Source organism: Oryctolagus cuniculus, chromosome 9 (assembly GCF_964237555.1).
Source record: "Oryctolagus cuniculus chromosome 9, mOryCun1.1, whole genome shotgun sequence".
In the NCBI taxonomy this organism is placed as follows: Eukaryota; Metazoa; Chordata; class Mammalia; order Lagomorpha; family Leporidae; genus Oryctolagus; species Oryctolagus cuniculus.
The window spans coordinates 131747143-132034243 of NC_091440.1; the positions used below are offsets into that span (position 1 = coordinate 131747143).

Consider the following 287101-nt stretch of genomic DNA (forward strand, 5'->3'; position numbering starts at 1 on the left):
GGGGCAGAGCGCATCCCCTAGCCCGAGGCCGCGATCCCGACCCGGGAGGCTGGGCCGCGTCCCCTTCGCCCAACGCCCGGATTCTATTCTTAGGTCGGCAGGCCGCCGGCTTTCGCTTTTCCTTTTTTCCAGGGCGCAGACCTCCGGCGGGCGGGCCGCGGTGGGGTCGCCGTGGGCTCCGGCCGCGCCGCCGCCACCGCTGCCTACGGGATCCGGCGCCGCCAGGGCGGGTCTCGCGGGCGTGGGCGCGCCCCAGCCGGGCCGCGGATCCACGCTTGGGCCGAGCCCCACGCAGGCCGCGGGCCCGGGGCTCGGGAGAGGGAGGCGGGCCCGGGAGAGGCAGGGCCGCGCCGGGCGGGGCCGCCTTCCCCGTGGGCGGCGCGCGCGTGCGGCCGGGGCGCGGCGGGCCTCGGAGGGCGGCGCGCGGGGCCGGCCCGGGCGCAGGAGGCCTCCTCGGGGCGCGGAGGGCGGCGGCTCGCAGCCCGAGCCACCATGGCCAGTGGCGGTGGCAGCAACCAGGGCAGCGACGAGGACGAGGAAAGTCTGAAGAAGTTGCTGGTCAAGCTGAACAACGTCCAGGAGGGCAAGCAGGTCGAGACGCTGGTGCAGACCCTGGAGGACCTGCTCGTGTTCACGTACTCGGAGCGCGGTAAGGCGGCCGCGCAAACTTTGCGCCTCGCTGCGCCCCGAACCGGTCCCGGCTCCTGCGCTCCTGCCGCCCGGCCTTCCCCGGGGCGCAGAGCGCCAGGGGCCCTGACTCTGCCTCTCCTCCCTCACCCTCTTGTCTTGCAGCCTCAAGGCTGTTTCGGGGCAAAAGCTTCCACGTGCCTCTGCTGATCGTGTTGGATTCGTATATGAGGGTCGCGAGTGTGCAGCAGGTGAGGGCGCCCCCCTACCCCACCCCGCGACTCCTTCTGCTGGGAACCCGACGTTTCCTGCCTGCCGGCGGGGAGGCCGCATCCCCGGGGCTGCTGGGCCGGGCCGGGCCGGGCCGAGCCGAGGTTTGGCCTCCGGAACCGCTGGCTGTCTTGAGGCTGGAGGCATTGTTGGGGGATCCTGAGCTTGACTTAACGGGCTGAGGGCCCGGCACGCTCCAGTCCGCTTTCCCAAGCCGCTACCCAAAGCTGGCTGCAGGGGTTGGGTGGCCGCGGGGACTGCTGTTGGCAGGAGGAGCCAGCCCCCCGTCGTGTCTGGGAGGAACCCCTCTGAACGGCTCCCCCACGTGCAGCCGCGGTCCAGACCAGACCGTCTGGGAAGGGCGAGTTTGACCAAGGGGCGCAGGGAACGGCAATCAGACGCAGTTAGGCGGCTGGAGGTCTGCGCCCTGGCTCTCCGCGGCTGCTCTTTCCAGTCTGAAGGCTTCCGCGCCTTCGTGAGATTCGGGCTGCGTTGTAGGATTTAAAGGAAGTGATGTTTGCTGATTGCCTCACCTGTTTGAGTTGGTGCTTCGCTAAGGTTTGTGACCTAAAACCTCTGTAGGAGTGAAACTTCGAGACCCTGCAGCATGGGGGAACCCAGAAAGGCGCCGAAGGCCTTCGGGGCGTTCAGGCAGGAGTCAGTGAGCCTTGAGAGTGGTTGACCCCAGGACGGTTACTCCCCAAGGTGATGACGTCCTGTGCAGCTTTTGAGATTTGGGGAACTGAGAGCAGTCCTGTGCCCCGCGGGTCAGGTCGCTGGGGGGAGGGGCCCGCGCACTGATCTGGCAGGCTGCAGCTGGGAGAATGGCAGTGTCTCTCCACCTTGGGTCTGTCTCTGTACCTGCAGCTCCTCTGCATGAGCCCTGGGCCCTGGATCTGCCTGCTTCCTATGAGAACACTTACATCTAGAGTAAATGTTTATTTTCTTTCAATGGCGAAGTGTTTGCCATCTGACAGTTGATGTTCTGTCTGCTGTCAAACCAAACCCAGAGGGAAGGGCAGGCGTGGTCAAGAGAGTCCTCATTTTAGCTCTCGAGTCTGGGTAGTTGTTAGGGGCTGGCTGATGGTGCTTGCTGCTGTCACCCACACCACCCTTCTTCCAGCATGTGCTGGGTGTTCTGGAGTCTCTCTCCCAGTTCTCTCCCCGGGATCCTGCACAGCCTTGGGTATGCACTGTGGGGAGGAGTGCTGCTCTGGGAAGCCCAAGGGAGCCAGGAACATAGTCCCTGATTGTTAATTTGAGAAACTGCCCGAGCCTGGGGTCGTTAGGCAGGTCCCTCGGGGTCTTTGCACAGAGTACCAGAGGCAAAGCGTGGTGCACAGTAAATAAGGGATGATGGACATGGCACCTTTTGATTCTCACAGGGTCTCACTGCTCGGAGAACTCCTGCTGGGTATCTTATCTAGCGGGAGCTCAGTGGACATTATGAGACTCCCTGGGGGTCTCAGAGTTGGGGGCTTGAGACTTTTCGCACCCCCAGGTTCTCTTTCCGTCTTGAGCTGCAGTAACTGCAGAATGCGTGCCAGGCACAGGCTCAGTGGTTTGACATCAGGACATCAGTTTGAATTAGGTGGTCTTATCTGAGGGATGTGGAAAGGGGCCTCTCCACGTAAAAGCAGGTTTCTCCCTCACCAGATTTTTTTGACTGTCGGCGCAGAAGACTTGAATGCTTCACCTGCTGCAAGTACATATTTAAGGAGTTAGGTGCCTGACTCTTCCAAAAGGGCTTTCTCAGAAGCCCGTTAATGTGACACTGCAGGCTCTGAGTTCTTCAGGACCTTTGTGTATTTTACGAATGCTTTAAGTAGATGACTGTTGGGAGACCTGGTAGCTAGGCCAAGTTCTCTCTCGCTGCCGTTCATTTCCTCTCTGCTCCTCAGTATTACTTTTTATCCGCACAGTCTCAGCCACTGAAAAGGGGGCGCAGAATCAATGAAAGTGGCTTACAATCTTGCTAACCTCTGCACTCCATTGTGCACTGATGAGATGCTTGGGTTTATAGGATCATTATCCTAAAGTGAAGCTACTGATGTGATTGCGCAGTAGCTGTGCAGAATAGGGGCCTTCTTCGGAAGATAAGCTTTTAATGGGCTGGATGAATGCATCGATTGTTACCTCTGCTGCTCTGCCAGAGATGGTCTTGGCTCACACACGCTCCGCCGAGCTCCTGCAAGCTCGGTGACTGCATCTTTCTGCAGAGCCGTTGTTGATGCTGCAGTTTCAACAACGAAAACAGCACAGGTTTTCTCCCTGTGTCAGCCAGGCAGGTACAGACGCGAGGTGAGCATCCTCGGTGATTCATTTTTTTCTTTTTATTCCACACCGGACACTGTTCATCATGTATTTTCTTAGATACTGGGGAAGGAGAGTCTCAGTGTGTCTTACGAAAGCACAGAAATAGCTGGTTTCTATGACAGCTGGATTGTCAGCGCCTGCTCAGCTTGCACGGGGGAGGGTGTGCGACTTCAGTGCAGGTAAAATTAGCTTTCAGAAGGACGGGCGGGCGCTTGGTGCAATGGTTCAGACGTTGCCCACATCTCATAGCAGGATGCCTCCACTCAAGTCCCGCCTCCACTTCCAGTTCCAGCTTCCTGCTAATGCATGCCCTTCAAGGCAGCGAGGCCCAGCTCTAGTACTTGGGTCCTTGCTGCCCCTATGGGAGACCCATATTGAGGTCTGGGATCTGGGCCTCCACTTGGTATAGCTGTGGCTGTAGCAGGCATTTGGAGGGCGGGGGGTGAACCAAGGGACGGAAAATAGACTTCTGTCTGTCTCTCGCCTCCTGTATTTCTGCCTTTCAGATGAACGAAAAAAAATTAATAAAACATAGCTGTTAGAAATTTCTGTTCAAGCAGTTTGAAGTTGTATAGGATGTCCATGGTTCACCTGCGCTGCCGCTCTGCACCAGGTTGTCCTGCCTACACCGGGCTGCCCTCTCCTCACCTGCAGAGCCTGCCGCACCGTCAGCACCGTCAGCACCCTGCTCTGCTCGCAGCTCATCAGCCGCGAGGGCTCTTTTGTAACGTGGCCCAAGTCCTGCCTTTCCATGTTACATCCCCTTCTGAATAACGCCAGCGTACATCGTCTGTGACCTTTAGGATTTGTCTGTTTGGCTGGTCTTCACACATCACTCTTAGCACTTGCTCATTAATCTTTGAATTCTCATTCATATATAATAATACTCATATATATATGGCACTAAGTATCATTTATATGTGTGTGTGTCTTTTCTGTTTAATGACTACAGCAAGTCGAGATCTAACATAATAACAAGAACTGAAGATCTTTTAACTTTAGAGAGGACTCTGCAGTATGAAGACTGGGTTAAATTTGGTCTCCAGTTTGGAACTAGGACCTTGTCTTTTATTCAGAGGTGAAGGGCAACTTACTCCAGTTGCCCCAGGTGCAAGTGGGCTGCGTGCAGGTGTATTTCAAATGCATCAATCATTTCATATTACGCTGGAAAATGGAAGAGGGCCTGGGGGCGTTCTGATTTCCAGCCCTCATCAGTTCAGGTGCATATGTTCTAGAGAAATCTAGAGGGGTCCTCAGGGAGTTCTGTGTCCTCTGTGTGTGACTGCACTGCCCCTTCGCTTCTTCCGTAGCAGATAAGGATTCGGTCACTGGACAGTGCCATTTCTGCCGCTGTCACTGTAGCTCCATACTTGGGAAGCTCTCATTCCTGGTGACTTTTGTTTTGGCACTAAAAGCCCTAACCTCCCTTCCTCCTCCCTTACAAGACAATGCATATTTCTTAATCACTTATTTACATTTTATTTGAAAGGCAGAGAGGCAGAGACAAAGTAAGAGCTTCTGCTGATCCACTCCCTGAATGCCCACAACAGCCAGGGCTGGGCCAGGCCAAGGCCAGGAGTCTGGCACTGGTTCCTTGCGTGCAGAGTAGCAGGAAGCTTGCATGGAAGTAGGGCCAGGACTCAGGCAGGCACTCTGATAGGGGGCGGGGGTGTCACCAGTGGCTTCTTAGCTGATGCTACAAACGCCCCCCCCCCTATATTTTTTCTCACAATGAAAATTCTATATAATTAGAAGAAGTTCTGTTGGACACATTTGACTTGAAAGTAATAAGAGTGCCTCTCTTGCACTTAATCCCAGTAATCCCGCTATGCTTGGTAAAACTATCCTTTGTCATTTATTTTATTTATTTAGGTAACAGACATGTTTCTTTTCTTCCTCTTTCAGAAAATGAGATAGTTTTGTGACCTTCTAGTATGACTCATAAAATATGTATCTAAGTATATGGCCTGCATTTGTTTCACAATATCTTTTAGTTTTAAAGTAAGTGCTTAAAATTGCACAATCACCTATTCCAGTAGAAATGTTTGAGTAAACACATTCTGTTACGTCCTTTTCTAAACAGTCACCAGTTGCCTGTCTTGCTTCCAGGTGGGCTGGTCGCTTCTGTGCAAACTGATAGAAGTCTGTCCAGACACTATGCAAAGCTTGATGGGGCCCCAGGACGTTGGCAGTGATTGGGAGGTCCTTGGAGTCCACCAGTGAGTATGATGGGTGCATGAAATGAACTGCCTTGTGCATTCATGTGTAGGGCAGCCCTCTCCTTCATAGACTGGCTGTGGGAAGCCACTCTGGTGAAAACCCTTAAAATAGATACGTTTCCTTGAACCAATGATTGACATCTACAGCATGCTTTAAACTCAGAATTTTGAATTAGGGAAACAGTGCTTGTGGTAACACTTCAGGTGATGATGTTTGAACACTAGACTCCTATAGTTCCATCATTAGTCAAGTTGTAGTTTTTGATGAGTACTTAGTTTTTGATGAGTACTTAGAAATTCAGACCAAGAAGTATTGTATACTTCTGAGTGGTAGAAACTGATACAAAGTGCTGGTTCTTAATAAGAAATGAGGAAACTGGTCATTTACAAGTTCATGCTTGACTGCCTTTGCAAAGCAGGTTTACATAGATTCCTGCGTATCTGTTCAGCGAGTTTCCAGGGTGGCTCTGAGCCTGGTGCAGCAGGTGCTGATGGCTGTTCCAGCAGGTCTGCTTTGCTGTGTGCAGCATCACACTCTGAGATGAGGCCACGTCCTAAGTCCAAATTCACTAAGAACAAATTTTCTGAAAAAAAAAAAAATGTCCTCAGGAAAATCATGCTTGGATAACTGTGTTTCCTCCCATTTAGAGAATACCTTCGGTCTTCAGTTGTGTTATCTTTATGCCTCATGTGACTTTTCTTCACCACAGAGAAAGAAACGGTGAACGCCCCTACCCTCGGCCAGAAGCAGTGAAACTGTGGGCAAGACAGACACACAGCTCTCTGGTGTAGTGCCTTAGACCATTTCCAGCCAAGGTGTATCACAAAACACTTTGCGTTGTATTCAAGGCACAGGGAAAGGAAGGGCAGAGGAAGCTGTGGGGGACTTGGCAGCGAATGAAGGAAGAGGCCCCTTCCTCCTCACCTTGTCCACTGCAGGCCGTGGGGCAGGTGTCTTGAATTTCGAGGAAGCTGTGGATGCCATCAGCTTGGCCTCCTCCCAAGAAAGTTAGGCCAGACAACACTGGGTGGGAACAGACGAAAGGTCAGATTTTTAAAATGATAATGAAGAGCTTAAAATCTTGTAGATTAGAACTAATTAAGTACTCTAGCTATACTAAGTTCACATTCTTTTTGAATTTAATTAGAGAGGGGAAGGGAGAGAGAAGCTTCCATCCTCAAATGCCCTGAGAGGGCCTGGGCCAAAACCAGGAGCTGGAGCTCGGTTCAGGTCTCCCACGTGGCTGAGGGATCCTACCACCCGCACCCTCATCCGCTGCCTCTCCAGGTGCACAGGAAATCCGAATCTGGAGTGGAGTCGGCACTCAGGAGCAGGCACTGGGAGCTGGGCTGTGGGTGTCCTCTGCAGCGTCTCAATGGCTGGGCTGGATGCCTGCCCCCGGGTTCACTTGGTGACATAGAATATTATTACTGTGTCTTTGAAAAAATGGTGGTAATAAATTATGAACATGTCCAAATGAATTAATAATTTACAGACACAAGCTTAAATCATGTTTCTAAATATATAAAGTCTTACGTTTCATATATAAACAAACCTAACAATTCACAAGTTTCCATTGCATGCTTGTTCTGTGGATGTATATAACTGTTCATGGTGCTTTGGTTATAGAGTTGGTTAAAAATAGTTAATAATGGAATTTGAATACTTAGAGGGAAAAAAAGCAGTACTTACGACTTTTGAAAACTCTTAGTTCCTTATTAATTTTGGTTTTTTCCAACTTCACTGATGTATAGTTGACAATTGAAAATTACCTATAGTTAAAATAGTCAACCTGATGATTTCATGTATGTATAAGTCATGATATATGTACCGCAATCAAGTGAATTACTGTTCTCCATGAATTTTTATAAGTGTGGTTCAGGCTTATGGGAAGGGAAAGCCACATGACTAAATGCAATGAGACTAATAAAGCCATAGGTGAGTAAGAAGCCAGATCTAGATGAGCACACCCGGAGCGTGTGTTGTCCTTTGTTGGTTTCTCTTTCTCGCTGCAGGCTGATTCTTCGAATGCTCTCAGTCCACAGTGCCAGTGTGAACCTGTTGACAGTGGGACTGAAGGCCTTGGACCTCCTCCTGACTTCAGGTAATGCACACGTGTGTTTTTCAGGTTGACTCAAGTTTTAAAAATCTAAAACCATGTATTAAATGCATTTTCAGTGTTTCCAGGGTCATGGCATAATGTCATCTGTATATAGGTGACTTCGGAAAGTCTGTTTGTGTCTTCTTTCATCTCTGATCTTACTCCCAGTGTTTCTGGCCCCACTATGTGGCTTTGCTTGCAGTGTCGGGCACACAGTGCGCCCTCCCCACCTGCTTTGCGACCCTTCATGTCCTTGCCACTCCTAATTGCATTCTCTGTATGCACCTATGGGATGTTCTCTGTGACAGCTGTCTTGGGGTGGCTGTAATTGTCCTCTCAGAATTACTGCTTTTTTACTTGGTAGGTGGCAGACTTCCCCTTGTAAAATGCTTCCCAGGCTTTTAAAAACAGAATCCTCAAAACACCCAGTGAAATGGATCTTGCATTTGAGTTTCTGGGTGACAAGGACTGAAGCGCAGTGCCACTGCCTCAGCCACTGAGTGGTGCCCCAGGTCACCTGCTGCCCAGAGGCCAGGGGACCAGAAAACACAGACTCTGGATGTGGTGGGACAGTTGGGCCATCACCGTGGTGGTGGACACTTGCTGTGTGGGGAGATTCTGAGCAGCATGGCTGATCTTGAAACAGCAAGGTGGGGAAGGTGTTTTAGATCAAGAGGACCAGGGCAGACACCTGCAGCCCAGCACAGGGGAGGCTGAGGTGTGGCCAGGGAGACTTGTGGGGGCCTCATTGGGCCTGCTAATGAAGACCCTGCAAGAGAGAGAGAGGGAGAAGGAGGATGGAGGGGACAGCCCAGATGGTGCTCGCCACTTAACTGCAGCAGTCTGTGACTAAGGTACTCATGGCCAGAACTAGCTAGTCTCAACCAGGATTTATTTGGGTCTTAGCCTTGGGGACTTTTTGTTCTGTTTTGGTGTCTTCTCCAGTTGGCAATGGACAGGAATATGAGGGTTTATGGATCTGAAAAATGTCTCCACATTGGAATATATAGAAGTCAGTAGCATGCAGGAAACATGTATTTCAAAAAGTTAATTTAATTTTGCCCACATAGTAAGTAGTTAGGATTTTGAGCCATTATGAAAATCTCACATGCGTTTCAAAAGTCATTGTAGATGCTTATTAGAGGTTAAGTTGTGAATCATTTTTATGGCCTGGCTATGAATTCATTGATTTAGTAGTTACTTGGTACTTACTGTTAACTGGATGCTGAAGAATTTTAGGACAGGTGATTCCTACAGGTGCAGAAGGTCACCATGTAGTACTCTGCCTTGTGACTGTGGCAGTGATGGAAACGCCATGTGTCTGTGTTGTGTGGTGGTGTGGCTCATGGCCACGTGGGGCTCTGGACACTTGAAATGTGAGAAACTGAATTACAATTTAATTTTTTTTGATGAATTTGGATTTGAGTCTAAATAGCTACATGTGATGAGTGGCTCCTGAAATGGACAGTACAACAGGTAGAAGCATTTAGAGAAATAATTGAAATTTAATGAGAAAAGTGTTATAATACAGAAATGAAGAATACAATCAGAGGCACAGAGGAAAAAGCAGCAAAATTCACTTGTGGGAGTTCAGAGTGTGCACATGAACTGCCATGAAGATGATGATGAGGGTGAAGAGAAACACGCAGATGCGTGAACAGAGAGAAACAGAGAGATGATACAGAAAACTGTCATGCCCCGATTCCCTCTCCAAATGCCTGTACTCGTTGGGGCTGGGCCAAGCTGGAGCCAGGGGCCCGACGCAATCCAGGTCTCCCACATGGACAGCAGGGACCCAATTGCTTGAGACATCACCTGCTGCATGCTAAGACCTGCATTTGCAGGAAGCTGTAGTCAGGAGCCAGAACCAGTGTTGAACCCAGGCACTGTGATGTGGGACACAGATGATATCCCAAAGGGCGTCTGAACCACAAGGCCAAACCCCACCTCGTAAATTGCCTGAATTTAATGCAGCTCAGCCTCTTATTGGTTGCTGAACCATGGCAACGTTAGTTGGGTCATTTATCTTCCTCAGTTTTATAACCCCTAAAATGAGGGTTGCACCCCATTCATAGGATTATGGTTGGGGTTAACGAGGTGCACATTATGTGCTAAATATTTGCTAGTACTGCTGCTCTTATGCTAATGCTGCTATGCTATCAACAAAACAGATGTTACCGCTATTATTTCTTGAATTACGGCATTGAGCTGCTCGTGATGTAGCAAAGGGAAATGGGTTTCCCAGCATTTAGGGCACGTGCACAGGACTATCCAAACCACATGTAGTGCTTAGCAAGGAGTTCAGCATATTTGGAGCAGAGACAACATGTGGAAAGGCATGGGGCTGATGAGATACATGTAGTCAGCTTGTAAAGGATCTAGTTTGTCACATGATAGAATCGGAAAAGGCCGTAGAAGATATCAGCAAGGGACTCACAGGGTCACATTGCATTTTAGCAGAATAATCCAGGGCATAAACTAGTTGGGCAAAGATTTGTGCCAAGCTGAGCGATGAAGCAGTACTCACTTTGTAGGTAAGAGATGACGAGGCTCTGAACATGACACAGTGGAGGGTGCTTGGTACAAAGGAGTTCTGAGCTGTTTGGGAGCACACCTGATGGACTTGGTAATGAGTTGATTGACTGGTGGGACAGGGAATGAGAAGAGAGAGGGGTGGAAGACAGAAGATGACTCTTAGCTGATGGTGTCTTTGATGAAGACAGCGAGTGGAGCTAGGCTGGTGTGCAGTGCCCATGGGAGTTTCGGGTGAGGCTGTCTCAGAAGCAGATGGAAATGTGACTCAGGACTGTAGGGCTAGGAGAATTGATTGGGACTCAGGTGGTCCTAGGAGGATGGACTGGGAGTTTTTGCATAGAGACCATAGAGCTTGAAAGAGCCGACAGGCGGGGACATTCAGTGGTTTATCAAAAAGAGAAGTCCGCTGTTCATAGCCCCCGTGTAAAACTCACCACTTCAGTGTTAAAGCAGCTGCTTCCTAAGGGTGTGTTCTGCTTCCTTTCAAAACAGGTAAAATCACTTTGCTGATACTGGAGGAAGAAAGCGATATTTTCCTGTTGATTTTTGATGCCATGCGCACCTTCCCAGCCAATGATGAGATCCAGAAGCTTGGGTGCAAAGCTCTGCATGTGCTGTTTGAGAGAGGTATTTACAGATGTCAGAGTCTTCATTTTGAAATATGTATAGCAAAGAACTTAAGCACAAATTTAGTACCGGGAAGAAAAAAATCTGAAGTCACACTATTGATTAGCACGCAAGAGCATTGATCCAGAAGCATCCTCGTTTTCGTGGAGTGCATGTCATTTGTGGATTACTCATCAGGCTTCCACTCCTTAGCAAGGCCCAAGGTTAACTTTGAAAACGAGATTGTGTGGGTATGAAGAGAGAATACACCATGAAGCCAAGCCTAGGTTAAGTTGGGTTTATGATGTTGAGTCAAGACCTGTGATTTTAGAAATCGCTGGGGCTCCACGTCAAGGACCAGGAAGCGGTCCTGGGAAGAAGACTAACGTGTTGTGCAGGACGGCCTGAGGTTGGTAAGAGAGACTGGCATGTCATTCTGGAGTTGGAGTGTCAGTGGAGAAACGGGACAGAGACGGGAGCAGCTTGCTGGGGCACACAGCCAGCTTATCCTAAGGATCAGTTATCGCCCTCCTTTGAGAGTCCCTTTGCTACACAGTGAGATCCAGCTGTGCTAGGGGTTTGGCTAGGAGTGACTTGTGTGTGCCCCATTGTTGATACCTGTTTGCCATTCTCATTGCTGGCAGCTCCAGGAACCAGGTTATTATTATTATATTATTATTATTCCAGGAGGACTTTAAACAGCCAATAAAAATATTAGAGGAAAAATGGTGAGAAAATGGGTAAAGGGAAAATGTTAGGAATCTAGATCTTTGCCCATTTGGCAGAGAAAAGATTGTGATATTTATCACAATTACCAAGTTTCTCGCAAAAAGTAAGCTCAGTAGTGAATCCGTCTTGTGGGAGACTCGGAAATCTTCGCATGGATGCGTTCACTGGATGGAGGGTGGGAATACGAGGTATGTTTCTGTGAGGTGACTGTGCCAGCAGTCGGAACAGCAGGCCCTGGGCCCAGCTCTTGGGTGATTAGGCCTGGAGGAGAAGAGTTTACTGTGGGTCAGGAATGGAAGAACTTAGTGTCTTCCAGGCTCTCCTCTATAAATGCGGTATCTTGTGACCAAGCGTTGATAAGATGGGGCAGGATCAGGTAGGAGGCTGTGTTCCAGCCTAGGAGCACATTTTTACAGGAGCAGGAGGGCCCACATCTCTCTCGCCAGCCCTGTGAACCCTGTCCGTGACTTATCAACGAGAGAAATACTGGAGGAACAGTCATCAGAGCTGCAAATTGTGGCTACAGATCTAGCGGAAAAAATCTCTTCTTCTGGGAGTTTTAAGTTCTCCCTAGATTCAGGAGCAACTATTAAGCTCACTTTTAAAAATGTGGAAGTATGCTTTTGAAACTCCAGGATAGAGTGAGAAATCCCGTGACGTCCCTCATTTGCTAGAATCTGAGCAGTTTACCTGTAACGTATGTAGATGCCTTGGGATGAAACTGAAAAACCAAAAACAGACAAAAACCAAGAAAACAGCAGTGTCGATCAAAGAGGGCTGCTGCCTTTTCTGACTGTGGGGGAGGCGATTCTAAGGGCAGGTAACCCAAATTTGTATTCATGTTTTTGAGGTTCCTGCCCAGTGACATGATTCCAAATGTAAAATTGGGCTTGATCGCAAGAGTTTAATTATGAAAGTTGATGGCGGTTTTTGATGTCTGATGGAAAATTATTAAGACAGAGTCTTTCAAAGTCGAATTACTCACCATTTGCTACATTCCCAACTCTTGGCCCTTGAGTAGCTCCACAGTCTCCCCACTGGAACTGTATACGATTTGGTTTTTATGAGAACTGATTGGTGACTCAAACTTAACTCTTCAAAAGCAGAGTGACTAATACAGGCCAAAAACAAAATTATTTAAATCCCTATAGTTGGTTTTCTTGCTACAAAGTTCTTTGAAAGAGCCTTTGTAGAAGCTACTTTATTCAAGTCTGTTGTATTCATTGTATCTCTTACAGTTATCACAAATATTACTGCATAATTGAACTTCGATATCATCTTTAAGTGTATTCTGTATTTTTGTCTTTAATCTTTTAGTCTCTGAGGAACAACTGACTGAATTTGTTGAGAACAAAGATTATATGATATTGCTGAGTGCATTAAAAAATTTTAAAGACGAAGAAGAGATAGTCCTCCATGTCCTACACTGTTTGCATTCCTTGGCAATTCCATGTAAGTAGCCTGTATCTGTGACTTATTCTCCTGTAGGTGAAAAATAACATTATGCCTCCCTCTTGAGTGTGCCATGAGTGTTTTTAATTTAAAAATTTGTAGATGCTAAACTCGTTCATTCATTCAATTAATTTGTGCTGATTGAGATTCTGGGCTTAGTGATGGGGAAGCAGTAGTGGAAAATCAAACGTGTTCTGGGCTTTTCAAAGCTGTTTGTAGGCTGAGGCATAAACATCAGTACATGGGTGATCACCACGTGTCCTAAGGCAAGCGTGGCAGAAGTGCCTAGCGTGATGAGAGCATAGAGAGAGGGAGACTGGTCTCCTGGCAGAGACCTGAGTGATGCAGAAAGCTTTGTGTGTAGGGAGGTGAGGTGGGCATGGAGGTAGTGTCCAGGCAGCGGTCACTGTGAGCAAAAAGATGCTAGGGCAAGGGAGCTGAGGTGACTCGAAGGGACACGAGGGGCTCAGTAACTGGATTTAGGCGTTTGCACTTGGGGATGTGTGTGTGCTTGTGATGGCGTGTGTGTGATGATGCATGTGTGTGTGCATGTGTGAGTGTGTGTGCTTGCACGTCTTCAAGGGTCTGCTGGTGTTTCTTTGGTGCAGGTAGGGGAAGGCTCGGTGAGAGTCAGTGGGTGCGGCTGGAGATGCAGCATGAGGCAATGGAGGGCCTCAAAAGCCACATGAAAGAGTTGAAATTTTGTTGTTGATTCTTGGTTAGCATTCTAGTGGTACTTTAAAATTTAGTCACTTTTTTCACAAAAAAAAATAAATTATTTTGCCATATGTGCTACCCATGGTTGTAAATAAGTTAAATCATGCCACATGTTCTGATTTGGTGTGGAGGTGCACATTAACAGTTTATATTTCCTGTGTTGCTTGAGTGCACTTCTGTAGTAATATTTTCACCTTCACCCATGTGAAGTGGTTTTGAGGATTAAATGAGTAAATCATGCGAAGAATACAGAATAATGACCCGCTCTGTAACAGGTGTTATAAAACCATAGCCAGCATCACTACATATTCATCTGTATCTTATTTGTAAGTCATGTATCATATGCCTGAGGAGACTTTAGGAAGATAAGTTTGTTTTGGTGCAAATCTTTGAAATCTGTGCAGGCTTGTAACATGTGTGTGTGGTTTCAGACGTGGGAATCCATGCTGTGTTCTGAAGCTGGGAGATGTGTGTGGGGCAGGGTGGAAACCCGTGCCCATTTCTTCGCGGTGTTTGTAAAGTCGCTTTTGGCATTGAACCCTGGGGAGTGGGTGGGGCTGAGCAGGAAGGGAACGGCGGCGCTGGACCATTTCTGAGTCACCCCTGCAGCACATGGTGCTGCTCTTCATCCTTTGCCTTGGCTGTGTGGATTCATTTATTCACTTACTTTGGGCTGGCTGTTTTGGGGACTCATTGTTTTCCACCCACGTCTAACATAAAATAGGTTAATTCATAATGCAAAGGTCAAGGAAAGTAGCAGCTAAAAATCCAGAAATCCACAGTGTCAAACCCCGATTCTGTTGAATGTTTGTTTTTCAACCTAGAGCACATCACATCCTCTGTGTGAGAAGGGGGACACACGCACACCCAGACACACACACAGAGCAAGATCTTCCATCTGCTGGTTCACTCCCCAAATGGCAACAATGGCTGGGGCTGGGACTCGGCTGGGCCAAAGCCAGGAGCTGGGAGCTTCATCTGGGTCTCCCATGTTGGTGCAGGGGCCCAAGCACTGGAGCTGGCTTCTGCTGCTTCCCCGGGCACGTTAGCAGGGAGCTGCATGGGAAGTGAGCCGCTGGGACTGGAACCAGTGCCTCATGAGATGTTGGCATTGCGAGCAGCTTTTCCTGCTGTACCACAATGCCAGCCCCTGAGTTTTCCATTTTTGGTCTTCTGTTTTTAAGCCAAGAAACAGGAATAAAGGGATTTTTCCTTAATGCCAAAGGTGAGTCTTCATCTCTTTATATTAGTATCTAATATATTACGAAAAGCTTAGTACTTTTATAGCTAGTAGACAAATTCTATTTAACTTTGGAAACACACCTGTGTTATGTGGCCATGTATCTACAATCTCTGCAAGACGTGTTTGTGTGCAGATTGGAGACAATGATGGCAGCGATGACCTCCTTGATGATCATGGTTTTTTAAATGCAGGCAACAACGTGGAAGTGCTCATGAGCGGCAATGTCAGGTGCTACAATATTGTGGTGGAAGCCATGAAAGCCTTCCCTGTTAGTGAGAAGATTCAAGAAGTGAGTTGCTGCTTGCTGCACAGGCTGACCTTGGGTGAGTTGAAACCCTGGGGTAATTTGCGGTCACCACCTGCAGGCTGTAAGCATGTAATACGCCTGTGCGTATTGCCTGCTGATGGGTGGGCAGCATTATCCACGTGCATCAGAGGGAGTGTCAGACGGAGTGAATTGCCCTGCCATGCTCCGGTGGAATTTTTTTTTTTTTTTTGACAGGCAGAGTGGACAGTGAGAGAGAGAGAGACAGAGAGAAAGGTCTTCCTTTGCCGTTGGTTCACCCTCCAATGGCCACTGCGGCCAGCGTGCTGATCCAATGGCAGGAGCCAGGTGCTTCTCCTGGTCTCCCATGGGGTGCAGGGCCCAAGTACTTGGACCATCCTCCACTGCACTCCCTGGCCACAGCAGAGAGCTGGCCTGGAAGAGGGGCAACTGGGACAGAATCCAGCGCCCCGACCGGGACTAGAACCCGGTGTGCCGGCGCCGCAAGGTGGAGGATTAGCCTAGTGAGCCATGGCACCGGCCTTCCGGTGGAATTTTAAAGGGGGTGGTGAAAACAGGTGTGTGAAAAGGAAGACAAGTCTTGGCTTCATGTTACTTTTTTTTTTTTTTTTTTAAGAGAGTTCTCTGGGAGTGTTTGAGTGTTAGGGCCATATTTAAAATAGAATTCTGGAGTAGCTGATATGTCCAAAAGAAGAAGTGGGACTAAGGAAGGAAATGCAAGAGGCTCATGTCCCAGGTCCAGGGCTGGGCCTTTCCCAGGCTGGGGAGGCTGGCCGGGGCTCCTTCCTGCCCCTTCTCTGTGGAGGCTGCACTCCCCCACCTCAGGGGCCATGCACCTTGTGCCCTAAGCCGAGCTGTTCTTGTGTGCTTGATTCTGCTTCAGCACAGGCGGTTCATCAGGATCAGCACACATTTGTGGAGGCTGTAAATGCCTCTGCGTGCTGGGTGAGGTGCTTCGTTACGGGTATACCGCAGTGCGTTATCCACTTCGCTCAGCATGGAGATTTTTCTTGTTTTTTTGCTTTATGCCATTGCCATCTGTGTTGCTACCAAAAAAAGAAGGGTGAATTTTTTTTTTTTTTTCAAATTTTCTTTGCCATTGGCATTTCCTACTTTGTGAAATATACAATCCATTTTCCCTTAGGGTGGTCTTTTAGAGTTGATTCATAAATTCTGGATAATACAATGTATTAAGAATATCTTCTTTTAATTTGTGGCCCATCTTTTCACCATGTTTTTGGTGGCTTTTGTAAAATAGTAAAATTCAGTAACCAGTTCCTTTGTGATTTCCTTTTTCTTATGTTCCTTAAGAAATATTTCTTTTCCCTCATCTGAAGCCTTTCTCCTTCATTTATTAAAGCTGTGTAATCTGTTTTATCAAGTAGAAATTCAATTCTGCTTTTGTTTTTAAATTTATGAGGAGCTAATTACCATCACAGCACTGTCTGCATGGCTTGTCCATTTCTCAATGTGTGTATATCGGTGTATATATGTGTGTGTGTATACATATATGTATATATGCTTCTGTTCTTGGTGCTCTGTTGCAGTGGTTAACTTTATTTGCCTGGATCAGTACCATACTGTTTAAATTATTATAGCTCTGTAAGTCCTGAAATCTGACTATCTTATAGCTCAAGTCATCATATACTCTAGTTTTTGTTTGTTTGTTTGTTTGTTTGTTTTTGACAGGCAGAGTGGACAGTGAGAGAGAGAGAGAGACAGAGAGAAAGGCCTTCCTTTGCCATTGGTTCACCCTCCAATGGCTGCTGCAGCCGGCGCACCGTGCTGATCTGAAGCCAGGAGCCAGGTGCTTCTCCTGGTCTCCTATGGGGTGCAGGGCCCAAGTACTTGGGCCATCCTCCACTGCACTCCCTGGCCACAGCAGAGAGTTGGCCTGGAAGAGGGGCAACCGGGACAGAATCCGGCGCCCCGACCGAGACTAGAACCCGGGGTGCCGGTGCCGCAAGGCAGAGGATTAGCCTATTGAGCCGCGGCACTGGCCAATATTCTAGTTTTTTTAAGATGTATTTTTTTTTAACTTAAAAGACAGAGTGACAGAGAGATAAAGAGGACTTTCATCCCCTGCTTCACTCACTAAATGGCCACAGCAGCCAGGGCTGGGCCAGGCTGAAGCCAGGAGCCAGGAGCTCCATCCAGGTCTCCCACGTGGGTGGCAGGGGCCCAGGTACTTGGACCTCCCACTGCTCTCTCAGGCAGGCTAGCAGGGAGCTGTATGGAAGAAGAGCAGCCAGACTCGAAGTGGCATTCTAGTGTGTGTTGGGGTGTGGCAAGTTCTGGTGTAGCCTGCCTCACCATAAGCATGGCTCCATACCTTGGTTTGGGGGCATATTTTGACTTTTGTCTGGAGCTTTTACTATTGCATACGCATTTTAGAATTGTCCATCTCCTTGAAAATTCCACTGCAAGTCTGATGGGAACTGTGCAAAATCTATGGATCAGTTTAAGCAGAACTGACATCTTACGTTGTAATTCCTTCCATACCGGTCTTCCACATCTTTATTTGTTATTTCTAGATAGCTTGGTTTTTATTATTATAAAAAATCTCATTTAAATTATACTTTTGAATTTTGTTTGCATAAAGAAATGAAAGTGGTTTTGTTTATTGATTTTACTTACCTCTTAAACACTGAGCAGTTTTCATGATTTGTAAGTGCTTAATGGTTCTCTATGTAGCAATTACTTAATATGTGCACAACCCTAGTTTGAGTTTTTCCTTTCTGCTCCTGATGTCTTTTGTTTCACTTTCTGTCCTCTTGCCTGGCCAGGAATTACTACGGTAGTGTTAAATACAAGTCAGAGTAAATATCTTTGTCTTGGCTCTTAGTTTTAAAGAGAATGCATCTAATATTAGAATTGTAGTTGTTAATTTTTTTAATTTTAAAAATTCTTATTTTGTGATAGCTTTTCTTTGTAATTTTTTAAAAATACTTATTTATTTATTTGAAAGGCAGAGTTAGTGGGTGCAGGGGCCCAAGGACTTGGGTCATCCCCCACCTCCTTCTGAGGCACATTAGCAGGGAGCTGGATTGGAAGTGGAGCAGTCAGGACTTGAACTGGTGCCCGTATGTTATGCTGACACTGAAGGCAGTGGCTTTACTTGCTACACCACAGTGTGGGTCCTGTGATAGCTTTTGTCAAGTTAAGAAATGTACTCTTTGGTTTACTTTTACACATAAGACTATTTTTTGTTTTAATCACAGGTGGGTAGGAGTATTGCATTTTGCAAATACTTAAAACACAGTTTGGGCCGGCGCCGCGGCTCACTAGGCTAATCCTCCGCCTAGCGGCGCCGGCACACTGGGTTCTAGTCCCGGTCGGGGCGCCGGATTCTGTCCCGGTTGCCCCTCTTCCAGGCCAGCTCTCTGCTGTGGCCCGGGAGTGCAGTGGAGGATGGCCCAGGTGCTTGGGCCCTGCACCCCATGGGAGACCAGGAAAAGCACCTGGCTCCTGGCTCCTGCCATCGGATCAGTGCGGTGCGCTGGCCGCAGCGCGCGTGGCCGCGGCGGCCATTGGAGGGTGAACCAACGGCAAAGGAAGACCTTTCTCTCTGTCTCTCTCTCTCACTGTCCACTCTGCCTGTCAAAAAAAAAAAAAAAAAAAAAAAAAAAAAAAAAAAACAAACCAAAACACAGTTTGAGATAATTTTATTCTTTCTTTATTTTGGTCCTATGGAGACCTGAATCTGGAGATTTTTTATAATCCACTTTGTACTCCAGTGAAAACTTCGTCATGTTTCGTAGGTTTTACAATGTATTTCAAACATCTTTTCATTTCTGGACCTGCCAGCTAACTTTCGAGGGCCCTGTGTTTGCTCCTGTCTGCACGCCTCTCTCCTTTCTTTGCTTTATGATTCTGTTTTCCGCTGTGCACTAATATGTCGGGTTTTGTGCCCACTGTATAAAGCTGGGGGCGTCGAAGCCTTGCTTCCCTGCTGTCAGCCACTCCAGCGTTTGTTTTCTTCTCTGTGTGTGAGTTTCTCTTTGGTTGAGTCAGGATCCGAGCATTGTGAAGCTGCAAACCACAGGTGCTGGCCCAGAGGTGCCTCCAGCAGCCAGAGCCCAGGCCTGAGCTCGGAGCCCCAGGGCCTTGTGGGAGACTCTGAGCTGCCCCACCTTGGGGAGTCCCAGTGGCTGCCCCCTGCAGAGCCCGAAGCCCTGTGTTTGCATAGGGTGCTCTCTCCACTTGCTTTCAGCTCTCAGTCCTCGTTCCAGCTCCTTCATGGGCCTCCCACTCCCACCCCAACATACACATCTTGTACATTTCCTGGGTATTTTTGTGAGCCAAATAGTACATTAAAAAGTGAGTGGCTGGTAAGATGATTAACTGCTGGAAATTGGTTCTGATGATTTTCCCCCAAAAGGATTACCAGCAATGTTTTGTGCATACTTAGGGTTTTATTACAGGCACTGAGGTTTTCACCATTCAACTTTGGGGGAAAATGTCATCATTCTTTTGTAAAAATTAATTTTCATGGTCTCATAGCTACTCAGATTTTTACTTCAAGAATCATAAATGTATCTGCTGAATAATTTGGAAATAGATTTTAGCATTAGGAGAGACCCTAATTTTAGTTAGAATTCAATTCCTGAAGATTTAATTTTACTTTACATGTACAGCTTCAATTTATTTCTTTCCTTGAAAAGCATTTATTAAATATCATTATCTGACCACAGTTGTAAGATATGATAATCATGGTTTCATGTTTGCACACAGATATTTTCTGGTTACCACAGTAGTTCCATATATGATTTTTTTTAAAGATTTACTTATTTATTTGAAAGAGTTACACAGAGAGAGGAAAGGTGGCGGTGGGGCGCGGGGGGGGGGTGTCTTCCATACGCTGGTTCACTCTCCAGATGGCTACAATGGCAGGAGCTGAGCTGATCTGAAGCCAGGAGCCAGGAATTTCCTCCAGGTCTCCCACATGGGTGCAGGGGCCCAAGGACTTGGGCCAGCCTCTCCTGCTTTCCCAGGCCATAGCAGAGAGCTGGATGGGAAGTGGAGCAGCTGGGACTAGAACCGGCAACCATATGGGATGCAGGCACTGCAGACTGCAGCCTTACCTGCTACTCCACAGTGCTGGCCCCCATATATATGATTTTTAAAAAGATTTATTTATTTGAAGGGCATAATGAGTGAGAGAGGGAGAGGGGGAGAGAGAGAGAGAGAGAGAGAGAGAGAGAGAGTTTCCATCTGCTGATTCATTCCCCAAATAGCTGCAATGGCCGTGTCTGGGCAAAGCTAAAACCAGGAGCCTGGAACTCTATCCTGGTTTCCCGTCTGAATGGCAGGGGCCTAAGCACTTGGGTCATCTGCCGCTTTCCTGGGTGTATCAGCAGGGAGCTGGATCGGAAGTGGAGCAGCCAGGACTGTAACTGCCACTCATTTGTGGCATGTTGGCATTGCAAGTGGCAGGTTAACCCACTGCCCACAACGCTAGCCTGTAGGTAATGTTTCCTTGACCCAAAGAATGATCCTGGGACACTGGGTGTGGTAATTCCCTCCACACGTACAGATGAGGATTTGTGGGCCAGCAAATCTTTGTGTCTTACCTATGATGGTGCATCCTGTATGGGTGCAGTCTGCCTCCCCACACAGAATGAAGCCTCCTTCTAAAACGTGGCAGCTTTGTACTAGTTTACCTTTCTATCTTGACGATTTTACTCACTGTATTTTCACAAGGAAGGATGAGATAGTGCAGCCTGGTTGATGTTGGAGAATTTTTCAACCTAATTCGCAAGCTGATGCCTTAATTTCAGACCAGCACACTAATGGACAGTTCTGTTGCGTATTGTACAGTTTTCTGCAGTGAAAGTTCAGTGTGCACAAGTTGCATTTAAAATGTGAATTTGGCCGGCGCAGCGGCTCACTAGGCTAATCCTCCGCCTTGCGGCACCGGCACACCAGGTTCTAGTCCTGGTCGGGGCTCCGGATTCTGTCCCGGTTGCCCCTCTTCCAGGCCAGCTCTCTGCTGTGGCTAGGGAGTGCAGTGGAGGATGGCCCAAGTGCTTGGGCCCTGCACCCCATGGGAGACCAGGAGAAGCACCTGGCTCCTGCCATCAGATCAGTGCAATGCGCCGGCCGCAGCACGCCAGCTGCGGCGGCCATTGGAGGGTGAACCAACGGCAAAGGAAGACCTTTCTCTCTGTCTCTCTCTCTCACTGTCCACTCTGCCTGTCAAAAAAATAAAATAAAATAAAATAAAATAAAACGTGAATTCACTGTAATCCCTTGAAAGGACCTGGAGGAAGCAGTGGTCTTGCTGTCCTGGTGAGGGAAATAGTTCTGGAGGGCCTGAAGGGTGTACAGTGACAAGTTGGAGGGCCATGATGTCCCGCTATTGAGATTAAAGAGCCATGGGACTCATGATAGCCTGTGTAGTTTCTATATTGTTCTGTAGCTTTTCTTTGAAAATAGAAAGCCAGCCAACTGGCCTGCAGATAAGTATGCATTTTTGTCCCACTCATTTACCTCTTAGCAGAATATTATTGGTTCCATTATTATGGTCTCAAAATAAATTGAATCAACCTTTCAGCGTCTTCCTAATTAACATAAAAACTCGAAGTCAGCAAATCAGTAGCTAACATTTTTCATGGGCAGGCATTTTGGCCTAGCAGTTAAGCCCCTGATTGGGTTGCCCACATCACATGTCTGAGTGCCTGAGTTTGAGAACTGACTCTGCTCCCAATTCTAGCTCTCTGATAATGCGCACTCTGGGGGGCCGTGGTAATGGCTCAAGTGACGGGGTCCTGGCACCCACGTGGGAGACCTGGATGGAGTTCCCAACTCTGGGCTCCAGGCTGGGCCAGTCTTGGCTGTTGCAGGCATTTGGGGAGTGAACCAATGGATAGGGGATCTTTCTCTGTAGTTCTGTCTATAAAGTAAGTAAATAACTTAAAAAAGATGTCTTTACATCTCTTCTTATCTCTCTGTAAATCTGCCCTTCAGATAAATGAATAAGTCAATAAAAGAAGAAAAACAGAGGCTTGTGTTGTGGCACTGCAGGTTGTCACCAACCCGTGATGCCGGCATCCCATGTGGTCTCTGGGGTCCTGGCTCCTCCACTTCCAATCCAGCTGCCTGCTACTGCACCTGGGAAAGCAGCAGATGATGGCCCAGGTGTCTAGGCCCTGGCTACCCACATGGGAGACTCAGATGGAGTTCCAGGCTCCTGGCTTTGGCCTGGCCCAGCCCCGTTTGTTGCAGTCATATGGGGAGTAAAGTTGTCAGTGGAAGATTTTTCTGTGTGTCTGCCCTCTCTGTCTGTCTCTCCCCGTGTCTCTGTAACTTTGCCTTTCAAATAAACAAATCTTTAAAAATGTGATAGGATGATGGGTTTAATGCATGTAGGGGTTTTTACAATTTACTCTTTATTTTCATATCAATGAGGCCAATCTTACTGCTGGTTGCCAAGAGCCTCACAGTTGGCCAGAAGTAGAGCCGCTGTTGGCAGCCACATGGGGGTGACAACAGTGGAACTAGGGTGAGTTTAGACATGCTGGTAAACATGGGGGAGAATTGTCTTGACGTGAGTCTCCGAGACCAGCCAGGTCTTGGGACCTGGGGGTGGGGGTGATTTCTGGGGAGTCCCCAAGGGTGCAAGGCAGAGTTGAAAGTTCTGAGACCATCGATGACTGTTGGTTTGGGTCTGCAGGCTTTTTGTTGTATGTTACAGAGGTTTTCTCTGTTTCTGCCTTTCTGACATTTTATGACACCTAGGAGTAAGTAGGAGTTTCCTTACTACGTCTAGAGGGAAATCTGGTGCAGTGAGTGACAAACACGCCAGCTGGAAGGAGGAACGGATTTCTGGAATATCACTGATACGGTCTTTGCTCATAAAGACACGGGAATTGATGCGTTAATTCTGGGAAGAATGGATGTAAAATGGAAGGGACCTCTTGCTGCTGCGAGTCTAGACTGACCACAGACTGAGCCGGAGGAGATGTGTGCAGCTGGGTTTCTGGGCAGTGCAGAGAGAAGAGGGACAGAAGAGGGAGGCTTTTTGTGTTGCAGACTTGGATCTTTTGGAAGGCAGGAGAACGAAGTTACTTTGTACAGTGAATGTGGTTGCAACACAGATAATGGACATCTCCTTGTTTTTAAGTGATAACAGCAAGAGAGGGAGTCAAAGACTGGAAAGTTAACATGTCCCAAATTTGTGTCATCATTTTGCTCGGGCACTCGCATTGTCTGAGATAATTAAACAACAGCTGAGAGGAAATCTCCAAAGTTTCCTGGGTCATAAATCTGAGGAGCCGCCAAGAATTCATGGAAGTAGGCACCGTGCAAAAACTCTGCATGGGTTTCAAAATGTTTTTGTATCAAAATAAACTTATCTTTTAATTTTCTACAGACTATTTGCAGATCCCTCTTTTGGAGCCATTACAATTTAAAGAAGTGTTTTAATGTCGTTAACATACCCATCACGACTCAAATTTGTTGGTTTAATACTGTCATAAAGCAAAGGTGATTCCAGCTCCATGTTTGGAAACTCAGCCTCTGTCTCACTGAACTTTTAGGCAATTTTTTCAACATCCTGGTGCTGAACGAGGTGCACGCGTTTGTGGTGAGAGCTGTGCGGCGGTATCCCGAGAACGCAGCGCTGCAGATCTCGGCGCTGGGCTGCCTGGCGCTCCTCAGTGAGTGATGCCCAGCCCCCACCTCCCAGGAAGGACAATGTGATGCGTGTGTCTGATGCTGTCAAGAGGATCCCAGGCAGGGAAGGAGGCAGTCAGCGCCTGTGCTGTCCAGTGCAGTCCGTTTCCCAGTGGAAGATACTTAGTGACAGGTGCACCTTTCCCGGGCAGCCGGGAGTTTGCTTTGGACCCGAGTCAGCGTGGTCACTCAGCAGCTTGCCTTTGTACAGGACCCTCCTCTAGTCTATTAGGGAACTTTTTGGGTATCCTCTTCTTCATCTTAGCAGTTTTTCTGTGTGGGGTAACCGTGGGACGAGGCCTCTATTATATCAAACCTTGGTAGATAATCAGCCACGTCTGCTCTCGCAGAACGCCTCACTCAGTGGACACCACTTCAAAACAGGGACTTCCTGTTAGTCATTGGAACGTGCATAAAACGTTCGTGGAGCATCTTTATTATGACATGTGTGGATTTCAAACTTGGCACCAAAATAAAGTGATCTTTTAGTTCCATTTCCCCTGTATGTTTTAAAGTCCCATCATTGTGTGTGTGTGTGTGTGTGTGTGCATGAACGTGCATACAATGCCACATATGTATTTATTGATTTTTTAATGTTTTCAAGCTGAGACCATTTTTTTAAATCAAGACTTAGAGGAAAAGAGTGAGGCTCAGAGTGGCGAGGAGGAGGAGGAGGAGGACAAGCTGTTCTGGCTGGAAGCCTGCTACAAGGCGCTCACGGGGCACCGGAAGAACAGGCATGTGCAGGTGAGGCTCCTGCGGACACGACCAGGCACTCAGCCAAGTGTCCACCACGTCCGCTCTGACGCTCCTTCCTCCCCTCCCCCACGCAGGAGGCGGCGTGCTGGTCCCTGAACAACCTGCTCATGTACCACAGCAGCCTGCACGAGAGGATCGGCGACGAGGACGGCCAGTCAGTAAAGCCGCTTCTCTCTGATAGGAGCGCGCCGCTGTCACTTGAGGCAGCGCTAAGAGACGCGCTCCCCGGGGCTTTGCTGCGGGCGGTCATGTTCTAGGCACTGCGGTCATACGGTGGAGGGTCTGTGGTGCTGCAGCGTCTTTGCTGGCCACAGGCGGGAGGGGCAGTGTGTTTGGACGTTATTGCTAAAGGATTGGGAGTCCGGTTATTCATAATCTCTGAGTCGTGGAGGAACAGTCTTGCTGTGCTCTGGATGCTAGCTTAAAAACGCCGTGTGCATTCAGCCCTGATGGGAGAAATCACAGAGCCCCCTCTGGCCTGCAGGCTGCCACCCCCAGGAATTAGATTGGGTCAGAGGGCCCCTCTGGTGAGGGCCTGGCGCATGTGGCAATGTTGGGAGCTCTGGGCTCCACTGGAGCTCGTGGTAGTAGCGCCCTTCCCACACCTTCAGGTCAGCACTGGCTCCCCACGCACACGCGGGAGCCCGGCCCTTGATCCATGCCTGTCCCGGACCCTTGCGCTCCGGCCGTTGGCTGTGAGTGCTCTGAGACTCTGAGTGTCCCTCTTTGCAGACTGAAACAGTCATGTCCACACCTGGAATCCTGGCAGCCTCTTTGCGTAGTGACCCCTCAGCTAATGGCATGGATGCTAATTAATGCAGCATCTCTGGTTTGAAAAGAAACAGTCATTCTTTTGAAGATTGCTTGGTAAGCGTCCCAGTCATTCCACTGAGAGCAGTCCTCTTAGGAAATTAGGATCAGGCAGACTCGTGTTGTGGTTTATCAATTTTTGTTCAGAGCTCACCTGTTGTTTACTATTCATAAGAGACCCTTAAAGTAAATGTTAGTGACAGAAAATGTTTGTGTTCTGTCTTTAAAATCCATGTGCTTCTTTATGACTTGTTTCCTTTTCCTTCCTTGCTTCTGTTGCCTTCTCCTCACTTTATCTTTTCCCTCCTAGCTCCTCTGTATGTGAGGAGGCTTCTTGAGGTCTGCAGAAAATAGAATTAAAACTAAGTTTATTTTCGCGCAAAAAATTCTGAAATTCATGCTGGTTTTTCACAGTACACACTTTCTGTGAACTTTAAAAGAAGTATGAGTTGGAAAGCAGAGTGATAGAAAGGAGGAGAGACAAAGACAAAGAGATCTTCCATCCACTGGTTCACTCTGCAGATAGCTGCAAGAGCTAGAGCTGAGCTGAGCTGAAGCCGGGAGCCCGGAACTCCCATAAGCTCTCACAAGTGGTCACAGGGGCTCAAGTGTTTGGGCTATTGTCTGCTGCTTTCCCAGGAACATTAGAAGGGAGCTGGATCAGATGTGGAACAGCCAGGACTCAAATCAGCAGTCTATATAGGATGCCAGTCTTACAGGCAGTGGCTTTACCCGCTGTATCACAACACGGGCACCTCCCTGAAAATTTTATTTAAGAGGGTCTCCTCCTTGGGAGGCAGGGGTCCCAGTACTTGGGCCGCCTTTTGATGCTTTTCCCAAGTGCATCAGCAGGAAACTGGATAGACTTAGGGTAGCTTAGTCTCTAACCTGCGCTGCTGTGGGATGCCTGCCTCACAAGCAGTGGCTGTACAACCATTCCCTGAACTGTTAGGAGACCCCTCACATACCTACTGAGCTTGCTTTTTTCCTTCTGCTAATCAGCTTTGGAAGAAACAAAAACTGATTTCCTTGGTAAGTAGTGGTTTGAATCTGGCTCTTGAATGTGAAACGGTTTAGCTACCATGCACCTTAAGACAGTGCATAGCCTTATTTCTATGCCGTTGCCTGTTGTTGGAGATGTTGGACCGTGTGCAGAGAGACTCAGTTCCCAGCAAGATCCCACTCACTCTGCGCTTGCCCTTCGGCAGGCTCCCGGCGCACAGGGAGGTGATGCTGTCCATGCTGATGCACTCCTCGTCGAAGGAAGTCTTCCAGGCGTCGGCAAACGCGCTGTCGACCCTCCTGGAGCAAAACGGTGAGGGCTGCCCCCAGATGTCTAACAGGGAAACCTGTTCGTGGTGGTGTTGACTGAAAAGCTATTTATAAAGTGAGAGGCTTTGTAGCTTCCTGCATCTGATGTGTGGCTATGTTGAGATGCAGGTGAGCCATCAAGAATAAAATGAATTTTCCCATGTGTGTTCTGGACTTCCTTGTGTGTCATCACACATGGCATGTGCAGTGTATTTTAGAGCTTTAGGCAGAAATGGGATCCTAACATATTCCAGTAATCAAATTGTATATTTTTCCTTTTCCCATTGATAAATCTATGTTCACACATAGTTTTTAATAGCTGCTTCAAGTCCATCTCTTGTTGATGAGCTGTTAGCCTGTCTCATGGAAGGTTTTTGGAACCCATGATAAACCCCAAATGGTTACCCTTCCCCCCCTTTTTTCCTTTAAACATTGGTTATTGTCTTAGAAAATATTTATAGAAAATAAAACTGGGTAGAGAGATAGTCACCACTTGAAATTTTCTATTATAAATAATCTATTATAAAATATTTACTTTTTCAAGAGACTTTCAGTTTTTCAGAATTATTTTTAAATTTATTTGTAACAGGAAAGAGGAAGAAGGAAAAAAAGAGGGAGAGAGAGAGGGAGGCAGGAAGGGAGAGAGAGAGAGATCTTCCAACTGCTGGCTCACTGCCAAAATACATGCTCAGAATAGCAGGGACTGGGTCACACTGAAACCAGGAGCCAGGAACTTCATCTAGGCCCCTCATGGGGGTGGCAGGGGACAATATACTTGGGCCATCACCTGCTACCTCCCAGGTGCACCAGCAGGCAGCTGGATTGGAAGTGGAGGTGAGACTTGAGCCCAGGTACTCCAGTATGGGATGTGGGCGTCCTCAGGGCAGCTTAACCCACTGCATCACAAGACTTGCACCACTATAAAACTATTATACACAAGTTTTCTGGAAAATGGTCCCTTACCTAATTCCCGAGTTCCAGCTTTGTGCAGTTAAGAACAGAGAGATGGCTTGTAACCCCTTGGCATTCTGTTAAGGTTTAAGATCGTGGCTCAGGCTGCTCAGAATCCTGATCCAACAAATGGGAATTTCTGCCAGAAATTTCCAGGAGGAAACACCAGCAAGGCATTGGGACTTGGCAGCTCTCACAGGGTGTTGTTGGAGGGAGAAAGCCTGAGCCAGAGACGGGCGTGAGCCCTGCAGGTAGAAGACAGCGTGAGAGGAGAAACGACTGAGGAAGCCCCTGAGGCTTGCTTCCTGACGGGATGGCTGAGGTCCAGCAAGGGGGGAAGGCAGCTCTTTGCCCCTTTCCTCCTTTCCCACTTGGTCTCTGACCCCAGCTTAATAAATGATGTGGCGTGACAAGGACACTGGGAAGCAGGCTGCTTGCCCTTGGCGTGATGAGTCAGCGTGGGAGGGGCAGGAGAGGACGCTGCTGCCAGCCGTCCCTGTCTCCCACATGCTCTGGTGCAGTTAGAGTGGACGGGCTGTGCTGTCAGCTCCTTCGGTTGGAGTCGGAACTTGGGTGCTGCTGCTCGGTGGGTCTCCTAGGGGAGCAGACAGACTTCCGTGTGCACCAGCAGGCCTGTGCCCGAGCTGCAGTTTGAACCATCCTGGAAACAGGACAGCCAGGATTTGGGGGAGATTTGGCTTGCTTCTTGTTGCGGTCTCTGAGGATTGGTGCCGTCCAGAGCTAGCCCGGACATCTGTGTTCACAGTCAGTTCTCTGCTCTTTCTGGATTCCTTACTCCTCTGTCTGTGGCGGTGCCCAGGCACGCTGTCCTTGGAGTCCACCTCAGTGGAATATTAAAGACTCGAGCAACTCATTCACCAGCCGCCTCGGGCTGCTTGTCATCGGGAGCCATTTGGGGATGACGGATGTGCAGGGCTATGCCTGGTGTTTTAGGGAGATGGCTGATTTGGTAGCCAGAGGATGGGGGTGCTCAGAACTGTGGAGGTTCAAAGGCCAAGATATTTGAAAGGCCAAATATCTCCTGTTATGTTTGCTTCATTTCATTTATTAATTGAGTTAATATTTAGTGTATTCCTGCTATGTGCTGGGCAATTCTGTAGGCACAAGAATGGAGCACCTTTGTTCTTCCAAGGGCTGTTTGGATATTTATAGCATCATTTGCGGACCAAACAAAACTATTGATTTAAAAATTAGCCTGTTGGCCAGCGCTGTGGCTCACTATGCTAATCCTCTGCCTGCGGCGCCGGCACCCCCGGTTCTAGTCCCGGTTGGGCCACTGGTTCTGTCCTGGTTGCTCCTCTTCCAGGCCAGCTCTCTGCTGTGGCCCGGGAAGGCAGTGGAGGATGGTCCAAGACCTTGGGCCCTGCACCTGCATGGGAGACCAGGAGGAAGCACCTGGCTCCTGGCTTCGGATCAGTGCAACGCGCCTGCCGTAGCAGCCATTTGGGGGGTGAACAACGGAAGGAAGACCTTACTCTCTGTCTCTCTCTCTCTGTGTCTAACTCTGCCTGTCAAAAAAAAATTAGCCTGCTACTGATTTATTAAATTTTGAATCCCCTCTTTGGTTGCTTTGGCAGGGCCAGACCCAATATTTCCTGGGCTTATATGGCCTGCGGGCTGGGCATTCCCCACCCTGCCGAGGGACTGGATACATTGCTTAAGAAGGAACCCAGGCTCATGGAGTGTGGCTTCTGCTAGGGAGGACAATGAATGCGAATCCGTGAAATATGGGGTTTGTGAAGTAGCTAAGGAAGAAGGTGACTCAGGAAAGGAGGCCTTGCTGTGTTGGGGCTCAGAGTGGGCCACCCGGAAAGGCGACGGTCGATTGAATGGGGACGTGTAGGAAGGTTCGTGTTGTTACTTATCGTCAAGTCCTTTCTGGCCAAAACGCAGTGAATGAGGTCAAGAGCTTGTGTAGGTCGACAGTCAATGAGACGTCAGGTATAGAATGTTCCAGACCCTGAAGTGACTTCCTGATGAAATGTCTGCCCTTGAGCTGGTGTCTGCCAGGTTCGAGCTGCACGTTGGCTTGTTGTCTAGCACACCGGTTATTAGAGTGTGGTCCCTAGACCAGCAGTGCTGCCTGGGAACTCGTCGAAAATCGGCAGTTCTTCAGCTGAGTTGGGACCCAGCAATCTGTACTTTTGTTTTTTAGTTTATTTTATATGACGGAAGACAGAGTTACACAGGGAGGCTGAGACAAAAAAAGATCTTCTGTCCACTGGTTCACTCCCCAAGTGGGCGCAAAAGCCAGAGCTGAGCCAATCCAAAGCCTGGAGCCCACATGGGTGCAGGGGCTCAAGCACTTGACCCATCATCTGCTGCTTTCTCAGGCAGTAAGCAGTGAGCTGGATTGGAAGCGGAGCAGCTGGGGCTTGAACCAGTGCCCATATAGGATGCTGGCACTGCAAGCCGGAGCTTTAACCTACTGTGCCGCTGCGCTGGTCCCTTCTGTCTTCTAAAATTTCTCCTTGGATATAAGGTAGCCACTTTGAGAGTGTCAATAAAATTTGGCGTGATAGGGTGAAGTGTTCAAATTCTTATAAAATTCTTAAAAAATAATCAGAGACAGAACAGAGCTGGTTCCCCCTAAGTGCCTGCAACACCTAGGACTGGGCCAGGCGGAAGCCAGAGACCGGGAACTCAGTCCAGGTCTTCCATGTGCATCGCAGTGAGTTGAGCCGTCACTGCTGCCCACCAGCGTCTGTGCTGGCAGGAAGCTGGAGTCAGGAGCCAGCACAGGGATGTGAGATGTGAACATCCTAACCACTGGGCTAAATGCCGGTCCCCTTAACATATCTTAATATGTGGAAGTGTTTAAAAAGGTGTCCAGGTGTTGGCAGTGTCTAAGAATGTGTATATAATTTCTGTTTGTTCTTTTTTTATTATTTTTATTTTTGACAGGCAGAGTGGACAGTGAGAGAGAGAGAGACAGAAAGAAAGGTCTTCCTTTACCGTTGGTTCACCCTCCGATGGCCGCTGCAGCCAGTGCGCTGTGGCCGGTGCACCGCGCTGATCCGAAGGCAGGAGCCAGGTGCTTCTCCTGGTCTCCCATGGGGTGCAGGGCCCAAGCACTTGGGCCATCCTCCACTGCACTCCCTGGCCACAGCAGAGAGCTGGCCTGGAAGAGGGGCAACTGGGACAGAATCTGGTGCCTCGACTGGGACTAGAACCCGGTGTGCCGGCGCCGCAAGACGAAGGATTAGCCTAGTGAGCCGTGGCGCCAGCCTCTGTTTATTGTTAAGGTATGCAATTTAAAAAAAATTATTGATTTATTTGAAAGGCAGAGTAGGAGAGAGATGGAGAGACAGTGAGAAAGAGGTCTTCCACCTGCTGGCTCATTCCCAAAGTGGCTGTAAAAGCCAGGAATGAGCCAGGCAGAAGCCAGGAACCAGCAGCTTCATCTGAGTCTCCCATGTTGGTGTAGGGGCCCAAGCACGTGGGCCATCTCCAGCTGCTCTTCCCAGGCTATTAGGGAGCTGGATTGCAAGTGGGACTGCTAGGATACAAACCCATGCCCATGTGAGCTGCCGGCATCATAGGCAGTGGGTTAACTGGATAAACCACAACACCGGCCCCCACAGTTTGTTTGAAACCCAGTATTTAATTCTTCTAAATTTCCTTCTCTGCCACTTTGCCATTGCATTTCTTTTTTTTTGTTTTGGTTTTTTTGTTTTGTTTTGTTTTGACAGGCAGAGTGGACAGTGAGAGAGAGACAGAGAGAAAGGTCTTCCTTTGCTGTTGGTTCACCCTCCAATGGCCGCCGCGGCCGGTGCACTGTGGCTGGCGCACCGCACTGATCTGATGGCAGGAGCCAGGTACTTCTCCTGGTCTCCCATGGGGTGCAGGGCCCAAGCACTTGGGCCATCCTCCACTGCACTCCTGGGCCACAGCAGAGAGCTGGCCTGGAAGAGGGGCAACCGGGACAGAATCCGGTGCCCCGACCGGGACTAGAACCCGGTGTGCCGGCGCCGCAAGGCGGAGGATAGCCTAGTGAGCCGCGGCGCCGGCCTTTGCCATTGCATTTCTCAGTGACAGCGTGTGATCACGCGGCTGATTCCTGCATGGAGACTGGCAGAGAGCGGGTGTTCATGTAGAAACGTCAAGGCCGTGGGTTTGTTTCCCGGGGAAGTTGACAGTGGAGAGGAAAGTTCCTTGGTGTTGTCCTTGCCGGGTGCCGTTGCTCTTGTACCTCCGGTGCAGAAGGGGCCGTGCGGGCGTCTGTGTGTTTGCCAAGCTCTGGGGTTGCTTGGTAAAAACAAAGGAGCACAGTTGCGGCCGCTCTAGCCCTTGTGTGAGGGCAGACATGAAGCTGATGGTGCTGGTGGTCACTGGTAAATGGACAGAGCGGCTCAGGGCTCCAGAAAAGCCACTGTTCGTCCCTTCTTAGACTCCCCCCTCCCTGAGACCCGGGAGAGTGGTCACCCTCTGCACTCCCTGTGCCTTATTTCTAAATCGCTGGTGTCTCCTGCACCCGGATATTCTCCCATCCAAGTACTAAACTGGTCCGGCCCTGCCTCTTATTTGGAGAGTATAATTTAATCTAAGCATTTTTTTTTTTGTCCCTGCAAAGTCCCTGCTTTCACACGCCCTGGGCTATTCTCTCTGTGGTGGAACAGCCGACTCTGTGGATGAAACCAACATCATCATCATCTTCTTTTTTTTTTTTTTTTAAAGATTTATTTATTTGAAAGTCAGAGTTACAGAGAGAGACACAGAGAGAGGTTTTCCATCTGATGGTTCACTCCCGAATTGGCTGCAATGGCCAGAGCTGCGCTGATCTGAAGCCAGGAGCCAGGGGCTTCTTCTGGGTCTCCCACATGCGTACAGGGGCCCAAGGACTTGGGCCATCCTCCACTGCTTTCCCAGGCCACAGCAAAGTGCTGGACTGGAAGAGGAGCAGCCAGGACTAGAACTGGTGCCCATATGGGATGCTGGCGCTTCAGGCAGGGTGTTAACCTGCTGAGCCATAGAGCCAGCCCCTTAAACCAAAATCTTAACAAATTTTAATCATATAAAAAATGGAAAATGGTATATATGTTAAAGAAATCAGCATTAGTGATACATAGGTTGTCAGTGAAATATGTTTTGTATGTTTTTACATGCTTTCCTGTGAATTTGGGCTATCCTTTTTTTTTTTAACTTTTATTTAGTAAATATAAATTTCCAAAGTACAGTTTATGGATTACAGTGGCTTTCCCCCCCCCATAACTTCCCTCCCACCCGCAACCCTCCCCTTTCCCGCTCCTTCTCCCATTCCATTCACATCAAGATTCATTTTCAATTATCTTTATATACAGAAGATCAATTTAGTATATATTAAGTAAAGATTTCATCAGTTTGTACACACACACAGAACATAAAGTGTAAAATGTTGTTTTAGTACTAGTTATAGCATTAATTCACATTGAATAACACATCAAGGACAGAGATCCCACATGAGAGAGTAAGTGCACAGTGACTCCTGTTGTTGACTTAACAAATTGACACTGTTGTTTATGGCATCAGAAATCTCCCTAGGCTCTTGTCATGAGTTGCCAAGGCTATGGAAGCCTTTTGAGTTCGCCGACTTCAATCTTATTCCGACAGGGTCATAGTCAAAGTGGAAGTTCTCTCCTCCCTTTAGAGAAAGGTACCTCCTTCTTTGACGACCTGTTCTTTCCACTGGGATCTCACTCGCAGAGATCTTTCATTTAGGTTTTTTTTTTTTGCCACAGTGTTTTGGCTTTCCATGCCTGAAATACTCTCATGGGCTTTTCAGCCAGATCCAAATGCCTTAAGGGCTGATTCTGAGGCCAGAGTGCTGCTTCAGACATCTGCCATTCTATGAGTCTGCTGTGTATCCCACTTTCCATGTTGGATCATTCTCTCCCTTTTTTATTCTATCCGTTAGTATTAGTAGACCAGTCTTGTTTGTGTGATCCCTTTGACTCTTAGACCTATCAGTGTGATCAATTGATCACTGGGACTAGTGAGATGACATTGGTACATGCCACCTTGATCGGATTGTATTGGGTTCCCCTGGCATGATTCTAACTCTACCATTTGGAAAAGTCAGCTTGAGCATGTCCCAAATTGTACATCTCCCTCTCTTATTCCCACTCTTATATTGAACAGAGATCACTTTTCAGGTAACACCTAAGAATAATTTTGTGTTAATTATAGAGTTCAACCAATAGTATTAAGTAAAACAAAAAAATACTAAAAGGGAGAAAGTATTAAGTTGTACATTAACAGTCAGGACAAGGGCTGATCAAGTCACTGTTTCTCATAGTGTCCATTTCACTTCAACAGGTTTCCTTTTTGGTGCTCGGTTAGTTGTCACCGATCAGGGAGAACATATGGTATTTGTCCCTTTGGGGACATGCTTTCCTGTGAGTTTGGGCTGTCTTATATCCCGTGTGTTAGTGCAAAATGAGGAAATTTGGCTTTGCTTTCTACAAGTAACATGGAAACAACCTTGCAGTTAATTTCAGAAAGATCCTGTTGTCTAAAGGGATATACCTGAATGTTCTGGAGTTAATGCAGCGGCACGCACATTCCCCTGAAGTGGCCGAGAGTGGCTGTAAGATGCTGAACCACCTGTTTGAAGGCAGGTAAGACGGACTCACACACTTACGCAGAACAGGTGGGGCCGAGGGACTGTCCCTATGTCAAGGTTATTGCTACAAGGGGCAAACATGGGGCTTTGAAGACTGACACCTTTGGCAGTATGGTCTCCTGTCACCGAGGCCACAGAATTGCTTCATCTGAACGTGGAAAGGATTGGCAGAGCTTGAGGACAGATGACGAAGGTTGGTTTCTCTGCACAGTGTTCACTACATTTAGAAATCTTGTGATTACCCGGTACGTGACATCAGCGTTATTTCTGCCGATTGTGTCAGCATGAAAGGTCTAAGACATGAAATGAGAGACTAGCTTTTTAACTGTAGCTTCTTCACAACAAAACTGGATTATAATTTCTTCATGTGAATTAACTCTCAGACTCCAGCTGGGGGAACCTAAGGTGCGCCTGGCCCAGTTCCTCGGTGTTCAGAGTAAGAGCCTGGCTAATGAGGGGCACAGTGGGGCCTAGACCTTTTTATCTGGGGGTAGATGGTGGCATGGGCAGAACTGTTAGTTAAAAAAACCAGAACTCAGTGATGTGCAGGCGATGCTTACTGCAGAGTACGCTCACTGCCCCTTTTCATTTATTAAGGTGCAAAATGTGAATTAGCTTTGACATTGAGTAAATTTCGAACAAACAAAAAAGGCCATGAGGGAACCGGCACGCGTCAGGGAAAACACAAAAGGCAGAGGTGTGGCAGCCAAAACTGGTGGTGTGTCCTAACTGCAGCTAATTTGAGCGAACTGTTTGCTGAACATCAGGTTCCTCACCTGTAACAAGGGGTAATGAAAACTTCATGTCTCCTCCCTTAAATGTGGGAGCCAAAATTCAGAAAGAAGGAAGGAAGGAAATACCCATGTGTACCAGTTTGGCTGCAGATACTGTGTTTTGTTAAACTTTATTCATCCAACAAATTGGTGGAAATTATATCCTAACTTTTTAATGCTTTTGTGACTTATAAAATTTATGTGAAAGAGATTGAACTTGTTTTCATTTGATTGTTGATCATAGCCCTTGCCTATTTTCCTGTTGCACTGTGGTCTTTTCACTTTTTATTTGTTGAATTCTTTATTCAGTGGAGCCAAAAAGCCTTTGTCTGTGATGCAAAGTAAAAATGTTATCTCAACCAGAAATATATTTTAAGGATCTCGTGTTATGATTTTATAATGCGGGGATTACGGAAGTTAATTTTCATGAAGCAGTGTGGATAATGCCTGGTGCATTTTGAGCACCCAGCAAATCACAGCTGTGACAACTGCTGCTGCACAATGTGACCGACGGGCCTGGGGTGTGGTGCACCTGTCTGCTTGGGCGGCGGGCTCTGCTGTCTTACCATCCAGTCTGTATCTATCTGCATGCTTCGTCTTTCTCAGTCGTTTTCTCTTATTTAAAGGTTGCTCTTGAGTACTTCATCTTGATTGTTGGTTTTTGTGGTGCTGTAAGCGTTGAACCTTTAGGAGTGGGGCAACCTCCTTGATAAATGAAGTCGTAAAGCACGGGTTAGGGTTCTGTAGTTTCTGGCTGTTTGCTCAAGTGTGAGATGTGCACAGTTCAGTGGGGATTCCCAGCTGACAGGGACACAGCGCCTCCTATGTTCACTGTTGAAAGTGTGGCCTGCAGGTGGAAAAGCACCATCATGATGACCGCATGCACAGCTATGACGCAGCTCTGATCCGTGCATGGTGCACTTGCTGTGGAAAGCGAGGCTGCCTCCGTGACAGCGCACGGTGCCTCCTGAGCTCTGGGTGAAGGGTGTGTGTTCATCTGTGAAAGAGCACATAGCTCCGGCCGGCGCCGCGGCTCACTAGGCTAATCCTCCGCCTGCGGCGCCGGCACACCGGGTTCTAGTCCCGGTTGGGGCGCCGGATTCTGTCCCGGTTGCCCCTCTTCCAGGCCAGCTCTCTGCTGTGGCCTGGGAGTGCAGTGGAGGATGGCCCAGGTGCTTGGGTCCTGCACCCCATGGGAGACCAGGAGAAGCACCTGGCTCCTGCCATCGGATCAGTGCGGTACGCTGGCCACAGTGGCCATTGGAGGGTGAACCAACGGCAAAGGAAGACCTTTCTCTCTGTCTCTCTCTCTCTCTCACTGTCCACTCTGCCTGTCAAAAATAAATAAATAAACAAACAAATAAGTAAAAAAGAGACCATAGCTCCAAGACCTTGGGGAGAACAAGGCTTCATGTAAAACACAACTCCGTAAATGCCCTACCAGCGGCTCAGTGATGCTCGCGTGGCAGGAAGCCCAGTGCCCAGCCCTGCCGTTAGACAAGTTTGCATGTCAGCCGTGACGATGGGACTTTGGGAGTTAACCTGCATCTGCTCAAGTCCTTTGGAAAATGAGGGTGGACTCTCCTGCCTTCTGGGATGGTTGCACACACAGATCAGAAGGAAGCTCCTAGTTTTATGAAACAATAAAATGAATCTCAGTTGTCTGTGAATTCTAGTTCTTGAGGTGAAAGTTTAAACAACACGGTTGTTACATTACCAAAGTCGAGTGCATTTTCAGGTAGCCTTTCCTGGTAAAGTTCATGGTTCTCTTTTCTTGCGTCTGTTTAAAGTTTGGTGTGTGTGTGTGTGTGATTAAGTCAGATTGATTTTTAGTAAGTATGCCAATGTTATTCCTGCAGTCACATTTCCCTGGATACAGTGGCGGCAGTGGTCCCCAAAATAATAACAGTTATGAGAAGTCACGAGGCGTCACTGTCAGTGCAGCTGGAGGCACTCCGAGCTATTCTACATTTTATGATGCCAGGTAAGTCCTATGTAGATTGCGGGGAGTGATAGATGTTCAAATGGACTTGGGAGTTTTTAGCAACATCCATTTTCTAGGCAGAAGTTAGAGGGATGGTTTCTGCCAGCCAAATGCAGAGCTCTCTGCTGAACCAAAAATGAAATGTGGATGGTGATGTGAAAGTCACTTAGTCAATTTATAAGAAACTCCATGAGAAAATTCAGTCATTTACTGCAAAAGTAATAAATAAAATGTGAAGTGTGGGTTTTTTAATTTTATTTTAAAAACTTATGAGAGGCAGAGAGAGAGAGAGAGAGAGAGAGAGAGAGAAAGAGCGAATGCTCCCATCCACTGGTTCCCCATTCGCATGCCCACAGTGGCGAGGACTGGGCTGGGGGTGGAGCAAGGAGCTGTAACTCAATCCAGGTCTCCAACATGCGGGGCAGGGACCCAGCTACTTGAGCAGTCATGGCTGCCTCCCAGGATGTTTATTAGTCAGAGTCAAGGAGCTGGGCTGAGTGTTGAACCCAAGGACTCTGCTGGGCCATGTGGGGTCTTAAGAATCTTAACTGGGACTGGCGTTGTGGCAGAGCAGGTGAGGTGGCTGCCTGTGATGCCGCATCCCATATGGATGCCCGTTCATGTTCTAGCTGCTGTGCTTTCAACCCACCTCCCTGCTATGGCCTGGGAAAAGCAGCAGAAGATGGCCCAAGTACTTGGGCCCCTGCCACCCACATGGGAGACCTGGATGCAGGTCCTGGCTTCAGCCTGGCCCAGCTCTGGCCATTGTAGCCACCTGGGGAGTGAACCAGTGGATGGAAGCTCTTTATGTGTCTCCCTCTCTTTGTAACTCTTTCAAATAAATTAAAAAAGAAATCTTGAATAACAGCAAGACCAAATGCATGCCCCAAATATGCAGCTTTTATCTCTAAGAAGAGCTTCTGTCTGATAATTCTTTTTTTTTTTTTTTTTTTTTTTTTTTTTTATCGCTGTCACTTGATTGTGAGTGCAAGCTTGCCTTGCCTTGTCTGAACCATGATGGCAGCTCATTTCCATACCTTTACCTGGCTTCACCCCAGCGCTGCTTTCCCTCTGGTTGAGTTAGTTTTCCTGCAGTATAACCAACCGTATAACCACATGCATCTCTCTGACGACAGTGGTGTCTACTCTCCTTTAACTCCTACCTACACCTGTTCTGACCTTATTTTACCCAGAAGCACATCCACATCACCTGCTCCTCCATTCATTCAACACATACCTATTAGGTGCCTCGTCTGTTCTAATGAACGTGATGCTGTTGTGGTTTGAAAGATGATGAGAGAATAGCATGACTGTGCTGATACAGGAGCTTAGAGATACACAGATAGGCACAAATTTCCAAAATGTTTGTACCTTAAATAGACTTATCTTTAAATGCCATTTTCCATAGACTTGAAGTGACTGCATGTGTAGAAGGCTGTGGCAGTCTCAGTGGAGGCAGGGCAGTGGGGGGAAGTTGGGATCCTTGCCGTTGGAGGTTGAGTAGCCCTGGCCTGGGAGGACTTTGCAAGAACAGCAGATTCTCAGGGTCAGGGGCGGGGAGGAGTGCGGGGAGGCGGTCGTGTGTGGAATGGAATGTGGGATGCAGGGTGAGCAGTGTGCTTTCTCCTGGAAGTCAGTTCGGGTTTATTAAAAGGCGTTTAAAACGTGTGGGCTCACAGCCAGGCTTTCAGTTGCTAACAGGAGCGCTGTGGTGCGAGGTGACTGGCAGGGAGACTGCATGCAGGACCCTTGGTGGGGAAGGAGGCTGGGCCAGGGTGGGCCAGGGTGGGGTCTGCAAGGTGGTCAGTCCTGTGCCACGGGAAACTGGAAGGGCAGAGTTTTTGTTTTGTAACATTCACAATTCTTCGGAAGTTCCATTTTTTTTCCCTTTAAAATAAAATCTTCCAGAACCTACCATTTTCTACAGTTACATAGGTATTTTGTGTTCCTGAGTCTAAGAGGACACTCAGTTTAAGAGGATACTTTCTTTTTCTCTCTCTTTCTCTCTTTTTTGACAGGCAGAGTGGACAGTGAGAGAGAGAGAGAGACAGAGAGAAAGGTCTTCCTTTGCCATTGGTTCACCCTCCAATGGCCGCTGCGGCCGGCGCACGGCGCTGATCCGAAGCCAGGAGCCAGGTTCTTCTCCTGGTCTCCCATGTGGGTGCAGGACCCAAGCACTTGGGCCATCCTAAGAGGATACTTTCTAAAGATGCAGCTTTGTTCTGTGAATCTTTTTTGTTTTTAATCCCTAGTACCTTGAGCTTAAATAGGTATTCATTCAGTTTTTTTAGATTGAATCATGCTGTTCCATTGCTAGTTGTCAGCCAACTTTTGAAACTTAGCAGATATAATTTTGCATGAAAATACCGATTTTATTTTCTTTATAGGTTACAGTAAAATGACAGCAGCAACAGCAAAACCCTTCAGCTTTTCCCTTAAAGATGTCAGCCTTGTTCTTTCGAGGATGGAATTCAGTTTTAAAGATAAGCAAAAGATGTTCAGAACCAAGGCGTTGAGTTAATAAGAGAACACTCCTTTAGTCTGAAAATAAGTTCTGGATGTCTTTTCTTTTTTTCTTAAATGGACCTTGCAGCAGTGTTGTTAGTTGATGGTCATTTAGATGTGCTATGGATGTCATGGAAGGGTGACTATGGGGCTGTGCTTTGTGCATGGAGATCTGTATTAGTAGACGTGTAAACAGAGAGTGTAAGCACATTTCGGTTAGGTAAAGGCTTAATCACCTGTTCAACTTTGTTACCATATCAAACTAGCACACCACATCACCCCATACTGTGCTACACTGCAACAACACAACACAGCGTGGTGTTCCATGTCATACCATGGAATAGTGTCGTGTGCCATGTGTCATGCCGTAGCATGGTACTCGCACATCTCCCCCTGCACCATGCCATGTTGTACTGTATTGTTCTCTGGTATAGCTAATGAGTAATTACATAACCAGTACCCCAAGAGTGTATATAATTTTTATTTGAACATTTTGAGGTTATTCTAAGATAGCCAGACACACATTCACTTGATGACGTTTGCATGTCCTTAGTAACAAAGATGTACATTACCACAAGCTTGTATAATCAAGTATCCAGTAAAGAATCACATGCTACATCTGCTAACAAATTAATTTCTTTCAATGCAGTACTGCTACTTCCTGTTTTTTAAACATAACAGCTTATGAAAGTGTTAAGCTGGTTGCTTCTATGAATTAATAATAAAGGTGTAGTAGTTTTAACAGAATATCATTTGTCTCATTTAGTTCCAGAGGAAATAATGTAAAATTCTTTAAGAAGAAACATAGGGCAACTGAAAAGTATATAGAGGAGAAAGATGAAGATTATAAAAGTATACTGATGCGGGCCGGCGCCGCGGCTCACTAGGCTAATCCTCCTCCTGCGGCGCCGGCACACCGGGTTCTAGTCCCGGTTGGGGCGCCAGTTCTGCACCAGTTGCTCCTCTTCCAGTCCAGCTCTCTGCTGTGGCCCGGGAGTGCAGTGGAGGATGGCCCAAGTGCTTGGGCCCTGCACCCCATGGGAGACCAGGAAAAGCACCTGGCTCCTGGCTTCAGATCGGTGCAGTGCGCTGGCCGTAATGGCCAGTTGGGGGGTGAACCAATGGAAGGAAGACCTTTCTCTCTGTCTCTCTTTCTCACTGCCTAACTCTGCCTGTCAAAAAAAAAAAAAAAAAAGTACACTGATGGGGACAGTGAGAGGAATGGGGACCCTGGTATCTACAGAAGATACGACTTGGCACCTGAAAACTCTATTATGGTCTGCTCATGTATAACTGATAACAGTAAGAGTAACTAGCATTATGAGGACTTGACAGATGGGGAAATTGAGGAAGAGGGTTGTCAAAGGTTTTAAGGTCACACCCTGTGTGTGGAGCCAGCTTTTCAGCCTGTGCAGCCTCACTCCAGGGTGGATACTTATGCATTTGTTGAACACCTGTTATGTGTGAAGCATGGTGCTTGCAGCTCTTGAGATCTGGGTGTGACGAGGCTGTGGATTCTGCCCTCGTGAAGTCTGTGGGGCGCACAGTAGGCAGAGCTGTTTGGTGGAAAGGAAGTTACCTGCGTGCTGGTTGGTAGGACTGTAAGCAACACAGGAGAGGCCAGGCGTGGGACTTGCGGGAATGTTCACCTGGGCACAAGGACGCTGTTTGAGAAGACCCAGTGCGTGGGGCTTGCAGTGTGTGCTACTATAGGCAGTGGTCCACTGCCCAGCCCCAGGTACTGTGCGCCCGGAAGGTGAGATCCAGACCCAGTGACAGAGCTGCAGTGAGGTCTGCCCTCTTCCCTGAATTCTGGGCATGGGGAAGGCCCCTGGCAGACGTTGGCAATCTAGTTCTTGGAAAGGCTATAGATAGCCAGTTTATAGTTTGCATTAATACACGTTATTGCAGGGGAGTATTATAAATATGTTCCTTAGTAGTCATTTCTGTTGTCTCAGATTTGGTAAACATTGCTTCATAATAGTTTACTCATCTATTAGATGAATTTTTTGACTGTCATTTTTTTTTTTTTTTTGGCAGGCAGAGTGGACAGTGAGAGTGAGACAGAGAGAAAGGTCTTCCTTTTTGCCGTTGGTTCACCCTCCAATGGCCGCCACGGCCGGTGCACTGCGGCCGGCCCACCACACTGATCCGATGGCAGGAGCCAGGTGCTTTTCCTGGTCTCCCATGGTGTGCAGGGCCCAAGGACTTGGGCCATCCTCCACTGCATTCCCGGGCCACAGCGGAGAGCTGGCCTGGAAGAGGGGCAACCGGGACAGAATCCGGCGCCCCGACCGGGACTAGAACCCGGTGTGCCGGCGCCGCAAGGCAGAGGATTAGCCTAGTGAGCCGCGGCGCCGGCCACTGTCATATTTTTTTAACACTTTTGGCTTTAAGGAATTTTTTTTTAACTTTTATTTAATGAATATAAATTTCCAAAGTACAGCTTATGGATTACAATGGCTTCCCCCCAATAACGTCCCTCCCACCCACAACCCTCCCCTTTCCCACTCCCTCGCCCCTTCCATTCACATCAAGATTCATTTTTGATTCTCTTTATATACAGAAGATCAGTTTAGCATACATTAAGTAAAGATTTCAACAGTTTGCTCCCACACAGAAACGTAAAGTGAAAAATACTGTTTGAGTACTAGTTACAGCATTAAATCTCAATGTACAGCACACTAAGGACAGAGATCCTACATGAGGAGTAAGTGCACAGTGACTCCTGTTGTTGACTTAACAAATTGACACTCTTGTTTATGGCATCAGTAATCACCCTAGGCTCTAGTCATGAGCTGCCAAGGCTATGAAAGCCCCTTGAGTTCGTCGACTCTGATCATATTTAGACAAGGCCGCTTTAAGGAATTTTTTAAAGATAGTACCATTATGTCACACTTAGAAAACTTCTAATAAAATTAAAGAAGGACATGCTTTCCACTATCATAATACTGCTTTTCCACTATTTTTCTATCTGCTTTTTTTCTGCCTACAAATCATAGCTGGCGTTTAAACATAGAGCTCCAGACAATTCAGCCTTTCTCTGCCCGGCCACTGTTGCAAGAAAACTTTCTGGTGTCTTACACCACAGTCTACTTATACAAAAGAGACTGCCTGGTGCAGAAATCCCTCCCTGGTGGTCCCTTCTTGCTTCTTTAAGTGGTAAACTTCCAGACACATTGTGCTTCTTTGTATCTAGTGATGAACTGTGTTTATGCGTTCCTTACAACCCTTGAAACAGAGCCATGCACAAATGTATCATTGGCTTCTCATGATCATTTCTAACAAGTGACAGCTCAGCTTGAATCTTCAGGAGAAAAGCCTGCTTTTATTTATTTGCCTCTCTGTGTGCTTTTGCATGTAGGTATGCCGGAAGAGTCCAGAGAGGAAACAGAATCTCAGCGGAACCTAAACGTGGTTAGAAAGCAGTGTTTCAGGAGTGACATCCACAAACTGGTCCTCGCCGCTTTGAACAGGGTATGTCGAATACAGGTTTATTCCTTGACAAGGTCACCTAGAAAACTCCAGGGCTTTTTCTAGGTTAAGTTTCCCATGCTGCTAGGAAGTTTGTGGCTGAGACCTGGAGAGATGGGGTGAGGGTTGAAGGACATGTGCCCAGGTGACCCGGCTGTAGTCGGGGTGCTGCACGCTGTGGCCGTAGACACCCTCCTTGTGAAGGCCAGAATCGTGAACCCCTGTGAAGCTGGGTGTGCAGCTCAACATGCTGCTTTCTCTCTTATCTAAGATTTATTTATTTATTTGAAAGGCAGAGTTACAGAGAAGCAGAAGGAGGGAGGGAAGAAAGAGAGGGATGGACAGATGTTCAGTCTGCTGGTTCATCCCCCAATGGCTGTAACAATGGGGGCTGGGCCAGACCAAAGCTAGGAGCCTGGAGCTGCATCCAGGTCTGTCCCAAGTGCTTGGGCCAGGTTTCCCAGGGGCGTTAGCGGGGAGCAGGATCAGAAGTGAAGCAGCTGGAACTGGTGCCCATTTAGGATGTTGGCTTTGCAGGCAATGGCCCAACCAGCTGCACCACAATGCAGGCCCCTCTTGTTTTGTTTCGTTTTTCTCCCTGGTTCTCTGCTTTTAAAGTATCAGCCCTCGTAGACATCCAGGGCACACCAGAGCCGTCTTTGATTCTCCAGGCTCATTGTCAGGGTTTCGTCCCATTGCTCAGGTGTTTTCGTTTCTGTGTGCCTTGTAACAAAAGTGTCACTAAATCATGCTAAGTACGAATAAAGGGGAGAAGGGAACCCTGTTATCTTGTGCAGTGCAATAGGTGTTGATGGAATTGAGTTAACCTGGCCAGCACTGTGCCTCACTAGGCTAATCCTCTGCCTGCGGCACCAGCACCCCGGGTTCTAGTCCCAGTTGGGGCACCGGGTTTTGTTCCGGTTGCCCCTCTTCCAGGCCAGCTCTCTGCTGTGGCCCGGGAGTGCAGTGGAGGATGGCCCAAGTGCTTGGGCCCTGCACCCCATGGGAGACCAGGAGAAGCACCTGGCTCCTGGCTTTGGATCGATGGCCATTTGGGGGGTGAACCAATGGAAAATGAAGACCTTTCTCTCACTCTCACTCTCACTCTCACTTTCTCTCACTGTTTAACTGCCTGTCCAAAAAAAAAGGGGGGGGGGGATTGAGTTAACCTAAGATGAGTTGGTTCTTTATAAAAGATACAAGAATAAAGATGTAAAGAATGATTAAGGCTAATATTTTTGTGACAGGGAAAGAGGATTCAAAGTAATTAATTAATGATTCCTTGTGATTTAGCGTACTTTGATAAATGTCATGAATTAATTAGAAGAGTCTCCAGAGAGATCTCTTGGATTTCTCAATTTAAGTTGAAATTTGTAATGTAATTTTCTGTTGTATGTTTGAATCTTGTGTACTCACACCTTCATATGATTTTTGATTATAGCAAAATATGTTGTAGAAGGGTCAAATTGACTTGTAGAAATACTTGTTAAAATAAGGAGGTGGAAGGAACCGAGCCGGCACTGATGAGCCCATAAGCAGGGTGATCTGTTCCTCTCCGTCTCGTTCCTGATCATCTGGCTGGGGAGCGATGGCCATGCCTGACATCAGGTGTCTGCCCGAGCATGGTGGGTGCTCGGGCAGACTTGGGAGCATGTTCTGGGAACACAGGGGAGGCAGCGATAAATTGGATTCACGGTGAATGTTGCCAAGAAGGAAGAGGCTCCCGCAAAGCCCGAGAGGTGACTGTGGTTCCAGCTGGCTGCACTTGGCTGAAGCGCCCGTGTACCAGAGTGCCATAGACGGCAGCGCCGCCCGTCAGCCCTAAGTACCGTGCCGGAGTCGCTGGACTCCGGGGTCTGACTTTTTCCCTACATCCAGGAGAAGTGACCAAGAACTGCCTCTTTTTGCCCCTCTCAGCCAGCACCTGAGCCTTGTCACACTGCCTCACTGCACAGTGGCTGTCACTTGGTGCGGAATTGAGGTCAAGGGGAAGCAGTGACAGTATTTTGTGCAGTTGTTTGAAAGGCCGAGATAGAGTGAAAGAGAGGGAGACAGAGCCAGTGCTCATTCTCTGGTTCACTCCCAAGGTGCTCGTTAGCAGAATCCTGGAGCAGGAGTAGAGCTGGCACTGTGAAAGGAGATACGGCCTTTCCAAGTGTTGGCACTGTTGCGCCCAATGCTTGCCCCAACAATATTTTATGTCAAAAATCTTTGCACTGTTGTTCCACTAATCCTTCAGTGTGATCGAGGACAAAATGCTCTAAGAGGTGAGAACAGGGCCAGCGCCGTGGCTCACTTGGTTAATCCTCCGCATTGTGGCGCTGACATTCCATATGGGTGCTGGCTTCTAGCCCTGGTTGTTCCTCTTCCAGGCCAGCTCTCTGCTGTGGCCCGGGAGGGCAGTGGAGGATGGCCCAAGTGCTTGGGCCCTGCACCCACATGGGAGACCAGGAGAAGCACCTGGCTCCTGGCTTCAGATCGGCACAGCACTGGCCGTAGCGGCCACTTGGGGAGTGAACCAACAGAAGGAGGACCTTTCTCTCTGTATCTCTCTCTCACTGTCTGTAACTTTACCTATCAAATAATTTTTTAAAAAAAGATGAGAATGTTTTCTTTAGCTCTAAAATTCTGTGATTACAAAACATGAGAGGTTTAATGTCCAAATTTTATAGAAACAATGGGCAAGTAATCAATAAAAGTAGTCTAATTTTGTAGAACAGAACCCCAAATAAGGTAGAACTGGAGATTTGTATGACTCAGTTTTTCATTATTGCAATAAAAGGCCTGAGATAAACTAAGTAGGAAGGAACACAAGGTTTATTTAGCTCAGTGTCTTGAAGGTTCAATGTCTAAAGGGCGTGGTGCAGGCTTTGCTGTGTGGCAAGGAGCCCAAGGAGGATGGTTAGAGCATGTCTGGGGGAAGGGCCTCCTGGTGACTCAGGGTCTCCCGTTAGGCCCTCTTCCTGTAGCTTATACCGCCTTTCGTAGCACCACCCTGGGCAGCCTGTGGGGAGCATTCAGGATCCAAACTATAGCAAGACTCAACGAGGATTTACAAAGCGGAGTCTCAAGAAGTGTTTAGTAAAGTGAATCAGTGTTGGGTACAGAAAAATGCATGTACAGAAGCCAAGCGGCTGCTGGATCTGCCTGGAACATGTGTGCTGCACTCACATTGGATCCTGGTAGCTTTTCCACAGCTGAGAACTTGGAGCTGCCTGTCCCAGAGACAGCTGTTGGCCAGTGTTGTCTCTGAGATCAACGTGGAGAAGAGCACTCTGGGCGGTGGAGCTGCATCTGTCCTTGTATGTGCTGGCTCCTTCCTGACTCGAGCCAGGGGTCCCAGTACAGCAAGACCAGTCTTCCAAAGAAGTAGACACAAATGCAAGGGCTTGTGGGCTTCACAAGACCCTTGAGGGAAAATCTACTCAGTTTCAATAGTGGAGATATTTAGGTCAGTTGTAAATCATACACAGTCAAAGAGCTGATTCATAAAAGTTACAGCAACAACAAGAAATTCCATATGAGCAAAATTATAGATGGCTTAGATGACCACAGAAACTAAAACTTGGGCACAAAGGATGAAATGAAGACAAGAAAACATAAACTTTTTAGTTGAAATGACTGACTTTTTGAGAATGCACATTTATTAGTATTTATGAGCCTTTGATAAGAATAGCTAGAACTCGCTAAACTTATGTCAACTTGGTATGAAAAAAATTGATTTGCATGAATAACCAAGAGAAATTTGAAAAGAGAGGAGATACTTTGTGTTCTAGCTCCACCAGAAAATCAGCTGTGGCATAAAACTTAAGGCAAACGGGGCAACTCTGGTCCTAGAGGACATGGATTGGCTCCCCGTAGAAGTGTCCCCAGGAGAGGCTCAAATGGGAATGTGGGGGGGGTACACGATACTCCCCAACCACTGGAGAGATCGGCTGCTCCCCATTTCCATTGCAACAGCAGCTTTGCTGCCGTTTTAGGGAACAGGAAGCTGAATCTTTCCCTTCATCTTTTTCCCCAAGCACATCCCAGATGGATGAGATTTGAGGGTGATAAAATGTAAAAGGCATGTGTGCATATGAGAAATTCTCAGCGGTAGTCGTCGCTGATGTAATTTTATTTTATTTTAAAGATTTATTACTTCTGGGGCTGGTGCTATGGTGCGGTAGGTTAATCCTCCACTTGCGGCACTGGCATGCCATATGGGCGCCGGTTCTAGTCCTGGCTGCTCCTCTTCCAGTCCAGCTCCCTGCTGTGGTCTGGGAAAGCAGTAGACTGTGGCCCAAGTGCTTGGGGCCCCTGCACTCATTGGGAGACCCGAAAGAAGCTCCTGGCTCCTGGCTTTGGATGGGCGCAGCTCTGGCCATTGCGGCCAGATTTATTACTTATTTGAAATGTGGAGTAACACAGACAGAGGGACAGACAGATCTCCCCCTGCTGGTCCCTAAATGGCAACGATAGCTGAGGGTAGGGCAAGTTGAAACCAAGTCGGGGACTCTGTCTGAGTCTGCGACTCTATCTGGGTCTCCCAAGAGGTTTGCAGGGGCCAAGCACTTGGATCATCTTCTGCTGCTTTCCCAGGTGCATTTGCAGGGAGCTGGATCAGAAGTGGGAACCCAGGACTGGCACCAGCACTCATGTAGGATGCCAGCATCCCAGGTAGTACAATGCCTGCCCCCACTAAGTAAGTTCAAAACAGGGAAACTTCTGTTGAAGAGAAAGGTGGCAGTATCTATGAAAATGAAAATGCTCTTGTCTTCTGATGAGTGACTCCACTCCAGGCGTTGCTAATGTAGATGCACTTGCACATGTACACAAAGACTTAGAGACAGCACACTCATTGACATTGCTTAGAAGAAGAGAAAGGTGTCAGCAAAGTCAGTGCTTCGAGGTGATCACGAGTGCTGTGTGACAAAGATGTAGAGCTTCGATTCTGGGTCATTATTTGGTGGTTAGGTTGAAGCGTGTGATGAGTTTTTTTATATTTATCTAGTTATTTGAAAGGCAGAGTTACAGTGAGGCGGGGGGTGGGGGGGCGGAAGGGAGGGGTCTTCCATCTGTGGGCTCACTCTCCAGGCGGCTGCAAAGGCTGGAGCTGTCCCAATCTGAAGCCAGGAGCAAGAGCTTCCTCCAGGTCTCCCACACGGGTGCTGGGGCCCAAGAACCTGGACCATCCTCCCCTGCTTCCTCAGGCCACAGCAGAGAGCTGGACTGGAAGTGGAGCAGCCAGGACTCCAACTGGCGCCCATGTGGGATGCTGACACTGCAGGTGGCACTGGCCACCAACATGTGTTAAGCTTTGGGCAAGGCATTGCCAAAGGAGGCTGTGTCATTTCTGGAACAGACATTTAGTAGGCTGGTGGGGCATGTTCTGGAACATTCTCTCCGACTGACCTACAGTGTGTGAGGCATTATTGGATGTAATGAGCAGGGCCCCTCTTGGCCTGCAGCGTCCAGGTTGCAGAAGTAATCCGAGCTGTTCATCATCTGCTAGGAAGTGTGTGGACTGCTGCTGCCACTCGCTGCTGTCTGTCCTGAAATGCATTGCCCTCCCATAGACACTGAAGAGATACGTCATCTTATCTCCAAAGTAGCTAATTCTGTGTAGGAACTAAAAACCCACAAGGCGAGATTCCTAATGTGCGACTGTGGAGAAATCTCCACTTTTCCAGAATACGAGGGTGTCCTCCAGGTGTCCATTCATCTGTGTCATCACCCTTTGCACATTTTCTGGTGCAGTTAGCATAGTACCATTCCTTTATTTATTTTTTTTTTGACAGGCAGAGTGGACAGTGAGAGAGAGAGAGAGAGAGAAAGGTCTTCCTTTGCCGTTGGTTCACCCTCCAATGGCCGCCACGGCCGGCGCGCTGCGGCCGGCGCACCGCGCTGATCCGATGGCAGGAGCCAGGTGCTTTTCCTGGTCTCCCATGGGGTGCAGGGCCCAAGCACCTGGGCCATCCTCCACTGCACTCCCTGGCCACAGCAGAGGGTTGGCCTGGAAGAGGGGCAACCGGGACAGAATCCGGCGCCCCAACCGGGACTAGAACCCGGTGTGCCGGCGCCGCTAGGCGGAGGATTAGCCTACTGAGCCGCGGCGCCAGCTCATTCCTTTATTTTTGAAAATTGATTGATTGATCTGAAAGTGGAGTTGAGAGAGAGAGAGAGAAAGAGAGACAGAGAGAGACTGAGACTTTGCCTTTGCTGGTTCACTCCCTGGGCTGGCCAAGGCCAAAGCCAAGAGCCTGGAGCCTGGAGCCTCTTCTGGCTCTCCAGGTGGCTGCTGGGATCCAATGACGTGGGCCATCCTCCGTTGTCTTTCCAAGAGTATTAGCAGGGAGCTGGATCCACAGTGGAGCAACTGGGACTTGAACCGGCACCCCTATGGGATGCTGGTATCACTGCCAACAGCTTTACCCACTACGCCACAACACCAGCCCCATGATTGTGAATTTGTTACACAGTTATATTATAATTATTTATAAATTATTTGAGGATACTGTGTTTTTTCCTTTTGGCTTAAGTATTTATTTATTTATTTGAAAATCAGAGTTAGAGAAAGAGAGAAACAGATCTTCCATCTGCTGATTCACTCCCCAAATGGCCACAATGGCTGGGGCTGGGGCAGGCTGAAGCCAGGAGCCACAGAGCTGGCCCCAGTCCCACTTGTTAATGTCCTCTCAGCCTTACTCCTGTCACTGACTGTAGCACCACTTGTTTCAGATTATAATCATGTAGTGTTTGCTTTCATAGCTCCAGCTGTACAAAATTTCTTAATAGTTAACTTTGTGGACCCTGGAGTCTGGATAATACTGGGTTAAAATCTGGGTCTACCATCTGCAGACTCTGTGTCCTGGACAAGCTACGTAGTATCTTGGTTTTATTATGAATAAAATAGAGATAATAAATGATTTTCCTGGTAGGATTATTAGAAAGATTTTATGGTGTATTTCATATAAAAGTATCAGTATAGTGCTTGAAACATAGAATGTACTCAATACATGGTAGTTAATCTTTTTTTAAAAGATTTATTTATTTGAGAGGCAGAGTTAAAGAGGGGGCGGGGGCCTGCACTGTGGCACAGCAGGTTAACACCCTGGCCTGAAGCGCCGGCATACCATATGGGTGCTGGTTCAAGACCTGGCTGTTCCTCTTCTGATCTTCCTCCATTATGGTCTGGGAAAGCAGTAGAAGATGGCCCAAGTCCTCGGGCCTCTGCACCACGTGGGAGATGTGGAGGAAGCTCCTGGCTCCTGACTTCATATCTACACAGCTCTGGCTGTTAAAGCCAATTGGGGAGTGAACCATTGGAATCAGATGGAAGATGCCCCCCTCCCCCGCGGCCCCTCTCTGCCTCTCCTCTCTCTGTGTAACTCTGACTTTCAAATAAATAAATAAATCTTAAAAAAAATAGTGGGGGTAGAGACAGAGATCTTCCATCTGCTGGTTCACTATCCGTATGGCTGCAAGGGCCAGGGCTGGGCCAGCCTAAAACTCTGAGCTTCATCTGGGTCTCCCACATGGGTGCAGGGTTCCAGGGACCTGGGCCGTCTTCTGCTGCTTTCCCAGGTGCACTAGCAGGGAGGTGGATTGGAAGTTGAGCAGCAGGAACTCCAGTGGATCCTGGGTGGTGGGTTCACCTGCTGTGCCACAGCATATGCCCTATTTATTTTATTGGTATTGAATTTGAAGATGTCTTTTGATTCTGGCTGTAAAAGATGGGAATATCAGACTGTTCTGATTTCCACACACACTGCTGACTACTGTTAGGTAATTTTTATATTCTTTATATACTAATGGGTTGCGACATTGGCAGAATATACAATGTTTGCGTTCCACTTCATAACCCTGTGTTTCCTCAGCTTGCCTTCCTCTTACTCCTTCAGCTGCACAGAATCAGTGTCCACCTCAAGTGCTTTTGGTTTATTTTCTCTTTTCTTAATCTGAATGTCTTTAAAAAGTTTCATTTCCCACTTATTTTTAAAAGATTATTTTTATGTTTTTAACGATTTTATTTGAGAGGTAGAGTTACAGAGACAGAGAGAGAGAGAGAGAGAGACAGCGACAGCAAGAGCTACAGAAAGGTCTCACATCCATTGGTTCACTCCCCAGATGGCTGCAATGCCTGGAGCTGAGCTGATGCGAAGCAAGAAGCCAGGAGCTTCTTCCAGGTCTCCCACATGGGTGCTCAACCGCTTCGCCATCTTCCACTGCTTTCCCACGTGCATTAGCAGGGAGCTGGATTGGAAGTGGAGCAGTCAGGACACGATGGAACACCCATACGGGATGCTTGCTGGCACCCCAGGCCGAGGCTTAGCCTTCTATGCAACAGCACCAGCCCCTTTCTAAATACTTTAATATTCAGAGTTTTTGTTATTGTTGTTTGCATATTTAGACTTGAAAAGAGGGCATGGTTGGTGTTAAGATGTCAGTATTTGTAGGCATCATCTCTCTGTATCCTGGTACTGATAGATGGGTGGAGAAGTCTGAGACCAGCTGCATTTGCTTCTTATTTTTAAATGGGTTGTTTTACGTTGTAGTTGTTGTTTGTTTTTGGATGTTTTTGCTTGGCTCCCTGAAGGATTCTTTATCTTGAAATCCAACCACTTAATTGGGATCTCTCTCAGTGTTAGTCCTGGGATATGGTGCCCTCATTCTAGCTGTATCTAACTTTTTTTCCCCTGAAATGTTTCCTTGAATTGCATCTTTAAATATCCATAAATTCTGTTTTATTACTTTATCTCCCTTAGAGGATCTCAGTCTTTTGATGTTGGACCTCTTTTGGCTTAATCCTCTTATTTTTCAGAGGATATGGAGGTAACTACAATTTATTACCCATCTACTCATATTCATGATTACCAATCCATACCTTTTTTACATTTCTCAAGAGCAAACATGGGATTTTTAAAGAGAACAGGAAGCAAGAAACAAAAGCCCACAGCATCTGCGAATAGTTCTTCTTTCTTGAACCTGGTTACCTGTAGTTGGCAAAGAGGCCAGTGTGGGCAGCTTCCCGTGGAGCTGGCGAGTTAGTACACTTATTCCAGAAACCTAGTCAGTTATTCATGGCAGACATGTGAAAGGATGTGGGGCATAGTTTTTCACCTGGAAAACATCAGCTAAGTAGAAATGAGTAAATTGACTTTCATCCTGACATAAACAGTGATGCAAAAAATGTCCTGCTTCCATGGGGGTGCTTTAGATAGGTGCGGGAAGTCTCAGGAAGCCCTGAGTGTATCATAATGTCATGCATACATAATAACCATATTGTTTTCAAGGTTTCTGTGTTTAAAAATGAAATACCCAACTGAAGATATAAATATTATCTTAAAAAAGTGGTTGAGAGGGAGAGAGACAGAAAGAGATCTCTCATCGACTGGTTCACTCCCCAGATGGCTGCAGCAGCCAGAGTTGGGCCAGGCCAAAGCCAGGAGCCACGAGTTTCCTCCAGGTATCCCATGTGGTTGCAGGGGCGTCCTCCACTGATTTCCCAGGTGCATTAGCAGGGAGTTGAATAGGAAGTGAAGCAGCCAGGACTTGAACTGTCCCCTGGATATGGGATGTGAGTGTCCAAGCGATGGTTTAGCCCACTGCACCACCAGCTAGCTCCACTCTTCTAATGAATTTATTTAAGCACAGTCATAGGTAATCTTGTGAAACTCTGATTTCTTTTTGTGCATAGTTGAGTTAGAGTTCCTGTTAGAAGTCATTAATGATTATCAAACTGGACCTGAAATGGTTTGAGACTAGGGCAGGTCAATGTAGCAAGGACCAATAGTTGATTTAGAAGTTTGTTAGAGGAGACACTGGCTTGCAGTGCCAGATCCCACATAGAGGGCTAGTTGGAGTCCTGGCTGCTCTATTTCTGATCCAAGCTCCCTGTTGATGTGCCTGGAAAAGAAGAAGAAGGTGGCCCAAGTGCTTGGACCCCTGCCACCCACATGGAGACCCAGATGGAGTTCCTGGCTGCTGGCTTCAACCTTCCCAGCCAGACCGTTGTGGGCATTTTGAGGGAATAAGTTGCTAGATAGCTCTGTTTCCTTGCCCCGCCCCCCCTTCCATCACTCCACCTTCCAAATAAATGTTTTTTTAAAAAATGAATTTCTTAGAGGTAAAGGTGTTAAGGACAGAGATAAGTGCTTTATACATAGTGATTTGATGTGATGTTAACACATAAATAAGCCTATGGAAAGTCTTGAGCTTTGCATCAGGTGTGGCTAGGTAATCTGAAGGGCCCAGTTTAGAACAAAAGTGCAGGGCCTTTTATGTGAGAATTTTATTTAAACCCAGGGACAGCACAGCATTAAAGCAGCAGTGGGGCCCTTGGAAGCACAGAGCTGTGTGTGATCCCACAGGTTCGCACCTGGGAAGCTGGCTTGCCTGGCCAGCAGGAATGATAGCGCTGCTAATTGAACACAGATGCATGGCAGTCTGACTTTTTGTTTTGAGAAGATTCTAAACATTTGACTTTGAACCCCTGAGTTGAAGATGCTGGTGTCAAGCAGAGAGAAATAATGGACTTTGAGCTTAAGAGGCTGAAACTCGGGTGTTCAGTTATCTGCTAAAGGTCCTGGTCCCACTTTTTTTTATCAATCCCTAGAGAGTTATAGTATGTCTACAGCAGATGTCTACAGCAGAGGGCTTTTCTGAGGGCCAAGTGAGCTGATGTACAGGATGTGCCTTTAGGAGTATCTGCACACAGCAGGTGCTTCCTAGGAACAGGCATTATGACTGCTGGTGCTCTCGCTGTTGGGCTCGGGGCCATGTGGGTGAATGAAGCCCCACCACAAATAGAAGAGCTGTAGGAACAGAGTTTTCAGTGAAGTCTGCAGCTACAGGATGATATCATCAAGGAGATGGGCCAGTGAATGTTCAAGTTTGAGAACAGTGAGGGGAGGGTGGAATCATGGAAGTTAAGAAAGTGGCCGTGAAGCTGGTGGATGACTTTGCGTGGTTTTAATTCTGAATGGTCGGGCAGGAGTCTCAATGTGTGAAAGAGAAGGCGGGGAGAGTGTGGTGGTGCTGGGTGAGGACTTCTGTGTTCGTGAGTTCAGAAATGAAGAGGAGGTGACACTTGATGGACGGGCACGCCCAGTACAGCAGCGTCTCCCTCCCTGTAACTCGAGTGTCATTCCTGAGTGCTCAGCTCACAGTGTGCTCTGTGGACCTGTGGTCACCACTCAGTTTACTGCCTGGGCAGAGTTGATTTTTCTCATCTTCCTGATGGCCCTGTGAGACCAGGATGGTTTCACTGGCGAGGAAGCTGAGGCAGACATGGCCGTCCCTCCAGCTTTGCTTTGTGTGGCTCTGGATTGCTTCTATTTCTAGGATAACCCCCGATTCACCTCTTCTGGGTCACTGTTACAGCCTCCTTTTAGATAGTCCTGAGACTCACACAGTTGAAACCCAAGTTTTCTTGACCTTGAAGCTGATGCACTTTGACTCCTGATGGAGTTGGTCAGGTGGAAATAGTGATGGGGAAGAAGCACCAGGACAGGTCAGGGAGCGGGGCCTCGTTCACCTCATGGCAGAGATGACGGCCAGGCTGGGCAGCAGGGGCTGAGGAGCAGGGTCAGTGCGGGTGGGGAGCACCAAGTCAAGAACCCCTGGATGGCACTGAGTGACTGGACTGGGAAAGCGACAGACGTCTGCTCACGGAGAGGGTGGCAGTGAGAAAGGCTGGAGGGGCTGGATCTAAAGCCCTTCCTGCTCCGTGGGTGCCCGTGTGGGGCAGGCACATCTGTGGGGATGCCATGACATTAGAGATGCTCTTGTTCCCCCAACTTGCAGTCAGTGTGATTTCAGGAGGTATTTCTCAACCCTTCTGTCCTTGGCGAACCCGTGTTCTGATGGCAGCGGAGTTGGTTTGGATTTTGTGAGATGGAAGTGCAAGGAAATGCCTGTGAATATTGAGCACATGCCTGATATGTTCGCTTGCTAACTCTTACCTTTGATAATCAATTACAGTAGTTAGTAAAAGACAGAATAAAGGGTACTGATTTGTATTTGGGTTCCTCGATTTATGCTTTATTGGAGTCTGACTGGGTTTAACTCAGGTGCATATTAAGACTTCATTCTGAACAGCAAATAACCTTCCATCCTCTTTTGACTTTAGTTCGTTGGAAATCCTGGGATTCAGAAATGTGGATTGAAAGTCATGGCTTCGATAACGCAGGTGCCGGATGTGCTAGAGGTGCTATCGCTGGAGGGTGCTGTTGACTCGGTGCTGCACACGCTGCACATGTACCCGGATGACCAAGGTCGGTGCATTGGATCTTCACAGACCACTGGATGCTGGTTGGATGTCTTTGAATGTTCTTTTTTTAAATCTAGTTTTGAGCTGTAAAGCAATGAATTTTATGTGCATTTTTGTCTTATTCTCCTAGAAATTCAGTGTCTGGGTTTAAGTCTTGTAGGACGCTTGATTGCAAAGAAAAATTTATGCACAGGAACCGGGCATCTGCTGGCGAAAATTCTCGTGTCCAGCTTGCAGCGGTTCAAGGACGCTGCTGAAGTGCAGTTGGAAGTAAGTGGGGTGGCCTGGGCCGGCGCCGCGGGCAGAGCAGTTGGCATGATTGCCGATTTGCATTCAAGGGCATTGCCGCTCTCTTCATAGTATTTGCTTCGTAGATTGGATGGAATCTCTGGGGATCCAGCATGCGATTATTAAATTTCTGAAATCAGCATGTTTATTAGATAATGTGTGGAAGGACTCCCAGCTAGTTTATTGCTTATTTGCTGAGTTTATTTGCTTAAGGTTTAGGTAAATAAAAGCTGCAATTATTCCAGTTTGTTGCCTTGTTTTGTTGTGGGATGCTTGCTTCTTTTTTGTTTGTTTGTTTGTTTGTTTTGACAGGCAGATTGGACAGTGACAGAGAGAGACAGAGAGAAAGGTCTTCCTTTTTAAGTTGGTTCACCCCCCAGTGGCCGCTGTGGCCGGAGCATCACACTGATCCAAAACGAGGAGCCAGGTGCTTCTCCTAGTCTCCCATGCGGGTGCAGGGCCCAAGCACTGGGCCATCCTCCACTGCCTTCCCGGGCCACAGCAGAGAGCTGGCCTGGAAGAGGGGCAACCGGGACAGAATCCAGCGCCCCGACTGGGACTAGAACCTGGTGTGCTGGCGCCACAAGGCGGAGGATTAGCCTAGTGAGCCGTGGCGCCGGCAAGGGATGCTTGCTTCTTGTGACTGAGCTTGTTGATTTTTTTTTCCTTCCAGGAAGAGAATATGTATTTTTGAACATTTTCATCAGGCAAAATTTAAAAGCAACATAATAACCGTTTTCACAAGGATTTCAAGATGTTGGGCTAGGCTTATTGCAGGAGAGTTTAGGAAATGAGTTCTGTTTCCTTTTTGTGTGTGTTTATGAAAGAAAGCATTTCTGTAAGAGTTTCTGCCGTGGTTGTGGTTCCTCTAATGATGGAGCTGGCATCCTTTGGAAATGACACTCAGCAAATATCTTCATAAATGGCAGCTTTGGGCAGGAATGAAAATATCTACACTGTAACCTTCACACAGACATTGTCAGTAAATTGCGATTATGCTTTTTCAATTATAAACTGCTGAACACACAGCGTCCTCAGATTGACAGAAACAAGGCATTTTGTAAATCTTTGTGCAGCATGCCTCAGGCTAGACGGCTGAGAGCCAAGGCAGAACTCATAAAAAGGAAAGGAGATGATTTTGTGTTGCAATGCCGCACTCTGTTACCATGGCGTAAATTTTAGGGTCCCTATTGTAGTGGTTGGAAGCTGTCAGCCATGGGCTCAGTTGGGCCCATCATCATATTTTATTTAGAGGTTTATAATTTGAGCTGTGGGCCTAGGACACTCCCACCCCCACCACCCCGCCTTGCTGTGGTACACAGTGGAGTTTGCAGGAAGTGGCTCTGGGCCCGCGGAGCCCACGGCCCCCGGGCTTGCACCCATTAGTCACCTTTGCTATGGGTGTTAGTGAGCAGCTGTGGAAACGTGGCCTCTTCTGAGCTCAAAATCATGTTACGTTTTAGATGATTTCATGAATATGCTGTATTAGAGGAGCTAAAATAGTAAAAAGATAAAACATTAAGATACCTTTGGTGAGTTTTCCCAAGCTCAATAATCCTCAACTCAGAAACCCAAGCTCTGCTTAAACATCCTGTGAATTCGGAGGCCAGACGGCTCTCAGGATGTGCCTGAGGTTCTGAGAAGGGGCGGGTAGGTGCCTGCACTGGCGGCTACGACGCTACTGGGACGCTGGCGTTCTGCTTGGGAGAGCCTGGGTTCGAATCTCAGCTCTGCTTCTGGTGCTCGCTTCCTGCTAGTGAACACCCCGGGAGGCCGCAGGTGGTGGTTTAAGAAGCCCCCCCAATTCAGTGGTTCTCATCCGGGCTGACATCTGGCTTTCAGCCTGTAGCCAAGGCTTCAGATAGGGATCTTTGAAAACCAATTTTGGAGGAGTAGGTTTTTCCCTGCATTGATAGTGGATGTTAGCATCATTTTGTTCTCTGTGTACCTGCTGTTTTTCTTTTATAAAGATTTATTTATTTATTTATTTATTTATTTGAATGTCAAAGTTATAGAGAGAGGGAGAGAGAGGGATCGGGGAGGAATGAAGGCAGAGAGAGAGACAGAGAGATCTCTCATCCTCTGATGAAGTGCCCAGATGGTGCAATCGCTGGGCTTCGGACAGAGTTAAGCCAGGAGCTAGGAGTGTCTTCTGGGCCTCCCATGTGGGTAGCAAGGGCCCAAGTACCTGGGCTGTCTTCTCCTGCTTTCCCAGGCGCATTAGCATGGAGCTGGATCAGAAGCGAAGCAACCAGCACCCTAACCTTTGCCCATATGGGATGCCAGTGTCGCAAGTGGCAGCTTAACCTGCTGTGCTGCGACACGGGCCCTTCCTGTTAAATTTCTTAACAGGGAGAGAGGAAAGATCATTCACAGGAATGTTTCAGTGCTTACAGCATAGAGTAGAGAAGCAAAAATGCAGGGACTTAAGTAACTGAACACAGCAGGAGTGAAAGAGCACGTGCAGAGCTTCCGTGTTTCACTACTCTGATTCTTTAGGCTCATGACTGTTCACGTAATGTTAGTGTGACTTCTGGTTCATTTGCAGGGTTTTCGGACCGTCTTAGCAATACTTGAATTGTCAGTGTCTTTTTCCAAGCTGCTTGTCCACCATTCATTTGATTCAGTAATATTCCATCAGATGTCTTCCAGTATTACGGAACAGAAGGATCAGCAGGTACGGTGCTGTCTGCCTGTCATCGAGAGGTTTTGCATTTAGCTGTCTCTAATGCTCTTTTCTGTTCTGGTTAGTTTCTAAGCCTCTGTTGCAAGTGCTTTGCAAAGTTGGCCATGGAGGATGAGCTTAAGAATGCGATGCTGCAGCGGGCCTGTGACCAGAACAACAGCATCATGGTGGAGTGCTTGCTGCTCTTGGGAGCTGACGCCAACCAGACCAAGGAGGCCACTTCTTTAATTTGTCAGGTGAATACTGAAGGCCTCACTTCTGTCTCTGCTCTGTTACTTGGTCCTCATATTGTATAGCTCTTACATTGTATTCTGGCTTTTTAAAAAGGATTTGTTGAGATACACCACAAATTGTACAATTCAGATATTTAAAGTGTCTTACCCAGGGGGCCATAGTGTTTTTAAAGAGTTGCACAGCTGTCGTTGCAGTCAGCTGTGGGACATTTTCGTCCTGCACAGAGACCTCCTTCTCCGTTAAGAGTCGCTCCTTGTTTCTCTCCTCTTCCCCGGTGCCGTCTGTCCCTCGCCCCCTTGCCCTAAACAATCACTTACCTACGTAAGTGCTTCTGTTGACGTGTAGTTGTGTGTCCTTTGACTAACATCTGCACATCCTGCTCTCCCTACCAACCACCCCCTGGTAACCAGAGCTCTACTTCTGTGGGGTCCACTCTTTTAGCTTCCCTGTGTGAGTGAGATCATGTGATGTTTGTCCTTTTCTGTCTGGCTTATTTCACCTCACTCAGTGTCTTCCAGGTTCATCATGCAGTCATAAACAACAGGATTTTTTTTCTTACGTAATAGTCCATCATTTATGGATACTGCATTTCATTTATCTGTTCATCAATTGATAGACACTTGGGTTGGTTCCATTTCTTATTATTATAAATAGTGCTGCAGTAAACATGGGGATGTAGATGTCTCTTGGACAGATTTAAATTTCTCTGAATACATACACTCATTACTGGGACTGCTAGTTCACAGTGGTTTCCCATTTTTAATATATTAAGAAACTTCGTACTGTTTGCCATAATGACTACACTTACATTCCCACCTAAAATAATGTTTTCTTTTATCCACATCTTCCCCAACAGCAACACTTATTACCTTTTTTTTTTTTTTCCGAAAGACAGAGTTAGACAGTGAGAAAGAGAGACAGAAAGGTCTTCTTTTCTGTTGGTTCACCCCGCAAATAGCTGCTACAGCAGGCACACTGTGGCCGATGTGCTGTGCCAATCTGAAGCCAGGAGCCATGTGCTTCGCCCTGGTCTCCCATGTGGGTGCAGGGCCCAAGCACTTGGGCCATCCTCCACTGCACTCCTGGGCCACGGCAGAGAGCTGGCCTGGAAGAGGGGCAACCGGGACAGAATCTGGCGCCCCAACCGGGACTAGAACCTCGGGGTGCCGGTGGCACAGGCGGAGGATTAGCCTAGTGAGCCGCGGCACCAGCCCTCTTACTACGTTTTGTTATCTTCTATCTGCACTTCTCTGATGATTGGCTACCTTGGGTACTTTTTCATATTCATGTCAGCCATTTTTGTTTTCTTTTGGGAGATGACTGGTACATCTGATAATCTTGACTGCACATCTTAGCCGTTGACTGCACACTGGCTTGGATGTGGTCCTTAAGACTGGCAGAGCATCAGCCCTCAGCGCAGTTCCTCATCTGACTTGCTCGCACACCTTGTAGGCTGAGAAGCAGCCTCACCTGTGTCTCTCACGCTCCATCTCTCTATGGCTTGCTCTCCAGCCACGTTGTACATGACCCACGGTTCTAGAGGGTTGATCCTTTTCTAGCCCTTTCCCCCTATGTTTAGATTCTCTGTCTAGAAGGTTCTCTAAGGGCTGTTCCTTGTGATTCTACATTACATGGCCCTGGGGTATGGTAGCAGAGATATTCTCTGCTGTTGGCATCCCCAAAGTTGCGTGTCCCTCCCTCCTGATCCCTGCTCACCCACATCTGCCCGCTTCTCCGACTGGTTCAAACCTTACTCCACATTCTCTTTCCTCGAAAAGCCCTCCCACACCCACAAGCCTTCAAACACAGTGAGAATTCCCTTCTGCAAATCCATGACAGATTGTGTACTTCCCGAATATTCTGTGGGTTGTACATAAACAGAAATATACACTGTTCATCTTTGTGACATCCCTCGTTCATTGCTTTACATTCAGGGTGTAGATTACAAATGCTTTCTACAGTGTCTTACCTGTGTTGAGGATTAATCTAAGTTGCATGATTTTTAGAGTTTATAATGGCATTTGGGTAGCCCCGTGTCTATTTCCAAGAAATGTAATGACATTTCAACCAGGCAATTATGTGGTGATTTAATATACATTATAAAATACTAAGCAGGGTACTGTGTCTTCAGATAATTTATTGGTAAAACTCTACTTTATTTAATTTCCCACTTGCCTATGGATTCCAATTTGTCAGCTATAAGATGAATTTGCCACTAATTAGCGATTGACAAATTGGATGGAACTTGGAACTCAGTTCATGTCCTACTATGTTTATGCATTAAAATCAATATTAAAATAATTTCAATTTAATCAAATTAATTTTAAGGAAGCATCAGTGAAAATAGTTAATTCCCTATGATTAAATGTAAATTAGTTCCCTCAGTAATTTAATTAATTTTTACAGTGTATCTTTTATGTGAAGATCATTGCATTCATTTTTACTTAGAGATGCTGAATTCTTTTCTACTTTGCCATCGCATTAATTCCTCACTGGAAATGGTTTTCTTCCTCTCTCAGTCCACTCAGATCCTTCTCTGGAGGATGCTTTTCGTTTTGTTGCTCTTCCTGTATTCCTTTGGACTTGATGTGGTTCTTTACGCTAAATCAGATTTGCATATCCAGGGATTATGTGTTCCGTTTGAAGAATTTATCCTAGTTGTCAGGGGTTGTTTGTATCTGGCATCTTATAAGTATTGATTAAATATTGTGAATAGATTTGTGTAATAAGCCTTATTTTGAACAAGTTCAAAGTAAGATGTTTGAGGCTGCTTCTTCATTACCAGGAACTTGCACAATTAAGGAGAATTACATGATGGACTGCGTGTGTTCAGTGGAGAGAGTGGAGGGTTAATGGCAGGCAAGAAGGTACACGGATAGACTCGTCAGTCATGGTGAGAGAGGTCTTCCATCTGCACACATCGGACAGGGTGTGGATGCCAAGGCTGGACTCTGTGAGGTGCTGCTCCCCACAGGGGTGCTGCTGTGAGAGCTGTGCACAGCTCACACCTCAGGCAGCCTGGCACTGGGGCCCAGGGTTGCAGTCCCTGTGCAGGGAGCACAGGTACCTCTTCCTGGTGAGGATGGAGGAGCTGCCACCCAGTGGTTCACTCCCCAAATGGCTGCAACGGCTGGAGCTGGGCTGGTCCAAAGGCAGGAACCAGGAGCTTCTCCAAGGTCTCTCACATGGGTGTAAGGGCCCAAGAACCTATGCCATCTTCCACTGCTTTCCCAGACCATTAAGAGAGAGCTGGATTGGAAGAGAGCAGCGGGGACATGAACTGGCACCCATATGGGATACTGGTGCTGCAGACCAAGGCTTACCCTATTATACCACAGTGCTGGCCCCGATAGGTGCATTGTAAAGAGATCATTCTGTGTTGTTGTCAGCATTTATTTCTGTGATGGGCCGTCTTATGCTTGTACACCTCTCTCTTTGGGGTGCCATATATTTCAAGTTGACTTGAATAGTTTGGGTCCCCTAAAGAAAGAAAGTTCCCTTGACCAGAGTGTGAGGAGTCTCCTTTTTGTTAAAGCACAGTGCTGGAAGATTAGGAGAGAATAGAGAAAGGGCTTTGTCTTTTGAGAGAGTGTCTTTCTAAGTGTGTGTGTGTGTGTGTGTGTAGGTTGGCAAGAGGATGAAGCTAAGACACGTTTGTACCAAGTAGACAGTAGGTGCTCTAACCCAGACCTGAGAGCTGGCCAGGCCACCAGAAAGGCGTCTGAGTTTGGTGTTTTTTCCTTCCCTTCTTCCGTCCCTCCTCTTCCTCCTCAACTGCCTGCCTCCCTCCCTCCCTGTCTTCCTTTTTCATTTTGCTGCGGCCCCCTTAGGAAGATGTCAGTGATTTGCCGGTCGGCGAGGTCTCAGCCCAGGGCGCGGGGCTGGCCTTCTGGGGCACAGCTGGGGTTGTATTCTTTCCCACACCTTCACGCTGTGGTGAGAAAACAGACTGTGCCTGGTTCTGTTGCTACGTGCTGTGTTAAGCGAGATGGGCTGGAGCTGGATGAGGAGGGGTGTGTGTGGCTGGGGAGGACTTTGCCACGCGTGAGACTTTGAAGCCGTGTCTTTGAGAGCAAGCAGAGTGGGCATTTGGGAAGGGCAGGAATTTCCAGAAGCTGCCTCTTGTGTCTAGTGGGGTGTCCTGAACCAGCGGGGTTATGCATGGTTAAACCACACAGTGGCTTGTTCATGGATCCCAGGGTGATGGGTGGAAGATGGGTGATCCAGGGACAGGTGGGCTTTGAGTGCCATCCCACCAGAGCACTTTCCCCTCCAACCCCTAGGAAACACTTCAATTCCAGAGGAGTCAAGAGTTGCTCACAAAGGCCTTGTCTCCCCACCTCGTATATACAAATTCTGCACGGTACCTGGCATATAATATTTCTGCAGGTTATTATTCTCATCTTCCAGCTGGTAGAACATCCCATCCCATTGTGCTTCTGAAGCCATTATGCAGCGGGCCAGGTACATCTCAGGCCTGGGTCTCCCTCCGCGTGCTGAGGCTGCTGTCGTCTTTGCAGCCCCTGTCTTGAACCCCACCTTGAGCACTTGCTTTGAGCACAATGCTCAGAGACAAGGTGAATCTTTGTGGAGATTGTTTTTTTTTTTTTTTTTTTTTGGTAAAGATTTATTTTTTATTTATTTGAAAGACGGAGTTATACAGAGAGAGGAGAGGCAGAGAGAGGTCTTCCATCCGATGGTTCGCTCCCCAGATGGCCGCAATGGCTGGAGCTGCACCAATCCGAAGCCAGGAGCCAGGTGCTTCTTCCAGGTCTCCCACACAGGTGCAGGGGCCCAAGGACTTGGGGCATCCTCCACTGCCTTCCCAGGCCACAGCAGAGAGCTGGATGGGAAGTGGAGCAGCCAGGACTAGAACCGGTGCTCCATATGGAGTGCTGGCGCTTCAGGCCAGGGCGTTAACCCAGTGTGCCACAGCACCGGCCCCATGTGGAGATTTGAATTCTGACCCCCAGGAGCTCAGGAACTGCAGATGCCAGGGATTGTCCATGCCTGTGGCGGTGGGAAATTTGCCACATTTCTCTTCTCACAGTGATTTCCCGCCACCAATGCAGGCAGGGCAGGAGCAGTGACTGTGTTGGGACACTCATTTCTCATGTCTTCCAGTGAGCAAACAGGAGCCCTGCAGGGGTGGGCAGCTGGCGTGGCTGGCGGAGCCTGGGCACAAACAAAAGTCTTGACTCCAAGTCGCTGAGCTTTTTCTCCCAGCTGTCACACGCGACACTGTCTGCTTTATGCTTCTCCCGTGTTGGTGGCACTAATCTCGGGGAATTTTCTGTCTGTTTCAAAGGTCACTTTTACCTCCTTTTACTTTGCTTCAATCTAAATTTGAGATGTACAGAGAAGTCGCCCCACCTGGAATTTGCCTGTCTCCCCAAGGGAAGGCTCTTGGGAGTAATTTGTCTGTTTTCTTGAGCAGGTCTGTGAGAAGGAGAGCAGCCCCAAGCTGGTGGAGCTGCTGCTGGACAGCGGGTCCCGGGAGCAGGACGTGCGCAAGGCGCTGGCCGTCAGCATCGGGAAGGGCGACAGCCAGGTCATCAGCCTGCTCTTGAAGAGGCTGGCCCTGGATCTGGCCAACAACAGCATCTGTCTCGGAGGATTTGGTATTGGGAAAATTGAGCCTTCCTGGCTCGGTCCTTTATTTCCAGATAAGACATCCAATTTAAGGAAACAAACAAGTGAGTTTAGCAAGGATATTTTGTGAAATTCGTATTTCCCTTGGTGTTTTTGGTGTCACTGGTCTTGTAATTGGTATTCATTCCAGTTTGATAGACTCTAAGCAAAACAAAAACAAAACAAAACAAAACACTGAGTTTGGGTTTTGGAGTGGGGCATGAAATGAGTGAAACTGATAGTACATTTAGGTTCTTTATGAGAGAGCAAAAGAGTAAAAGAAAACATTCCAGTGGGATAGTGACAAGGGATTATTTTCCTTTTTTATCTTGTATTATTTTTATAAAAGTAATGTGTGCTCATTTTAGAAACAGAAACCCAAAAATGATAAAGAAAAAATTAACTTAGTTTATCCTGTACAGATGCTTAGAATGGATACTTTTCCTAGACTTTAAATATGTATGCAATGCATAAATATCTAGTTTGCATTTTCAGCTTCATACATACTTTGTATTTCAGTTAGAGATATATTTTCTTTTTTTTAAATTAATTACTTTTCTTTTTATTTAAAGTTAGTTGGAGACAGGCAGACAGACTCATCTTGCCTCTGCTGGTTCACTCCCCAGATGCCCACAACAGACTGGGTCCAGTCAGAACCAGCAGCATGGAGCTCAGGGTGCATCTCACTTGGGCTGTCACCTGCTGCGTCCCAGGGTGTATATTAGCAGGAAGTTTGACTGGAAACCGAATAGCCAGGACTCAAAGCAGGGACTCCAATATGGAATGCAGGCATCCCAAGATGTGACGTAACTACTATACCAAAGGCTCAACTTTTAGTTTGTTTATACTTTCAAGTTAATTTATATTTCATATATATTATATTTGTTTTTTGACAGGCAGAGTAGACAGTGAGAGAGAGAGACAGAGAGAAAGGTCTTCCTTTGCCATTGGTTCACTCTCCAATGGCCGCCGTGGCCGGTGCGCTGCGGCCGGCACACCACGCTGATCCAATGGCAGGAGCCAGGTACTTATCCTGGTCTCCCATGGGGTGCAGGGCCCAACACCTGGGCCATCCTCCACTTCCCTCCCGGGCCACAGCAGAGAGCTGGCCTGGAAGAGGGGCAACCGGGACAGAATCCGGTGCCCCGACTGGGACTAGAACCTGGTGTGCGGGCGCTGCAAGGCGGAGGATTAGCCTAGTGAGCCACGGCGCCAGCCTATATTATATTATTTTTACTAGACGCCTTTTATTTAAGGTATGCACACTTCCTGCATTTCATAGATACAACTTAAGGAGCATAGTAATTCTTCTCACCCTGCCCACCCTCCTACCCACACACCCATCTTTCCTCCTCCTCTGCTATTCCTATTCTTATTTTTCACTGAGATGCATTTTCAGTTAACTTTATACACATGAGATTAACTCTATACTAAGTAAATAATTCAACAAATACTATGGAAAAAAACTGATCCTCAACAGTTGAGACAGGGCTGTTTAAAGTCATTGCATCTCAAAGTGTCAATTATGTTTCTGTGGATTACCTTTTAGGATCTCTATTAGTTATCACAGATCAGGGAGAACAAATGGTATTTGTCCTTTTGGGACTGGATTGTTTCACTAAGTGTGATGTTTTCCAGTTTCATCTAGTTTGTTGCAAACGACAGGATTTCTTTTTTTTTTTTTTTAACATGGAGTATTCCATAGTGTACATATCCCATAATTTCTTTATCCAGCCTTCAGTTGATGGAGATTTGGGTTGATTTCCTATCTTAACTATTGTGAATTGAGCTGCAATAAACATGGGGGTACAGATAACTCTTCATATGCTGATATCATTTCCCATGGGTAAATTCCCAGGAGCAGGATGGCTGGGTCATATGGGAGGTCTGAATTCAGATTTCTGAGTTATCTCCATACTGCCTGCTACAGTAGTTACACCAGTTTATGTTCCCACCAACAGTGGGTTAGAGTACTTTTCCCCCACGTCCTCACCAGCATCTGTTGTTTGTTGATTGCTGTATGAAAGCCATTCTAATGAGGATGAGGTGAAACTTCATTGTGGTTTTGATTTGCATTCCCTGATGGCTAGGGATCCTGAGCATTTTTTTTTTTTTGACAGGCAGAGTGGACAGTGAGAGAGAGAGACAGAGAGAAAGGTCTTCCTTTGCCGTTGGTTCACCCTCCAATGGCCGCTGCAGCCAGTGCACCGCACTGATCCGATGGCAGGAGCCAGGAGCCAGGTGCTTTTCCTGGTCTCCCATGGGGTGCAGGGCCCAAGCACTTGGGCCATCCTCCACTGCACTCCCTGGCCACAGCAGAGGGCTGGCCTGGAAGAGGGGCAACCGGGACAGAATCCGGCGCCCCGACTGGGACTAGAACCCGGTGTGCCGGCGCCGCTAGGCGGAGGATTAGCCTAGTGAGCCGCGGCGCCGGCGTCTGAGCGTTTTTTCATGTGTCTCTTGGCCATTTGGATTTCTTCTTTTGAAAAATGCCTCTTTAAATCCATTGCCCATTTCTTAACTGGGTTGTTTGTTTTGTTGTTGTTGAGTTTCTTGAGCTCTTTATATGTTCTGGTCATTAAGCCTGTATCAGTTGCAGAGTTTGTAAGTAATTTCTGCCATTCTGTTTCTTTGCTGAGTGCTTCTTTTGCAGTGCAGAAGCTTCTCTATTTGATGTATTCCCATTTGTCAGTTTTGGCTCTGATTGCCTGTGCCTCTGGGGTCTTTCCAAGAACTCTTTCCTATGCCAATGTCTTGCAGGGTTTTCCCAACATTCTCCAGTAGTTTGATGGTATCGGGTCATAGATTTAGGTTTTGATCCATTTTGAGTGGATTTTTGTGTAAGGTGTAAGGTGGGGGTCCTGCTTCATATTTCTGCACATGGAGATCCAGTTTTCCCAGCACTGTTTGTTGAAGAGACTGTCCTGGCTCCAGGGATTGATTTTAGCTTCTTTGCCAAAGATGGGTCAGTTGTACATGCATGGGTTAATTTCTGGCATTTCTATTCTGTTTCATTGGTCTATCCATCTGTTTTTGTGCTAGTACCAGACTGTTTTGATTATAACTGCACTGTATTATGTTTCAAAATCTGCTTTTGTGATTTTTCTGGCTTTGTTTTTGCTGTATAAGGTGGCTTTAGTTACTCAGGATCTCCTGTGTTTCTGTATGAATTTAAGCATAGTTTTTTTCTACATCTCAGAATAATGTTCTTCATATTTTGATTGGGATTGCATTGAATCTTTGAATTGCTTTCATTAGTATGGACATCTTGATGATATTTATTCTTCCAAACCATGAACGTGATTTTTTTTCATTTTTTTTGTGTCATCTTCTGTTTCTTTATTTAATGTTTTGTAATTCTCATCATAGAGATCTTTGATGTCCTTGGTTAAGTTTATTCTAAGATATTCGATCTTTTTGTAGCCATTGTGAATGAGATTGATTTTAGAAGTTCTTTCTCAGCCATGGCACTGTCTGTGTATAAAAAGGCTATTGATTTGTGTGTGTTGATTTCATATCCTGCAACTTTACCAAACTCTTCTATGAGTTCCCATAGTCTCTTAGTGGAGTCTTTAAGATCCCCTATTTATAGAATCATGTCATCTGCAAATAGGAATAGTTTTACTTCTTCTTTTCCCAATTTGTATCCCTTTGATTTCTTTTTCTTGCCTAATTGCTCTGGCTAATACTTCCAGTAGTATCCTGAATAGCAGTGGTGAGACTTGGCATCCTTGTGTGGTATCAGATCTCAGTGGGAATGCTTCCAACTTTTCCCATTCAATATCATGCTGGCATTGGGTTTGTCATAAATAGCCTTGATTGTGTTGAGTATTCTTCCTTCTATACCAAATTTGGTTAAAGTTTTCATCATAAAAGGGTGTTGTATTTTATCAAATGCTTTCTCTGCATCTATTGAGATAATCATATGGTTTTTGTTCTTCAGTTTGTAAATGTGCTGTATCACATTGATTGATTTGCAAATGTTGAACCATCCCTGCATACCAGGGACAAATCCCACTTGGTCCAAGTGAATGAGCTTTCTGGTGTGCTATTGGAATCAATTGACCAGTATGTTGTTGAGGAGTTTTGCATCTATGTTTATCAGGGAAATTGGTCTGTCATTCTCTTTCTCTGTTGCATCTTTTTCAGTTTTAGGAATTGAGGTGATGCTGGCTTCATAGAAGGAATTTGGGACAACTCCCTCTCTTTCAGTTGTTGTGAATAGCTTGTGAAGAATTGGAGTTACTTCTTTAAATGTCTGGTAGAAATCAGCAGTGAAGCCATCTGGTCCTGGGCTTTTCTTTGTTGGGAGGGCCTTTATTACTGATTGATTTTCTGTCTTGGTTATGGATCTCTTTGGTTTTCTATGTCTTCATGGTTCATCTTGGGTAGATTCTATGTGTCTAGGAATCTGTCCATTTCTTCTAGGTTTCCCAGTTTGTTGGTATACAGCTCTTGTAGTAATTTCTGATGATTCTTTTCATTCCCATTGTATCTGTTGTTACCTTTCCTTTTTCATCTCTGATTTTTATTGATTTGGATCTTCTCCCTTTTTGGGGGGAGCAATGGCATGTCTATTTTGTTGATACCAGCTCTTCATTTCAATGCTCTTTGGTAGTTTTTTTTTTTTTTTGGTTTCAATTTTGTTTATTCTCTAATTTTAATTATTTCTTTCCTCCTACTAATTTAGAGTTTAATTTGTTGTTTCTCTAGGTTCTTGAGATGTACTGATAGCCCATTTCTTTGTGCCTTTCCAATATCTTGATGAAGGCAAGAATTGCTATAAACTTTCCACTTAACACTGCTTTTGCTGTATCCCATAAGTTTTGATATGTTGTATTGTCTTCATTCATTTCTAGAATTTTTTTGATTTCTCTTGATTTCTTCTCTGACCCACTGTTCATTAGGGAGCATGTTGTTCAGTCTCCATGTGTTTGCATATGTTCTAGAAATTCTTGAGTGTTGATTTCCAGCTTCATTCTGTTAGCATGGAATATCTTTTTCCATCCTTTTACTTTCAGTATTTGTGTGTCTTTGTTGGTGAGATGTGTTTCTTGTAGGCAGCAAATACAGAGATTTTGTTTTTTAGTCTTGTTCAGCCAGTCTGTATGTTTTAACTGAAGAGTTGAGGGCACTTTTATTCAAGGTGACTATTGATAAGGAATGACTTGGCCTTCCCATTTTTCCATAAGTGTTCCTGTTGTTTGCTTCATATTTCCTTAGTACTTTTCCTGGGAGATTTTTTGCCTTTACCTTCTTTCCTAGTGATGACCATGTTTCTGTGTGTAGCACATCCTTAAACATCTTGTGTAAGGCTGGATGAGTGGTGACAGATTTTTTGAATTTCTATTTGTTTGGGAAGGTCTTTATTTCACCTTCATTGCAGGGTACAGTATTCTGGGTTGATAGTATGCTCTGGTTTAGAGTGAGAAAGAGAGCACACAGGAGTACTCTCCCATCCAATGGTTCATATTCTAAATGTCCACAGCAGTCTGTACTAGGCTAGTCTAAAGCCAGGATCCGGGAACTTAATCTATGTCCCTAACATGGCTGGCAGGGACACAGCGGTTTGGCCATCACTTACTGCATCCCAGGGTGTGTATTGACAGGAAACTGCAGCAGAAACCTTGTGATCGTTACAAGTGTTATCACCTACTAATTATTTGGTATCACTTTTAAGGTGACTTTGGGAGAAAGAATGCGAAAGGTTACTGGAGAACTTTGGTGTAACAGGGGCTTTTGTGAGTGTTGATTTCTAAGGCTGCAGTGTCTCTCTATTTTAGATATTGGCTCTATACTAGCCAGAATGGTGCTGAGGCATCAGATGAAAAGCGCCGTGGAGGAGGGGGCCGCCCCAGGCAGCGAGGAGAACTTCCCTGAGGGCGTGCTGGACAAGTTGGATGAGTGGACCTTCATTCCCGACTCTTCGATGGACAGTGTGTTTGGTCAGAGCGATGATCTGGACAGTGAAGGTATTTATAGGATTAAGTAGTTCCTTTATTACACCTGGGCATGAACGTTGACCAGCAGGACCTGAGACGGAAACCTGATTGAATGCACCCGAAAAAACTTGAGTAAAGCACGTTCCTTCTCAGAAGCAGGTATGCTTACTGAGTACGCTGAAACAGGACCTCCAGGCAGCGTGACTGCAGCTTCTAGTTGCGATGTGGCTAATGGTCATTCGTCATAGAACTCTCACTCAGGCTGGAACTGGGTTCTGTGTCCTGCAGGTGACAGAGTTTTCTGGCTCTGAAAGCCCTATAACCTTGTTGAGTTTTGGGGCGCCAACCTTGCCCAGCTGTGTACATATTCTCTAAGAATTAGAGAATATGTGTTGTTGAGTGCCTGGGGCCATACTCATGTGTAAGAAATGCCTAATGAAAATATTTACCTTTATTATTGTTAAAATAATAGTAACATTTCAATAGCTCACTGGAGAAAGCTTTTAAAATGCAGTGATACTACAACACATATGGTGATGGTGAATTGGACTGAGATTAACACAATGGTGTTTGATAAAAATGGGATGAAGAGCTTTTTTATTAACAATTTGATCAAAGACTCTGGGTGACTGAGTAAAGTTATTTGGGAGTCCTAAAAGCAAGAATTATTCTAAAATGCTACAGCCAACATCCAGATACTTTAATTTTAAAAATTGTATTTATTTATTTATTTTGTTTTGAAAGGCATAGGGACAGAGTGACAGAGACAGGGATAGCCCATCTACTGGTTCACTCCCCAAATGCCCACAACACTAAGACAGGGTCAGGCTGAAGGCTGCAGCTGGGAATCCCATCTGGGTCGCCCATGAGGGTGCAGGGTGCCACAGACGGGAGACATCAGCTCCTGCCTCCCCGGGTGCGCATTATCAGGAAGGTGGAATCAGGAGCAGAGTTGAAACTGGAACCCAGGCAGCTGATGAGGGCATCTCAAGTGACATCTTAACTGCTGTGCCAAATGCCCATCGCTTGTGTCTTCTTAAAAATCAGTTTTATTGGCTGGTGCCACGGCTCAATAGGCTAATCCTCCGCCTTGAGGCACCGGCACACCGGGTTCTAGTCCCGGTCGGGGCGCCGGATTCTGTCCCGGTTGCCCCTCTTCCAGGACAGCTGTCTGCTGTGGCCCGGGAGTGCAGTGGAGGATGGCCCAGGTGCTTGGGCCCTGCACCCCATGGGAGACCAGGATTAGTACCTGGCTCCTGCCATCGGATCAGCGCGGTGCGCCAGCCACGGCGGCCATTGGAGGGTGAATCAACGGCAAAGGAAGACCTTTCTCTCTGTCTGTCTGTCTCTCACTGTCCACTCTGCCTGTCAAAAAATAAATATAAAAAAAATTTCATTTTAACTCTTTTTGTGGATTTTGACTTGTACATTCCTGTGTGGTCTGTCAAATTTTGTAGTGTTTCTTTCATGCAAAGACAGGCCTTTGTGCCTCTTCAGAGAAAAGTGCCCTTCTGCCCTTGTCCCCAACAACCACTTGTCAGCCGTCACTATTGTGTGAGTTAGTGTTTTCTCCAGTTTAATCAAAATGAACGATCTAGGATGCACCCTTTTGTGTCTGACTTCTTCCCAGAGTGGTTGTGCCGGGCACCAGGAGTACCTGAGCTGTGCACTTGCTCTGTGCCCTTGTCAGCACTTGTGTCGTCTTTCCCCTGGTGCAGGTGTGGTGGTAGCTCATTTGGATTTGTTGTCACTTCTTCAAGGACGAATAAGGCTGAGGATACTTCCATTTTCTGAGGGGTGATTCGTGTGTTTCCTTCGTAGGTTGCCCAAATACTTTGTTCTTGATTGGTTTGCAGTCTCATCATACTGGAAGGGTTCTTTGTGTATTCTAGATAGAAATTATGTTGGAGGCATTTGTTGTAGGTATTTTATCTAATTGTAGCTTATTTTCTCATTTCATGAATGGAATTTTTAAAGAATGAAAGTTTTAAATTTTGGCGAAGTGCAGTTTTTTTTTTTGTGACTTGTTCTTTTTCTATCCCATTGAAGAAATAATTTCCTAGCCTGTATTTGTGGGTGTTTTCTCCTATGGTTCCTCTTAGAAGTGTTGAAATCTTACACATTTAGATCTATAATCCATTTTGGGTTGATTTTTGCATGTTTTCCATAAAAATTCGACTTTTTTTCTATATTTATATATATGTAACTATGGACATATATATGTATATTGTTTTTCTATTTATATATACCAGTGTCATTTGTTGAAAATACTAATTTTCATTAAGTTTCTTCAGGGAAAAAATTCCTGACAACTTTGTTCACTTATTTGATAATTATAGGTTTAGTTCTATTTTTGGCATTATTTATTCTGTGCAATAGGATCATATTTTCGTGAAGCCAGGGCCATGCTGTCTTGTTTATGCCAGGTCAATAGCAGGTCTTGAAATCGGTAGTATGAGGTCTTTGATATTCTTCTGCAAAGTTCTTTTCACTATTATGGGTTTTCTGTGTTCTCATGTACTCTTTAAATCGACTAATTTTAAGCTGAGGTTTTTACTAGAATTGACAATATAGATTTAATACAGAATTAGTTTACAAATAAAATATGTATCTAAATATATGTTTAATGTATTAAAATTTATATTGATTAAATATGTAAATAAATTTTTAGGGATTTAACAATAGCATGATTTTTTTAGCATATAAATGCAGTGTATATTTCCATGTTTGTCTTTGCAGATTTCTCTTAGCAGTGCTGTTCATTGCAGATTTTCTCATACTGTTGTGATGTGTAATTTTGTGTCCCTGCCACACACATGGGAGACCTGGAGTGAGTTACTGGCTCCTGGATGTGGCCTGGCTCAGTCCTGGCTGTTGCAGGCATTGGGGAGTAACCCAGAGGATAGGAGGTCTCTCTCTAACTTTCAAATGAGTAAAATTAAATTTTTAAAAGGAAAAATATTTGAGTGAAATGAAAAATAAATGTGAAAGGTAAACCAATAAAATTTAAAAAAATGCGGTTAGCTTTTATATGAGTTTTGCATTGTGTGGACTTGCTAAACTCATGTATGACTTCTGGTAACTTTTTGTAGATTCTGTGGGATTTTCTGTGTTCACTGTTAAACTGTTTACGAATAATACAGACAGCATTACTTCTTGCTTTCCAGTCTGTACGTTTTATTTCTTCTTGAACTGTTGCACTAAGATCTGCAGTACTGTGCTGAGGAGAAGGGAGGAGACTGGACAGCATTGCTTGGTTTCCAAATGCAGGGAAAAGCATCCAGTCTCTAGGTACCAAGTGTGGTATCTGTGGTTTTCCATAAATGTGGGTGAAGCTGCTTCCCGGTGGTTGTTTTCTGAGTCTTTTTATCACTAAGGGGTGTTGGAAAATGCTTTTCTGTATCTGTTGAAATGGTCCTATTTTTTTTTTTTTTTTGGACAGGCAGAGTGGACAGTGAGAGAGAGAGAGACAGAGAGAAAGGTCTTCCTTTGCCGTTGGTTCACCCTCCAATGGCCGCTGTGGCTGGCGCACCGCCCTGATCCGATGGCAGGAGCCAGGTGCTTCTCCTGGTCTCCCATGGGGTGCAGGACCCAAGGACTTGGGCCATCCTCCTCTGCACTCCCGGGCCACAGCAGAGAGCTGGCCTGGAAGAGGGGCAACCGGGACAGAATCCGGCGCCCCAATCGGGACTAGAACCTGGTGTGCCTGCGCCGCAAGGCGAAGGATTAGCCTAGTGAGCCGCGGCCCCTGCCAAAATGGTCCTATTTTCCCTTTTTGTTCTGCTAATGTGATGAGCTACCTTGATTTTTCTTTATTGTTAACCCAAACCTGAAATCTTGGGATAAAGCTCACTGGCTACAGTTCATTGCAATTTCATATAATAAATATTAGACTGTATTTTCTAAATTTAGTTAAGGATTTGCATCTGTGAGGGTTATTATTGTGTAGTTTTTGCTTCCTCGTAATAATTAAAAGAGTGATTTGACCTCTTAAAGTACGTTTGGAAGGTTCCCATCTCCGCTGTTTTCTGAAGGAGTTTGGGTAGCAGCGCTACTTCTTTCTTAAACATCGGGTAGAACCTACCATACAGGTTGTGTAGGTTTGGAATTTGTGGGAGGAAAACTTTAATTACAAATTTAATAACTTTATTGTATTTATGATTGTGATTTATAGACCGTTTTAGTAATTTGTGACTTTGAGGGGATATATCCTTTTCGTAAGTTTCTCAGTTTGCTTGCTTAATGTTACTTATGATAACTGTCTTATTATGCTGTTGGTGATTTTGGGATCTAGAGTGGTATCTGTTCGTTCTTGATGTTGGTTATTGGTATCTTTTCTTCTTTTCCTTGTTCAGTCTAGTTCAACTGTCAACTTTATTTAATGTTTTCAAAGAATCAGATTTTTATTGCACTGGTTTTCTTTTTTCTTTTTTATTGATTTTTCTTTAATGTTTATTTTCTCAATTTTTATTAATTGACTCTACTTTTAAAGATTTACTTATTTGAAAGGTGGAGTTACAGATAGGGAGAGGCAGAGACAGAGAGAAGTCTTCCGTCCACTGGTTCACTCCCTAAATGGCCACAGTGGCTGGAGATGGAATTGACTTTTTTATTTATAGATTCTTAGTATACAACACTGATTTTTAGATCCTTTTATCTATAATATAAATATTTATGTCTGTACATATGTACCCTTCTAAACATCACTAGCTGCATTCCAAAAGTTTGTTCTGTTTTCATTCATTTTAAAAGTTTCTAATTTCAGAGCCAGCGCGGTAGGCAGTGGATTAAAGCCCTGGCCTGAAGCGCCAGCATCCCATATGGGTGCCGATTCGAGACCCAACTGCTCCACTTCCGATCCAGCTCTTTGCTGTGGCCTGGGAAAGCGGTAGAAGATGGCCCAAGTCCTTGGGCCTCTATCCCAACGTGGGAGACCCAGAGGAAGCTCCTGGCTTCTGGCTTTGGATCAGCACAGCTCCGGCTGTTGGGGCCATCTGGGGAGTGAACCATCGGATGGAAGACCTCTCTCTCTGTGTCTCTGCCTCTCCTTTCTCTGTGTAATTCTGACACTTTATAAAAGTTCCTAATTCCATTGACTACTTCTTTGATGGGTTATTTAGAAGACTGTCTCTGATTTTCCAAATCTTCGGGGGTTTTTAGCAAAATTTTCTGTTACTGGTTTCAGTTTAATGTTTTGTGGTAAGGGAACCAATCCTGGTGGCTTCTGCCCTTTCAGGCGTTTCCTTTTTATTTTTCTTTAAGATTTATTTAGTTATTTGAAAGGCAGAGTTACAGACAGAGGAAGAGATAAATAGAGATCTTTCTTCCTCTGGTTTACTCTCCAAATGGCCACAAAGACCATAGCTTTGCCAAGCTGAAGCCAGGAGCCTGGAGCTTCTTCCATGTTTCCCACGTGGGTGGCAGGGACCCAAGTATGTGGGCCATCCTGTGCAGCTTTCCCAGGCCATTAGCAGGAAGTGGGATTGGAAGTAGAGCTGCTGGGACTCGAACCGATGTCCATATGGTATGCAGGCACTGCAGGCGGCAGCTTTACCCGCTACGCCATGACGGCGGCCCCTGTCCTTTCCGTTTTATGGACATAAGCACTGTGGGCTGTGTAAGGAGTACTTGATCATGTCCTGTGTGCAACTGCCAAGCAAGTCTTCAGCTGTTTCCGGGACATGTCAGTTGGGTCAAGTTGGTAGTGGTTTTCACATCTTCGGTGCTTGTACTGATTTTTCTTTGTATTTGTAGTTGAGAAAGACATTTTGACCTTTGACTTGTTGATTTGTAAAATCAAAGTTTATACTTAGTGAATTTTGAGGCTGCGTTACTGGATGCAGAAACAGGGCTGTAAATGTTTTGTTGAGTTGTCCCTGAGTGTGCATCCAGGTGCGCTTTGGTGCTGTTGCCCTCCTCTGAAGGCGTCTCTCACGTTTCTTCTGGTGCAGCGTGTTGGAAACCTCGAGCAGGTTACTGAGCTTGTTTTCTCGAGCTCCATTCCGGGAGTCCCAGCGCTGACAGCCTCTGCAGTCACTGCCCGCTGTTTCCTCATCTCAGGCTTTCTCTGAATTCCTTTTCTTGTGTCCCTGGCCCTTAAGTTGCCACCAGGCAGAAGGCCATGTGATCGCAGGCTCACCCAACCCACTTCCCTTCTTGCAGGGATTCCGCAGTCCTGCACAGCCTGTAGCCCGGTGTCTGGACCCAGTTCTGTGGTTTGTTTTGTGCAGTTTTCTGGTTCTTTATGGGGATTGGCAAAACTTGTCCTCATTATTTCATCATGTTTGAAATAGTTCTCTTCAAATACATTTTTAAAAGATTTATTTATTTGAAAGGCAGAGTTACAAAGAGGCAGAGGCAGAGAGACAGAGAGAGGTCTTCCAGCCACTGGTTCACTCCCCAGATGACCGCAACAGCTGGAGGTGGGCCAATCCAAACCAGGAGCCAGGAGCTTCTTCCAGGTCTCCCATGTGGATGCAGGGACCCAGGCACTTGGGCCATCCTCTACTGCTTTCCCAGGTGCATTAGCAGAGAGCTGGATGGGAAGTGGAGCAGCCAGGACTCTAACCTGTGCCCATATGAGATGCCAGCACTGCAGGCTGGGGCTTTGACCTGCTGCATCACAGTGCCAGCCGCAGAGATGCATAGTTTGTTTGTTTGTTTGTTTGTTTTTAAGATTTATTTTAAAGTTAGAGTTAACACAGAGAATGAGAAACAGAGAGAGAGAGAGAGGTCTTCATCCGTAGTTCACTTCCTAATTGGCCGCAACAGCCGGAGCTGTGCGGATCCGAAGCTAGGAGCCAGGAGCTTTTTCTGGGTCTCCCACGTGGGTACAGGGGCCCAAGGACTTGGGCCATCTTCTAATGCTTTCCCAGGCCATAGCAGAGAGCTGGTTTGGAAGTGGAGCAGCCAAGACTTGAACTGGCGCTAACATGGGGTGCCAGTACTGCAGGTGGCAGCTTTATCTGCTACACCATAGCGCCACCTCTCAAATATTTTAAATAAAGCAAAATGTTAGAAATGTTAACATGAGAAAAATTATAAAATACTCTATGTTCAGGGCCAGGATTGTGGTGTAGTAGGTAAAGCTGCTGCCTGTGGTGCCAGCATCCTGTATGGGCACTGGTTCACGTCCCAGCTGCCCCCCTTCCGGTCCAGCTCCTTGTTAATGTGCCTGGGAAAGCAGCAGAGGATCACTCAAGTGTTTGGTCCTCTGCAGCCAAGCGGGAGACCCAGAAGGGGCTCCTGGCTCCTGGCTGTGTTCCAGCCCAGCTCCAGCTGTTGCAGCCATTTGGGGAGTGAACCAGCAGAAGAGAGATCTCTTTATCTTCTCTGTCTCTGTAAACTCTGTCTTTCAAATAAATAAATAAATCTTAATATATATGTATATATATATATACTACATTCCTTTTATAATATTCTTGTATTCAAATATTTTTTAAGGATTTATTTATTTGAAAGGCAATTACAGAGAGGCAGAAACAGAGAGAGAAAGAGAGAGGTCTTCCAACCGCTGGTTTGTTCCCCAAATGACCGCAACAGCGGTCAATATTATAACTAATGTTTATGAGATACATATAATAAAGTTCTAGCTTATTAGATTTCTTAAGCATAAAAATAATTTAAAATATAGAATTAATTAAATTTTATTAAATATTAATGAATCAGGAAGGAGTTGTTTGTGTCAAAACTTATCTTGAATTGTATGAGGTTATTTTTAAAATGTTGATTTTATAATTTGTTTTTTACACTGAAAATAAATTCTCTGAATTTCAGAATAAACAGTGGTATAATTTTAAATCTTACAATTTTTTTCAGAAATACTTCTGTATTATTTAGCCTTAACAATGTGAGTTTTTGGGCCAAGATTGTGGCACAGTGGGTAAAGCCCCCGCTTGCAACTTCAGCATCCCATATGGGTACCTGTTTATGTCCCGGATGCTCCATTTTTGATACTGCTCCCTGCTAATGGACTGGGAAACCAACTGGCCCAAATGCTTGGCCCCTGCACCCAAGTGGGAGGCCTTGAAGAAACCCCTGGTTCCAGGCTTCAGCCTGGCCCACTGCAGGCCATTGCCACTCTTTGGGGAGTGAACTAGTGGATGGAAGACCTCTGTCTTACCTGTTTTTCCCTCTGTCTCTATAACTAACTTTCAAATAAATAAATAAATCTTTAAAAAATGGGAGTTTTAAAATCTTTAGTTTCTTGAAAATTGATGTATTTCAGATTCATTCTCTTCCCTTCACTTATAAAACATTTGTTGCCATCTCATGTTTGTTTCCATGTTGGTCCATAAGAGAAACCAGGACATGAGGAAATGAAATAGAGACATACCCAGCATTGTGGAATGTTTTGGTAATTTCAAGTATGATTCTGATATTTAAAGCGAGATTTGAGAGGTTTGTAAGAAAATCCCAGAGAAACAGAAAGGAGTAGCACTGGTCAGATTGCACTGTGCTCCCTGTGTAGATGGGCTACAGCAGGTGCACCCGTTTAGTTTTCCCACCGGCCAGTGAGCTGTTCTGAGGCATAGATTTATTTTTTCCTGCTATCATATCCAGCACTTATTCAATGTCTAGTGGATGATAGCTGTTCTATACATACATAGTGATGAAGACAGATGTACTCCAGTTTTAAAAAGGAAAAGCCAACGCAGTTTATCATTTTAAAGATGTTACAAAGGGAATGGACTGTGAAATTTCTCTTAATGAAAACGTTCAGCATACCGTGCTTGAACTGCTGCATTAGCACCTAACAGAGTCCACTTGTCTTACTCGTCTTCTTGTCATCTTATCATTTCAAAATAGGAAGTGAAGGCTCATTTCTTGTGAGAAAGAAATCAAGTTCAATTGGTGTAGGAGAGTTTTACCGGGATCCTGTATTGCAGCGCTGCTCCCCAAATTTGCCAAGACATTCCAATTCACTGGTAAGTCAAATTGTGATTGTGTATCGTGGATCGCATTCTCTTGACAACTCATACTTGTGCCTAAGCTGGGAGTGACAAGGATGTAAAAATTCTATGCAGTCCTCAGTCATGTCATTTAGAGACTTTTTAGCTTGTAGAATATGAGTTTGTTGGGGTATCAGTGTACTGAGTAGGCACATGTCAGATTGTTTTACCCTTCTTTCTTTTATCTAATTTTAAATAATTATTGTGAAGACAGAGAGGGAGGGAGCGAGCACCGTCTCCCTTTTGCTGATTGACTCACTGTGTGCTGCAGCCCCTGGGCATGGGCCTGGTCTGCCGTGTGAGTGGAGGGACCCAACTCCTTGTTATCAGTGCTTTCTCCCAGAGTCTGCCTCACAGGAAGCTGGGATCCAGAGTGTAGCCTGGACTCGAACCCAAGCCTTCAGACATGGGAGCAGTTGTCTGAGCTGCTGTCTTCACCACTACACCAGATGCACCCTTCCCTCGGAGCTCCTTGTCTATGGAGCCCAGGCTAGGCCCGTCTTGTCTGCTCACGTTCCTTGTCCCATGGGTAGACAGGAATCCTTTAGTGATTTCTAAGGACTGAAGACACTGAGCAAGATGGAGTGGGTGATGTCACTGCTCATCAAACCATGTAGCTTTCGTACCCTGAACATAGGTTTTTTAGAAGCCATTGTTGCAACGTCCCCCATGGTTACCGGCTGTGGAGGAACCGCATGACTCAGTTTGTGAGAGGCGTTGGGTCATCCTGGCTGGGGCGGTGGGGAACCGCTGTGTTTTCAGGCTGAGGTGGAAAAGTCACACTGAAGTTAGCCTGGGGGCTGATTTTGGCCATCGTTTGCCACTGAAAACACGAGGGTTGTTTTGTGTTAACTCGAGCTCCCAAGATGAGTGGCTGTGGCTGAGTGGGTCCAGCGAGGCCTCTGTGTGCACTGTGTGCAGCTGGAATTTACCCAGGACATCTCAGGTTGGGAGAGCGGTGACCGAGGAGAGGAGCTGCGCCCAGACAGCTTCTGTTTCGACTCCGCCTTTCCGTTTCCTTACACTTCAGCTAAAGAAGGAAAAGTGGGTGTTTCCTGAGGTCGTTTTGAAACTATAATGGATTTGTAAAATCTTTTCTCTTTGTGATTGGGCTGTTCATTTGTGTTTGCCTGTTTTGACTTGATAATTTTGAATACTACCTATTTCCATTACACTTTCCTGGTTGTTTCTATCTCAAAATATTCTTTTCCCAATAAAACGACAGCAGCTTTCTTACTGCCTCACTACCTGTTTACTAGGGACCTGTTTTTGATCAGGAAGATTTACGGAGGCAAAAAAGGAAAATCCTGTCATCAGATGACTCACTGAGTAAGTATTTCAGTTATCCTCAGGAAATCGGTATTTTGGGCAGAAGACAGTGATTGTTCAAATTATTTTGATACCGATTTCATCTTATGTAACTTTTCCATCTGTTTACCTAGTGACTCCACAGGCTACAGAAAATGAGATTTAGTTATAGGTTAAACATGGACCTCTTATACATGCCAGCAGGCATTTTTATCTTTGCTGTGAATTGTCTGAGCTGCAGGTAGTGCCTGCAGTGCCTCTCCTTTGCCTTATATTCTTGATTGTTGTTGTTTTTCATTGCACCAGCCAATTCAATTTTTTAAATTTATTATGCATTTCTGGTGCTAGACGCATGCCCTCAAATGCATTTTCTTTTCTTTCTTTCTTTTTTTTTTTTTTTGAAAGGCAGAGTGGATAGTGAAAGAGACAGAGAGAAAGGTCTTCCTTTTGCCGTTGGTTCACCCTCCAATGGCTGCCGCAGCCAGCGTGCTGCAGCCGGCACACCGCGCTGATCCGATGGCAGGAGCCAGGTACTTATCCTGGTCTCCCATGGGGTGCAGGGCCCAAGCACTTGGGCCATCCTCCACTGCACTCCCTGGCCACAGCAGAGAGCTGGCCTAGAAGAGGGGCAACTGGGACAGAATCCGGTGCCCCGACCGGGACTAGAACCCGGTGTGCCGGTGCCGCAAGGCGGAGGATTAGCCTAGTGAGCCACGGCGCCGGCCCCCCAAATGCATTTTCTGCTGAAGCTCCAGTGCCTGGAGGAGAGATTGCCACCGGGAGGTGTTCAGGACACCTTGCCCTAATGGATTCAAGCCCTTTGCTCACGTTTCTGCTGTTTCTTGATACAGGGTCGACCAAACTGCAGTCCCACGCGAGGCAGTCAGACAGCGTGTCCTCCCTGGCTTCGGAGAGGGAGTACATCACCTCCTTAGACCTATCAGCGAATGAACTCAGGGAGGTCGATGCCCTGAGCCGCAGGGGCTGCCTGAGTGGCCACTTGGAGCACCTGGAGAGGCTAGAGCTGCAGCAGAATGCACTGGTCAGCTTCCCACAGCCACTCTGCGAGGTACGCCCCCCGCCCGACTCCCAGTGCTGGAGGAGGCTTGCACGCCCCCCGCCTGACTCCCAGTGCTGGAGGAGCCCAGCACCGTCCAGTCTTCCACACCCCCCGCCCAACTCCCAGTGCTGGAGGAGCCCGGCACCATCCAGTCTTCCACGTCCCCTGCCCGACTCCCAGTGCTGGAGGAGCCCAGCACCGTCCAGTCTTCCACGCCCCCCAGCCGGACTCCCAGTGCTGGAGGAGGCTTGCACCGTCCAGTCTTCCACACCCCCAGCCGGACTCCCAATGCTGGAGGAGCCCGGCACCGTCCAGTCTTCCACGCCCCCAGCCCGACTCCCAATGCTGGAGGAGCCCGGCACCGTCAGGTCTTCCAGTCTCCTCCTGTGTCATTGCACAGGACGCCCCCTGTTCCTCTGCTGTCCACATGGGTATCAGTCTGGGTGGTGTGCAGAGACCCCTTTGAGAGCAAGCAGTGGAGACAGAGACTGGGTTAAAATGCAATTCTAGGTTCTGTCTCGGTAACACAGGGTATGTGTCAGCATCTGTCAGAGCTGCCTGCTGATGGCTCCATATAGTCGGTTTGAGTCCAGATAACTGAAGCTTTTAAAGTATTTTAGGGAGACGAGAGTTTAACCTGGTTTGGTAGTAGCTGTGTGACCATGAGAACTGCTATCTGCCTGTTTTTTTTTTTTTTTTAAATAACTCTTTTTTTATTTTTTGACAGGCAGAGTGGACAGTGAGAGAGTGAGACAGAGAGAAAGGTCTTCCTTTGCCGTTGGTTCACCCTCAATGGCCGCCGCAGCCGGCGCACCGCACTGATCCGATGGCAGGAGCCAGGAGCCAGGTGCTTTTCCTGGTCTCCCATGGGGTGCAGGGCCCAAGCACCTGGGCCATCCTCCACTGCACTCCCTGGCCATAGCAGAGAGCTGGCCTGGAAGAGGGGCAACCAGGACAGAATCCGGCGCCCCAACCGGGACTAGAACCCGGTGTGCCGGCGCCGCTAGGCGGAGGATTAGCCTAGTGAGCTGCGGCGCCGGCCAGCTATCTGCCTGTTCTGAGCCTTCATTTCCTCCACTGTAAATTGAGAGGCTCAGCTAACTGACCATGATGACTTTGTGTTTTAAAGATTTACTTATTTATTTGAAAGACTCAGTTACAGGAGAAAGGGAGCGAGAAAGAAGGAGACAGAGAGTTTGCATCTACTGGTTCACTCCCCAAATGGCCATAACAACCAGGGCTGGGCCAGGCCCTACTGAGGAGCTAGGAGCTTCATCTGGGTCTCCCATGTGGGTTCAGGGGCCCAGGGACCTAGGTCATCTTTCACTGCTTTCCCAGATATGTTAGCAGGGAACTTGACTGGAAGTCAAACAACCAGTACTGGAATGCCAATGCTGCAAGTGGTGGCTTAATGTGCTGTGACAAAACACTGGCCCTGATCATGAGGACTTTTTGGGGGGAGAGGGGTTGAAATTGTGTGTAACTTGGAGTGGGCGTTTATCCTGGAGGTTAAGATGCATGTGTGCTATGTTGGAATGCCAGGTTCAGTACCCAGCGCTAGCTCCTGACTTCAGCTTCCTGCTAACGTAGACCCTGGAAGGCAACAGTCATGGCTCAAGTGATTGGGTTGCTGCTACCCAAATAGGAGATCTTCATTGAGTTCTCAGTCCCTGCCTTCAGCCTATTTGTTGTTTGCATTTACAGCAATCAGCCAACAGATAGGAACAGTGTATGTGTGTGAATGAATAAAATAAAAAGTTATATGTAACTTAGGAATTAATTGTCTGCTCAAACTTCTAATCTTGAGAGAATTAAAGTATAGCAGTTTGTTGATAGCATAGTCCTCTGAATATGGACTTTCTCTTCTTTGTATTATGGGTCAGACGTTTTCAAAGCCAAAGATGATACGGCAAATTAAATTAATACAAACATTTAAATTACTAAGCTGATTTCTTGGATTGAATTGCAAAGTTTGTTAAAGAATAATACCAGTCTTTTTAAAATGAATCTTACTGCAAATGCATTTCTCTTTCTTCTTTTATTTTTATTTACTTATTTTTGTTTTATTTGAAAGGCAGATACAAAGAGAGAGAGACAGAAAAACAGAGTGAAGAAGGGACAGAGAGTGGGAGCGAGTGAGCCAGCTTTTATGCAGTGATTCAGTCTCCAGGGCCTGGGCCAGAGCCAAAGCCAGGAGCCAGGAACTCAGCCTGGTCTTCTCGCTGAGAATGAGGGATTCAAGTACGTGAGCCATCACCTGCTCCTTCAAGGTACACATTAGCAGGAAGCTGGAATCGGGAGTGGAGCCAGAGTTTGATCGCAGACACTCCAGTATAGGATGGAGGTTTCCCAAGGAGCAGCCACCCCACGTTTTGAGATGCTTTTAAACCAGTGTTGTGAGAGCTTTGAGTATATACCCCTGAAGCTTACATTTATCTCCACGCACGTCCAAGAGGCGTCTTTTGTCTCTCGTTCGCCTGCTTAAATCCTTCCCATTACCCAGGTCCCAGGGGAAAGTTCACTGTGTTGCCCTCTGCTTCTTTGCTCTGTCTTCCTTCCAATCAGGCCGGCTACCCGCTGGGGTTACACATCCGCTGCACTGCCCTTGGCTCCTGAAGTCTGACTTGCTGTGTGTTGTCCTCACTAGACTCAGAGTTCTGTGAGGACAGAGATCGCTTCGGGCTTGTTCTTGCCTGTGCCGAGCGCCTAGTGATGCATGATGTGCAGTAAAGGTGCAGTGGACAGCTGCTGGTTACACAGAGCTGTGGTGGATGCCTCGTGCATTATTAGAGGTGCTGTAGCCCTTTAGTGGACGCCTGTTGAGTTCATTTGTGGAGCGATGAGAGGCTGACACTTGCAAGCCTTCAGTAAGTATTGTTAATCGATTAAGTAGAAGCATACCGGAACCCAGCCTAGCTACGAAGAACTCAGAGCCTGGCAGGGTGAGTGACATTAGGGTGTCCTCTGCTCCCAGCTTCTCTTAGAGCAGTGTCACAAGGACACCACCTGCTGGTGTGTTTTTGTTACTGTCTGAAGAGTCTTTTTGCAAGAAAATGTGCAGGTTTAGCTTTGAGAATAAACAATCCTGCAGCGTGTGCTTCTGAACAAGCTGGTAGGATCTGGAAGAAGCCTCTGAGATGATTGTGAGGATAAATATGTTGGTGTGTGAAGAGGAGCACAGAGATGCGATTGTACTTGATGTTTTGGTCCTTTACTAGTAATCAATACCTATGATTGGAAAAATCGATACAGTATTTACAGTGCTATTATCCTCGTAAAGTCAGAAAGGACTTAGTAGAGATTTGAACCAAAAAAATTGCACAAAAGAGAAAGTTCTAAAAATGAAACATACGTTATCTGTGGCTACTCTTATTAATTTTTTATGTTAAAATATATAACAGGGGCTAATGTTGACTTACAGCAGGTTAAGACGCTGCTTGGGACACCCTCATCCCGTGTTGTAATGCCCATCTAGTCCTGGCTCTTCCACTTCTAATCCAGCTTCCTGCTAAGGCACCTGAGAGGCGGCAGATGATGGCTTAGGACGACCTTGGGTCCCTGCCACCCATGTGAGAGCCCCAGATGGAGCTCTTTGCTTTGCCTTGCCAAGCCCCAGCTACGGTATAAGGGGAGTGAACAGTAGGATGGCAAATCTCTTTATTGGTCTCTCCCTTCCTCTCTCTGACTCTGCTTTTTCAAATAAATAAATACATCTCTTAAAAAGTACAATATCTGAAGCCTAGTATATAGTAAAACATATTCCCAGGACTGTACTTCTTGTTCACCAAGTAATTAGTTCAAATATTTGTCGAGGCCTTTTTGAACAAGTATTTGTTCTAAATGCTGCTTGTAATTTGCTCTTTGCAGACATAATTTACAAAAAAGGTGAATTTAACTGCTGTTTTTTTTGAACCTGCTTTTGACAGGCTACCTCTTGGGTTTTTCTTGGTCTTACCATGTTACAGGAGAGGTGGCTGGGCCAGCCAGTGTCTTGAACTTCTTGTTTGGGTTGTGTTTTCAGTTTTTCAGAGGATTCTTGGTGGGTATAGCTACCAGGTTAATCTTTTTTTTTTTACTTTTTTTTTAACTTTTATTTAATGAATATAAATTTCCAAAGTATGGCTTATGGATTACAATGGCTTCCCCCCCATAACGTCCCTCCCACCCGCATCCCTCCCCTTTCCCACTCCCTCGCCCCTTCCATTCACATCAAGATTCATTTTCAATTCTCTTTATATACAGAAGATCAGTTTAGCATACATTAAGTAAAGATTTCAACAGTTTGCTCCCACACAGAAACATAAAGTGAAAAATAATAGATGATTTTTTAAATGATGATGAAATCAGATCAGACCTATTGTCATGTTTAATCCCAGTGAGAGTCAAGTTGGGAATTGCTGATTTCTTCTTTTTTTTTTTTTTAACAGAAGATCAGTTTAGTATACATTAAGTAAAGATTTCAACAGTTTGCACCCCCACAGAAACACAAAGTGAAATATACTGTTTGAGTACTCGTTATAGCATTAAGCCTCAATGTACAGCACATTAAGGACAGAGATCCTACATGAGGAGTAAGTGCACAGTGACTCCTGTTGTTGACTTTACCAATTGACACTCCTGTTTATGGCATCAGTAATCTCCCTATGCACCAGTCATGAGTTTCCAAGGCTATGGAAGCCCCTTGAGTTCTCTGACTCTTATCTTGTTTAGACAAGGTCATAGTCAAAGTGGAGGTTCTCTCCTCCCTTCAGAGAAAGGTACCTCCTTCTTTGAAGACCTGTTCTTTCCACTGGGATCTCATCACTCACAGAGATCTTTCATTTAGGTTTTGTTTTTTTTTTTTTTTTTTTTTTTTTTTTTTTTTTTTTTTTTTTTTTTTTTTGCCAGAGTGCCTTGGCTTTCCATGCCTGAAATACTCTCATGGGCTTTTCAGCCAGATCCGAATGCCTTTAGGGCTGATTCTGAGGCCAGAGTGCTGTTTAGGACATCTGCCATTCTATGAGTCTGCTGAGTATCTCGCTTCCCATGTTGGATCACTCTCCCCTCTATTTATTCTATCTGTTAGTATTAGCAGGTACTAGACTTGTTTATGTGCTCCCTTTGACTCTTAGTCCTTTCATTATGATCAATTGTGAACTGAGATTGATCACTTGGACTAGTGAGATGGCATTGGTACATGCCACCTTGATGGGATTAAATTGGAGTCCCCTGCTACCAGGCTAATCTTAAGTTTCGCAGCTGCTTTGTGTTAGAACTTTGAAACGCTGTCTTTGCAGGTCCTGAAGTGCTTGACACATTTGGACTTGCACAGTAATAAATTTACATCATTTCCCTCTTACTTGTTGAAAATGAACTGCATTGCCAACCTCGATGTCTCCCGCAATGACATTGGGCCCTCTGTCATCCTGGATCCCGCGGTGAGGTGTCTGACCCTGCGGCAGCTGAATCTGTCCTATAACCAGCTGTCTGCTGTCCCTGAGAGCCTCGCAGAGGTGGCTGAGAAACTGGAGCAGCTGCTTCTAGAAGGGTAAGGAGGGAGCTCATCACAGACCAAAGGGTTGCATTGCATTCAGCTTTTGAGGGTTGAAAAAATAGGCTGGCACTTCTGTAGTCATGAGTTTTAAACAAAAATGTAATGGAAGGTTGAGAAAAAATGTATTGCAGCTTCTACCAGTTTACTTAAATGTTCGCATTAACTTCAAAATGAATACATCTGCTTAGGCACATTCTTTGAGGACAGATTTTTTTTTAAAGCATGTGAAGTGTGTAATTTAACTCTCATTTCTGTTTCTTACTACTAGAAATAAAATATCAGGCACATGCTCCCCCTTGAGCCTGAAGGAACTGAAGATCTTAAACCTTAGTAAAAACCACATTTCATGCCTACCAGAGAACTTTCTGGAAGCTTGTCCTAAAGTGGAGAGTTTCAGCGCCAGGATGAATTTGCTTGGTAAGCATTCAGTGTGCTGTGCTGTGTACTGGCCTGGGTGTTGCAAGAAGTGGGGTTGTGTGTACACACGGGAGGAGAGGATTGGAAGGGGGGATTTCTGTTAACCTGTTACCCTGGGGTTTCCAAAATACATTTAGTGTGTTAGCAAAATAAGGGGGTGAGCCCCTGAGCCAGGAACAGACATGGAAGAACCCACATTGCAGAGTGAGAGGAGCCCATCTGGAGAGGCCATGTGCTGTTGGATCCCGAATGCTGGACAATCTGAGGACGACCAAGTGTGGGGCAGTGAGATCAGTGACTGCCAGGGGCAGGGGCAGGGCAGGATGAATGGCCAGAGCCCAGAGGATTTCTAGGGCTGTGTGCTATTCCTTGTGATTCTGTCTTGGTAGATGAAAGTCATCATACATTTGTGGAAACCCCACGAATGTAGAACACAGACGGTCACCCTGGTAAGAACTGGGGGCTTGGAGTGGTCCTGATGTGTCAGTACTGGCTCTTTGGTTCTTAATGAATGTGCACATTGTTAGTGTCAGGGGAATGTGTGGGGAGCTGGTGTTCAGAGAATGGAGCTCCCTGTGCTCTCTGCCCACTTTTCCTGTACGTTTAAACCTACTCTAAAAAATAAGTCCGTGATTAAAAAATCATTGCTATGATCACAGGTTAGAAGAACAGTTAGGCCATCTTCAAATAGTACTCAGACTGTAATTCATTTTAGTTTATTCAACTGAGATTATTCACATAGGTGCCTGAGGAGGGGGCATCCCTGTATTGGGAGAGTGAGTTTCACACTGAAGTTTTATCAGCATTTTTTAATTATATTTACTATTGCGATTTATAGAAAAAATTATAAATTTAACAGTGGTCAAATTTCTGAAGCTTGTGTGTATCCGTTCATCTGCTCTTGGCAAGATATTGCAGTAATTCATAGTGGGATCATCACTTTTTTGAAAAGTTGTGGAATACCCTAAATTCCCTTAGCATGTGAGATAAAGCAGAGATAAGCCCGTTTACAATAGTCTACAGAATCTGGTACGAACAGAGCTGGTACGTTTACAGCAGTAAACAGGGATTCTCCATATATATCTTAGTGGAGGCCGTGTAGACCTTCCTACCTGGACAGAAATTCTATACCTATCTCAGAAACAAAATTTGTAAATACTGTTTTTTTTTTTTTAAAGTTGATTGATTTATTTGAAAATCAAAATTAGAGGGAGAGACACAGAGATACCTTCCATCTGCTGGTTCACTCCCCAGATGGCTTCAACAGCCCAGGTTGTCAAGGCCGAAGCTAGGAGCCAGGAGCCAGGATCTTCATCTGGGCATCCCATGTGGCTGGCAGGGGACTAAGTACTTGGGCCATTAGCAGAGACATTGCTTGGAAATGGAACAGCCTGGACTTGAACTGGCACCCATATGGGATGCTGATGTTGTTGGCAACAGTCTTACCTGCTATGCCACAACTCCAGCTCCATGCAGTACTGTTTAATAGCAGGATATAGTTGACTGATTATTTTAAAATAGTTTGGCAGGGCTTCCAGAAGGTCGTAATGGTGAAAGCTACGTGAATTTGCACAGTGTTTTCCTCCCTTTCCCCTCCCTCCTGTCTTCCCCGCTCCCTGGACCTTGACGCTGTTCCCACCATGGCACTGAAACCAGGGATAGAGTGGTTGGCTCACTAGTGAGCTAGGCAAACCTGGGCTCCATCCTGTAGGACCTTGCAGTTGACTTCAGAAGATAGATGGGCATGAAAGAGTGAAGGCACAAATTAGAGGGTGCTGCCCAGACACTGGCAAGTCTCAGGGGGCCATGAGGATCCCTTGGGCAGGGGCTGTCCTTTGGTCTGTGGGGTTTGTGGTGTTTAGCCTGAATCTGGAAGGAAGCAGGCTCACAAGGATGCTGGGGCTTGGCGATAGTCAAAGTGCCTTCGCTGCTGGATCTCACGGAGGTCCTGGGGGTAGAGCAGGTATGAGCCCTACCCGACTCAAGGAGGTGAAGAACTGAGGTGTTGGTGTGATGGCAAACTGGTCCTAGTGGCTTAGACGGAACCCAGCCATCTGTGGTTTGCACCCCACAGCCTTCGTGGTTTAGGACGTGGGTTCATACGTGAGGGGACGGCATGCCTGAGAAGGGACTTGACTATCACGGATAATGGTACAGGGAGTTTTGGGTTTTTGATTTTCTGCATGTCTTCCATTACAACATCTGGGCCACAAGATAACTGCCCAGTTGGGCATCGTTTCTACTCGTTGGCATGTCTCAAACCCAGCTGGGGAGTCAGCATCTCTCCTCCTCACACACAGCTTCTAGCTGTGTCTTCAAACGTGGGGGCCCCTCCAGATTTTCTGGACGAAGCAGCGTTCGTATATTAAGCTCTCAGAATGCTGAGAGGTAATTTGTTCATTTTCACAACACTGCAGGGATGTGGGTCTCTATCCGATCTCAGAGCTCGTCTGGTGCAGGTGCGCTGCTCTGTAGGTGAACCTAGCTGGGGTTCTGCGGTGCTCTTCCTGGACGTTTATCCCTTGGGGGTGTCTCACTCTGTGTGTGCCAGAAAATCGAGAATTCTGAGATTCTTCGTGTCATTTTCCCTAAGGTTGCCTGGTCTCTTTACATCACATAATCAAAGAGTGCCTTTATCAAGTGAATTCAGTGGTCTTTCACAAAACCCACTTTATGAGATGGTATCATCAAGAGTTTTTATACTTACTTTATGCTACATGTTAATTAAGTATTCAAAAGCATTTTGTAATAGTTACTAAAGAGTAATATGGCTTCCTCTATAATAGTCATATGACATCATACCTAATTTGAAATTAATGTTTTAATTTTTCCTTGAAGCAGATATTAGATAGATGAATTTATATTTAGACAGTTGTTTAGCTTTCAGATTAAAAGATCCTGATAAATATGGCGTATTGTTTTATTGTTGAGTGGCAGAATTATTTTTTAAAGTAGACTTTCTGTTGTCAGTGTCAGAATGGAAATTAAATCAAGTATCACCTCACTGGTTGCTGCTCTTATTAGACTGAATGGAAATCTAGTTCAAATGATTAAAATGTTCCTTGTCTTATCTTTGTATTCCTGTAGCCGACATGCCTTTCTTGCCTTCCTCCATGACAAGCTTAAAACTATCTCAAAACAAATTTACAAGTGTTCCAGAAGCAATTTTAAATCTTCCACAGTAAGTTTGGTGTTTTTTATTTTGAAATCCACCCCAGGGGCTTTAGAAGTCTGGCTTTGACTTAGGCATCGTAACTTCATCGTCCAGGCCTGTGGAGTGGCTTGTTTATAGGTCTGTGTGCTTGATTCTCTACCCAGAAGACCTGATTCATTGCTCGGACTTGCCATTTTTGTTTTAATTTCGTGGGCTATCGTCTCAGAATAACTGCTGCATTGTTACGATTGCGTGGGGGTATCTGCCTGTCACTTTGACTTTTGAAAAAATCACTGGCTCTCAGAGGTTGATGTGGTGCTAAAATACTCATAACCTGGAAATCATGGGTAAGTTACATTTCAGGGACATTTTCGGTGATGATTAGGGCAGTTGTGTAGGGCAGGTTTGGGTTTTTGTTGTTGCTCTCACAAAAGCAAAGCTTGCTGCTGACTATACATCAGACATGGATTATATTTTGAGTGTGTTGTCATCCTAAGTACTGTTCTCACTGTGTCCATGATTGTTAACCAAGTTCATGTCTATGCAAATATCTTCCTATGCCAGTGACTAATACTTAGCTGTAAGCTAGCCAGAGAGTACCTCAGACTAGCACGTGACAGTTCACTTAATTCTGCCTTAGAATGTGTCAGTGTTCTGACTTCTCTTCGGGGAAATCTCTTCAGTCTCCCTAGGAATTCTGTCAGCCAGCTACTGCTATTACCTGCCCTTTTTAATGAGGACATGCCCCACTACAGAGGTGAAGTGACTTGCTGCAATTTACAGTGCTTAACCACTGGCAGTTCCGCTGAGGACCCTCCGTGTTTCCATCTGGGCGCCTGCTGAGCAGAGGGACCCTCTGTTCAGTCCTAGTGTGTTTCTGAAAATGTCGTTGAGAGCCAGACATGGAGGATGCCTGACCAGGAGGGAACACGTCATAAAGAAGCTTCTAGCCGGCACCACGGCTCACTAGGCTAATCCTCCACCTTGCGGCACCGGCACCCCAGGTTCTAGTCCCGGTTGGGGCGCCAGATTCTGTCCTGGTTGCCCCTCTTCCAGGCCAGCTCTCTGCTGTGGCCCGGGAGTGCAGTGGAGGATGGCCCAAGTGCTTGGGCCCTGCACCCCATGGGAGACCAGGAGAAGCACCTGGCTCCTGGCTCCTGCCATCGGATCAGCGTGGTGCGCCGGCTGTGGCGGCCATTGGAGGGTGAACCAATGGCAAAGGAAGACCTTTCTCTCTGTCTCTCTCTCTCTCACTGTCCACTCTACCTGTAAAAAAAAAAAAAAAAAAAAAAAAAAAAAAAAAGAAGAAGCTTCCTCCCAGAGAATTAAATCCCATCCACTCCCTAATCACACCACTCTGAGGCACCCTTCTTTCTCAGGCCTAGGTGGCCACCACGCAAAGGTATTTCCTTAATTTTCTCTAGTTTCACAGTGTGAAACACGGGCCAAGGCGAATGCAGCACTGCTTTCGGAAAGCCTGGTGCTTGGCAGGTTCGTCTCAGTCACACTGCTTGCGACGTGTCTTCTCTCTAGCACAGTCACTTCCCCTTTCTGGTTTTCATGCATTCTTAGAAGAGTCGCCCAACTTCTAGTGACATTTTTGCTGTGCAAACCGGAGTTTTTGTCTAGCGGATGGTACTGCTACGTGAGCTTAGAATGAATTCAGCCAACTTCAGATGTACCACACGCAAGTGACCAGTACGTAGCTAGAAAGTCCAGGCGGCCTTTTGCATAGTCAAGATGGCCACCACTGCTGATGAACACTTATGTTCATGTGCACGGTGTTTTTGTCATTTCCTGGTAGTCCTGGGTAGCCTGTGCCCGCATGAAAGCTCTCAGTTGGCATCGAGGTCCTGCCAAATGCAAGCTTCATGCTCAGAGTTGCGATCATTGCTGCCCTGAGACATGCAGGTAATGGGTGGCCCCTGGACAGTGTTAATTGACTGAAGAAGCCCTCAGGCACGAATGGAAAATCACTCCATTGACAAGGTGGGTGGGAGCCACATCCTTGTCAGTCTTCTGGAAAAGGCAGGGGTTTTCATGACCACTTTATCTTTGCTGCTTATTTTTTTTTTCTTTTGACAGGCAGAGATAGTGAGAGAGAGAGACAGAGAGAAAGGTCTTCCCTACGTTGGTTCACCCCCCAAATGGCCGTCACTGCCGGTGCGCTGTGCCGATGCGAAGCCAGGAGCCAGGTGCCTCCTCCTGGTCTCCCATGCAAGTGCAGGGCCCAGGGACTTGGGCCATCCTCCACTGCCTTCCCGGGCCACAGCAGAGAGCTGGACTAGAAGAGGAGCAACCAGGACAGAATCTGGAGCCCCAACTGGGACTAGAACCCGGGGTGCTGGCGCCACAGGTGGAGGATTAGCTTAGTGAGCCGTGGCGCTGGTCGCTTATTTCTAATATATGGAAACTTCTGCAAACCCTGGGTCCTTCCCTCATTTTGAGATTGGTTTCTTCATCTGCCTGAAGAAGGAAAAGTAGGCCCAGATTTGCTTTGTAATGCTCTTTCTCACTTTAACTTCATTTCCAGTAAAATGGGTCTTATTTTTTTTCCTCTAGACCATTATACAGACATATTTCTGAGTACATAATGTTAGTTTTAAAAATTTGGTCCCTCTCTCTCTCTCTCTTTTTTTTAAGATTTGTTTATTTCTTTGAGAGCCTGGGTTACAAAAAGGGAGGGAGGGAGATAGAGGGAGAGAGAGAGAGATCTTCAATCCTCCCCAAATGGCTGCATGGCTGGAGCTGGACCACAATTGGAAGCCAGGAGCCAGGAGCTTCTTCTGGATCTCCCTCAGGGTTGCAGGGGCCCAAGCACTTGGGCCATCCATTGATGTTTTCCCAGGCCATCATTGAGAGCTGGATCAGAAGTGGAGCAGCCGGGACATGAACTGATGCCTCTGTGGGATGCTGGTGTCGCAGGCACAGGCTTAACCTACTATGCCACAGCACCAGCCCCTAAAATTTAGATCCTATTGGGGTCAACACTGTGGTGCAGCAGGTTAATGCCCTGACCTGAAGCACCGGCATCCCATATGGACGCTGGTTCGACACCCGGCCACTCTGCTTCTGATCCAGCTCTTTGCTATGGCCTGGGAAAGCAGTAGAAGGTGCCCCAAGTCCTTGGGCCCCTGCACTCATGTGGGAGACCTGGAAGAAGCTCCTGGCTCCTGGCTTCGGATCAGCGCATCTCCGGCCATTGTGGCCATCTGGGGAGTGAACCATCAGATGGAAGACCCCTCCCTCCCTCCCTCCCTCCCTTTCTCCCTCTCTCCCTCTCTCCCTCTCTCCCTCTCTCCCTCTCTCCCTCTCTCCCTCTCTCCCTCTCTCCCTCCCTCTCTCTCTCTCTCTCTCTCTCTCTCTCTCTCTCTCTGCCTCTCCTCTCTCTGTGTAACTCTGACTTTCAAATAAATAAATAAATCTTTAAAAAATAATTTGGCTCCTATTGTCCATCTGGTGACGACTGCTTATGATGTTACTTCATGTACTTGGCAAACATGCCTTCACTATGTTCTTGATATCCTGATGATGTAGCCTGCGGTCCCTGGACATGAGCAGCAATGACATCCAGTGTCTGCCAGGCCCCGCACGCTGGACGTCCTTGAACTTACGGGAACTACTGTTCAGCTACAATCAGATCAGCGTGTTGGACTTGAGCGAAAAGGCGCATGCGTGGTGTCGAGTGGAGAAACTGCACCTTGCTCACAATAAACTGAAGGAGGTAAGAGGCCTTGTTGGCCTGTTTAAACACACTGCCAGTTTTCAAAGACTTCATAATTCACCTTATCACAGGTGATTGTTTTGAACATCTGTTATGTGGCATTTCTTTTTAAATCAGGTATAATCCTAACTCTGTGGTACACTCACATGGCCTCATTTTCTCATCTGCAAAAGAATCCCACTAAGTTTTGGTGTCTTACTTTTGAAGAAATATATGGATATGTGACTGTGATAAAATGTGTATTGAGTGTGTGTTATTTGTGAATGTGCTAACGTATTTCCTCATGGATGTGAGCAGTACTCTAAGTGGTTGATAGATCCTCGGGTTTTCTACCTTTCTCCAGTCGTCCGTGGTCCATGGATCTGTTATGTTCTGATATTTGTGCCTTCCACCACCACGGTACCCTTCACTCAGACATATCAGTGGCCTTTGCCTTGGTCCAACCCCTCTGTTACAGAAATGAAATTGACTACTCATTTGTCTCGGAAAAAATTTTGCCAAAATCAAGCCTGTTTCCTAGAAAAGCAGTCAGCCAGCCTCTCTGTACTGTGAGGTTCAGGATGATTATGAATATTTCTGAGTACTTGGTTTTTTACCAGCAAGTGCATAGTCTCTCTTACAAATATAATGTATGTTGCTTACAAATTTGGAACAAGGAGGTCCCAATTCGGATGCCACCCAGCTGTGTTTTAGGAACAATAACTTGTGCATAGGTGTCTGGTGATGCCACACCTGTGCTTTTTTGGGAGCACCAGGCACCGTGTGGAAATAGAAGGACGCTGCATGTATTAGACTTGGAGAGCTGGGAAGAACTCCACTTGGAGTGGTGGGAAGGGAAGCTCCATCTAGGGCAAGTTGAGTTTCTAAAATTTAAAATAAGTGACAGAGATTGGGAGAAAATTCTTCATATGTATGGTTTTTTAAAAATTTATTTATTTGAGAGAAAGAGTTTCAGACAGAAAGAGGGAGACAGACAGAGAGGTCTTCATCTGTTGGTTCACTCCCCAAATGGCCATAATGGCCAGGGCTGTGTCAGACCAAAACCAGGAGCCAGGAGCTGCTTCTGGGTCTCCCATGCAGGTGCAGGGGCTCAAGCACTTGGGCCATCTTCTGCTGCTTTCCCAGGCCATTGGAGGAGAGCTGGTTTGGAAGTGGAGCAGCCAGGACCAAAACCTGCACCATAAGAGATGCCCGTGTAACAGGCAAGGCTTAGACTACTGTGCCACAGCACCAGCCCCATAAGTGTTTTCTAAAATTTCTGACGATGTGTACTGGAAGCTGAAGCCTGTGGGAAGCTTCAGAAGTGAGTTAGAAGGGCCGGCGCTGTGGCTCACTGGGTGGTTAACGCTCTGGCCTGAAGCGCTGGCATCCTATGTGGGCGCCGGTTCAAGAACTGGCTGTTCCACTTCCGATCCAGCTCTCTACTATGGCCTGGGAAAGCAGTGGAAGATGGCCCAAGTCCTTGGGGCCCTGCACCTGTGCAGGAGACCCGGAAGAAGCTCGTGGTTCCTGGCTTTGGATTGGCCCAGCTCTGGCCGTTGGGGCCATCTGGGGAGTGAACCATCGGATAGAAGACCTCTCTCTGTCTCCCTGCCTCTCCTGTGTCTGTGTAACTCTGACTTTCAAATAAATAAATAAATCTTAAAAAAAAAAAAAAAGTGCATTGGAAGGCTGGTGGGTGTGAGCCCTCCTTGTCTTCTACCCTCATTTTGTTCCTTGGCAGCACACGTATCTTCCTCCCCACCAACAGGCTCTGCCCTTTTTTATCTCGTTAAGATTCCTCCTGAGATCGGCTATCTGGAGAATCTGACATCTCTTGATGTGAGTTACAACTCCGAACTGAGGTCCTTTCCCAACGAAATGGGGAAACTAAGCAAAATCTGGGATCTGCCTCTGGATGAACTGCGTCTTAACTTTGATTTTAAACACGTAGGATGCAAAGCCAAAGACATCATAAGGTTAGATCATTTAATTTCCATTTGTTCTTGCTACATGTGTTTCAGATTTGTTCTTTCCGTCACTTGTTGTGGTTCCAATGTAGGGAACAAGTGAGTCGTGTTATAAGCCCCCATTACCTTCATTTACTGCATGGATTTGTGTGGTGCTGTGGCCGAAGCTTCCAGTTCTTATCAAGCTCACCTTGAGAGAAGTGGCTTCTCTTTACCATTCTTCTCCATGTAAATGTCTGGAAAGGAGATAACTGCTACTGCCTTTCTGGTTTCTTGTTTCCAACTACAGTCTGAAGAAGCAGAGCAGCGTGTAGAGCTTGTCAGCGCATTTCCTGTCGCGGTTAGCTAGCCCATGTCTGCCGTATTTCAAAGCGTAGCCGTCACTTACGGGTGTGACATGACGGGCTTTGATTTTGCCCGTCGGCACGAGTGACCTCCTCGCTTGGTCATGTTTGCAACCTGCGCATCTCCCAGGTGCCAGTGTTTCTTGTGGTCTGTACGTTAAGAACATCGATGCTTTCGTTGATGGGTCGTGTCCCCCTCTAGGGTCCCACTCGGCACGGTAGTCTTCCGTTCCCTGCCAAGGAAATCCTTGATGTCCTTGACGGACGATAGCATCCCCGAGGCAGGTTCTCGGCCATGCTCACACCTGTTCATCCCACAGAGCCTGGCACACGCGTGGAGCTGTCGTGTCAGCAGTGACTGACACGTAACTCAGGCTCTTCTCCTGAAGTGCTCTTCCATTTCCATTCTTCTCTGTTTACGAGAATGGATTTGGTTTTCTGAGTGCCTGAGCTTAACTTAATTTGAAAGGAAAAGAGTTTGTCTCCTGTATTGAATGCAACTGTCCCTCTACCCACATAATTATTTCCTATGAGTTTCCCTCCTGAAATTGGTGAAGACGTTCATATAAAAATTGGTTACATTCTTACTAAGCATTGAATAGAACTACCTTCACTGGATTGTTGCCACTACATAATGAAACATTTGTGTGTGTGCTTAACATTTTTAGAAAAGACAGAGTACCTACAGCAGTTTAAAAATTGTGGCATCACTTAATTTTTCTAAGACTGACTCTTTTCAAAGCATAGTGAATTATTGTTCATTAAATAAATCAGAGAGTGATGTGGCCTGTTGGTCATGTTGTAGGATTCCTATAAGAATGAATCGATCAGTATTGCCTAAAATACACTTAGGATTTAGCTTGCTTCTCTAATTTTAAAGTATGATAGCCTTTTAGCATAGTTTAAAATATATCTTTCTATATTCATTATATTATTGATAACTTCTAAAACCTATTAATTAAAGGTGGTTTTGTTTAGCTTCCTATAGCACTTCTAATATGTTTATTTTGTACTAAAGTTAGAAACAGTAACATATTAATATTTGCTGAGAGTGTAATATCATATATGTGTTTGTTTATGATGTAACCAAGAAAATCTCACTATATATATCCTGACCATATACATACATGATGTATATATGAATATATGTATATAGCATTGTATGCTCACATATATAACCAATATTAACTCTTTTGTTAAGAATTACTAAGTATTAGTATAACAGTATGTGTGCCCTACCTTTATTCTGTGTCATATAGGTTTTGTATTATATAATTTTCAGGGTTTAATTTATGCTGTTTAAAAATCCATGTTTATAATACACATAGACACACTTGTGTCTATGTATATGTGTATATAGATAGGCATATCATATTTTATGAACATCAAAGATGTGTTTTAGCATTTAGATTATTTCTAGGGATAGGGTAACATGATATTGTATTTGGTAATGCCGCCCAGTGTCATCAACTGCTAAAATCACTAACAAAATATGCGCACTGGCAGTGTGTTCAGAGACATGCGCAGAACCGGTTATAGACTCTGCGCTCTTCTGCAGTCTCTTAGAAAGTCTGATACTAACCTCCAGCGTGCAGAACCTCACCTAGACCTCAGCTCGTCCTTCTGAGCAGTCTGTTACTGCATTTCAACCTTTCACAAGCCAGGTTTCTTCAGCAGCGGCTCAGAAAGGCCGTGCCGTACAACCGAATGAAACTCATGATCGTGGGCAATACCGGGAGTGGCAAGACCACCTTGCTGCAGCAGTTAATGAGAGCCAAGAAGGCCGACGTCGGCATGCAGGGCGCCACGGTCGGCATCGACGTGAGGGACTGGCCTGTGCAGATCAGAAGCAAAGGGAAGAGAGACCTCGTGCTGAACGTGTGGGACTTCGCAGGTGTGTTTCTCTAGAGTTCTTCATGATTCGCTGTTAGCTTTTACTGAGAACGGGGATCTGAGTTTTCTGTTCCGAGACAGCAAGGAGTTGGTGGGTCCTCTGGAGTCACACCCGGGCTCTTGTCACCGCAGTGCAGAAGAACTCGGAGGGAAATTTCAGATCGGTGGGCTCCAGACAAAGCTGCGTCCTTGGTTGGTGGCTGACTCACCTGCTGAAGTTGTCACCATCTGGGAAAACCCAGGGCAGCCCCGTATACTTGCCTCCTGGCTACCTTCCTCCTTTGAGTATGCCTAATAATGAATAGCATTACATCCCCACATTTCTTTCTTTCTTTCTTTCTTTCTTTCTTTCTTTCTTTCTTTCTTTCTTTCTTTCTTTCTTTCTTTCTTTCTTTTTTTTTTTTTTTTTTTGACAGGCAGAGTTAGATAGTGAGAGAGAGAGACAGAGAGAAAGGTCGAAAGGTCTTCCTTCCATTGGTTCATTCCCCCAAATGGCCACTACGGCTGGCACACTGCGCTGATCCGAAGCCAGGAGCCAGGTACTTCTCCTGGTCTCCCATGGGGTGCAGGACCCAAGCACTTGGGCCATCCTCCACTGCACTCCCGGGCCACAGCAGAGAGCTGGCCTGGAAGAGGAGCAACTGGGATAGAACCTGGCACCCCAACCAGGACTAGATCCCGGGGTGCCTACGCCGTAGGTGGAGGATTAGCCTAGTGAGCTGTGGCTCTGGCCCCCACATTCCTTTTCCAAAGAGGATTCTGGCCTGCTACCTGGTTGGTTAGAAGACCTCTCTCGTCTCTGTTTAGGGCGCGAGGAGTTCTACAGCACACACCCCCATTTCATGACCCAGCGTGCTCTGTACCTGGCCGTGTATGATCTCAGCAAGGGACAGGCTGAAGTTGATGCCATGAAGCCCTGGCTCTTCAACATAAAGGTGACCTGATGACCTGAGAATGGAAAGTGTGTGTGTGTGTGTGTGTGCATGTGTGCACGGGGACTGATTCTGGACCAAGAGTTGCTTCCAACAGTCTCTGCATACAGGTTTCAAAAGAAAGCACCAAAATGTTGAATTGAGAAAATTCCAGAATCCTTAAGTCACGACATGAAAGTGGAGTACTTCTGGGCAGGTATTGGGCAGTCAGGATGCCCCCATGCCAGGGACCACACGGCAGTGCCTGGGCTTACTCCTCCACCTCCTCACTCCAGCATCTTGCTGGTGCGCAGCCTGGGCAGCAACAGTGACGACACCAGTACTTGGGTCCCTGCTGCCCATGCGGGAGATTTTGATTGAGATCTCAGCTCCTGGCTTTGGCCTGGCCACTACAGATACTGCATGTATCTGGTAAGTGAGCCAACAGATGAGTTCTCTCTCTTTCTCTGTCTCTGTCTCATCTCTCTGTCTCTCCCTCATAAATAAATCAGTAAAAAAAAATTTAAAAATTAGTGCATTCCATATTGGAGAATGTTACTGATTCCTGAAACCCTTTTAGCCTATACAACTTGAAGATACATTTGTTGGATTATCTGTGATCATACATTGGATATCTCTTGCCTAATTTAAGATAAACCACACTAAAGAAAAGTGGTCGTGCATCACCAGTTGTGTCCTCCATGGCAGCTTGTATGGGGTCCCTCAGACTCCACCCTTTGGACAGGCCCAGACGGCTGTGCACACACAGCTGGTCCCCTATCATTTCCCTGCTGTTTGCCCCGGTGCCATGCTGTCACCTTCTCCTTCCATAATCTGCTGCTTAGAACTGAGGCTGAAGTGACAGCCAGTGCACACAATAATGATGCTGCAAGTAGGGTCCTTAGGAAGCTTTGTGTCACGTTTGTTATCTCACGTGACAGCATACAGGCCTGTTTGGTAATTTGGGAGAGTTTTAAAAACCTTTTGTTGTCTAATTGTTTTGTTTTAAGAGGAAGAGAGGGAAAGAAGGGGGAAGGGAGGGAGAGACAAAGAGGCCTCCCGTCAGCTGGTTTCCCTTCAAAAGCCCAGGAAGCCATGCCTGGGCCGTGCCAAACCTGGGATCCAGGAACTCATTCTAGGTATTCCATGGGGGTGGAGGACTCAAGTGCATGAGCCACACTGCTTCCTCCCAGAGTGTGTATTGGCAGGAAGCTGGATCGGGAGTGGAGATGGAACTGGAACTCCGGTGCTGGGATGATGGGATGTGGGCATCCCAAATGGCATCCTAACTGCTGTGCCTAATGCCTGCTTCTAAATTCCCCGTTTCTTGTCTTTGTTCTTAGTGTCCAGTGTGAGTAGGTATTGCAGTGACAATAAAGCTGTGTTAGTGGCTTTATCCCTTTCATTTAGACTCCAAATTGAATGAGTTCTAGACTGAATTCTGGAAATTGAATTCAGAAATAAGGAAGAGAAAATATAAAGCACATTATGTAATGTGGATGTAGTTTAGCTTTATTAAATGCATGTTTTATTGGGAGGCGCACACACACATTGCGTTTAAGGTGTGACGGTAGAAAGCCAAGAGAAACTGCTCGACTGCTGCCCTCAGGCCACTGTGAGAATCGCAGTTGCAGCAGCTGGGTATGAGTTTGGAAAGTTTCGTGGTTTCATTGATTGAGAGCGAGGAGGTATCTGTGCTGCTTCTGCAGGATACCCGAGTCTGGGCGGTTCACAGAGGCCTGAGATTGGGTTCCTAGTGTTTTGGAGGCTGGGGAATTGCAGGTTGAAGGGCCGGCTTATGCCGCTCTGTCAGAGAGAGGCCGAGAGAATGCAGTTGAGAGGGGGAAAGGCAGGGGAGAGGGCTGAACCGTCTGGGTCAGGAACCCACCCCCAGCTCTGGAGCCCCTCCTGTGCTGCTGGCCTTGGTCCCTTCATGCCGGCCCTGAATCCCGCCTCCCGCCACTGTTGCACTGGGGCTTTAACTTCCAGCCAGGGTCAGCCCAAGCCAGGACAGGAAGGGCCGTCGCTGTGTTTTTCATTCCTGTGTGTGTGGATTTCACGGAAAGCGGATGTGGGCATAAGTGTTCCCGATGTCAAAGCTTCGCGTCCGTCCCCAGGCACGGGCGTCATCCTCCCCCGTGATCCTCGTGGGCACGCACCTGGACGTTTCTGACGAGAAGCAGCGCAAGGCCTGCATCGGCAAGATCACACGGGAGCTCCTGAACAAGCGTGGCTTCCCCGCCATCCGGGACTACCACTTCGTCAACGCCACCGAGGAGTCCGATGCCTTGGCCAAGCTCCGGAAGACCATCATCAACGAGAGCCTGAATTTCAAGGTGAGTGGAGGCCGCCTCCTGTCTGCTGCGCCGACAGCGCAGGTTCGTTTTGCTCTGTGCACCTGCTTACAGATGGCAGACAGAGCAACTGTTTGGCCCCTGTGGGCGTCTCCAGAGCTGTGAGCGTTACTGTGAGTGAGCTTGCCATAACTCATGCATAATCTAGACAGGACTAACAGGCGCTTGGGGATCTTGAGAGAAACTCAGAGCCACTGAGAAAATGCGGCTGCTGTCATTTCTCCCCCCGTGGCCAGTGCGGGGCTCCAGCCAGAAGGCGGAAGTGGGCACTGGGCCTTGGGCTCGGCTGTTTGGGGCTCTCTGACTGTTGGCTCTGCATCTGCGCTTTCCGCTTTGTGCCCATCCTGGCCTGTGCTGCTCCCTCATGTCTCCCGTCACTGGGATTGAACCTGCGACTTTCCCAGTGCTGGGGGACAGTGCACTTGCCGGGCCGTCAACATCATTCTCTTGGCTTTCGGCAGTGTCTGCCGTGATTACCTTCTACAAATCGGGCTTTTTTGTTGTAGGACTTAGGTTTGAAATTTTAAGCCAGCTGTCATAAAAGGCAGATAAACTGGTCGCTAGGGAGAACGCTGTCTTGAAGCTGCGCGGGAAGAGGAAGTCTGCCCTGGGCTCTCCAGGGAGCCTGCTGTGCCCTGCACTGGACAGCTTGCTGGGGAGTCAGCCTGCGCACAGCACAGTGAAGCTCAGTCCTGTGGGCCAGGCTTGTTAGCACTGGTGGTCATAGTCATGGCTTTTAACTAGTCCTGGCAGGCCTAGACGGACATACGTATTGTTAGAGTCGCACTCTGCTCTGAAGAGCCTTCGGGTTTGAATGGGGGGTGATGTGCTCTTGTTAGCCTCACTCTTGGCTGGTTAGCTCACTGCTGCCAAGTACTCGCCCGTCCCCGAGGTCATTAGCTGTGGATGGACACCCTGGTCTCTGAGGCGCACAGAGAGGATGAGTGTGTCACCTTTTAGCACTCACCTGCAACACTTGCTGGAAGATTTACCGAGGGTGAATCATGTCGTATTCCATAAGAATTACTTGTCATTTGTGGATTTTTCTCACTTTCTGGTAAAACCCAAGATGACAGAGTGTCAGGACTTCAAACCAACAAGTGTGTAAAATGTTTTCATCTGAGTAATCTCTTTATTGGGTGGTTTTCTTTGGAGACTATAGCTATACTTAACTGGGTTATTGCTTAGGATGGTTTTATAGCTTTTTGTCATTTGCTGTCAGAACTGAAGTCATATTTTTTAAAAGACCCATCGAGGGATGACTGTGTTTTGGAAACGCCTGGATTTAGTTGAAGCCGCGTCTGTAGATGAGCTGGGTTAATCCCACTGTTTTCTGAAAGCGAGGTGTCACTGTCCACGGTAAGACATTTCTCCCAGCACTCATGGATGAATGATTCCTTGTAAAGAAGTAGCAGGCAGCTTTGAGGAATGGCAGTGTGGTTTAAAGGGAGGTGCACATTGCTGATCCGTGCGCCGTTGGGGCGCATTGCTCGGAAACTCATTTGGCTACTTTGTAGAGCAGGGATGCTTTCAGATGCCCCGGGCCCTCGGAGCTCTGCTCAGATGGCAGCTTCTCCTTGTCTCTAGCTCTTCTCTGTTCTTCCCGTGTGCTGCCCACCTCTGCAAACACACGTCCACACACTCCTTAGAGCGCAGATGGGCGTTCATTGTTTTGTGTCGGCTCAGACTGTCGGAGACCTGATAACCAAGCGGAGGAGAGAAACGGGACAGAGCAGAGCTCAGCGCCGACCCTGCGCTCGGAGCCCAGCCCAGGCGTCAGCGGCACCGGCCTGCTTTGCACCCTGTGACCTCCCTGCACGGTTCTTCCCTGATGCACTGCTTGGTTTCCATTCCGCGGGAGCCCTTGTTGAGTTAGTGTACAAGTTTTCTTCCTTGAGTTAAAACATAAACTTCAGTTTGAAGTTACATTTCACCTCAGTTCACAGATAATGCAGAGAAGGCATGTCAAAAGTGGAGGTCAGAATTGTAGGTAATTTTCTGTGGCGAGGAAAACGTGAAAGCAGTCTTTGAAATGACGCTTTGCAGCTAAATATGAACACAGTGGTATGACTGTTGAAACCAGCCTCCTTAGGTTCTAGTTACAAGTAGAAAAAGAGCAAGTTACATCTGTGTTTCGGCTGAATAAAATACCTTTGTTTGTTCTTGGAATAAGTTTGAGAATTTAGATAGACATTCTCATCAATGTGGGAAGAGAAAAAGAACGTGTTGTTTTCATGGATTCAGAAATGGGGAGAGTGTGCCATCTGGTGGCTCCTGAAGGCATTTTGGTTTACTACTCCTGAAACTACATTTCTGTTTAAAAATACATTTTCAAGAAAAATGATTGGAAAATATAGCTTAGAAATGAGCATCTCAAGGCTGTTCTTTTACAAATCTTGCTTTATGTATTTCTCAGAGGGAGTGGGTCCAGGCTTCATCCCCTCACATCAGCATCGGGGTGTAGGTGATTGGACGTTTTCCCAAGCTCGGGCTCTGTGAGAAAGCACAGTGTGGCTGACAAGTCTCCTTGTCTGCCATCTTCTGGTGCTGGTGTAATTCCACCATTGTTACATTCTGCAGGTGGCAACCACAGAATGTAATCTTTTGCCTTCAGGTGAGGGCACTGTTATCTAAAAGCTCTTGCAGTACTTTCTGATTTCTTAGGCTACCATGTCTGTTGCACACTAATGACTTAGAAAATAAAAACTCTTTATTATGAATGGTTTATCCTAGTTTCTGCCATGAAATTTCTGGATGGCTAGTTCACTATTTCTATGTTGTTATATCTCACGATTTTTTTTTTTTTCAAATTGTTTTCTGTGTCCGTAAGTTTCATATTTAAATTTCATCTTTGTTTCTCACCCTGCAGTTTGAACAGGTTCACATCACACTTTGATCCAAAAATATGCTTCTGGATGACGTGCCCATCTCTGTGAAGAATGCTAGCACTGAATTCAGCATCCAGGTGACAGATACATAATTAAAATAGGTTTTTACAGCTTGTCATTTGTAATCTAATAGATCCGAGATCAGCCTGTTGTCGGGCAGCTGATTCCAGACTGCTATGTAGAACTTGAGAAAATCATTTTGTCCGAACGTAAAAATGTGCCAACTGAATTTCCCGTAATTGACCGGAAACGATTGTTACAACTGGTGAGAGACAATCAGCTGCAGCTGGATGAGAATGAGCTTCCTCACGCCATTCATTTCCTAAACGAATCAGGTTTGTGCGTCAGCTTCCTATTTTTGTGTTCACAACTTGCCCTACTAAATTATACAAGTATGTCTCGGTCTTGTATAGAACTACATATAAAAAGTCAAGAGACTATAAAATTCTTTAACAGGACACTGATTTCCCGCCCCCCCCCCCCCCCCCCCCCGTTGGAAGATCATCATGTCATAAGAACATAAAATTAGAAATCATTTGAGGACAAAGGGGTGAGAATGGCCCCTGAGCAGGAGTTAGGACTGTGGATTCCAGAGCTTGGCACTGGCATCTCATAGCATCTGGGGAGCTTGGTCTGTGTGTCAGCTATTTTTATACCCTGGACAGAATCACGGCTGTGGTGGCTGAGTACCTTCAGGGTGCAGCTGCCGAGCTGAGAATGGGCACCCCGTGATGGCGCAGATGAAAACTTTGCAGCTGACGTCACTGCTGATGGTTGTCTGATCGCTTTCTGTAAATGTGAGAGCCTGTTTGTCCTTACTAGAGTGGACGTCTAAGAAGCACTCTGAATCCTACACTCTGTTGAGTGAAAAATAGCTTGATGTGGGTTAGAATCTCCCCCCTTTTCTCATGGTTCTAAAGTAGATATGCAGTGTTGCTTATCTGTATTTGCAACTAAATGTGTCTTAGGTGTGTAGGTGTAGAGAGCTAGAAAGGGAATGATGCATTTCTGCCCCTTTAGTAAAATATATTCTGCTATGCATGCCGGTGTCTCACATGTGCTTAAATATCATTTTGTATCATTCAAAAATCCATCTTTACGTACTGGGACTTTAGGGCTTGGGAATGAGGAGGCGTGGGTTTTAGACCCAGCTCTTCTGCCAGCCGTGTGGGTGGCAAATAAGGACGCTGGCCTGGGCTTGGTCTAAAGCTCCCTGCATTTGCACCCTCTGCACTCTGTGTCTCATTGTTGCATTTTTCCCTCCAGGGGTTCTTCTTCATTTTCAAGACCCAGCGCTGCAGCTGAGTGACTTGTACTTTGTGGAACCCAAGTGGCTCTGCAAAGTCATGGCCCAGGTTGGTGTCTTAGGGTTTCCTGCGTGTGGGGGAGGGGTTGTGGTTGAGGAGCAAGCGTGTGGCGCCCCGAGCACGGAGCATCTCCTAGGATGCGTTTGGTTAAATTGGAAGTGGGTATCAAGATCGGACATTGTGGAAGCCTTCGGGCAGCAGGAGGTTCACGGGGAGCTGGCTGACGCGGGAGGGGTCTGCCACCCACAAGCCTTCGCTTTCAAGCCAGTGGTGGACGCCTGTGCACCTCCAGCCCAGGCCGTTCTCCTGGACCCTGAACACGTCTGTGGTTTGCTGTTCATTGAGTCGGGTGAAGGCTCTCTGAAAACCCTTGGGGCCAACGCCCGTAGGAAGATGGGGCGGGGGAGCCTGTGGAGCCTCTGTCTAGTTAACACGGAGGGATGTTTTGACTCACTCATTAGGTATTCAGTTGGGATTTGATTCATCTACTAAATGATACAGAGCCAGTAGATCAGAGCTTGGCCTGTTTCTAGATGTCCTCTGAAGACTTACTGGCTTTTTGGTGTTTCTTGATGTTTCAAGCCTTTGTGTGTTTCTGAAATAGGGATAGCAATGTTATCCTCTTGATTGCCTTTCTGGTTCGCTGCAAGTGAGGAGTTAATGTTTCTAATTTTGTTTTTGAGCCATTTTGCAATGTAAGGTATAATACTTTAGAAAGTGAAGAGAAATACTTTTAAAACTGAAAAACACTCATTTCATTTTGGAAAGTGCATCAGTTATGGATTCAAATAAAAAATGTATGCAAGTAGCTGCATCCCATACAGGAAAGGGAGTTTTCGACAGACCTGGCAGATTTGTCTTCCTGGGTGGCACACTGTAACTGTCAGAAAACAGCCAAGCTGTGTGCAGCCAAGAAAAGACCAGAACTCCCCCCGGGAGAGAGAGGTTTCGTGAGGCTTTGGGACATCTGAAGTCACATGTATGTAAATGATTTTTGGGTGAGCATGTCTGCTAGGGTAGAGTGAGAAGCAGCTGTGAGTGAAAACCGGGCTTTTCTTAAACAAGCTGGTTCCCACACAGTGATCTTCCCAGGTTCTGTGGAGTAATTAAGTTGAAACTCCATGAAATTTCTTCTCACTAGCATACTTAGAATACAAACTTGCTAATTGAAGTGGAAATGAAATCCAGAGGTTGAATAGCTCAGTTACTTGCACAGATTTGAAATGTCAGGAAAAATGTAAATTTAGATTTCTCATTCACTTGAAAAATAAATCCCATCGTTTTTATTTATGCTGATAAATTCAAATACAATGCCATTTTTCACTTAGCTTCACAGGGAATGGAAACTATAAATAGTCAAGCGCGAACAAGAGCCACTTGTCTGACACCATCAGCAGAAATAAACAGGGGTCTTCCCTCCATGAGTCACCAGGGCTGGGGTGAGAACAACTCCGAGGTGCAGGAGCTCAGAGGAGCCCACCCACCCTCCTGTACCCTGCATTGCTGTCAACTCAGGGAGGAGTTTGTGAAACTTACTTAGCTGTGTGAGAAAGACATGAAAAAGAAAAAAAAAAGGCATGCTTGCTTGGCAATTTATTCTTTTTTTTGTTAATTATTTAAGGAATACAAATTTCATTAGTACAACTTTAGGAATATGGTTACTCTTCCCAGCATACTCACCCTCCCACCCTTCCTCCTCCTTCCCTTCCTCGTCTCATTCTCCACTAAGATTCATTTTCAGTTAACTTTGTACACAGAAGACCAACTCTATACTGAGTAAATATTTTAACAATTTGCTCACACACACACACACACATAACTGAGAACAATTTAGTGCACAGTGACTCATGTTGTTAATTTAACAATTAACACTATTATGTATGATATCAGTGATCACTTGAGGTTCTTGATGTGAGCTGCCTAGGCTATGGAATCCTTTTGAATCCACAAAATCTGTCAGTATTTAGACAAGGCCACAGGCAAAGTAGTTCTCTCCTCCCTTTAGAGAACATCCTGCTATGATGGCCACTTCTTTCCTCTGGGATCTCACTCACAGAGATCCTTCATGTAGAAGATTTTTTGCCGCGGAGTTCTGGCTGTCCATGCCTAAAATGCTCTCAGGGGCTTTTCAGCCAGATCAGGAAGCCTTAAGGGCTGATTCTGAGTTCAGAGTGTTATTTAAGCAATTGTAATTATGAGATTCTGCTGTGTGGACTGCTTCCCATGTTGGAACATTCTCTCCTTTTTATTTCTATCCATTATTATTACCAGACACTTGATCCTATTTATGTGATCACTTTAACACTTGAGGTGGCATTTTTTACCACCCAGTTTAATGGGATTTGGGGTCTCATGTCAAGCTTTTAAACTGTACCCTTAGAAGTCCATAGGAATGTTTGCAGAACTCTACAGCTTTACAGTTACAAACTTCCTCCTTCCTCTTTTATTCCCACTCTTATTTTTTACTGAGATCCATCCTCATTTGAGTTTATACACATATGATAAACTCTATGTTAAGTAAAGAGTTCAACAAATAGTATGAAGAAAAAAAAACAGAAAAAATAAAAAAGACAAAACTGTCTCTCAACATCAAGATAAGGGCAGCTCAAGTCATCCCTTTAGAAAGTGTCAATTTCACTTCTACAGATTTCGTTTTAGGTGCTCTATTAGTTCTCAAGGATCAGGGAGAGCATAAGGTATTTGTCCCTTGGGGACTGGCTTATTTCACTATGATGTTTTCCATATTCATCCATTTTGTTGTAAATGACCAGATTTCATTTTTTAGTGCTGTGTAGTATTCCATAGTGTACATATCCCATAATTTCTTTATCCAGTCTTTGGTGATGGGCATTTAGGGTGATTCCAAGAGGGCTTGTTGATTTAATCAAGTGGAGCATTAGAATGCTTTCTTGGCAATTTAATCTTTAAAAAAAAAATAATACATGGAAGAAATACAGAGGAACTGGGGAAATGGTATTTCCTTGAATGAGAGTGCAAGTCAGCCATGCAAGTCACTAGGGTAAGAAGTTATATCTTTTAAAGATAATGTAATTAAGATAGTATTTCAGGTTTTATTGCTGTGTAATAAGGCATTCCCAAACTTGTAGACTTAAGATACCAATAGTTTGTAATCTCTCACTCGTCTCTGGGTTGAGTGGGCTCAGCAGAGTGGTTCCTTCCCACGTGGTGCTGGGCAAAGGCTGTTCACTTGTCATGGTTCACTGAGCTGGGCTGGAAGGCTCTGGAAATATCTCTGCACATTTGGGGTGTATTGGTGCCCCTCTGGTAGCCCAGGTGGGCTTCATCATGGCATGATGGTCACAGGGTGATTAGATACCTCACATGCTGACTGACAGCCAACAGGAACAAAGTGCAAGTTACCAGTCCTCTTAAAGTGTAGCTCCAGAACTGGCAAAATGTCAGTTCTGCTACCGTCCAGTGACCAGAGCAACCATCAGGCCATCCTGGATTCAAGGGGGAAGAGAATGGACTCTGCTTCTTCATGAATTGAGCAGGACACATGTATAGGGGAAGCACTGATGATATCGGTCTTTGGAAACCATTATAAAAAGTGATAGCATAATATACAGATCTGCAGAAAAAATTCAGCACAGAGGTTTTTAAATGAGTTCATCTAACTAAAACAAATTAGAATAACTAGACAATAATGGCTCACATACACAGCATGGAGAAGTGGAAATTGATGGGCAGAAAGGGTGAATAATTCACCTAGCACTATGTTGTTCAGAAGAATTAGTTAGGATTTCAAGCTGAGTAGTTGGACTTGAGTGCCTGTCAGTTAAGGTAAGACACCCCAGATGTCACTTCCGAGTTCATTCATCCAACGATATTCCTACTAAAATAGGAAACGGTTTTGCTCTCCACCTAACAAGTTTGGACAAACTGGGTCTCCTGTAAAGTCCACAGTTGAGATGAATTCTGAACTAGCTTTCATCTATTAATGGCCCTTTGTACCTTGTCTTTAAATACCAGTATGTTCAAACAGTCATTCGTTCATTGATTCAGCAAATACCATATACACAAAACAGGAGCGTAGACATGGTCAGAGCAGTCCCTGGACCTAAGGATTTTACAGTTCAGTGTATTGCGCAGTACATGGCAACAAAAATAGTGTTTGTTGCTACTAAAATATTGCTCAAGCATGCTGGACCTGGAGAGAATTAAGCCCAAGCTACTTTTGGGAATGAATTCGGCTAAGGAAGAGAGAGTCTGTAGGTAGCTAGAGCTAAAATGCAAGGGCTGACTGTGTGTGTGTCACAAGCACTTTCCACTCTCGTGGAAATCTAAGGGACAGTCATTGTTTTCATCTCCTTTTACAGAGAAGGAGGCTGTGCCTTAAAGAAATTAAATCCCTTTTCTGAAGTCACCCCACTTGCTTCAGAGCCTGGATTTGAACCTGGGTTCGTCTCAAGTGACCAAGTGAGACTTGATCAAGGCTCACATTGTGGTCTCCGTGTTAGAATTGTCCAGTTTGCTTCTTTCTTTTTTTTTAAGATTTTTTATTTATTTATTTGAGAGGTAGAGTCACAGACAGTGAGAGGGAGAGACAGAGAGAGAGGTCTTCCATCCGTTGGTTCACTCCCCAAATGGCCACAACAGCCAGAGCTGCACCGATCTGAAACCAGGAGCCAGGAGCTTCTTCCAGGTCTCCCACATGGTGCAGGGGCCCAAGGACTTGGGCCATCTTCTACTGCTTTTCCAGGCCACAGCAGAGAGCTGGACTGGAAGAGGAGCAAATGGAACTAGAACCAGTGCCCATATGGGATGCTGGTGCCTTGGGTGGAGGATTAACCTACTGCGCCACAGCGCCAGCCCCCAGGTTGCTTATTTCAAAAGCAGATTCTTGGGCCTCAGCCCAGCCTGCTGACCCAGACTCTGGGAGCAGATCCAGCAGAAGCGTAGTTACTCTGAGACTCACTGACTGTTCTCCTCCGCCTCTGCCCAGGAACAGAAACCTCGCCTGTTCTGTACCCATCGGGTGATCTTTCTGCTGCACACCTGGAGGGGTGACTGGCAGAGAGCACTTTTCCAGGACTGTGTTACTGATGAGGCTGCAGTACAGATGTGCTGTATTGGATTTATCATTGAATTAGAGCGGGGAAGTCTTGAGGTTCAGAGGATATTTGTGATCTGAACTCAGACTCTTAATTTAACAAACATTGGGAAGGGTGGGTACCCTCTTGGGATTCAAGGCTACTAGAGAAATTAGGTCCCCAGTTGTACTTAACAACATTTAAATTGTTCTGGTCATTTGCACTTGACATGAATTGTAGTCAATGAATGCATAATAGTTTGTATTGTTATCAGAAGACCAGGAACAGTGGACCATTAATTAATAGAAATGGTAGTCAGGACTCCTGCTGCATTCTGTACCTTACAGGAAACTCAGATTGCTCTCACAGGTTAGTTGATAAGGAAAACCATTTATTTGTTTAATTTTTTAAAAATTCTAAGACCTTCTCTGACAATTTAACAAAGCATTTCATGTCACTTTAAATTTGAAATATTTCAGAAAATGAGTGCTAGTGATTGATATTTATGAGTTCGAATTCTTCAGATTTTGACAGTGAAAGTGGAAGGCTATCCGAAACATCCTAAGGGAATTATTTCACGTAGAGATGTGGAAAAATTCCTGTCGAAGAAAAGGAGATTTCCAAAGAATTACATGACACAGTACGTTAAACTCCTGGAAAAATTCCAGATCGCCTTGCCAATAGGAGAAGAGTACTTACTGGTTCCAAGCAGGTAAAATAACCCATTAAAACTATTACGCCATGAAAATTAATGACCTACTGCCTTGTTTTAATGGTCAGATAAAATCAGTTTATAATAGATGTATGAAATTTTTAGCCTCTTGTGTAAACTTTGTACTGAAATATAGCATTTGCTTTTAATTAAAACAATGTGTTTGATGGTTCATAGCAAATGGCTTATTTTATTTATATAATTACTCTTTGGTTTACTATTGCTTAAGTTACTTAAGAAGGGTCAGTATTAGAGGGGTGTGTGTGTGTGTGTGTGTGTGTGTGTGTGTGTGTCTGTATCCCTATTCACACAGTGCTGAGAGAATTTCTGTATTAGGGAAGTGGATCAGAGTTTTTAAATGATTCATTCCATCACAATGAAATCCTAAATTCTGGTCCTGTGTTGTAGAAATTTGTCCTCATTGCTTTCTGAGCAACCTGGGAAGTCCATAAAGTGTTATGATGTTGAAAGGTGCAAATGACAGTGATGGACGGCAAGCAATTCTAAAAAAGATACTTTTTTTGAGCTCATTTTTTCAAGTTTTATAAAATCGATATTTTTGTAAATGGCTAACTATAATAAATGATTTGGATACAAAGGGTTACTGAAAACCTTTCCTGCATCTATTATATCTGAGTATGCACTGAGTTGATCAAATGCCCATCAAACATTTGATACAAGAAGAGCAAAGAGTGGAGAATCTTGCAGAGTGTGTCACCAGTTACAGTGGTTGGCTTCCTTGGTTTCGAGTAGTAAGTGCTTTGGTCAACGTGGCTGGTGATGTTGGTGCTTCCTAAAGACGATGTCCTCTTCCCTTTAGTCTCTCTGACCACCGGCCCGTAATAGAGCTTCCACACTGTGAGAACTCGGAAATCATCATCCGGCTCTATGAAATGCCTTATTTCCCCATGGGGTTTTGGTCAAGATTAATTAACCGGTTACTTGAGATCTCACCTTACATGCTTTCGGGAAGAGGTAAGTTTATACTGAAGACAGTATTTACAAAAGTTAGGGGCAGAGCATTTTAAACATTATATGCCAGTTTCCTTGAGTTTGCCTTTCTGGAAGACAAGCTCCTGAGAACTGAGCTTGGCCAGTACAAAGGTGCATGAGCACACACAGACTCAGGCCATGTGTCAGGAAGAACATCCCTCAGGCCCTCGAGCCGGCCCATCCCAAGTGCTTTAACACGTTCCCAGCAAGCATTAATATCTTGTTTTCCATGCCCACAGCAAATTGTAAACAATAATTTTAAAAGGTGAGATTAGTTAGAATTCATTGTCTCTCTCTCTCTCTCTCTCTCTCTCACACACACACACACACACACACACACACTCATGAAAGACAAAAATGCAATGATTACTATATAATCAATGAGGTTAGTCAACAGATGTGACAGGTTCTGGCCGCGCCGTGGAGGGCCCATAATGTCTGTGTTCTGTTGTACCATCCTCAAGCAACTGACAAAAAGAACAAAAATGGATGTTTATGAAGTCAGCTGTTTTTCTTAAACTGAAGAGATGTCTAAGTGCCTCAAAGGGAAAACACCAATTTTTTAAAAATATTTTTTCCAAAATAAACTTTATCTTGCTGGTAATTAATCCACATATAAGTAGTTAGACTGCTCAGGAGGTTTTAGTTTTACTGTGACCATCAAAACATTATGAGGGTGGCTGGCATTGTGTTGTAGTGGGTTAATCTACCACTTGTCACACAGGCATCCCGTATTGGAGTGCCAGTTTGAGTCCTGGCTTGGCTGCTCTGCTTCCATTCCCTCTCCCTGCTGTTGCACAGGGGAGGGCAATAGCTGGTGGCCCAAGGACTTGAGTTCCTACTGCCCCTGTGGGAGAACCAGATGGAGTTCCTGCCTTCTGCCTTTGGCTTGGACCACACTTCGCTGTTACAGGCATTTGAGGGGTTGATTGATGTGCAAACTGTCTCTCTTGATCTCTCTCTCTCTCTATCTCGCCCTCTGATGCTAAGCATTTAGAGTAAATAAATCTTGTAAAAAGTGTGCTTATTTACACTTCATTATTTGTTAATCATATTAAAGTGCTTATCAGTATGAACTGAAAATGTATCTTTGGTCTTCTATAGCACAAGTAATTAATTTTGTTGCAAAATTAAGGGTGAACTATTGAATACTGCTGGGTAGTTAGTCGATACCATGAAGATGTGTGTCACTAACAAGCCACAGCCTTCTCTGAACACAGATAGGTTTGAATACTGTGTCTTGTGTGTGCAGTACTGTCAGCCTCCCCCCATTTACGTGGGGTCACTGATTCCCGGATCCATCTGACCCTCTTTCAGAACGAGCGCTTCGCCCCAACAGAATGTACTGGCGCCAGGGCATCTACCTGAACTGGTCTCCTGAAGCTTACTGCCTGGTGGGATCTGAAGTCTTAGACCATCACCCAGAGAGTTTCTTAAAGATTACAGTTCCTTCTTGTAGAAAAGGTAGGGGAACCGATTTAAACTGTGAATTGTGCACACTTCTAAGGAGATCTAACTTGAAGTCTTCGCAGTTCTTCCCCAGCTCTGGGGCAGGCAAGACGTAGACGGACAACTGAACTCTGTTCTGGATTATGCAGGCTGCATTCTACTGGGCCAAGTCGTGGACCACATTGACTCTCTCATGGAGGAGTGGTTTCCTGGGCTGCTGGAGATTGACATCTGCGGCGAAGGAGAAACCCTTTTAAAGAAGTGGGCATTGTATAGTTTTAATGACGGTGAAGAACATCAAAAAATCTTACTGGATGACTTGATGAAGAAAGCAGAAGAAGGTACGCTTTGGTACAGTGTTCTCATGTCTTCGATGATGCTTCAGTGTTTGTGAAGGGCCTGCTTTAACCAATGTAACAATCACTGTCCATGTGGAGTGAGTTTAAAATCACTACGTTCAGTTATGGTGCCGCAGTTCAGAAAAATAGATCCTTCTGGTATTTATAGTTGGTGAGATACTGTGTTCTGAAATCAGAAATTGTTGATGTGTGGCTTGGACATTGGCTCATGCAGTAACACACTGTCATCTGGGAACTGGAAGCTCCAGCTCACCCTGTCTCGCAGAATCGTCACAGAGATTAAAGTTGGGAACAGGCTGACGATCCTGTCTGCCATAAGATGACTGATTTGTGAATATTGCAGAAGTAGAAAGCAGATCACTTCCTAGTCAGATGCCAAGTAGTTAAAGAAGTTCTTAATATCGAGTGAATGAACCTGGGAATGAGTTGTACAAATTCTAACCAGTTAGCTAGTAAGTGGACTTTTAATTTTCTCCAGAAACCTAGGATTGGTAAGATAAGCTAAGGGAGTGATTAGAAATGGAAGGAACTGTGTTATTATGTTTTGACAGTAAAAAAGCAGGTAGATGTATATTCCTCAATGAGACGTTAAAAAATCTCATGCATCGTTCTCAGGAGACCTCCTGATAAATCCCGATCAACCGAGACTCACCATCCCCATATCTCAGATTGCTCCGGACCTGGTTTTGGCTGACCTGCCTAGAAACATTATGCTGAACAACGATGAGCTGGAGTTTCAGCAGGCTCCGGAGTTTCTCTTAGGTAACTGCTTTTGTTAGTTTGAGAATACAGACGGTCTCCTTGTAATTTAGAGGATATTCAGTCATGGTGCATTCTTAAATGTTCTGTGTCTTCACACACTCATTATTTGATTTTTCTTTTGGGGTGCTCTGTTGTAGAGTGACTTCTTGTTGCAGACCTGGAATTCGCACCTGCTCCCGTAGAGTAGGATCTGTCTGAGGCTGGGTTTGCTGTGGAAGCACAGACGTATGAACCGGGTCTTGGCCTTTGCTTTCGTTACTGGGATGCGGGGAGAGCTGGAGGTTTTCTGTTGAGTAAAGCGAAGCAGCCATTTCTCGGTCTCCACAGAACGGAAGAAGTGAAAGAGGAACTGTCTATGGAGCCGTAGGCAGCCCCTGACAATGCGGAGTTCTCAAGAAGTATTTATAAAAAATCTGGCATTAAAAAATCCGGAGCGTTAAACTGGTGACACACTCACACTCTTTGTCGTTTTTTTCTGTGCTTCCCAAACAGTTACTGTTTGTTGGCTGGTAACGTGAGTTCAGCCATTGCTATCCAGCAGTGTACGAAGGACATAACTCATGTAGTGTCTTCAGGTGTTCACAGAAAGATACTGAAATCATGGTCACCATGCTCCAATATTTGCATTTCTGTCTTTCGTCCTGGGCCTATCCTGTACTTGGATGTGGGCTTTGAGATCTAAGAGATGTTTTAGCACACAGTCCAAACATTTAATGCTTTTCCACAGTACTTTTGGAAAGAAATGGTGAGCATATAATTTGTCATTACATGTCACTGACCCTCAGAATAAACGATAATGTCCTCATAACCTCGTGCTGTGTATGAAGACCTGAACTACTCAGCTCTTTGGTTAGCTGTTAAAAAAAAAAAACTATTTTTTTAAAGTTTGTTTTCTTAAATGACAAGTAAAACTTGTACAGATTTATGATGTACATCATGATGTTTTGACATATGTATATGCAGAATGACTAAATCAAGCTATTTAACATATTACCTCATTGATAATTTTTTTTAGAGGTTAGAGTATTTAAAACCTACACTTTGCACATTTTCAAGTATACAGAATATTGTTGTTAACTGTAGGGTTACATATTCACATTCCAAACATTCCTGGAAGTCGTTGGGAATGGAAAGTATTTAATTTACTTAGTATAGAATATTTGAAGACAGTTGACTTTGCATAGAGTTTGTTGTTGTATGTATACATTTAACATCAGTTAAATCACCAGGGCGAGAATGCCTGAAATTTGTCCATAATGTTATCAGCAAAAATATGTCTAAAATTTGAGACATCACATATCAAGCCAGAAAGACTGCTTTTCGATTGTTCTTCCCTCAGCTTGAGAATCTTCAGTGAACCTGTGGCTCTGCAGTTGTGGAGGTGAAGACAGTAGTGGAGGTGGATTAACCTTCTCCTTCCCAAATGCAGGGCTGGGCTGGCACATCTTAGTGAAAAGGTCTCTTTCACAGGCGTTCTTTGAGCGATAGATCTGTGAGGCCCGGTGTAAGTGCCTAAGGGGTTCCCAGGCACACTGCTTCTCTGGAGCTGGTTTTTAGGAGAGCCACCACGTGGCACCGCAGTGGTGCGGTTTCATGGGGCTTTCTTTCCCGCCAGACTGTCACATGAAGCAGCAGTCCTTCACCTTGTTTGTGTGGGCAGTCACTGGAAAGACTCCACGTTGATGTGCGCAGACTCTCAGGGAAGGTCTTTACAAAAGGAGAAACCGCTCCCACCTGAAATGCCGATCTGTTTCCCGTGAACATCGCCTTGGGTGTCGGAGCCGTCCAGATGGGACTTCCTTATTTGAGATTCCACCTCCTCTACCCATCTCCTCCCTTCCCTGTCTGCTGACGTCCTTTCTCCTGGTTAGCCAGCCCTGTTTCTGATTCCAGTACTTAACCTTCGTGCTCCCTGCAAGTCTCTCACTGTGAACAGTATTCATGAATGGTTTTGTAAGTCAAGTAGTTACTAAGTACTACAGTGATAGGATAGGGGTCTCCAAGACTGGTAAGACACAGATAATACTTCTAACGTGTTATAATCCAGTAGAAATCTAAGACATACTCAGAGGAGGACTTTGTAACTTTTATTGAGACGTTGCTCGGAAGAAAAAATTAATGTATGGTTGTGTAAGCTCCTCATGGAGACTGAAACAGTACACAGGCAGATGCTTCGCACAGATGTGCAGTTCTGCTGTTTAGAAGTAGCGCGTTACAGCCTTGTTACAGTTCCGTGTAGGTTCTTTGAGTTCACTCACCCAGGTCCCTCAAGTGACATCGGGCTCTACACATGAACCTTTGGTTTTGTACGTACTGAATGGACCGCATGTCATAGGGCTGCCCCCAGCCACTGTCTTGAGCCCTGGTTTCTCAGCACGTGTGGGTCCTTGCAGAGTTGGTGCACACGCAGGCAGTGAGATGGCAGCACGGCTGAGCACTTCCGTGTACCGCACAGCGGGGGCATGCGGCCCTGGAAGTCCACCATGTTCTGGAAGTTCTGACTGTTGGTTTATCTAGAGCAGTTCTCCACCCTCTTCACTGTCACTAAGGAGGAAGAAAACCCCAATGACCGGCACCTCCTGCAGCTACTTAGATCAGATTCTTTGAGCCTAGACATTTATATTCATAGGGTTTTAAAATATTTATTTATTTATTTTAAGGGGGTGAAAACTGAAACACACATACACACACACACACACACACAGGGGAGATATCTTTCATCTGCTGGTTTATTACCCAAATGGCTGCAATGCCAGGGCCTGGTCACACCAAAGCCATGAGCCCAGAACTTCAACTGGGTTTCCTGCATGGGCGCCAGGGGCTCAAGTACTTGGACTATTTTCTGTTTCTGTCACAGATTAGCAAGGAGCTGGATCCGGAGAGCAGCCCAAGCTCGAACCAGTGCTCTGACCTGGGATGCCAGCATTGCAGCGTAGCCTGCTGTGTCACAGTGCTGGCCTGTTTTTTGTTTATTGATTTGCTTTTTTTTTTTTTTTTTTGAGAGAGTGTATCTTGCATTTCTATTAGATTAGAAACATGCTAAAAGTATTTTTTTTTGATAGATAGATACAAAGAAAGAGAAAGTATCCTGCATCCACTGGTTCACTTCCCAAATGCCACAGTGGCTGGGGGTTGGCCAGGTTGGAGCAAGGAGCTAGGAATCCAGTCTGGGACTCCCATGGGAGCAGCAGAAACCCAATCACGTGAGTCATCAGGTGCTGCACCCCAAGGTGCCCATTGGCAGAAAGGGGGTGTCAGCTAGAGCTGGTACTTGAACCCAAGCACCGTGATAGGGGGTCTGAACATCCTAACCAGCATCTTAGCTACTGGGCCAAGTGCCCACCAGATCTCCGTATTTTTAGAAAGCTACTCAGATATGTTGCTTAGCCAGGCCTGGGAGGAAAACTCGTGGACTTGAGCCTCCGGAATGAGAAAGACAATGAAAAGAGAAGTAGGACAGGAATTCAGAGCCACGGTATGAGTATGGGGCTGACTTTGGGTTTCATGTTGAAAGCAATGTGGAAGAATTCATTTCAGAGCAGGAAGGTGGCCCAATGTACTAGAACCAGAGAAAATGAGTTGGACGCAGTGGACCCGGGGGGTTCTGCATCTCGGCAGGTGCACCAAGGGCACTAAATGGATGAAGGGGCCGTGGCCATGGAAAGGAAGGAGTGGTCCTCCCTGGGGCCTCAGAGTGGACACCGGTTAGCTGTGGGCCTGGGCGTGGGTGCAGGGAGTTACAATAACCTCAGTTTGTTTCCTCAGGTACGTGCAGAAGCTGGGGTAAAAGCTGGTCTGGAGGAAAAGTGATGGATGTGTCTGTTGAGGGAATGCAGTAGAGATTTAGGACAGCATTCCACCGACGCGGCCAGGACAGAGCAGGAGTGCTGTCGGCTGCCTGGAGGGGGGGCTCCAGGCTGGGAGTGAGGCTGTGAGGGTCCTCCACCTGCAGGGACAGCAGAAGTCAGTGGAGTGGCGGGGTGACGGAGGGGATGCAGGAAGGTCAGGGGTGCACCCTCAGGTCAGGGTTTCAGCTCATGGAGTAGACAGAGGAGGAGGCTGGATGTGCTGAAGCAGGTGAGTCAGATTTCTCTTCACGTGGTCAGCAGAGGGAAGAAGGGATCAGAGCTCTTTTGGTGGATATGACTTGGACACCGACTTCAAAGCTCTGTCTTGTCTTCTGCAAAGGGGACGGCAGTTTTGGATCCGTGTACCGGGCCGTGTACGAAGGAGAAGAGGTGGCGGTGAAGATTTTCAACAAGCACACGTCTCTCCGGCTGCTGAGACAGGTGCGCGCCCCCGGGGCAGCCTGCCCCCAGCTCAGGCGGGGTCCTCTCTGGGACTGTTCCTCCTCAGGCAGTGGGGGGGGGGGGCTGCGAACCCACGACTGTACTTCCCCAGAGGTGGGCGGAGTTGTGTTGCAAAGCCCTGCCTTGCCCGGACTTTAGTTTGTGGTGTTTTGTTTCTTTGTTGGAAAATGAAGACAAGACAGTATTAAAACCCCGGGCCACTGTGAGCCTTCAGTGTGGTGTGAGAGGTTTGGGGAGACCCCGGGCTCCTCCTTCCCAGTCCAGCTGCTCCCACGTGCTGTGCACCCCAGCTGCCAGGCCACACCCCATGGTGTCAGGTGGCACAGTCCTGGGCCTGTTGGGCTTGTGTTACTCCCTGACAGACAGACTTGCAGCAGCTGTGCCTCTTGCCAAGCTGAGGCCACGCAAGCTCCTGCCTTCAGCTCCCAGTTTTCTGAAGAGTACTTGCATTGTGTTTTTCTGCTCCGCATACGTGGGCATCGGTGGTTGTACTGAGTGTGGCTTCTAAGTGTTCAGGTGAGATGAGCCGCTGGCAGTGTGACCGCACATTGCTACCTTGAATGCAGGCCAGAAGTTAGAACTCTCGAGTTTGCCTTCTTAGACCCTGCTGTCTTCCTGCACCAGGCATGGGGAAGATGCCACACTCCTCCTCTTCCCCATGTCCACCTCCCCAAGTTCAAAACCATGGGCGGTTTCAGTTTTCCTACTTTACTAATATTGTGACTTGAAATAGTTGAACTTGCTGTTCAGTAAAGTGACAGGTGAGCAGGTGCTGACCCCTGGCTGGGCGCGACGGGGAAGTTAGCAGTCTTCTTCCTTGTTCCCTTCCCACTGCTTCCTTAAGTTCTGTAATGTGTTCTGTTCTCTTGTAGTTGAAGAATCTAACATTTGTTTTCCTTCTGTAATCACAATGAACTCCTTCATGTTTGATTGAGAGTTTGGTTCTGAAAACAAAACCGGTAAATGCCAGTTGGAGTTGACTTTTTATTTGCACAGAAACAAAGCATTTTAGCTAAGGAAATGTCACCTCTTTCAGTCACCTGTTTTTTTCCTGCTTGATTGGGACTATTCCAAATATTCAACTCAAATGGAATTCTCCATTATATGTTGCACAGCAATTGATAAAAAACAGGACTTTAATTTGAGCCTCAATTATGTTGTGATTTCTAAATGTCACTGTTAGGGTTTTCTGATTATCTCTTTTTCAACATATTGAGAGAAAGTAGCTCCTTCTACAGTGCCTTTAGGAACCCCTAAGTTATGCAGTTGTGGGGGTGAAGCTTCCTTTCTTTCTGAGCCTCCCCCCTGCACCCATGACCTTCCTCCTGCACCTGTGACCTTCCTGCTGCACCCGTAACCTCCCTTCTGCACCCTGTGACCTCTCTCCAGCACCCCATGACCTCCTGAACCCATGACCTCCATGCTGTACCCCATGATCTCCCTCTGCTCCCTTGCCCTCCCTCCTGCACCCCGTGACCTCCCTCCTGTACCCCATGACCTCCCTCCTGCACCTGTGACCTCCTGCACCTGTGACCTCCCTCCTGCACTTGTGACCTCTCTCCTGCACCCCATGACCTCCCTCCTGAACCCTGTGACCTCCCTCCTGTACCCCGTGACCTCCCTCCTGAACCCTGTGACCTCCCTCCTGCACCCCGTGACCTCCCTCCTGCACCTGTGACCTCCCTCCTGCATCCCAAGACTTCCCTCCTGTACCCTGAGACCTCCCTTATGTACCCCAGACCTCCCTCCTGTACCCCATGACCTCCTCTCTGAAGGAGAAGCAGGGTCTCCCGGGGGCTTGCGTGGTGATTACTCTGGTTCCTTGTCCCGGTCTGCTTGATGATGCCCAGTGTTTCCTGGTTTCCACGGCCTTCTCTTGGTTGGAGTGTCCTTGTCCTTTCTGTTGGAGAGTATCTTCCAGTCATTTTTTTGAAGAAAGAGTGCTTTGGAGGTGGGTGTTCTTAGCCGTTGCATTTGAAAAATAGCTTAATCGTGCCTTCAAGTCAGCTGGATGTGCTTTCACACTATATATGACATATATATCATCGCTATATATGATGTATTTTAATTGTTTGAAATGTAGAGCTTCCATCCGCTGCTTCACACCCCAAATGACTGCAAAAGCCTGGCCTGGTCCAGGCAGAAGCCAGGAGCCAGGAGCTTTATCCAGATCTCCCACATGAGTGCAGAGGCCCAAGGACATGGGCCATCCTCTGTTGCTTTCCCGGGCTCATTACCAGGGAGCTGGATTGCAAGTGGAGCAACAGGGACGCGAACCTGTGCCCATATGGGGTGAACCTGTGCCCATATGGGATGCTGGCACTGCAGGTGGCGATTTAACCCTTCACACCACAGTGCTGGCCCCACACTACAGTTTTTTTTAGAAATGGAGCTTTGAAATACTTTTCCTTTTACGCCATGAGGAGAATGCAATGACTTTGTCATCTGCTGTTGCTAAGGAGACGCCTTCTGTCAGATATTTGTTCATATATGGGTCCCTTTGAATTTTGTTTTGAAAACTGAGAATGTCATCCTTTGGATTTATCTGGTTTGGGGCACTCTGAAATTTCACATGTTTGGGTTTTTGTGTGGGTGGTTTTCTATCCTATAGGCCTCATTATTTGGTAGAAATTCTCTTTTGTGCATTGTCTTCCATGATTCATTATTATCTTAACAGTTAATAGCTACTTGCTGAGTGTAGGTGAGCAGCTCCTAGTAGCAGGCGAGGAGCTGGGATCCATAGCGGGCCCGCAGGAGTAAGCTGAACTCATCAATCAAGTTGCTGTGTCAAGAGCCTGTGTCTAGTCACTTAAAATCCAATATCTCTTTTTAAAATTTGAGAGAGAGAGAGAGAGAGAGATAGATAGAGACGCTCCCCTATCTGCTAATTCATTTTCTAAATGCCCACGAGGACTGGGGCTGGAGCTGGGGGCTAGAAACCCCACCCAGGTGTGCGTGTGAGTGACAACAATGCAGTCACTTGAGTGATGGAGAGGTTTGGGTTTGCAGGAAGCTGAGCTCAGGAACAGGAGCTGTGACTGCAATCCAGGCACCCTGATGGGAGAGGCGGGCACTCTAACTGTGATCTGAACTGCTAGGACAAATGTCTGTCCCAAATTTTCTTAGGATAATCAAGTTTTTAATTTCCAGCAAGTCTTTCCTGCCCCAGGAATTTCTGTTTGTATCATTAAATTTTAGCCTTTTCTATTAATTGCCTTGTTGCTGTTTTTTTTTTTTTCTTAAGATTCATTTTATTTATTTAAAAGGCAGAGTTGGGGCCAGCGCCACGGCTCACTAGGCTAATCCTCCGCCTAGCAGCGCCGGCACCCCGGGTTCTAGTCCTGGTTGGGGTACCGGATTCTGTCCCAGTTGCCCCTCTTCCAGGCCAGCTCTCTGCTGTGGCCAGGGAGTGCAGTGGAGGATGGCCCAGGTGCTTGGGCCCTGCACCCCATGGGAGACCAGGAAAAGCACCTGGCTCCTGGCTCCTGCCATCGGATCAGCGTGGTGTGCCGGCTGCAGCGCGCCGGCCGCGGCGGCCATTGGAGGGTGAACCAACGGCAAAGGAAGACCTTTCTCTCTGTCTCTCTCTCTCACTGTCCACTCTGCCTGTCAAAAAAAAAAAAAAGGCAGAGTTGGGGAGGGGGAGTGGAGAGAGAGAGAGGTCTTCCATGGGCTGGTTCACTTCCCCAGGTGGCCATGACAGCTGGAGCTGTGCCAACCTGAAGCCAGGAGCCAGGAGCTTCTTCCAGGTCTCCCACGTGGGTGCAGGGGCCCAAGGATTTGAGCCATCTTCTACTGCTTTCCCAGGCCACAGCAGAGAGCTGGATCGGAAGAGGAGCAGCCAGGACTAGAACTGGTGCCCACATGGGAAGCTGGGGCTTCAGGCCAGGGCTTTAACCTGCTGCGCCTCAGCGCCGGCCCCCGTTGCTGTTTTTTTTTCCTGAGCTGCTTGTCCTATCAGTTGATCTTGTTCTCTTTTATGTTGTTGGTTTTCCAAATTGGGTATTTCTTGGTAGCTCTTTATATGTGAATTAAGGTCTATTCTCGTTATTAAAGGTAACTGGAGTGGGTATTCTGTGAACAGGAGCGTGAACCAGGATTTTCTCCCGGTGTGCATTGCTCACAAATGCTCTTTCCTTAGCTTACGTGGGCAGGCGTCTCCCGGGCCCACTGATTCGGTGACAGCTCGGTCGGGGCCTCTCCCCTAACGGTGCTGTCATCGCGATGACTTCCTAACTGCTGTGGGCTGCACTGATTTTTCCTCACTTGGAGGAAAGTTCCATACGGCTCTAGATGCTCTCTGGTGTGTCTCTTCTTGGTCCGGAATTTGTGCAGGGAGGCTCACCTGATGGTCACAGGGTGTGTTCACTTCATGGTGCTGAGGGATTCTCTGTATAATTCCTCTCACCTCCACATACTGGTTTTGTTAGCACAGAAGGTCTTTTGTCATTGTGGAAAACTGTTCCAGGCCTCACAATGAAATATCACAAATGTAGAAGAAAAGTGGGTCCCTCTTACAGACTGTTGTATTTTTAAAGAACTCAAAACCCTCCTATGATCCCATTAAAAAATGGAAATATTGTTGGCCTCAGTTGAATGGGACCTGCCTTTTTGTCAATGGGCATGGTGTTCAGGGTAGTGCTGTGTGCTGATTGGCTTAGGCTTGTGTGGCTGAACCAGTCACATGGCAATGGGGTTGGTGTTAGAATATTCCCACCTCGTCTCTGAGGCTTGAATTGAAGTCAGGTGCCCTTAAGTCCCTGAGTTGTGTGGGTGAGGGCTGACACCCTAACTGGAGCAAGCTTTTGGTTCCTGGAGCAACCACTCTCAGCTGTGTCCCCTTTCTCTTTTCTTATTGGGTTACTTTTGAAAATTTTCTCTCTCTCTCTCTCTTTCTCTCTCTCTCTTTCTATTTTTGAAGTCTCTGTAAATAAATAGGAATGAAGGAGAGAGGGTGAGAGGGACACCATATCCAGTGGTGATTTTGTCATCTATACCAGAACTCAACTGTAATTTTTTTTTTTTTTTTTTTTTTTTTTTTTTTTTTTTTTTTTTTTTTTTTACAGGCAGAGTGGACAGTGAGAGAGAGAGACAGAGAGAGAAAGGTCTTCCTTTGCCGTTGGTTCACCCTCCAATGGCCGCCGCTGCAGCCGGCGCACCGCGCTGATCCTGGCAGGAGCCAGGAGCCAGGTGCTTTTCCTGGTCTCCCATGGGGTGCAGGGCCCAAGCACCTGGGCCATCCTCCACTGCACTCCCTGGCCATAGCAGAGAGCTGGCCTGGAAGAGGGGCAACCGGGACAGAATCCGGCGCCCCAACCGGGACTAGAACCCGGTGTGCCGGCGCCGCAAGGTGGAGGATTAGCCTATTGAGCCACGGCGCCGGCTCACTCAACTGTAATTTTAAATCTACTCATCCTTACTTTTGTTTATAACTTATTAAAAATAATTGTTTATAACTGAGTGTAAATAATGAGTGAGCATTAATAATACATAGTTAAATATTTCAGTTATTCTGAATCACGAAAAAAAATTTCATCTCTGTGCAAAACATTCCAGGGGCGTTTTTAATTATCAGTAGCAAAAGTTACAACACAGAGCCGGCGCCGTGGCTCACTAGGCTAATCCTCCACCTTGCGGCGCCGGCACACCGGGTTCTAGTCCCGGTCGGGGCGCCAGATTCTGTCCCGGTTGCCCCTCTTCCAGGCCAGCTCTCTGCTATGGCCCGGGAGTGCAGTGGAGGATGGCCCAGGTGCTTGGGCCCTGCACCCCATGGGAGACCAGGAGAAGCACCTGGCTCCTGGCTTTGGATCAGCTCAGTGCACCGGCCGCAGCGCACCGGCCATTGGAGGGTGAACCAAGGGCAAAGGAAGACCTTTCTCTCTGTCTCTCTCTCTCTCACTGTCCACTCTGCCTGTCAAAAAAAAAAAAAAAAAAAAAAAGTCACAACTTAGTTCTGGGGATAAGTCAGCCATTTTCTATAGAAAAACAAGTCTGTGAATCGCATCTGGGCACAATCGCTGAATCCCTGGGTGATTTGTTACATAAATTGATTGTTTGGTCTTGGTTTCTGGTCTTCAATATTTATTTCAAGTTTTATAAACTGTGTAACACGTGGGGATTCTGGATGTGTGCACAGGCAGTGCGGTGAGTCCAGGGAAAGGCACCGGGACAGAAGGGAGGGGGACACACAGTGTAGCTGCCTCACATCCAAAAACAGCATTCTGTTGCCCAGCACTTCATTGGGAGGGCCATTCTTTTGTAGATTTATTTATTTATTTTTATTTGAAAGGGAGAGAGAGAGTGCGAGGGAGAGCATGATTGATTTTCCATCTGTTTGGTTCACTCCCCCCATGCTTCAAACAGCTGAGACTGGTTCAAGCTGAAGTCGGGAGCCAGGAACTTAATCCAAGATTCCCACCTGGTGTCAAGGACCCAACGGAGCCATCTCCTGCTGCCTTCCGGGGTGTGCATTGGCAGGAAGACAGAATTGGGAGTGGAGCTGAGCCTGGAAGCAGGCACTGCGATGTGGGGTGTGGAGACCCCAAGTGCAGTGTCACCCAGCCGCTCAGCCTAACGCCTGCCCCTGCAGAGTGGTTTCGAGCGCAGTCCCAGAGTGGGGCGGATCCACTGGCTTTCCTGCTCCTCCCTCTCTGCCATCAGTGAGCTGCTTTAGGAAGACAGAAGTGGCTCAGGTTTCTGTCTGTGCCTCTGAAAGTAAACAGCGCTCAGTGGTTCTCACCAGTTTTCCCCAAATGAGCTAATCAGACCTGGGAAGGCTGTTTTATCTGCTGAGTAAATGTGATTGCCCTGTGAGGCTTTGTTCCTGGGAAGCCCTCTTGGGGTACTCCGCCTGCCTTCTTCGGCTTGCAGAGTTCTGCTACTTGGTGTCCTGATGATTGCAGTGGGCCTGCATGCGCGGTGTGTTTGAAGCTGGGTGTTAAGAGGCAGGGCTTCAGCCGGCACCGCGGCTCACTAGGCTTATCCTCTGCCTTGCAGCGCTGGCACACCGGGTTCTAGTCCCGGTTGGGGCACCGGATTCTGTCCCGGCTGCCCCTCTTCCAGGCCAGCTCTCTGCTGTGGCCAGGGAGTGCAGTGGAGGATGTCCCAAGTGTTTGGGCCCTGCACCCCATGGGAGACCAGGAGAAGCACCTGGCTCCTGCCATTGGATCAGCGCAGTGCGCCGGCCGCAGCACACCAGCCGCGGCGGCCACTGGAGGGTGAACCAAGGGCAAAGGAAGACCTTTCTCTCTGTCTCTCTCTCTCACTGTCCACTCTGCCTGTCAAAAAATTAAAAAAAAAAGAGGCAGGGCTTCATTGACCTCGGTTTAACACATGAATCAGTTTCACTCCACATAAGCTGTACTTTACAACTAAGTTGCAGCTTCAGAATAAAGCAGAATATTCAATGGAGACAAAGACAGCCATGCCCCAGAGGAGATGGTCAGGAAGCCTCTCTGGGGCGTCTGGGAGGAAGCAGGTGGGCCACATCACCACTACTAGAGTGAAGGCCAGCAGGCAGAGCCCAGTGCATGGGGAATCACAGCACAGCTGTGGCAGGGGCGCCATGAGGTCACACGCCCCCAGCGCATGGAGGGGCCACACGAGGCCTCTGACTCCCTGGAACAGAGAGCTGTCACTGCAGCTGGGATTGCATTAGCGAGACTGGCCGACGCAGGTCAGTTGGATGGAGGGGTAGTGTGAGCTGAGCGGCTGGAAGCCTTCAGCCACGGTGGAGGAAAGGGATTTCTAGGCAGAAGGACTCAGTGGATGGCAGTGTGGCTGAGCCCTGAGAAGGAAGAGGAGGGAGACGGAAGAGGGGTCCTCGGAGGAAGGTTGGGGCTGCATCGGGGAGGCCACGAGGCCGTGTGCGACTTGAACCTAAGGGTAATGGGGACTCAGGGGGCAGACAGACATTGCCCTCAGACATTGTCTGTAGACGGGGGTCACAGGTGGCACTTGCCTGGATGCCGGTGGTGGTTGAGTCGCTGTGGCTGCTTGGATTTCCAGGCTGAGACGAGAGTGACCCATATGAGCTGTTGGCCCGAGGACACTGTGCATCCTGTCTTCAGTACGGGTTCTGGTGAGCAGGGCAACAGTAAAGCATCATGTAGGTGTTTCGTTCAGACAGCAGTTGGAACGTAGCTGTTGATTACTGAAAGTCTGGAAAACATCCAGTAGCAGCCACCCAGCCCCCTCCGAACCGCGGTCACCTGCAGAGGGAGCCGCGCGGCCAGCGCCTGACCCACAGCTCTTGGGCTTTTGCAGGAGCTGGTGGTGCTCTGCCACCTGCACCACCCCAGCCTGATCTCGCTGCTGGCGGCTGGGATCCGCCCGCGGATGCTCGTGATGGAGCTGGCCCCCAAGGGCTCCTTGGACCGGCTGCTGCAGCAAGACAAAGCCAGCCTCACCAGGACCCTGCAGCACAGGATCGCGCTGCACGTGGCCGACGGCTTGAGGTACTCGGGTGGCGTGGGTTTCTGTTCGCTGGTGACTGGTCTGACCCACACCCACCTGCAGGCAGGTGCATTGAGTCCCAGTTTGGGTGGACGCTACCAAGTCCTGGATGAGATTTTGTAGCTCATCATTAGCGGTGGGCACACGGGGTCAGCCCTCGCAGCGGCCAGCAGTTGAGTTTGCTGCATAGAGCCTGTGGTCTGAACCCTGGACCACCCTGCGACCTCTGAGCAGTGAGGGTCAGCCTTCCGAGGGTCAGAGCGGGAAACGGGCAAGGACTGGCCCACCCTCCTGAAGTGGACTGGAGGGTTCTAACGCCCAGCCCTGGGACACGTCCAGCCCTGCAGTCGGGCATGGGGTGGAGCCTGGGGCAGGCAGCACAGCGTGGATAGACAGCTCTGCCCCTTGGACACAGCAGATCCTGTCCTGCATGCTTACAAGTGTGACTTGCTATCTCTCCTTGCACTTTTGTCCTTTCTCATCACCTGGAAGTGGTGACCGATGCGGCACGTTGTGACATCAGGAGGACGCTTTGTAGTCCCTGAAGCCGTCCCGACATCCCCTCCGTGTCCTCTGCTCTTGCCCGGTGCTTCACCTGGGAAGTCCCTCCTCCGTCCCCCCCCCCCCATTCTTCCTCTCTCCCCCCTCCCCTCCGTTCCTCCTCCCGAGCCCACATCTTCTTCGTCATTTCCTCCATCTTCTCAGCCTGTCCCTCCAGCACATCTTTGCAGCTCTGCCACCAAATGAGTCTCTGTGCAGCCCCTTCGCAGGTCCCCTCCCTCCCAGCTGAGTGTACACCTCTGACATCTCTGGCTGTGCAGCTGCCACTGAGCCTCGTCATGTAGCCTGCCCTTCACGCAGCAGCTGAAGCTGGATCCGAGCTCCCCGCCTTGCCTCCCAGTCTCTGAGCCCAGCGGCTCGGCTCTCGGCGGCTACTTGAACGTGCCCGCGGTTTCCCTTGCTCTTTGTCCTGCCGACATCGCCTTCCTCCCATGCTGCCTTGGCTGGCTTTCCACTTGAGCTGTCTCCGCAGAGAAGACGGCCCCGATACCCGGTGTCTCCAGCACCTGTAGTGTTTAGAGCTGTCTGGACGTCTTTCTGTTTTCACTTTTAAAAGCTGCCTGTGCTACCAGAATGTGAGTGCAGTGGGGGCCTAGACCTTGATCTTGTGCACCGTGTGTCTGCAGCACCCGGTGTGGTGCCTCCTTGGCACCCACATGTGGAGGAAGGAGGGGGAGGCAAAGGGTGTGCAGCATGCAGATCCCTTCTGACCCGAATTGCTGCAAATGTGCCCTGCAGGCAATGTTCAGAAATGTCAGTGGAACAGATGGATGCACAGCGAACAGGACCGGCCCAGGAGGCTGGAACTATGAATGGCTTGGAGAGCACGTAGTAAGAGAGTTAAATGCATGGGTTTCCCACCGGAAAGGGCCTGGAAGTGCCCAAAATCACACAGATGATGAAACGAAGCGTGATGCCAGGGTTTGGATTTGTGTTGCAATACCCGTTTCTGAACGCCAGGGGGAGCCTGTGGTAGATTGAACGGGGTGACTGCAGGGGGACTTGTGTTTTGTTTTTGTAGCTTTCCTGTAGTTGAACTAACTCAAGGTCTCAGTTTTTCCCTCATTCCTCCACACCATCCCCAAAGTGCTCATGGATAGAATAAAGAATTGCTGCTTTTTATCTAATATAGTTTGGAAAAGCCTCACCTCTAAAATAACTTGCTTCAGTTCCTGGAGACCTTCCAGAAAACATGAACGATGTCTGAGCACTTTGCCTGCTGGGTTCTTTGCCCAGTGCTGGGGGTGCCTCTTAGCTCTTGTACCACAGAGGGGGAGTAGGTTGTAGTCTCTGCCGGTCTTCTGCCAGCCCTAAGGATGTTTGTAAAACTCAGCATTATGATTTGTTTTCCCAGATATGTTATTGCATAGAGCTAGAAGCCCAGAGAGAGAAAAGGCAATCAAATGAGAGCCGTTGGTGCTCTGGGGCAGTAGGGGTAAGCCTAAGCCGCCATCTGCAGATCCAGCGTCCTACATGGGCCCCAGTTCAAGTCCTGGCTGCTCCACTTCCAATCCAACTCCCTGCTAATGTGCTTGGGAAAGCAGCAGAAGATGGCCCAAGTGCGTGGGCCCCTGCACCCAAGTAGGAGATCCAGGTGAAGCTCCTGGCTTTGGCCTGGCCCAGCCCCAGCCACTGTGGTCATTTGGGGGAGTGAACCAGTGGATGAAAGATAACACACACACACTCTCTCTCTCTCTCTCTCTCTCTCTGTGTGTGTGTGTGTGTGTGTGTGACTCTGCCTTCCAAATAACTGAATAAATCATTTAAAAAAGAAAAAAGCAACAAAATGAACTCTTTGGAGTCCTTTAAGTGATGGGGTTGTTCAGGTGGTTCAGCAAGATGTATGGGGATCTTTTCACATTATTCTTTCTTCTACAGACTTTTTAAAACAGTGTTTATCTACTTGAAAGGGAGAGAGAGACAGAGGTCGAACTATCTATCTATCTATCTATCTATCTATCAACTATCTGTCTTTCTACCTTCCATCCAGTGGTTCACTCCCCAGATGGCTGCAGTGGTTGGGGCTGGGCCAGGCCAAAGCCAGGAGCCCAGACCCCATCTGGTTCTCCCACATGAGTGGCAGGTGGCCATCTGCTGCTGCCTTCCCAGGTGCATTAGCAGGGTGCCGGATCAGAAGTGGAGTATGTAGGATTTGAACTTGTGCAGGAGTAAGGGATGGTGGTGTCCCAGGCAGGTGCTTAACCTGCTGTGCCGCAGTGCCCGCCCCCTGTCATCCTGCGCTGGACACATAGCTCACATCTCTAATTCAGTTCCATCCTTCCAGCACGTTGTCAGCTTCTGAGTGCCTGTGAGGGTCATCACTTGCCTTCTTCATAGGTTTACGTGCTCAGTATTTGCAAAGCTGGCTTTACCCTTTGCTACTTCCACCCCCCAGGACCCTGTTCTTTGCCTTGTACCCTTCACTTGCAAGGCCAGGATCCTCCCACAATGAAGAATGCATTAATCCACCAGCCCTTTGGCTCTTTTTACGTCTTCTTTTTTCTGTTTTTATTTTTGTTTGTTTTATTTTATTTTATTTTTATTTTTGACAGGCAGAGTTAGAGAAAGGGACAGAGAAAAAGTTCTTCCTTCCGTTAGTTCACTCCCCAAATGGCTGCTATGGCTGGTACGCTGTGCCAATCCGAAGCCAGGAGCCAGGTGCTTCCTCCTGGTCTCCCATGCGGGTGCAGGGTCCCAAGTCCTTGGGCTATTCTCTACTGCCTTCCCGGGCCACAGCAGAGAGCTGTACTGGAAGAGGAGCAACTGGGACTAGAACCCGGTGCCCATATGGGATGCTAGCACTGCAGGCGGAGGATTAACCAAGTGAGCCACAGCGCCGGCATGTCTTCTTTTTTTCTTTCACATCTTTATTTATTTGTAAAAGCAGAGTGACACACACACAGAGCGGGGAGGCAATGGTGGGGGGAGAGAGAGAGAGATCTCGTATCTGCTGGTTTACTCCCTAAGTGCCTGCAACAGCCAGTGCTGGCCCAGGCAGGAACCAGGAACTCCATCCAGGTCTCCCGTGTGGCTGGCACAGGCCCAAGCGCGTGCACCATCTTCCACTACCTTCCCAGGGCCATTAGCAGCAGAGAGCTGGTCGGAAGTGGAGTGGCTGGGAACTGAACCTGGATTGCAAGTGGTGGCTTAGCCTAGTGCACCACAACACCAGTCACAACTGCGGCCTTGGTCAAGTACTTCCAGGGAATTATCATAATACACCTTCTAAAATTAAAACCCCATTGGTGGCTGTAGTTTGCCAGTGGTTCCCAGCTCTGTGGGCTGCACGCCCAGCTGATGGCTGTAGCATGAGAGCCTGTGTCAGTGCCTCTGTCCTCCCCCAGCCTTCTCTGCTCACTGAACACATGCCGTTATGTGAAAAGAATTGATGCTTGTTCTTCAAGATTTATTCATTGAAAGGCAGAGTGGTGGAGACAGAGACAGAGGGGTCTTCCATCTGCTGGTTCACTCCGCAAACGGCTACAATGGGTGGAGATAGGCCAGGCTAAAGCCAGGAGCCTGGAACTTCCTCTGGGTCTCCCACACAGATGCAGGCGCCGAGCACTTGGGCCGTCTTCCACTGCTTTCTCAGGCCATTAGCAGAGAGCTGGATTGGAAGTGGAGCAGCTGAGACTTGAACCAGTGCCCTTATAGGATGCCAGCGCCTCAGATGGTGGCTTAACCTGTTATGCCACAGTGCTCACTCCTATTTTTTTTTTTTTTTTTTTTTTTTTTACTTCTAAACAATTTTGACCAACATGGAATACTTCTAGATTTTCATGGGGTACCTTGCACGTCTCACCACGTTTGTCCAGGGTAAATTTGGCCTGTGCGGCCCCGGGTCTTTTCTGTGTGTGTGTGGCACCTGCACAGTTGTCTGTAGTGTGTGACACCGTGCCACACTGCATGCTGGCATTCTGGAGCACTTGGGGTCGTTTCTGTCCTGGCATTTGTGTGCCTCTGTTCCCACGGGGTTCTGCCCAGCAAACTCGTTTTCCCTGGGAATTTGCTTGTGTCTCTGCTGTGAGGCTCAGCTGACGCATGATACATGAGCCTCCCGACCACGACTGTGTGCCTACTGCACGAGGAACCTTGCACGAGGCGCAGAGGAGGGAGCGGTGGAGGTGAGGTTGTGCCTGAGTGGCTCCAGGGAGGGGCAGAAGCGGCCACCCCCTGTGTCCTGTTCCCCCCGGTGCTTCTCCAGCGTTTGTGAGTGGCGTTCCTGTGGCCACCTTTGTGCACCTGTCTGGGATGCAGAGACAGCTCCGCACCTTGGCTGGTCCTCACGGGTGCTGAAGACATTTCTGTTAGATGGGTGAATGCATTCCACTTGTAGACTAATTCTGTAAGGATGAAATAAAGGTTAAATGAAGAAAGGAATTTCTTAGCCATTCTTTTCAAAATTTCTATTAAATCACGACTGTTTCACTGAATAATGACCAGTTTATTTTCATAAAATATTTGACAATACTCACTGTCACAATATGTAAATTATATTTGAATTATTGCCAGTAAGGCAGGATCTGTAATTATTACTATTTCAAAGGGAGTTTTCTGACTCTGTTGAAAGCTATTAAAATCACATTTTTTAAAGATTAAATTCTGTAATTGAACGTTTTAACTAGGCCAGATAATGTCTCTCTCCTGCTGATATTATTCAAATTAAGTGTATCTAATTTTTTTAGCCTACGGAAGGTATTCTGTATCTGTGATCTCTAAATATCCTGAAAGCAGCATGCATTACAAAGGCTTTGGATGCTGCTCCGTGGCGTGTGACTGGGGTTGAACTCTGTGTTCACCTTCAGCAGGAGGACAGGCCTACGGCTTCTCAGTGAAGCCCTTAGCAAATGCCTTGCTCAAGCTCCTTACTTACGTTAAGGTCACTTTCATTAGGACCTTGTCTTATTTTCTCAGCCAGAACTAGGTTTCCTGAAATGCAGAGGGCTAACGTCAGATTCCTCACTACATCCTGGAAGGGAGGCCTCCCTACACCGTTGATGTTACAGTTACAGGACACCTGCCCAGGCAGCCCTCGCGCAAGCCCAGGCTCTCCCCGCATTCTGCTCTAATCCCTACAGCACTGATGGGGACTAAGTAATGGAGTCAATATTTACCCAGAGAATGCGAACCCGAGCAAACACAGGACTTACGCTTAGGCCCATTAAGTCCTGTGAAGAACTGTGCTTTCAGGCTGCTTACGATATGCCCGTGTGCGATCACGCGCATGGTGGCAGTCAGCTGACCTCCAGGGAGAGAGAAGACAGAATCGGGGAAAATCAGAGTTTCACATGTGTTTAGGGAAAGACGGTAATAGTCAGTCAGTGGGCCCAGTAAGCTCTTTGATTGTGTTTCTGGAGTAGATGAGGCTTAGTTGAGATGAAAACATTGTGTGTGTGTGTGTGTGTGTGTGTGTGTGTGTTGGTCGTTAGGTTTTGTCCTTTGCCTAAAATGTGCTTATAGCTGTCTGAATCGGTCTCTGAAAGGAAGGGTTTGACACCAGCCAACGTCATCTTTCCTCAGACAGTGTTCTGTGTATTCTAACTCAGTCCAGATGTTCTTCGTTAACTTTATGAAAGAATTGAGTTTGCAGTAAGCTGTGTCTTTCAGCACAGTAAGAGATTAGGAGTTTAAAAAAGAAGTCAAAAAAAAAAAAAAGAAGTCACACATTCTGATTTGTTATTATTGAAAAATTGTAAAATATTCTCTGAACCACTAGGAACCATTCTAGTCAGAAAAAATTGAATGTGAGAGATAAATAGAGAGAAATTTCAAAGCTGCAATCAACTTGTATGGAGTTTCCAGAAAGTCCTATGAACTCTTCGCATATTTACGTTTGAAAATATTTACAATATTCATATACTCATCAAAGGAGCTCAGAGTTCTCTTCAGTAATTGCTACTGTGGATGAAAGAAAATCTCCAAGAACTGGGGCTTTGTCAAGACAGTTTTGTCCTTTGAGTTTAAATTACTCACTTACCAGGATTGATAATTTTTAAATGCATTTTTTGTAATAGTTTGATATGGTTTGATTTCCTTCTGAAGTATCTCTTTGGGGGTCAAACTTAGTAAAATAAAGTCTGACTCTTTGCATCTTACCCATTTGATGGGACTTCACAAAGTTCCCGGAAAGTGGAATGGAAAGCTGAGTTTATTTTGGTATAAATTGTTCTTGGATTCCCTGCTTTTGAGGAGTCTTCCAAAAGTTCATGGAAAATGTGTATTAAGAAAAAAAAAACTGCTTGGGGTTGAAAAATGGTTTGCACTAAAATAAACCTAGCTTTTAATTCTGTTTTCCATGAACTTTTAAAAGTACCCTTATACATATTCAAGGGACTCACAACCAGAGGGATTGTGGCGTAAGTGCAGTTTGCTAAGACTCCGTGTGCACTTGCTGGCAGATACCTGCACTCGGCCATGATCATCTACCGGGACCTGAAGCCCCACAACGTGCTGCTGTTCACCCTGTACCCCAACGCCGCCATCATCGCGAAGATCGCCGACTACGGGATTTCTCAGTACTGCTGCAGGATGGGCATCAAAACCTCAGAGGGCACGCCAGGTGGGTGACAGGGTGCGGTGGGAATTGTCCCCGCACGACGGACAGCCGGTGGCCTCGGATGTGAGTTCGGAAGTCAAACACCATGCCTGTTACATTGTGGGCGGGTATTGTGTAAATTATTGTCACTTCCTGCTGTGATTTTTATCACTGTATCGTGTGCCACACACAACACAGTCACTGATGTGATACTGAACACAAACACGAGAATGTTTGACGTCAAGATACATCTTTAAAAGTCATGGGGCAGGTGTTTGATGCAGTGACACCCCTTGGATGTCCACACCCCGTACCTGAGTGCATGAGTTCAAGTCCTGGCCCTGCCTCCAATCCAGCTTCCTGCTGATGTGCACTGTGGGAGGCCATGCATGATGGCTCAAGTATTTGAATCCTTGCCACTCATGTGGGAGGCTTGGATGGGCTCCTGGCTTTGGTCTGGCCAAACCCTAGGTATTGCAGTCATTTGGGGAATGGACCAGTGCATGGAATATTTGTCTCTCTGCCTTCCTAATAAATAAGTAAATAAATGAAAAAAAAAAAGTCTTTTACTGGGTGAAAGGAATGGCAAGCCCTTTGTTCTGGGTACTTTTGTCTCGGTATGGTTGCAGGAGCCAACCATTCTTGAACAGGAAGTTGTGCCTGGGTGGCGCTTAGCCCTTTGTGTGGTTTGAATATCTTTCTAAATTCTCCTAATCCTGCCGTAGGTCCTGCTATGATTTCTAGTTGGCAGACAAGGAAACTAAGCTTGGAGAACACTACCAGGATGCAGAGGGTGTGGATGGCAGACCCAGGTGGCTGCAACCAGAGCCTCTGCACACTGCAGCAAAGGCAGAGCAGGGCGGCGACTGACAGGACTGCGGGCAGCGCGTGGCTGCTCGGGACGGTGAAGGTGGGCAGTAGCCAGCTTTCGGGAACTGGAGAGTTTCCGTGTTAGCTCAGTCAGATGGATGTGCTCAGTTATTCCCTGCGCAGGGCGCCCGTGGAGTCTGGGTCTGCTGGCAGCTGCAGCTGATGGAAATGAATGCTCACTGATGGCTTCCGCTTGGTGATAGCCCGGGAAACAGAACAGTTTCTGGGAAAACCGAAGGTTCCTCCTGCATCGTACACTGCTCTCTGGTGGATACTGTGAACATGCTCTGCTCAGATGTTTCTGAAAGGAAAAGAAAAAATACATATATCTGCATCCACTGTGATATGCATTTACACCTAAATTGTAAATGTATCATCCTTCCTGTCGATACTTCTTTTTGTTCTCATTACACTTGTTAAAATGTAAGCATCTCCGACAGACTGTTTCTAAAGATAGTTTTTAGACAATGAAGCATATTGCTTAATTATTTTGACATTGTGATTGTTATGATTCTCCAAGGAAAAATCATGCGTAATTTTCATTCATTTATTCATGCATTTGCAAACAATTTATTACACTCATACCAAGGATCAAACTGGCTCAACCACTTAATGGTTGTGTGGTGTTCATCAAGAAATTGTTAGCGTAATCAAGAGTATGAGGAACTCACTGGATGTCCTTAACAAAGCATTTAGAAAGGCCTTATAATTGAGACGCTTCCTGAATGTATAAATAATACTGTATTCCCGTGCTGGGGATCACACCACTGAAGATGTTTGCTTTGGAAGACAGGAGAAAAGGTTAAAAGCGTTTCCATGTGGCAGCGAGCATTTGCTTCCATATCGTCACAGTTACCCTTCTCAGTATCCTCCGACTTACTGTGAAAAACTGTGCAGCCTCCCGTGCCCCTTGATGGTCTCATTCACTGCTGGAGGGGTACAGAATATGTGCCTTTAGTGGGAATTGGGAAATGAAATTAGACTGCCGTGTTTGCCAGTTTTGACATCTTTCAATTAAAATTGCGCTAAGAGTAAATTTGCTGAGCATTTTAAAAATCCTTGGATAGTACCTTGTTAGAACAGAGAACCAATCAATACATTGAATGAGCAGTAAATAATTGGGTAAGATTTAAATAAGCCTCCACAGTGTCTTTTAAATTCTCATAAGCATAAAGTCGGTTAACGGATCTATTAATGTGTGCATAGGTGATTGTTTATCAGTTCTCTTGATTTTTCCATTCCTTAGCTGTGTGGCTGTAAGAAGTCGTAGCATTTCTGAAAGGATTATGTCATTTAGGAGATGGGAAATCATGGCTGCTGCTGTTCCTGTGTGTGCTGAACGGCGTGCTCCAGAGGTATCTGTAGAATGCTGGAGCTGAATGAGTTAGGAGGTTGTAGATTCTTTACTTACATCATGGGTACTCTATTAAGGAGATACAGAACTATCATTTAAAGACTTTTAAATTTTTTGGTTTATTTTAAGAGGCACCAAGACAGAAAGAAAAGAGACAGTGATGGATAGGGAGAGAGCTCCTGTCTCTGGGTGTGTGCCCAAATGGCTGCTCTTGGGGCCAGAGCCGGGAGAGAGAATGCCATCTGTCGCTACCCCTCTTCGTGGAGGAACGACACAGGACCCTGCGCTGTTCTTTTGTCTGCTCGGCCCTTCCTGGATTTGCTGCTGGTCCTTCCCGGGTTGGCTGCCGACCCCTCCACCTCCGTGGAGGGGCGGCTCCCCCTGCCACTTTCCCCACTTCTGCGGGGGAGCGGCACACCGCCAGCTGGCTCTCTCGGGGGCTGCTCAGGTGTTCCTTCAGATGTTCCTGGTGCATGTTGTCTCTCTCCTCCTTTATAGTCCTCTTCCACCAATCCCAACTCTGCTACCCACACGCCGAGTACGCTGCTCTCCTCCAATCAGGAGCAGGATCAGCTCCTGCAGCTTATCAGTCAAGTTGGCGAGAGGCAGCTGCATAGAAGTTGTTTGCTCCCTTTCAGCGCCATATTGTGGGAGAGCAGATGCATAGAATAAGTCTTAATTCCAATAACTTAGTCTGGTCCGAGTTGCCCCCCCACAGCCATCCAGGTCTCCCCTGTGGGTGGTTGCAGCCCAACTGCCTCGTGGGATATGTGTGTTAGCAGGAAGCAGGAGTCCAAAGCTGGGGCCAGGACGTGAACTCAGGCACTTTAATGTGGGTCATGGGTGTCATAACCGGTAGGCTGACTGCCCACCCCTGTGTTAGAACTGTCTTCAGTTTTGGATATGAAAGTGGTATTCTAATTATATACATGGAATGTGTATATTATACATGATATAAAGATTATATACACTACATGCTATTTGAAGCTATTGCTCTATAAATATCAGAGTATTGTTACATAATGCTATGTTAGTATGACATATAGTACATTAATATACTCATATATGACTGTGTGAGCTTGCATAGATAGGGTGGAGACAAGCGGCCAGTGCACGGGGCCACCGTGCTCCAGCTCAGTATCTGGTGTTCTTGCCAGTCGAAGGTCACCTGAGCATCGTTGCTTCCCTACAGGCTCTCAGTCCAGAAACTGTTTTCAAATTGAGACATTTACTCCTCGAAGCCTCGAATTCATATTCTGTTAAATTTTCCTGGCTGCCTGTGGAAGTTACTATAACCCTAATACATATTCTTTGGAAAACAAATTAATGTATGAAAAAGAAATTAGAATTCACACATCATTTCAGTGCCTTGGACTAATCATCATTACCTGTTGGTGTATTTCTTTCTAACCTTTGACCGTGTGTATTCTCTCACACTTTTTAGTTTGAGAGTATTTAAGCTGCAGAAAAACTGGGCCCGTAGTAACGTATAACCCAGGCAGCACAGGAACAGGTTCACTCATACTGCCTTTTTGTCCCAGCTGTTCCTCCTCTTGCCGTCTTTACATATGCATAAAATCTTTGGAGTCTGATATTAGATATCATACTGTTCATCACTAAACACGTTTGGCATAAATTTCCTTAAAATAAGGATGCTAATTTGCATAATCAGAATACCATAATCACAGCTAAGAAAATGATTCCATTTTTTCACATGTAACTTTCTGTCAAAATTGCATTGCATGTTTTCTTCTCATTTATATGATAGCATTTTATCTTAAAAAATGATTATGTAACTGCACAGTGTGTACTGTTTAACTCTTTCTCTTGTGGTTGGATTTCTTTAGATTGCTTATACTATCTTTTTTTAAAAAGATATATTTATTCATTTGAAAGAGTTAGAGGAGAGGCAGAGAGAGAGAGAGGTCTTCCATCTGCTGGCTCACTACCCAGTTAGCCACAATGGTCAGAGCTGAGCCAATCCGAAGCCAGGAGCCAGGAGCTTCTCCAGGTTTCCCATGTGGGTGCAGGGGCCCAAGGACTTGGACCATCTTCTGCTGCTTTCCCATGCTGTAGCAGAGACTGGGTTGGAAGAGGACCAACTGGGACTCAATCCGGCACCCATATGGGATGCTGGCATCGCAGGCAGAGGCTTAGCCCACTAAGCCACAGTGCTGGCTCCTATATTGTTACCAATATTATTGAAATGCTCGTTTTTTGGGGAAGAATTCAAAAATGGTTTATTTTTCTTGTGGGTTGAGAGGATTGTTTCCCTTTAAAAGAATCTAGGCACGAACCTAGAACAGCAGCTTTTACTTGTTTTAGGTGGGGCTTTTATTTTTCATTAGAGCTGTAAATTCTGGTAAAAGTAAAGGCAGTGCAAGGGTAGACAGGCTAAAGTTGCCAGGAGTGAAGTCTGGAAACCTCCCTCTGGACCCCTCTTTGTTTGCTATAAGGTTTCTTTTGTTTCTTCGAAAGCTAGTTTGATAGAGAGAGAAAGGGAGGGAGAGGGGAGGGGAGGGGGGGAGGGAGAGGGGAGGGAGGAGAAGACAGGGAGAGGAGAGGGAAAGAAAGAGAGGGAATGAGGTGTCTTCCATTTGCTGGTTCACTCCCCAAATGGCTGCAACAGCCAGCACTGGGCCAGGCCAGAAGCCAGGAGGTTTGTACAGATATCCCACGTGGGTGCAGGGCCCAAGGACTTGGGACATCTCTTACTTTCCTAAGTGCATTAGCAGAGAACTGGATCAGAAGTGGAGGAGCTGGGACTCAAACCGGCTCCTATATGGGATGTTGGCATTGCTGGTGGCGGCTTAACCCATTAGGCTGTAACACTGGCCCCTGATCTCTCTCTGTGTAAATCACTGTCACACAAATGGTTACTATTAAGGTTGAATTAAATGATTCAGTTTTTTTCTCCATTCAACCTCATTTCTTTAGTTGGGAAATTCTACTAATAACCTGTTGAATTTTTACCCTCATCATCCTTCAAGGCAGTCTCACGGAAGATGATATACTTTATAACAAGATTGTAAGGTCTTCTAATGATGATTGACAGATCTTGCTATCTTTCAGGGTTTTTGAGGGGTGAAGTGTCCTGGCCTAGGGCTGTTAATTGTCTTGATCGAGATGCTCTTGAGAGTAGGAGGAGGTGGTTTGGAACTCACCCTTCCTGCCTGTCTCCTTGGCACAAGGCCTGTGCATGTGCCTGCTTGGATGCATGGTCCTGGGTCTCGGACATACTGACCACGGTGTCTGCTTGCTTTCAGGGTTTCGTGCACCTGAAGTTGCCAGAGGAAATGTCATTTATAACCAGCAGGCTGATGTGTATTCGTTTGGATTGCTGCTCTATGACATTTTGACAACGGGAGGTAGGATCGTAGAGGGTTTGAAGTTCCCCAATGAATTTGATGAATTAGCAATACAAGGAAAATTACCTGGTGAGTTCTCTTTTATCTATAATCAGGAGTTTTTCTTAATGTCCTTAACTTCATTTCTGAGTTGTTTAATTGTAGCTATATGCTTGATTCATTGCACAGCTGATAATTTTTCGTGTGTCTGGCGGGCCTGACTATTTGTAACTCCAGTGATAAGTTAATAAAATCACATGACCAGAGTAGCAGCAATAGGCTTTTGTAAGAATCCCAGATTAATATTGGTGTGTTTGGTTTTGCATTTGGAAGAACAGTCAGAAAGGAAGTGGCATTGGAAGCCCACGTTTGGGGACCTCTGATTCTCATAAAGAGATGCCACGTGCCCATCGGTCTGGAGTAGTTTCATTTTCTGGGAGTGCAGTAATTTATATGCAGGATTGGCATCTTGAATTTTTATAGACTTTTTAGTAGTAAATTAAAATAAAAATTAGTGAAGGAATACGTCATGAGCTCAATCCTCGTTTTGAATTCTTGAGTCATGCTTCGAAAATTCAAGAACTTTAGCACTCCTTCCTTCACCATTCCTTGAGTTCCCACTACACCATGTGCTTTTAAATTGATAGAGCTGCTTATCCGATTTCCTACTGGCCTTTTAGTGCAGCAGCTGTTTCTGAGAGTATGCTTGTGCAGGTGCAGGGCACCGGAGGTTTCCCTCCCTCCTTTTAGGGAACCTGTGAAGGCCCTGGCAAGTGGAGACGTACTACTATGTGGATAGCTGTTAGGCGCTGTCCAGGTCACCTCCCTCTTCTACCAGCTGGCTTTCCAGTGAGGTCCTGGGTTCCACCCTTCCCCACCCAGCATGGGGTCCCTCTTACAGAAAATGAATGTGTACAAACCAGCTGTGGCAAGATAAGGACCAGCTCTCAGAGTTAAACATTATTTCCATGGAAGGCTAATTAATTAGCACATGAGCGATGGTGTTTTCAAAGTATGTAAATGCAGGTGTAGACTCAATACCAGTTGTTGTACTTGGGTGGTGCTTCGGTCTATTTTTATACCGTAAGAACATCAAGACTTTTTTTTTAATTTCCTAGTGGAGAACAAGTTAGCAAACTTAGCTTTAAGTCGATTCACCTGTCAATGTTTCCCTTTACAGTATCTGAACTGGTTGTATACACTGAGAGGAGATAAAACTTTGTTCTGATTTATTTAGCATCACAGCATGATGTGTTTCTCAATGTTTCTGATGTTTTAGATCCAGTTAAAGAATATGGCTGTACTCCCTGGCCATTGGTGGAGAAGTTAATTAAAAAGTGTTTGAAAGAAAATCCTCAAGAAAGGCCTACTTCTGCACAGGTATGGTTAGAGTCAGAATGTGTTCCTGTACTCTAAAGTACATCCTGTACATATATATACACACACACACACTTATAAATATGCACACTTGTATAAATTTCGTAAGTCTGGAGTATATATAATATATATAACGTAGTATGTGATAGATGCCCTATGTATGCATATATTGATGCAGTCCTATGGTAACTCCTGAATCTGCTACAATTCTAGGCAGTTGGCACTTCTGAGATTTACTTTTCAAGTTAAGAAAATTCTAGAGGACAGAGTATACGCTGTGCATAGGTTAATCATGCTCATTTTTGTTTCAGTGTGGTTTGCCCGGGAGTTCAGGCTGTACATTTTGATGAAATGGGGGGGTGGCTCACTGGTCGGCTGGAGAGGGCGGTACCATTGCATTCCAAAGCTGATCTTTCAGGGGGAGCCGTGTCCCCTGGATGGCCATTGATGTGTTGTCTTCAAACCTCACAGGTGTTTGACATTTTGAATTCCGCTGAGCTGATCTGTCTGATGAGACACATTCTAATCCCTAAGAGTGTCACCGTCGAGTGCATGGTGGCTTCAAGCCCCGGCGGCAAGAGCACAAGCATTTGGCTGGGCTGCAGCCACACCGACAAGGGGCAGCTGTCGTTTCTTAACCTCAGCACGGAAGGACACACTACTGAGGTAAAGGCGAGTGCCTCCAGCCAGGAAGCTCTGAGAACCGTGCTCTGTGTCTCACTGAAAGCATGTGCCAGAGAAACACCAACCCAGGAAGAAGCGAAGTAGGAGCCAGTGCGGGAGAGTTCCCAAGTTGACTTTCTGTGAGGACAAGAGTGTTCCCTGCTGGCACCGCGGCTCACTAGGCTAATCCTCTACCTGCGGCGCCAGCACACCGGGTTCTAGTCCCGGTCGGGGCACCGGATTCTGTCCCGGTTGCTCCTCTTCCAGGCCAGCTCTCTGCTGTGGCCAGGGAGTGCAGTGGAGGATGGCCCAAGTGCTTGGGCCCTGCACCCCATGGGAGACCAGGAAAAGCACCTGGCTCCTGCCATCGGATCAGCGCGGTGCGCCGGCAGGCCATTGGAGGGTGAACCAACGGCAAAGGAAGACCTTTCTCTCTGTCTCTCTCTCTCACTGTCCACTCAAAAAAAAAAAAAAAAAGTGTTCTCATGGGATTAGTCTCTGCTTTGTCTTAGTGAGTGTGTGTGTGTGTGTGTGTGTGTGTCCAGAAACAGAGCCGGAGATGGGTGAAGTTGCACAAGGGCCGAGGGAGGAGTTCAGGAAGTCTGTGGGCTCAGAGCAAAGGCAGCCACTGTCTTTGTCCCCAGGAGCCCAGGAGTGTGGCCAGCCTGGAATTGCCCAAGACCAGGCGAGTGGCAAATCTTGCTTCTTCTCACCAGTGAGTCATGGACTGCAGGCTTCCCAGAGAGGGCCGCTGTGATGGAGAGCACGGCTCTGCACTGCCAGGAGCCAGCACTGAGCACCAGAGGGGAGGGTGCTTGATCAGGGCTATTCCTACAGGACTCCTCAAGGAACTGACAATACAGGATAAATGCCTAGACTTAGTAAATAACATGGTATTTTTGTTCCTGCCTTGAAATAAATGCACAAATATAATTTCTTTTTTTGGCAGGCAGTGTTAGAGAGAAAGGTCTTCCTTCCATTGGTTCACCCCCCAAATGGCCGCTCGGCCGGTGCTGCACCGATCCGAAGCCAGGAGCCAGGTGCTTCTCCTGGTCTCTCATGCAGGTGCAGGGCCCAAGGACCTGGGCCATCCTCCACTGCACTCCCAGGCCACAGCAGAGAGCTGGCCTGGAAGAGGGGCAACTGGGACAGAATCCAGGGTACTGGCACCGCAGGTGGAGGATTAGCCTAGTGAGCCACAGTGCCAGCCCCAAATATCATTCTTTATGTTGAACAGTCTTCTCATAGTGGTTTCCATGGAGTGAGAGCTAATGTGGAAAAATAATTTTCAACTTTTCAGTTCCAGATAGGCAAAATTTATTCCTGGCCATCTCACTTATTGTTAAAAATGACAGTGGTTTAAATTTTTTTCTTTATAAAAATGGGACAAATTTCCATATATTTAATATATTTTATTTTATTTTATTTTTTTATTTTTTGACAGGCAGAGTGGACAGTGAGAGAGACAGAGAGAAAGGTCTTCCTTTTTGCCGTTGGTTTACCCTCCAATGGCCGCCGCGGCCGGCGCGCTGTGGCCAGCACACCACGCTGATTCGATGGCAGGAGCCAGGTACTTATCCTGGTCTCCCATGGGGTGCAGGGCCCAAGCACTTGGGCCATCCTCCATTGCACTCCTGGGCCACAGCAGAGAGCTGGCCTGGAAGAGGGGCAACCGGGACAGAATCCAGTGCCCTGACCGGGACTAGAACCCGGTGTGCTGGCGCCGCAAGGCGGAGGATTAGCCTAGTGAGCCGCGGCGCTGGACTAATATATAGTTTTAAGAGCATAATGATACTTCCTACCCTACCCTCCCTGACTGCCACCGTCATTTCTTATTTTTATTTTAATTTTTAATTTTAATTTTTACATGACATACTTTTTAAATTGTTTTGAATCGTTTGAGGATAATTGGAATTCGTTCTTCTTTAAAAGATTGGTGGAATTCAACAGTGAAACCACCCAGTCCTGGGCTTTTCTTTGTAGGGAGGGTCTTTATTTTTGATTCTATCTGCTTCTTGGTTATTGGTCTGTTTAGGTTTTCTCTGTCTTCATGAATCATTTTTGTAGATTATATATGTCCAGAAAGCTATCCATTTTCCCTCTAGAATTCTAATATGCTAGCGTATAGCTGCTGGTAGTAATTCATGATGGTCTTTTTATTTCTGTGGTATCTGTTGTAACGGCTGCTTTTTCATCTCTGATTTTATTAATTTGGGGTCTCTCTCTCTCTCTTTCTCTCTCTCTGTTTTGGTTAGTTCGGTCAGTGGTATATCAATTTTTTTTTAAAAAAGTAGCTCTTCATTTCACTGATCTTTTGTAGCTTTTCTTGGTTTCAACTTTTTATTCTCTAATTTTTATGATTTCTTTCCTGCTTCTAGGATTTGATTTGTTCTTATTTTTCTAGATCGTTGAGGTGTATTGTTAGATCATTTTATTCAATGTCTTTGCAATTTCTTGAAATAGGCACTAATTGCTATACACTTTCCTCTTAACACAGCTTTTGCTGAGTCCTGTGAGTTTTAATATGTTGTGTTGTAATCTTCATCCGCCTCTAGGAACTTTTTGATTTTCCCTATGACCCACTGTTCATTCAGGAACATTTTAGGATCTTTTCTTTATGCTTTACTTTTGAAAGTTTGTCTATAATATGTCATGGTGAAGATCTTTTCTTCGCCATTTTTGTTTCCTGTACTTTGATGTCCCTATCTTTCTTCAAATTAGGGAATTTTTCTTTTATTTCAGTGAACAGGTCTTCTAGTCGAGTCTGTCTGTCCACACGTTCAAGAACTCATAAGGTGTATATATTTGGTTGTTTGAAAGTATCCAATAAACCTCAAACACTATTTTCAGTTTTTCTAATTTTTCTTCTTTTTTTTTTCCTGAGTTACTTCGATGGATTTGTCTTCTAGTTCGATTATTCTTTCTTCTGCTCCACTGAGTCTGTTGTTAAGGCTTTCCACTGTATTTTTTATTTGGCATATGGAATTCTTCATTTCTAATATTTCAGTTTGATTTCTCTTCAGTCTCTGTCTCCCAGTGGAATTGCTCACTCATATTACATATGGATTTCTTTAACTCGGGTAATTGATTCTCTCGTGAGTCTGTCTATGTTCTGTAGAAATCTTACTGCAAACTTCTCTCCAGCTGTCCCCTGGGAAGGTAGTTCTCCCCTTTTCTTCTGTTATCTTCCTCTGGTCAGAATCAGCATGTCTTTTCCCTACGAAACCATCTTGGATCCTTCAACAGTGTTTTAAAAACTAAATGCAAGAAAATAAGAGTTGTGTATGTTATTAACAGAATGTTTTCATTTTATATAAGAGGGAACTTCAAAAAGTTTAGGGAAATGGAATGAAAAGCTCATTTGAATGCAAGAAGCTTTGAAACCCATCTATGAATGGTCTTCAGAAGTTTATGGAAATGTATATTATGAAAAAATGATGTAATTTCAAGATTTTATTCTACTGAAATAAACATTTTTTTTCATTCCATTTCCGTGGACTTTTTTCGAAGGCCCACATACACGTTCTTGTTACTCAGGCTACAGCCGAGTCCTTCAGGCCGTGTTCTCGTTTCTTAACAGGAAGTTAGTGAGAGCAGAGTCCTGTGCCTGGCCTTGGTGTCCCTTCCTGTTGAGAAGGAAAGCTGGATTGTGTGTGGGACTCAGTCTGGTGCCCTCCTGGCCATCAGCACGGAGGATGGGAAGAGGAGACACAGCCTGGAAAAGATGACCGATTCTGTCACTTGCTTATACTGCAATTCCTTTCCTAAGCAAAGGTAAGGGAGAGAATTTGAAGATTAAGAGCTGACTTAGTTGTGTGCAAACTTGTTATTGTATCAGCCAGGACTGATTTTATTAAATGTGCTGCTATTGGTTTGCATATATGAATGGAATTGTGAGAGACCACAGTTTATAAATATTATTTTTCTGTATATAGATGAGCTGAGGTGGTATCAGGGGTGTCAGCCATTTCTTCAAGCTCACAAGCCCTGCTCCTGACCTCGCACACAGACTAAGACTGGGTCTGTTTCTTCCCTTTTCCTCACACTGACATTCACTGGTGGGGCTTTTTCAGATGAATCCACGTATTCCTTTGAATATCTATGTATCTATGTAGTCAGCAGCTGTTGTGTACCAGTTTTTGTTTTTGTTTTTTGTTTTGTTTTTTTGACAGGCAGAGTGGATAGTGAGAGAGAGAGAGACAGAGAGAAAGGTCTTCCTTTGCCGTTGGTTCACCCTCCAATGGCCGCCGCGGCCGGCGCACCGCGCTGATCCGATGGCAGGAGCCAGGTACTTCTCCTGGTCTCCCATGGGGTGCAGGGCACAAGCACTTGGGCCATCCTCCACTGCACTCCCGGGCCACAGCAGAGAGCTGGCCTGGAAGAGGGGCAACCGGGACAGAATCCGGCGCCCCGACCGGGACTAGAACCCGCTGTGCTGGCGCTGCAAGGTGGAGGATTAGCCTATTAAGCCATGGCGCCAGCCCGTGTACCAGTTTTTAAAATATCAGTTGCCTAAATAATCTTACACACACTAAATTGTTAATATGATTTTATGCCAAAGAAACTGAGTGAAGAAATGGAGTTTCAGGTGTCCGTCATAGGTTGGTTGCTGTATTATTTGGGCAAGATGGTTTCCTGGAGCCTCTAGGAGTCTGTCTCAAAGGCTTTTCTGATTTAAGACAGTACTGGAAAAAAAAAAGAGAGAAGTATGAAGCCCCAATTTTTTGGTACCTAAAACATAATTTCTACTGGTAGTTTTCAAGTTTAAACTATGTGAATATTGCTAAAGAAGAATTTCACTGCGTAGGGTTAACAGGTAAGGGAGACTTTATGGAAAGCTATCTCAGTTTGAGAGAGAGAGAGAATCAAACTCAATTCCAGTGAATGAAAGGCGAGGGAATTTTCGGCTCACGGTTGAGCTCCAGCTATGGAGAAGTTCCTGAGTGTTAGTGGGGAGCTTGGTTGCTACCGTGTGTGCTTGCACATTGTTCTGGCCCTCAGAGACCTGAGACAGGGGCACTGCGTTTACTGATGAGTGCATTTCAAAGAGATGGCTCCCAGGGCAATGCGGATGGCGTTCCTGGATTCTAAAACTCAAAAAATCTGCACAAAGATTTGAATCTCAAAGGGGCAGAGAAAGACTTTATAATTGGGAGTTTTGGAAAGTGTAGATGTTCTGGGGAGGTCAGGGGTCCACCTTGAGAAAGGCGCCTTTCTAAAGTTTAGTCAAGTCGGGGAGGCCTTTGAAGCCATCTCAATTGAGAGAAATGTTCTTTCGGTTACAACTTTGACATTTTTTCCTTTTAGCAAGCAAAAAAATTTTCTTTTGGTGGGAACTGCTGATGGCAAGTTAGCGATTTTTGAAGATAAGACTGTGAAGGTAAACGCTGAATTTTTTAAGTCTGACTTTGTTTCGTGTATCTCATCTTACTCTTCTGTGATTATAAGTTCCCAGAGAGCAAGCATTGTGAATCCTGCTTTTCATCTGTCATTTCATAGTCTTGCATGCTAAGATCCTCCAAAAGATATTACTGAATGACTGAATATTTTATATGAATTAACTAAGAATAAAGTGATAAATAAAATCTGGTTTACAACGTTAGGAATAGAACTAACTCCATTTATTCATGAGTGCAGCAGGTCATTCCTTGTAAGTATACGCTGGAGAAAATAAAGATTACCTAGATTTTAATTCCGTTAATTGCCTCTTTGCCACTGAAGAGATCACTCCATCCGCCTGCCTTCATAATCTCATTTAGTGTTAAAGCATTTGTCCCTTCATGCATCCATTCATCTGTGGTTCCACCCAGTCGTTCAAGTTTCCATCCTTTCCTATTTCAGTTACTATCTCAAGCGAGAGAGAAGTCAGAGAGAATCCCTAGGTTATTTCTCGGATGATATTTGCATGGAGAAAAGAAGAGATTGGCTATAAATATAGCATTTTGCTTACCATTTTAAGTGAATCCTGTTTTTATATAAACTTGGGAAAACACGTGTGAACATTTAGTATTTCCCGTCTCAGTGGGTCTAGGAGGTGCAGACTGCATAGCACTTCCTCCTGCAGATACTCAGCGTGTCTGTGCGCTCTCCCCTTTGGCCAAGTGTGAAGGAGCCGCTCCTGTGAAGACCCTCAACATCGGAAATGTGAGCACCCCACTGATGTGCCTGAGTGAATCCGTGAATTCAACAGAGAAAAACACGATGTGGGGAGGGTGTGGAACCAAGATTTTCTCATTGTCTCATGATTTCACTGTTCAGAAACTCATTGAAACAAGGACAAATCAGCTGTAAGTTATTTTCTGTCTTTATAACCATTTTAACATTTTATTGTTGTTTTTTAATTGTTTGAATGATATCGTAGAAAATCTAAGATCAATCTCTTTAAATGCATATTTTATTTCTCCTTCTCAAAATTAATCATTAATTATAGAAAATTTAGAAATTATAGAAAGAAGAAAGACATTAAAATATCACCTAGCATTGTCAATTTTAGGATAAAATGTATAGACAATATGTAATCTTAGTAGTGTTTAGAATCTAAATTGTTATGAATTTGTCTGTTTTAAATTAAACATAAGAGATTAGAAGACATTCACCTTAGTCATTTACAGCTTTGGATAATTTCCATTAAGTATTGAGTTCAGGAAACATAGACTGCATAAAGAACTTTCTAGATTTGGAAAACACATCTATGTCCACTCTGATTAAGTCAGTGATACTAGACTTATTCAAACAATAATGTAATAAATTATATACCCTGCTATGGTTTGAAAATGTCCCCCAGGTTTCATGTGTTGGAGACTTAATCCCCAGGGTCCTGGGTGAATGGCATTTGGAGGTCATGAAGATGAGAGGCAGTTCTGAGTGTGGAGCCCCCGACTGCATTTAGGAGGCTTTAGGAGAGGAGGACGAGAGACCAGAGCTGTCTGCTTGCTCTGCTTCCCCGTGGGATGCCTGTGCCACCTCGGGGCTCTGCCGGGTCCTCACCAGGTGTGACCGCTTGGACTTTGGTCTTCCAGAACTCTGACCCAGTCTGTGACATTCAGTTACAGCAGCAGAAAACAGATGAAGATAAATCTCATCCCAGTTTGTTGTTTCAGTTTCTTAATTGTATGTTAACCAAACCAGTTGGTTTTTATTATGACATACAAAGCACTGTGGGGTGATGATAGCATCACCCATCATTCAAGGCTTTGCTGTTTATTGGTTTTGTGAGCTTGGGCAAGAACCTTTCAAATCTTTAGTCTTTTTTCCTGAGGGTTATGTATGCTCTGTCTCAAAGGGAGGTCTGGGGATTAGATAATAAAATTCATGTAAGGAATGTAGTGTAATACCAACTAGCTACCTAGGATGCTCTCAGTGAACGTTAGTTATTATTAGCTTTGAGTCGTAAGTCTGAGTTTTGGGAATTTCCAAAACTAGAAATCTAGTCTAGAAATCCATCCATCTGGGTGCTCACGATTGAGATTGAGGTGTGATCCTGGGACTTCTCACTGCCCCCGCTGCTGGTGCAGGGAACTCGGAGCCATCTCTCACCTGGCATGTTCACAGCACTGACTCTGTCCAGTTCTCCAGTGTCCCCCTCTGGATTGATATTTTGCCCACTCCTGGCCCTGTATGCTGTATCCAAGTGGGAGCTGTCTCAGTTCAGCTCGCAGTATGGTTTTCTCAGAGTGTGGATGGCTCTTCCACTCTACCTGTTTGAGTCCAAATGCCAGTTCCTGGTCTCACCTGTGCAGGTCTCACCTGTGCTGGTGCCTGTGTAGCAGCTTCTGTTGCATCTCTCGTTTCCCTTCCTAACAGCTGTCATAGTCTAGAACTACTTTAAACACTAGTTTCTTAATACCATTGGTCCCATTCTACAGAAATAATGGGATGTTAGACTCTACCTCACACCAATCAAATCAGACCGGTTTAGCCTGTGATGGGGCCCCGTTAGTCATTTCTTTACTCTCTTTGTTTCCCTTCTCTGTTTTTCTCTCCATTTCTCTCCTTCCAGATTTCATTTATTTAAAGGCAAAGAGCGAGAGCGAGTGATGGTGCTTCCATCTGCTGGTTCACTCCCCAGATGGCCACAGTAGCAGAGACCGGGCCAGGCTGAGGCCAGGAGCTTCATCCAGGTCTCTCCTGTGGGAGGCAGAGGCAGAGGCTAGGTTCTGCTGCTTTCCCAGGCGCGTTAGCAGACAGCTGGATTGGAAGTGGGGCAGCAGATCAGCCAGGTCTTGAAATGGTGCCCACATGGGATGCCATTGTGGCAGGTGGTGGCTCAACTCACTGCACCCCAAAACTGGCCCCTGAGCTGCTTTTCAAGCTGCAGGTGACTCTGCTTGTGGTCAGGGTTAAGATACACTGCCCTGCGTTGTAAATCCTGTATTTCCTATCTTGTTCAGATTTGACTCCTAGTGTGGAGTAAGGATGGAGCTGAACCTATTCTGGATGTTCCCTTGATTTGCTATGCAAGTCCAAAAACCTTTGGCAAGACAGGGCCCCCACTTCTTTTATATCACAGAGCATTTTATGGAATCCTGGATGTCAGTCTGTCCACTCCTTAGAGCTCCATCTGCGATGCGCAATGCAGCGCTCTACCGGAGACCATCCTTAGTGCCAGGTTCCCAAAGATGTTCAATCCCAGCAGAAAGACTGTGACCTAGCTCTCCTCTCAGAAAATGTCTGGGGGTGGGCGTTTGGCATAGCAGTGAGGGTCCCACTTAGGGTGCCTGTGTCTCGTGTCGGGGTGCCCAGCGTCAAGATTTGGTGGTACTTCTGATTCCAGCCTCCTGCTAGCATCCAGACTCTTGGAGGCAGCAGCTGATAACCCAAGTCAGTGGGTCCCTGCCACCCATGGGGGAGGCCTGGATTGAGTTCCCAGCTCCTGGCTATAGCCAGGCCCAGCACCAGCTATCACAGGTGTTTGGGGTTTGAATCAGCAGGTGGGAGACCTGTCTGTCCCGCTTTTCCAGTAAAATACAGAAGTAAACATGTTTCCATGTCACTTGTTGCCTCGTTCCCCTTCTCACCCATCACTCGTTGGGGCTGCTTCATTGTCACCGCCCTCCTTGCCTTTGTACTTGCTGACTGAGCAGTGTTCAGGGTGCTGAGCGGTGGTTGCCTTTGGGCTGGGAAGACTCCGCAGGACTCCTGCTGTGTCCTGTGTCAGCAACGTGTTAGTCACTGGCTTTCAGCAAAGTATTTAGCATCTCTCCCTCTTTCTTCTCTAACTGGAAACACTGAGGCTTATCATGCTGTAGACATTGTTAATTAAGCATCAGACGAGATAACGCACAGTGGTGTTTTGTAAGCTGTAATTCTCTACTAAGTGCTTCTGCCTTCAATTGAAAACTGCAAGTACCCAGGTAGGAATTGCCTAAAACATGGTGGGCTCTCGGGCAACATTGTGTTTCATTTCTGTTGCAAGAATGGAAAAAAAGGATGGGGAAAAAAGTCTTCTTTGCCCAGTATATGCTGAAGAGTGTTACGTCCTCTAGTGGTTTCCTGTCATCTGTGTATTCTGTTGCAGTTTTTTTTTGTTTTTGTTTTTGTTTTTGTTTTTTGACAGGCAGAGTGGAGAGTGAGAGAGAGAGACAGAGAGAAAGGTCTTCCTTTGCCGTTGGTTCACCCTCCAATGGCCGCCACGCTGATCTGAAGCCAGGAGCCAGGTGCTTCTCCTGGTCTCCCATGGGGTGCAGGGCCCAAACACTTGGGTCATCCTCCACTGCACTCCCTGGCCACAGCAGAGAGCTGGCCTGGAAGAGGGGCAACCGAGACAGAATCCGGCACCCCGACCGGGACTAGAACCCTGGTGTGCCGGCGCCGCTAGGCAGAGGATTAGCCTGTTGAGCCGTGGCGCCAGCGTGAGGAGGCTTCTTAAGGTCTGCAGAAAATAGAATTAAAACTAAGTTTATTTTCGTGCAAAAGGATTAGCCTAGTGAGCCGCGGCACCGGCCTCAGTTGCAGTTTTGACTTTTTCCTTCATTCATGCATTTGGCTCATTCTGCATTGTCTGTTCATCTGTCCTGGCTTCCCACTTAATGGGTGGTCTGGGATTTCAGCGGTTCCTATCTGTGAAAACTCTGACATTGTTTTTTCATTTGAATTGAAAGAGAAAGAGATCTTTGATCCACTGGTTTGTGCTCCACTTTCTTGAAATAGCTGTACTGAACCAAGCCCCCGAGCAGCCCACGTCTCCCATGTAGGTGGCAGGGACCCAAGTCTTTGCCAGGATGTGCACCAGCAGGAAGCTGGAGTCAGAAGTGGGGCTGGGGCCTGTATCCGGGCACTGAGCCATGCCACGTGCATGTCCCACGCAATGTTTTAACCTCTGTGTCAAGTACTCACCCCTGCAATAACTCTTTACTGGATTGTGGACGTGAGGCAGAACAGACCTGGCCCTGTCCCTGAAAGCTGACACTGCATGGTCTTGTGTAAGGGGCACGTAATACATGAAGTTTTGTTTTCAGTAAGCTGCACTGTGTTGCAGCTGCCCCGGGGGGGGGGGAGGGAAGAGTGGTCTGGATGGGTCCCGAGGAGTGCAGAGGAGCTGACACGTAGCTGAGCCTGAGGGCTAAGCAGGAGCTACCATGTGGGTGGGAGGCCAGGATGTTTGTGAAACACTCACGGTGCCGAATGTCTGAGGCCAGCAGAGACACAGAAAACTGTCTGTTGTTGTCCTTTCTTTTCGAGGTGGAGAAAATGTCAGTTTGCTCTCATTTATGTTTGGTTGATGTGGATTTTTTTCCCTCCCAACTTGATTGCCTTGGGTTCACGACAGGGATTTGAAGGTAGTAGTGCTAAAATTTATTTCAGTATCTTATATTTTATAACTGTCAGAGTAAATGGCCAGCCTTTAATTTTCCAAAGATTCCCAACAAGGATTTTACTGCAACAGTCAAACGTTATAGATGGTATAGTGACATTTGAGTTAGTAGTTACGATATGGTAGGTATTTTCCAATGAAGCGGATAGAAGCGAAATTAAAACCAGAGCCAGAAGTAAACATTAGTTATAATCTTTAAGTTATTTTGTTATCAAATCAATATAGCATAACCACAGGTAAGCAAAGTAGCAACATAAGTCATGGTTCATCTTGTTGCTATTTCATGTAGTGTTAATTCTCTACCTGCGTGGGGAACTAGGGAGAGGTTGTTACTACACACACAGAAGCGACCTGTTTGCTTTTCTTCATAGGTTTTCTTACGCAGCTTTCAGTGATTCCAACATCATCGCGGTGGCAGTAGACACGGCTCTCTACGTTGCTAAGAAAAATAGCCCTGTGGTGGAAGTGTGGGATAAGAAGACAGAAAAACTCTGCGAGCTCATAGACTGCGTGCACTTTCTAAAGTACGTCACGGGCACGGGCTCTTGACGGTCAGCTCCTAAGAGCTTTTTTTTTTTTTCTCCTGGCTGTGTTAGCTGCATGCTCCCCTCCCAGTTCTTTGACGTTCTTGCTGGTGGTGGTGAGAGCTGTGTTTACATTAGTCATTGTTCTTGCTTTCTGCCTCTCAGTAGAAAATAATCCACCCACAAACACAGAAGCAAAATTGTGAATGCTTGAGATATCCAGGAAACTGGGGAAAATCCGACAACAGGAATCTGATAGACATGAGTTCTTCTTGTTGTTATAAAGATTTTTCTGTAATGAAAAACCAAACCTTGTGGAAAGCCACCATACTGGCTTCGTTGCTGGCCGTGTGTCTAGCAGGGACACAGTACGCTATGTTCCACTTGGAGTTACCGACTATGGCTTAAGGTCTTGGCGCCATAAAGAGCAGAAGCCATGAAATGACTGACACATACGGGTGCTGGAGCACCTGCTGGTCGGATTGGTGCCCTAGGAAGGGTGGGAGATCCCAATGCAGAATGAGGGCACCGAGCCTCCTCTGACTGGGCGGGTGACGGAGGGCGGACGCCGCGTCCTCTGCTGCCCCTGTTGGGGAGCCTAGCAGCGTGGCCCTGGGCAAGCGATCGCCCGCTGACTTTGTATTTGTGTTCAGTTTGACTTCACTGTGGAGGTTCTCTGTGCTCTGGAGAACACTTTAGGTGGCCCATGGCATCTGGAAAAGGATTCTGCCACGTGTGTTTCCTAGGATGTCTTGGAGTCTTTCTCTGGACTGCGAGGAGGTTGATGCTCACAACAGCTCACAGTCCTGCTTGGTCAAGGGTCCCTTACTTCCTGAAGTTTTGAATCTAGGAGGGTCTTTTTATTTATGGCTACCTCGTTTTCGACATGAATTAGGCAATTCATTAGCTCAGGGGGAAATCCAATGGTATGTGATATTTTTCACATACAAATGGATATAGTTTTATTTTTGTAACATGAAGGTTTTTTTTGTAACATTGAGACTTTATAGAAAGCTTTTGAAACTACTCATTTATTTTCTTATACTGGGCAAAGTTTTCCCTGGGTTAGTTTTATTATTTATAAAAACCTCATCTTGCTTCAGAATTTCTTGAAGTTGAGGAACTATTATTACCTTTGATAATTTAGATCTCAAGAAGAAAAATGCGACTCTTTGGTCTTCTGTAGTCAACAAAATGACTTTTATGAAATACTAATAATTCATAATATTTCTTATCATGTATTCATAATTGAAGATTATTTTAAAAGATTCATTTATTTATTTGAAAGGCATAGTGACAGATCTTCCATCTACTGGTTCAATCCCCAGATGGTCTCAGCAACCATTGGGCTGTGCCAGGCTGAAGCCAGGGCCCCGAACCTTCTTCTGGGTCTCCCATGGAGCTGTAGGGGCTCAAGGACTTGAGCCATTCTCTGCTGCTTTTCCTGGCACATTAGCAAGGAGCTGGGTAGGAAGTGGAGCATCCAGGACTCCAACTGGTGCTGGTGTTGCAGGCCATGGCTTTAACCCCCTACACCGTAGCACTGGGCCCATTAAAATTTATTTATTTATTTATTTGAAAGTCATAGTGAGAGAGAGGGAGAGGTCTTCCATCTGCTGGTTCATTCCCCAGTCAGCTACAACAGCCAGGGCTAGGCCTGGTTGTAGCCAGGAGCCAGAGCTTCTTTAGGGTCTCCCACTTGGGCCATCTTCTGGTGCTTTCTCAGGCACATTAGCAGGGAGCTGGATCAGAAGTGGAGTAGCCAACAATCAAACTGACCCAGTATGGATGCCGGCACTGCAGGTGGCAGCTTTACCTGCTGTGCCGTAAAAGCAGTGTCCATAATTTAAAACATTATACATTTAGTGCAATAGGATTTTTAAATCTTTGCATTTTTTTATAGTACACATTTTCCATCTATGTTTTAAAAATATATTTGTTTATTTGAACGATAGGCTGAGAGGGAGGGAGGGAGAGAGAGAGGGAGAGAGAAAGAGAGAGATCGAGATCTTCTCTCCCCTGGTTCACTCCCCAGTAGGCCACAATGGCCAGGGCTGGGCTGGGCTGATGTCAGGAACCTGGAACTCTGTCAGGGTCTCCTACCTTGATGGCAAGAGCCCAGCTACTTCAGCTGTCTTCTGCTACCTTCTCCGGCACATAAGTAAGGAGCTGGATCAGAAGCAGAGCCACGGGGACTCGAACTGGTGCTGCATCATGGAATGCTGGCATTGAAAGCCGCTCAAGCCACTGCGCCACAACGCCAGCCTCGTTTTCCGTGCACTTTCTGAGTGCATGCATTTCAGAACTGTTTTGCGTCAAAATAAACTTTAATTTTCCCCTGAACTTTCTGGAGTATGTATGTGTGTATAAACATCTGTTTTTAATCTCTTAATTGTTAGAAAATGATTCACGCGTGATTTCCTCATGCTTCTAGGGAGGCGATGGCAGTAGGAAAGCAGGAGTCAAAGCACAGCCTGTTCTACTCCGTGCGCGTGAAGGCGCTTTGCCTTCAGAAGAACACGGCGCTCTGGATCGGGACCGGAGGAGGCCACATCCTGCTCCTGGACCTCTCCACGCGGCGCGTGATCCGCATCATCTACAACTTCTGTGATTCCGTGCGCGTCATGGCGACAGCACAGTCAGGCAAGTGACTCCCCTCCAGTTGTCTATGCCCTACTTTCTGGGACGGCGACACCTGCCTTTATGCTGAGTTTAAGCTTTCTCTTCTCTTTCCAATGTCACTGGGAGTGTCATACGGCACTGGGGTGAATTCTGAGTTGGGTAATAAATGGAAGGAGTGAGTGCTGTCAGTCCCCTGGAGAGCAGAGCAGCCAAGCAAGTAGTTTGGGTCTTACTTCCTTCTTTGCCTTTATACCCAAGACAAAAATGGAATTACATGGCGCTGAGTATACTTCATTTTTTGATCACTGAAATTAAAACAAATGGTTATAGATATCATAGCCTAGGCTTCCCATCCTTGTTTAACAATCCTATTTGGGTTTTCATTTTTTAAAGATCTTTTAAAAATGTATTACTCTGCTTTTCAAATAAATATAGAGGGAGAGAGAGAGATCTTCCTTTTGCTGGTTTACAACAGCCAGGGAAGGGCCAGACTGAAGCTATGAGCCTGGAACTCCATTCACGTCTCCCACGTGGGTGCAGGGGCCCAAGCACGCGGGCCATCTTCTGCTTTTCCGGTGCGTTAGCAACGAGTTGGGTCAGAAGTGAACAGCCTGGACTCAAACTGGCTGTCATATGGGATACCAGTGTCGCAGGCGGTGGCTTTACCTGCTGCGCCACAACGCCAGGCAATGGTTTTTCATTCTATAACAGATTTATGCTCTTACAGCTGCTTATAAGACGTATTGGGAAGCTATGATAAGTTTCACTCAAATTTGATGAACAGTTTTTGCTCCTAACTTTCTATTTAAAGATGAAGAAATAATAGTAGTATATGAAATACATTTTCTACATAAATACATTCCAAGGTACTCTTTTGATTAATCATTTAAATGCCTGGCAAAAAAAAATAATATTGTATATGCAGTTGATGACAAAAATATCGCTGTGGGAATTCATTTTGCAAAGCTAGAATTTATGAAACTTTAGTCAGTTTGTTATAAAACATTTGACTGTGATGATGAGAATAAGTTCGCTTGGCAAGAGCATACTAAGAAGGAAGCCGTGTTTGTCCTGCACTTCCCTTGTGGATGTCAGAACTGTGCAGGAGTCGGAGATGTTCCCATCGTCGGAGGCGTCAGGACGTGAGTGCGGACCAGCAGGTTGGCAGGTGTGCAGTTGATGGAGTTTCCTGAGCTCGTTTCATTCTCTAGTTCAGTTTGTGTGTACTTGGGCACTCACATGTGTGCTCATAATTGAAATTGTGGCAGAGTGCCAGTGGGCTGTGACTGGTTTATAAAAAAGGTGAATTGGTACAGAGTAGACCAGGTGGCTCCTGGCGGGCTTCCGGTCCCCTCTGCTGTCCACCCCAGCACGTTCCTCTAGAATTCAAACCTGGGCTCTCCTCACTACTATGCCCCCCCCCCCCCCCCGCCCCGCCAGCCTACCTGTGGTTTAGCTAGCACGTGCACGTGTGGCCGGCCTCAGCAAAGCCCACACTGTTGAGGTCAGGGTCTCTCCTGGTTCTCTTGACACCACTGTTGCCCAGCCCTAGTAGAAGTCAAGACGGTGTTTGTTAATGCCAGTTCTTCACTGGAGTGTGAACTCCATGTTGCCTGAGTCTTTGTCATTTTTGTTGACCCTTTTCCCCCCAGGACCTAGCCCAGGGCTTATAACACAGATTTTTAATGAACGTTTGACAAATAAATCAGGGAGACTTGAAAGAAAACATGCTGTCACGGTAGAGTGTGAGCACGTGGATGCAAGCGGCTCTCCGTCCCAGTACTTCTTAAATCCGTGCCTTATAGGACCAGAGCACACTGTCACACGCTGCCTGCATTACTGTCATAACTTCGTGTGGAGACACATACTAGGGCTGTCTTACGGGAACACACGCTGGGTATTCAGATCCATCCCGTTGAGACTTGCAGCTGGGCGGGCACTGTGGTGCAGATGAAGCCGCTGCCTTGCAACCCCAGCAGCCTGTAAGGGCACCAGTTCGAGTCCTGGCTACTTCGCCTTCCAAAATAGCTCCCTGCTAATGCACCTGGGAAAACAGCGGTGGAAGGGTAAGGGCCTGGGCGCCTGCTCCCACCTCGGAGATCCGGAAGAAGCTCCTGGTTCCTGGCCCCAGCAAGGTCAGCCCTGGCTTCCGTGGATGCTTAGAGAATGAGCCAATGGGTACAAAATTCTCTCTCCCTACTTCCTGTCTGTAACTCTGCCTTTTAGATAAATGCAGATTTTTTAAGTTTACATTTTTTTTAAACTAGAGGTCTTCATTCAGTGTAATTGAAGTATCTCCTAAAAATAGGATGATAAATTCAGTTTGAAGTTACATGTTTCTTTTCTTTCTTTTTTTTTTTTTTTTTTTTTGGAAAGTTCTTTATGTGGTTGTAAAAGAAAACTTCTGTATTTTGTTTTGGTAAAGGAAGCCTTAAAAATGTCATGCTGGTCCTGGGCTACAACCGGAAGAGTGCCGAAGGTATGAACAGCACCGAGGCAGCGCGTAGTAGGGTGGCCACTGTGCAGCAGCAGGAGCGAGGACAGCCTGCGCTGTTGGATGGGTGTAAAGTCAGCATGATGTGATAAAATACTTGCAGCAATCCTAATTGGCCGTCTCTTCATAGAATATGTAATTTGAACTTTTGAAAACCAAGTTTTGGTGATCCAAGTGTGTTGAATATTCGTTTTCTCAGGTGAAGTAGGGATACCGATCAGCATGAAGTGAGAACCAGTTCCACGTAAACTAAATGTGAATTTTTTTTACCAATTACCTATATGTGTGTGAAGGCTGATTCTGATAGAGCTGGAAAAAGCTCGCTTTCCTTCAGAAAATGAAATGATAGGTTATGAGGCGTCCCCATTCTTTTTAGAATTTAGTCATTTCTATAGTATATTACAAACATTCCCAATTATAGTTTTTTTTATAAATTATAATAGTTTATTATTGGTACTTTACAAAGTTCTTATAAAAATGTAATTATGAGTTTATTTTTGTGAAAATTTTTTGAAGTTCATGCATAGTGTTTTATAATGCACACATTCTGTGAGCATTTTGAAGGCACCTCATATACATGGATTTCAAAAAAAAATTGACCCAAAATAATCTTGTCTTCCTATTCTGTTTTCCATGAATTTTTGAAATCTACGGAGGTACATAAGTTTATCCAAGTCAGCTAACTATAAATTCACAAAATTAATGACAATGTTTCACGGTAGATCTTTGAAATGTGGTTTTGTTTTTTCTTCTAGAGATACAATCTTGCTTGTCTATTTGGGACACAAATCTTCCGCATGAAGTACAAAATTTAGAAAAACACATTGAAGTGAGAAAAGAATTAGCTGAGAAAATGAGAAGAACGTCTGTTGAGTAAGAGGGAATTCAGAAACTTTGGTCTCCGAATGGGAGAATTGTTCTGATCTCTTGTAAATACTGCTTTGAACTCTCTGCACTGACGAAGGTTCTTCCACTCTCTGAAGTGCCTCATGTATATATGAAGGAATGTTAATTCAAGGGAGCTTCAAAAAGTTCGTGGAAAATGGAATTAAAAGATAAGTTTATTTTATTGCAAAAAATTGCAGTCCATCTATGCAAGAGGTCTTCAAAAAGTTTTAGAAAATGCAAATATGATGAGAAATACATGAAGTTCGGTGTCTTTGTATCAAAATAAACTTATCTTTTAATTGTATGTTTTCACAAACTTGTGGAAGTACTGTCATATTTTTTTAAAAATTTAAATATATGTAAAAATAGTTACTAGTGAAAGTATGTTTTAAGGAACTATTTAAAAATGTAGTATTATATTCTTAAATATTTTAATTAACTTGGTAGATTAAATAATGAAAGAAAATATATGAAGTACCTAACTGCAGTACTTAGACTAAAAAATTTACAAACCGCCTCTTTTTTTTTTTTTTTTTTTTTTTCCTTCGTGATGAGGGCAATCCTTATTTTAAATTCTGTGCTTGGGACTGGGCTGTGGCCTGCTTACTTCCTTGAGATTCCACAAGGTAGAACAAACGTTTGAGGGCAGTCTCTCATGCAGCAAATCCTCTCTTGGATTGCTTTAGAATGCAGCAAATCCTCTCTTGGATTGCTTTAGAATGCAGCAAGTCCTCTCTTGGATTGCTTTAGAATGCAGCATCTGTGTACTTGCAGACACACAGAGGAGCTGCACGATGAAGCCCCGTGTTGCTGATGTGACTGGGGTACCGGGTAGCACTGACTGTGTCTGAAAGCAAGCGCCACCACAGGCTGATGGGCGACAGGACCTCGTGGCCACGTGCGGGAAAGGCAAAGTCACACTCTCTGCTGCTGCTTTCAGTTCTGTCTTTGAAGTGGATACCCTGAAAATTCCTAACGAAATCTGGCGAGCTGTCTCTGGCTTACACGTCAGCGCTCTTGCCTACAGTGCCCCTTCCCTTCTTCACTGGTGTGGATACGCTGTTCATTCCCTGCAGTGATGTGTGATGCTTCATTGTGATTCTCAGTGGGAAGGCATTCTGTGGCTCCGTGGTTCTCATCGGCTCTGCTCGCAAGCTTCTACTCATGTTTTCCCTTGAATGTGTCGCCTTGCACGAACTGTATCATTTCCATAAAAACCCTGTTGGCAGATTTACAGACCATAAGGACAAATATGAGGGTACTTCACAGAGTGAAATTTGGTCAGCTGTGGTCAGTGGAAGAAGCCGCTGCCTGCAGCATGGGCATCCCATAGGGGTGCCGGTTCGAGTCCTAGCTGTAGGCCGTGGCTTTAACCCGCTACCCCACACTGCCGGTCCCTCCATGAATTTTTGAGAACTTGTTGTATGCATGGATTTGAAAATCTTTGTATCAAAGTACACTTTCTTTTTTCAGAGATAGAGAAATGAAGTGAGAGAGAGCACTGGCTTAGTCCCCAAATAACTGCGATGATGGAGACTGGGATGGGCTGGAAGCCAGGAGCCAGGAACTCGGCGTAGGTCTCCTGTGTGGGTGCCAGGGACCCAGCTGCTTGAGCCATTCCTGCGTCCCCTCCCAGTTTTCATTAGCCAACGCAAGTTAGGAGCTGGGCCTGGAAAGCGAACCCAGCTACGCTGGTTCAGGAGGTGGACATCTTAACCACTAGGCCGACCACTGATTCCCAAATAAGTTCATCTTTTAATTGTATCTTTCCACTGACTTTTTAAAGTGTCCTCCTGTGTCATAAATAACATTTTTCAGTTTGTTGAAAATGAAAGGAGCTTTAGCTGTGATTGGTAAAACTCCCCGCTAACTTTGTCTTCCAAATTATTTGTAAATTGCTTATATATTTTCCTACAGTAGGAAAATCATGGCCAATAATATTTTAATTTTAATAATCTGAGTATCATTTCTATTTTACCAAAAACACTGTTGGTGTATCCTTTGGTCCAAGCTAATACTTATCATTTTGAACACCTCCCTTATGATAAGATTAGCAGTCTAATTAATTGCATAAACAGTCTAATTAATAGGCTAGCTGGGGTAATTAACAGGATGACCAATCTAATTAATAGGATTTAGAATCAAATTATTACTCTCAGAACTGGCATTATATGAGGATTTCAGGATTTCTTTATATTAAGAGTAATTAAATTCATAACCCTGAAAAATGTTCCACTTTTCAAAGGGATCCAGGCTTTAATTTAATATAATTAATAAGAACAAAATTCAAACATGATGGAGGCTTTCATTCCTGTGCTGTCTGTCACTTTCCTTTTATACATATATGCAGTTTTTTTTAACTAATGACAATCATGGAAAAATATGTAAATGAACATTGTATTTGAATGCAATAATAAACATTTTAAAAGCATGTCTGTGCATTTTACAGGTTTGTGATAGCTTCTTTCATTTTTCATTTTCATTTTAATTGATTTTTAACAGATTCAATGATTTATAGATAGAAGTCTAAGAACATAAAAAGATTCCCTTCCTCCCTCCTTCCACCCATTCCCCTAACCCCAACCCTTTCTTTTGTCTTTTTTAGTTTTTGAAGTAACATACTTTAAATTTACATTACAATAAAAAGGCTTAATACTTCATGGAACAAGAAGTTTAACAAGTAAAACATTAAAAAGACCCTAGTTTACCAAGAATATAGACAGTGTCTATAAACTATGATTGAATGGAAAAAATGACCATTTAACTCATGTATAATTATTTTTTGTTAACTATTCATTCATAATTTCTTTCAATGAAATAGAACTAATGACAATGTAATCAAAATATTTCCTGTGTGGTTGCAAGATAATAAATAAGTTCATTTAGGCTGTATGCAGTTTCCTCTCAACAGATTATGCACAGGAATAATTTTATGCAGACTACAATACAGATGATTATATTTTACATTCTTTTTGTACTCTGTAACTACAGATTAGGGAAAACATGATATTTGTCTTTTGAAACCTGGCTTATTTCACTAAGTATAATGGTTTCTAGTTGGATCCACTTTGTTGCTAACGACAGGATTTCATTCTTGTTTATGGCTGAGTGATATTCAGCCATAGTATGAATGTGTGTGTGTATGTGTGTGTATCGCATTTTCTTTATCCAGTCAAGTGTTGATGGGCATTTGGGTTGATTCCATAATGTAGCTATTGTGAATCCAGCTGCAATAAACTGGGGTATGTTATGCTGATTGTATTTCCTTTAGGTAAATTTCCAACAGTGCGATGCTGGGTCATAAGGTGTGTCTTTTTAGCTTTCTGAAGAATCTCCATGCTATCTTACACAATGGCTGTACTAGTTTGCATTCCCACCAACAGTGGATTAGGAAACCTTTTTCCTCAGCATTTATTGTTTTTTTTTTTTTTTTTTTTTTTTTTTTTCTGTATGAGAGCCATTCTGAGAAACCCCATTGTGGTTTTGATTTTCATTTCCCAGATGCTAGTGATCTTGAGAATTTGTTCATGTTTCTGTTGGCCATTTGAATTTCTTCTTTTGAAAAATACCTGATTAAATCCTTTGCCCATTTCTTAACTGGATTGTTTGGTTTGTTGTTGTTGAGTTTCTTGATCTCTTTATCAGTTCTGGATGTTAATCCTTTATCAGTTATATAGTTTGTAAATATTTTCTCCCATTCTGTCAGTTGCCACTGTGCTTTGTTAGTGATTCCTTTGCAGTGCAGAAGCTTCTCAGCTTGATGTAATCCCATTTGTCTATTTTTGCTTTGATTGCCTTTGCTTCTGGGATGTTTTCCAAGAAGTCTTTGACTATGCCAATGCCTTGCAGAGTTTCCTCAGTGTTCTTCTCTGGTAATTTGATGGTTTCAGGTCATAGATTTAGATCCTTGATCTATTTTAAGTTGATTTATATATAAGGTTTGAGGTAGCTGGGGTTGGCACTGTGGTGCAGAAGGTTAAAGCCCTGGCCTGCAGCACCAGCATTCATTATGGGCACTGCTTTGAGTCCCGGCTGCTCCACTTCCGATCCAGCTCTCTGCTATGGCCTGGGAAAGCAGTGGAAGATGGCCCAAGTCCTGGGACCCCTGTGCCCACATGGGAGACCCAGAAGAAGCTCCTGACTCCTGGCTTTGGATTGGTACAGCTCCAGTTGTTGCGGCCATTTGTGGAGTGAATCAGTGGATGGAAGACCTCTCTCTCTGTCTCTACCTCTGTCTGTAACTCTGTCTTTCAAATAAATAAAATAAACCAAAAAAAAAAAAGGTGTGAGAAAGTGGTCTTGATTCATACTTCTGCATGTGGTGATCCAATTTTCCCAGCACCATTTGTTGAAGATACTGTTCTTTCTCCAGGGATTGATTTTAGCTTGTTTGTCAAAGGTAAGTTGGATGTCGATGTGTGGATTGAATTCTGGAGATTCTAACATGTTCCATTGGTCTATCCATATGTTTTGGTGCCAGTACCAGGCTGTTTTGATTATAAATACCCTATAAATATGTCTTAAAATCTGCTATTGTGATGCTTTTGCTTTTGTTTTCATTGAATAAGATTGCTTTGTCTATTTGGGGTCTCCTGTGTTTCCTTATGAATTTCAGCATTGTTTTTCCTATCTGAGAAGGAAGTTGTTGGTATTTTGATTGGGATCACGTTGAATCTATAAATTGCTTTTGGTAATATGGACATTTTGATGGTATTGATTCTTTTAATCCATGAACATGGAAGATTTTTCCTTTTTTCATGTCTTCTATTTCTTTAATGTTTTGTGATTGTCATTGTAGAGATCTTTACTGTCCTTGGTTAACTTTATTCCAACGTATTTATTTTTTTTGGTAGCTATTGCGAATGGGACTGATCTTACAAGTTCTGTCTCCACTGTGGTATTGTCTTTGTATACAAAGGCTATTGATTTTTCTGTGTTGATTTTATATGCTGCTACTTTACCAAAATGTTTTATGAGTGCCGATAGCCTCTTAATGGAGTCTTTTGGATTCCCTACATATAGTCGTATCATTTGCAAATAGAGATAATTTGACTTCTTCCTTCTCAATTTTTACTCCTTTTTTTCCCTTGCCTAAGGGCTCTGGCTAAAACTTCCAGGACTACGTTGAATAGCAATGCTGAGAGTGGGCATCCTTGTCTGGTTCCATATTTTTGTGGAAATCCTTCCAGCTTTCCCTTATTCAATATGATGCTGGATATGGGTTTGCCATTTATTTTATTGAGGAATGTTCCTTCTATACCCTGTTTGCTTAAGGGTTTTTTTTTTTCATGAAAGGGTATTGTATTTTATCAAATGCTTTCTCTGCATCTATTGAGATAGCCACATAGTTTTTATTTTTCAGTTTGTTAACATGGTATATTGCATTTATTGATTTGTGTATGTTGAACATTCCCTGCATACCAGAGATAAATTCCACTTAGTCCAGGTGAATTATCTTTCTGATGTGTTGTTAGATTCAATTAGCCAGTATTTTGTTGAGGATTTTTGCATTTATGTGCATCAGTGATACTGATCCATAGTTCTCTTCCTTTTTATATCTTTTTCTGGTTTTGGAGTTATGGTGATGCTCACCCTATAGAAGGAGTTTGGGAGGATTCTTTCATTTTCAACTGTTTTGAATATTGCAGTTAGTTCTTCTTTAAAAGTCTAGTAGAATTCAGTGAAGATATCCATTCTATGCACTGATGAAAATGTATATTCATCAACTATGTGTTGAAATTTTCTGTAGATACTGTTTAGGTCCTTTGGGTCCATCCTGTCTATTAGCTCTGCTGTTTCTTTGCTGATTTTCTGTCTCATTGATCTCTCTATTGATGATAGTGTGGTGTTGAAGTCCCTCATTGCTGTTTTATTGGAGTTGATGTTTCCCTTTAGATCCATTAACATTTGTTTTAAACAGCCAGGTTCCCTGGTGGTAGGTGCATATGCGTTTATTACAGTCACATCTTCCTATGGATTCATTCCCTTAATCATTACATAGTGCCCTTCTTTGTCTCTTTCAGCAGTTTTTGTGTTAAATTCTGTTTTGTCTGATATTAGCATGGCTAGACTGGCTCAATTCTGCTTTCCATTAGCTTGGAATATCTTTTTCCATCCTTTTGCTTCCAGTCTATGTGTATCTTTGTTGGTGAGATGTGTTTCTTACAGGCAGCAAATAGATGGGTCTTGTTTTTTAATGCATTCAGCCAGCCTGTATCTTTTATTTAGAGAATTTAGGCCATTTACATTCAAAATTGCGATTTATCAGTAAAAACTTCACCCTGCTATTTTCCTCTAAATTATATTGTTTGCCTTGAATTTGCTTTGTAGTTTTACTGGGAGATTTCTATTTTTATATTTCTTCATTTTGATGACCATGCCTCTCTGGCTTAGTGCAGTGACTGCACCTTTAGTGAATACCCAGAGATGTGTGCTGGGTGGGGATAGGGAGCTCTGGTCAGTGCTCAAAGGTGGGACGAGAATCCAGGGTGACACCCAAGATGGATATGGTAGATCTCCTCTATTGTCAGCAGGCAGAGGGATGATTGTGCCTGTTGGCATAATCACAACTTCACTTTCTCCTAATATGATCAGTACCCAGGGTTAGCCCATAGTGGGTACAACCCTCACCCGTGGTGGCACATTAACTACATAAAGGGTCTATACTGTCCTCAGTATAAACACTGAATCTTAAGCTATGGCCCACCCCAGGCCCTCAGGAAACTCTGAGCCTCTGGCACCAAGTACAGTGATTACCCAGAAACCCAGCTATACCCCAGACCCTACCTTGCAGTCCCAGGATTCCCAAAGTCTCTACTCACAAAGCTGCCATAGTCCTTAGGTGCAGAGGATTCTTCTCTCTGCCCCTGGAGCCTGTCCTGTCCACAGAGAGTGGTCATTTCCAGAGCCAGCTGCCTGTGGGTACTCCTCCATGGCAGCTTGAGCCCAGGAGCCTATGATAGGTTGAAAGGATGTGTGTTCCTCACAGTCCTAAGAGGGTGCCCAGTTCCCTGCCAACCCTGCTAGCCAGACTCAGAATTAGTGGGAAATGTGGATTTTTCTCTCTGGTGAAATCCCCTAGTCCCGTGAATGTACAGGAGCCCCCACAGCGTCTGCTTGTGTCAGGATGGCACCGTCTCCGTGCTGGTTGTGGAGTGCCCTTGTGCGGGGTGGGAGAAAGAAATGTGCTTTTCCTTTAGCTGGGAAGCTTGCCCCAGCAGGGTTCCAGGCTGGACTTCAAGTCAGTCTGTTCTGCAAGGTTCTCCCTCATGCAGTATCCTCAGTGGCACGGGGCCCTCAGTCTACCCTCACCTCACTCTAGGAATCTGGTGTCTCCTGCTGGCTGGTGCGTGCCCGCACCTTCCATGCTTGCTCCACGGTGTCCCTCTTCTTTTTGTAGAATTTCCACTGCTGATTGTTCTCCAGCTCCCCCCTGGGAGTACACTGTCTCCACTTTTCTTCTGCTGTCTTCCCCTCGTCAAAATCCGTACCTTTTCCCTATTCAGCCATCTTGGAATGCCTGCCTTGTAGATAGCTTCTTTAGACTGTGTGATACTTTTTCCTTAAATAGCCCATTTAAGTTTGTTTTATCTTTGTATGGAATATTTGATTATAAGAAAGTGCTTAGGAAATATTTTCCTTGAGGAATTATGATAGGTTTAAATTCAATTTTCTTCAATAGAAATAGTTACCAAGACCCCAGGATAAAATATGATAGAAATGATACATATTTAATTCTCAGAAAAATTTTTCTGTTATAGTGTTCACTCTTAAGTCCTAAGACAATAAGACTTTATAATAAATAATGTATGCAAAAACATAGGCATACTCGTTTTAAGTCTTTCCTGATGACAGTGCTAAGAAAAGCTACCAATCGTCATCAAAATAAGCATTCGATCTTACCAGGAATTATCTTTGGGGGAAGTTTGCAATTAAAACTAGAGACCTTGAGCTGTTACCATGCAGACATGGCCACATCCAAGACGCACAGTGTCCACAACCAGTCGCCCAAATGGCACAGAAGTGGCCTGCAGGAACCTTGACCACAGAAATGGGAATCTCTTAAGGGGGTGGACCCCAGATTCTTGGGGATCATGCCTGTGCCAAAAACCACGACCAGAAGGGGCTGAGGAAGATGCAGGGCAGCAATGCCAAGGTTGTGAGTGTGGCTGCTGAGTTTGCCGGGCAAAGGAAGTTAATCCCACAGATAGGAAAAGGAGTCGGCTGCAGGCCCAGAGGCCTTGCCTGCATCACCTACTGCGAGGTCGGAGCGTGTTCTTGCCCATGTTGCCAGGGGTCTTGGGCTGTCCCAGTCCAAGGCCAGGCCCAGGATGTGGGTAAAACTCCAGTTCTGGCTGATGTGGAGGCTCCTACAGAGGCCCAGGCCCCAGAGGTGCTCAGGCCTCCTGAAGACTCCAGAGTAGCAGCATCTGCCTGCCGAGGCGCGGGCAGGAGGGCTGGTGCAGCCGGTGCTGCTGGCTGCGTGGCACCTGGCGTTCTCCTGTGCTGTTTGTCCAGATGAACCTGAGGCAGGGTCTCTTAACAAAAACGGAGCCTTTCTGACGAAGTCCAGCAAGCGCTGTGTCCATTACCTGGCAACTATTTTAGCTGGCACGCAACTTACTCTTCCTTGAGACAGTGAAATATGCTGAAGACAGACAGCAGAAGTACCAGAAACGATTTTGAACTTGCTATACGAAAGGTGAACATTGAAGCGTTCAGATACCAAGGCGCAGAGGGTCCAGAACCCTTACCACTTTGCTTCTTTTTTTTTTTTTTTTTTTTTTTTTTTTTTTATTTTTGATAGGCAGAGTGGACAGAGAGAGAGACAGAGAGAGAAAGGTCTTCCTTTGCCGTTGGTTCACCCTCCAATGGCCGCCGCTGCAGCCGGCGCACCGCGCTGATCCGATGGCAGGAGCCAGGATCCAGGTGCTTTTTCCTGGTCTCCCATGGGGTGCAGGGCCCAAGCACCTGGGCCATCCTCCACTGCACTCCCTGGCCATAGCAGAGGGCTGGCCTGGAAGAGGGGCAACCGGGACAGAATCCGGCGCCCCGACCGGGACTAGAACCCGGTGTGCCGGCGCCGCAAGGTGGAGGATTAGCCTATTGAGCCACGGCGCCGGCTACCACTTTGCTTCTTCATGGCACCCATCACTTTAGTAGCTTCAGCGTCTGGGAAAACAGTTCTGTTCCTACAGACTCATGAGCAATCCAGAAACATCTCCCAGCAGGAGATTTCATGCCCCGTCTACATTCTCTCCTGTCGCCCAGCCACGGGCAGTGTACTGGATACCAGCTCTGGATCTGGCTGTGTAGTCTGTAGGTGCTGGCTGCTTTTAGCTTGTCCTGGTTTGTGGAGTGTTCCCAGCACCTTGGCCTGCAGGCTGTTAGCTGTCTGAACTCTGAGCAGTGGAGCAGAGGCCGAGGCCAGCTGCTTTCTCCCTAGGTCTCCAGCTTTCTCTGGAAGGTCTCTACTTGAAGGTGTCCCAGCCTAAGACAAGCAAAGGGGACGGAGAGGGGTGGCAGCATCCAGGTCCTGGGTTACTGCTTGCCTTCCGCTGGAAAACTCCGTCTCACGGAGTGTCTGATAGGAGTGATCCTGCCTACCTGGCCTCACCACGTTGACCCAGTAGGTGCCACCACTGTTACCGTTTATTATTTAAAATAAAAAAGTATAATGAACACTCTTTTGGAAGTCTTTCTTTCTTTCTTTTTCTTTTTCTTTTTCTTTTCTTTCTTTTTTTTTTTTTTTTTGACAGGCAGAGTTAGTGAGAGAGAGACAGAGAGAAAGGTCTTCCTTCTGTTGGTTCACCCCCAAATGGCTGCTTCGGCTGGCGTGCTGCACCGATCCAAAGCCAGGAGCCAGGTGCTTCCTCCTGATCTCCCATGCGGGTGCAGGGCTCAAGCACCTGGGCCATCCTCCACTGTACTCCTGGGCCACAGCAGAGAGCTGGACTGGAAGAGGAGCAATCAGGACAGAATCCGGCGCCCCAACCAGGACTAGAACCCGGGGTGCCTGCGCCGCAGGCAGAGAATTAGCCTAGTGAGCCGCGGCACTGGCCTGGAAGTATTTCTTTAAAACTTAAGTTGTCAGGAGAGACTTTCATTGTGAGTAGGCACTGCAGCAGCTCCAGAGTGAAATCAGAATTCTGGGAAGAGGGAGCAGACTTCATGCCCCATCCTGGAACCATGAGCTCATTTTGCAATCTCCTCATCAAATACAGAAAGGTGTGCTACGTCTTGTTCCTGGAGAACTTCCATCTCTCCTCTGTGACTGAAAGTACGAGAGAAACATCTACTTCCATGTTGGTACTGCATTTTACTATGGAATGAGTTATGAAGCTAGTGAGCTTTATTAGAGGCCTTAGGCTGGGAGGGAGGGAGAGGTTCTGAGCACCAGGTTTGTCTTGTAGGTGAAGGAACCGTGAAAGGCATCCCTGACTGTGACTGTGTGTCACAAGGGGCTGTCCCCACCTCTGTTTGGGGCTGTTAGGAAATAGCTCCAGATAACCCAAGGCACGTTTGACAGAATTACACAGGTATGTAGAGAGTGAGCCATCCTTATTTGAAAGGCATGGGTTCAGAAGTGCCTTGGAATTCTTGGTTTTGGGAATATTTGCAAATAAATAATAACATGTCTTGGGGCTAGAAATTCATTTTTGTTTCGTGTATACCTTACACAACTTACAAGTAATTTCATGCAATATTTTTAGTGCACCTGCATTTGTCCTCGGGTTGGAAGTCAGAGTTTGGGTTTCAGAGCATTTTGAATTTCAGACTTTCAGGTTAGCAGTGTTCAGCCTGTGTAGTAGTAGCGTAGTTGACCATAGTTGCCTTCAGGATTACTTTTAAAAGAGAACTAAATGGAAAGCTCAGGGACAGGACAGACCTTGGTCTAAACTGCAGATTTGGCATCTGCTGGCTCAGTGAACTGGACTGAGTCGCTCCAGTAGCCAGAAAACTCACTTCCTCGCTACAGAGAGGCAGAGTAGTACAGAGGTGCTCAGAGGGCCCCAAAGGGAAGTTAATTATGGTTCAAGATCTTTAGAAATCCATGCACCGTTTTCTCTTAATACGCATTTTCATGAGTTTTTGGAAGATCCCTCATATACATGGGTTTCCTGATGAATGAGAATATATCATGGAATTATACATTATGGACATGTTACATTCACTTCAAGTAAAATCCACCCCCTAAGGAATTCACACAGACAGCATCACTATTGACACATTTGCATATTACTGTTCATCACAGATCTTTGGAAGCTGCACCTGCAAACCACTGATGATAAATCTGTAGAAGCCAGCAACTTTCATCTAAAAAGTTTAAGCTTGGAAAGAAACTACTACCAAGAAGTTGAGTGTAATTATATTATTTTATATTTTTCCTTGAAACCTGTGGCCACGTGTGAATAGAAAAACGAGGTCTATCTTCATCAAGTCCCTGTTGCTGTGTTCTTGTCTGGTTGCTTTGCCTTTGAGGATCTACTGAATTCTGTGTCACCCTGTAAATGCAATGTGATTGCTTGAATGAAAATGAAATGATTGTGTGAAGAATGTATCAGATTGTTTTTTTAATCTCTGCAGCTATTGAAATAAACACATTAAGCAAGACTCTTTCTCTTTCTGAATTATTAATTGTGGAGTATGCCTCGTTTGGTAGAACGCAGATCCAAGCAGTTGATAGCACTGATAAGTTTTCTACTCCAGTTAATTGCATGCGGCTGCTGGCTTCCTGATAGCAGGGTTCTGAGCAAGGCCATACTGAGTGCAGCAGAGGGACAGAAAATTGCTGCAGATTTTTGGGGGGGCTTGGGGTGGCAGATGAGCACACCATGGGGGTCGCCTATCACCCATGAAAACCCTTCTGCTTTAGGGCACAATTTGGCTGTGTAACACACAAGTATTATAAGCAACCTTCCCCTTCCTCTGCCCCCCACCTGTCCCCCACCCCTTACAATTCGGGGTTCTGTTTGTTTCCTGTCTGCTGTCTAAGCAACGTTGCTGATTAGCACCAGGCCTGTGGGATATAATCATATGTGGGAATGGAAATTTGTATTTGCAGTCTACTACAAATTTGTGATCGGTTTTGGAAGATGATTTTTCTTGCCATAGGAAATGATAAATTATTTTAGTTTTATATGTTTTTGTGCATGGGTAAAACTGGTAGTACCTTTGGCTTGCAGTAAACTGTTGATCAAGAGGGTTACTTTCAAGGTATACAGACTTCATGCATTTCATAAATACAACTTTAGGAACCTAGTGATTCTTCCCACCCTCCCACCTGCACTCCCACCCTTCTTCCTCCTTTCTTATTCCTTAACTATATACCTTAACTAAAAGGTTTCTGGGGAAAGAAGATGGGTACTTTCAGAGGAGTGTAAGTTTTAGTTACTTACGATGGGATGCTCAATGATAAATATTTATCTCAAAAGTAAACCCAGTGGTAGCAGTATGTGCTCATATTGTAACTGAACCTGGTGTTAAGCTTTTAAGTCAACTTGAGCACATTTGACTAAATGTTCGCACTTCCTCTGTAAGCTTCGGTGCTCTGTAATTCTTTATGTCAGTTACAGAGAAACCCTAACCCTAACCCTTCCTACGCTGACTTCTCAGATTTTACTGTTTACCTCTTCCGTTCAGGTTATTGACTACACAGCAAAGAGAATGCTCTTCCAGATGTTGTTACCTAAATACATAAACTGGTTTATAAATTACTTTGATTTTTCTTTCAAATAACTTCCAGACTTTCATGGAAATTCAAATAGGAGGAAAGAAAAGTGACGTGTTATGAAACACTGAAGGAATTTCTCTTTTATATTTGAAAGAGAGAGAGAGAGAGAGTGAGAGAATTTCCATGTGCTGGTTCCCTCCCCAAATGCCTGTTCCTGCCAGGGCTGGGATGAGCTGCCCAGACTGAGGCTGGGTCTCCTTGTGGCCAGCAGTAACCGAGTGACTTGAGCCGTCGTCTGGGTCTGCATTGGCAGGAAGCTGCAGTCAGGAGCCAGACTGGGGATTGAACTCAGGTACTCTGGTGTGAGACATGAATGGCTTAATCATTAGGCCACGTGCCCAGTCTTGAAAGGACGGCTTTTCCAGCACAGTTAGCCATTCTGGGAAATGGAAAGACGTACTTCATCTAAATCTTTAATCACCAGCTGGAATCAGGAACATGAACAACCTGTGGGAAGCTGTCTCCTTGTGAGGACGACTCAGGCAGCAGACTTACTCTCTTGAACCTTTTGGGTGTCAGAATAAAAGAAATGAGAGGTTGGAGCACGCGCTCCGGGCTCTGCAGCCGCTCTCGTCTCCTGCTCGTCCCGTCCTGTTGCCACTGTGTCTGTGTGCCGTGTCCTCCTGTGTGGAAGGTGTGAGACCACTCCCACCTGTGAGGAAAGGTGTGAGGCCACTCCCACCTGTGTGGAAAGGTGAGACCACTCCCACCTGTGGAAAGATGTGAAGCCACTCCCACCTGTGTGGAAAGGTGTGAAGCCACTCCCACCTGTGTGGAAAGGTGTGAAGCCACTCCCACCTGTGTGGAAAGGTGTGAAGCCACTCCCACCTGTGTGAGGAGCCTGGGCTTCTCAGGTCCAGCCCGTGCGTGCTTGTGTTTGTTGAGACGAAGAAAGGGGGTTTTGAAGTTTGGAGCAGATGGGCAGAGCTGATACCAGCTGATTATTTATTCTGTTAGTTGTGGGACGGACTAAGGTCTCTGGATTATCTGCGATGGATAGCAGACAGCAAAAAACCTTGTAACCTGGCATCCCTGTCAACTGCTACTTGGCATGCTTACTTAGTGTTTATGCTTTCGGAGCTGGGAGAAAGTAAATCTGTGTTGATAACATGAGAACAGATATGGTGATGACTTGAAGTCTACCAACTGAAAACAAAAACGTTCAGCAGCAAAGAAAGGAGAATGTTAAAGCCAGACATGTGGGTTTACTGAAGATCAGGTAAGATGGTGTGCACTATCGAAATCCAAGTGGGAGTGGGAGCACGAAGATGTACGCAGAGCACCAAAGCTGTGTCTCTTCCCCACGGGATCTTCTGACCCTCGCGAGCCTGAGCTTCAGTTCCCCCAGCCCAGAAAGGATCGGTGAGCAGAGGACACATCGCAGCGCATTGCAAGGAAAGGAGTCAAAAACACGGACCTTCTCACGGGACTGGGGCAGCACAGGCAATTAACTCCCTGTACGCGAGATCCAGAGGGGAAAATGCCCACTTCTACCACTGGGGGCAGCAAGACCCCAGAAGACCGGAAGCCATCCCTAGCCCAATTCACATCTTGTACTTTTTTTTTTTTTAAAGATATGTTTGTTTCACTTGAAAGTCAGTTTCAGAGGGGCAGAGGCAGAGAGGGGTGTTTTTCATCCGCTGGTTCACTCCCCAAATGGCCGCAGCGGCTGGAGCTGGGCCACTCCAAAATTGGGAGCCAGGAGCTTCTTCTAGGTCTCCCACGTGGACGCACAGGTCCAAAGACTTGGGCCACCTTCTACTGCTTTCCCAGGCCATAGCAGAGAGCTGGATCAGAAGTGGAGCAGCCAGAACTTGAACTGGCACCCATACGGGATGCCGGCACTGCAGGCAGCGGCTTTACCAGCTACCCCACAACGCCGGCCCCATGTATGTTATTGTGTAAAACATGACTCAAGCTCTTGATTACTGAAAAGTTCAGGTAGAGTGGACTTCACAGCCAGGAAAGTTCCAGAAGACAAGGACAGACATTACCGAGTGCTGGAGGGAGGGGTCAGTTCCCTGCAGAGGTGACTGTCCTGAACATGGATGCAGGGGGGCCGAAAACCCATGGGGCGGCCAAGAGAAATCGCTCAGCCATACAAAGAATGAAATCCTGGTGTTTACAAGAAAATGGATGGACTTGGAGATTATTACGCTAAGTGAAACAAGCCAGACCCGGAACTAAACAGCTATCACATTTGCTCTTAGTTGTGGGAGTTAATATATAGAGTGTAAAAATTGTGTGGATGTAATTCATAGCATCTGGTGTGAGGAATGTTGCCTCACTAAACTGGGCAGTGTCATGGATTGTAAGAAATCCTCACTCTTATATTAATGCTGGTTTTCAAGAAAAAGTAGTGTATATATCTATACATATGTATGCAACAGATACATTTGAAGTACATTTGGTAAAATGTTAAAAACATTGCAAACTATTAAGAAACAGATGAATGCATTGTTAAAACTGGAAGATTTCACAACTTGCTCTCAGGAATGGGCAGATCCAGCAGCCATGAAATCAGCAAGGACACGTCTCGGGCCCAATAGCACCGTCCATCAACTGGACATAGTTGCCATCAACTGGTGACTTCATCCATCAATAGCAAGCTATGCATTATAAGCAAACTCACATGGAGTATTTAGCAAGACAGGCTACATCTAGGTGGAAAAGCACACCTTAACAAATTTAAAAGAACAGAAATCAGCGTGTGCTCTCAGACCAAAATAGGTTGAAATTGGAAAGGTATGGTATAAAGATGACTGAAGATTCCTTAAATAAACGAAAAGTAAATAGCAAACTTGGAAATACCACAGGGATCAAAGAGGAAATCTGCAGGAAATTTTAAAAATATTTTCAAATAAATGCAAGCACAACCTGTCTTAATTTGTGGTATACACCAATAGAATTGCTAAGTAGGAAATTTATAGTACTGAATATCATAAATAATGCTGAAAACTAAAAGTTTGTCAGAAAAGATCTAAAATAAATAATCTAAGTTCCTACCTTAGAGTACTAGAAAGAAGAGCGAATAAATCCAAAGTAAGCAAAATAATAAGAATTAGAACAGAACCAGTAAGTTGAAAATAGGGCAAAGTAAGTTGAAAATCAGCATAACCAAAAACTGATCCTTTGGAAGATGGGTCAAATTGGGAAGCCTCTACCTAGGCCAGGAAACACAGAGGAAGAACACAGTTAGGAATGTCGGTGCAGATCCTGCGGATGTACAGAGGATAGTAAGGAATACTGTGACCATCCCTGTGTCCACAGATTCAGTTAGCTGGGCAAAATGGAACAGTTCCTTGACAGACACAACCTGCTAAAACTCATTGAAGAAACAAGAAATCTGCACAGCTCTGTATCTATTGAATAATGATTAATTTATAAAAAGAAAACACCTTGGGGCCGACGCCGTGGCTCACTTGGTTAATCCTCCGCCTTGCAGTGCCGGCTTCTCATATGGGTGCCGGTTCTAGTCCCAGTTGGGGCACCGGATTCTGTCCCGGTTGCCCCTCTTCCAGGCCAGCTCTCTGCTGTGAGTGCAGGGAGTGCAGTGGAGGATGGCCCAAGTGCTTGGGCCCTGCACCCCATGGGAGACCAGGAGAAGCACCTGGCTCCTGCCTTCGGATAGGTGCGGTGCGCTGGCCATGGCGGCCATTGGAGGGTGAACCAATAGCAAAGGAAGACCTTTCTCTCTGTCTCTCTCACTGTCCACTCTGCCTGTCAAAAAAAAAAAAATCAAATGGCAAGAAAGGAAAACTTCAGACCAATATCTTGCATGAATATAAACAAAAAGTGCTCAAAAAATAATAGCGAATGAAATTCAAAAGCGTGTTAGTCATCGCCATAGCCAAGTGAGGTTTACCTATGTATTTATTTGAAAATCAATGAGGGTAACACCTGACATCAAGACACTAAAGAAATCACGCGGTGACATTTATAGATGAGGAAAATTCCTTGGACAAAATCCAGCATGTGATGAAAAAATGAATCAGCAAATTAGGAAGCGTGGAAGTTTTTAAACTTGGGAAAGAGTATCACCCCCAACCAAAAACAAGCAAATGAACAAAACCGCTGTGGCTGTCAGCACACCTAAGGGTGAGAAACTCAACCTTTCTCATTCAGATGAGGAACGGACTAAGAGGCTAACTGACTCCTGTTTCAGCCTTGTACTGGGAGTTCTAGCAGTAAGACAAGAAAAGGAAGTGAGAAAAGTACTTATTGGGAATGATCAAATAAACTTTCTTTATTCACACAGGAGGATCTGTGTAGACAATCTGAGGGAACTGACAAAAAATCTTCTGGAACTGAAAAGTGGTACCAGCAGGGTTGCAGAATACAAGGTTAATCTGTGTGGGTCAGTTGTTTCCCATCTATCAGCAGTACAAAAGTGGGATTTGGAATTAAAACATATTGCTTTTTACATTAGCACAACCCAAAATAAAATAGGTATAAATACAATAAAATATGTGTGCCATCTATTGAAGAGTCTAAAGTTAAAGGCTACCTCTCCCCTCCCTCCTCCAGAATGCCCTCCCTAATGATAGCCTCTATTTCACCCCCCTGCCTATGGAAGAAAAATGGCTCTTGTATAACCCTACCTTACCCTACTAGATTGATGCATTCCATATGGTGGTGGCAGAAAGTTTGGAAAGACTGTCTGTACCTGCATTATGTAACTGTAGTTAATAGATTATCTCAAAGTTCCTGTAATCTTAGGTAATAGATCATCCAAATGTTCCTATAGAGGTATGACCTTAACTTTATCCATAACCGATAAGACACTTATGAATCTTCTGTGACCTAAATATAACCTCACTCTACGTGCCTTCTTTGTGAAATCTTGGGTAACGCATATCAGTTTGTGAATACGTGACCCTATATAGCTTCACCCTAATGCACCTGCACTCAATTAAATAATTGTAAATTTTCTTGACCTGTGATTGACCCTAGCCCATTCCTCCAACTGTATAAAAACCCTGACTCTCAACTCCTCAGGGCTGCTCTGTTCTCTCATGTTCAGAGAGCCCCAGCATGCTGGAAAAATAATAAACCCCTTTGCTGATTGCATGAGAGAGTCTCCTGGAGTCGTTCCTTGGGTGGTGGACGTTTCTCAACCATAACGCTATATGAAGAAAACTGCAAACCTCTGATAAAAGAAATCAAACAATGACGTGGAGAGACAGTCCATACTCCTGGGTAGGAAGAGAGCATTGTTAAGCTGCGAGTTCTTTCCAAGTTTACCTGTAGATTCAATGCAGAACTCAGTATCTCAGCAAATTGTTTGTGGATATTGGAAAAGTGATTTGAAAGTCCTATGACCCAAAATAGCCAACATGATATTGAAGCAGAAGGACACAATTAGAAGCCTGGCACTGCTCAGACTGAGCCTGATGCTACAGGGATCAAAACAGTGTGACAGTGAGGACAGAAACAGCAGAGCAGTGTAGCTGACTGGAGTATCCAGAGACGGATCAACACAGTAGACTCAGCTGATGTTTGACAAAGGAGCAAAGGCAGTATAATTGAATGAAGATAATGTTTTCAATGAAAGATGGGAAATAGTGGATGTCCACGTGCAATATTTAAAAAAAAAAACTTAGACACAGACCTTACACCCTTCACAAAACTTAACTCAAAATAGAGCATATACCTAAATGTAAAATTCAGAATTATTACACTTCTAGAAAATAACAGATGTCATTATATGATGATGGTTTTTTAAACGTAACACCAAAGGCATGATCCATGAAATAAATCTTCAGTTAGTTAAAACTGAAAACTTGGGTTCTTTGAAAAACAAACTACAGAGTGAGAGAAAATATTGGCACCATGTGCGTATGTTAAAGTACTATTAACTCACATATATAAAGATCTCTTAAAAATCAATAAAAACAGAAAAAAATGGATCAAAGACCTTAGCAGACATAGTTCTAAAGAAGCTATGAAGAGATTTTCATGTCATAGACCATCAGGAAAATGCATATTAAAATGGCAGTGAGCCACCACTGCATATCTGAGTGGGCAAAAGTCAAAGGCGCTGATACCATCAAACGTTGACAAGGATGTGAACCAACAGGAACTCTCATTCCTTCACTGCTGGTAGAATGCAAAATGACACAGACACTGTGGAGACAATCTGGTAGTTTCTTACAAAACTAAAACGTACTCTTAATATACAACCCAGCAGTCGTATCCCTTTGTGTTTATGCAAATGAGTTGACAAGTTATAGCCACAAAAAACCTGCATACAATGTTTACAGCAGTTTGTTCATAACTGCCAAAACGTAAAAGCAATGAAAATATTGTTCAGCAGGTGAATCCATAAACAGGTCCGTTCCCGACACTCAGCTCTGAACATACAGGTCGTCACGTCATGAACAGACGCGCAGAAACAGAAATGCATGTACTAACTGAAAACAGCGATCTGAAAAGGGCACACGATGTGTGATTCCAGCTCCGTGACATTCTGAAAAGGGTAAACCTGCAGAGAACAAAAACATCCGGGTTTCAGGGGTAGAGTGTAGGGAAGGTTGAGTGGCAGGTCGCAGAGGTTTTCTGGGCTGTGAAAGTCGTGTACGTGAGACAGCGGTGTATCCATGTCACCACATTTGCCCACACCCATGGCTCGTACACCACCAAGACGGAACCTTAGTGCCAACTGTGGAATTGGTGATGATTCTGTGCCAGTGTAGGTTTGTCAACTGTAACAGGAACATGGCAGTGATGGGGGAAGCTGGAAATCATAGGGGAAATCTCAGGTCGTCCTCTGACTTTGGCTGTGAGCCCTAAACTGCTTTTAAACGAAGCTCTCCCAAGTAGCTCAAGCTATTTATAAAGTGCTTTAATTCCTTGAATAAGTGAAGAAGAGGGCTAAACTTAGATTTTGATAAATAGATGTGTATTACTAATGTATAGGGTAAACACTAACAAGTACAAAGTGTATTTCCAAGCTAACAGAGGAGAAAAATATAAAACGAAATATGTTTCAGTCCAAATAAAGGGAGCAAGTGAGAGGAAAAACAAACAGAAAGAAGGATAAAAACTGTAACAGGTGTAAAACCAAATATTTCAATGACTGCATTAAATGTAAATGGCCTACATGATTCAGTTAAGAATTTTTCAGGCTTAAATCAACTGTACACTGTCTGTAAGAGAGGCAACTAAATTTTAAGAATGCGTGAATCATACAAATACAAAAATAGAAGTGCACAGCTAAGAACCAGACTGAAGATAGGACAATTAATAGCAGACAACCCAGACTTGAAGGCAAATACCATTCTCAGGAATAACTGTGATGGGAAGATGTTTAATTCGTCATGACGATGTAACTGTTTTAAATGCATTTGCACATGTGCCTTTGAATTTATGTGATGCCTTCTAAAAGATGTAAATCATGAGTTAGCAAAACTACAAAGAATAACCAGACCTATCATAGTGAGATAGCCTACCACACCCCTCTAGGGACTTGCAGAGTGACTGGACAAAAGCACATGAATCCATGCGGACAGAGGTTTGAACTGCCCATTAAGCAATCTGATTTGATGAATAAAAACGAGACACACTGAGACCAGTAAGTTGTGGAATGTGTCATTTTCAACCACACAAGGAATATTTATGAAAATTGTATATAAACTAAACCATACTGGGAAAACAGCAGTGGTTCTGAACAAGTAGAGGGGCCAGTTGGAAAGAAGGAACTGATCCATTAACGGCGAGGGTGATGTGTGCGGATGAATGTGCCCTTTAGCATATGGCTTAAGATTGAGCACAAGAAACCATTTTGGTGATAAAAATTCAGAGAAGACGTAGATCCAGTGCTGTGCCAGAAATGAGGCTTACTATGCACCTACCTATTCCCCTTAAACTTTCTGTCATGGAAGTCAGTAAGCTGCTTAATGCCAACGCCACTCTAGTTTTCTACTCAGAACACTGATAGTATTTCTTGTTTAATCTCTTAGAACGTCATTATCTGAAAGAAAATTATTTATTATTTGTATCTAATCTTAAATATTGTTTGTCATAGATAGACTTAAATAATATTTTAAGACTTCATGACATTTTTATTTCTCCCATATGTAAAACCTTGAATATAACAAGAATGTTCTAGATTTCAGACATTCAATTTCAAATGTAATTTCAGATTACGATATATAAGCAAATAGGGAAGTTCTCATTCCCAGTGCAAATAGATAGTGTTTCACATTGTCCGTATTTCCTTCTGGTACAGACGTCGTTCTGAAAAGCCTCCTTGCCATACTGAAGCCATTGTTCTTTGATCTGTTGACCTTTCTCTGATGGTGCGTCTTTAAATGTACAGACTCTTAAGCCACATCCTTTTAAATCGAGAAGGAGACATGGGGCTGTTGTTCTTTCTGATGGATAGGCTTTTAAGCTATGTACAGTACTTATGCAGTGTGTGTTTTCATATTATCAGCTTTATCCGATTGATACACTGTTAGGAAAAGGTTAAAGACTTAATCTTAATATCCTTGTAAAAACAAGCTACCTAATAATGACTTCTGGGAAAAAGATAAATTCTGATTAAAATCTGAAATTTTTAAGATAAAATAATTTTCTTTTAAAGGATCTCATTTAAAAATTTGCTAAATTGATTACAAATATGTATATATATGAAGGACAAATATACTTTTTCTCACAATAATATCAACCATAGGCAATTTGAAATACGAGAAGTTAAAAAGCTATTACATGCACAGTCATTTAATTGTCAGGTTCTTCATGAAAATATTTACAAATCTCATAAAAGGGCAAAAAAATGTAAATTTTATTGCGATCTTGACTTTCAGCATCACTGTAAACCCGAATTTACCCATGGTTATTAACATTGGTGACATACATAACTCATGGTTATTAACATTGGTGACATACATAACCCATGTATGTTAACATTGGTGACATACATAACTCATGGTTATTAACATTGGTGACATACATAACTCATGGTTATTAACATTGGTGACATACATAACCCATGTATGTTAACATTGGTGACATACATAACCCATGCGTGTTAACATTGGTGACATACATAACCCATGCATGTTAACATTGGTGACATACATAACCCATGCGTGTTAACATTGGTGACATACATAACCCATGTATGTTAACATTGGTGACATACATAACCCATGTATGTTAACATTGGTAACATACATAACCCATGCGTGTTAACATTGGTGACATACATAACCCATGTATGTTAACATTGGTGACGTACATAACCCAAGTATGTTAACATTGGTGACATACATAACTTTGTCTGACAACGTTTTGAGTGGAACAGTACATGGAATGATCGTTTGCAAACGTCTGCTGAGATCAGATCACGGAGAGACCGGCTGGACACCCCCTGCGGACCCAGGTGAGAGGCTGTGTTGCAGTGAATGAGGGGTCAGGGTAGCGGTAGTGGATGGGCTCGGGAAAGGTGCATCCTAGACTTATTATGAACATTTTAAAAATTATGCATTTCAGAGACAGAAGTGAAAGAGCGCTCCCAAACTCAAGTTGGAAGCCAACTGCCCACAGTGGCTGCGGCCACACCAGGCTGAAAGCGGGAGCCAGGAGCTCAGTGCTTGGCAGGTAGCGAGCTACTCGCGCTGTCCCCACTGCCTCTCACGGTCTGCTTGAGCACAGAGCTGCAGGCGGGAGCCAGGGCTGGGCATTGAGTCCAGGTTCTCTGATGGCACTTGGCATCTTGACCACTGGCCAAGGACAAGTTAACCTCCCACCTCCCATATTTACTTTTTTTTTAAGGATTTATTTATTTCTTTGAAAGGCAGAGTTACAGAGAGGCAGAGTTGCAGAGAGGCAGAGGTCTTCAAGCCACTGTTTCTCTTGCCCCAGTGGCTGCAATGGCCAGGGTGGGCCATACTGAAACCAGGGGCCAAGAGCTTATTCTGGGTCTCCCACAGGGGTGCACAGACCTAAGTACTTGGGCTTTCTTCTGCTGCTCTCCCAGGTGCATTAGGCAGCTGGATTGGAAGTAGAGCAGCCAGAATCTGAATAGGAACCCTTATGGGATGCCGGCTCTGTAGACTGCAGCTTAATCTTCTGTGCCAGAGCACCATGCCCCCCCCCCCATATTTATTTAAAAGTGAGAATGAACAGGACCTTATGCTGGAATGTGTGGTGAGGGTAAAAGAGAGGAATCGAGGAGGGCTCCAAATACTGGAATCTGGTGAGGTAAAGACAGAGGTGGAACAGATGTTGGGAGAAGCACATTTGTGGAAGGGATGGACCTGAGTTTCCTTCAGGACAATTGACGTTGAACTTCTCGTAGACATTCAAGTGAAGTTGCTTAGTATCTCCCTGGAGGTCAGGAAACGCGCAGGCGGAATATGTCAGTGTGGAATCGATGAGCGTACAAAAGGTAGTCACAGAATTGAACAATCCCCAGGGAGTGAGTGTGAAAAAGGGACCCACATTTCCGTCTTGGGGGCTCACGTTAAGTGAGCAGAGGAGAATAAATGCAGCAAGTGACGCAGGAAAAGAAAGACTTGGGCAGTCAGCGTGTGCCGGAAGGCGGCACTGACCAGCTGTGCCGAATGCTCTGGGGAGGCCAGTGCACTGAGGGCTGAGCACTGACCCCTGGGTCCATAGAAGGAGATGGCCATTGTCAGGGGCAGGAGCACATCGTGCAGAGTGATGGAGTTAAGACTTGATGAGGTAGAGTGACTCTGAGAGAGAATGGAAGTCAGGAACCAGAAGGGGCACGGATGGTAACTCTTAGGTGCAGTTTAACCATCAAAGAGTGCAGAACAATGGAAAAAGAACTGAAAGGCGGCTGGTGCCGCGGCTCACTAGGCTAATCCTCCACCTCGTGGCGCCGGCACACCGAGTTCTAGTCCCGGTCGGGGCGCCGGATTCTGTCCCGGTTGCCCCTCTTCCAGGCCAGCTCTCTGCTGTGGCCCGGGAGGGCAGTGGAGGATGGCCCAGGTCCTTGGGTCCTGCACCTGCATGGAAGACCAGGAGAAGCACCTGGCTCTTGGCTTCGGATCAGCGCGATATGCCGGCTGCAGCGCACCGGCCGCAGCGGCCATTGGAGGGTGAACCAAGGGCAAAGGAAGACCTTTCTCTCTGTCTCCCTCTCTCTCACTGTCCACTCTGCCTGTCAAGAAAAAAAAAAAAAAAGAAAGAAAGAAAATTAAAGTACAGCTTACTGAGGTATAATTCACATACTGCAGTATTATTTATTTATGTTAGAGAAAATAACAACATGCATTTATAGTGTTGAGAATAATCCAAAAGAGGAGGAAAACTTTGAGGATATGGGTAGAAGTGGATGCATTGCTGGCATAATGTTCCTGAATGGAATCCAGCATACAGATACAAAGGTCAGGTTTAGAGGGTGCCACAGAGTGCACCCGTACTGGCAGAAGAGCAGGGAGCATTAGGCACAAATCCAAGTAGATGGGTGCAGGTGGGCTTGGAAGCCTGCATGGTTTCTCTTTTGAGAGCTTTCATTTCTCAACAAAATTAGAAAGGATGCCATTAACTAAGAGGAAGGATGGAAAAGAAATATTCCGTCTGGGAGAAGAGAGATGAAGAAGAGTAGGGCTTCGAAGCTACTAGGAAATACAATATCCTGGCTACCTGAGGGGTCCAGGCTGAAGCAGATGGTATTAAAACTCCCATGTTTCAGGCACCAGTGATTCCTAGAGGTCGCTCTACCCTGCTCAGCACAGAGGACTTCCACCCCGACTTGGACTTTCTCTTCCATTCCAGTGTGCCTAGATATGTAATTCAGGAATGGGAAGTTCTATTCATTTTAGCTTTATCCTAAAGCATTCTTTTTCTGATGTTCCCTTTTTCATATTTCCAACTTAGATGTCTGCTTTTAAAGTTTATGGTAAAAATGCCCGTCATTAGAGCATTACGTGTTCTTGTGAATAACGACATTGCTATTATATATCATAGTGAGTGTAGCTTTAAAAGGGGACTTCAACAAGTTCCTGTAAGAATGGCTTTAAAGGCAAATTTTATTTTGGCACAAAGAATATAAATCCATCATAATAGACATTTTCATGAACATTTTGAAGGTCCTTCAATTGTCTGGGTTTCAAAATTTGTTCACCAAAATAATCATATTTTGTAATTCCATTTTCCATGAAGTTTCTGAAGTACCTTCTTGTACAAGTATTTTTCTAAGGAAATACCTATGATCATCTTGCTAAGTAAAGCATTCTTTGTTTCCGGGGAGGTTAATATTGAAACTACATTTTGTCTTTGAGGGGAAGACAATTACAATATTTGGTCTCAGTGTTTGAGTTTCTTGAGGCATTAAGACTTCTGCGACGTTTAACGAGGTACAGGTAAATGCACTTCATGGGCATATTTGGTATTTAATCCTGGAGTTTTTGCTTCCTGGCTTTGTTGTTTACATAGGGTGGCAAAATGGCCAGGTCTGGGTTTGGTGTGAGCTGGCCGCGGTCCCAGGGAAAGGACATCCCAGCAGTGAGACACTGATTGGGCCGCAGACAGATCTCACCGCTGGCGGGTCACGGTGTTGACGTTCGCCCGTCCTCGCCGCAGCGCCCACACCTGGGCTGTGACGAGAGACGTGGTCTGGGTGTGTATAAAAGCGCAGGAGACAAGGGCCCCTGTGGACCTGCTTCTCCCTCCAGGATGACCTCTTGCTGCTTCTAGGCCCCAGCTCACCGCCATGCAGTCGATCCTTTTGTACTTGGCTGCGGCAGTCTGCATTTTTGGTGAAGGTAAAGAATTCATTTCAAGAATCCTTTTAAATGCAATGAACCTGCATATATTTGCTCCTTCAAGCATTTTCCCCCTGGTCATGCTCCTAGGAGTTCAGTGGAGGATGCTGTGTGGGAAACTGGGCTTTTTTCTTGCTATTGCTTCAGCTCCAACAAGAGTGTCCTAAGGCTGCTGATAGGGTCCTCCCTTGGTTCCCAGGGGGGTTTGGTTCTGGGGCCCCTGAAGATACCCAGATTCACAGAGGCTCAAGTTCCTTATTCAGTGGCATGGTTTTCGCATAGAATCTATACGTACTTCCTCTCACATACTCTACCGTCTTTCTGGAAGACTCCCAACACGCAATACCACATAAATGCCGTGTGAAGAGCTGTTGTACTGCATTGTTCTGGGGAAGACGACAAGGGAAAAGAGTCTGAAATTGTTCAGTACAACTTGTGAAACACTTTCGAATTGTGGCTGGATGGCTCTGTGGAAGGAGACCCTGTGGAGGGGGAGAGTGGTCTCTGTGCGTCCGTGTGTCCGGGTGTGTACATACGTCTCTGAGTGGGTGTGTTTCATGGCAGCTTAGAAATGTCAGAAAACAGGTAGCATAGGCACCTGCGGTGCTGGTCTAATCGTCTACACCGCTTTCCGTCAGCTTATGCTTTGATGGCTCCACGTTGAACACGCGTCCCCGTCGCCACTCAAGACCCGCTCTGATGATTGTGCTCCTCGCAAGTCATCAGCCTGTCAGCTCTAGAAAGTCTGGCTCACCATCACAAGAAAATTTTGTAGGGAAAATATTTTTAAATTTTATTTAAGGCGTACAGATTTCATGCATTTCATTTGTATAGATTTAGGAACATGGTGATACTGCCTACCCTATCCTCGAAAATGCTTTTCAAGCTAACAGTTTTCTGGGTACTTCAGACATTTAAAAAATCTTTGAAATAGAAAGGTGAGCCCTCACTGATTCTGATAAAATTTAAAAGTCAAACGAGATGCAAAAATATCTTTACAAAAATTCATTTCTTACCTTTCAGTTTTGTTCCTGAAAAGGGCACAAAAAATAGCAGCATTCAAACAGCAGGGGAAAGCAGGTGACTTTGCTCTGAGCTTCAAAAGTGGTCAGTTGAAGTCTATCAGATTTGCCATAGAACTGCAAAGGTTTCAAAAGCGAACATCCGCCTGTCTGTCTAGTTCTGGGACATGGCTGGGCGTGACCCAGCAGGTGTGCCGTAGGTGGTGATTCATCAGTGACATTCTAAGGCTTCTCTAGTGGTTTCTGAGGCCATGGTGGGAGCTGAGGAACCTGTGCCTCAGTGGACGGAAGCTCTGCTGGCCTGGGCACTGAGGTGTCCCTCCCAGCACGGACCTGGGTCATTCTCTCCAGGGGGCAGAGTGGCGAAAGCGTGAGCTCTGGAGATGGGTGAAGACAGCCTGAGGCAGCACGTCTGTAAGCAGAAGACGAATCGGTGTTGTTTCATTGACCATAGCTGTATAGAACGAAAGAGAAAAAGTATCCTGGTTAAGTGGAAAAAATACTGACTTTGTTGTGAGAGATATAGATCTGGGTACATATTATCAATTTTTGGGCTTTCCCAGGCCATCTTTATTCTCAGAGTAAAATCCATACAGTTGATTGTCTATTCCTGTCTTCTTCATCTTGTCTGATCCATTGCTTATGAGCACTTTCCCCAGAAAAAGTTTAGGGGAAATAAGATCAGGCAAAATTTAAATCAGAAAATATATTCCAATCAATAGCTGAAATGGTATAAAACAAATATAAAGCATCAGCTAACATTAGCTTGTGAGTTTAATTTGTCCACGTAGCTTCCCAAGACCAAGTCGATTTGGAAACATTGATTTTAAGTATATTGACAGGTAAATGTGTTATCCAGGTCATCTACAAGTGTTTCACTAAATAGGAAAGCTCCTAATAGTAACATTATTTACATATGTCAGTTATCAGATATAAAAGTGAACTACTTAGACTGAATTTTAAGGAAGAATGGGAACAAGAGGAACAATATTCTCACAGTCTTAATAGATAATATATCACATTATATGACATAGAGAATTATGAGATAAACCGCCGTTGCTTCTCTGTTTTGCAGCTGGAGAAGCGCTGTTGTGCAGGGAACCCTCGGGTCAGTATCTCCCGGTAATTACTGTTTGCCAAGGGCTGCCATGGTGTACTCTGGGGCCTCTGTGCACCTGACACACAGAAGCGGTTTGTGCACACTTGAGCCTGCGGATGAGCTATGCTGATTGCTCACTCGTCCCCCAGTCTGCTACCGTCTCAGGGTCAGGTCTGGGTGTGTATTTTGTTCACTCTGTACTGACGCCAGAACAGAGGCTGCTGTGAGCGGGTACGTGGTGTGCGTCTGCTTTAGTGTGTAAAGTCACTTGGGATGTAGACACACGGCGTACGGAACACGCAGGAGTTTCGTCCACTGCAGTAAACGAGGGCCTTTCGAGATGGACTTCCTGAGCGGCAGCACGGATCCCCCTCTGCCTACCCAAGGAGGAAGCCCCTTCTAAACAGAGTTGGCCCTCGTCTGAGAGCATCAGGACGAGTATTGCTGGTGCCATTTCCCGAAAACCGCTGTCCTTGCGCAAGACAGACGGTCCCTTCTCTGCGGGTGGGTGCCGAGCGGCTGCGTCTGCTTGGGAGACACAGGCCTTCCTCACTGTCCGCTTCTGCTCAGCGCCCAGTCTGCCTCCCAGGGATCCCTCCCTCCAGTGCCAGTTCTCCCCTGCTGATTTCAGTCTCCTGGGAGAGAGAACCATGACCCAGGTTCTTAGCCGTGTACCTGAGGTGCGGGCGTGCGCCCTAACTGAGGCCCCACAGGGCTTTTCCTGAGGGGCGAGGTGATTAAGCCAGTTTGTGCATGGACTTGGCCGCCACATCTTGCTTTGGGAGGATTTGCGAATGGTGTTTGATGACAGCCTACATTTCACGTGGTTGGAATTTTCTAGATATTTCAGCTACCTGCAGAGTCATTTCTTCTTTTCTTTGACTAAATACATATTTGAATATTTGTATGTATGACTACCTACAACTTGGTATTTAAAAATATGCATTTAGTTCAGAGAAGAGAGAGGGAGACAGACACCCTCTCCGCCTGCGAAATGCCTGCAGTGGGGCTGTGGCAGGAGCTGGGACCCGAGAACTCATTGCAGGTCTTGTCTGTGGTTGGCAGGCACCCAGCTGCCTGAGCCATCGCCACTTTATCCCGGGGCCTGCATTAGCAGGGAGCTGGAATCACAAGTTTGGAGGGCGGCTGAGCACTGGGCCCGGGCACTCCAAGGCGAGGTAGCTGTCTCAGCTGCTGGGCTCGATGTGGAGCCCCCCAGTTTGGTTTTGAAAGTGCATCAGAACGCGTGGGAAACTTTTCCCCGCGTAGCTGGCTCTGCTGCTCTATGTCTTCATTTATCTCTGTAGATTTTTTTAAAAAGATTTTATTTATTTGAACATCAGAGTTACACAGAGAGGAGAGGCAGAGAGAGAGAGAGAGGTCTTCCATCCGCTGGTTCACTTCCCAGTTGGCCGCAGTGGCTGGAGCTACACTGATCTGGAGCCAGGAGCTTCTTCTGGGTCTCCCACGTGGGTTCAGGGGCCCAAGGACTTGGACCATATTCCACTGCTTTCCCAGGCCATAGCAGAGAGCTGGGTTGGAAGAGGGGCAGCCGGGACTGGAACCGGCACCCATATGGGATGCTGGTGCTTCAGGCCAGGGCATTAACCCAAAGTGCCACAGCTCTGGCCCCTATCTCTGTAGATTTGTGATATATATAAATCTTGAGTTGAATTTTAGTTTCAATTTCTAAAATTATATCTTAGTATCAGACCATGTGCCCTGACTTGTTATTTGACTAATGTGCTCATTGTGGGTTTAGGAAATTTTGAAAATTAGAGCGCACAGGGAAGTTTTAGGAACAAAGTCCCCCAATGGAAATGTTATCTAAGGGCCAGCCTTGTGGCACAGCAGGATAAGCTACCAACTGCAGCAAGGCCAGTATCCCCTATGAGTGCTGGTTCAATCTGTTCCCCTGCCAACATGACTGGGAAAGCGGTGGAGAATGGCCCAGGTACTTGGACCCTACCATTCACGTGGGGGCCCTGGGTGGAGTTCTAGACTCTCTGCTTCAGCCTGGCACGAACCTGGCTATTCTGGCCGTTTGGACTAGTGAAACATGCATAGAAGATCTCTTTGTCTTTGTCTCTCCTATCTCTGTCACTTTGCTTTTCAAATAAATCAGTTCAAAAATAAAAATATTATCCGAAATGTGTTTGAAATTTTTGTAATAGACAAATGTTTTTTCTTAAAACATCAGCGTTTCAGCAGTGGAATGATAATGTTTTGGGGCATTTTTCAGGCATCCAAGAATTGCCGTGTTTTGCCACATTCTAGTTTGTGTACACAGGTTCAGACTGTTTCAGTTTGGTGCAGGACTGGCCCTTTCTCCTTTACTGGGTGTTCTGGAGGGTTGTGAACACACTGTGGTCAAGGCCCAACGTCCACATTCGTGTCTGGATCTTGAATTCTGTGGGCGTCTCTCTCTGGGGATTCCTCCCACGGACAAGAAGTCCTGATGTGTTTTCTCGGGCCAGTCTTGTAGAGACGCTTCCGATGGTAGTGGTCCTCCCTTTGCTTCTCCAGGTGGTGAAGCGGCCGGAAGAAGAGCAGGTAAGTGACGCTGTTTTCTTCTCTCTCTCCCTTTTTGTTAAATTGTATTTACGGTGTGCAAAGTTCATGCCTTCATATATACAGATTGAGGAGCACAGTGATGCTTCCACGTTTGCACCCTTCCTCCTCTCTCTTCTCCTCATTTGTACAATGATTACTTTCAGCTTACTTTATACTTGTAAGATCAACCCTACAGTCAGTAAAGAGTTCAACAAGCAGTAAGAAGAAAAACACTGTTCCTCAACAGTCGAGACAAGAGCTGCAATAATAATCAAATCTCAAATGTCAGTTTCACTCCTATACGTTACCTTCTAGGTGCTCTAAGGTACCACAGATCAGGGAAAACATACGGCATTTGTCTTTGGGGGACTAAGTAGTATAGTGGTTTCCAGTTGCATTCTTTCCTTTTTTTTAATTGTGAAGTAGTAGTCCACAGTGTGTATATACCATGCTTACTTTCTCCAGTCCTCAGCTGATGGACATCTGGGTTGATTCCATATCTTAGCTATTGTGAATTGAGCTGCAGTAAACATGAGAGTACAGACAATTTTCACGTGCTGATTTCGTTTCCTTTGGGTAAATTCCCAGGAGCGGGATGGCTGGGTCGTATGCTAGGTCTGTATTCAGAGTTCTGCTGTTTTAGGTTGTTTATACTGAAAAGCAATAGGGTTGTGGTGCTCCTCTTCGGAGACAGGGCGTGTCTGCCCTGGCAAAATCTTTAGATGGTAAAGCCTGCGTCCCCTTGCTTACAGACCCTCAGACGTGTTTTGTATGATCCAGGGCGGACATTTTAATCTTTCACCAGTATTAATGAAGATGGTGAAATGGAAAGCTGTGCCGGCTATTTTTTATAAAATTTCTTAAACTTGTGAGAGAAATGTGTGTGTAGATTTAGGATACATACGTGTCTGTCAGCAGAGCGCACTTGCATTCTGTATTCCAAGATGGACTCCTCGGTGATCTGTGTTGATTAGAATCTATCCTTTCCCAACAGCTAACTAGATCCCTGGGAGAGTGAATAGCACTCTCCTTCCTTTTCTTCTTACCCATCAAAATAAAAAAATCAGTCACACCAAACCAGCGGAAGTACTTTGAGGGGATTTTTCTAAAATCCAGCCGTGAGATTTCTGTGAATATCAATACCCATCCAGTCTCAGTCTGGTCTAATGAATACAGCAATCGAAATAGCGTGAGGTTACTTTGATGGGTTTTTCTTGTAAGGCACGTCAGAGCCTTGCCTCTTCTCTAACCTGAATACAATAACAAGTTACTGGAAAGTATTTTCTTTGGAGAGAAACGGCGACTGAGGTTAAGGCACAGGTCACTTGTCTGGTGAAGATAGCAAACTTGCCTCATCGGCAGTGGTGTCTACTTGCAGGTGTGCACCTCGGATTGTTACCCTGAATCAGCAGTCAACAAGGCACATGCAGAATTATACAGGGCTCGAGGTGCCCAGGAAATCATTTACTCCTGGGTCTCTCAGGGGAACTTCTGTTGATAGGGTTGTTCCGTGGGGGTTGAGGGTCCCTCAGGCTACAGCCTCACTAAGTGACTAACACCAGCAGACAAGGAAGTGTCTGCCAGGCCCTCGGGCAGCCCACACAGGGCCTAACCAGCTTCAGGGCCTCTCCACACTTCTCATTCTGTCTTGGGGTTGGGACCCACATCTTTGAGAAAACAATCCATAGGCCAAATAGAACTCTATCACATCATGGTATATGTGGGTGAGGGTTACTTAATGACATCACCATGTATAAGGGTGACATCATGATCTACATGCGTGAGGGTTACTCAATGACATCACCATGTACAAGGGTGACATCATGATCTACATGGGCGAGGGTTACTTAACAACACCCTGATTCACTTGAACTCATCCTGGTTGAAGCCCTTGTGCGCCTCCTAAACCCAACTCTGATATGCAGATATTGTAATTCCCTAACATCTTAAATATTGGTTGCTTCTCCTTCAAACCACATAACAAACTAACCCCGATTTTGACTCAAATGCAATCAAGGGAGATGGCTGTCTCAGAGTCACATTAATACTTTATTTCTGTATACTATTTGCTTTAGAAAAATATTTAAAATACGTTCCCTAGGAACATGAAAAGTGACGAATCATTCCAAGAGTAGTTGTTGGGGAAATGTCACGAATAATAAAATCTCCCTCCATTCAAAAAACCTTTCCACAAAAGTAGAAGCCCAAGAAAACTTTTATTGAACACACAGTAAGCCAGAATGTGACACATATCACAAACAATATGCTAAAGAGATGGTGAAAACAGGAACAAATCTCACTCTTCTGTACAAATGTAGCCAAATACACCCTTTTGTACAGAAGTTCTCAGATAAGCAATGAATGGGCCTCACGGAAGAGGGCTTGGCAGCACCACTGGCCACACACAGTTGCCTTACATTTACGTGGTGGTTGGGGTAGCCACCTTTGTAGTTACCTTTTTTGATTTCCTTTAAAAGTAAAGATAAGTTTCCTGTTTGTTTATGGCTGGAAGTAAGTTTGCAATTTGTAGCTAGACACCTGCTGAAGCCAGGAACCAGGATTCTGGAAGGAGGGACAGCCATCTCCCTTGATTGCATTTGAAAGTGGTGGCCCCCCGGCCCTTGGAGAGACTACCAATTTAGGCTTTGGAAAGACTGACCTTTAAGACTTCCTTCTTAAAGTAAAAGGTTTGAGGAAAAGTGTGTGTGTGGGTGGGAGGGGCGGAAGTCTCTCGGGTCCTCGTCAGCAGAACAAGGCCTGTTTTCTCACTTGTGTTTGCTCTCATGGAATCTTGGGTTTGACCTGGCAATCCTGCACTTCATTTTGTGGGTATGGGTGCACAGCATGCATATCTTCTGTAACCTCACAGGGAGGCCACAGGAATTATAAGTGTTATTAACTCTAAAACACTGGAATTTTAATGTACAGATTTCAGCAAAACGTAAATGGCTTGAGAGAACCCTCACATCCACTAAGTGGCGCAGTCTGTGCTACACTAAGTGGTCACTGGCGGTGACTGCATTTGTTAAAGACGCATCAGCTGAGGTTCCTCTGTGGCTCAGGCACTCCTCTGAATGTCTGGGGCATCTCAGTGCATAAAACAGTCCAAGAAACCATGAGTTTGTGGAGCTTAAAATCTAGACGGACACAATCAGTAAATTATAAACATGTAGGCAGTAAACATGCATATTTTAGGGTGATAAAACCTACAAAATGAGAAAATAATACAAGGGCATCTGGGAGGATTAAAATGGGGCTTGCAATTTTATTTTATTAAAGATTTATTTATTTGAATAGTCAAGAGTTACATATTTAGAGGTAGAGAGAGGGATCTTCCATCTTCTTGCTCACTCCTCAAATGGTCACAATGGCCAGGCCAGGGCCAGGCCAGAGACAGGAGCCTGGAACAGCATCCAAGTCTCCCACATGGGTAACAGGAGTCCAAGTACTTGGGCCAGTTTCTACTGCTTTCCCAGGTGCATTAGCAGGGGGCTGGATTGGAAATGGAGCAGCCGGGACTCAAACCAGCATATGAGATACTGGCATCACAGTTTAACCTCCTGCACCACAGTACTACTCCCAGGGTTGCAATTTTACATAGGATATTCCTCAACATTTAAGCTAAGATAGAAAGGGAGAGAATGCTCTGATTAATTTACAAGTAAATGTTTTCCTCTTTTCTTCTTTGTAGAACTGTGGAAAAGAGATTCAAGTACATTAATTTTAATCATCTCTGAGGTGCAGTAGCGAGGACAGTGGGATTGTTGGGAGGGGGGAAGGTGGACCCCAGGGCTTGGAGCCCAGTGATGGGGAAGGAAAGCAGGTGGGACGTTTCCACTCTGTCCACGACAGGAGTGTCCGGTCCACATCACCTGTTAAGTCCTCCCAGCTCTATGCTCCCCTCTGCCTTGAGGCCTCTGCACCGGACAGAAGGGTTTGGGTTGGGTGGTTGTGTCCATCACTGGTGTGTGCTACCCCGGGTGCTGCCGGGATGACGGGCCTGGCGTGAAGCAGGTTCCAGAGGCCCTGGCGAGTGTTGTCGTCAGAGGAGCATTCTCCTCTGTGCTGGAAACCACTTGCAATACCATCTTCTGTCATTCACCCCAGATGGCCTCTCCTCTGGCAGCCTGCTACTGGAAGGCTCAGACCCCAGACAGAAGTCTGTGTTTGGTTCCCTGCTGGACTTTGGGTTCAGTGCTCTGAGGGGAGCTGAAGACAGGCCCAGAAGACGTCGGGACACCGAGAGCGCAGACGCCCCCGCAGGTACGGCTGCAGAAGACGCGCTTCTGGGAGACAATGCTTTTTCTTCATTTCGGATGACCCTCGTTTTCTTTGTCACACACGGTCTTAGTGGTACTAGAGGAGACTGTCAAAGCACAAACCCCTGTGCCTGTGAGAGCAGAGGGTTTGGGGAAAGATGGTTACACTCAATTAAAAAATTTTGATAATTTTTCATTTTTTGTGCTTCCTACTTGGTATTGTTACTATAAAGATCAAACGTTGTGTTTAAATTGAAGTCTTAGACACAACATGTAGTGTAGAGTCTTGTACTCATGTTTCTGTATCCAGTTACAGTCCATTTTCTCTTTAAATTATACACTCAAATAGTTAATAATAACATTATAAAGTTTTTAAATAGTTTATGGTCAGTAATTTGATATTGTTTGGAAGAAAAGTTAAATTTCTGTAGGTGGGGCCTGCCATCCTGGTTCACCCCTTTCTTTTTTTTTTTTTTCTTTTTTTTTTTTTTTCTTTTTTTTTTTTTTCTTTTTTGCACTTTACATGCCTGGTCCCTGGCCCTTGAAAGTCTGTCATTCTTACTTCTAAAAACAATGAGAATATCAGCGGTCCAGGGAGGAGAATTGCTTCAATATTTTATATTAAAATTTAGTGTTCAAGTCTGTATGGTGATAACTGAAGAAAAAAAAAAAAGCCTTGGGTCTAAGGGAGTGGTTGAAATCCGTTTTGGAAAGACAACAGTGGTGGCTGCCTGTCCTGTCCTCTGGGGACTGAGAAGTTCACGTGGTAACGAGGTGAGGGAGGTGCGTTTGCTTTTGTTCGCAGTATTAAGATGTTCATTGTTTTCTCAGGTCCTACAGGGCTCAGTGAAATTCACCCCAGTTGGCCTCAGTGTTTGCTTTTCAAATGCAGTTGTTTCAAACACCTTGGTATATCTGTTGTCAGGCACCCCCATGACTACACCATGTGCAGTTATGTGTGGAAATATATGTCTGGGTGTGTGTGAAGGAATACATCAAAAAGTACAGCATCTTTTCTCTGACAGCGACCATGCTCTCGTGTGGGAGACAAATCCAGGTAAGCAGGTGGTGTTGGCACAGGGTTCCACCTGGCCCAAATGGAGTCGGTGTGAACGCAGTCAGTGGAAACAGGTATTTTCAATTGCTTCTTTCTTTCTGCTTCTGGCAGAATTAAAATCAACTAGCAAAGCAGGGATTGGTGGTGGTGGTTTTGACGAACGCAGGCTTGGTGTGAGAGGTCTTCTTGGGGAAGGTGTGTCCCTAAAGCATGTTGTAGATGCGCAACAGAAAGTAGCGATTTAAGTGCTTTAGTGAAAAGGAGGTAGATTTTATGGCTGTCACTGATGGGGCTTGGGCCTGGGAGGCAGAGGCTCAGTTCCTAGCCCCAGTCTTTCCCACAAAGCTGCGGAGGACTTCGGGAAAGCTGTTTACACACACTGGTTCTCAACCTGGGCGTCTTGAGCGGTAGGATGTCCGGTTTAGGCTTCCATATGGCATTTGCAAGGCTAATCCTGTGAATTCTGCTACCCATATTGTTGCTATGATTAGTAGTGAGTCATGCCTCTCGGTGTTGCTGAGTCTGACACGTGGTTGTTGGTGGAAACAGGAAGAACACCCAGGAGCTCATGGTGGTGAATTCGTGGGTATCGGCTCTGCTTTAGGGATTCAGACTCTGTTTTGGTTCAGAGTCTGCTAAAAAACAGCACCCACAGTTTTCCTGCACTGTTTACAGCTCCTGATCAAGTTTTAATTTTCCATTACATGGGTACGTTTTACCACTTGATTTTGGAGTTGGTGGTGTAAAAAGGTAAATTCAGGTTTCCTTTTGGTAACTCTGGCTCACAGGGCATTTGCCTGGGGGTCTGGAACCAGACGGCTTTAGTGAAGCTGAAATAGGGAACCTGAAAAACCAAGCTCACTGGTCCCGCTGTGACTGTTCAGGCTTCCTGCACTGAGAGTAAGCCTCATAGGTTACACCGCTGCTAACGGTGTTCTGTTTATTTCATCAGGGTGTACCCACACAAGCGGGAGGACTGGATTCAGCCGTAGTTGATTTGGTTTGCGGACAGCTGGTCAAAAGGGATTGGGAACCAGTGGAGCTGAGCAGAGTGAAATTAGCAATAGTGGGTTGGCCAGAGGTGAAGCCACAGGCTTTGGATCGGATGGCTATAGCATCAGTTATTCCAAACAAGATCCATTCCTCAAAATTTAATATGAAATCCTTAACACACCTCTAATATCATTTGTCATCAAACAAGTTAATGAAGATTAATTTTAATAGCATTTGGATTTTCCTGCTATTGTGACCTGAGTCTCCTGGTCTGGAACTTGGAACAGGGAAAGGTGTGACTGCATTTCGATTTGGAGGTTGGGGTTGGGTTTATTCGGTGACAGTAGCATTAGTCCAAGGACGGTTGAAGGAAATAGAATGGGTCGTTCTGGAAGATGTGTTTCAAGCCATTACTGTCTAACTTTTGTGCACAACTATTTCTGGATATTGCATGTTTTCAGTATACTCTGTGATGATCGTTTTCTGCAGCTGATTCCAGTATGAGGCGTGAGAGTCAAGTTGTCGGTGGCAGCTCAGGAAACGTGAGGCCCAGCTTAGGGCTTGTGGTGACTAGAGATTGGGAAACAGTAAGGTTGGTGGGAATGAAAAGAGTGGCAGTGGGACCGCTGGGCTGGACTCCAAGGCCTTGGGGCTTACCAAGTAGAGCAGGTATTCCGTGTGGTCTCGAGGTCCCCAGCTGCACTGCAAATGGCTATTCCTGTGTTTAGTAATAGTTTAATGTTTTGTTTTAGGACGCCCTGAGCTTTTTGAATTCGTCTTAGGAGGAAAGAGGGTTGGACTTGAGTTTGCTTTTGGAGATTCTGGTTCCGAGTGTTTGGTGACAGTGATCACAGTGAACATGGAATGAAATCATTCCACTGGCTTGGGTGTTGATACTTAATCTGCGCATAAAGAAGTTTTATTTGTAACCATATTGAAATTAATTTTTATGGTAATCATTGTATATCCTGAAGGTGGTACCAATATGAGAAGTAGGGATTGTTTGTGGTGTTAGACCAGAGAATCTGGGCTTTGGTCCTGAGAAATTTGGTCAGAAAGGGTTTGGAGGCAGAGTTTGATTGGAGTGGGAAGAGCAGAGTGGATCTGATGCCATGGCTTAGGGAGTCCAACTTTGGGCTGTGCATCACTGAAATCTCAGTTGACTTCAGCCTTCCACCTGTGATTTTATTAACATGTGACTTCTCTGCCGGTGGGAATCCTGGCTGCTTGGTTCTGAATCTAATAGGAAGAAAGAGTATAGTTGAACTGTGGTTTGAGAATTTGGGTGTAAATCAATCTGGTGACAGCAGCTTCGGTGAGAATTTAATGAAAGGTAACTGAGCCTCCAGTTCCAATGGCATGGTTGCTGATACTTAATTTAGATGTATGAAGCATTTCTCAGTTGTAAAAAAAAGTGGCTTAAACATATATTCTGATGATGATTATTAATGTCTTCTCAGGAGTAAGATAGATAGAGGTGGGGATGGTGAACCTGCTGATGATTCTTGGGAATTTGGAATCCCGTGGGAGAACATGGGGTGACAAGGAGTCTGGAGGCAGAGGAGGGCTGTGGGCAGCAGCGTGTCTGTTGGGACTGGGTCCCTGCATCACAGCTCTTACACCCATCACTCAGGCATCCCACCAACGTGTGCTCTCTCAGTGAAAATGAGAGATTTCACACTTTGATCATTTAAAAAATAAATTTAACTTTTCCGTTGGATGAAAATACGGGTGTTCTAGCTATGGGAGTGGGAGAGGGAAGCGTGAAGGTCAGTTTGGTTTGGAGATCCTGGAGTGACTGGACCTGGTGACAGCAGCTGTAGTGGCAGCGGCTGTGACGGGAGTGCAGAGTTCCAGTCTCTGCAGTGCTGCTATTTCTCTGTACAGGGCGGTTCTGAATCATGCGCTGGAGGTGATGTTGTTATTTTGTGTTTAGCAGTTGACTCAAGTGCACGAAGTGGGGCTAAGGTTGGATACAGCGGTGTTGTCTCTGAAGACTCAGGAGTCAGTTGGGGACCATCCAGTCAGCAGGGTCTTGGAGATAGAATTGTTGGGAACGGAAAGCATAGCTGTGAAGCTGTGGGGGCTGGACTCTGTGACCCAGAAATCCCAGTTAGCTTCTTCCTGCTCTGTTCCTTCTGTCATGTTGTGATTTTCCATAAGGAAGAAACGGTTCTGGGAGTGATGGAGGAAGGAGGGTGCAGCTGCATCAGGTCTTGGCGCTTCTGGCTTTGACAGGAATTTGCTGGCACTGGCCCTGGTGCCACAGTGCCGGTGATGCTGGCAAGGATGTTTTTAGGTCTGGTTCCATGGCTTAGGCATTGAGCTTTACTTCTCAGCATTAGAACGTCAGGATTCTCTCACTGTTCCATAACTGTTAACATTACCAATTACTATCAACGGCAATGTAAAAAGCAAGGCATAATGTTGAAATGTGTTTGCATGAGATCAGGCAAAAGGCACTGACCATTTTGGGCACAGATTATGGAAATGGTTTCCCGGCTGTGAACACGTTGGTGTGATTCCTTTTGTTGTCTGTGCAGAGCTGATTTGAAGTCCATGGAGGGGATGGTTGGAGAAGCAGCTGATTTCTTGAGCTCTGGCATTGTATCTTGGCTCGGAACTTGGTGGCTTATGTTCTCTTTGCAGGACCACCCTTGAGAGGAGTAAACAGGCTTTATGATCTTTGAAAATCAAATAAAAATTGATATTTGCACTTCATGAAACATTAGACTAAAGGGTCATGCATTTTTTAGTATGAATATTTCCAGTGGTGTCTTGCTGTTGGCACGGGAGAGTGTTGATGCTACTGGAGGTGTTGGAATACATGTAGAATGCATGACCACACAGCTGCGGGCAGCCGGCCATTTCTGATAAAGGAGCCACTCTGCCAAATATACAGGAATCATCAGTGGCGATCAGTTTTAGGATAATGTTTGTTTTTAAAAGTGAAGTAAAGTTAGAAAGAAATAAGGTACACTGTGGAAATGGTGGATCTAACTCAGGACTGGTTATTAATAAGACCAGTCAATTAAAAGTTTGGTCACACAAGAATAGTGGATATTTTGTTTTTGTGTTTGTAATCTTTTGACATCAGTTTTGAAGTCAGCACTTCAATGGAACAAAGAAATTAAAAATCATTCCTGGTTTATTCCCACTTTTTTTTTTTTCTAGTTGCACTTGGTGCAAGTGGTCTAAAAGACACTGGATTTCCAAGTCCTAGACTGGCTGCCATTAATTAGGTCAGGTGTTCAAATGTAGGTTTTCCCCTGAGAAACGTGTTCAGAATTCATTGCCTCTAATCTTTGCTGTGAAGCAGTTGGTGTTTTGAGGTTTTTCTCTTTTTGGACGCCAGATTTTGACCGCTATGATTTTCCCGATTTTAGGGAGATCTCTATTCAGCAGTGTTCAGTCTGTTCCATATCTCAGGGCAGTGATGATGGCTCCACAACAGAGGGTTCTGGATCTCCTACAACTAGAGATGGTGTCAGCCCACCTGGGGTTCGGTGGCTTCCATACATCCAGTTGCTATGAATGCAGAATCCTGTGTTCAGTCAATATTGTGAAATAGTGCCTCGATGATCAAAACATAAAACAACTCAAAGTGGGAATAAGTTTGGTTGAACCCCTGGGGTGAGCTACCTGGAACCCCATTTACACAACGCTTTTCTCTTTCCCTACACAGGTTTTAAGACAGTCACCTGGGATAAATCCGTTTGCTGTCAGTTACAGTAGCAGCAAGGCGTTTAATCCTGTTACTCCAGCAGGTCATCTCGTTGATGATGTATTTATTTCTTTTCTAGCTTTTCATGGTCCGAGTTTGCTAGCATGAGCTCTACTATTCTTGGATCTTGCTTTATCCATCAGATTTAAAAATACCACGTTTTACCCAGTACAGTTACACACAGCAAGCAGCCTAATCATTTTATGTTGCTACAGGTGTCACAGGCTTATCTGAACACAGTACGTCTGGACCACTCAGTACTCCAGGTAATTTGACTTAGAACTTCGTGTGTTTAAACAGACCCAACCCCACACACATAATCATAAAATCTCTGTAGATTATTGGTTTACCCATCCTTGATATCAGTGTGCTTCTTACCCTGAGCTTCTAAGTGCTTCTGTTTGAGCACTAAGGTTTAGAAGACCAGTAAGCGATTTGAAACAGTTTCATGAATACCAGAGAATAAATTGCATCTTAAGAGAATTTGAATAAAGCGGAGCATTTTGGATACATTATGTGAAAAAGTAAATTCTTGTAAGCAAATTAGGAATTCATTCTGTTTCTACTCTCTCTGGTTAAAGATAGCCTGTAGTAAAGACAGACGCTAAACAGCAGTGTAGAAAGTATTTTAGGATCCTACTACAATACCTGCTGTCGTTACTGTTGTCCTCATCACTTTTGGGCTTTGACATGAGATTTCTTCTGAACTTAGTCCTTTACATAAAAGGGCCATGGCAGTAAACAACCAGGAGAAATTTTCACAGTATACAGATTCCTCATAAATGGAGAATTGAATTAGTAGCATTGGATAATGGACTGATTGAATAAAATGTACCCTAGGCCTACTTGTAGCATGGTTTCCGATGAAATGGGGGTTGCAGTGTTTGACTTTTGAAGTTGAGAGCATAGTTGTGTGTTAGTGATTGTGCATAACTCCACGTGAATATGCGTTTAATGATTGTTCATTGCGCTGTAGCCGCTGATTCCCAAGAACATATGGACGGCAGGGATGATCATGCATGTAACGTTAGTAAATCCCAGCTTTCACAGGCTCAAATTATTTATTCAGGATCAAGATAGCCACTGCTGGTCTTTAATACCCACCTCTAAATTCCCATGTAGGATCCCCATTATCTTGTATACTTAAAATTAACTTGTGTCTCCAATGTAAATGACTTATGTCTTGTGTTGAATAGAAAAAGGATCCCATATTCCAGAAGCAATTCCAACGTACTCAGAAACAACCACAAATGTTGGTAAGTAAAAATGGCTCAGGTATTCTTACACATTTTTATGCCCAAGTCAGTACCGACACGAGCTCACAAACTTGTCAAAATTTGAAAGTAGATTTAAAAATGTGCCCACCTCCACCTGTTTGTTCGTTGTAGGTTTGAGTGATGTCACTTTCTTCCAAGGCCTTTATACACATGTAGATATATACATACATATATGTATATATATCCACATGTATATGCGTATAGCAAAATAATAAAATTTTTTACACTCATTCAATATAAATGATACCTCCCATACATGAAATCAGAAAAATGCTTTACACGAGCAAAGCAAACAAATACAGTTTCTCTCCAGATTTCTTTTTCCACATTAGAGACAATTTCCTTGCGTGGAAGCAATGTGTTTTAATTTTTTACTGTCTAAGCAGAATAGCCAAGTTGGGGTATTTCAAGGAAATACTCAGTATTTTTAATGTTTTAATGGTAGGGAAGGAAAGAAAACAATGATTTGCGGGGGTTGCAATGAGAATAGAAACTTCTCGAGACTTCTTGGCCTCCAAATGCTTTCAGAAGCAGTGGGGAGGTAGCTAACTGTTCCTGATTCTGGCTGCTTTGCAGGTGAGGCTTCAGCCTGGGGCGCTGGGGTGTACAAAGCGTTCAGCGGCCGCATCTTTGCCTTCGAGTCCTCGTGCGCCTACACCTTCTGCCGCCACTGCGTCGAATCCGGAGGGGATTTCAACATTGAGATCAAGCGCAGTAATGACAGTGAGATTGAGAATATAAAAGTCCTAATTGACGGCTATGACGTCGCTATTTCTGGCGATGTTATTTCAGTTAATGATGAAAGGTAGGCCGCAGAGTGTTTCAGGTAAATCCAGTGACATTAATTCGAGTACCCAGAGGGAGGGGGAAAAAGGAAAGAAAAACAGTTGAATAGGGAAGAGATGGTATTCTCTTCCCATTTTGATCCTCGTATGGAATTTTCTCATAAATGTTTGGGCAGGAGTTTGATACATGTACAAGCCTTGGCTCTGTTTGGGATTTTCAGATGTTTATTGCTAGAGCCAGAGGGACCCGGGGGAGCAGCTCTGTTTTTTGACTGTTCTTAGCATCTGGATGTGGGGTAACACAAGCTCAACAGAACTGTGAACACAATACTTCAATTTTCTCTTAAATACAACTCTGAAGTTTTACAAATTAGCAGCTAAAGGGGTTGAAACTCTTAGATGGTTATTTTTAGAAGTAGCAACTCAGATTTGGAAGAGATGACACATTGAAGATTTTTCAGGGTAAGACAGTGAGACATGATAGATATTCTGCTTGTGAACATTTCAAATTGCTTGATCTTTTTTTTCTGAGACTGAACCTTACTAATTTCTCTTAATTAGCAATGTGTCACTTTATTAATTCCTCTGGATTTATTATTAATCTGTGAATTGCTTCTTAAAAGCTTTCCAGTATTTAAAAAATCCATTGTGTCTCTTATGAGAAATAAGGAACACTTTCATATTTGCTACCCAGTATTGTGTCTCGAAGGTAATAAATATAGAGACATCCTTTATCAAATATGTTATAATAGTTCTGTTCTTACCTTGTACATTTACTTTTATTTTATATTTTCAGAGTGCAGATACCCTACAACAATAAGTTGGTTAACATTATAAAATATGGGGAACATAATGTTCTGAAGAGCCGTAGAGGAATCTTGTCTTTAATGTGGGACAAAAATAACAAACTCTCAGTAAGTACTTCTGTAATTCTCTTATAACCTGGTGCTATTTGTTCTTTAGCTTCAGTTATAAAAATAATACATTATGAAGAAAGAAAGAGAGAGGACTTATTGAGAAACCTCTACATGTTAGCCACTATCCTACCTTCAAGTATATCTCATTATTAATCCCATTTTGCAGATGGTAGAACTCAGGAAGTGTAGGCTAAGGGAGGATGAATAACCCACATAAGACATCTGGTGAGTGAGGCGGAGCCCACACAAACTAAGCCAGTTCCTTTAAATAAGGACCCCCAAGTCATCCACTTAGAAGGATTAAATTTGAGAGTGCACTGTCCTTTGGTTTGGAAGAACTTTGCCAGGAGATATTTTCAATGCTTTATTAACATATAAATGTGATTTTGTTTTTTAAAAGCTCACACTTCACAAGCAGTATCCAACCTGTGGTCTTTGTGGTGACTTCAACAGCACAACAGGTAAGATTGCAATGGAGTATGCCTAAGAAAATTGCTTGCAAAAAAATTAACAAGTCATCTCTGATGTTGTGATAACTCTAATAAAATTCACATTTGCTTGAAGAATATGAAGTTTTTAAGTGAAAAGCATATTAATGTTGCCAAGTCTGTAAGTCGCTTGAAAATAATGTGCATCCGTGATCGGTGGCCTGAATAAATTCATGCTTTCTTTTGAAGGGCAAGACATCAATGAGCAAATTGCCAGTAGCAAAATTCCTGGCGATTGCCCCAGTGCTGTTAGTAAAAGCTTAGAAGTTTGTGACGATGGAGTCCAGGTAAGAAGTTGTTATTTCCTCTGGTCGCAAATTTTGGCTGTATTCACCTTGGTTTCTTTGTGTAAAAATAAATTTTATTATGTGTATTTAAGGTATACAATATGACATGGGATGTATGTAGACAGTAATATGGTGACTGTAGTAAGGTAAATCAACATATCCATCATCTTATATAGTTACCTGTGTGTGTGTGTGTGTGTGTGCATGTGTGTATGTTGGGGGGAGGGCGATACAGCTAGAACTACTCCTTTGTCATGACTCCCACATACAGTATGATTTTATTACTCATGGTCATGTTCTGTATTAGGTCTCTAGACTTGTGTCTTCTACACAGATGCTACTTTGTACCCTACGATTTACTTCTCTGTGTACCTTCCACCCCACACCTCAACCAGCCCTTCTGAATGCTGTTTTGTTCTGTTCCTATACATTTGAATGATTTTTTTAAAAAAGTATTCCACATATAAGTGAGACCATGCAGTATTTCTATCTCTGTGTGAATGCTGTGTCCTTTTGTCTGCTAATGGACGTTTAGCTTGTTTGCATTTGTTAGCCGTTGTTCCTAACACGGAGTGTGGAGGTCTTGAGCAGGTGGTGGTTTCATTTCATTGGAGATCTCCTGGAGAAGGCATCACTGGGTCATAAGGCAGTTCTGTTCTGTTCTGAGTTTCTTTCGGAACCTGCACACTGTTGTCCAAAATGGCTGTACCATTCTGCATTCCCAACAACATTATACTAGGGTTCTCTCTTTTTTCACACCCTTGCCAACATGTGTTAACTTCTGGTTTTGATATTAGTTATCCTAATAGGTATGAGGAAGTATCTGATAGTGATTTTTTTTCAATGTATAAGGAAGAGAAATTTATTTGGGTCATGATTCTACTAGCTGGTGGGTTCAAATAGCATGTCAGTGGCATTGTAGCTAAGTGTGTCTTAGCTATGCCATAGCAGAACAGAAAGGCAGAAAGAACCAGCAGCATACATGTTATAAAGCGTAGCTTTTTTTTTTAACTTTTATTTAATGAATATAAGTTTCCAAAGTACAGCTTATGGATTACAATGGCTTCCCCCCATAACGTCCCTCCCACCTGCAACCCTCCCCTTTCCCACTCCCTCTCCCCTTCCATTCACATCAAGATTCACTTTCGATTCTCTTTATATACAGAAGATCAGTTTAGCATACATTAAGTAAAGATTTAAACAGTTTGCTCCCACACAGAAACATAAACTGAAAAATACTGTTTGAGTACTAGTTATAGCATTAAATCTCAATGTACAGCACACTAAGGACAGAGATCCTACATGAGGAATAAGTGCACAGTGACTCCTGTTGTTGACTTAACAAATTGACACTCTTGTTTATGGCATCAGTAATCACCCTAGGATCTTGTCATGAGTTGCCAAGGCTATGGAAGCCACCTGAGTTCACCGACTCTGATCATGTTTAGACAAGGCCATGGTCAAAGTGGAAGTTCTCTCCTCCCTTCAGAGAAAGGTACCTCCTTCTTTGATGACCCATTCCTTCTGCTGGGATCTCACTCATCTCACTCGCGGAGATCTTTCATTTAGGTGGTGTTTTTTTTTTTTTTTTCCCCAGAGTGTCTTGGCTTTCCATGCCTGAAATACTCTCACGGGCTTTTCAGCCAGATCCGCATGCCTTAAGGGCTGATTCTGAGGCCAGAGTGCTGTTTAGGACATCTGCCATTCTATGGGTCTGCTGTGCATCTCACTTCCCATGTTGGATCGTTCTCTCCCTTTTTAGTCTATCAGCTAGTATTTGCAGACACTATTCTTGTTTATGTGATCCCTTTGGTTCTTAGTCCTATCATTATGATCAATTGTGAACAGAAATTGATCACTGGGACTAGTGAGATGGCATTGGTACATGCCACCTTGATGGGATTGAATTGGAATCCCCTGGTATGTTTCTAACTCTACTGTTTGAGGTAAGTCTGCTTGAGCATGTCCTGAATTGCACCTCTCTTCCCTCTCTCATTCCCACTCTTATATTTAACAGCGATCACTTTTCAGTTAAGTTTCAGCATTTAAGAAGAATTGTGTATTGATTACAGTATTCAACCAAAAGTATTAAGTAGAACAAACAAAAAAATACTAAGAGGGATAACATATTAAGCTGCTCATCAACAGTCAGGGTGAGGGCTGATCAAGTCACCGTTTCTCATAGTGTTCATTTCACTTTAACAGGTTTCCTTTTTGGTGCTCAGTTAGTTGTCACCTATCAGGGAGAACATGTGGTATTTGTCCCATTGGGATTGGCTTATTTCACTCAGCATAATGTTTTCCAAATTCCTAACAGGGATCACTTTTCAGTTAAATTTAAATACCTAAGAATAATTGTGTGTTAATTAGAGTTCAACCAATGATACTAGAACAAAAAAAAAAGACTAAAATGGATAAAGTATTACATTGTACATCAACAGTCAGGACAAGAGCTGATCAAGTCACTGTTTCTCATAGTGTCCATTTCACTTCAACAAGTTTCCCCTTTGGTGCTCAGTTAGTTGTCACCGATCAGGGAAAACATACGATATTTGTCCCTTTGGGACTGGCTTAATTCACTCAGCATGATGTTTTCCAAATTCCTCTATCTTGTTGCAAATAACCAGGTTTCGTTGTTTTTGACTGCTGTATAGTATTCTATAGAGTACATGTCCCATAATTTCTTTATCCAGTCTTCTGTTGATGGGCATTTGGGTTGGTTCCAGGTCTTAGCTATTGTGAATTGAGCTGCAATAAACATTAATGTGCAGACTGCTTTTTTGTTTGCCAATTTAATTTCCTTTGGGTAAATTCCAAGGAGTGGGATGGCTGGGTTGAATGGTAGGGTTATATTCTACTAGTTGTTTCATTTCAGTTTGATTCCTCCTTAATATTTCATTTTCACGAGAGAGATTTTCTATCTTGTCCATTAAGGATTTCTGTAGTTCAAGAATTTGTTTTTGAGAACTTCTTAATGTTCTTATCACAACTCCCAGTTGTTCAGAAATATTATCTGATTAATAGAAAAATTTACACTCAAACTACTGCATCTATACCAATGGCCAACAAAGGTACAAGACATTTTGTTCAGCCCAGAACCTAGACAGCTGCATTTCTAGCACAAAGGAGCATATCATCTACTGAGAAAGATGCATAATGGATAATGGATAAAGTAATCTTGGAAGATCTTATTTCCTTTATTTTTTTACCTCTCAGAGAATTGTATCAGCTTTCCTATTCTTAATTGATGCAAATTAAACCTTTAGCAGTAACTTTTGTTAGAACAGAGAACAGGGATGTGTTAGTTAAAATATACTGAAATTTGAACTTGTAAGATTCAGTAATACTCTTACTGATATGAAGTAAATAGGATATTTCATCATTCATAGAAAAGTCAATTAAAAGATAAATTTATTTTAACGCATTTTTTTTAAATCCTGCATAGTTTTTTTGTAATCATATTGCAGGTTTTCCGTGATTGTTTTAAAGCCCTCATCTATGTTTGTTTGCAGAGCATGGGCCCCACCGCATTTCATGATATTATGCTCATCGAACAGAAGCAGAGCAACAGCTGACAACATGCCTTCTGTGCAGTAACGCTGTTAGTTCTGCCCGAATCCCTGGCACTGACCAGTGTCCTCTCAGCCTTTCATTTTCTCAAGTTCCAAAATTCTTGTCTCCATTAGAGTCACTTTGCATAAGGTTAGGTGCAACAGTTTCTGAAGTCACTGTATCACAATGCAAAAGGCAGGCGTGAGGAATTCTTCTTAGCAATTTTACAAACTAAAAATATTTCCAAGCATCCAGTGTCCCACAACTCTCTGCCAAAGCCACAGGATTTTATGCAGATGCAGAACACAACCACATGGTCTTCTGGTTTTCTCTTCCCCTTTTCCCTGGTCTTTGATTTGCAGCACTGCAACAGCATCATTGGAACCTACTTCGAGAAGTGTGGGAAGGTTGCCGCCCTGGCAGGGGACTACAAAGCCGTCTGCGTCGATGAGTTCTGCAGCAGCGGGAAGGGGCAGTCTCCCTGTGGCACCTACTCGGAACTGTCCCGCCTCTGTACCTCGGATGGGCCCGGTGTTTTTGAAAGCTGGCGAGAGGATCCCGACGTGGTTTGTGGTGGGTTTTTAATTTGATCATAACTTACCAATGAGTAGATTGCCTAAGCACTTTAAATTAAGCTGCATTTCAAAATACTCGTCCTAAATGATTCCAGACCTTGGTAGGGATCTTGCAGATGATGAAATCTTGACTCTGACATGAGCTTTTGGGGAAACTGAGACTTGTAATGGTGACAAGACTTGCCACAATTTGCAATGCTTGGCGTTATGATTTTTGTAGAAAGATTTATTCATTTATTTGGAAGACAGAGTAAAAGAGAGAGGGAGAGAGAGAGAGAAATCTTCATTTGCTGTTCACTCCCCAAGTGGCCACAGCAGCCAGGGCTGGTGTGGGCTGATTCCAGGGGCTTCTTCTGAGTCTTCCACATGGGTGCGGGGGCTCAAGGACATGGGTGTTATTCTGCTGCTTTCCCAGGCATAATTGCAGGAAGCTGGATCAGAAGTGGAGCAGCAGAGTCTTGAATCAGCACCCATCTGGAATGCTGGTGTCTCCGGTGGTGGCTTAATCTGCTGTGCCACAATACCGACCCCAGTGTTATGATCTTAATTAGAAATTTTGTTGTTAGTACAGTCAGTGAAATTCATGGGGGAAAAAAGAGTACTTTCTGTAAAAGTTCACTGACAAAATTTATCAAAAGTGTACTAATAGCACTATGATTTTCTTTCAGATAGAGTAATAAAATATAAATATGAGCTTTGTACAAATAATAATACACTTTCTACTTAGGCTTGGTCCTTATAATGCAAGTTGTATAACTCAGGTAAATAATGTACAATGTAGATCTCAAAATTAAATATGTTATTATGAAATTGTGGGTGAGAAGTTGTCCTAATTGTATTATCTTTAAAGACTGACATGTTGAAAATCAGGTGCGCAGGTTCTCATTTGAGAAGCTCTTCGCCGGAATGCTGTGCATCTGTCACGTGAATTTTTCTCTAATTTCTGTACATACTTATTTCTGCATTTCTCCAGAAAAGCCTACTTGCCCAGAAAACCTTATCTACAAGGAATGTGGACTCTCAAATCCTGCCACTTGTTCTAATGTGGCTCCTTTCCAGGACAGTGAATGTGTGAGTGGCTGCACCTGCCCAGAAGGTAACACGGCTGTGAGAATATTACACTGAAACTCGGGGATCCGATTTGCAACAAGATGCTCCAACGTTTCAGCTGTCATCAGTCTGTCCTTCTCTTTGGAGGGGAGGCTGGGAGAGACTCTCAGAGCTGCTTTCTGTCTTATCTCTGTGGGGCCTGAAGGCTCCGCTACTTCTCAGAATGTGTGCTAGTCCACTGTTGAGCTCGGTGGTAATGTGCTCCAAGGAGCAGTAGCTCAGGGTCAGAAACTGGTGGTCGCTGCTTGTGGTGCTTCTCAAGGGAGGAGGGATCGCTTACAGGTGGAGTCAGCATTTTGTGGGCATGTATACACTTAAAGAGCTCGGGGGAGTGATTGGGCAGCCCTGGGGACCCCTTCTCACGTTTACCTGCTTTCGAGACTCACTTTATATGATGTTGACCAGGTTATCTGTTGGATGACATTGGAGAAAAAGCAAGTTGTGTCTTGAAGGCTGACTGTCCCTGCGAATCCAGTGGGATAGTGTATCAGTCAGGAGAAGTCCGAGATGGTCCCTGTGGCTCTCAGTGGTACGTGTGAGCTTTCTGTCCACATTGCATGAAAGAGGCTGGAATCGGGCCGGCGCCGCGGCTCACTAGGCTAATCCTCCGCCTTGCAGCGCCAGCACACCGGGTTCTAGTCTCGGTTGGGGCGCCGGATTCTGTCCCGGTTGCCCCTCTTCCAGGCCAGCTCTCTGCTGTGGCCAGGGAGTGCAGTGGAGGATGGCCCAGGTGCTTGGGCCCTGTACCCCATGGGAGACCAGGATAAGTACCTGGCTCCTGCCTTCGGATCAGCGCGGTGCGCGGGCTGCGGTGGCCATTGGAGGGTGAACCAATGGCAAAGGAAGACCTTTCTCTCTGTCTCTCTCTCTCACTGTCCACTCTGCCTGTCAAAAAAGAAAAAAAAAAAAGAAAGATGCTGAAATCTTGTTTGTACTTTTATCTCACTTGAAAAAGTTTGTGAGGGTTTAAGATAAACTTCAAATATAAAAGATCAACAACAAAGAAAATGCAACTTTCTTTGTTGTTGATCTTTTATATTTTTTTTATAAAGGTACAGTTAGAGTGCTTTTTTGTTTTAAGGTAGTTGGATTTTCTCTTTGTCTTTAAAATTAATGCTATCCACTAATGGAAATAATGGTTTGAATAGCAAATCACTTGGTAGTTGCAAACATAAGCAAAACAAATACAAGGCTTTGCTTATAATAATGAGATAATAATGATGCCCATTCTGCCCAAACATTGAATAAAATGTGCAATAAGAAATAAGTGAATGCTTTTCAAATAACTTTTCTATGCAACTACATTGGTGAAGATAAATAGTAGATTTAATCTAGAGTGAATTTTAATGTGCCAAAAGTTAGTGTAGATTATTTCTTTATTGCATAGTCAACTTGAGCCTTCTTTTTGTTTTAATGATTTATTTATTTATTTTGAAAGGCAGAGTGACAGAGAGGGGGTGATGGAGGAAGTGGAGGAGAGGGTGAGGGGGGTAGGGAGAGGGGAGAAAGAGAGTATCTGGACCAGGCAGAATCCAAGAATCCATTTGGACTTCCCCATGGGTGGCAGGAACCCAAGTTCTTGGGCCATCATTTGCTGTGTGCCAGGTGAATTGGCAAGAAGCTTGGACGGAAACAGCAACCAGGACCTAACCAGGCACTGTGATACAGGATACAGATGTCCTGAGTGTGGCTTAGCCTGTTGTGCCTCAACGCCTGCCCCAGTTTGAGCCTTCCATTTGAGTTCAGCATTGAGGCACTGAGCAGTGAAGATTCCCTATTTCTTCGTATGTTTCCTCTGAAAGTCCAAGTTTCTTTAAGACTACCAAGGAATTTTCTAGAAATGTGTAACGTACCTGTGGAGAAGCAATCCTCATGAAAAAAAAATCTGCTGTAATATTTATAAATAGGGCATGTTTTGGTAGTGTAATAGCAGCATATTCTTAACAACTATGAATATCATTAGCTACGATTTACTGGATGTCTGTAACACTGCTGCCCAAGAGAAATACAGTATGAGTCATACATGTGATTCTCATATGCAAATGTGCATTCTTTAGCTGACACACTTTTAAAAAGTAAAAAGAAATAGTTGGAATTAACTTTAATCCTGTATTTTATAGAATCTGATATATTCAAAATATTATTTAGATATGAAATTAATATAGAATAAAAGATTATGTGATGTTTTTTCATGTTGATTTCTCAAAGTCTGTGTGCACTTGACATTCACGGCAGACCTCATTTTGGAAAGGCCGCATTTTAGAAGCCCCGTGGTTATGTGTCTCTGTATGCTACTGGGCAGTGTAAGTCGACAGTGTGTGTGGCTTGTAGCAGATACTTTAATATTAACAATGAAATGTGATCCATTTAAATAACCTATTCAAATCCATCTTACAAGTTTATTTATTTTTTACAAGATACATTTATATATTTGAAAGGCAGAGTATAAGAGAGAAAGGGAGAGATTTTCCATCCGCTGGTTTGCTCCCCAAACAGCAGCCAGTTCGGGAGCAGGTCTGAGCCAGACATTGCAGCCGGGTGTCCCACGTGGGTATGAGAGACCCGAGTACTTGGGCCATCTTCTCCTGCCTTCCCGTGTGCGTTTGCATGACGCTGCGCTGGTGGTGGAGTAGCAGGGACATGAACTGGTGCTGCGACACAGGATGCTGGTGTGGCGAGTGGAGGCTTAGCCCTCGTCCCACAGCTGCCGCCCCTCCATGTTTTCATATCTTTAATTCATGTAGAAGTTACCATTGTGATCAGTGGAATCCACATCTTTTAAAATATCAGGACAGCGCCCTAAGTCAGATGTCTTATCAGAGCTGGGCTGTTGGGTGGGGAATGAAGACAGTCAGAGTTTAGTCAGAGCTTAGCTGTGGTTTTTCGGTGTCCTGCTGTTTATGTTCTCCATCAAGAAAATCTGATTGATGACCTTGATGTCTCCTTTCATTGAAACAGCACGTGCCAGGATGCAAAATGGTCCTGCACTGAGGCTTCGTGTCCCGGGAGATGTAAGGTGGAAGGAAGTTTATTCACCACCTTTGACAATAACAAGTACAGCCATCCCGGCAACTGTCACTTCTTGGCCATTCATGTATGTACTTGCTTGATCACCCTGGAGAAAACTGTTAGAGGCGCCAAACTATTTCCCAACCAACCTCAAATGCAATCTGCACGTTGAATTATCATTTAAAGAAATAAGAAGCAAATAACCTGTCAATTAGAGGTTACCTATTTCTGCCAGATACTGACTTTGATAGAGTTCTTGGTATTGGATCAGTATTGCCTAGGCTCCCTGGAAAGTTCTTGCCACAAAGAAAACAAAACAAAACAAAAAAAAAAAAAAAAAAAAGAAGGAAAGACAAAAATGAACAAAATCCTCTTCATTCACTAGTAATCCTGAGTTTGCTGGAAAATTAATTCATTCTTCTCCTTTAGTTTTCCTGTGTCCGACTCCTACTTCAAGCAAGACAGTCTGCTGCCCCCCATGAAGCATCTTCCCCATTCATCATTACTTTGTATTTTTAGAATCAATTGGTTCTAATATGAGGCTAGCCTTACATTTAGATTCATTTCAGACCTAAAATTTTAAATAATCCGAATTTCAGTTATAAAGGTGGTTCCATTTTATAGTTTGTGTCTTTGGTTAGCATGAGAATAAACAATTTTTTATTTCCTCTTTCTGATGAGAAATGAGAAGCAGATTTGGTCAATCCTGGAGTGAGAAAAGCAGGATGAGTTCTTGTCAAATGTAAAATGGAGTCGCCACTAACAATCAGGTTTCCAAGTTACAGCTTCCTGACTGTACCCCAGTGTAATCTATTTTTCCTTCTTTAAATCCTCCCCTCTTTTTCCTTAAACAATATTTTTAATAAGTTTTTATTTGAGAGAGAGCAAACAACAATGAAGGGGGGAGTAAAGAGAGATCTCCCACCTGCTGGTTCAATTCCCCAAAAGCCTCAGACAGCCAGGGCTGGGTCAGGCTGAAGCGGAGAGCCAGGAACTCTGCCTGGATCTCCCGGATAAGTGACAAGAGCCAGATGCTTGAGCTGTCACCTGCTGCCCCCAGAGCATACGGTAGCAGGGAGCTGGCATGTGGAGTGGAGCCAGACACTCCGATATGGCATACCGGCATCCAGGCAGCATCTGACGTTCTGTGCCGCAGTGCCCGCCCCATGCTCATCTCCTAATCCACATTTGGAGATGGGGGTGGAGCAAATGAGAGGGAAATGCGCAGAATCCTTGGAATTAGAGTCCTGGATCTGGGGATGAGGCTGGGAAGTCGTGCTTTGACAGGACTTAGAGTAACCTTGTGCAACTAATGCCTCTCACATTGGATTGGAACAGACAAGGATGGCTACTCAGAGAGTCGACAGGCCGTTACCCCTAATTCCTGCTAGTCACTCCACCGTTCCCTTGAGGAGAAGACAGTAGAGATAAAAGAAGAAGACGGTGACTGTGGGGACCATCAGTTGTACACTGCGGAGAACTCGGACTGTGTGTAAATCGCTTGCCCATTGCTGAGTGCAGTCCAGGGTGGACTGCATTGGGCCACCTTCTCAGAGCAGCCCGATTGTGTGTAGGCATTGTGGACACTTAAAATCCAGACACATATTAGGAATGAATTATATGGTAATATCCTAAAACATTTAACATTTCAATGAATAATGAAATGCACTTTTCTTAACAGGATAACGATTGGTCTGTCAGCATTGAGCTTCAGCCGTGTCCCAGTGGGCAGACAGGATCGTGCTTAAACAGCGTCACACTAGCCTTGAATTCCGTAAGTCATCAGCTTCTTAAGGTCTTTTTTCAATGTCACATCAAGTCGATTATTTCATAAATCCAGAATTTTTGAGTTTAAAGAAAAGAGGCTTTGTTAAGTAAGCTAAAAGCATAAATAAAGCCTAGATCGAATCTCTGGGAGAGACGAATAGTTGCAAGGATCTGGAAGTGTGTGACTCTTGCCATCGGTGTACAGTAAGATGCTTAACCTGTGTACTCACTGAGTTGTTTTTTTCTGGTTGTATGAGATACAAAGTAGGAGAGGGAGACACACACACACACACACACACACAGATATCCCATTTATTGCTTCACTCTCACATGCCTCCAGTGGCCAGCGCTGGTGGCAGGAACAGGATCAGGTTCCTGGTGTCAGCGGCAGGGACTCAGCTGCTCACCCAGGGTGCCATCAGCAAGAAGCTGGCTTGGGAGCTGGAGGTGGGCCTCCACCGCGGGCGCTCTGAGAGTGGACACGGGGGTCACAACGGCTGCGCCATACACCTGCTCCTGTTCACCAAGTCCTTGAACTCCGAGGACTGTCAGGAAAGAAGGCAGTGGCGTCCCTTTAGAATCTGACAGATTGAGTCAGTACTGAGTCAGTACCAAGTGAGTAGGGAAAACGGTGCCCTGGGGTTTGGCACTTAAAAACCGACAGTCCCTCCTTGGGTTTCACTTTCCTCCTCTGTAAATGAGGGGTGGTGAGTTCGTCCCAGCGTGCAGCACAGGGCCAGTGTGAGCTTTAAACATAGTCTACATGTTATGTATTCATACATTAATCCTGTACAATTAAGCATGTTTTTAAGGCCCAGAAATTCAAGTTCATATATTACATTAATAACTACTAGTGCAAATTAATATGAGCTAATACATTGTTTTAAATATTAGTCTGTTTCAGTTGACAAATATGTATTCAATAAGAATGGAACCATCACAAATGACAAGATTACTATTCAAGATTATTACTACTCAGGTAAGTTCAGTAACAGCATTTAAAATAAGTGTTAGCTGCATTCACTGATTCAGTTTTAAAGATGTTAAATGTTTTAAAGTAATAAATGTTTTAAAGTGGTAAATAATCTTAAGAAATGAAAAAGCATTCACTGTATTAATTATTAATACTAATAATTTTCACAGATAAAATACAGATTTTCAAAGCCTCTTCTTTGTACCATCAAGTAGAAACATACTTTCATGTAAAAATGCAAATCCAGATTGTTCCTGTGATGCAGTTGTATGTCTCCCTGCCACCCAACCAGTTCACAGACACAGTCGGTAAGTCCTCTGCATTAATTTTTATTCCCAAGGCACAATGTGACACAGTTAATTACCATTTCCAGCTGCTCTTAATAAATAACAGTAATAAATAAAACATTGAAAGCTACTCTTCCAGTCTACATTGTAGTGCAGTAATCCCAACTTGCTTTTCTTGATAAACACACTTTTATTTATCAAGAAACTATTCCCCAAGGTTTTTTTTTTAATTCCTAACATTAGATACATGTAAATTTTTATGGAGTACATATAAAGTATTTCAATGCATGTATACAGTGAAAACAGATCAAACCAGGTAATTGGTTTTTCATTTTTTTAAAAAAGATTTATTTAAAAGGTGGAGTGAAGGGAGAGAGAGAGCAAGAGACAGACAGAGCTTCTGTCGGCTGCTTCACTCCCCACATGTCTACATTAGTCAGGGCCAGGCTGAAACCAGGGGCCCGAACTCAATCTGAGCTTCCCCCATGGGTGCAGGTGCCCAAACACTTGGGTCATCTTTCACTGCTAGCAGGGAGCTGGATTGGATGTGGAGCAGCCGCTCCTATGGGGTGGTCACATGGCCAGAGGCAGATTTACTCCCTGTGCCCAAGGCTGGCCTGGCTGTTCCATTGCTGTATGTCTCCTGAATGTTTGCAGCTTACTAGCTCATTTCCTTTAGTGTTTACACAGAACTCAGTACGTCATTGTGACGCATTCACCCCACTGTGCTCTGCTAGAACTTGCTACCTGACAGTGTTTTGTTACCCATTACCCAAACACTCTCTAAATCCCTACCTCCCCTCCTCTTGAAGTGCCCCCTCCCAGTAATCCATGTTCTATGTGGAGATCAACTTTCCTTTTTAACTTCCACATAGGAGAGAGTATACATTGTATTTTTGTCTTTCCATTCCTGGCTTCTTTGATTTCACATTAGTAACTTCTAGTTCTTCCATTTTGCTTCAAAGACCAGGACTTAATTTTTTTTGACTGAGTAGTATTCTACTTGTATGTGTGTGTCTATTTGTGTGTGTGTGTATGTATATATATTATATTTTCTTTATTTCTCCACGTAGGTGCACCTAGGTGGATTCTGTGTGTTGATTCTTGTATGAGCAGCGGTAGACATGGGTATACAGATGTCTCTCTCATGTTCTGACTTCCTCCTTCAGACATGTCCCAGAAGACGGACAGCTGAGTCATAGGGTGCATCTGTTTTTAGTCTTTGAGGAGCCTCCTGTTCTCCTTAATGGCAATACTAACTTTGATTTGCAGCAGCAGTGTGCAAGGGCTGCCCTTTCTCCACATCCTCACCAGGGTTTGTTGTTTGTGTCTTTTTGATACCGTCCATCCTAGCTGCAGTAAGATACCTCATTGTGACTTTGATTTTCATTCCCCTGACGGCTGATGGTGCTGAACACCTTGTCAGGTATTCGTGGGCCACTTGCATTTCCTCTTCTGAGAACTGTCTGTGCATATCCTTTCCCCTCAAAAGGCCTTTTTAACAATGCAAACATTTTCAAACCCTTTGAAAATCAAGTGCACAGTACCTTATCACTGGTCTTTCTGATCGATGGCATGGTCGAACCCTTCTCTGAGGTTGCCTGAACTTGAAGTCCATTCTCACATCATGCCGTGGATTAGTCAAACAACTACAAGCAAATCAATTATGGCGGTCTCACAACGATCTGCCAGTTGATGAGCAGTGCACTGTTCTCCAATAGGCCTTTATGTGACCAGGTAGCTTCATTCTCAGGAGGGTCCCGGCAAGTCAGGCAGATGTTCCTTGCTGGGCTCACGTCTCCATACCAAGATGGGAAAAACGTGCCGGCACAGCTGCTCCCTGCGAGCCTGCTTCCCCTGCACACCGGGCAGACCCAGTATACTTACAAGTGGTGTGTCAGTGCTTCTGGGACTTAAATGAAAAGGAATCTGGATGACATCGGAAGTGTCATGAACTGTTAGCGCTTGCAGATGGACCACACGTACTTCCGGGAAGCTTCCCCACCCTTTGATTTGAACAACGCACTGGAGTGCGGCTGTGAATCCACAACGGTGTGCGAGTGAGGAGTCACTACTCTCGGTTCTCTGCTGTCCGCAGGTCTCTGTGGCTCCTACAACAACAAAGCAGAGGATGACTTCATGTCAAGTCAGAACATCCTGGAGAAGACGTCGGAGGCGTTTGCCAATTCCTGGGCGATGATGTCCTGTCCTGCGGGGACCTCGGCCTCGTGTGTCAGCATAGACACAGGTGCTCATGCTGCTCGCTGTGGCAGTAGTGCAGGCGCACGAAATACTGGGGTTGTTGTCCCTGAGCTTCGAGGAAGCAGCAGACCAGCAGGCTGAGTCCACTCCAGAAACGGCATCTGTCCATTGTGTTCTGCAGGACCTGCTCTCTCCCTCCTTGTGCAGGTTCCCCATCAATACAGAACAGGGGAGTTAGAGCAGACTTTAAAACCCCCTGGTTTATTATTTTGCCTCCTTTAACTTACTTGTGAAAAATGATTGTTGTTTGAAAGAATGAAGCTCATTGACACCGCGAGAGACACCTGTGTCTGGTGCAGTGTCCTGACCGATGTGGTGAGGTGCACCAGGGACACCACGCCCAGTGCAGATGGGAGTCACAGAAACCACACTTGTGTGTTTCGACTTAGGCTTTCACCTTAGCAAAGAGGTGATTATAAATACCAGTTCAATACCAAATAGATACTAGTTCAGTTTACTCCCACAGAAGTTATGCAGGGCGTGGGTGGGATTCTTATTCCCACTAACAGGGCTGTTGCTCGTGGAGACCACAGTGCTGTACTTAATCAGGACTCCAGGTGAAGCTGCCATCCAAGTCCCAGAATCAAAGTCAAGCAGCTTTGTTTGCTTCTTCGTAACGAAGGGAAGTAGTGGAACCTAAGTTTGAGCACATTCATTACTCGATGTGAACTAGTTGTTCCTGAATTTCCTTTAATGATTTATTTTTTATTTTACTTGAAAGAGCTAGAGAGAGAGAGAGAGAGGGAGGGGGGAAGGAGAGGGAGAGGAAGGAGAGAGATCTTTAATCTGCTGGTTGACTCCCCAAATGGCTGCAACAGCTGGAGCTGAGCCAGTCCGAAGCCAGGAGCTGCTTCCAGGTCTCCCACGTGGGTGGAGAGACCAAAGGACTTGAGCCATCCTCTCCTCTCCTGATTTCCCAGGTGCATTAGCAGACAGCTGATTGGAAGTGGAGCAGCCAGGACTTGAACTGGCAGATGCCAGCACTGCAGGGCAAGGCTTTAACTCACCCTGTCACAGTGCTGATCCCCTAAGCAGATATTTTAAAAATTTTATTTATTTGGAAGGCAGAGGCAGAGAGAGAGAGAGAGAGAGAGAGAGAGAGAGAGAGAGAGAGAGATATCTTCCATGCACTGGTTCACTCCCCAAACAGTCACAATGGCTGGAGCAGGGCTGGTCTGAAACCAGGAGCCAGGAGCTTCCTTGGGGCCTTCCACACAGGTGCAGGGGCCCAAGGACTTGAGCCATCTTCTACTGCTTTCCCAGGCCATAGCAGAGAGATGAATGGGAAGTGGAGCAGCTGGGTCTTGAACTGGCACCCATATGGGATGCTGGCACTGCAGAAGCCGGCTTTACCTTGTTCCTAAATTGACCCACAGTTTTGAAACAAACATTCTGATGGGCGTACAGTTATATGTTAAAATTACCTAGCAGTTGGTTTTGAAAGTTTCATCTACTGATTGTGATATCAGAGATGAGTTGGTAGCAGCATTAACGTAAACATGACAATACATATTTCAGGGACTTTCCATGTTATTTTATTTTGGGAGTTTTGCAATAAAAACCAGTATAATGAGAATTAATCAAAATGATATATTTCTGAAATGAAAGCAAGTTGAGCTGTGTTATTACACAGGTTGCATACAGCCAGCTTGGACACACATGTGACCTTAGCAAGACTGATTCCAGCTTACAGGGTGGAGGGGAGGCACGTGGGGTGCCAGCATTGGTTCGTTGACCAACTTGTTGCAACAGAAACACGAGGACTTCAAACCATTCATGCGTATTCGCACTGTCATTTCATTCTTGCTTTTCATGAACTTTTGAAAGCCCTTTGTATACATTTTGAAGTTGAAATGCATTTCAGAGAAAGGCTGTGTGAATACAAATCCAAAGGTAATAAAGATTTAGCCTTCTAGTGTAAGTTTCTTGTATCATGCTGTGTTTGTACACAGTGACAACAAAGTAGATTTATTGTAGCAAACACTATAAAAACACAGTGGTTTTAACAAAGGCATAATGGCATTAAAAGTGTGCATTTCTCAGCTGAAACGTGTACTATTGATAGCAATCCAGGGCCCACTCATTTTCTTCCAGAAACGTTTGCTGAAAAGAACTGTGGGATTCTTCTTGATTCAAGCGGCCCCTTTGCTGCCTGCCATCCAATCGTGAACCCTAAATTCTATCATGAGGTATGCGGGAGCCTAGCAGGAGCAGCTCTTTCTTTTTAAAATGTAAAGATAAGCAATTTTATTTAACTATTAAAAATTGTAGCTCTAATTTTAAAAATTATTTGATGAGAGAGAGAGAGAGAGAGAGATCTTAAAACCTCTAGTTCGCTCCTGAAATAGATGCAAGAACTGGGGCGGGACCAGACGCAAGTTGGGAGCCTGCAGTGCAGTCTGGGTCTCCCTCGTGGGTGGCAGGAACCCAGGTACTTAAGCTGTTCTCTGCTGCCTTCCGGGGCGGGTGTTAGCATGCGGCTGGACTCAGAGGTGGACCAGGGGATCCAAACTGTTTGCTTTGATATGGGACCCTAACTGCTGTACCAAACGCCTGCCCTATCAGCTCTTTGGGGGGAATACTTTGGTTATATCAGTGAAAGCATTTTGACAGTAAACATTTTCAGATAATACCTGCTATTAATAAATAAAAGCATATGCTTAAATTTAACATTGTATTTCTTCAAGCATTAGATATATTCCATTTAAAAATACACAGAATGAGAAAATAACCCCAAATGGGAAAAAGTTTTGATCTTTTCTAAGTTCTTTGACACATGGGTTAATAATTATTTTCTTACTTTGAATATTTAAAAAATATTTCAAAGACAAATATTTTTCAGGGTAGAGGCGTGGTTGTGAAGTGAATTACTATACCTGGCTTAGCTGTCCTGAAGAATTTCCTAAAGCATTCCTTTCTTTGTTTTAAAGGAGTGTAAGAAGTACACCTGCTCCTGTGAAGGCACTGAAGACTGCCTGTGTACGATTTTGGGCAACTATGTGAAGGCGTGTGCGGAGAAGCAGACATACCTCGTGGGCTGGAGAACTGGACGGTGTGGTACGCAGGACAGCAGCCATGGCTGATTCTGCCTCCTCCTCACTGCTGCTCTGTGTGGTGTGTGTGTGTGCGTGCGATTGTGTGTGTGTGTGTGTGTTGGGGGGTGTGGTGAGGCACACCTGTTTGCCGATCTGTGCCTTGTTCTTTCAAAATGCTTTTCTGTTTTTTAAAAAAAAAATTCTTGAGTTTCTACTTCAAGATTTCTTTCTCAAATTTCTTTTAGGTTGCTTTAATATATTCACATATAAACAAGACCAGAGTAGATAAGCATATTTATAGATACATGTATATTTATGTTCAGTTATTACAGATGAAGTTAAATAATGTTCTGACTGCTGATGCACAGTTATAAATTGTTAATTTATTGGAGAGGCAGTGAGGCAGGGAGACAGACACAGAACGTCTGGAATTGCTCCCGTCTGCGGGTTCACTCCTCACGCTCCAGCAGCAGCTGAGGGCCCCAAGCTGGGAGCTGGAAAGTCAACCAAGCTCCCACACAGGGAGTGGAAACCCAGCTATTTAGGCTGCCACTTCTGTTTCCCAGGGTCCGCATGAGCAGGAAGGCGGAGCCAGGAGCCAGGAGCCAGGTGCTCTGAACTGGGGTGCAGGCATCTGAACCGACAGTCCAAGGCCTGCCCCAGAGCATTTTTAAATGGCATTCTCACATTGAAAATGCATTTTGAGAAAAATCAAGTAAAATTTGTCAGTAAATTGGAGGCGTGGCTGTCACGTCTGTAAGACGCTGCTCCCGCGTCACTCTCCAGTCTGCTCACATCTCCGCACCTGCCCCTTGCTAGCTCGAGGAGCCATCGCTGTTTTCTCCTGGGTCATAGCAGTGGCCCTCAGCATGCACTGCTTGTTCCTGCCCATCCATTTTCTATGGTGCAACCAGGGTCGTCTTTAAAGCAAAGGGAAATATGATGAATTGCACCATGTAACGCTCCAGTCTAACACGAACCAATGACTTCTCTTGGCTCCACTTCTAAAGCCCAGATGCCCCAAGAGGGCTGTGCAGGGTCTCTCCTCTGATTGTCTCTGGCCTTGCAGCTTCTGTTCTTCTACCTTTTGAAAAGACTTATAGTGTCTTCTGACGTGGGCTGTTTCCCAGCCATAGAATTACCTCTCTGTGGGCTGTGTTCCTGCTGCTCATCCACACGTGCTCGTCACCAAGTGCACACTCTGGCTGCACACTCACAGTGCCTCCACCTTGCTCCTTCATAGCACACAGAGCAGTTGTCTCCTGCCAGGAACACGGATCGCATGACAGCCATGAATTTCCTCTCTTCTTTGTGGACTTGGTCCCACAGTATTTGAACATATGGTGGCAGTTCCACTTTAGAGTTCAAAATAAGGATAAAGAAAAAAGCGAACCGGCATCCTTTAGTTGACCTGTAATCTTGATATGAATCATTCACTATATTATCGGTTGACCTGATATTGAAGTAAAGTTGCTTATTTTCCTGGATGCATTCGTATTCATTTTTTGTTTGTTTTTGTCCCTATAGAACTCTCTTGTGCCAGTGGCCTAGTTTTCAAGTACAACGTGAAAGCTTGCAATAGTTCTTGCCGATCCTTGTCAGAGAGAGATAGGAGCTGCGATGTGGAAGATGTGCCCGTTGATGGATGCACCTGCCCCGACGGAATGTACCGGAACAATGAAGGAAGCTGTGTTCAGAAATCACAGTGTGACTGCTACATCAATGATGAGGTTATACAGCCAGGCAAACTCATCCAGATTGATGACAACCAATGGTATGGGGTTTACGTGTCTACTTGTTATGTCAAGGAAAACAAGGCATTGCTTCTGCTTCAGGGAAGGTCTTGCTGGTGTGAGGTCTCCTTAGACCTGCTGTATTTTGGGCTCTCGTTTCTTGTTAAGGGTGGCTGTGGTTCCCGTGTTGCCTGTGATGCCTGTGCTGCTGCACTGTGTGATATGCTGCCTGCCCGCTCAGAAACCTTAATAATGAGAGCGGCCTGAAGACTAGAAATGAAGTTGCCGGACATTGAAGGCATCGAGTCTGGCCCCACCTCTGCCCCCTCTGCAGCTGCCTCTGTCCAGGCATGACCCCTTGGAGTCCTCGGGACATGTTTCATTCTTTACTGCCTCACAGTTTCACATCTTCAAAGCAGTGGTCGAGTCTTACTCTTCCATCCAGAGCCAGCCACCCCTCCTGTGGCGTTTTCTCTGAAGTCCATAGAGCATTGCCTATACAGCCCTGTAACCGTATATTATGTCTTACTGTTTGTGGTATATTAAGCATCTTCTGGCAGCTGCGTTTGTTGGCCTTATTGTCCTTGACGTTCGATGTTGAGATGTTTGTTTTTCCCTCATTTCCAGCGTCTGCCAGGATGGGATTCTTCTTTGCCAGAGTCCGGTTGATTCCAGCCTACGTAAGTGTTGAGATCTCGGTGCTAGCCTGCACCGTCTACTTTACCTAAAAGAGGTCACAAGGCCTTTGACTAACAACAGCTTCCTGTTTTGCACAGAGAACTGCACTGGAGGGGCAGAGTACATAGACTGCAGTGACCCGAAAGCACAGACGAGAACCGACAGAACATGCAGCACTCGGAACATACCCATGTTCTATGTACGTAACGTGGTATTAGAGTTCAGCTTGTTACGTGTTTGTGTTAAGGCAGAAGGAGACTAAAACGTCCATCAGAAATAATTAGAAGGTCAAGGTACTCTTTCAATTATTTATTTCCTTATTGGAAAGGCAGAGACGGAGAGAGATCTCGCGCCCACTGGTTCTTTCCCCAGTGCTTGCTGTAGTCCAGGGTGAGCCAGCAACCAGGACTCCATCCACATCTCTCACGTGGGTAGCAAGGACCCAGTGCTTGAGCCCCTCATCTGCTGCCTTCCAGGTTGTGCGTTAACAAGACTGGAATTGGAAGTGCAGCCAGAGCTCAAACCCAGGCACTGCTATATGGGATGCACAGGTCCCCAGTGGTGGCTTAACTGGCTTTTCCAAATGCCTGTCCCCAAGTTAAATTTTTGTGCTATTTTAACTCGTCAGATATTGACCCCAAACTGTATTTAGTATAATAATGTATGGGGAATCTTCAAAAAGTTCATGGAAAATGTGTATAACTAAAAAGCTATGCATGGATTTCTAAATGTTTTGTACCAAAGATTTATTTTTTAATTCCATTTTTCCCAGGAACTTTTTGAAGTCCTGCAGTGTTCAAGTCAGTATTGGTAACATCACAGGATTGGAACAGTGTCTTACGGGGCTTTCTGTTATCCCCTAGGAGGACTTGCCTTGCAAACGTGGGTGCTACTGTCCCGAAGGGATGGTTCGGAATTCGAAAGGGCAGTGCATCTTCCCCGATGACTGCCCTTGCTCTTTCGGAGGACGCGAATACGACCAAGGAAGTGTCACCTCTGTTGGCTGCAATGAATGGTGCATAAGAAATGATTATGACTGTTTAATTTGGGATATTAGAACACATACATTCTCCCTTATTTTCATGAGAAAAAAGTCATACTTCGAACTACTTTAAAAGATAATGGGCCGGTGCCATGGCTCACTAGACTAATCCTCCGCCTTGCAGCGCCGGCACACCGGGTTCTAGTCCCCGTCGTGGCGCCGGATTCTGTCCCTGGTGCCCCTCTTCCAGGCCAGCTCTCTGCTATGGCCCGGGAGTGCAGTGGAGGATGGCCCAAGTGTTTGGGCCCTGCACTCCATGGGAGACCAGAAGCACCTGGCTCCTGCCATCGGATCAGCACGGTGCGCTGGCCTCAGCGCGCCAGCCGTGGCGGCCATTGGAGGGTGAACCAACGGCAAAGGAAGACCTTTCTCTCTGTCTCTGTCTCTCTCACTGTCCACTCTGCCTGTCAAAAAAAAAAAAAAAAGATAATGGTCATATGTAGTTAGGAAAAGATGCTGCTTTTCAAGTTGACCTCATGGAAGTTGAGAGGAAGATGATGGTAGCCAGAGTGGGGAAGTTTGGGGAGGGCAAGACAGGGAAACATTGATTAACAGCTGCTATGTTTTAGTCCTTCAGAATGAGATTCTCATGTTCTGTGACACAGCAAGGTAACTGTAGATGACAGTAATGTCTTGTAGATTTTTCTAAAAAATAGAGTTGGGAGGAAGGATTTTGCTTGTTTTCATCACAGAGAAGTGATAAATATTTGAAAAGATAGATATATTTACCTTGATTGGAACATTTCACAATGTATCTATCAAAACATCACACAGAACTCGATAAATAGGCACCCTTTCCATGGGTGAGTCAGAGACGTTGTTTTTTAACAATAGCCACTTCATAGAGCATTGTTTATAATGAACATCGTGCAGTATACAAAGGGGACTGCAGCATTTGAAACAATTTTCCACGTCGTTTTGTGCGGCATTACAAAAACAGTGTGCGTGCCTGATGCCAGGCGGAACAGTTACCACATTCTCACCTTTTCCTGTTAGTACATGCACGAAAGGGTCTTGGAACTGCACGCAGGACGAATGTCAGACCACCTGCCACATCTACGGGGAAGGCCACATCAGAACTTTCGATGGACTGAGTTACAGCTTTGATGGCCTTTGCCAGTATTCATTTCTTGAGGTAGTTACACCTGTCTTACCACAGCTGTTTTATTTATTTTATTTACTTTATTTACTTCTCAGTTATGATGAATTTGCAGATGAGTGCTGGAGAATTTTTAATTTCAGAAGAAGAAGGTTTTTTTTTTTTTAAATAAAGATGCCTTATCTTTCCCAGGAGCCAATAAAACATTACGTACCCTGACTCCAGAAGCCAGGCTTAGAGTATGCCTCCGCTTGTCAGACGTGTGACCTTAGGGATCCTTGTCTACCTGTGGATGTCTCTGTAAAACGGGCTTGGAATAGGCTGTGCTTGATACCAAGCCAGAGAGCCCGTGTCAGTACCTGCCGAGTGCTCAGCGATTGTTCGATGCTGTCATTGTCACAACTGTGGAGCGGATCGGCAGCGACCACAGCTACCGCTGCGCGTGTGCTTGTTTGCTAAGCAAATCCACATTTCACTGCATTCCTGCAAGGCTGCTACTAGCCTTCCTGTGATTCAGGAGAACCTGAGCTTGAGCGAGGTCAAGCCCTTCCTTTTACTAATCAGAACATGTCCCCTTCAGACCTCTCCCTGGCTCCAGCATGCATACCTATTAAATACAATTCAGCTGTTGCACAAGTAGCATCTACAACAGGTGAAATTTGGATTGCTTTATATTTATTTATTATTTTACCTCTCTATTAAAAGAAGCTAGAAATAAGTTGCTGGGTAAAAGCAGATAATTTAAATACTTATACACTCTGGCATAACTCTAGACTTTAGAGATGTAGTGGGAAATGGACTGGGTTGAAATAAATTAACCACAGAGTACTCAGCTAGGCTACCTACCCATAACTGCAGTAAAGTCACCATCCTTTGGAATTTCCGTAATACAGCTGATGGTGCTTAATTACGTTTAAGGCATTGCTTTTTAAGACGTATTTGGCTGCCACAAGTATCGCACTTGAGTTCCACGTCCCTGATTTTCATGACCATTATTGTAATTCCGATTTGTAAAGGATTACTGTGGTGGCGAAAACGGCACGTTCCGGATCTTAACTGAGAGCGTCCCCTGCTGTGAGGACGGCCTCACTTGCTCAAGAAAAATCATCGTGGCGCTGCAGGTACAGCACCTGTTCTCTTCTCTGATGTTTCCTCTCAGCCTCTGACCAGCTGCACGCAAAGGTGGCTGTCCGTCTTTTCATTGACAGGATCAGAATATTGTCTTGCAAGACGGGAAGGTGACAGCGCTCCGAACAACGGACAGTCAGAACTGTGCGCTGAGCCCAAACTCATTCTCCGTCCACACCGTCGGCTTGTACTTGGTTCTCAAATTTGCAAACGGAATCAGTGTGATTTGGGACAAGAATACAAGAGTGTCTGTGATACTGGACCCACGCTGGCATGTAGGTATACCCCTAAGGCAAGATTCATGGGATGCAAAGCAGCACCGTTACTGGAGAGGAGACAGGAGTTCACAGGTGCAGGGTGGGTGGGTGCTGGGTTTCTGGGACTTCTCAGAGAATGGACGGTGTTCACAGACAGTGGAGGTAACAGAAAAGCAGTGAACATCATCAAGCCCAGGCCTTCTTTCTAGTCTAACCACATCGGGTGGCTTGAGCTGATCCCCTGATAAGATTTCAAGGGTGTTCATGTACTTTGAATTAAATGTATTCCTTGGAGCAAATATTCTAAGAACCTGAGAGTGTTCTGATGTGGAGTCTGAGCCTGGCGCATCCAATTACTTGTGGTCCACAAGGCCGTTCCTCTCCCTGGTACAGGCTGGTCTTGCAGGATGGGCTCTCAGCCTGCGCGCTGACGTTCCCCGGGACCTGGGATTTCACACAGATGCGGGAGGCTGCACGCACAGTGCACCTGCTTGCCTTCTCTCTCTCCTCTCTCTGTCCCCGGGGCCCCTCACTTCCAAACGTCCCTTTCTCTTCCCCCCAGGGGAAAGTGTGCGGTCTGTGCGGGAACAACAATGGGGACCTGCAGGACGACTTCACCACCAGGTACTCCTCAGTGGCCGCAGGTGCGCTGGAGTTTGGAAACAGCTGGAAGACGAGTCAGGAGTGCTCCGACACGGCGGCCCCCAGCTTCCCGTGCGACTCCAACCCCTACTGCAAGGCCTGGGCGGTGCGCAAGTGTGAGATCCTTAGGGACAGCACCTTCCGGGACTGCCACAGCAAGGTGGGTGCACGGGGTGGCCGGCGCGGTGGGCGGGTGGGCGGCCGGGCCTGCTGCGCACAAGCTCACACGCGGTGCTGGCCGGCCCAGGTGGACCCCATCGCCTACTACAACGCATGCGTGGAGGAGGCGTGCGCCTGCGACATGGAGGGCAAGTACCAGGGCTTCTGCACCTCCGTGGCCATGTACGCCGAGGCCTGCAGCGCAGCGGGTGCCTGTGTCTCCTGGAGGAGGCCTGACCTCTGCCGTGAGTGACACGCCTGGCTTCTCTGTCCTTGTCCTTACTGTGCTGGGCCTTGGCGCAGCTTGGGCTGCAGGGTTCCCTGGGGATGTCTGGGCTGCGTCCCCCGCTGGCTTGCTGCTGATGGCACTCCTGGGAAGCAGCAGGGGTGGCCCCAGCATTTGGGCCCCGGCCACCCACGGGGGAGACCTGAGTGGAATCCTGGCTCCTAGCTTTGGCTCCATCAGGGGATGGGACATTCCTGTCTGCCTGTGTGTCTCTTTCTCACTTCTCCCTGTCTTTCTGCCTTTAAAGTTGAAAAAAAAAAGCTTGTGGTCTACTGAAATGGTTTGGTTCGCTCATCTTCCCTTGTGTACAGAACAGTCTAGAATCATTTAGCTGTGGTTGTTTATGAAGGGAAAAGCACCTAACTTTAAAAAAAAAATGGCATCTGCCCAATAGTACAAGTTGAGTTTTAATTTCAAAAGTTCTTGCATGAGTGGATGGTGGAATGTGGAACATTGATGGGAAACATCTCTTATTCACACTCAGATGAGCGAAAGACTGCTCATCTCCGTTGGAGGATTCCCACACATCCCTGAGCCCTCACACACTGAATTTTGCAGGAAAATTTTGTACACCCCTGTTGAAAATGAGCTGTACATTGAACTTAATGTTAAGCAAGATATATGTGGCATGCAATAGCCTTATTAGAAATGAGTCAACTCTTTTCCTTCTTAGCAAGGATTTGTGAGAGAAAAAAATACCATCAGTGAGAAGCGTTGAAGACAATACTCATTTTATTCTGTTCATTATACACAGCTTTGTATTATATCAACATCTTTAGATACCTCTCCAGGGAGCCGTCATTTATATAATTTTAAAGGTTAATTTACCCAGAGTTTCATCTTTCCAATTTAATCCTGAAAATTAAAACCATGAATCTAGGCTATGGCCTAGAATATCTCCAAAAGGGAACATTAGTGTTTCTATTTCCAGCCAGTCTCCAAGATTGGGGTGAGACATGAAAAGGAAGTGCTATACCTACCCACACCCTGTCATCTGACTCATTTTGACTGATACGGAAATTTTGGATAAGGCCAAGGGAACTTAGTAAGACAGAATGCTATATTTCAGGTCTGTTACTTATATCAGCCAAAATTATTTTTAAAAATGCTTTGGAATGCCAGAGGTGGAAATTGTCAGTTCACGAGTGAAGTGATTTGATGTAATTTGCTGACAGCCGTCTACTGTGACTATTACAATGCGCCTGGGGAATGCAGCTGGCATTACGAGCCTTGCGGCACAGTCACTGCCAAGACGTGCAGAGATCAGGTCATCGGCCAGAAGTTCTCTTCACTGCTAGAAGGTGAGTTGCATTTCAACCATGTCCGTGAAGCAGCACGGGTGATGCTGGTCCTGTAAAAATGTAAACTATTGTGACTGTCTCCCAGTTGAGTATCTTAGGTTTTATAAATGCATGAGTGGCCGGCGCCGCGGCTCACTAGGCTAATCCTCTGCCTAGCGGCGCCGGCACACCGGGTTCTAGTCCCGGTCGGGGCGCCGGATTCTGTCCCGGTTGCCCCTCTTCCAGGCCAGCTCTCTGCTGTGGCCCGGGAGTGCAGTGGAGGATGGCCCAGGTGCTTGGGCCCTGCACCCCATGGGAGACCAGGAGAAGCACCTGGCTCCTGGCTCCTGCCATCGGATCAGCGTGGTGCGCGGGCCGCAGCGTGCCGGCCGCGGCGGCCATTGGAGGGTGAACCAGTGGCAAAGGAAGACCTTTCTCTCTGTCTCTCTCTCTCACTGTCCACTCTGCCTGTCAAAAAAAAGAAAAAAAATGCATGAGTGGTTGTTTTTCTTTCCTATGATGTTAATCTTTCCACATTAGAAACCTTTTCTCTAGGTAGCAGTTGTCTGCCTAATAGGGGGGAGAGAGAACATTGTGGACCTAATGGCAGTCTTTATGCCTTTTATTGGATGGTGTCAGGTGAGAATGCAGGTGGAGAATAGAGTATGTGATACAGTCTTGCTTACAGAGGAGCCAGTTAGCATGTACACAGCGTTGTGGTTAATGTTGTATCTCTTAGAAAGATGTGGCAGACAAACAAGATGACTCCAGAACTTTCCGAAGGTCACATTCGTGTCAACTCTGCTGTTTCTTCTTCATTTACTTTGTAAATGAGGACATTGGGAAGCGGCCTTCCCATTTCAGGAGACATATGATGTAGCAAAGCCTGTCTTAGGTTCCACATTGTGCCCATCATCAAAGTAGCAAATCACTCACATGAGCTTTAGAGAAAAAACATTAAATCAAGTAGAACTTGTTAGAACTTGGGCTGCTGTTTTACTGCAGAAAGATCTGAATCCTGTCTGTCTATGTATTTCCATCATGAATGTGATGTTGCGTTGCTGTTAGCTACTTCAGTTTGTGCAGTCACTTAAGTGACTTAAGTCACTTAAGTGGTCCTGGACCACTTAAGTCACTTAAGGCAGGCTGGTACAGTGTAGTCCGATGAGCTTCCGTGGGTGGAGCTGAAGCGTGGGTCACCTTCACACACAGGCTGTTACGCTAAGTGCCCGGAAAGCGCACCCTATCTGGATGAGAACACCATGAAGTGCGTCCCTTTGTCTGGGTGCAGCTGCTTCTACAATGATGTCATACCAGCAGGGGGAGTGGTCCAGGACGACTGTGGAAGAACATGGTATGTTCCACTCATGTTCTAAGAAGTCATTCTGAGTTGTGCATTTTGGAAGAGAGAGAGAGAGAGAGAGAGCATCAGTGTGTGTGTGTATGCTTAGTGTATATATGTAAATATACGTGTGTGTGTGTAACTTTGGCTCCAGTGATTTCTGAATGAGAAAGCTCTCATTTCAACAAATACTCTGCTACATCTTTCACTCGATAGTGTGGGAGGCAGGATGGGAAATGTTGCCATGGGTTTTAGGGAGCTGCTGTCATGCATGTCACTTCTGTGGATGCGAGGTCCCATTTGTCAGCTTCCCGACGGTTCCTGGAAGCAGGCCGGTGCGGTCATTGTGGAGCAGCATGGGCTTTGGACAGCAGGCTGCACAAGCGAGTGTCGCAGCTTGGCTGGGGTCCACGCCTGCGGGTCCCAGGAGCTTGTCGTTGGGGTGATCTGGAATCACAGCGCCTCACAGAACACACAGTTTGAGTTGACAGCAGCTTCTGGGGAACCAGCTATTTGCTGTTCTAAGTTCTGTTTCGTTCTCTCCGGGAGACAATTTGTTGTGCTCCGTTTGGGAGGTGATTGTCATTGAGAGTCAACATTTCTGTCTCATGCTTTTTCCTTCTTTCTTCATCGACTTCTAGCTACTGTCTCGCCGGCAAGCTGGAGTGTACTGGTGAGTTACTGTGTCTTTCTCTGGTTGATGTAGGAAGGTGAGAAAAGGGGCCTCCGATCAGCACAGGAGCAGGTGTTAATACTTTGGAATGCTGTCAGGAGTGGGCAAGATTCCTCCCCTGTGAATGCTCTGAGACCAGTGCCACCGAGACATTGTGAACAGTGTTCCATGGGACTCCGGTCAGTGCACACGGGTGGTTCTACTCCAAGCCTTCCGCTGACTTATCTGCAGAATCTGGCAACTAAGGGACTGATGCATCAGTCAAACTGTTGTAATGCAGGGATAGAATAAGGCGAGAGTAAACGGGGAGAAACGAGGGAAGCATTGCTCTTGGGCAGCACCCATCTCAAAAATAAACCCCAGGAAGCTTCAGATCACTCCGGGCGGCTCCTTCTCACTCTTAGGAATTTAGGAAGTAAACGAAGCTGAGGACAGTGGATTCCCAGGCAGTTGACATGGAGGATGTTTTTAAAGCTTTTAATTCCTGGCAGTAACAGGACTTTATCATTATTTCAGAAACGACTACGAATTCAACATCTACAGGTAAAATCATAGTGGTGTTTTAAATGTGTATTTCTGGTTTGTTTCTGTGGATAATCTTGTGTGGTTTCACATTAATCTGTGCCATAAAAAACATAAAGCTGGTGAATCTACAGATGAAAAAAAAATGTTAAGTTAAGATGAATGACTACTAGGAAGTATGTTGAAATATTAGTATATTCCTGAGAATTAAGTAAGCAGTATCATTGTCACATATGATAGGCATTCTGCACTTGCTAGCTTAATATCATCTAAACTTGGCATTTTTGGCTAATTGGATTAGTAGATCAAATAGGAGCGTGTGTGTCTCCCAGGAGATAAATATTTTAACATTGTGATCTCACCAGGAACTGGGAACACAGAAATAACCTCATGTGTTTGCATTTTGTCCTAGGGGTGTTTCCTTTATGTCCACTCAAGAGAATGCTAAGCCACATTTAGTTTAAGTTTGGTTTTAGGCCACTGGACTTGCTGGCAGTGTAAATACACTTTGCCTTGTGCGGTACACTTAGGTGTTTCCACCTCAGGAGATTTCAGGAGGGATTTATTGCCTGTGAGCTTGTCAGAGCCGTACGTTTTGATATATATTTAAAGTCTTGTGATCGTCTGTAAAATGCTGTTTAAATTTTGGTTATCACTGGTCACTTACCTGAAGCTAAGTTACCATGTCAGGGTTCTGAACTGTATTTCTTGGTCCATAAACAGGCCTTATATAGTTGCTCTGAGATTTCAGATAAGTGATAGTAATAAGAAATACTGGTTATCTGTGGTGAAACACAAGAAGTCTATTGTGGTACCTGTACTGTTTCAAATGAAATATTCTTAGGTCACAATTTCTGAAATTTTAATTTTAGTTTATGACAACTGGTTTTGTGAACTAAGTTCTCCAGCAAAAATCATGTGGATGATGTGTTCCATAAGTATTGTTTTCTCTCTCAACAGCTTCTGCAACACCAACTGCCTCCATATTAAGCACTGAAACAGGTAAATGAAAAAGAAAAAGAGTTTTTAGATTTCTGCTTCCAAATTAGCCGCAAAGTTAAACTGCAGGTCAGACATTTTGACCCTGTGTTCACATCTGTCGTGGCAGGAACTCTGCCCGGGCACAGTGTTAGGAGAGTATTTACTATAATTCAGAGATTGTCTGTACAGGAATGTTCCGGCTGCTGCTGATTTGGAAGAAGTGGCTACGCCCGAAAACTCTGTGTTCCACTCTGAAAACAATGTGCAGGCTCTTGGCTCACGTCAAGGCATGTGACTTGACGTGGTGGTTTGAAATTAAACAATGACTTGTGGTATACAGAGCAGACGGAAATGCATAAAAATGTATAAAAATTTGATAATGTATAAAATACATGTGATAATGTATAAAAAATTTGATAAATGAGCCTAACTGCCAATCCTTTATTTGCTTTCTGGAGATCTCTAAGTAAGTCTAAGTAGAAACTCCAAACCTGTCTTCCAATTCTGTTTTCTCATCTGCTCCAATATTTGTCTCCTCTCTGCACAGCAGTGACGCAGGGTCCCAGCAGCCCTGGCACAGGTCAGCTGTGACCTCCAATGCCCACTTAAACAGCACAGGCAGTGAGAAAGCGCTCAGCCTCCTCTGGCAGCTTGATGCCTTTGCAACGGAAATTTTAGAGAAAGTCGACAAAAGTTTTGTCTTGAAAAATGTTTTAGAGAAAGCTTTTGCGGGAAGATGATGTAAAATGAGGTTTCTTGACCTTAGAGTCATGATCTGTGCATTTTAAACGTGAATTTCCCGTTGTAGTGTCTATACACAGGAAGGATCAGTTGCTCTCAGTTACTTCACACTGATCCATGTTAGGCATGACCGTGCTGCTCTTGGGGGCATAATGTTCCCTCTACACAAAGCTTCCCTTTTACCGTTGTTTTCTCAACTTTAGTGTCATTCATTCCAGGGATTACAACATCAAGCAGTGCAACGACAGGCGAGTCAATCAGGAAATCTAAGTGACAGGTCGTGTTTTCCACACATATAGAAAACGGGGAGTTTTTCCTAGTAGCAGCCCGAGAACAAGTCGTTTTATCTTGCAGAGTCAGCATCAGGTTGATCAGATGTTTGAAATACTGAGGTCTGAATTTCACATACTTTGCACACTTAGCTTTCTTTCCCGTCTTCCTACCCAAACCATCGAATGTGTCAAGTCAGCATCAGTGTCACACACGTGAGATTAGGAGGGCCGAAGACCTTGGGAAGACTGGGTGGCCCACAGTGTAGCTCAGTGACTGCACGTCGTCTTCTAGTTTGTGATGGGGCTGTCTTGTTATATAAATGAATTAATTTTGCAGTGAAAACATAGCTGTTAATTTTGCTTGTTGAAAATTCACATCTGTGCTCCCTGTCATTTCTTCCTGGGGAAGTAGCTGATAAATTTCAGTCTCCCAAAAATCGACAGTGTATCTCACCTACCCACGTTTCTGTGCTTAGTGCATTTGTTCTCTTCCCACCGAGCTCTGCTTTCGTTGGCCCCACTATTTATTAATCTCTGTAGTATTTTTTTTTTTTTGACAGGCAGAGTGGACAGTGAGAGAGAGAGACAGAGAGAAAGGTCTTCCTTTGCCATTGGTTCACCCTCCAATGGCCGCCACGGCCAGCGCGCTGCTGTGGCCCGGGAGTGCAGTGGAGGATGGCCCAAGTGCTTGGGCCCTGCACCCCATGGGAGACCAGGAGAAGCACCTGGCTCCTGCCTTCGGATCAGCGCGGTGCGCCGGCCGCAGCAGCCATTGGAGGGTGAACCGATGGTAAAGGAAGACCTTTCTTTCTGTTTCTCTCTCTCTCTCTCACTGTCCATTCTGCCTGTAAAAAAAAAAAAAAAAAAAAAGGAAAGAAAGAAATTTGTAACTTGCGTTTTGTGTTTTGGTGCAGTATTGCTGGTGAAGTATGACTACTGTTTAGACATTAGTTATACTGAAAACTCTAGTTCATAGATTTTATTCCTTGGAGCTAAGCTTTCTGCAAGATTCAAAGATGTATAAGGTTGAGGCTATTTTGGATTATAAACTGATAGAATATAGAATTACTAGTATAAATTTGAACATATTAAAATTCTTAGTATTGTCTTATTTGTTAATGTGTTTTTCTATCCTAAGGGAAATTTTATCTCAGAAAGTTGTAGCCATTATAGTTCACAGTTTTATCAAAAATGTCTAAAACAATGTGTTTACTTCTTTGGAACTTTTTCATGGGTTGGCTATCTTTAGCAACACCAAGCACCCAATCGTTCTGTGTAAATCTTACCACGCCTGACCTCTCAGGAACGTTAGCTCAGTTCTGTGATCGGTAGTTTATTCCACAGGGCTAAAATGGCGTATTCCTGTAGTTCTTCTGAATTGTTTCAGATGCATCGAGGAAATAATTTTCTGGCTGCCGATTACCTCATTCATATGCTGTGGACTGATTTCCAAATTATCAGCCTGGTGCTGTTTCTAATATGATTTACTTGGCTCATTTACGTAGATTTCATTTAGTTAAATCATTCATTCATCTGTTAAAGTTCTTATTTTTGGGCCTGCGCCACGGCTCACTAGGTTAATCCTCCACCTTGTGGCGCCGGCACCCTGGGTTCTAGTCCCGGTCAGGGCGCCGGATTCTGTCCCGGTTGCCCCTCTTCCAGGCCAGCTCTCTGCTGTGGCCCGGGAGTGCAGTGGAGGATGGCCCAAGTGCTTGGGCCCTGCACCCCGTGGGAGACCAGGAGAAGTACCTGGCTCCTGGCTTCGGATCAGTGCGGTGCGCTGTCCGCAGCAGCCATTGGAGGGTGAACCAACGGCAAAGGAAGACCTTTCTCTCTGTCTCTCTCTCTCACTGTCCACTCTGCCTGTCAAAAAAAAAAAAAAAAGTTATTATTTTTGTGACCATTCACAGAATACAATTTTCCTTGAGTGTGGATTTGATGAATCCCATAGAGACACGTGGGTCACAGCCTGGATAACTGCTTCGTGTGTGTTGTCAGTGGATGATGCTAAGAACTTAGGAAACTAGCTTAATTGTTTCAGGTTATGCATATATTACCTCTACTGCTTTTTCTTTTTTGAGTATTCAGTTTTGAATACAGTATTCTTATTTTGTCAACACTTTGATGGTGGCAGGTGAACTTTTCTTAGAAAACAGAATATCTTGAGGAGATTCCCCGACAGGATTTTTGTGATCAGCTGATGAATTTTCGATGTAAAATAGCTCATTAACTGTAAAATACTCTGTAAATCTTCTCATTCGTCTCCATGATAGCGTTTTAAAAACTGTAAGTCTAAAGTGAGTGGGATTGTAAGGAAGCTTACCTCGATGGTTTCTCTGAATTTATTCGGTATTATTCATGACTTTTAGTGCTTTCCTTTTCTGAATCCTAAAGTTTTATTTGATCTCGGTGAAATTCCAGTAGATACTTCATGTTCTGAAGTTATTATATGAATAATTTACTAAATGCTGTATTTGTACTGTGTTGAAAGAGCTGCTGATAGTACATTTTATTGAGGATTTACTGCATTGTAGTTATTCTACAATATCTCATTAAGTCTCAACAAACCTCTGATTGAGATCTATTATTCTCTGTAGTACCTTCTCTTCAACTCTTGATAGGGGTGGCAAAGCAGTGGGCTTAAATAACATTTCTAAGGTAGTAAGAATCAGAATGACAAGGAGATTTCTGGCATGATATAGAGAGAATCAGGAGGCAAAACGAACATTTTCGTGTCTAACTGTGCCATACATTTCAAATAAATTTAATCACATAATTGAAACATAGAAAACATTGATCATCAAATCAGTAGACACTTCCAGAATTTATGAGTGATGTAACTTGTTATCATTTTCTTTATTTATTTGATAGGCAGAGCAGCCAAGGGAGAAGGAGATACAGGAAGGTAGGAAGAGAGTGAGAGCAAGGGAGAGAGAGATTCCATCCTCTGGTTCACTCCCCGAGTGGCCAGAAGGGCCGGGTCTGGGCGAGGCTGAAGCTAGGAGCCAGGAAGTCTACCTGGGTCTCCACATGAGAGGCAGGAGCCCAAGTACTTGTGCCGTCATCCACTGCTGTCCCAGGCACGTTGACACGGAGTCGAACCCGTGCTCTGATGCGGGAGACTGGCCCCACAAGCTGTGGCTAAGCTGCTGCACCGCAGCACTGGTGCTGTGCCTTGTTGTCTTATTGCTGGGATCAGTGAGTAAGTGCCTATTTCCCACAGAAACCAAGGCATACAAAATTCTGGCTATTTATTAAATTTCAGTTTAAAAATCGGTGAATGGTGACCCTTGTTTAGGTCTCAGTTCCTCACCCCCACATCTGATTTTCTGAAGATGGACCTGTAGCATATGCAATAGGTGAGAATTTAGAAATCACTCAAACAGTAACTAAGTTGGACTTGGTTCAGCCATCTTTGTTGATTCACTTAATGGGATACTCACGAATTCTTTATTTCAGCCTGTGTGGTGGGTTCCTACACTGAATACAGTCCATTCAGAATAAAGTCCGTCGTTCCTGAATCTTGACAGCTGTGAGAGATGATGTGTCAGTCGGCTTCCGACGGAGGCACTGTAATAGTTCACACACCGTGAACATGGTAGCCAGGAGAGTCCCCGAGACTGCTGGGTGTGTGTTTACTGACGGTTCACTTTTCAGGCACAATTATCTCAAAGACAGGAAGCTGAGACTCTTTTCATTTTCTGTGCAAGAGTAGAATGTTTCCTTTTAAGGCATACCAGCACGTTTTTTCTTCTCAGAGTATGTTTTTTCCTGAATCCATCCAGTAAGCATCAAAGTGAAAATAAAACAGTTTAAAGTGAAATTGACTTCTCTACTTTGTAACTGTCAAAGTGAACATGAAACAGTGTAAAGTGTTTGCTTTTAAAAGAAATGAGGATCTTCGTAGAGAGCACTTGCCTTGCACAAATTACAGGCTTCAAAGTCGCAGCCCATTCATTTGACATCAGTGTTTTGATAGCTGCAAAGCATTTGACAAATTGTGATGGATCTGTGACTACCTAATGGTTTTGGTGTGTCTTTTGGCAAGCCTTACTTGTTCCAGGATAAGAAAAATGGATTCCATTTAAATGTGGGTGTTTTTTTTTAATATTTATTTATTTGTTTGAAAGAATTACAGAGAGAGTGGGAGAGGCAAATAGAGATCTTCCATCCACTGGTTCACTCCCCAAATGGCTGCAACAGGCAGCGTTGGGCCATTCTGAAGCCAGGAGCCAAGAGATTCTTCCGGGTCTCCCACATGGATGCAAGGGCCCAAGCACTTGGACCATCTTCTGCTGCTTTCCCAGATGAATTACCAGGGAGCTGGATCAGAAGTAGAGCATCTAGGACTGGAACTGGTGCCCATATGGGATGCTGGTATAGTGGACACAGCTGTGCCACAGTGCCAGCCCCTTAAAATGTTTTAAAGTAGAATTTTACCACCATCAATAGTGAAAGTTTTTCTCTCTTAATAAATGTCATATCCATCAGTCACACATACTTACGTGGGGATTGGAAAGTTCAGATTACTGTTTTCAGATACAGTGCAGCCAGGAGGATGCCCGCTGTTGTGAACCTGCTTGCTCTCTGAATTGTCTGAAATAGATGGAGTGAGTTAATTTAGCAAAAGTCCTTCCACTCTTATTGCCTGCTTTGTCTTAAAAAACATCAACTCAGTAAGAAAACCTGTACTTTTTGAAGGCAAAGGTCAGATGTATTTTAAGAAGAGTCTAAGCAAGGTAGGGGCAGGGTCCCCCCTCACCCAGGGCTTTGTTCACCTGTTCATTGGGTGAAGCACTGGTTCACACTGCAGTCCTGAGTAGCAGCTGAGGTGGGACTGCCTGTCAATAAACAGCATAGAAGTAAAGTGTTCTTTCTGAACACTGTTTAAAAAATTACCGAAAAGTGGACAGCACCAAGTGCAAGATACAAAGGCTCCTTCTCCCTGGGAGTTTTATGTCTGTTCTTTTCTGTGCAGTAAGCGCTTTCAAAGGATTCACGTGCTCTGAGCAGTGCCTGACCAGCCTTACAAATGAGAATGTAATGTTGAGAAGAAAAATTACACAGTCCACAGGGTTTCTCCTTTTTAGATAGGCTGACATTGGCACAAAGCCGATATTCACTGAGCGCTGTTGTCATTATTTGACATGTGTTATCTCATTGGATGCAGGAAAACCACAGATGTCAGTATCATACTTTTTATTCCTACTTAAAACTTAGCGAAGAGGTTAAGTTATTGGTGTCAGGCTGCTTGCTGATAAGTGGCGAAGTTAAAATCCAGGGCATCTGTGGCCACATTCCAGTCTTTATGGTTTTGTGTTTTAATGCTTAGAAAAGAGAATAAAGTTGAATTTAATTTAAATCAGTTATTGAAGTAGCAATATATAATTGCAGATGGTGGTTTCAGATTGGCTTGTGTTAATATTAATAATTTACTTTGTGAATTTTTATTAAAATTAAAAAAAAATTCATTGAGGAGATGAAATTCCAATTCAGATGATTCGACAGTGGTCTTCTCTTTTGTAAATCAGTGTCAGCCGTAGAAGGAAAATACTTGCATCACGGTCTGTGGCCAGGCTGTGATGGTGATGCGAGGTGGAGTCCGAGATTGCCTTCTGTGCTGTCACTGAGCTGTGGACAGTAGTCTGACTCCCTGAGATGCCCAGAGTTCTTGTCTTCTCATCCGTTAAGTGGGGAGAATAGTAATGTCTACTCTGTAGGACCCAAGATAGGAATGGATGTGATACTGCATCCTAGTGTAAATACCAGGGTACTTCAGAACCTCAGTGAGAAGGGAATCAAAAGATAAAAGTTTATTAAAAGTCGTTGAAATCCATGTATATGAGGATGTTCAAAAAGCTCACAAGAGATGTATATTATAAAAAAGTATGTATAAATTTCAAGGTGTTTTTGTACATAAAGAACTTTTATCTTTTATATGTGCTTCTCTGTGATGCTTTGATGTACCTTCATACTCGGACAAGTCCTTGTATTGCTAGCTACAGTTTTGTAAAGAAGCCCGGGCCAGGCCTAAACCGGGAGCCTAGAACTCCATCCAGGTCTCCCGTGAGGGGGTGGGAATTCAGATACCTGCTGTCCCCTCGGCACGCTGGTAGGAAGCTGGGTCGGAAGAGGAGGCGAGCCTGGAGCCGATGCACTCTGGGACGTGGGTGTCCCCAGTGGCAGCGCCACTGTCTGCTCCACAGTGTTCACCACGTGGTGTTACTTTAACACAATGAAGACTTACCACTCAGTCTAGGCACTAACTGTATTACCAACTGCTCTGTATTGCAGACTGTCTCACAGGGAGGCAGGCTTTCTAGATTCTTCCCCGAGTCCAGGAAAGCTCACATCATTTCCATCTTTCTTATCAGGCACAACCCTGAGTCCTTTCTCGGAACTCTCTACACCAGGTCAGTATGTGGATTTTTCCTTTTATATATGAAATAAAAAGTCTAGCAGTATAAGTTATTCCTAACGTGGGCTTCTAAAGAAATACTTTACTTTTTTTTTTTTTTTTGACAGGCAGAGTGGACAGTGAGAGAGAGAGACAGAAAGGTCTTCCTTTTGCCATTGGTTCACCCTCCAATGGCCGCTGCGGCTGGCGCACTGCGCTGATCTGATGGCAGGAGCCAGGTGCTTCTCCTGGTCTCCCATGGGGTGCAGGGCCCAAGCACTTGGGCCATCCTCCACTGCACTCCCGGGCCATAGCAGAGAGCTGGCCTGGAAGAGGGGCAACCGGGACAGAATCCGGCGCCCTGACCGGGACTAGAACCCAGTGTGCCAGCGCCGCAAGGTGGAGGATTAGCCTAGTGAGCCGCGGTGCCGGCCCATAAAGAAATACTTTACATTTTAAACATGTTGTTTACTAGCCTTTGTTTTCCCATTTTTTTTTAATTGAATTTAATTTTTTTAAGTTTATGCTGACTGGTTCCATAGAGAGCTCGGTTTTCATTTCTTCCTTATTAATTGTTACCATAGAATCTACAATAGTACTCACTTTCTCATCATTGAAAAAGAATGCAGGCTGAGAGAACAAATATCTATGTATTCTCGGGTATATTTTGGGTATCTAAGTATAGAAGTGACAGTTACATATTTCCTGAGAATGTTTCCTTCTGCTGTGGTTAGCCCACAGTTATTATGATTAGGACACAAATACTGCTGTATTTTCAAGGAAGATGACTGATCACATTGGAAGGCACAGTGTGAACAAACTCAAATGCAGAAAAGAGTCTTTGTAAAAAATGCAAAAAAAAAAGAAAGAAAAACAAGAAAAAGGAAACTAAACCAAAATCTTTGAAAAAATAAAATCCAAGGGAAATCATAGGAAAATATGGGAATAAAGTTGTTGGATTCGTTCATTCTGTTTTCTACACTGGAAGTTGGTTGGGTAGTTAAACACCTACTGGGAGTGGAGGCCAATTGCATTGAGATCTTTCTGTGTTTCCTCAGACGTTACTCAGACCTCAGTTCCCATCCCAACAGCTGGAAGTGCAGGCGTCACAGGGGGGCTGAGCCCCACCTTCTCCAGCCCTGCGGTCACATCAGGTAAATTAATACACCAGCGCCAGCCAAGCCACTGGTTTCAGACAGTCCAATCACGGTAGTATTTATCCCAAGAAAAGTGCCCAATTTAGGTGAATATTCCTTTAAGGTGATTAAAATATTTTCAATGGTGACTTTTTCAAATTTTTGAAAGAATTATATATATATTAGAAAGGCAGAGTTACAGGGCCGGCGCCGCGGCTCACTAGGCTAATCCTCCACCTAGCGGCGCCGGCACACCGGGTTCTAGTCCCGGTTGGGGCGCCGGATTCTGTCCCAGTTGCCCCTCTTCCAGGCCAGCTCTCTGCTGTGGCCCAGGAGTGCAGTGGAGGATGGCCCAGGTGCTTGGGCCCTGCACCCCATGGGAGACCAGGAAAAGCTCCTGGCTCCTGCCATCGGATCAGCGCGGTGCGCCAGCCGCAGCGGCCATTGGAGGGTGAACCAATGGCAAAGGAAGACCTTTCTCTCTGTCTCCCTCTCTCTCTTACTGTCCACTCTGCCTGTCAAAAAATAAAATAAAAAAATAAAAGAAAAAAAAAAAAGAAAGGCAGAGTTACAGAGAGGCAGAGGGAGAGAGAGAGTGAAATCTTCTATCACCTAGTTCACTTTCCAAATGGTTGCAACACAGCTGAGCCAATCTGAAGCCAGGAGCTTCTTCCAGGTCTCCCATATGGGTGCAGGGGCCCAAGGATGTGGCCCATCCTTGGCTGCTTTCCCAGGTACATGAGCAGGGAGCTGGATCAGAAGTGAGGCAGCCAGGACTGGAACCAGCACCCATATGGGATGCTGGCACTGCAGGCAGCGGCCTTACCTGCTATATGCCACAGCACTGGCCCCTGGTAACTTCGTTAAGGCTGTGTGTGCCTATTATGGAGAGCTATGCACTATATTTTTCTTTGTTTCTTATGTTTTGTTTTTAAATATTTATTTATTTGAAATTCAGAGTTGCAGAGAGAAAGAGAGAGAGAGAGAGAGATGTCTTCCATGTGCTGGTTCATTCCCAAGATGGCTGCAAATGGCCAGAGCTGGGCTGATCTGAAGCCAGGAGCCAGGAGTTTCTTCTGGATCTCCCACGCAGATGCAGAAGCCCAAAGACTTGGGCCATCTTCTACTGCTTTCCCAGGCTATGGCAGAGAGCTGGATCAGAAATGGAGCAGCTGGGTCTCGAACCAGCATCCATATAGGATGCTGGCACTGCAGACATTGGCTTCACCCACTATGCCACAGCTCCGGCCCCAAGCCATGCACTGTTTTAACCAGGAGTTTGTTTATTTTCAAAGCTTCCTCAGGGACCCCGGGAGTAGCCAGTAGCCCCAGGGGTAAGCACAGGCATTGTCTGCGAACAGGGAAATGCCTGTGAGGCAGGGGAGGGGTCACTTGCTCTCTTCCGTTGCTTACTGCCAGAAGCAGTGCTGGGTTTTAGCAGAGCAGCACCTGAACCCTTTGCAATCAGGGCCAAGAGTCAGAGCTGTCCTATCTGTAGCCTTGGGAAAATTCAGTAATTCACATGTATATTGTAGCAAAATCTGATGATTTATATCTACATCACACTAAGATTTCTGAATTATACTCAGATCCATAGTTTGTAATTTACTCACACGGATAGCATGGTGGTAACATCTAATTATTCCCAGTTTGACAATTTGCATCTGCAACACACTAAGTGTTCTGAGTTATGTTAAAATACATTGTAACGAGTCAGCACTCTTGCCATGGAGTAACATCTCCTTATTCCCCTGAAGTGGGAGAATAAGGAAAGTCTTCTTGCTGACAAGACATTCCGCTGATGACATCGCAGAATCTGCGCCCCGTGGGTAGAGGCAGCCCCAGACTGAGATTGAGGATCAGAGCCTGTGCTGAACACAGCGCAGTGAAAACACTGTGTGAATCGTCAGCTGTGTTCCACGGTGGTTTTGGGAGGAAATTGTTCTACAGTCTTGAAGCATGGATAATTTGGGGTCACTGGTGCCCCTCTTGTATTGGGTTATAATCTGAAGAATCCCTTGGCTTTCTTATCCTCAGCACCTGTGCCCTGGGGCAGGTGCTGTCATCTTCCTCCCGTCCGGAAGTCCCCTGGCAGCTCCCCTTCCTGACACACAGGTGCCCTGAGATTGCTTCTTGCCTCTGCATCATTAGCATCTTCTGGGGCTGCAGCAGGATGCAGGGTTCTGGGGCCGCTGTCTAGGTCGGAGCTGTTGGAGTGGAACGGGACAGGCAGTGACTGGTCACGTCTCTGAGGGGACTGAGGCTGCTGGAGTGGAGACCCCCGCCTCCACCCAGTGTGCGTGGTCGCAGCGCAGTCCACACCTCTCCGCCGTGCACTTCCAGCAGTCAAGGGGCATCTCGGCTCTGTGCTACTTGAGATTCCTACATTGTTCTGACTGCTTTAAAGAGAACTCAAAGTACCTTTCATTTGCCATGAGCAGCCATTGCTTTGCTGTGTGAATAGATCTTTGGTTTATGTATTCGTTAACTAATCTCCGGCCAGATTTTATTTTCCTTGTACCTGTTTTGACTTTGCCATTTTTGTGGATTCAAAAATGTTGCTGTGAATGTATCTTGGCATAAGAAATACTTTGCACAAACACATTGGGTTGAAAGGTATGATCTCCATGGGCTGCATGGTGGAGACCCTGGTAACTCCAGGGAGAGCAGGACACTGATTACCTCCAAGCCCAGGCCATTCCATGTATCTTCACTGAAGTATGGGTGAGATTTCTCTGGTAGTTTTGTTACCGGAGAAATTGCAGGGTTCTTGACTTTGTGCAAGAAAGAATTTAGGTGTGAGACAGAGAGTAGTGGGAGGTAAAATAGCAAGGTTTATTAGGGAAGGGACATCCGTAAGGATGGATGGGGAGAGACTGGGGGTGGGGGGTGGAGGTTACATGGTTGAGTGGAGAGAATACACCTGGCCAGACCAGGCGGGCAGCTCAGCAGAGAGGCAGAGGGCTGAGCGCGCAGTCCGGTTGAGGCCGGGGGGTTTTTAAGGAGATGGGTCTCTGTATTCACACATCTCCTCCTGAAACAAATGATTTTATGGCTGTAAATATTAAGAAGCTCCTATCTGAGTTTTCCCTTGAAGGTATCAGACAGGAGGAAGCCTAGCTGGCGCCATCCTGGGTTCAGAGGAAGGGTGAGCAGGACCCCCTAGAGAATGGGGATCCGGAGCAGGGTGTTTGAAATGCAGATACTGGGCTGCATCTGGGAGACTGTGGAAGATTTGTCAGGCAGAAGGGACGGGGATCCCCACCTGGCAGGTTATCAGGTAGGAGGGGGCAGGGCAGGATGTGAACACTGGGCTGCCCCTGAAGCATTATCTGAAGCATAATATTCACATAAGCCCACACCTAACTTCCTGCCTAACAGTTTGTGCATTGCAATCAGTTCTCTCTCGGGTGCGTCAGGCAGGTGCGCAGGGCTTGAGAGCAGGGATGTTCAACGTTTGGCTCAAAGGTGGTGTCATCCAGAGGTGTTGGCTACTGGTGCTTGGTGCGAAAAGAACTGAACCAGACAGCAACCACTTAGAAACATAGCAGGTGACCCCAAGATCTATGCCTTTTTTTTTAAGCTTCTATTTTGCGTCATTTTGCTTTTGAAAATTTACTTACTTCTCCATGACATTTCCAAAGCCACTGTATGAAACAGATTGGAGATTTTACAATCTCGCCTTTGGCTGTGGATCGTTTGAGAGTGCAGGTCAGAGATGAATGTCTTCCCGTGTGTTGCTCCTGGGACAGCTGTGCAGAGACTTGGTGATCTAGGGCACGTCCTTCAGCCACTTGCAGTGGCTGGGAATCAAAATATTCCTGGCCCATGGTCAGCACTGTGGCGTAGCTGGTAAAGTCACCGCCTGTGTTGCTGCCATCACAGTATGGCTGCTGGTTCATGTCCCCGCTACTCCACCTCTGATCCAGCTGTCTGCTAGAGGCCTGGTAAAGCAGCGGAAGATGGTCCAAGTATGAGGGCCCCTACCACCCACATGGGAGATCCAGATGAAGCTCCTGGCTTTGTCATAGCTCATCCCTGGCCATCGCAGCCATCTGGAGATGGCTGGCGCCCGCTCTCGCTCTCACTCTCACTCTTGCTCTCTCTCCAGCTCTGACTTTCAAATAAATAAATCTCTATGGAATTTTTATGGAGTTGAAAGAGCTGATTGAAGTTTGACCAGTTCTTTAATGTATGTTTCATCAGTAGGCACAGAAAGCCCCAGTCCACCCACCCCGAGTGGTGAGGACGGCAGCACATCTCAGGGAGCAGGCACCACAGCGCCCAGCTCAGGGACATCAGGTGGGTTGGACATGCACTTGAGTGTCTAGGACATGCACATGAGTGTCTAGGACACGCACATGAGTGTCTAGGACACGCACATGAGTGTCTAGGACACGCACATGAGTGTCTAGGACATGCACATGAGTGTCTAGGACACGCACGTGTCTAGGACATGCACATGAGTGTCTAGGACATGTACATGAGTGTCTAGGACATGCACTTGAGTGTCTAGGACATGCACATGAGTGTCTAGGACACGCACGTGAGGCTCCAAGGCTGGGGGCTGCTGGCAGATGACAGGAACTCTCAAGCAGAGTGAAACTGTGAGCCGAGTCTTCACTCTGAACTAAAGACGCGAGGTTTGCAACCACTGCTGCTCTGCTTGTCAGGCACAGCGGGAGCGTCTGTGGGAGCCACCTTGGCGGCAGGCAGGGGGAGCTCGCCTGAATCAGCGGGGACTCCGGCCACCAGCATTGCAACACCAGCGGGTAAGACGGATCCTTCTTTGTGGAAGGTGGGGGAATGGAGGGGTGGGGGCAGCAGAAGACCTTTGAACATGATAGGGAGGGTAAGAAGTGTTACACAAGTTTGTGACATGAACAAAACCGTTGAGAATGGTTATATTCTCCGTAACCACGTGCACTAAGCAGTGTTATTCTTCAAATCAGGAACAAGTACAGGAGCAGGTACAGCCACCACGGGTACTGCCGCTGAAGACACACCTGCAGGGACAGGTACCAAGCAGCACGGCAGCATGAGACGCAGGCGCTGGGCGTGGGAGGAGTTGGCTTAACATGAACTGAGGGACCCGGTCTCCTTGGCAACCCAGATACTCTTACTTACACGGAACTAGTGTTCCTAGGATCTGGAATGTTCCAAAACGTGTTTGTTGTATCTCCTATATTTCTTTGCTCTGTAAAATATGGGGAAGGGATTGGTCTGTGTATCTTGTTCCACTCTACTTTGCAAGTCAGAACTAATATTTGTGTGCAGGTGGAGGAGGGTGTATGCAGGTGTGTAGGAAGGGAGACGGCCATACAGTCAGAGAGCACTGCAGTATCTAGTGATTAGTCGACCCTAATTAGAAGATATGCTGTAGTGGAATTTGCACGTTCCAGGGTGTCCTGATTGCCCTCATTTACCATGAAGACCCTCGTTTGCAGAGAATGTTCATGGGGTGAACAATCCATTTTGTTAAAGGAACAGAGCAAATGTATTTCAGGTCAGTTTCAGAAAAGGGTTGTGACTGTATTTTTTATTAAGCTGGTGTTTTTCCCCTGGTGAATTTCCGACACAGCTGGGACATCCTCCCCAGCCACTCCTGGTGCGCTAGGCAGCAGTACCCCTGGGGAGCAGGCACTGGAGCCTCAGGCTCTGCTAAGATCCTCTGGGCTTGCTTTGATCCTCAGGCGCTCTGCCAAGGCTTCCCCCAGCAGGTGCAGCTCTGTGTAGTCAGCGTGTGTCTTGGGTAGGATGCAGGGCTGATGAACGTGCCAAGGGGTGTCTTTCCATTCTTGCTGGAGTCTGTGTCGTCGCGGTACCTGCGTTGATACCATGCGTCCACCCCCTTTCCTTCAACTCTTGCAGTTTCCCCGACCGTGGGAGTTTCTGGAGGAGCCAGCGTCAGCACTTCAGGCGCCTCAGCTGCAACAGCCACGACCTCTGGTGGCATCAGTTCGGGTAATTAAGCTGGAGAACACATGAATGGACAGGTTTTCTGGAGTGTGTGGGCTGAGCATTCCCTGTATGTATATGTTGTGAAGAATGGAGAAGAACAGAGAGAGACGGCGTCAGGCAGCCGATACCCGAACGGCACTTTGCAGGTGGTGTCTGGGCTGGGGCAGACGGTGCGTCTCTAGCCTTGTGCGGTGGTTACTGCCCCTGGCTGTGCTTCTGGGCCTCCTGGCCTGACCTCTGTGGCCATGAATGTGGAGCGGGGTCATGGTTTGCAGTCCTGGCTGCTGATTGGACAGAATCCAAGATATTCTGGGAAATGCACACTGAAGGGTCCCTCACAGACTGACCAAATCTTGACTCCTGTGGCCAGGTTTCAGCATTCTTCGAAAATGTCAGAATGATTCTACGTGCAGCCTGGGCTACAACAACTTGAATTGAATATGTGTATGATAAACAAGTAGATAATGAAGAAGATTCCATACCCATAGCAGCAGGTTAATAAGGCAACTCAGTGTTTATGCAGATTGTGCAGTAGTCTTGGCAATTTCTGGGAAATGTGAACTTGGAATGGTGAAATGCGGACATACATTTGACATCTATAAAAGTAAAGAGCCGGATCCATGTCACATGTCGAAGAAGCTGACATCGGTTTTTGTCTGTTTTGAAAGGGAGCACTGCGCCAGCTCCAAGCACAACTCCAGCTCCAAGCAGTGACCTGACATCTCCATCTGCAGCCTCAGCAGGTGTGTGAGGGAGTCACTCAGGGGTCATCGCATTTCTAGAAAGGGAGAGACCTCATGGAACCAGACTGACTACAGAGTTAGAAGCAGATCTGTGATAACCTAGGATGTCCCAGTTCTTAATGGAGGGACATGTTCTTTAAAAAAGCCACATCTTCAAGAGAATAATATTAGAACAAAATTTAGGAGGCCATGTGTAGAAAGTCAGGGGGCTTCTTCGCTCTGTGTCTGCGGTGGGGACCGTGAGCATGGTCTGAGCACCTGCCGGCAGTCCGTGCAGACTGCAGGGGAAGCTCCCTCTCTGTCTTTCTCAGGCGTTACTGGGACTTCAGCTCCCATCTCCTCAGCAGCTGGAGGTGCAGACAGCACAGGGGGGCTCAGCCCCGCCTTCTCCAGTCCTGGGGTCACAGCAGGTGAATTCAGTTTTGAACAAGTACCCCAGAGCCAGCCGAGCAACTGGTGTTAGGGAAAGCTGCTCAGGTAAGGTTGTTCAGATACTAATGCCAGAAGGAAGTGACACTTTTACATGCATTTAGAATCGAGTGCCTGTTGCCTTTTCAGAAATCGTTTTCTGTAACTGTGTCGTGCTAATATTATGCACTCTCACTTATTTGTATCTGGATTCGCCTGAGCACATTTTGTAGCCCACTTTTAATTTGTTTAATCAGGAACAGCTGGAGTGTCCTCGGGTGCATCAACACAAGCAGGCAGTCGCAGTACCAGTGGTGCAAGGTTCAGATCAGGTGAGACAAAGGGGCTCCGTGCTGCCCTCTCTGTAGCTTGTTCCCAGGGCTCTGTTCCCCCAGCACAGCCCTAGGCAACACGGTGGCCAACGGTCAGAGCTATCAAGGTCAACTGCATACCTGGGGGAAGATGTGCCCATCCATGGTGAGGTATTTAGAAAAGCTGGTATGCCCATGGCACGCTCGGCTTTCTGGGTTATGCTCGTGTAAGACTTTGTGGCTTAGTCCACATTGAGTGCATGGTGTTGGATGGGAATAGTCAAGGTCTCCAGGCTGACCAGGGATCCCGGTCTCCTGTGCAGCAGGCAGCTGAGGGTCCTGAGACAGGAGTGTCAGGGCAGGCATCCAGCACAGTCCAGCGAGCATGTGTTTCTCCAGGTGCATGATGGGTTGTATTTTAACCGTTACTGGCTGCATGAGTAAAGTGTTCTTGACTTTCCTTAGGCTTAGATAATTTTTACTAAAAAACCAAGTCAGAGGTCACCCGCGCCCCTCCTCCATCCACAGGGGTCTGAGGACCTTTCAGGTTTCCTTCGGTCTGTGCCCCTCTGGCTGTGCTCTGGGTCGTGTGCTCACCTCCCTCTCTCCCTGTTCCCCGGACCCCCAGAGCTCTCGTGAGCTCTCCTTCCTGATACGCGGTGCTCCAAGGATGCTCCCTGTATCTGACTTGGTCCACCTGCTTGTAGTCAGACGTGTTGGGTGGAGCCTGGCAGGCAGTGATGGGTCAGGTGCTTCAGGCAATGAAGAGCCCTGGCTGTGACCAGTGCACTCCTGCCCGGCTCCCTCCCAGAATGCACTTCCGGACCTCAACCATCATGTGCTACTTTAGATCCTTCCATCGTACTGGTGGCTTTGAAGATGCACCCAGACTCCTTTCCCCAGGATGGCCAGTCATTGGTGTAGTGTGTGAGTGGGTCCTTGATGCATGCATTCATTAACTGATCTCGGGTCAGATTTTATTTGTCTTGTTTCTGTTTGCCTTGGCAACGTTTCCTGGTTCACACATTACGGCCTACACACGCCGGGGGAGGAGAGGCAATTCCCTGAGGAAGTGCTGGCTGGAGAGAAGGACTGTGCGTGCGGCAGGGCTGATGAGGAGCTGACGGCTCCCAGTTAGATGAGTGTGCAGACGGGAGTTCTAGGGTGATGAGCTTTTGGTTTTTCGTTCCTAAAATACGAATTGGAGATGCCTCATTTTCCCTTTTTGTCATGATTCAAAGCATCCACGTAAAACAGAGTGGAAATGCTCCGAGCGAGTCCTTCGCCTCGGGTTTCTAAGACTCTGGGTTAGAGGACAGAGTCTGGGACAGGCTGCCGAGGCTTGGCTCTTGCGTGGTTGCTGAGCCTTTGGTGACCTGGGGCAGGTCTGATAAGCAGCAATGACGACATTTCTTGACCCAGAGTATTTTGTAAGAACTAATGTGTCTCTTCATAGCTTGAGTTTTTAATGGTCGTGTTTCATCAGCAGGAGAAGGTGGTCCCACTGCACCCACACCGAGGGAGGAGGACAGCAGCACGCCCAGAGAAACAGGCCCCCCGGCTACCAGCCCAGGAACCTCAGGTGGGTCAGGACGTAGGCGTCAGTACCTCGACAATGGACACATGTGTCTGTTTAAAATATGTACTTTTATGTATTTGAAAGGGGAAGAGAGAGAGAGAGAGAGAGAGAGCGAGAGAGAGAGAGAGAGCGAGAGCGCTTCAATGTGCTAGTTCACTCTCCAAATGGCCAAAAGGACTGGATCGGGATGAAGCCAGGGACTTCCTCCAGATCTCCCACATGGGTGCAGGGGCCCAAGCACTTGGGCTGCCTTTTGCTGCTGTCTCCAGCATTTTAGCAGGGAACTGGATTGCAAGTGGAGCAGCCAGGACTTAAACCGGTACCCATGTGGGATACCGATGTCACAGACAGCGGCTTAACCTGCTATGCCCCAACGCCTGTCCTGGCCCAAGTTTCAAATCAGGTATGCTACTGGGTAGATGCCGGGAATATTCAAGATGCGATGTTGTTTTGAGACTCTCTCTCCCTGCAGAAGCACTGTGTGTTGAAGCTACTGCTACCGTGTGTGTCAGGTTCAGGAGGAGCATCTCTGGGAGCCAGCACGGTAGCAGGCAGGGGAGCTCACTGGAGCAACAGGTAGTGAGGCCACCAGCACTGCTCACCCAGCCGTTAAGACAGGGTCTCCACAATACAAGCTTTGCCAAGGCCCCAGACATGATAGCCTCAGAGAAACAGAGTGAGGGTAACGATGTCCCTGATGGTGTGAGTGAAACTCGTGGCATGTCCTAGGCAGCATTTGCTTCATAGCCGTCCTCACGCAGTAAGCACCATGGTTGTTCCATCTAGAAACAACAGCAGGAGCAGGTGCAGGCATCATGGGACCTGCAGCTGAAAACACGCCTGCACAGATGGGTGCTGACAGCACAGAGCATGAGACGTGGACGGCGTTTAGTGACACTGCTTAGGGACAGGGTCTCCTGGGGGACCCAAACAGTTATTTATGCAGTGCCTGGCATCCCTAAGATTGTAAATATTCCCACAAGTATTTATTCCATACCTACTCCTGTGCTGCCTGTTGTGGGAAATACTGGACTTACGAAAATTCTGGAGAGAGGATTTTAAGGTGACGTGGATTTTCCGTGAGTTGTTGGAAGCCTGCTTGTATACCTCTTCTCCTCTCTGTTATCTGGTGAAGTGAAGAATTTGTACCCAAACAGATGTAGAGGCAGATAATACAGAAAGGAATCAAGTCAGCAAAAACTGAGTGTTTGCCCACAACACAGTCCTGACAAGGAGAGATCAGCCAGTTCAATGGTGAACACGGAAGTACCTCTGCGACTGCTCTACCTTATTAAGAGACGGCGCCTTAACGGAATGAGTGTATTATCAGGGTCGTATCATTTAGCTGCACAAGAAGTTAGCACACCAGTGAAAAAGATCGATTCTGGAGTAGTTAAGTTCAGCTTAGGAGAAAAGAGCAAACACATTCAGGTCACTTTCATAAAAGTGCATGACTTCATGTGTCAGTAAGCTGCTATTTTCCCCTCATGAATATTAGCCACAGTGGGGGCATCATCACCAGCAGCCCCTGGTCCCAGCAGTACTCCTGGAGCAGCAGTAAGATCCACCAGGCAGGACCCGATGCTGCTCCGCCGTGGCTTGTGACTTGGAGCAGAAAGAAGAGTGTGGGGGTTGGGGGTGGGTGAGTACCCAGGTGTGCGCTGTAAGTCTTGGCAGGGCCAGGTCCTGTCCTTGGGGAGAGGGAGGCACCCTGAAAGACAGAGGAAGCCCTAGAGCCCAGGTGTTGAAGGAGAACAAGCGAGGTGATGAGATGGGTGAAGGTGAGGGTCTCCATGAGCAGGGTGGTAATTCTGAATTGGAGGGTGAAGCAAAGCTCCCGTCTGCCCTCTTTCTTCAAAATCCACCCCAAGGGCAGCCTCGCAAATCCTCTGACCCCCCGCCAGCGGCTGCTGCTCCCGGGGAACCCAGACCCGGTGCAAACCATCCAGGACCCCCCCCCGCCCCCCCCCCCAGTCCTGTGAAAAGTGAAGAATTTCCAGATTCTCTGCACAGCTCTTCCTTTCTATACACTTCAAAAAAAAAGTTTCAGCCTCCGCAAGCCGGTTCTCTGAATCTCCGCGTGCGGTTGAGGAGGACTGGGGCACGGACGTGGATTCCAGATGACCAGTGCAGCAGCCGCAGTTGGAGAAAGACATCAGAATATTAGAAACGGAAGTTGCAGAGTAAACGTAGACAGATAGCAGGGAGGTGGGAAACTGGAATGGAAGAAACTTCAGCAGAGGACCTGAAGGAAAAGAAAAATGATCCCCAAATTAAGAGCAAACAGCGGGGTGCCCAGCTGAGGATAATGGGAGAAGAGGCCCCGCACCCAGCACGCTGCAGACCCTTCCACCCTGGTGACCTAGAGCAGACAAGGACCCGGTTATCGGGAATAGACAGAAATACCCAGCACAGGTAGTGCGGCCCTCTCTGAAAAAGAAAAGCAAAGCACTGGAACAAGTGTTTCAGCTGGTAATCACAAACATTTGTCTGCAATTAAAAAAAAAAAAAACACCCTAAAACCTACATCTACCTTGTGTACCCAAAATGAACCTGACTGGTCAGTTCTGCAACGTGTTTTAGCAAACTGTTGCACTTGAGAGATAAAGAATGAAATTATATGGCCCCAGAGAAAATGGGTCAAAAAGGTCAGCATTAAATTCGTTAAGAATGGAGTAGCAGGGGACTGTGCTATAGGGTAGCAGATAAACCACCACTGTGGTGCCAGCATTCTGTCTGGCTACTGGTTCAAGTCCCACCTGCTCCACTTCCGATCCACCTCCCTGATAATGCAGCTGGGAAAAGCAGTGGAAGATGGCTCAAGGCTTGGGTCCCCATCACCCACATGGGAGACCCGAAGGAAGCTCCTGGCTCCTGGCTTTGGTCTGGCCCAGGCCTGGCCATTGGTGTCATCTGGGGAGTGAACCAGGAGATGGAAGATCTCTCCATCTCTCCCTCTCTCTCTTCATAACTCCAGCGTTCAAATAAATAAATAAATACATCATAAGATACTCAGAGAAGAAAATGTGGGTCAAGGTTTTATATCCAGCTAAACCTAGTTTAAGTATCAACGCTATAGGAAAGCAGTGTGACATGAAAAAAAATCAGTGAATTTTGTGTGCATGAGCCTCTCATAATAACTTCTCTAGCGGATGAAGGATGAGGAATAGAGAGACACTTGGAAACAACAGGGGTTGCTGTAACCTGTAGGTCTAGAACTAGAACAAAGGTTACAGCCGGCGCCGCAGCTCACTAGGCTAATCCTCCACCTGCGGCACCAGCACCCCAGGTTCTAGTCCCGGTTGGGGCACCGGATTCTGCCCTGGTCACTCCTCTTCCTGTCCAGCTCTCTGCTGTGGCCCGGGAAGGCAGTGGAGGATAGCCCAGGTCCTTGGGCCCTGCACCCCATGGGAGACCAGGAGGGGGCATCTGGCTCCTGGCTTTGGATCAGCGCAGTGTGCCAGCCACAGCGTGCCAGCCATAGCAGCCACTTGGGGGGGTGAACCAGCAGAAAAAGGAAGACCTTTCTCTCTGTCTCTCTTTCACTGTCTAACTCTGCCTGTCAAAAAAATAAGTAAATAAAAAAAAAGAAAGAACAAAGGTACAGGAAAGGTGGGAAGCAGCACATAAATGTTACGTACCTTGAGTAAAAATATGCAGATGTAGAGAGAGAGGGAGAAAAGTGGGCAGAAGTCTCGATTGACTTACAGGTGTCAGGCATTAAGCAGTCAAATGAAGTATTTAAAGCTCATGAACCAAACTAGAACCTTACATTAAGGGGTAAAGCAAGGTTTAATGATAATTTCCATTATAATAATTATAGTGAAGCTTTTTCAAAGTTAGGAATGCCATTAATATGGTACAGTAAATAGTAGATTGGAGAGAAGTCAGAACAACTAGTGATGTCCACTGAAGCACAAAAGGCGTTTGATAACCACCAGATACCCAGCTCTGACGGAAGAAGGCAGAGCAACAGGAGTGAGCGGATCCGTCCTTGTGAACGAGAGCGTCCACGTAGCTCCGTCACAGAGGCCGCCCCAGGCTGGACGCGCAGGGCGCCCGCACCAGCACACCGCTGCCTCCCATCCTTGGGTGCTGTGAGAAGCTGGGTGGGACAGTACTGGAATACAAGATCCTCGGCTCGTATATGGTGCAGTAGGAAGGTAGTGGAGAACCAGTGAGCAGACTGAACAGAAGGAGATTTCAGTAAGCCACTGACATGTAAGATGAACCTGTAAAATTGATTAAATGTGCAAGCAGTCTCAAGCTAAAATACAAGCTGGAAGACAAAACTTCGATTTATGAAAACAACAAAGTAGATGATAAAATACCTGGGAATGATCTTGTCAGCAGAGCTTGCGTGAGGAAAAGCTGTGACCCTTTGCTGAAAGACAAAAAAGTGTCTTTGCCCAAATGGAGAAACTTGAAGTGACAGGGTCCCCCAGACCCCCTGGGGTTTCGAATTTGCTCAAAGGACTTACACAAGGCGTGTCTGGTCACCATCACATCTGTGACTTATGGCCACAAAAGGGTGGGGGCAAAGCAGCGTGAGCCAAGGTGGCAGCAGCGGAGGCTGGAGGCTGTGGCGTCGCAGAAAGGGGAGCAAGCGAGTGAGGATCATCATCAAGGCAGCATCACGCCGAGAGTCGCAGACTGCCGCTGTGCTGAGATGCGCCTCTCCTGTTTAGGCTGGCAGAGATCCAACAGTTTGACAGCAGCCCTGTTGACAGGTCGGGAAATGAACAAGTGTTGCTCTGTGCACTGCTGGGGGCAGAATGTTACAGCTCCGGGAGGGAGGGCAGCCCGGCAAAGCCAGAAGATTGAAGGACCCATCCATGCACCTGGGACCCAGAAACCCCACATCTAGGGCTCTGGCCCCAACGTGTCTGACCCAGGCACAGAACGATTGAGCCGTTCAGAGCAGCATTGTTTTACTAGGAAGAGATTGGAAGCCAGAGAAGACGCAGGGGGTAACATGGGGTACAGCGTGGCACTAGACCATCTAATTAAGGAGAGGAAGGGCTCTAGGGTGGTTTTACAGGTGTATTGTTAAGGGGAAAGAAAACAAGAATTGTGCCTATAATTTGTACCCATGTGAAAAAAGAGTTCTGTGGGCGGTTGAAACATGTGAAATACATACGTGTCTCCATCATATGCATCTTATAAGTATACTCTTATGGCCATGTATATGCAAATATATTTAATGTAAGAACACAAAAGATAAATTAGAAACTTAGAAATATTGTTACTTGTCAAGGACAAAGCAGAACAGGAGGACTGAGTAATTCTTTTAAATACAATTTTGGCTTTTTAAAACTGAAAATATTGTATGAATTTAAAAAATAAATAAAAACTAAAATTGAAAACAAACTAAAACAAGTGAATCTAAACATCAAATTGTAATCACAGGGAGAAATGATTTCATGACTTTCAAACATAGTAATCGTTCTGTGTATGTTCAGGGTCATGTATTGTGAGGACAGCAGCTTTGCACGACAATCTTAAAACATCATATTCTAAATTTTTTAAAGATTGATTTACTCAAGAGGCAGAGTGATGGAGAGGGAGAGGGAGAGGGAGAGGGAAGGAGAGAGGAAGAGAGAGAGACCGAGACAGAGATCTTCCCTCTGTTAGTTCTCTCCCAAGATGCCCACAGTAGCCATGGCTCGGCCACGCAGAATGCAGGAGCCAGGAACGCCATCTGGGTCTCCCGTGGAGGTGGCAGGCAACCACGTACTTGGGCCACGGTCTGCTGCTTCCCAGTGCTTTTTCAGGGAGCTGGATCAGAAGAGAGGCGGGGCTCAGTCCCGGAGGCTTTGAGAGGGGCTGTGGCTGTCCAAGCAGCAGCTTAGCCCATGCACCACAGCGTCCGCCCCGCACTCACTCATTTTATTCTCAGGGTTGTAGCCTCCGTGTTCCTGCCTTGCACTGACTCTTACAGATTCTAGGAGGAAGTGCCTCATAATACCAATGTGATTAGAATCCACAATTTCAAATATCAACGTGGCATAAAAATTAAATAAGCAAACCCCTGATGTTCGATCTGTGCTGGAAATATGTTAATTCATTATATATATTTATAATATAGAAATACATCACACACACACACACAGTATCTGTATTTTAGCTCTGACTGCTGAAGTGGCCTAAGAGCAGTGGCACCGGTGAGCACCCATCACCTGGTTTGGGCTCCTCAGTGCCTGTGTTCGCTGTGGTTCGGGGCAGCAGTGGGTGGTGGCTTCTTCCAGGTCTGGGCAGGGGAAGGAGGAGCCGAGCTCAGGACTTGCTGAGCCTGGATGTGAGCAGCAGTGACTGAGGCTGCTCCACCGAAGAACAGGGCTGCCACACTGAAGGAGCTCCATCGCTACATCCGGGGAATTTGACCACCAAAAATGTTGGGAAACAAACACATGACAAGTATGAAAATACATGTGCCTGTGCCGTGGCTCACTAGGCTAATCCTCCACCTTGCGGCGCCGGCACACCGGGTTCTAGTCCCGGTCGGGGCACCGGATTCTGTCCCGGTTGCCCCTCTTCCAGGCCAGCTCTCTGCTGTGGCCCGGGAGTGCAGTGGAGGATGGCCCAAGTACTTGGGCCCTGCACCCCTTGGGAGACCAGGAGAAGCACCTGGCTCCTGCCTTCGGATCAGTGCGGTGCACCAGCCGCAGCGGCCATTGGAGGGTGAACCAATGGCAAAGGAAGACCTTTCTCTCTGTCTCTCTCTCTCTCTCACTGTCCACTCAGCCTGTCAAAAAAAAAAAAAAAAAAAAAAAAAAAAAAAAAAAAAAAAAAACCAAAAACATGTCCCTAAGGACAGTTAACAAAGAGGCACACAACAGCAGCCACTCCCTTGATAACGTTCGAGCTGCTATGATGATTTCTCATTCTAAAAATGGGTAATTAAAGGTAAAAACTAAATAATTTTCTAACATTTTGTTAGAAGTGATGGATCAAGATAGGCTTAAGTTCTCTCAACTAAATTTCTACTAATAATTGTAGAAAGAAAGATGCAATTAAAAAAAATCTCTGTTTTTGCAACCCTGGGTAAAATAGGCAAGGGGCATAAATACATCCCAAAGACATTAGATGACAGGTTGACAGAGACTTGGCTGTCTGTCCCCAGCAGATGGCTTGCTACTTGCAGAGGGGAAGCGCGCTTCATGCCGGAGTTACCTGAACGCCATCAGCTATCACTAGTGCTCAAAACGGCATTGCTGGTGGTGGAAGCTGATGTGTTTGGATAGCGATTCATCACCTAGAAAGTTCTCCTGCCCAAAGTGGTGCGCTTCAGTCTAATCAAGCACTCGCATCCCCGTCTAGATTGTTATAAACCTGGCTAATTGTCTTCCCATGGTGTCAGTTAACGTTTTGGTTATTCCTTGGGCGTACCACAAATTGGAAATGCTTTTAAGAGCTTTACAGCAGTGCCGCAGGCCCTGTCTCTTCGATGCTATAAAATAGGCTGTTTACTGGGGAGCCAGGAATACGCGTCTCAGTGGGCTTGGCAGGCTGCTGAAGCTAAGCGGAGGTTGAGGATGACTCTCAGACAGCACCCCTCAGCACAGGGCGGAGTCACAGCCTGGATGAGGAACGTTGACCTGGTGCTTCAGGCAAGTCGGGTAAGAGGGAAGAAGATTCGTAAGGTGACTTAGGATGGTAAAAATCGTCATGGAGACCTTACCTGCCACCAGGTGTAGCTTGATTAAGCTTATCATATTCCTTTGTTAAAACAGGGACAGCTAGAATACCAGGCGAATCAGCTACACTGGCAGGGAAACCCACTGGTGAGCCAGGCAGTGAGTGCGGGTGGGGTTCAATTCCCAGTCAATGGCTACATAGTTGTACAGGCCTGTTCATTCCAGTCTCTTGTATTGATCAAAATGAAAGCTACTGGAATACTTGGACAAAAGCATGGATAATACGGATTCTCAAGAATGTAAATAATTGCCTTGATTCCCCTACCTTGTAGAAGCTGGTGTGATCCCAGCTGTTTTTGTACGTTGACCAGGTTCAACGGGAGGATCTACAGGAGCCAGCACGGGAGCAGGCAGCAGGAGCACAGCTGGAATCCCAGTTACTGGGGCCGCCAGCCCTGAAAACCCCTCAGGTAAGACCAAGACTGGCATCAGAGCAGGGGTCCAGTGTGAAGGCCCCAGATGGTTTTACAAAGCCAAAGTGAGTCATAAAATGGACCTTACTATAACACAAAGGATTGAGAGGAAACCAGCAGTAAGAAAATGAGTGTCGTTGTGACCCGTAGGGGGAGAGCACTGGCAACGAGGCACGGAGCCACAGGCAGAGCCTCACTGCTTGTGGGGCAGGGTGCAGCTGCAAGATGAGCTCCGGGCCGGCGCCGCGGCTCACTAGGCTAATCCTCTGCCTTGCGGCGCCGGCACATCGGGTTCTAGTCCCGGTCGGGGCGCTGGATTCTGTCCCGGTTGCCCCTCTTCCAGGCCAGCTCTCTGCTGTGGCCCGGGAGTGCAGTGGAGGATGGCCCAAGTGCTTGGACCCTGCACCCCATGGGAGACCAGGATAAGTACCCGGCTCCTGCCTTCGCATCAGCGTGGTGCGCCGGCCACAGCGCGCCAGTTGCAGCGGCCATTGGAGGGTGAACCAACGGCAAAGGAAGACCTTTCTCTCTGTCTCTCTCTTTCACTGTCCACTCTGCCTGTCGGAAAAAAAAAAAAAAAAAGATGAGCTCCGGCTTGCACCCGAGCTTCGGGGGAAGCGTGGGCAGGGTGTTTGCAGTGTTTGCGGTCGTGCCTCGGTAGCCGAAACGGGTGCTTCTGCATTGAAGTCCTGTTACACAGTACGTGGTGAATTCAACTGTTGTCAGTTCATTAATGCAAATCATTCTATTCTGGTAAAATTTTATTTATTCAGTTGGGGTAGCTATCAGGGATAAACGCGGTGCTCTGCATTTAAGGTTTAGATGTTTTAGGGAGAAGTGGTATTTAAACACATGGAAGAGTAAAATATGTAAGCAGGGTACTAAAAAAAAACGATGGAGAAATGATGCAGATTGGAGATTTTCACAGAGAAGACCACTTCTAGGTAATTCTAGGGAGAGGCGTGTTCGGTGTTAAAGGAATGTGTGAATTTCATGTTTAGAATAAAGATCAGAACGTTGAGATCTGTGCATTACCAGACAAATCTGTGCACATTCCCTGAGCTGAGTAAACACTTGGGAAGTACCGAGTTTCTTTCAGGACACGATGTTCTAATAAAAGCCGGTTCCTTAGACTGCTTTGTCTTTGCTCTCTGAAAATCTCAGGCGCATCTGTGACCTCACTAGGAACAACCGCTGGAGCTGGAGCTGGAGCGGAAAGCCCCTCGGGGGAAGCCGGACCGGGAACAAGCCCTGGGACGTCAGGTAGGTCTGGGGAGGATATGGCTGCACAGCTCCCAGCACGCCTTCCAGAGCAGGCTGTGATGGGGGCTACAGCGAGCCACGGCTGAGGCCGGAGCCAGAGCAAGGGCAGACTCGGGGAATGCGTGCAGCAGACCCTGCGTCTGCGGAATGTCAGTGCTGCGTGCCACAGCAGAGAAGTGCCCAGGATGTTTGCCGTGAGACTGAGCGCTGTGTCCAGCACCACGAGCTCTGTGAGTCGACACAACCGCACAGCCCCAGTCACGCCAGGGCAACCTGGAGCAGATCAGCGAAGTCGGGCCTCAGGGCTTCCCAGGGGCAGTGTGGGGTGTTAGTGTGGCACTGCTGCTTAGAATCCACATCACGGATTAAGCTGTGAAATGCTGACAATCTTAGTGGGGTTTGTGATGGAGACACAGTGAAATAGGTAATGATGTGTATAACAATGCACAGATGTGAATGAGTATTGGTAAATTGGACGTGTCCGTAATTTTCAGTTGAAAGTGCATGTAAGTCAGAACCAGTTATCTCATGGCTTAGGAAGTTCTGTGAGTGAGTTCTGGCTGTTTATGCTTTGTAACGGGCACACGCAGGACGTCAGGCGGTACAACAGGTTAGGGGTAGAAGTACACCTGGAGACCCTGCGCTGGAAGCACAAGGTCTATAAATAAGCCAGCTGAGGTTGGCACAACAAAACAAAAGTTACAACAATCTAGATTAAAACTAGATGGGCAAACTTCCTTATAAAATATCATTCAGTAGCACGCATATTTTCAGTTAAAAATCTTGCCTGCTAGAAAATGAAAGCACCGTTACTCAGATAGTATGTAATGAATTAGGAAGATTGTCTTTGTGTTCTTTGTTATTGAGTGCTTATGCACTATTAGGCCAATAATTCGTGCAACATCTAATGTCACAGATAATGGCCATGAACTGGTGACTCAGGTATTCTGCATTACTTGAAAAAGACTAATGTAGCATTCAGAATCTGATACCGTGTATGGACAATTTAAAGATGACTGGAATATTACTTGATATAACTATAATGGAGTTAAGTACAAAACAGTGATGTGGCAATCTAATATTTCCCCTATGATTGACCCTTAAAGGTTGTGTGAGCTGAAAACTTCTTGGGCTGGTTGCTATTTCTCTAAGTTCTGTAGTTTTCCACCTAAAATCAGAGACAACATGCTAAGGCAATTAAATATAAGTTGAAAATACTAAATAACTAAAAATTATGTTCATTTCTTTTGCACTTCATTCAGTATGATTTTTTCCTGTAATATAAGTAGTTGAGTTTGACACATTTCTTTTCTGAATAATAGACATGAGAAGATTCTCAGACATCCACAAGGACATCAAATCAGAATGTTCCTCTTGGAACTGTGTGCAGAACAACCCTCACTATCTTTTATCTTACAGCATTTTTGTGGTTGAAAAAATTACTTTGATTTTCAAGCTTTCTTTATTGAACAGAGGTCTAGATCTTGAAGCTTGGAGCCATTCCATGCCTACTGTGATGCAGATCCATGTCTACAAAGCCGGGGTTTCCATCCACATCTGCTTCCTTATTGGAATTTGTGATGTCAGGATCTCAGAACCAGAGCATTCTGGTGGGGTTCAGGAGGGTTAGTGCTAAGACGTGAAGTCCAGGAGGAGGTGGAAGCACTTTGTGAAGTAGTTACGCATGTAGAAGATTTTTTTTTAATTGTATTTATTTGAAAGGCAGAGTTAGGAGAAAGAGATGTCTATCCTCTGCTGGTTCACTTCCCAGTGTGGCCACAACAGCCAGCGCTGGGCCAGGTGGAAGCCAGGAGCTTCTTCTGGGTCTCCAGTGTGGGTGGCAGGAGCCCAAGCACTTGGGCCGGTTCCCCTGCTTTCCCAGGTACATTCGCAGGGAGCTGGATTGAAAATGGAGCAGCCAGGAATGGAACCTGTGCCCGTATGGTTTGCTGGCATCACAGGTGGTGGCTTAACCTGCTATGCCACAGTGCCAACACTTAAGATATTTTTTAAAAAAACTAGCCAATACGGGCTCCAGATTGTGATTGACGTGCCAGTGTGGAAGACGTCAGAGCTTAGGATGAAAGCCACAGGGCTCTTTCAGCAAGGGGTATTGTGCATAGGTGACAGAGGAAACCAAAACCTTGCTTAGTTCATGTCAGAGGATGGCCTCCGTGGTGGGGCTTCAGCTGAAATTGAATTCATGGTTACTTCCGTGCAGGGCGAGAAACAGAGAATCAGCAGCTAGGCAGCAAGCTGGTCTGTAGACAAATGCAAGTCAGCTTGGCTCAGTTTCTTAAGAAGCACACAGGGGAGAGTTAGACACAGGATCGGCCTGCTGAAGGTACTTGTGTCATCTGGAGGAAGTGTCACCAGAGAGAAGTTGTTGGGTTCTTGTCTCAGCACAAGAAAGAATTCAGGCGTGAGACAGACAGCAGAGTAGCAAGGCTTCATTGGGGACAGGGCATCCATCAGAACGGAAGGGACAGAGAATGCCCAGTCACTCAGACTGGGGGAGAGCAATGTTATGTGGTTGAGTGGAGAGCATACACCTGCCATGCCCAGCGGGTGGCTCAGCAGAGAGCAGAGAGCTGAGCTCCCCGTCTCTGTTTAGGCTCCAGTCTTTAAGGCAGTCTCTCTCTCTCTCTCTCTCTTTTTTTTTTTTTTTGTATTTTTTTTTTTTTTTTGACAGGCAGAGTGGACAGTGAGAGAGAAAGACAGAGAGAAAGGTCTTCCTTTTGCCGTTGGTTCACCCTCCAATGGCCGCTGCAGCCGGCGCACGGTGGCCAGCGCACGGCGGCCGGCACACCGTGCTGATCCGAAGGCAGGAGCCAGGTACTTATCCTGGTCTCCCATGGGGTGCAGGGCCCAAGCACTTGGGCCATCCTCCACTGCACACCCGGGCCACAGCAGAGAGCTGGCCCGGAAGAGGGGCAACCGGGACAGAATCCAGAGCCCCGACTGGGACTAGAACCCGGTGTGCCGGTGATGCAAGGTGGAGGATTAGCCTAGTGAGCCATGGTGCTGGCCAAGGCAGTCTCTCTTTACCTTCTCCCCTCCTCCTCCAGGACAAAGGGTTTGCTGAGTGTTGTTACAGACAGAGGGAGTCTTGCAGGTGCTGGGCCAAAGGGCTTCTCTAGGGTGCCTGCCTTAGAGGAAAGATGTAATAATTTTATTGCTGAGTGTTATCCCGTCAGGTAACCCATTTGGCCCTGAGGAAAGAGAGTTCTCCTGGGAGCTTCCCTTGAGGGAAGGGCTGGGACACCTGGGAGGTTGTCCGGTCTGGGCAGGACTCAGGTGTGGGTGCTGGACTGCTTCCAGAGTGAGCTTCTGCAGGTGCTGCTCCTTCAGGCCCCCTCACACACACAGGCTCATTCCAACTTCCTGCCTAACAGAAGGAAGTCAGGTAGGACAAGGTGAAGGTGTTTCAGATGTAAAGTTGGTAATATACATCTCCATCCTTGACTTACGGAACTCTAGACTGACTCCCACTTGGTGCTGCTCATTGCCACTAGAATGCCTAGTGAGGTCCCATATCTGACATGATCTGAATGAAATTCTTAATTTTCCTCCATGCCCACCCTCTTCTCCCAGGCTTCCCCAAATCAGTAAATGGAACCATGCCTGACTCAGCTTACTCGTGTTTATCCTTGTGCCCTTCTGTTCCTCTGAACTTCCTCCTACTGCTACTTGCATGCCAGATCCTGAACCCATTCCACCATCCTTGGTCTTCTTCACTGTTCAAGCCCAAGCCATGTTTGAATTCCTTAGGCTCCTGAGATCCACCTCATAATTTATTTGCCACATCTGTCACACATGCCTGTTTACATGGAGAATTAAATATATTTGAATCTGATGTGATCATTCCCCTGTTTAAATTTTTTTAAAGATTTATTTATTTATTTGAAAGTTAGAGTTACACAGAGAGAGAAGGAGATGCAGAGAGAGAGGGAGGGAGGGAGGGAGGGAGAGAGGGAGGTCTTCCATCTGCTGGTTCACTCCCCAGTTGGCCTCAATGGCTGGAGCTTGCTGATCCAAAGCCAGGATCCAGCAGCTTCTTCTGGGCCTCTCACATGGGTGCAGGGGCCCAAGCACTTGGGCCATCTTCTACTGCTTTCCCAGGCCACAGCAGAGAGCTGGATTGGAACTGGAGCAGCCGGGACTTGAACTGGTGCCCATATGGGATGCTGGCACTGCAAGTTGTGGCTTTACCTGCTACACCACAGCACTGGCCCCTTACCTGCTTAAAATTATGTCCCATTGCATGTAGAAAAATAGTTAATCTCTATCATCTGATTTACAATACTGCATATCTAATCTCAGCTTTTAGTATTTCCTCACCTCCTCCTTTGATTCAGCTACCCTCAGCTGTGTTTCTGTTTTTCCAGCAAGTTTGGCTCAGTCAGCCTGTGGACTGGATGTTTCGTCCTCCTAAATGTCATCTCCCTCAGGTTCACATCTTCCTTATTCTTGTTGTCAGATCTCATACAAAACGGCATCTTATCAGAAAAACCTTTGCAGAACAGGCAATCTGAAGTAGATTTTCCAGTTGACAATGTCATTTCACTTTATGGCTTCCCAGTTAGGACTCTGAGGCGTTCCTTGTTTCGTTGTATCAGTTAGTGGGTGACTAGTTATTTCATTCATGCCTTCCCCATCCCCTCCAAATCCAGCGCTGTTTGAGAGCAGAGAACTCTCTAGGTGTATCAGCTTGTAAGGTTATGTTCTTTTTCTGTGTTTTGGCTTCTACTCTACAAATAGAAAGTAGTATGACAGACTCGTAAGATTGTTGTGATAGTAAAAGAAGGTAATCATCAGGAGTTCCTGAGAACTTCTTCCACATATCACGATATTGATATAATTGATATTAAATGACTAAACTTAAATACTCAACTCCAGTTACAGACTCTTCTGCATCATCACCTGAAGGGCCAGGAGTAACTGAAACACCTTCTGTCGGATCAGTAGCAAGTGGAACAGTAGCTGGAGTGTCAGGGACTGCCACAACACCCTCCGGAGCAAGGACAACTTCATCATCAGCTGAAGAATGGGGAACAACTGAAACATCTTCTGTAGGACCAGTAACAAGCGGACCAACTACTGAAATGATTGTGACTTCCAGAAAGTTGTCTGGAGTAACAGCCACAGCTACTTCATCAACTAGAGAAACACAAAGAACTGGAGCAATTTCTGTAGGATCAGGGACAACTGGCCAGTCAGCTAGAGTGACAGCAACTTCTCCAAAATTATCTACAGTACAAGCAACACCTGAATCTGCTAAAGAAACAGGAAGAACTGAACCACTCTCTGTAGAATCAGGAACAACTGTGCAGTCACCTAGAGTGACAGCCACTTCTGCAGAAGAGTCAACTGCATCATCAGCAGGGCCAGGAACAACTGAAACATACAGCGTAGGATCAGGAACAACTGACCAAACAGGTAGAGTAACTGGGACTACCACAGAATCATCTACTGTAATAGCAACAACAGAATCAACAGCTGAAGAGACAAGAACAGAACCACCACTCTCTGCAGAAACAACCACACAATCTTCTATAGTTACAGCCTCTCTGTCATCAGCAGAAGGACCAGGAACAACTGAAACATCTTCTGTAGGATCAGGAACAAGTGGACAAACAGCTTCAGTGACAGGAACTTCCATAAAATCATCTGCACTTACAGCTACAGCTGCATCATCAGCTAGAGAACCAGAAAGAACTGAAGTAACGTCTGTAGGATCAGTGACAACTGCACAGTCAGCTAGAATGACAGCAACTGCATCATCACATGCGGAACCAACAACAACTGAAACATACACTGTAGGATCAGGGACAAGTGGGCAAACAGCGAGAATGACAGCAACCTCTACAAAATCATCTACATTAACAGACACAACTCAGTCATCTGCTGAAGAAAGTGGAAGAACTGAACCATTTTCTGCAGAATCAGGAACAACTGTGCAATCAGCTACCGGGACAGCAACTTTGACAAAAGGGTCACCTGCATCATCAGGTAAAGAACCAGGAACAACTGAAACATCTTCAGTAGGCTCAGAAACAAGTGGACAAACAGCTACAGTGACAGACACTTCCATAAAATCATCTGGAATAACAGATACAACTATGTCATCAGCTAGAGTACCAGGAACAACTGTGACAACTTCCATCATAGCAGAAACAACTGGCCAATCAGCTAGAGTGACAGCTACTTCCACAGAAGCACCTGTAGTGACAGTGACAACTGACTCTGCTGCTGAAGAGACAGGAAGAACTGATCCACTTTCTGCAGAATCAGCAACAACTAAGCAGTCATCTACTGTGAGAGCAATGTCCACAAAAGGGTCTGCTGCATCATCCAGTGAAAAGCCAGGAACACCTGACTCTTCAGGAGAATCAGAAACAACTGGCATTTCAGCAGGAGTGACAGCAACTTTCACAAAAGTATCTGAAGTATCAGGGACAAGTGCCACATCGGCTGAAGCACCAGGAACAACTGAAGCATCTTCCATAGGATCAGTAACAAGTGGACAATCTATTAGAGTGACTAGCACTTCTGGAAAATCATCTAAAGTGACAGCTACAACTACATCATCAACTAGAGAACCAGGAACGATGGGAGCAGTTTCTGTGGGATCAGTGACAACTGGACAGTCAGCTAGAGTGACAGCAACCTCTACAAAGTCACCTACAGCTAGAGTGACAGCTACTTCTATAGAATCATCTACAGTAAGAGTGACGACTGAAACATCAGCTAAAGAAACAGGAAGAACTGAACCTCTTTCTGTTGGATCAGGCACAAGTGTCCAGTCAGCTAGAGTGACAGCAACATCCAATAAAGGGCCTACTACCTCATCAGGTGAAGAACCAGCAACAATGGAAACATCTTCAGTAGGATCAGGGACAAGTGGACAGACAGCTAGAGTGACAGAGACTTCCACAGAATCACCTGGAGTATCAACAACAACCATGTCATCAACTGAAGAAACAGGAACAAGCAAAACATCTTCAGGAGGATCAAGAACAACTGGCCAATCAGCTAGATTGACAGAGACTTCCAGAGAATCTTCTACCATAATAGCTACAACCAAATCAACAGTTGAAGAGACAAGAAGAACTGAAGCACGCCCTACAGAAAGAACTGAACAATCTCCTGTAGTCACAGACTCCTCTTCATCATCAACAGAAGGAACATCTTCTGTAGGATCAGTAACAAGTGATCAAACAGCTAAAGTGACAGGGACTTCTACAAAATTATCTGGAGAAGCAGATACAACTTCAACATCAGTTGAAGAACCAGAAACAACTGAAGCATATTCAGGAGGATCAGTAATGAGTGGACCAACAGCTAGAGTGACAGCAGCCTCTACAAAATCAGCTACAGTAACCCTGACAACGGCATCAACAGCGGAAGAGACAGGAAGAACTGAACCACTCCCTGCAGGATCAGGAACTACTGTGCAGTCTAGAGTGACAGCTACTTCCATAAAACCATCTACAGCTAGAGTGACAACAGCATCATCAGCTGAAGAAACAGGAAGAACTGAACCACACTCTGCTGGATCAGGAACAACTGTGCAGTCACCTAGAGGGACAGCCACTTCCACAGAGGGGTCAACTGCATCATCAGTAGTTTCAGGAACAGCTGAGCCGTACACTGTAGGATCAGGAACAAGTGGAACAACAGCTAGAGTGACAGCAACCTCCACAGAATCATCTACAGTAACCCAGACTACAGCATCATCGGCTGAAGTATCGGGCACAACTGCAATATATACTGTAGGACCAGGAACAACTGAAGCACACACTGTAGCATCAGGAACAAGTAGACCAACAGCTGAAGGGACAGCAATAACTGCATCATCAGCTGAAAAACCAGTAACAAGCAGAACAACTTCTGTAGGAGCAATAGAAACTGACCGAACAGCTAGCGTGCCAGGGGCTACAACAAAATCATATGGCATTTCAAGGTCAAGTGCTTCATCTGCTGAACAAACAGGAACAGAGGAAACATCTTCTCTCAGTGCAGTTACGAGTATACAAACAGCTAGGGAGACAGGGACTTCCACACAGTCATCTACAGTAACGGCAACAACTGCATCATCGGCTGAAGAACCAGGAACAACTGCAATATATACTGTAGGATCAGAGACAACCAAAGCCTCAGCTAGAGTGACAGCAACCTCTGCAAGATCATCTACAGTAACCCGGACTACAGCATCATCGGGTGACGAACCAGGAACAACTTCAATACATACTGTAGGACTAGGAACAACCACAGCCTCAGCTGGAGGGACAGCAACACCCACAAAGGGCTCTACTGCATCTTCGTCAGAAGATCCCAGAACAACGGAAACCTCTTCAGTAGGATTAAGAACCACTCGCCCACCAGCTGGAGTGACAGGAACTTCCACAGAACTATCTGGAATAACAGACACAACTTCATCATCAGCTGAAGAACCAGGAACAACTGCAGCTTCTTCAGCAGGAGCAGTAACGAGTGGACCAACAGCTAGAGTGACAGTAACCTCCACAGAATCATCTACAGTAACCCGGACTACAGCATCATCGGCTGAAGAACTGGGAACAACTACAGTATATACTGTGGGACCAGGAATAACTGAAGCATACACTGTAGAATCAGGAACAAGTGGGTCAACAGCTAGAGTGACCGCAACCACCACAAAACCATCTACAGTAACCCAGACTACAGCATCATCGGCTGAAGAACTGGGCACAACTGCTGTATATACTGTAGGGCCAAAAACAACTGCAGCCTCAGCTAGAGTGACAGCAACCTCTGGAAAACCATCTACAGTCAGAGTGACAACAGCAGCATCAGCTCAAGAAACAGGAAGAACTGAATCACACTCTACTGGACCAGGAACAACTGTGCAATCACCTAGAGTGACAGCAACTTCCACAGAAGGGTCACCTACATCATCAGTAGTTCCAGGAACAGCTGCACCATACACTGTAGGATCAGGAACAAGTGGAACAACAGCTAGAGTGACAGCAGCCTCTACAAAATCAGCTACAGTAACCCTGACAACGGCATCAACAGCGGAAGAGACAGGAAGAACTGAACCACTCCCTGCAGGATCAGGAACTACTGTGCAGTCTAGAGTGACAGCTACTTCCATAAAACCATCTACAGCTAGAGTGACAACGGCATCATCAGCTGAAGAAACAGGAAGAACTGAACCACACTCTGCTGGATCAGGAACAACTGTGCAGTCACCTAGAGGGACAGCCACTTCCACAGAGGGGTCAACTGCATCATCAGTAGTTTCAGGAACAGCTGAGCCGTACACTGTAGGATCAGGAACAAGTGGAACAACAGCTAGAGTGACAGCAACCTCCACAGAATCATCTACAGTAACCCAGACTACAGCATCATCGGCTGAAGTATCGGGCACAACTGCAATATATACTGTAGGACCAGGAACAACTGAAGCACACACTGTAGCATCAGGAACAAGTAGACCAACAGCTGAAGGGACAGCAATAACTGCATCATCAGCTGAAAAACCAGTAACAAGCAGAACAACTTCTGTAGGAGCAATAGAAACTGACCGAACAGCTAGCGTGCCAGGGGCTACAACAAAATCATATGGCATTTCAAGGTCAAGTGCTTCATCTGCTGAACAAACAGGAACAGAGGAAACATCTTCTCTCAGTGCAGTTACGAGTATACAAACAGCTAGGGAGACAGGGACTTCCACACAGTCATCTACAGTAACGGCAACAACTGCATCATCGGCTGAAGAACCAGGAACAACTGCAATATATACTGTAGGATCAGAGACAACCACAGCCTCAGCTAGAGTGACAGCAACCTCTGCAAGATCATCTACAGTAACCCGGACTACAGCATCATCGGGTGACGAACCAGGAACAACTTCAATATATACTGTAGGATCAGAGACAACCACAGCCTCAGCTAGAGTGACAGCAACCCCTGCAAGATCATCTACAGTAACCCGGACTACAGCATCATCGGGTGACGAACCAGGAACAACTTCAATATATACTGTAGGATTAGAGACAACCACAGCCTCAGCTAGAGTGACAGCAACCCCTGCAAGATCATCTACAGTAACCCGGACTACAGCATCATCGGCTGAAGAACTGGGCACAACTGCTGTATATACTGGAGGGCCAAAAACAACTGCAGCCTCAGCTAGAGTGACAGCAACCTCTGGAAAACCATCTACAGTCAGAGTGACAACAGCAGCATCAGCTCAAGAAACAGGAAGAACTGAATCACACTCTACTGGATCAGGAACAACTGTGCAATCACCTAGAGTGACAGCAACTTCCACAGAAGGGTCACCTACATCATCAGTAGTTCCAGGAACAGCTGCACCATACACTGTAGGATCAGGAACAAGTGGAACAACAGCTAGAGTGACAGCAGCCTCTACAAAATCAGCTACAGTAACCCTGACAACGGCATCAACAGCGGAAGAGACAGGAAGAACTGAACCACTCCCTGCAGGATCAGGAACTACTGTGCAGTCTAGAGTGACAGCTACTTCCATAAAACCATCTACAGCTAGAGTGACAACGGCATCATCAGCTGAAGAAACAGGAAGAACTGAACCACACTCTGCTGGATCAGGAACAACTGTGCAGTCACCTAGAGGGACAGCCACTTCCACAGAGGGGTCAACTGCATCATCAGTAGTTTCAGGAACAGCTGAGCCGTACACTGTAGGATCAGGAACAAGTGGAACAACAGCTAGAGTGACAGCAACCTCCACAGAATCATCTACAGTAACCCAGACTACAGCATCATCGGCTGAAGTATCGGGCACAACTGCAATATATACTGTAGGACCAGGAACAACTGAAGCACACACTGTAGCATCAGGAACAAGTAGACCAACAGCTGAAGGGACAGCAATAACTGCATCATCAGCTGAAAAACCAGTAACAAGCAGAACAACTTCTGTAGGAGCAATAGAAACTGACCGAACAGCTAGCGTGCCAGGGGCTACAACAAAATCATATGGCATTTCAAGGTCAAGTGCTTCATCTGCTGAACAAACAGGAACAGAGGAAACATCTTCTCTCAGTGCAGTTACGAGTATACAAACAGCTAGGGAGACAGGGACTTCCACACAGTCATCTACAGTAACAGCAACAACTGCATCATCGGCTGAAGAACCAGGAACAACTGCAATATATACTGTAGGATCAGAGACAACCACAGCCTCAGCTAGAGTGACAGCAACCTCTGCAAGATCATCTACAGTAACCCGGACTACAGCATCATCGGGTGACGAACCAGGAACAACTTCAATACATACTGTAGGACTAGGAACAACCACAGCCTCAGCTGGAGGGACAGCAACACCCACAAAGGGCTCTACTGCATCTTCGTCAGAAGATCCCAGAACAACGGAAACCTCTTCAGTAGGATTAAGAACCACTCGCCCACCAGCTGGAGTGACAGGAACTTCCACAGAACTATCTGGAATAACAGACACAACTTCATCATCAGCTGAAGAACCAGGAACAACTGCAGCTTCTTCAGCAGGAGCAGTAACGAGTGGACCAACAGCTAGAGTGACAGTAACCTCCACAGAATCATCTACAGTAACCCGGACTACAGCATCATCGGCTGAAGAACTGGGAACAACTACAGTATATACTGTGGGACCAGGAATAACTGAAGCATACACTGTAGAATCAGGAACAAGTGGGTCAACAGCTAGAGTGACCGCAACCACCACAAAACCATCTACAGTAACCCAGACTACAGCATCATCGGCTGAAGAACTGGGCACAACTGCTGTATATACTGTAGGGCCAAAAACAACTGCAGCCTCAGCTAGAGTGACAGCAACCTCTGGAAAACCATCTACAGTCAGAGTGACAACAGCAGCATCAGCTCAAGAAACAGGAAGAACTGAATCACACTCTACTGGACCAGGAACAACTGTGCAATCACCTAGAGTGACAGCAACTTCCACAGAAGGGTCACCTACATCATCAGTAGTTCCAGGAACAGCTGCACCATACACTGTAGGATCAGGAACAAGTGGAACAACAGCTAGAGTGACAGCAGCCTCTACAAAATCAGCTACAGTAACCCTGACAACGGCATCAACAGCGGAAGAGACAGGAAGAACTGAACCACTCCCTGCAGGATCAGGAACTACTGTGCAGTCTAGAGTGACAGCTACTTCCATAAAACCATCTACAGCTAGAGTGACAACGGCATCATCAGCTGAAGAAACAGGAAGAACTGAACCACACTCTGCTGGATCAGGAACAACTGTGCAGTCACCTAGAGGGACAGCCACTTCCACAGAGGGGTCAACTGCATCATCAGTAGTTTCAGGAACAGCTGAGCCGTACACTGTAGGATCAGGAACAAGTGGAACAACAGCTAGAGTGACAGCAACCTCCACAGAATCATCTACAGTAACCCAGACTACAGCATCATCGGCTGAAGTATCGGGCACAACTGCAATATATACTGTAGGACCAGGAACAACTGAAGCACACACTGTAGCATCAGGAACAAGTAGACCAACAGCTGAAGGGACAGCAATAACTGCATCATCAGCTGAAAAACCAGTAACAAGCAGAACAACTTCTGTAGGAGCAATAGAAACTGACCGAACAGCTAGCGTGCCAGGGGCTACAACAAAATCATATGGCATTTCAAGGTCAAGTGCTTCATCTGCTGAACAAACAGGAACAGAGGAAACATCTTCTCTCAGTGCAGTTACGAGTATACAAACAGCTAGGGAGACAGGGACTTCCACACAGTCATCTACAGTAACGGCAACAACTGCATCATCGGCTGAAGAATCAGGAACAACTGCAATATATACTGTAGGATCAGAGACAACCACAGCCTCAGCTAGAGTGACAGCAACCTCTGCAAGATCATCTACAGTAACCCGGACTACAGCATCATCGGGTGACGAACCAGGAACAACTTCAATATATACTGTAGGATCAGAGACAACCACAGCCTCAGCTAGAGTGACAGCAACCCCTGCAAGATCATCTACAGTAACCCGGACTACAGCATCATCAGGTGACGAACCAGGAACAACTTCAATATATACTGTAGGATCAGAGAAAACCACAGCCTCAGCTAGAGTGACAGCAACCCCTGCAAGATCATCTACAGTAACCCGGACTACAGCATCATCGGGTGACGAACCAGGAACAACTTCAATACATACTGTAGGACCAGGAACAACCACAGCCTCAGCTGGAGGGACAGCAACACCCACAAAGGGCTCTACTGCATCTTCGTCAGAAGATCCCAGAACAACGGAAACCTCTTCAGTAGGATTAAGAACCACTCGCCCACCAGCTGGAGTGACAGGAACTTCCACAGAACTATCTGGAATAACAGACACAACTTCATCATCAGCTGAAGAACCAGGAACAACTGCAGCTTCTTCAGCAGGAGCAGTAACGAGTGGACCAACAGCTAGAGTGACAGTAACCTCCACAGAATCATCTACAGTAACCCGGACTACAGCATCATCGGCTGAAGAACTGGGAACAACTACAGTATATACTGTGGGACCAGGAATAACTGAAGCATACACTGTAGAATCAGGAACAAGTGGGTCAACAGCTAGAGTGACCGCAACCACCACAAAACCATCTACAGTAACCCAGACTACAGCATCATCGGCTGAAGAACTGGGCACAACTGCTGTATATACTGTAGGGCCAAAAACAACTGCAGCCTCAGCTAGAGTGACAGCAACCTCTGGAAAACCATCTACAGTCAGAGTGACAACAGCAGCATCAGCTCAAGAAACAGGAAGAACTGAATCACACTCTACTGGACCAGGAACAACTGTGCAATCACCTAGAGTGACAGCAACTTCCACAGAAGGGTCACCTACATCATCAGTAGTTCCAGGAACAGCTGCACCATACACTGTAGGATCAGGAACAAGTGGAACAACAGCTAGAGTGACAGCAGCCTCTACAAAATCAGCTACAGTAACCCTGACAACGGCATCAACAGCGGAAGAGACAGGAAGAACTGAACCACTCCCTGCAGGATCAGGAACTACTGTGCAGTCTAGAGTGACAGCTACTTCCATAAAACCATCTACAGCTAGAGTGACAACGGCATCATCAGCTGAAGAAACAGGAAGAACTGAACCACACTCTGCTGGATCAGGAACAACTGTGCAGTCACCTAGAGGGACAGCCACTTCCACAGAGGGGTCAACTGCATCATCAGTAGTTTCAGGAACAGCTGAGCCGTACACTGTAGGATCAGGAACAAGTGGAACAACAGCTAGAGTGACAGCAACCTCCACAGAATCATCTACAGTAACCCAGACTACAGCATCATCGGCTGAAGTATCGGGCACAACTGCAATATATACTGTAGGACCAGGAACAACTGAAGCACACACTGTAGCATCAGGAACAAGTAGACCAACAGCTGAAGGGACAGCAATAACTGCATCATCAGCTGAAAAACCAGTAACAAGCAGAACAACTTCTGTAGGAGCAATAGAAACTGACCGAACAGCTAGCGTGCCAGGGGCTACAACAAAATCATATGGCATTTCAAGGTCAAGTGCTTCATCTGCTGAACAAACAGGAACAGAGGAAACATCTTCTCTCAGTGCAGTTACGAGTATACAAACAGCTAGGGAGACAGGGACTTCCACACAGTCATCTACAGTAACGGCAACAACTGCATCATCGGCTGAAGAATCAGGAACAACTGCAATATATACTGTAGGATCAGAGACAACCACAGCCTCAGCTAGAGTGACAGCAACCTCTGCAAGATCATCTACAGTAACCCGGACTACAGCATCATCGGGTGACGAACCAGGAACAACTTCAATATATACTGTAGGATCAGAGACAACCACAGCCTCAGCTAGAGTGACAGCAACCCCTGCAAGATCATCTACAGTAACCCGGACTACAGCATCATCAGGTGACGAACCAGGAACAACTTCAATATATACTGTAGGATCAGAGAAAACCACAGCCTCAGCTAGAGTGACAGCAACCCCTGCAAGATCATCTACAGTAACCCGGACTACAGCATCATCGGGTGACGAACCAGGAACAACTTCAATACATACTGTAGGACCAGGAACAACCACAGCCTCAGCTGGAGGGACAGCAACACCCACAAAGGGCTCTACTGCATCTTCGTCAGAAGATCCCAGAACAACGGAAACCTCTTCAGTAGGATTAAGAACCACTCGCCCACCAGCTGGAGTGACAGGAACTTCCACAGAACTATCTGGAATAACAGACACAACTTCATCATCAGCTGAAGAACCAGGAACAACTGCAGCTTCTTCAGCAGGAGCAGTAACGAGTGGACCAACAGCTAGAGTGACAGTAACCTCCACAGAATCATCTACAGTAACCCGGACTACAGCATCATCGGCTGAAGAACTGGGAACAACTACAGTATATACTGTGGGACCAGGAATAACTGAAGCATACACTGTAGAATCAGGAACAAGTGGGTCAACAGCTAGAGTGACCGCAACCACCACAAAACCATCTACAGTAACCCAGACTACAGCATCATCGGCTGAAGAACTGGGCACAACTGCTGTATATACTGTAGGGCCAAAAACAACTGCAGCCTCAGCTAGAGTGACAGCAACCTCTGGAAAACCATCTACAGTCAGAGTGACAACAGCAGCATCAGCTCAAGAAACAGGAAGAACTGAATCACACTCTACTGGACCAGGAACAACTGTGCAATCACCTAGAGTGACAGCAACTTCCACAGAAGGGTCACCTACATCATCAGTAGTTCCAGGAACAGCTGCACCATACACTGTAGGATCAGGAACAAGTGGAACAACAGCTAGAGTGACAGCAGCCTCTACAAAATCAGCTACAGTAACCCTGACAACGGCATCAACAGCGGAAGAGACAGGAAGAACTGAACCACTCCCTGCAGGATCAGGAACTACTGTGCAGTCTAGAGTGACAGCTACTTCCATAAAACCATCTACAGCTAGAGTGACAACGGCATCATCAGCTGAAGAAACAGGAAGAACTGAACCACACTCTGCTGGATCAGGAACAACTGTGCAGTCACCTAGAGTGACAGCCACTTCCACAGAGGGGTCAACTGCATCATCAGTAGTTTCAGGAACAGCTGAGCCGTACACTGTAGGATCAGGAACAAGTGGAACAACAGCTAGAGTGACAGCAACCTCCACAGAATCATCTACAGTAACCCAGACTACAGCATCATCGGCTGAAGAACTGGGCACAACTGCTGTATATACTGTAGGGCCAAAAACAACTGCAGCCTCAGCTAGAGTGACAGCAACCTCTGGAAAACCATCTACAGTCAGAGTGACAACAGCAGCATCAGCTCAAGAAACAGGAAGAACTGAATCACACTCTACTGGACCAGGAACAACTGTGCAATCACCTAGAGTGACAGCAACTTCCACAGAAGGGTCACCTACATCATCAGTAGTTCCAGGAACAGCTGCACCATACACTGTAGGATCAGGAACAAGTGGAACAACAGCTAGAGTGACAGCAGCCTCTACAAAATCAGCTACAGTAACCCTGACAACGGCATCAACAGCGGAAGAGACAGGAAGAACTGAACCACTCCCTGCAGGATCAGGAACTACTGTGCAGTCTAGAGTGACAGCTACTTCCATAAAACCATCTACAGCTAGAGTGACAACGGCATCATCAGCTGAAGAAACAGGAAGAACTGAACCACACTCTGCTGGATCAGGAACAACTGTGCAGTCACCTAGAGGGACAGCCACTTCCACAGAGGGGTCAACTGCATCATCAGTAGTTTCAGGAACAGCTGAGCCGTACACTGTAGGATCAGGAACAAGTGGAACAACAGCTAGAGTGACAGCAACCTCCACAGAATCATCTACAGTAACCCAGACTACAGCATCATCGGCTGAAGTATCGGGCACAACTGCAATATATACTGTAGGACCAGGAACAACTGAAGCACACACTGTAGCATCAGGAACAAGTAGACCAACAGCTGAAGGGACAGCAATAACTGCATCATCAGCTGAAAAACCAGTAACAAGCAGAACAACTTCTGTAGGAGCAATAGAAACTGACCGAACAGCTAGCGTGCCAGGGGTTACAACAAAATCATATGGCATTTCAAGGTCAAGTGCTTCATCTGCTGAACAAACAGGAACAGAGGAAACATCTTCTCTCAGTGCAGTTACGAGTATACAAACAGCTAGGGAGACAGGGACTTCCACACAGTCATCTACAGTAACGGCAACAACTGCATCATCGGCTGAAGAACCAGGAACAACTGCAATATATACTGTAGGATCAGAGACAACCACAGCCTCAGCTAGAGTGACAGCAACCTCTGCAAGATCATCTACAGTAACCCGGACTACAGCATCATCGGGTGACGAACCAGGAACAAATTCAATATATACTGTAGGATCAGAGACAACCACAGCCTCAGCTAGAGTGACAGCAACCCCTGCAAGATCATCTACAGTAACCCGGACTACAGCATCATCGGGTGACGAACCAGGAACAACTTCAATATATACTGTAGGATCAGAGAAAACCACAGCCTCAGCTAGAGTGACAGCAACCCCTGCAAGATCATCTACAGTAACCCGGACTACAGCATCATCGGGTGACGAACCAGGAACAACTTCAATACATACTGTAGGACCAGGAACAACCACAGCCTCAGCTGGAGGGACAGCAACACCCACAAAGGGCTCTACTGCATCTTCGTCAGAAGATCCCAGAACAACGGAAACCTCTTCAGTAGGATTAAGAACCACTCGCCCACCAGCTGGAGTGACAGGAACTTCCACAGAACTATCTGGAATAACAGACACAACTTCATCATCAGCTGAAGAACCAGGAACAACTGCAGCTTCTTCAGCAGGAGCAGTAACGAGTGGACCAACAGCTAGAGTGACAGTAACCTCCACAGAATCATCTACAGTAACCCGGACTACAGCATCATCGGCTGAAGAACTGGGAACAACTACAGTATATACTGTGGGACCAGGAATAACTGAAGCATACACTGTAGAATCAGGAACAAGTGGGTCAACAGCTAGAGTGACCGCAACCACCACAAAATCATCTACAGTAACCCAGACTACAGCATCATCGGCTGAAGAACTGGGCACAACTGCTGTATATACTGTAGGGCCAAAAACAACTGCAGCCTCAGCTAGAGTGACAGCAACCTCTGGAAAACCATCTACAGTCAGAGTGACAACAGCAGCATCAGCTCAAGAAACAGGAAGAACTGAATCACACTCTACTGGATCAGGAACAACTGTGCAATCACCTAGAGTGACAGCAACTTCCACAGAAGGGTCACCTACATCATCAGTAGTTCCAGGAACAGCTGCACCATACACTGTAGGATCAGGAACAAGTGGAACAACAGCTAGAGTGACAGCAGCCTCTACAAAATCAGCTACAGTAACCCTGACAACGGCATCAACAGCGGAAGAGACAGGAAGAACTGAACCACTCCCTGCAGGATCAGGAACTACTGTGCAGTCTAGAGTGACAGCTACTTCCATAAAACCATCTACAGCTAGAGTGACAACGGCATCATCAGCTGAAGAAACAGGAAGAACTGAACCACACTCTGCTGGATCAGGAACAACTGTGCAGTCACCTAGAGGGACAGCCACTTCCACAGAGGGGTCAACTGCATCATCAGTAGTTTCAGGAACAGCTGAGCCGTACACTGTAGGATCAGGAACAAGTGGAACAACAGCTAGAGTGACAGCAACCTCCACAGAATCATCTACAGTAACCCAGACTACAGCATCATCGGCTGAAGTATCGGGCACAACTGCAATATATACTGTAGGACCAGGAACAACTGAAGCACACACTGTAGCATCAGGAACAAGTAGACCAACAGCTGAAGGGACAGCAATAACTGCATCATCAGCTGAAAAACCAGTAACAAGCAGAACAACTTCTGTAGGAGCAATAGAAACTGACCGAACAGCTAGCGTGCCAGGGGCTACAACAAAATCATATGGCATTTCAAGGTCAAGTGCTTCATCTGCTGAACAAACAGGAACAGAGGAAACATCTTCTCTCAGTGCAGTTACGAGTACACAAACAGCTAGGGAGACAGGGACTTCCACACAGTCATCTACAGTAACGGCAACAACTGCATCATCAGCTGAAGAACCAGGAACAACTGCAATATATACTGTAGGATCAGAGACAACCACAGCCTCAGCTAGAGTGACAGCAACCTCTGCAAGATCATCTACAGTAACCCGGACTACAGCATCATCGGGTGACGAACCAGGAACAAATTCAATATATACTGTAGGATCAGAGACAACCACAGCCTCAGCTAGAGTGACAGCAACCCCTGCAAGATCATCTACAGTAACCCGGACTATAGCATCATCGGGTGACGGACCAGGAACAACTTCAATACATACTGTAGGACCAGGAACAACCACAGCCTCAGCTGGAGGGACAGCAACACCCACAAAGGGCTCTACTGCATCTTCGTCAGAAGATCCCAGAACAACGGAAACCTCTTCAGTAGGATTAAGAACCACTCGCCCACCAGCTGGAGTGACAGGAACTTCCACAGAACTATCTGGAATAACAGACACAACTTCATCATCAGCTGAAGAACCAGGAACAACTGCAGCTTCTTCAGCAGGAGCAGTAACGAGTGGACCAACAGCTAGAGTGACAGTAACCTCCACAGAATCATCTACAGTAACCCGGACTACAGCATCATCGGCTGAAGAACTGGGAACAACTACAGTATATACTGTGGGACCAGGAATAACTGAAGCATACACTGTAGAATCAGGAACAAGTGGGTCAACAGCTAGAGTGACCGCAACCACCACAAAATCATCTACAGTAACCCAGACTACAGCATCATCGGCTGAAGAACTGGGCACAACTGCTGTATATACTGTAGGGCCAAAAACAACTGCAGCCTCAGCTGGAGGGACAACAACCTCTGTGAAACCATCTACAGTTAGAGTGACAACTGAACCACCATCTGAGAGTCAAGGAACTACTGAAATGTCTTCTTTAGGGTCAGTAATGAGTGGACAAACAGCTAGAGTGACAGAGATTCCCATGAAGCCATCTACTGTGTTAGGGACAACTGAATCTTTAGCCACAGAAGCCGGAAGAACTGAACCACTTTCTGTAGCATCAGGAACAACTGTTCAATCAGCTTCAGTGACAGCAGTGTCCACCAAATCTTCTGGAGTGACTGTAATAACTGCATCTTCAGCTGCAGAACCAGCAACCACTGAACCATCTTCTGTAGCATCAGGAACAAGTGAACAACCTCCTACAGTGACAGGAACCTCCACAGTATCATCTGGAGTAACAGCAACCACTCGCTCTTCAGCTGAGGAACCAGCTACAGCTGAACCAAGTTCTGTAGGAGTGGGAACAAGTGGTCAGTCAGCCAGAGTGACAGGGAATTCAGGACAGTCATCTGTAGTAACAGTGACTAGGACACCATTGGCTGAACAACCCACAACAACTGTTCCATCTTCTGTAGGAGCAGGAACAAGTAGCCCATCAGCTATTGTGACAGCAACTTGGAGACAGTCGTCTGGAGTAACAGCAGCAACCACATCATCACCTGAAGAACGAGGATCGACTCAATCAAGAAGGAGTGAACAGTCCACTACCGTGATGAGGACAAGCAGATCGTCAGTTTCATTGTCGGGGACCAGTGGGCCATCAACTGTCAGAGCAGAGACAGTCGGACCATTTCCTGGTGCAACCACTCAGGCAGGAAGTACTGCTGGAACAGCAGGTGAGGTTCCTGCACCCGAATGGGTGTCTATTTAGGAATATGACAGCGTGTAATGTGGACAGTGTAATGTCCCATCAGATTCCTAGTCCTTGAATTGGTATAAAAATCTCATTGTTGGGTATTAACAAATCAAATTGGCTAGTAATGATGGGAGCCTTATCATTATTGTACACACAATATTCAGACTTCCCATGATGCTTTTCTCTTCATCATGCTTCCTTTTAAACGTGTGATACAACAGGATGCTGATGGGCACCACTGCGAGTACAGGCGAAGGAAGCATGGCTTGTGTGCTGGGAGCTGTACAGCCACGCCTTACCTGGTGCTCTGCTGTGCTCCGCCTTGAGCATGGCTCAGACCCAGGCCATAAAAAGGCTGGGTGATTTCACCAGGAACCTCAGTTTTAGGTCTTTTCCATCATCTAAATTAAAAGTTTATTTAAAGGGCAGTGTTGCTATGTTTACCAAAAGGAACCTTGTGCAAGACAATAATTGTCTGTTCACCTGTGCACACCAGAAGAATGACATAGAACCACCATGGGAGTGGGTACAAGCACCCTGACAGTCAGGCCAGTGAGCAGGAGAGCCATTAGCCCTGGAAGTCATTCCACGTAGTTCTCTGCTCGGGCCAGGAACACCAGTGTGTACACTGTAATTCAGGAAACCGGAAAATCAGATCCCCACCATCTGGAATGCGGGGATTTTTGTGAGGTGGTTTAGGACTCCAGTGGAAGAACAGGAAGTTGTCTTCACAGTGCTGATTGTGTTGGAAGATGAATCTTAAAGGAAAAAGTTTAAAACAAAGCAAGAAAAAAAAGGAGTTACTGAACAGCCAGGCCCCGTTCTAGCTTCAGTAAGGTGTGATCAGTTTTCCAGCCACCAGGGGGGTCAGGGCTCCCTTTGCACAGTCTCCATGGAGGAAGTCAAGGCGAGTGTGTGGTCAGCAGTGGTGAGTGAGGTCTCAGATCAAGAAGGCTGGCACCAGAGCCTGTTGTCTCCCTCCTCATCCTCTCTCCAAGGGCTGTGGATCCAGCTACGGCAGAAAGCGAATAGACCCCCAGGAGCACAGCCACAAATACGCTAAATTCACCTTTTCAGCAGAAATCAGACAAGTAAAAAGGCCAATGTTCTGTGATAATAGGGCCTCAAATTGTACCATTTTATTACATTTAAAAATATATATTTTTTTGACAGGCAGAGTTAGACAGTGAGAGAGAAAGAGACAGAGAGAAAGGTCTTCCTTTTTCCGTTGGTTCACCCTCCAATGGCCGCTACAGCTGGTGCACCGCACTGATCCGAAGCCAGGAGCCAGGTACTTCTCCTGGTCTCCCAAGGGGTGCAGGGCCCAAGGACCTGGGCCATCCTCCACTACACTCCCGGGCCACAGCAGAGAGCTGGCCTGGAAGAGGGGCAACCAGGACAGAATCCAGTGCCCCGACTGGGACTAGAACCTGATGTGCGGTGCTGCAGGTGGAGGATTAGCTTATTGAGCCGTGGCGCCAGCCAAAAAACATAATTTTTTTAAGAAATTTGCCAGCTCTGTGCCAGGTGCTGTGATAGGAATGTGGGTGGGGCCTTGGTCCATCAGCGCCCTGCTGCCCAGGTGGAGTGTTAGGGCAAGAGTGGAGGTGCACATGCGTCCAGGTGAGACATGGCAGAGTGGAACAGGCTGTGGTGGGAGATGGACAGGCATGCATGGGTCCAGGACGCATTGTGGGGGAGCCAGCAGCAGGGTGTGGCCTTGGTTTGGATATGGGCTTGTTTATGAATTGTTTTCAGGGTGAAACTGTGGTCTCTAGGGTGATGACAACTGTTTGCTCACACAAGGGATTTTTTTTTTTGACAGGCAGAGTGGATAGTGAGAGAGAGAGAGAGAGAGAGAGACAGAGAGAAAGGTCTTCCTTTACCGTTGGTTCACCCTCCAATGGCTGCTGCGGCCGGCGTGCTACAGCCGGCGCACCGCGCTGATCCGATGGCAGGAGCCAGGAGCCAGGTGCTTTTCCTGGTCTCCCATGGGGTGCGGGGTCCAAGGACTTGGGCCATCCTCCACTGCACTCCCTGGCCACAGCAGAGAGCTGGCCTGGAAGAGGAGTAACTGGGACAGAATCCGGCGCCCGACTGGGACTAGAACCCGGTGTGCCAGCGCCGCAGGCAGAGGATTAGCCTAGCAAGCTGCGGCGCTGGCACAAGGGATGTTAATAGAAGAGTAGGGTGAGGTGGGAAGATCCCTGGTTCAAGTCTGAACAAGGCCAATTTGAGATGGGAGAGAGAAGTCCAAATGAAAGTTATCTGCCTTGTTCATGAATCTGCTTTTCAGGGCTTTTCAGTTCAGGTCCCAGCGGTGCACCTGCTGTGACTTCGGCAGGAGCTGGGGGCGCGAGCTCAGCTGTCACTGCAGGTGCTGGCGTCGCTGCTCCTGCGCTCTGGGTCCTGCTGGGGAGCAGCCTCACAGGGCCCCAGTGACGTGAGGACTCCCGCTTTGGTTCTCAGGCTCCTCGGCAGGTGGCCCTGGCTCCACAGCTGCCCGGCAGAGTGTCCCTCCACGTAAGTAAGCGGTGACGGTAGAGGGGGTTGGAACTGGTTTCTGTGCTCACTGGACGAGTAAGAATGGTGAAATAATTAATAAAGCCAGCTAAATAATCACAGTGTACCTTATGTGGTATCTCACTGTGTTCATGAGGAACATAGACAGAGACACTGCCTGACTGGTTGAGTTTCTGTAGCAGGTCATGTGCAGCCAGTATTTTTGCCTGCTTTTTAATTTACTCAGTATATATTCTACACATATAAGTACAGAGACACCCAAAACACAGGAACGAAGACTTCTGTTGTGTAGTGACCTCACCTTCTAAAGCAAAATACATGTGATTTCTAACAACATCAGTAAAGCTTGCATTTAAAATAACAGAGTTTAAAATTTCTCGGTTGCTAACTACCAGAACTATAGGAGCAGGTGCTAAGAAGGGGTTTACAATTTTTTATAGAATGAAAAATTGTAGCATTTGCTACTCTGAACTGGCAAGATTTGGAACATCTTTGACAAAACCTTTAAATTTATTATTTATTTGAAAGAGTTACAGAGATGGAGGGAGATAGATAGCTTCCATTCACTGGTCCCCGCCACAGATGATTACAGCAGCCAGTGCCGGGCCAGGCGGAAGCCAGGAGTCCGAGCTTCCTGGGTCTCCCACGTGGATGGCAGTGGCCCAGGCACTTGGGCCACCTTCCATTGCTTTCCTGGGCACAGTAGCAGGAAGATGGATTGGAAGTGGAGCAGTCAGGACAAGAAGTGGTGCCCCTGTGGGATGCCGGCGTTGTAGGCAGCAGCTCAACTCCTGTGCCAAAACACTGGCCCCATACTATTTTTTTGAAAATCCAAATTTTATAATATTCTTTCTTTTTACAGTTATTCCCTGAGATAAATTCACAGGTACTTAGAGGGCAGTCTCTCTTTCCTGGTGCTAAATAGAACGGACCTTGTTTTCCCTAGGCTATAGTACGTTGCTATTTGAGCTCCTGGACCAGGGCTGTGCTCAGTGTCAGGCTGTTGGAGAAAGACAGCATTTTCCCCAAATGCAGGGTATCCGAGACACCCTAGACCTCGGTGACTCGCTCGTTCATTATCAGTTTAAGCAACAGATTACTCACACAATTTTTTTTCTGGAAAAGTTTTATATTACATATATTCTAATTGCCATTATAGAGTCCAATTATATCAATTTGTGTTACAAACTAGTCACTAGAAAATAATTTGCTAACTCTAATTTAGGAATAGTTTCATTCAAATTACAATATACAAAAGAATTGGCATGATTTATATTGTAAAAATATGTTGAACACCGCCGGCACCGTGGCTCTATAGGCTAATCCTCCACCTTGTGGCGCCGGCACACCGGGTTCTAGTCCCGGTTGGGGCGCCGGATTCTGTCCCGGTTGCCCCTCTTCCAGGCCAGCTCTCTGCTATGGCCAGGGAGTGCAGTGGAGGATGGCCCAGGTGCTTGGGCCCTGCACCCCATGGGAGACCAGGAAAAGCACCTGGCTCCTGGCTCCTGCCAGGATCAGCGCGGTGCGCCGGCTGCAGCGGCGGCCATTGGAGAGTGAACCAACGGCAAAAGGAAGACCTTTCTCTCTCTGTCTCTCTCTCTCACTGTCCACTCTGCCTGTCAAAAAAAAAAAAAAATATGTTGAACACCATAATTGTATAAAAATTAACATGTGAATGACATGTCTACTTGACAGTGTCCATTAGGGCCAAGGTGTATTTTAATATTTTTCTCAACTCAAGACTTAATCTTTTATAAAATGGAACCAAACAGGAATTCCATCCATGGGCACACATATTTTATATGGAACAAAGACACTGATTAGTTTTCTGTTTGATAAATGGAAACTCGAAGTTGATTCCTCAAAGGAGATGTCACATATTTTTTAAAGATTTATTTTGTTTATTTGAAAGAAAGAGTTACAGAGAGAGGTAGAGACACAGAGAGAGAGGTTTTCCATCTGCTGGTTCACTCCCCAAATGGCTGCAACAGCCAGAGCTGGGCTGATCCAAAGCCAGAAACCAGGAGATTTTTCTGGTTCTCCCATGTGGGTACAGGGGCCCAAGGTCTTGAGCCATCCTCTGCTGTTTTCCCAGGCACATTACGGGGAGCTGTATCGGAAGTGGAGCAGCCAGGACTGGAACCTGTGCCCATATGGGAAGCCAGTGCTACAAGCCAGGGCTTTAACCTGCTGTGCCACAGCGCCAGCCCACACATTATTTTCACAGGAGTTTTCTCACTCCGACTTGAGTTTCTAAGATAAGTTCTTGTGGGAGTAACATACTTTGGCTTTTTTGATAAAAATGTTGGGCCTCATAGCTTTTGAAGCTCCAAAGTGAATTTTTAATGAAATTCAAGAATATTTTGTAACTGGAACATGAGTTTAATCTTTCCTTTATCAGGCTCAAAAATCATAATTCCACCACTACTCTTTGTGGGTAAGTTGAAATTAACACGATACAGAAATATGTTTCTGTGCAGTGTAACTTGACATAGCATTTCTGTCCTTCCCTGTTGAATGCTGAAAATAACTAAGAGCTTTGAAATTCTCCCCAAGTTATCATACGTAAATTAATCTCTGTGAACTACATAAATAAAAATTTACATTTGCTAATCTATTTGTTTTTGAATTTCAGTGCCACCAAAGCCTGGAGCAACAGGTAAGAAAATATAATAAATGAACATTTGAAAAAAAAAAAACAAAAACAGTGTGACTTTAACTGGAATAGAAAGCATGATAGCAAAACACCTTTTTAAAAAATATTTATTTATCTATGTTTTTGAGAGGTAGAGTTACAAAGGGTAAGAGGGAGAGGTAGAAAGATCTTCCATTCACGGGTTCACTCTCCAAGTGGCTGCAATGCCGGAGCTGGGCCGATCCGAAGCCAGGAACCAGGAGCTTCTTCGGGAGAGGCACCTGGCTCCTGGCTTCAGATCAACGCGGTGCGCCGGCCGCAGCGGCCATTGGGGGGTGAACCAACGGAAAAGGAAGACCTTTCTCTCTGTCTCTCTCTCTCTCACTGTCCACTCTGCCTGCCAGATAAATAAATAAATAAATAAATAATAAAACACACAGGTCTGCTGCCTGTTCAAACAAGCTCTTCTTAAGAAGTGCGTTAAGTGGACATTCATGCCCATGCTGTCCTTGATTCTGGACTGCTGTCCAGTCTCCTGTCTTCTCAGATCGCTACATTGCAAGTTCTGGCCCGTGGTTCTGTGCCGGCTGGTACCTCTGCTTATGTCTTTGCCTCACCAGAATACGTAACACCTGCTGCTGTCCCGCGAATGTGCTCCACAACCTGTAGTCTAACAGTGGAATCCTTTGGCAGTTCCGTCTACCTGCCCAGCTTCTCACTATCCCCCTTTCCATACTCTCCTCCAATCCTCCTCCCTCCTGAATTACCTGGCCTTGTTCCAACCATTTATTTTATAAACTGTCTAAGAAGTTGTTTTCTCCTTCAATCAAGATAAATGTACTTTACTCTGTGTGTCTGTGCGACACATTTCCCTAACGTTATTCTGTGAGTCCTCACCCACGGTGGAGATCCAGTCCAGCTGCTGTCTCTTCCAGGAAGCCCCCCTTGATCCTGCTCACCAGACGTCATGCTCCACAGTTCTGTATTGTCTGGGGTCTGTACCAGAGAGATAAGGCACTAGGAGTAAACTGGCAAACACGAGAGAAAATTGCCTCTGCCCTTCGGCAGGGAACAGCAGGAAAGGGTCTCTTAATTGCAGAACACAGCTCTGCAGAGGGTTCGGGGGGAAACTCAGGTTCTGAGTCTGCCAAGTCACAGGAGGTTCCTTGTTAGCACAAGAGGTACAGGGTGTCGCTGTGGTGACCCTGGCTTTTGCACTTCAGGTACCACCAGGCCGGTCCCTGGCACAACACTTGGCCCAGGAAGCTCCCCCACAGGTGAGAAGGGGCTGGGTAAAATTTGCCACTGGGGGCCTCCTCTACGGAGCCGTTTCCTTGGGGTCCGTTTCTGGACAAGATGATCACTGCAGAGATCTGCAGTCCTGGTGTTTTCCAGTCCTGTCTGCTGTGTGGCCTCTGTCTGGCAGGCTTCGGCTTCCCTGGGAGGTGGTGCTGCTGTGGACGGTGGGACGGCGCCTGCTCACTCTGCGACTCCCCTACCTGCCTTGCTGGTCATTTCAGGGACAGGGAGGCCTGAATGTAGCCCGTCGTCTCAGCCGCACAGCAAACATTGCTGTAAACCAGAAACAGCTCTGAGTGGCGCGTGACAAGATCTGGGGCACTGGTGCTTCCATCTGCCTCCAGGAGCCCCACTCAGAGAACCCAGGCATCAAGTCACCACCCATCGGATACATATGTGCTGTTAAAAGACAAAGTCCTCCAACAGTAAGGTTTAGTAAAGTGTATGTGGGCAAAGCAAACCAGAATCGTGGTCTGTGAATTCAGCAGCGCCCTGAACCAGAGCAGATTCTAGAAATTCCAGCAATGTGATCAGAGGACATTTACAGAACCTTGGAGGTGAGAAATAGACAGCAATGCAGTTGGCTACAGCCTTGTCCACCTGCCAGCTGACGACTATGTAACTG

The 287101-nt window shown here is 46.0% G+C and overlaps 3 protein-coding genes and 1 long non-coding RNA gene across 8 annotated transcripts in view; all 4 read left to right on the forward strand.

The window, feature by feature from the left end:
• Nucleotides 1-390: 390 nt before the first annotated feature.
• On the forward strand, nucleotides 391-162366 carry LRRK2 (leucine rich repeat kinase 2). Of its 5 annotated transcripts, none has more exons than XM_070049663.1 (52): nucleotides 391-649; nucleotides 793-878; nucleotides 5323-5432; nucleotides 7449-7537; nucleotides 10562-10696; nucleotides 12722-12856; nucleotides 15008-15139; nucleotides 23643-23762; nucleotides 24383-24525; nucleotides 24612-24691; nucleotides 26556-26662; nucleotides 34097-34226; nucleotides 36864-36988; nucleotides 42858-42970; nucleotides 55080-55224; nucleotides 55351-55490; nucleotides 58057-58185; nucleotides 58260-58430; nucleotides 63866-64124; nucleotides 69843-70031; nucleotides 78810-78928; nucleotides 80212-80281; nucleotides 81112-81329; nucleotides 86597-86847; nucleotides 87122-87270; nucleotides 90358-90451; nucleotides 93962-94148; nucleotides 95925-96106; nucleotides 98106-98335; nucleotides 99142-99269; nucleotides 101363-101581; nucleotides 104621-104822; nucleotides 105754-105842; nucleotides 111373-111560; nucleotides 112381-112535; nucleotides 113871-114017; nucleotides 114152-114343; nucleotides 114977-115123; nucleotides 119312-119412; nucleotides 127699-127889; nucleotides 134847-135007; nucleotides 140474-140644; nucleotides 141834-141934; nucleotides 142403-142597; nucleotides 146175-146368; nucleotides 147902-147974; nucleotides 148697-148881; nucleotides 153779-153931; nucleotides 156366-156578; nucleotides 158983-159032; nucleotides 159803-159920; nucleotides 161409-162366. In XM_070049663.1, exons 1-52 carry the CDS (start codon nucleotides 493-495, stop codon nucleotides 161425-161427), a joined length of 7587 nt encoding a protein of 2528 aa, XP_069905764.1. In that variant the 5' UTR covers nucleotides 391-492; the 3' UTR covers nucleotides 161428-162366. The 5 variants fall into 5 exon arrangements, with proteins under 5 accessions (XP_069905764.1, XP_069905763.1, XP_069905762.1 ...); XM_070049662.1 differs by having other exon boundaries at nucleotides 396-649; nucleotides 24407-24525; XM_070049661.1 differs by lacking the exon at nucleotides 161409-162366 and having other exon boundaries at nucleotides 396-649; nucleotides 156366-156574; nucleotides 158979-159032; nucleotides 159803-160447.
• A 37825-nt stretch (nucleotides 162367-200191) lies between these two features.
• On the forward strand, nucleotides 200192-202191 carry LOC127492158 (uncharacterized). The gene is made up of 3 exons (XR_007921297.2): nucleotides 200192-200381; nucleotides 201312-201371; nucleotides 201969-202191. It is a non-coding gene; the product is annotated as an uncharacterized lncRNA (long non-coding RNA).
• Nucleotides 202192-203294: 1103 nt separating this feature from the next.
• LOC103348982 (mucin-19) lies at nucleotides 203295-228820 on the forward strand. Its single transcript, XM_051849965.2, has 22 exons — nucleotides 203295-203319; nucleotides 203772-203869; nucleotides 207784-207994; nucleotides 208970-209092; nucleotides 209512-209635; nucleotides 212065-212200; nucleotides 213797-213889; nucleotides 214777-214861; nucleotides 215026-215163; nucleotides 217241-217390; nucleotides 219499-219593; nucleotides 220335-220461; nucleotides 221967-222213; nucleotides 222800-222852; nucleotides 222949-223049; nucleotides 223714-223865; nucleotides 224889-225027; nucleotides 226008-226112; nucleotides 226200-226394; nucleotides 226939-227178; nucleotides 227266-227422; nucleotides 228639-228820. The coding sequence occupies exons 1-22, from the start codon at nucleotides 203295-203297 to the stop codon at nucleotides 228818-228820; spliced, it is 2976 nt and encodes a 991-aa protein (XP_051705925.2).
• Nucleotides 228491-287101, forward strand: part of LOC127482787 (mucin-19) — a 100383-nt gene continuing 41772 nt past the window's right edge. Inside the window, exons 1-21 of the mRNA XM_070049665.1 lie at nucleotides 228491-228764; nucleotides 229956-230097; nucleotides 230727-230758; nucleotides 231275-231301; nucleotides 232241-232282; nucleotides 239649-239687; nucleotides 240730-240825; nucleotides 245023-245109; nucleotides 245481-245579; nucleotides 245760-245825; nucleotides 246679-246771; nucleotides 247437-247511; nucleotides 248177-248251; nucleotides 249717-249812; nucleotides 257818-257916; nucleotides 259084-259182; nucleotides 264082-279999; nucleotides 282489-282542; nucleotides 284944-284979; nucleotides 285178-285201; nucleotides 286401-286454. Coding sequence (XP_069905766.1) covers nucleotides 230006-230097; nucleotides 230727-230758; nucleotides 231275-231301; nucleotides 232241-232282; nucleotides 239649-239687; nucleotides 240730-240825; nucleotides 245023-245109; nucleotides 245481-245579; nucleotides 245760-245825; nucleotides 246679-246771; nucleotides 247437-247511; nucleotides 248177-248251; nucleotides 249717-249812; nucleotides 257818-257916; nucleotides 259084-259182; nucleotides 264082-279999; nucleotides 282489-282542; nucleotides 284944-284979; nucleotides 285178-285201; nucleotides 286401-286454 — 17203 coding nt within the window. The 5' untranslated portion in view covers nucleotides 228491-228764; nucleotides 229956-230005. The remainder of the gene's footprint in view (nucleotides 228765-229955; nucleotides 230098-230726; nucleotides 230759-231274; nucleotides 231302-232240; nucleotides 232283-239648; nucleotides 239688-240729; nucleotides 240826-245022; nucleotides 245110-245480; nucleotides 245580-245759; nucleotides 245826-246678; nucleotides 246772-247436; nucleotides 247512-248176; nucleotides 248252-249716; nucleotides 249813-257817; nucleotides 257917-259083; nucleotides 259183-264081; nucleotides 280000-282488; nucleotides 282543-284943; nucleotides 284980-285177; nucleotides 285202-286400; nucleotides 286455-287101) is intronic.

Coding starts and splice junctions, on each gene's coding strand:
- LRRK2 (XM_070049663.1), top strand. CDS start 493: ATGGCCAGTGGCGGTGGCAGCAACCAGGGCAGCGACGAGGACGAGGAA. Junction 34,227..36,863: donor AACCACCTGTTTGAAGGCAG/GTAAGACGGACT, acceptor TTATTCCTGCAG/TCACATTTCCCTGGATACAG. Junction 81,330..86,596: donor TCCCACAGCCACTCTGCGAG/GTACGCCCCCCG, acceptor CTGTCTTTGCAG/GTCCTGAAGTGCTTGACACA.
- LOC103348982 (XM_051849965.2), top strand. CDS start 203,295: ATGAATAACCCACATAAGACATCTG. Junction 220,462..221,966: donor CTGGAGAACTGGACGGTGTG/GTACGCAGGACA, acceptor TTGTCCCTATAG/AACTCTCTTGTGCCAGTGGC. Junction 227,423..228,638: donor GAGGAGGCCTGACCTCTGCC/GTGAGTGACACG, acceptor ATTTGCTGACAG/CCGTCTACTGTGACTATTAC.